Source organism: Pelmatolapia mariae, linkage group LG3_W (genome assembly GCF_036321145.2).
Source record: "Pelmatolapia mariae isolate MD_Pm_ZW linkage group LG3_W, Pm_UMD_F_2, whole genome shotgun sequence".
Classification (NCBI taxonomy): domain Eukaryota; kingdom Metazoa; phylum Chordata; class Actinopteri; order Cichliformes; family Cichlidae; genus Pelmatolapia; species Pelmatolapia mariae.
Window position 1 is genome coordinate 43576447 of NC_086229.1, and position 250501 is coordinate 43826947.

The following is a 250501-nucleotide window of genomic DNA, read 5'->3' on the forward strand; positions in this document are numbered from 1 at the left end:
AGTGTGCAAAGTTAATCCAGCAGACTTCATTTTCCAAATTGTAAACAAATAGAGCATAAACCAGCAAGTACATTGCTGCTGGGGTGAAACGTGATAACTTTAACCTGTGACCAATCCCATTAGGGCCTTCCTTCCTTTGGGCTCCACCTCCAATCTCTCAAAAGTCTCAGGCAGAATTCCGCTGAAAGTGAATTGAATTGGCTGAGTTGTGTCACATGGGATGACTTACAGTGCATGTGATTGGTCTCTGACTTCTTGTACACGAGCACTGACTACTGTAAATATAAGAAAAGTTGCAGATTTTAAAACAGAAATGGTTCACTGAATTCTAAAAACACGTCTGGACCAGATCCAGACAACGTTCCAACTAATAGTCACATACGCGTTAGAGGGTTGTTTAGGCAACTGGAATGTCAGGTCCCTGTGTGGGCGTGGCTTTGAAGAAATCATTTTAATAAATCTTTATTTTAAAATGCTCAAGTATGTTATAGACGTTCATGTCTCTTTGTGTGACTTAACCTGTACATAAAAAGAAGTAATGGAAATGAATCAGCTCTGAGTTTATTTCTGCAGAAAAAAAAGGTTAATATCATTGTGAAATGGAAAAGGTGCAAGCTGATACGTCTTCAGCCAGGAAAATAAAGGCTTTTTAGGGGGTTTGCACATCTGAAGTTGTTTAAATAATTTTCAGTCATAATTTTTCCATATTTCTAGATGCACTGAATTATTGATGCACTAATAGCCTCATGTGTTGCAGCCTTTTGCACGGGAATAAAGATGTCATTGTTTCGTGCTGTGAATAAAACATCTGATAACGATCCACGAATCGTACAAAACATCAGAAGTAAGGTGGCCAAACACCTTTGGACCATAAAGTGGAAGGACAGAGAAAAATGTGGGGGTAGACGTGTGGAGAAGGACTCCAGGAAAAGGAGAAGGACAGAAAGAGATGGGGGAAAAAAAGAAAGCAAGATGAATAAATAAGGATGGGGAAACTGGGTGGGCTCAGATCGAGGGAGAAAAATTGAAAGTGAAGTGAGCGGCAAAGGGAATGAGACTGAGCGGGTGAAGGAGTGAAAGAGGGAAGCGGGGAGAATACAAAATGAGGAGAGGATTTCTCTTCTCATTCCTCGCTCCCTTCATTTTCCTTCACATCTTCCCTTCCCTTTATCAAGTCCGCACACTCGATCTCGTAAAGCACAGGTCTCACACACACACACACACACAGATGTAGAGGTTGGACAAGGTCACCCAGACACAGTTATGAAGGGACTAAGTGGAAATTCATTTTCTACTCAAGATTGAAAAAGGCGTATCACGGCTACCTCGCAGCACAACATCACTTAACCCTTACAACTTGAAATAACTCAAAAATTAGAACTAAACTTACATTTTTTCAACGTTTGACTTACTTTTTTCAAAACCTTTAATTTCTGTGTTTACTAAACATGACATTGATGATTGCTTTGAGCCAAAAACTGAAAGCAGCTACAATCAGTATTTTAATTATAAGAATGTATCAGAGCAGTGTGAAAGGACGCTCGTTATAAGGAATGAGCTGGATGTGCAGCTCCGCTTGGCTTTACTCAGCTCTCAGCACATTGCTGAGCTGTCCAGCTCATAACTTTATTGCACCGGTTCCTCCTCACTGCTCTCAGGGGTCACAGTGGGCAGCGCTGTCAGGTGACTAAGCTCACCAACAAAATAAAAGAGAAAGAAAACACACCAAGCAAACATCTGCTGAACACAGTGTCACATTTAACAGTTATCGCACATGCAGCTACTTATATAGTCATGTGCTCTTGGTACTCCTTTGGTGTCATCTTGCAGTATGCAAGTTGGTCCAGTAGACTCACTTTGCATGCCAACGGTGACTTCACCACAGCTCTGCACCATTTTACATCGCTAACATGCTGCCGTATTCTCCTGTACGACAGGGATCGCCACTCTGACAAAAATCCCCACATCAGCTCTGCTATAAGAGAAGAAAACTCCGAATTGGAGGTTTTTTTATTGTTTTGTTTGGATTTTTTTTTCCCAAAAAAGTCTCATCTTTCAAACCTTGGTATAAATTATGAATTTCTGAGTTTCTGTAATGATGCTATTGAGCATAATGAACCTAAAAGGTGTGGGTGGGATAAAATGGAAAGACTGTAAATAGAAGATGGCAGCAAATAGCTTATTAAAAATAATAAAAATGATACAAATTACCTACAAAAAAAAGAAAAAAAACCAAAACAAACACTCACTATGTTGGCCAATCACTGATACATACAATGTCTTGTATGTGTTGCATGTCAGTCTAGCGAAAGGGGCTTTGGGGTTGGAGACTGATAATTACTTTAAATTTATATAGAGATATTTTTTTATTCTTTCTGGATTTATAAAAGGCTACTTAAAACAACCCTACTACTATTCACAGATTTGATACCTCAGCAAATATTTTCCTTAAGAGTTTACATCATCGATTGCTAGTTTCATGCATTTTTTTAATACAACTTGGTGTTTATTTAATAAATTATGGCATTCTTTAAACTGAAAATGAAAATAAAGTAGCGTAAACTTCATAATGGGACGACTTTTTGATAGTCATCTATTTTCTTAGTCAAATCCTAAAAACAGGTCACGAGCCATCAGTCCATCTTTTATATACAGTCTGTGGTCCCAAACAGGTCAAAATATTAACCCATTAAAAAGTCCCGCCCGAGCGTCACTCGGTGAAGAGTTGAACTGAGAACGTGATGAATTCAGTCAGCAGTACATGGACACCAAAGCAAACAAAAAACAACTAAAGGAAATTTTGGACTTAAATTGATCAGAAAGATAGGAACACCACTCCAAATGAAAAATAATGTTGCCCCACAGCTGCCGGATGTGTCGATAAGTAACAAAAACAAAGAATGATGGACCCTTCATCCATCATATTTGCTCACTGTTGCATCATTGTTGGGTTAGATCTAAAACTAATAATAAGTCATAAAACCACAGTGGAATGATGGCACTCTACCTCTGGAGGTAAAGCAGACAGATGGTGCAGTGTTACATCTTTGTTGACTACGGAATAAAAAGGAAAAGCAAACTGACCACCACACACACACACACACACACACACACACACACACACACACACACACACACACACACACACACGGAGCCTGCAGGTCGTTTCCATTTGTCAGGAGCAGAGAGTAAAGAGCACTGGAGGCCATTCTTGTTCTTTTATATCCCAAAACTAAGTACTCCTATCTCTCCATTATATTTCATGACCACGTGGCCGTACCACTAATTTTTTATTTCTTTCTGTCTTTTGTCTTTTACATCTTTTAACCTTATTTGCCCGTCCAGCTCAATTCAATTCAATATATTATACTTAATTTATATCAGAAGAACTGCTGTGTGCTTGTTAAACAGAGCAGAAGTCTGACTGAAGACTGCAGTCTGTCTCTCTTGGTCCTAATATTGATCCGTCAGAACGAGCGTACAGCCTGATAAACCCACCCGATCCTTCCTCGTCTTCTTCTTGTCCTGCTCTCCTCTGTCACCTCTCTTCCTCTCTGCTGCATTGCACATCCTGATAAAATCCTGATAGAGAAAGGCGATGAAGAGCTCTTCTCCAAATTATCAAGAGTCGAGAAAAACTATCTTTAGTGCTGCTGTGAGAATTTGGCAACTGACGAATTCTTGGTATTCAAATTATTTCAGCTTTATTAAAGATTGTAAAAAATATTTATTGATGAATTATTAATTAAAAGAGGTGGTCACTTTATTAGGTACATCTTTGTCAGCTGCACATCCATGATGCAAATCGAGATCTGATGACAGTGGCCTACATACACATTAAACTCACTGACATCTTCAAGAGATCCCTTTGAGATGATTTAAACTTTGTGACATGGTGTGTATCCTGCTGAAGCAGCCATCAGAAGATGGTACACTGTAGTCATAAAGAGGGTTGTTTGATTGTTGAGGTTTTCTCTCAATTATTGTCTTTGGCTTACAATATAATCTTCCTTGAGGGGATTTTGTTGTAATTTGGTGCTATATAAATAAAACTGAATTGAAATAAATTTCCATACAAAGCACAACAGAGCCATGTTTTGATGGTGCTTACTGCAAATTCTGACCATACCATGTGAATGTAGCAGCAGAAATTGAGACTCACACCAGATAATGTTTTTCCAGTCTTCTATTGTCAAGGTTTAGTGAGTCTGAGTCTCAGTTTCCTGTTCTTTAGCTGGCAGGAGTGGCACCTGGTGTGGCCTTCTGCTGCTCCAGTCCATCTGCTTCAAGCTTTAAGATGCTCTTCTGTATACCTCTGTTGAGTTACAGTTGACTTTGAATCTGCTTAAAGAAGGCCAGTCTCTATAAACCCTAGAGATGGTTCCATGGGAAAACCCCAGTGCATCAGCCCACTTGGCACCAGGCAGGTCATTTTGCTCATGTCTGCATGCTTACGTGCATTGCCATGCAGTCGGCTGATTCGACATTTGCATTCCTGAGCAGTGGAACAGACATATCTAATAAAGTAGCCGTCGAGAATGTGTTGTTTGAAAGTTAAGATACAAATGATAAACATATATTTGCATTTACCAGATTTTACTTGATATGTTTTCATGACACAAGAATATTTAAATAAACTCTTGACTGACTGCATTTATGTGAGCATCTCACTCGGATCCAGTTTGGTCACATTTATTTCTCTGCAAGCTGATACACAGATAAGACCAGCAATGAGGAAATGAAGATGAGATTCCAGCACAATAACTTCCGTCTGTTTACTTCCAGAGAAACGGGAGCGGACTCTCTGTGGCTTCATGGGAATGTTTACTTGTACGCTTCTTCTGCCAGAAGCCATCACAGCATTAACAGCCCAAGCAGTAAAACTGAGAAAAATCACTTCACAGCTCATCTCCTTCCCCTAAAGGCACATTTTAGTAGATTATTTTCCACTTTATTAGCATCATTATTGCTGTTTCTTTAATGAAGAGCATTGTGTTTCAAGGGTGTGCTGGAGAATAGACGATGCTGGCTCGCACTCTGCAAAGAAACAAAGTCGAGGACTGACAATGAAATATTATCACATAAATTAATAGACACGAGGGAAAACATCCATCAAGCTTTTGTAAATCTAAAGTTTACTTACTTAATGAGAGAAAAATCTTATATCATAGACTCTATATAAAAATTGGACACAACTTCTGGTACTGAATAAAGAGAACATGGAAATCTGTTTTTTAATGGCCAGCAGGGGGCGACTCATGTTGTTTATAGAGAAAAATCCCTCAGCTCACTCACTGGGTGAACCCTCTTTAATTTATGGGCTCAGTGTCTAGCTTTAAACCAGAATAAAACATGATGCTAATTTTGTAACTGAGGAAGACCAAAAAGCATGCTATGCTTAACAACGTGAATGACAACTTCAATTCAATTTAGCTTTATTTGTATAGCACCAAATCACAACAGTTGCCTCATAGCGCTTTATATTGTATGGTGAATTGTTAGCCTTGCAGTGTGGAGTACTACTTGTTGTGTCAGTTAGATACGCCCTCGTTCGTCCCATTTGGTGTCAAAACACCAAGATGGCAATGTCAACTCGAAGCTCCACAGCAGGATTTTGGTAACCACTGGGGGATGTCACAGTTACTAAATTAATCTTTTATATGCAGTCTATTTCAAAAGGCAAGGCATGCACTTTCTGTCAGATCGCCCCCTGGTGGCCAGATATAATAGCCAGCAGGAGGCGCCTCCAGTGGTTTCAAAAGAACTTTCAGTTGGATAATTTGTGGGAGAATGGCCCCCGTCCCTCTCACTTAATGACATCAACAAACACTTTCCTGATGAGACTATGGGTTCTGGTTTTGCCAGTGGGTTATGTGGCTACTGGCCAGCGAGCCATTTGTAACATTTGCCTTTTTAAGAAATTATCTTAAATATCACAATCCTTTATCCAAACCTACAAAAACTGGTGAAGCACAAAAGATACGACACAGGTATTTGTAAATGCAGACACGACCACCGCACTGAAGCTGGATTCACAGCCTTCTTCTCACAGACACTTAAAGCAGGTGGATGGATGCTGTCAGCAGAGCTGAACTCCTGTCTTTTTTTCCCTCCCTCCCTTTTGCTGGCATTTAGTACTCTCTGGCATATTTGCTCAATGAAATCTGCTGGGATTCCCTATTACCAATATCCCTAAACCATCACTAATCCAGGTTCATCCTCGGACCTACCACAAAGATTGCTTTTAGCCTCCCCCCACCTCAAATTTTGATACCACCAGTTATGTAACAGCTGTGAGGCCCGGAGGGTGAAACAGAGAGCAGCGTTAGAGAGCGAACCGTTCAATTTCTTGCTGATCCTGCCTGTTTTTTTTTTTTGGGGGGGGGGGGGGGTAATGTCCGCCAGCCATCTTTCAGAATATCTCGTTAAGTCGACGGCCTCAATTTCACACAGGCGGCCACATCTTGTCAGCTACGGCTGTGAGTTACAGGCACACTCACTTTCTTCTCTCTGTTTCAGGCTCAGTCTTACGCTGAAAGATCGTTTTTATCAGACTCATCTCTTTGAACCACTCCGTCTTTTTACTGCTTCAGCCTCTCACTCTCCATCCCTCCCCTTTATCACCGTCTCTGTCCCAGAAAAGTCAGGCAAGGTGAGAAAATTCCACCTCGCTGCCCGCCGCTGATTTCGCTCTCGTCTCTCGCCTTCTTTCTCAAGTCGTATTCACACGAGGACGACCACAAGACCTGACTTCTCCTTCCACATCCCTGCAGCTCTCACATGAGCTGACCAAAGCGTGATAGAAAGTGTGGTTTCTTTTCTCCCTCGCTGTTCAAATCTCACCACAGCATCCATAATATTTACCCTTCTCTCAACTTGGCCCGGCCTTGAACTAGCTATCAGAGCATGCCAAGCCAAACCTTCTCATAATAAGAGAGAGGCCGCTTTCAGAGAAACAAAGGATCAAAACAAGGCAAACAGAAGTTCTTTTTCAGCAGTCAAGCATTTGTTTACCTCCTCCGTGCTCTGCTCAACACATATTTCCCCCTTTGCCACGAGCCAGGAAGCGATTTTACCTGTTTGTCCTGTTCCAGCAAATGAGAGACAGGTGCAACTCAGATTTGTTTTCTGTTTCAGCCTGCGAAACCTCTGTTGAGAAAGAAAATTAAATCTGATATTATGTCTGTGGGTTTTATTTGCTGTGGGCCACAGAGCTCGCTCCGATCAGAGCAGCTCCATTTTCCAGCTGAGTCACCCCAAGTTAGGAAACCTCACTGAGGTGTTGAGGGGGATTTTTTTTAAACGAGGCTGAAAAAGTGTCGAGAAACCTTTGATTTGTATTTCATGATGTTGATGTCAGAGCCCTAGAAGTTGTACAGAGACGCTGGCCGTCTTTAGCTGCCTGAGTTTTGGCGATTTCATCCTGCCAGTGGTGGAAACCACCAAACGTGACAGCCATGAACTGCCCTCTTCCTCTTAGCGGCTCCTGATTCAGTCAAACGACTTTAATCAACATCTGGCTGGATCTGAATTTTGGCTTTAACATAAATAAATCTTCTCTGTCACTCTTGATAAAGGTTTGGATGTATTTTATCCACTGAGATTATTTCATCACAGAAAGCAGAGCAACAACTTTAGGGTTGGGTGATCATCCAACTCGCTGGTTGGTTTATGGCGGTGATTTTGGTTGTTTTTTTTGCCGGGTTGAAAAATCATATCAGTAAAAATTTAACTGAAGCACAGTTAAAAGTCAGGTTACTGGGTTTTCAGTCATGCCATCATATGTTTCAGGTTGTGCACTGTTATTTAATAAGTGCCATTATTGGATTGCTTCATTTATTTAACCGTCTGTTACCCTCCATAGTGGCAGTGTTGTGCCAGAAAAAGGATTTCCTGGTATTTAAACTGTTCTAAATGACTTGTTAGCCTAAAATCTGTCTAAAATATCTCTTATGTATGATATTAAGCCATATTTTAGCTTCAGTTTTTGGGTAAAAAGTCTCATTGACATTAAAAATGTACTTTTAAAGACACCGTTGTTAGGGTTTCTGAAGCTTCCTTGGAAGTGGAGCAATAGACTCCTGCAAAAAAAACTCTCACATGATGTAAGAATGCAACCAAACTGTTTATTAGACAGAAAGTGGGATTTTTAGGCTACTTGAGCCTAACATTAGCTGGCATATTATTGGCTTATAAAAGGCTGTTGATATTATGGCTAGCTACAGACAGCAGGATCAGATGTCTAATCTGCAACAATATCAGCAATAAATGAGCCTGTTTATGCAGATTTTCTTATGTGTGAGCCCTCACTTCAGCTCAGGAGGTGTTTCGGGAGAGGAGGAAGAGGATTAGGTGGAGATGAGGAGGAAAAGGTGGATGAAGAAGAAGGAGAAGATGAAAGCAAGAAAGATTTCTCCAAAGTGAAACCACAGACAAACAAATGGACGATCATATTGCTTTTTACAAAAACCGACTGCAAACCACCCACCCACACATGCACACAAACTTCCACAATACTGACAATAGCTGCTAATTGGACTGAAGGAGGATGTTGATCACAATTTTTAAACATGGATTCCAAACCCAGGCCCTGGTGCTAGCTGCTAAATACTACGGCTAACGAGGATGAGCTGACACACAGATTCTAGAAAGCTCAGTCAGCTCTCCTCACTGTTAACACGCTTTTCTTCTCAAAGACGTCCCCACAAGCTTGATGGCAGGACCGTGATAGTGGATTGAAATTCACTTATTGTGTCTAAAACTCATTTTAAATTCTAATCTGGGTTTAAAATTGAATATAAAAGCCAAAAAAAGAGAGAACAACTAATGAATGAAACCGTCAAACCCGACTTTAAAACAAAAAAGGATCAAATTGTGCCACAGTTATTATATTCAGGGACTTCTTCACTTTGAGATGAAAATCAGTTACTGGCTTTCGTCAGATGATGTTTCCAAAGTCACAAAAGTGACAAATGAAGGTTTATTTAATTACCCCGAAGTTGGATTTCTTAAAAAAAAAAAAAAGCAAAGTAAAAATCATCTTTGAGTGTCACTCGGCTGTCAGCTTACAGTGGGAGTAATTTATCACTTCAAAGCCTCTTTGGAAACACAGATAATTGGAAGATTTTTCCCCTGAGACCAAATAAGCTGATGCAGATTTAAATCAGTTAAAAAACAAAACACGTGTGACAGTAAAAGCCTCACAAATCCAGCAGTCACCACAGACTCAAAATGTTTCACCTTTGCACGCTGTGCACACACTCAATGCTACAAACTAATTAAATGCAATAAATGCATGAAGTCACGCACGCACACATACACACTGGCTCCGATTGCTACAGTACCTTATAGTGGCTCAAACAGCAGGCTGTGGGACTAAAGTTTGTTTTGGGGTGGCTGCAACAAGTCAACAACACTCGAGTGCCTCTGGATCCGAGCGAGTGTGCACAGAAAAGAGAGGCAAGGAGGAGGCGGGAGGCGAGAGGAGGGGGGAGGATTTGTGGGCAGAGAAACCAGCAGAAAGAGAGAGAGACAGAAACACCGAGAGTACAAATCAAGTGTACAAACTCCCAACAGAGGATCAAAGACAGCAGGTATGAAAGAGGCTTTAAAGTGGGAGGAGCAACGCAAACAGACAGGAGGAAACAACGGATTAGAAAAAAACAACAAAACACATGAACGATTGTTGGAGGTGAAAATATGAGGAAAAGGGAGGCTCACAAATTCAGATCATTCCAACAGAGCAGACATCTGGCCTAGAGAGGATTATGGGTAATTAACTGCTCTTTAATGATCCCCGCTGAGCGAGGACTCTGACAGGTCGAGTGCAGATTATACTCGGATACGTAAAAATGTGTGTTTGTAGCTCTGTGTGTGTCCGTGTGTGGTCATTCCCTCAGAGGGCAAGTCAGGGCAATAATTCAGACTACACTGTAATCCACCACAAGGACCACACACACACAAAGTGGCATAAATGTCAACAGAGATTTACTCATTTGCAACTGAACACATAGCAAATGCCCTCGTTAGCCTCCGGTGCTGCTTTTCAGAGACTTTCATCCTTCATCCTGCAGGTATTAAAGTTGTTATTTGACCTGTTGTTTCAGTTGCTCGTGTGAAAATGTTTTTATTTCTCTTTTAAATCAACCCTGTGTCAGGAAGATCACTATAAAAAGGCACACAAAGTCCACATTCATTCATTCACAGTCTCAAGGCCGTTTGTTCACGCAGCCAAACACTAACGACGGTATCGACCGCAACCAGCGATTCAACAGGTGCTGGGATGATAACAGAGAGACGGACACACCTGAGGAAATCTGAGTGTGGGACAATGAGAGGCAGCAAATGAGGGAAAAGATGAAGGCAGGGCATGGATATGGTTACCTATCTGGCAATGCACAGGAAGAAGTGAGCAAAGAAAGAAAGAAAAGTGACGTCGTCTAATAAATGCAAAAGCTTCAAGACGGGGTGCACAGGGTCACAGTTTTAATAAAAGCAGAATAATGCAGCTCATATCCTACTGCAAGCTTTGCTCACCTTCATGTCTTTCATTTAGTCATTATTAAAAAAATAAACGATCTGATAGAAAAGAAATCTCTTTATCTAGTTTTAAAAAATAGCACGAAATGCTAATACAGGTACACCACATGAAAAAGTCATGTGATACTAAACTGAATAAACAACCTTAACAAAGGTTACAATAGTTTTTCAGCTGCTTGATGCAACAAGGTCACTGATTGATTGATTACAGTCAGACTGAAATACTTCAAACAGCAAAAAAGTGACTTTTGGCTTTCAAAGAAAATTCACCAGCTGCTCCAAATTAAAAAGGTTTGGCAGCTCTCAGCTCAGTACAGCTTTGAAATCATCAACGAATCCTTACAACAACTTCTAGTTGCATCTGTGTAGGTTCTCCAGTCATCCAGGTCGTGGTAAATGGTGAACAGTCTGGTACTTATATAGCACTTTTCTACTTTAATTTAGCACTCAAAGTACTTTTTTACTACAATCAATGATCTGGATCAATGATTAGGACCCACTGGAGGTTAAATACATGGGTAGAACTGAAGAAGCCTCCTGTGTGACAAAAACGTCTTTGTGAATCAAAAAGAAGCTGCCTTCTTTACAAGCACTCAAGGATGAGTTCTTATTTTATTATCTGCTGATGACAGTTGCACCTGTTGTCATCAGAAATGATTAAAATGGATGTTAAATGCATCTTTTATGCTATTAGGCTTTTTTCTCTGTAAAGTATCAGTGAGATCAGTGAATGTGCAAGAAATCCCTGTGAACCGAAAGCTCAAGTTTCAGACTGCTGTTATGTATCTGCGGTGGTTATTTAATGCTTGGCCTTACCTCAGCAGTTGGGTCTTGTAGCTGAGAGTGCCATCACACCGAGTCAGGATCACAGACTTCTTTTTGCTCCCAGCAAGGTACAGAGATTCAATAGCAATACCTGGTATTGCTATTGAATCTCTGGGTATTGTGTTCACAGATAGCACATTATCAGTGGTCTTTCTATAGCTTATTCGGAAAGTCACAAAAGCACAACAGTGGTAACACAGATTACAGCATCTACAGCTTTACTGCTGTTCATGCTTGATGTTACCACAGTAAATTGCAAAGTCAGAATTGGTAGAACTTCTCCAACTTTCAGGTTTGAGGTTAAGAGAAGATTGGATCGTCAAGCACAAGTTGGGAAACCCAAATGTTTCCCAAATCATTTGTTTGTGAGGGAAAGCCAATTAAGAAGAAAGTTGGCTTAAAGGGAAGGAGGCTTTAGATAGAGAGGAGCTACAACTCTTGTTTCAGACAGAGGATGAACTGGGGGGCAGTACCAAAGCCCAGTATAAGATAAACAAGGGTTTCTTTGAACTGTGAGTTATGCGCTTGTGCTTGAGTGCTGTGTGAGGCACCTGTGCTCTGTTTCAGTCTGTGCTAAAAATAAAAATATGTAGCTGGAAATTATCTTGGTTCTCTGCTTTTTTTAACAGGAAGGCAGCATAAACATGTATAATACAGATATGTCATAATATGAAGATCGTGGCCCCAAATGAAGACTTCATAGGCAGACTTCTTAAACGCAACGAATCTTCATTGCAGTGAAAGAAATTATTACAAAACACAGGAAAGAACATAAATCCAACGAGTGCACACACGACTGAGGGAAAGCAGGAAGCACAGGGTGACTCACCAACAAGCTAATGCAAACTTTAGACAGACACATGAGGTAAATCGGGGAAATCGGAAACATCAGCTGAAACTGTTCAAGACAACAAAGGAAGTAAAACTATAAAAGAGCACATGAGACAGAGGATATTTAAAAAACAGAGGTGAAGACTCAATAAGATGCAGGAACACACTTCTAAACACTCAAGACAGGTAACAAGAATTAATTAAACATAGAGTGATTAAACAGAAAAAACTAGATACTAAGAATAAGAAGTATATCTGGTCTTGTGCCTGGAATCTACTGGAGCTGCTTCCAATGTCTGGGTTACAGTTCCTGATCCTCCTATTACCACTGAAACCACTCTAGACTTCACCTTAAACATTTACTCTAGTTGTTCCTTCAGTCCCTGGTACTTCTGTTTTCTCATGGTCTTTCTTCCTGATGCTGCTATCTGCTGGGATTCCCAGATCTATCACAACTGTGGACTACTCCATATTCATTCCAGCACTCTGTCCTCTTTGGTTCGTCCAATTCAGGGTCACGGTTGGCATGGAGCCTATCCCAGCTGTTACAGGTTGAAAAGGCAAGGTCCAACCCAGACAGGGTCACCAATTTATCACAGTATTAACACGTATGTGTATCTGACTTCCATTCGGATACAGATACAGCCAATTCACAATTAACCAACCAAACTAACTAACCAAATCCCAACAAGTCCTTGGAATGAGAGAGGAAGCCAGGCTCCCCGGACAGAACCCATGCAGGCACAGGGGGAACATTCAAACTCCATGTAAATAATTTGTCTTCACATTTGTGACATCCTCGTGTTTTTCCATTGTGACATCACAATGTGTCATCACAGAACAGCTCCAAGACAACACATTGCCACAACGTGTTCCTCTTTATCTTTGTACGTTGACAGGGACCTGGATTGACCACTGTCACCTGCAGCCTTAATTAATCCCACAGCAGATGTGCACTAATTTGCAAGCACATATGTGTGTCATTGTGTGTGTATGTTGTGTGTGTATGAGTGCTATACGGGCCTGTTAATCTGCTAATCCACCACCCACAGAGCCAGATTACTGCTAGTTTAATAATGAAATGTGCCGGACATTAAAATATACCAGTGATCATGAGCTCACCACAGAAGGAACAACACAACACATCCTTTACCTCGCAAGACAACACACCTTCTCATTGTTGGGAGCTTTATTACCACTGAGTTACATGACATGAACTTTAACCCCACTCATAACATGTCAATTTGCTTAACAGACTTTATAGTAGAACAGATGTCCACAAGTACCGGCTCAACTGATTTGTGGGAAAGAACCAAAATGGAGGCGTTGCTTTCAGTTGCTATTAATGGATATTCAACCTCCACAAGAAAATCACCAGAAGGTCGAAATTAATGAACAAAAACACACAAAAAGGAAATACTTTAGTTTTGACTTGTTTGAGCCTCAGAGTTGCAATGAAAGATTTTCAGATGTCCGAAAGGAGTGCAGCTGTCGTAAGCTTGGGAACAGCTGGACACCAGGTCGTGTTTATAATTTGACTCATTATGCAACTCTTTAGCACCAGTTGTTAAATGTGCAGCATAGTGCCCTCGAATGACCAGATGAGGAGGTGTAAACCTGGTAAAAGTTCTTTGTTCAAAAAAAAAATCTAACTGCCTAAATTTGCACATGGCAAAACTCAAATATCATACCGCCAATGTAGTTGTTGTCAAGAACTGAGGAAGACGCCATCAGACATGCCTCAAATCTGTAATGTAAATTATTCCCAGCTGGTCACGTTTACATTTGTCTCCATGGTTCAACATAAATGTGGCATCACTCAGGACTTGCTGCTCGGAGTTAATGACCTCTATTGGTTGATTTGGTCTGACTAAAGAGCAACATAAATACTAAAAACTGTCAAAGAAAAATGATTTTAAGAGATTTAAAGAATTCGATTTCATTAAAATCGTAATAAAATCCTTCAATTACTACCAGAACTAAATATTTCCAGTGTTGCTACAGTGCAGTGTGAGAGAGTGGGGGGTTATGTAAGGACATTTCTGGCTCCGAACCCCAATCTGGTTACGTAACTTTGGTTTGGGAGAGATAAATGTGGTCGTGGTGATGCTGGAGGGTGGGGGGACCGTGGAGAAAAAATTTCCACAGGGTTGGGGGGGGGGGGGTTACATGGGGCACGGGAACATTTCAGATATTCTAGATCTCTGCCCCTTTCTTTCTTTTCTGTTTTTACATCTCCATCCCACCCTACTGTGTCCCCCCGAAATTCATCCCTCAAGCTCAGCAAACTGTTTCCTACTTCTTTCTTTCCATCTTCCTTTCTTTCCTTCTCACAGAAGTGTTTATTCATCCCACCCTACATCTGTCAAACTTGCATAACTATCCATATATAGACAGAAACCAGAAGAAAAGGGCATAAAATCAGAGAATGAATGCACTGAGAATGAACAAAAAAGGAGAAAAGGACTGTGGCAGTTTGGGAACAAACAACCAAGAAGGTTTGATGATGTAGAATCCTAAAAGTTCAAAATTAAATCACTCAGTTCACAGTGCTCCCACGTCTGCCTAAAGCTGTAACAGCCCCAAAGGCAACCCTGATGCAACAACTGCACACAACATCTAAACACCGTGAAACACTTTGTTCGCCTGCACACTGTGTTACCCTCGATTCAGATAGACCACTCTCCTAAACTCAAACTACATCACAAAGTACATCTGATTATTAGCTTGTAGTACCAAGCTCCCAAATCTCCACATCCCACACTCCACCTAATGCATCAGACCCTCCTCAGCCCACTCTGTACAGCTATTACAAAACTGCACTTCCCCAACACGTGCCAGAATAACCCTAATGACATCACTGTGGCATCATCAGGGTGGGATAGATTTACTGTGACTTCCCAAAGCTCCTCCAGATCCCCACGAAGCGTTACATAACTGTTTTCATAGGCTCAGTACACACAAAAGGATCTTCTGTGTTTTGTTTTTTTGGGGGGGTTGAAATCTTAGAGCGTCAAGAGGTTAATCTCAAACGTCTATAAATTTGAGTTTTTGACAGGTCCCTACACACTCTAATGAAGATGACATATTTTAATCAAAACAGATTTAATAATACACATGCTAATCTTTGTTACTGTAGACAGCATAACACATGAATTTGGCCAAAGTGTCTTAAACCTGCACAAGGTGACTCCTCTGGTTGGATGGAGGGCTAAATAACCCTACCTTCCTTTCCTCTGGTGGCTTCATGGGGTCACTAGTTTCAAGTCAAACGGAAGAACTGAAGCTTCCCTTCAGTTTTACAATTTTAATTTTAACTGATCACTAGTTGCTACTGTGTTTTACCAATAAAAACCTGGATTGGGTCAAGAAAAAGCTTGTGGTTGTGGATTAAATTATAATGGCTTTTGGTTTTTAACATTTCCTTGTATATAGCTCACATCTGCAGCAGATCTGTTTCCTCTGGAGCTGAGGTCTTACAGAGAAAACAGATCAATTGTATTATTATCTTTCAGTCTATAACACAGATTGTTATGCAACGGCAGATCCCACGTTGGTACTGCTGTCGTCCTGTTTTTGGTAAAGCCGGGCAGTCCAGATTGTTACCAATATGCTCAAAGACTGCGAGCCAGACGCTGGACTTGGGATTTCATTCTGCTTTTGTAGAAACAAAGCTGACTTCAGCTGGGAGTATCAAATCTCTCACATGTTTTATTTGGCTGAGAGCAGCTTTTGTAATTTATTATTCAGTTTATGGCCCTCAGGTTAAACTAACAGGCTGCAGAACATCTTCCTTCCTCAGTTTAAACTGTTAGACAAGATGGGCCTCACATTACAGCTAGCCAGAAAACGCAATCTGCTTGAGCTGTTAGATGATGCATGTGTTTGCCTGACTCAAAAATGAACTGTGACCAACAATAACATGTACATAACTCGCTCAACCGCAAGTCCACTTCTGTTAAACATGAATAAATAGGCCTTTAGGAATTTGAGCAAACAGCTGATGATGTTCTTTTCTCTCTGGGTGGGTCTCCTGTAAGACAATAAGGGGGAAGAATACACTAGGATTACTTCATAGCTGGTGCACCTAGCAGATTACAAAGAACCAAGAAAATCATGTGTGTTTAGCTGGAGAGTTTTCCAAAAGATAAAAGATTTGTACTTAAGCCTGGCACACACACAGACACCAACAGCACCCTCTAGAGCTGAAGCCAATGTAAATAACTGGTAAGAAATAGACCTAAAAAGACATTTGGGGTCAACATTTGTGCTGCTGGTGCTATTTGGAGCATTTTTAATGGCGCTATCTAACCAGTATTACAGCTTCCTGTACAGTGCAGACCATCCAGGAAGCTACAGGTTAGCAAGCCGGCTAAACAAGCGGCTAGTCTGAGCTGATATGTTGACGCTCCACCCTCTCACCCGATTATTGTCGCCTCTGGTTTAAAAAAAAAACAACCAAAAAACAAACAAACACAGTCCAAAAACAATCCAGTCTTTAAGTCTGACGCCATTAGCCCTGTCTGGACCCCAAACTCCGCTGCAGGTCCCAAAAGTCAAACGATCACTGCCGCATCACAGTGATTTGAAAACTGTCTAAATTCTTTCATCTGCAATAAAATGATCAGTGTAGCTGCTCTACCAGATGTAACAATTAAGTTTAACATCCAGGCATCCATGAAAAAAGAATTTATTAAATTTAAGATAAGATAAGATAACCTTTATTAGTCTCACACCTGGGATATTTCTAACAGAGTTAGAAGTTAGCAGGGAGTTAGCTCACTAGTTTCCTTCTAAACATAATATACCATGTTCTGACTGAGATTTCTGAAACAAATTAAGATGTACAGCTCTGCTATCACTTCCAACATAAATGTAGACAGGAAACTAAACAGCAGTGATGTCTGTAGAGTTGCTGAAGTTAGGCTAGCTGGTATATAATGATGCGCTACATCGCTAGCGACACAGCTATGTTAGCGTAACATAAACACAGTGAAGCTGGGGGATGAACGCTAACATTTTCCCACTCGATAGAAGTTAACGTGAGGGTTCCCGATGGTTAGGGACAAATACAGTCACATGGCAGGATGCTGTAAACGGAAACTTCAAACTTCAGGAGAACAACTGAGATAATCTATCCACAATACTAGGTTAGTCATTAATATCTGCTGCATGGGCTGGGCTGTAGTTACATCGTATGTTTTTAAAAACTGAGCTTTGAAATGAATATTGGTAATAAAAACTGAGAGAGGCTGACAGTGAGTGATAATAAAGCCTGGGAATATAATCTGCTCTAAAAACACACAAAAACTCAAAACTGTGGGTCAACACTCACTCACTGACATCATCCACGGGCTTGTGAGTGTAGGCAAACGTGGATCATGTGATGGGTCAGTGCTTCTCTGCATCATACATTAATCTAGCTTTATAATGGCAGCTTCCAACTTCTCCTTTCCAGTCTGAACGCAATCTCCCATGACCTGACGCAGCAATGCATTAACACAAGCAGCGAGAAAAGACGGACTGTTTTACAAAGTGGTTGTTTATATTCACGTTGACCCCTGTTTAAAATAAAAATGGAGGGAATAAGAAATTAATTCACCACATTTATCATTTTAAGTACCCCCGGCAACACTTTGGATCTCAGGGATGTGAGATAATAAAGGGTATTTAAACAAAGCTTTCAAAGTCAGCTCAACCCCTGTTGTTAAATAATAGTCCCATTAGGGAAAGGCCACCTGTGAAGCTAATTCTACTCCTGGACCAAGTCCTTAACCTTTAATCATCTCTTTGATAACGCAAAGAAGGGCAGAAGATATTCTGCTGTCCATTCCTGGCAGACGTTTTTTACCCTTACATACATATAAAGCAGCACAGCGACACAAGCTAAACTCGGCATTGTTTTGCTGATTAGGCCTACCCAGTGTGTTGGTGTTTAGTTCTGCTCTATTATGCTGTTTAATTTCATTTGCCTCCTGCTGTCTTACCCCGTAGTCCCTTAATCAAATAATAATCAGTGCTGTTAGCTGGTGGTTAGAACATTTAACTCCCCTCAAAGCCAAAGAACAATGCAAATACACGAAGAAGAGAAACCGCCATCAATTCGTTCCGAAGAACAGGGACGCCGAGTCTGCGGCGATGTCTGCACCGGGGTCACTTTTGTTTAGATTTAGTTACAGAAAGGAACAGCTAGCTCTCACAGAAAACGAGTTATAAATCTGGAACAATGTTGAAAGTACGGGGAGAGATGCTGAAAGACAAACTTCGGGAGGGAGTTCGGAACCAAGTCTTTCTCGTGGTTTACTCAAACAGTGGCATGAAGAGATAATTTAAGGCTTAAAGCCACTGGGGACACTGTAATACCAAAGCAAGGTTAGGAATGGAAGGCGCCATTTAAAGGTCATTTATTTTATAAAAGTAAACAACATTTAATTCCTAAACCTAGAGAGGGGAATAGGAAGCATACAAATGAGTGTTTAGGATGATCAGGACATGGATTTGATGATGTTTGGGAAGCACATTAATTTTTCTGTTTCTGGCGGCTGAAAACTTCAACACTAACGTCACTGATCCCAGCCGAGCTTTCACCAGCTATGTCACAACATTGGAAAGTGCACATAATCTCTCCCCGGGTGCTGGTCGCCTCTAAAGTGCACCCTGAAGACTTGCCCTCAGGGAGCCCCCGAAGCTACAACAACAACAACAACATGATGTCATTACTCTGAGATGCAGCGCTGCTGCTTCATGACATCATAACAGGCGCAGATGAGAAGCGTGGGAAACCACATCGCACGGCGTAATTTGATAAAAGCTTTTAGCTGAGATGAGTAATCCTGCCCAGCTGCAGGAGACTGAGGCCAAATCTGCACCCATGACTGAGGGAAACAAGACATTCTGTGAGTACTTTTTTCTTTTTTTTTAGTTTGGTGAAAAAATACTGGAAAAAAGGCAGGAAAAAGTTATTTCACAACAACAACAGTCCTATGGGGACATTAGGCTACGTGAGGGGTCGCAAACCTGCAGGTCTGGAGCCACATGGGCCTCTTCTGCACATTTCCAGTAGGTCCATGTGGCTCTGATCTAGAAAAAACTATGGAAATTAGTTAGGAGGGATCTATTTTTAAATGTATTTATTTAGTAGTTCATTTCTTTAATACTAAAAAACCTGAACTGTGAAGTAAAGAATTCAATTTTTTTAAACCAGAGTTTCTTATTGAAAAAACAAACAGACAAGAATTTAAATACCAGTTTGCAAATGAGTTTTAATCTGTATCATCTTACTACAACAATATTATTGCTGTATTTTAAACAAACAGAAATGCATAAGAAAAAAATCACACTGTTGGTGTAGAGGTCTCAAAATCTCATGTTTGAAATCCTGTAGCATCGACGCTACAGGATTAAGTGATTCTTTATATTTTCTGGCTGTAAGAATGTGCAGCAATTAAAACAAATGCTTTAATATATGCATCATATGTTATTTCTGTGACCTGGTGCCTTATCCTCTTAGTGTTGCTGGACCTCAGGAGTGGTGGCGAGTACTTGTATACATACAAATAGCTAGTCTTGAGTCCCCTGGTACTCAAATTCCACATCCAAAAAAGGAAAAATCAGAGACAAACAGACATTTTTGCTGGATGAATAGCATTCTTGATCTGTGTTAAGCAGTCAGCAAAGAAAAATAAGTAATATGGAAATACACTTCATGTAAAGGCATATAGCATTTGCTGAAAAGTATCCGGGGATAACAGTCAACAAATAAAGGACTTCAGTGAATCAGTTCCCATGTGTGTTATCATGTGGGCAGAACTCATACCTGCATGACTTTAAAGCAACTCTTCAAAGTAATTCTTTATCAAGTCAAAAACGACTCCTTTAATAGTAACGTCTGCCGACCCCTCGGCTACGAACAGCAGTGCACGTCAAAAGTGATATCACAGATGGTGGAACGAGGTGTGGTTTAGTGTCGTTCCTCCTGGCTGTGCAGCTGGACTGAAGACAGTGTATGAGGAGTTTGGCTATTTCAGATAAGTACGCTTTACTAAAGCCAGGATCAACTAATTTCTTGCTCCAGTCTTCCGACCCTTATGTTGGAGCCATAAAGAGAGAGGGTTGTTTTAATGCAATGCTTTTGTGAGACTAAACCTTCTAAAATACTTATAAAAATATTTTTTATGAAGCTCATAAATGTCCTTCATTCAGCTGATGTGGTGATTGACATCTATTTGAGTAACGTTATTTCAAAAGTTAACTGTATCAATCAGAGCTAATTAAGAGACAGGTCCAGATTCATTGCTCTTATATCTTTTATGTGTATCTGTAATCTGAACCTGCAGATAACAGAACAACCAATATTTATGAAGACTTGATCCAAACTCTTGTGCTCAACCACCAAAATCATAATCTCCAAATTACAGGAATACAAGAAGGTGACTAAACATAGATCATTGTTTCATACTCTGATAAACGCCATTATTCCACCAGAGAGAGAAATTAAAAAGTGAATGCAAATGTTTACTTTGAGAGAGTAAACATCTGCATTCACCGTCTCCAGAGAGTCTAATGGGACCATTAGACCACTCCAGTATCCACTACAAGAACCCTTAGTCATTAGGTTTTATTCAGATGCAGAAAACATGCTGATTGTTTAAAGTCACATAAAAATATGTTACCTCAGTGCTGCACTGTGCATCTGTTATCTCTTAATAAGACAGTCCTAAACTTCTGATGCCTCTGCAGGGTGGAGACATTACTGCTGAATATTTATGTCCATTAATGTAAACTTGATCACAGTTTCCTCAGGCGGGCCGAGCACAGCCTGTTCTGCTCTACCAGAGCTGCTCGACTCTCACGCATTCCTCCAGCCCAGGGAAAATCGACTAATCCAACGAGAGCTGATAACCTAATACTGCTGGACACGCTACGGTCCGACGCCAGGGACAAGACGTTCTGGGCTGAACTCTGGAACTAAAGAAAACTTCCACAGCAGTGCAGATTTGCTTCAGAAAACAGTGCCACAGCATATGTTAGCCCCCCATGTGCATGCTTTTTTTTTTTTTTTTTTTTTTTTTTTCTCTTTTTTTCTCCCATGTGCATGCTGGCTTTTAATATTATTGCTTATTATTACTGTAAATAATAATAATAATAGTAGTAGTCATATGTATACTTTGTTACATTAAAATTTTGAGGTAGACTTCTCATTTTGCAAGCAGTTATGAACACTTTTAAAACTTTTTCAAATTAAGTCTGCTGCGGGAAAAGCTGAAGGATGATTAGTCATTGTCAAACTTATGAAGAAAAGAGTGTGTCTATGTGTACGGTTGTTAGGAGGTATCGCGGACAAATGCTAAGGAGTAATTTTCTGTCTCAATGGGGGTTTCCAATGGGGGAAAAAATTAGTTTAGTCAGGGATAAAGCCTAATCCTTGGCTGTGAAATTGGCCCTGATCTCTTTGGGAGGTGCTGAGACACACTGATGGGACGCAAATCTACACTTAAATAACAAAATACCTTCAAGAACCAAAAAAAAAAAAAAAAAATGAAAGAACTGGGTTTCTTTGAGAAGCAGCAGGATAAAAGTGACATCATAATTATGAGCTCAGCTCAACATGTAACTTTTATCACAAGCTAGCCCACCGTAGAAAGAATAATTACAGGAGTGCCAGCGGGATCCCGAAATAACGCTTAATGTGACACAAAAACCAGAAAGCCTGAGGAATTATACATGGAGGAACGGTGCACAACTTTCTATAGAAGCAGTTATTAAGTCACATATTGTCCATGCATATCACGCATCAAGTCAACAAACTGCAAAGAGGCTATTTCCCTGTAAATGAACTTGTCACGATGCCCGTCTGTTCCCAGGGCCGTCAAACAGTACTCTGACTGATTGATTTGGGGTTTCTTTATTCCTGATTATTATGTGCTGTTTACCTGTTGTTATAATATTAGTTAGAGTTTGTCTTTGCTGCAGAACTTTGGCAACTTTTACATGCTGTGCACCTTGGCACTCACTGACCCCGCTCTATGACTCTCTGCCTCTTCATGATTCTTCTTAAAAGCTTCATCTTTGCAATACCGCCACTTACAGATGATCGCGGAAAAGGTAGGTAGGTCAGCTGTTCAGGAGTCTGATAGCAGTGGGGAAGAAGGAGTTGTTGAGTCGGGACTTTCTGAATTTCACACTTCTAATATCTTCTTCAAATTAAATAATGTGTAATTAAAATACATAACTGTGACTACTTTTTAAACTGTAGTTTTCTAGCTTTCATAATTTTCAGATCAGGAAGTGTTTGCTTATACATATAACCCAATGTAGCAGACCTACACACACACACACACACACACACACGCACACGCGCGCACACACACACACACACACACACAGTAGCATTTTAAAAGTGGCTATAGCATGAGCACACTGTGGAGCATCAAAAACATAATTAAGCCGTTAGACCTCTGCTTTCAATGCTGACATTCCCAGTGCTTGCTCTAAGTTCTCATTTAGCTCAACTTCAAATGTTTGTTTGATGTACAGTTTTTCTGCTGATGTTGAAAGGGTGTTAGACAGAAAACTGATAACATATATTCATCAAAGTGAACTCTGGCTCAGACTGTATCTTTGCCTGTCTTAAACAGAACACTCTTGAGCTCTGCTTCATTTTAAGCAACGCTAGCTCTGATCCTGATGCATCTAACAGGCTGTGTGAGATCCTGCTGTTTTTTAGCCCATAAGTCAGTGTGTGCTACTGTAAGCGTTGCTCATCGAAACATCTCTGCAGCTCTCTGTCTGAACTTATCCTGCTCGATGAATAAAGCGATTCGGATTTGACTGCTCGCTCGAGCGGAAAGAGTTTCAGGCTAGTTGGGGAAACACGAGACAGTCTTGTGAACTTTGAATCTTACAGAGACAGAGAGCTCTGACACAGTTCTCCTCTGGGATTCCCATTTTAGCTCCAAATAGAAGCCTTTTCGCATAAATGCATTGTTAAACACGCACGCACAAATTCAATACTACACATAGGCAGCACAGTGGAGGCATGCAGATGCACTGAGAACAATCAGAGACATTTTTTACCCTACATATAAAATACAAATCTGTACGTTTGAAGGGTAAAGTGAAGATTTGCGTGTGTGTGTGTGTAACTGTGCCTTGGAGTTAAGAAATGCAAAGTGACACATTTATGTCACCGCAGTGAACGGCAGAGATCTGCCTTGACATACATGGGTATCTGCTGAAATGCCTGCATGCGTGTGAAAAGGAGACGGAAATGCTGAAATAAATGTACTTGATTAATTCTTTTTGCATCAAGAATCAGGATATTTCAGTGCCTTGGCACCGACTACAATTCGGTGTCTGATAATGTGACGTCCCTGCAGACAAACATGTGATCTAGCTCTCGGGTAACATCTACAACTTGACATTAAGTGAATAAGTGATACTGTTGACTACATATATAACAATATATAACATATAACAATGCTTCTGTCTGGAGATTGCCAGAAATTGTGTACATCTTATGTACACTTGACAAAGAGAGTGCAGGTTCAAGTCACCTGTGGGCTATAACTTCCTAGCCCGACCGAAGTACAGTCCAGTCCTCCTTCAAGCTTCACTAGGCAGCTTCCTAAAAATCAACAAGATTATAGCCACAGATGAGAATACTGCTTTGACAAGTCAAACCACTATGAGGACACAGTTGAGAACACCCATGTCCTCGCTTTACAGAGATGGATGAGTGGAACATTAGTCACTGATATAAAGCCGAGTATCTTTTAAACATCCTTCCACTGACATTTTTAACTGTATTTGACCGTCTTCCAGCTCACAGGAGTCAGTAAAGTTTTGAAAAATGCAAAGATTCATGTTAATGTCTCCTCAGAGACAGATGGGTACGAACACAAGCAGAAGGAGGAAGGCTTTAAAAAAACATTTCTCCTCCACCTGCCTCCTCTCCTACTTTAACCTCCCACATACCTGAGTGCGGTTCAACTCGACCGTGCTGCAGACAAGCACAAACAAACAAAACAAAAGAAGCAGGATAGACCGAAAAGAAGGAGAGGAGCTGTAATTGCACCGTCTTTCCCTTCAGATACCAAACAGAGGGAGAAGGATGGAGAGGGGTGCTGGGGTGGGAGGGGACGAGAGTGATGGATTGACTCTGTGTGTGTGTCCCTCTTCTTCTTCTTTTTCTTCTGCATGGCTAACCCAGGCCAGATTTTCATGCTCCCCTGGGGGAAAAGGAGGGCTCTCTCTGTCTCTCTCACTCCCTGTCCTCATTCCACCCCCCCCCCCCCCCCCCCATGTCACTCTGCAATCGCTTCACTCTCCCTCCCTTTGTCCCTCTATCCTAAACTCTGCTTTCTCTCCCACTTTCTGCCGCTATCCTCGCGTCACTCCTTCTGTGACATTATTAAATAACAGCTTCTGTCATTCCGGCCTCTTCCATCTTTCTTCATCTGCCTCGCTCGTTCCCCTTTCCCAGACGCACTCAGTCTTTCTCAAGTCAGAATAAATCAAGTGACATTTTACCAGCAAATGTTAAAAAGTCTTACAGAGTGTGCTATTCCAAACACTGCAGCATCAAAGCAGCCCAGTTTTTACGGTTTCGCGTTTGAATTAGAGGCACTTTTAATCCGAATCGTATTTGTTACATCTTTTTTCTAAGTTCCAGTTTGGTACATATTTGTCTATCAATGTATATTATGCTGTTTCACCTGGACCCTTAACAGCACTTTAGCCATATTATCTCATTTCTGACTACATGTAACCATAAGAAGATAAAGCTTACACAGTGATGATAGCAGTTAACAGTGATCTCAATCAACAAGACTTTAAAACAGAGGCAGCAGGAACGAGGTGGTGGATAAGGTAGTACCTCAGATAACTGAGAGGAAGTCCACGATATGTCAACAGGACAAACAAAATGTAGTCATTAAAGATGAGCTGTTGTACTCATTTTCAACTCTATATTTTTATTCTTGGAGTCAACTGGAGTAGCTTTGCAGTTTCACAATTCAAAATGATCCTTATTTATCATAAAATAAGGAACTGCAACCCTTCAGATCACCCTCCAAACAAGCAGTTTCAGGTTGCCTCTCTTTAATGCTAACTTTTTTCGGATTGGCTGTAAACAAAACAAGTGGGAGGAGCTTATGTGCTCACAGTCAGAGCTGTATCCCTGAGATGTCTCTCTGACATCATACAGATCCAGAGTAGGGAAAAAATGAAACAAAGTTGGTTGGTTTTGTTCTCCCATTGTAACTGTGTATATATGAGAATAATAGGTAATCTTTTAATGACTTTAATAAGCCAATATTGTGCACACAAATTTGAACTGATTTTAGATTTACTCACAGTGGCAATACTAGAACTCAATAAAGTGATTAAAACCTTGTTAGAAACAAAAGCACAAACTAAAGAAAATGGCACAAGTTTATCCTTTAAACAAGCTGAATATCTTTATCGTCTCAGAGTCACAGTGTCACAAACATCAGCACAGATGAAAGATTAATTCCATCAATCTTTCTTCTCTGCAGCTTCTCTTTCCCTCAGCTCGTCTTCTGTCATTTCTCTTTCCACATTTCCCTCACAGTGTACAGCAAATGACTTTTCAGCCACAGTAAGTAAACTCAAACTGCCACACAGAAACACAGTGTATTCGCTTTTTCCTCATCTCTCTACCCAGTTTACACACTTCCAATTTGTCTCTTTCTAAAGCTTAATGAGGTGAATATTTGCATTTCTCATTACTGGGATATTTTGGAGGCCTTAAGTGTAATTTTTGAGCACTTAAACAATACACTTCATATGACTGTTAAGTTGCTATAATTATCTCTTAAATATATTAAATCTTCTTGACCTTTTTCTTGATATAATACACTGCCTGTTTAAGTCACATTGATTCATTTAAATTTTGTGGGTTTTTGTTCCACCTACAAGACCGCCCACATTAGATATATATTTACTTACTTCACAACTAAATGCCTCAAACCCAGATGTGAATATTACCATAACTGCTTTCCACCTGAGCGAGCTTTAGTGTGTGCAGGTAAACGTCAAGAGAAACACAACAAAAATATCTTACAACAATTTGTCAGTTTATTTATAAACACTGTCCTGTGGACAAAAGATGCTAAATAAGAAGCAGAAGCAGAGGTTTCATACTTTTCAGGACAAAGTAGTTTACATGTAGTTGTAGTTTTTCCTGAGCACACCAAAGCCAGCAGATTTTAAATTAAGCAAACACCATGTGATTGAAGTGCAGACTTTGAGAATTGAAACAAGTTTTACATGTGTGGTTTTAGCTATACACGCCCGTACCATAACGCTGCCTCCAAGATGTTTGACAGATGATGTGATACTCTTTATTTTGTTAATTTCCGCCTGATAACTTCCTTCACTTGCACTGACATCTCTTTGGGACTCGCACGTAGAAGCACAGTGAAAACCTGTAATTACAACGATAGTTTGGACACTTTGAATGAACTTCAGATTGTATGTCTGCTTCATTTATTGCTCAATAAGGGAACGGGCCTCACCTGCTCATGAAACTACTCATCAGTTCACTTTTGATGGGGGACTATGTATAAAAATCTCTCACCCCAACCGGTCGCAGCAGATGGCCCCGCCCCTCCCTGAGCCTGGTTCTGCCGGAGGTTTCTTCCTGTTAAAAGGGAGTTTTTCCTTCCCACTGTCGCCAAAGTGCTTGCTCACAGGGAGTCATATGATTGTTGGGTTTTTCTCTGTATGTATTATTGTAGGGTCTACCTTACAATATAAAGCACCTTCAGGCGACTGTTGTTGTGATTTGGCGTTATATAAATAAATAAATAAATTGAATAAAAATGGCAATAAACTGTTAAATCTGTACTTGAGTTGAACTTCTTGAAGTAAAGCTGGAAGTCTGCACTTTAGACATTTGTTGATTGACCGCTTTAATTTGTCCCATATTAGCTGTGAAATATCTGAAAAATGCATACGTCAATATAAATGCCATTTAAAACATTTTTATGTGAAATTTTTCCTTTAAAAGGGTTTTGCACATGTGATAAGCCCATACCCTTATAGATGTTGTTTGTTTTTCATTTTTAAGGGTTTGTTGAGATATGTTTTCCAACTGGACCTTTGATATTTGACTTAAGTGGCTGTTTAAATGAACTTAACTTATTTTTACTATAGAAACACATCAAACAATGGAACTTCTTCTACTTCTTTTATTTTGTGTCAGCTATTTGACTTTCATTTTTCAGTTTCCTCCCAGTTATCTGTCTCTGTCCTCTTGGTATTTATCCTTGTCTTCCCTTTGTAGTGCAAGTGACTAGTTCTCAAACAATGTCACATGATGCCACACCTGGTTTAATAAGACACCAGTGTAAGAAAATTACACAGGGTCTCTACGTCACCTTCCTGTTGCAGGAGCTGCTTCCTGACAATAGTGAGTGGATTAAGGAGGTTGAAGGTGACAGACGTAGGAGGGGTGGTGAAAGAAGAGAGGTTTTAAATCTTCCTCTTGTTATTAGAGCTGCATTCCTCTGTGCCTTACAGACTTACATGCATGTGTGCACACAAATAAAACCCTCACTTCATCCACCTCATTTCACAGCCTGTTTGTATGAAACCTGGAATAGGAGACATGAATAAGGAAAAATGCAGATATGGTAGACAGTCGAATTTTTTCATGTGTTGGATGATGAAAAGCAGCTGTCCAATCCAATCCACCAGCAAATTTGCGATTCAAACCGCAGTTGCTGCTGTCTTTCTATTTGGTTTCTCCACAGTGTGACAATAACAATCCCAGTCCTCCCTCCTTCCCACTGCAGCACGAGGGGTGGGCACGAGAAAATGAGATCTGACACGTTTAAGTAAAAACAGATGAGAGTTGGAAGACAAAAAAAGAAAGGGTGGATGGAGGGGAAATGAGAATGGGAGATACAAGTTAACAAGCCATTATAGCAGCTTCTGTATGTACATGTTTGGTTAAGACGTGACTCGAGAGTCAAGGAAAACAGAGTGATGGAGATGGATTGAGAAAAGGGGCACTGGTTGATTTCTTCAAAAGAAGACGGGGAGTAAGTCGAATAAATCAAGCAGACTTACACATCTGTGCATTATATTTGAACATGATTATGGCTCCATTGTAAAATCCAGTTTCAGTCATTGTTTATTTTACACAAAAATATAGTGAAAACATGATAAACTTCCATCACAGGGTATCAGCCCATCCTATTCCAAACAGATTTTTGAAAAGCATGGACTCCCTAAAGTTGTTTTTTTGGTTAGGTAACATAAGGCCACAGATGGCTGTGGTGCTTAAGTTGAATTGGTCAGTGCTCAATATACATAAATGACAGCAGAAGCCCTGAAATTTATATTGAAAACACAGGATTGCATCTTTAATTTCTTCAATGGGAACTTTGTGGGTCTTAAAATGTGGTGGGGTTTTAAATTTGTCATGGTTGAATGTGGGGAGGACCCTAATCCAGGACAATGCTGGCAAAATCTACAAATAAAGACAAGTATTACTTAGGGCAAAACAAAGTAACAGAAACCATAACACCCCAACCATAGGACCCTGGAACAAAGACTAACAGAACAATAGTATTTAAACACAGAGGGCTGTTGACGAAGACCGGACTATTTATACACGTAGGGTAACAAGACACAGGTGATGACACAAGTAATGACTATCAGGGCAATCAGGGGAGATGAACAGGAAGTAAAACTAACACAGGACACAACGAAAAACACATTTAAAATAAAAAGGGGCATAAACAAAGTAAACCAACACAGATATGAATGCTAACTGTGAAATATTAGAGGTATTTATTCTTCATTTGAAGACATGTTGTAAGTTTTTAAAGTGTTTCTAAAACCACCTCTAAATATAGTATATAATGAAACATTAAAATCATGTTTAATTTTTATTTTCAGCGACATCTACTAGCCTAGACATGAAACATACGACTCCAGTGTACAAAGAAAAGAAAGCCTAAAGCGCAGATATTCCACACATATCCTGAAGTATGAGATCAGCTCCAAAGCTCAGTTATAAAGATTTTCTTCATCTTTTGTACCTCCACATGGCCACTAAAACAACCACCTGGACAAACATGGACACACACCAAAACACATAGGTGTATATGGTTTCTACACTGACTTTAGCAAAGAACAGTTTAGTAGTATGTCTAAATGCAGAGGTACAACTTGCCATCAGGCTAGTTGGGTGACTACTTGGGGCTTCCCAGGCCATTGGGTCAGGGGACAAGGGCTTACAAACTTTAAACCACGACAGGGGCAATGTGCAGTGATAGCAGGAGAAAATTCATGTTGGCAATGAAAGAGGAAAAATAAGGAAGGAAAAAACAAGACAGCGGTGACTGGAGAAGGCAGCAGTTAAATATAATGCAGCAGAGAGACACCTGTACTACATAACTCCAATTAGCATCACATTATTTCTTTATCTGCTTTAACTGTGTAGGTTCTCAGTCATCCAGGTCATGGTAGTGTAAGGAACAGTGATGGGAATAACGGCGTTACAAGTAACGGCGTTACAAGTAACGGCGTTACTAACGGCGTTACTTTTTTCAGTAACGAGTAATCTAACTAATTACTATTCCTATCGTTACAACGCCGTTACAGTTACTAACAAGGAAACGCGATCCGTTACTATTTTTCAACAAACAGACGGTTGAAGCTGTGTTCAGGTTACCGCATCTTATATCAGTAGCACGGAAGTAGCTGACTACGTAAGTAATCTGGACGCTACAGCTTTAAGCAGCTGCGCGCTCCCGCGGACGCGAAAATCACGATCACTGTCTAGCACAACACCTGGAGCTCAGGGGACAAAACAATCGCATGAGTGCTGCTGTTTGACTGAGGAAGAATAAAGTAGTCGTGGTAAGCCAATCACATGACCACTTAAAGACAAAGCAACAAGGTGACATATACCAGTTTTTAAATTATGTTGATAGGCCACGTAAAACCAGAGTCATGATAAACAATATATACGCGGCGTTTTTTCCTCAATAGTTTTGTCACGTTTACTGTCTAAGGACAGCGCAGCAAGCACTCTCTGCTTATGAGCAAAAAAACCAAAAAACAGTGGAAGTTTTAGGAGTGACGGCGAGAGAGAGAGAGAGAGAGAGTTTTGAGATGTGAGAGATTTGTGACATTTGTAGTTAATGTGTTGTCTTGTGTAGTTAGTGTGTAGTGTTGTGGATAGTTTTGTGTTGTGTGTCAGAACAATGAGGTGACTGCTGTCTCCAGGTAGAAACAGGAGTGATACACCTGCTGCTGTCAGACCTGCAGGTATCAGGCTGTGATGTTCTCCTTTATAGTGGACAGAAATATTTGGAGTGGCACAAATAATTTGTGTGGCATCTTATTGAAGAACAGCTGATTGTTCTGTAAATAGTTTGAAATGGTTATTTAAAAAAAGGGTAAAAGTAAACTTGTGCATAGGATTTTAAAATTGACAATTTATATTTGCATTTAAAGTTATGAAATATGATTCATTAAACATGTTTGTGGTTGTTACAGTAAAAAATATAACTTTTTCTACTCTGATTTTATGGTTTTTGTCTGATTTTAGATCAACTGTGTTAATACAGTATGTCAAAATGAAAACTTAACTGTAAATCCAGACACATGAGGTTGTGCTGAAAAGAATGATACCAAACAAGGCAAAGTAAATAGTTTTTAAAGGTAAAATGTGGAGGGAAAATCAAAAGTAGTTAAAATGGCCAATTATACCCCGGACCCCAGAGGGTTAAACTTTTTTTTAAAGTAACGCAATAGTTACTTTTCAAGTAATTAATTACTTTTAGAATATTGTAACTAGGGGTGGGTTTTAATAATCGATTCATCGATTAAAATCGATTCTAGCTTGGATAACGTGAAATCGATTCATTAAAATCCTGAATCGATTTTTTAATATAAATTTATTTTGCCCGAAACGCCAGAATCTCAGGTGAAACCTCACAAAATTTCAACAACCACCAAACAGCTAAGACAGTAAATGAGAGCAGGTACATGGATTCTGCACAAGGACGTAAACACACAGCGCGGACCCGCCTACGCATCAGAATCAGTGAGATGTCGCCTTTCTCACCCGACGGGCGCTGCAGCTTTAAGCGGCTGCGCGCGCTCCCGCGGACGGCAATCACTTTTTGGCACAACAAGTGCACGGACACGGTCGGGGCTGAAAGCCGACAGCTCGCTGATTCTGATGTTTCGGCGGGTCCGCGCTTTGTGTTCACGCCCTTTTTGCGCTGATTCTAAAGCTGTTAGTTTGATCTCTCTCCAAACAATATTGACCGAACCAGCAGCAAAAGAAGATCCAAACTACGCTTCACATAAACATCGTCATGAAATCACTCTGACTTTTACTTTGCTTCCACCACGATAAAATCACACTTCATGCACAGCTCTCTCTCTCTCGCTCTCTCTGTACTTCAAGAACAGTTTCCCGTTTTCTGCATTATTCGCTTGCTTGTTACGCACAAGTCTACTGTGGTTTACAGCGCTGTCGGCCGCTGTTTTTTTTTTCGTTTTACATACTTCCGAAAAGAAAACCTAATTTCTGCCGTTCAATACTGAACAAATTTAAACTTTTTAAAATTATGCAAAATGCAAAACGCTTAGCCGTGTCTCTAATAAAACCGCTGTAACGTCAGAGGTAACGTTCATATGCTGATTAATGGTTTTCTTTCGTTTTTGATGTACTGCAGAATATTTTTATAAAATCCCAGGCCAGGAAAACCACCTTCATGTTTTTCTGTGTTTTATCTTCAGCTACTTTGACACAAAGGCATCTGCTGTGACGCTTACACCTTTGATAAAGTCTTGCGTGTGTCAGCTTCCTTTTTATAGATACAAAAATATGTAAATGTGCTGATCTGAATTATAATATTTCTGACTGTCAAAATTTCCCAGATTCAAATCGAATTTAATTGAATCGAATCGAATCGAATTGAATCGAATCGTGGATCGAATCGATTCGGGACCTTGTGAATCGGAAACTAATCGATTCTAGAAATCAGTGACGATACCCAGCCCTAATTGTGACTCAGTTACTAACTCAGTTACTTTTTTGAAGAAGTAACTAGTAACTATAATTGAATTACTTTTTCAAAGTAACTTGCCCAACACTGGTAAGGAACTTGGGAAAAAGCAACTAGACTTCTTTTTCTCCAGCAGATGGTTTTATAGCTGAAGAAGCCTCTCAGACGGGAGGTGAAATGTCTTGAAGAAACTTGATGAAGTCCAGTGGCTTTCTTCCCAAACTCCTTAGACTATCTGCTTTGACATTAACATTAGTCGACTTAGCTAGCAGAGCAGCTCAGAGTGTCCAGCTGTGATGTGACTGAGTCGAACGCATGCAGATGGGAGTTAGAGTCAGGACACCAGGAGTCAGTCCGTCAGCATAGCAAACGCTCAACCTGGTCATATGTATTGTTACTGAAATAATCAGCCTCGCCCATTTCTACAGTAATCTTTTACTTGTTTTTTGAAAGGTTGTAGGTTGTTGTTGGTATCCGACAATTTAAAACATAATGGCGATAAACTGTAGTTGCAGTGGTCCTCTGTGAAGTTTTTGCCTAGGGCCCTAATAGACTCTAGGAACGCCACTGTCTAAAAGGCATTTCATTTACAGCTGACAGTCTACTTTCCTTCTGTGTTTAAATTCAGCAAGTCAAACCATGGCTGTTTTCTTTAAGTTATCAACTGGGGTTACCAGTAAGTATAACTCAGTAATGTCGGAGTAGAAAAAAACAGTGCCAAGGTCGGAGCTTGGCATGGATCTGAACTATTTCCACAATTATTAGGTATAAAGTTTTATTTTGGCTTGGAAGGTTTGTCTCACTAGTTTCATTTTCCACCAGCTGTCTTTAATATTTTATGCAATCAATCATTTTTACCCAGTTTCCTTTCCTCGCACTCCACGTGCCTCGCCTCTCTCTTCCCTACTTTCTTTTTTGGATTTCTCCTGTTAATACTTGCCTTTTCCCTTCATTTCACCATTTTTATATGTCTTTTCCCTCTCTTCTTCTTCTGGTCTTGTCTCATTCCCATCTTCGTTCATCCCACCTTCTCCCTTCCTTACTGTCTCTTTTTCGTTTACCTTTTTAACTCCACAGCTCTTATTTTACTCCTTTTTGTTGTTATTTCACTCCACGGTTTCCTCTTCTGCAGGGAGCCTCTAATAGCTCCTGTCTCTCTCTCTCTCTCTCTCTCCTTCTCTAAGCCGCAGCCCACTCCCTCCTTCATCATTATCCTCTTCTCCCTGTAAACACTTTAGCTGCCTGGAGGACACACACACACACACACACACACACAAGAAAACTGCATATAAACACACACAGCACGCATAAAACTATTAGCGGCACAGCCGACCAACACACACACGCACACATTAAATGCACATTTTTCCCACACTTTTGCACACACACTCCTGACGCTGTGAGTGTGTTATGGCTTTGCAAAGCTTCATCCTGGAGTAGATAATGAAGCCAGAGAGCAGCCACACTGCCATCCCTAAAAGGAGTGGAAAGAAGGAAGGGAGGAAGAGACCAGCTCCTTTTCTTTCTGTTAGTACCAATTTATCTCCTTTTGTCCCTCAGGCTGCTTGAAGTTGCTGCTTTTTTCTTGAAATCTAAAGACTGACAGTAAAAATCTAAAAATCTCGTGTTAATTTAAGCTTTTCAGACTTTTTAGTCTTTTTTTCACTCCCTGAGAAAATTCCAGTTTGACTGTGAGTCAGGGAGGAAATTGAACCTCTCACCCTGATGCAGTATTCAACAAAGCAATCATCAAAGTCATTTCCTTGAGCTGAGAGATTGAGAGAAACTCAGTCAGAGCGCATTTGGCTGAGAGAAGCCAGACACTGCTGAATTATTTGCAGTCAGTGCCCATCAATGGTTCAAATCAAATTAAAAGTACGGCTGATCCGGCTCGCTGAGGCTGCCTTTGTGAGGAGCTCCGTTCAGTAACAGTCAACAGGTGGCACAGCATTCATCTTATTCACGCTGCACTCGCTCTGCAGTCTTTGGTGGAGATTTAAAGGAATGCATGTGCAAAATCGCCATCTTCAAGGTAGAAAGACACCATTCAGTGGAGAAAGTGTTTTTGCTGTTGCCTGTAGTCTAATGTCCAAGACAAAAACTTTGTGTTTTTATTGTGCATTCATGAGCAATCAAAACAACTGGAAAATTAATTTATGACTGAGAAAATTCCAGGGAACACTCCACCTCCTCCTGAAGTTGGAGGAATAGTTTAAAAGGCAGAGAAAGTTTAGATGTGGGTGTAACCTTTGACCTAGGAAAAACATTTATTTGCAATATATTGAGCAACAGAGAACAACATTGAGTTGAAGGAATAAAATACAGCACATTATCTAAAAATCATTCAATATATTCCAACTTTAAATCACGTATAACCAGAGGAATGATTTCCACGTTGGGGAATGTGACCATAAGCGAGCATGTGATTGCAAAGGAAGGCTAAAACAAGACATTAAGCTACCAGGTTTTCACATTTTTAAACACAATACTGATGTGCTTTATATTAGGTCCTTATAATAAGTATAATAGGCACCACTACTACATATATAATATTTTAATGTAATAGAGGCATTGTTTGGTTAAAGGGCCTTATAACACGCTGTCTGCACACTTCAAACAGGCAGTTAAAGGACGACACGTGCCAAAAACAGAGACTTGATCTTGCAGCTCTCACCCACTGAGACACAAGAGCCACACTCAAAGCGCAAAGCAGGGGGTGAGAAACACTGAGAGGCAGGAAGATGTGACGTAAAACGTGTAACATATTCTGCCTCTATCATACACTCAAGCTCAAGTGAGGAAGCTGTGGCAGCTTCATAATAATATCTGAGCTCTAGCGCCCCCGTGTGGCTACAACAAGTACTGACAGCTTTGTTTTGCACTGGATAATTTGACTTTTTTACAGATGAGACAAAAAGTAAATTAAGGGCCAAGATATGGGCTTAGTAAACACAAGATAGGTGTGTTAAAAGGGAGATTACACTTATTGTACTAGAAGAAATACAGAATACTGTGACTGAATTATTACCACGAGGCAAAAAGGAGGCATTAAAAGTGAGATTTAGTTCTAAAATAACAGAAGCAATGCAAAACGTCTCAATTTAAGAGGAAATAAGTTGAAAAAATAGAGGACAAAAATCAAAAGTTGACCTATTTCGACTCTGCTTAGCAAGGTAAGCACATTGCACTGCATACACTGTACACACACTGCATGACCATTTAGATATATGACCTGTGGGAAGCTCCAGAACAGCTGTTAGCTGTGCTGTACGTGTCACAGTAACAGAAACGTGCTGTAAATGAAGTTACACTTCACAGCCTCCTCGCTGCAGGAGAGAACACCTGTGAGGATGAATATGCATGGATAATTCGCCAAATCCAGAGTTTCCTTGACAGAGGACGTGAGCGGAGGCAGCAGCAGAACGTAAAGAGAGGCGAGGAAGACGTTCTCTGCAGCCAGAACACATTTCAGCTCTGCCAGTCTGAGCTAAATTTAGCTGAACTGTGAACTCAGAGCTCCGCTTCAAACTGTCAGCCAACATTGTTCCTTCACCTATTTTGAATTTACACTCAGCTGCTTAATGAGAACAAATGAGGCCTAACTTGACTGCTGGTAAACACGCAGAACATCTTTAGTCTAGACAAATATAACTCTGTTTATGCATCGTACAGACCAAGATTTTGTCTTGTATTTCTAATCGTTTGAAATAAAATGTTTAAAACTTTGATTTATTCATGATTTTGGTGAAAAAAGGTGCAGAAATATGTTTGAATTTACATGGAAGCAGGCTTATTTCTACAGTTTTCTGCTGCTGTGTGTGTAAATACTGAAACAATTTAGTGACAAACACAAACGATTTGCTTGTTTTATGGGTACATGTAGTCTTTCTCCTGTGGGCTCCTCCTGGCAGCTTTACACCTTGATGAGCAGACACATTACGAGTCAGATTTATAGCTGAAGTTGAGTTAATAAAAGGATACCAAGCTGACACAATGTAACACAGAAAACAGCAGCAAACATTCAGCAAAATGAGCTTAAAGTTCATCATTTGAGTGATGAAATGACAGTAAAAACTTTAGGAATACAAAGTTCTCTTCTGAGCTGGGTATGACTTTTATTTCTAATAATGTTATTAGTTTGCAAATTATGGATGTTCACAAGTTGCTGGAAACATTCTTCAGGGATTTTGGTCCATGTTGACATGACAGCATCACACAGTGAACTCAGCTATCATGTTCAAGAACATGCAGCCATCAGAAAGTGGGTACACTGTGCTAACAAAGGGATGAACATGGTTAGCAACAACATGCAGACTGCGTTGTTTAAACGATGATCAGTTGTGCCCGAAATATTCCTCACATTCCTCACACCACTCTGATAAGGATAAGCGGACCAATCTCTGACCAGCCTGTCTGACACCAACAACCACGCCACATTCAAAGTCACTTAAATCACCTTTCTTGACCATTTCTACATTTCTAAATACACTGAGTAGCTGCCATATGATTGGCTAAACAGATATTTGCAACAGATGAGTCGGAGATTTGACTAATAGACCTTTATAGTGTTACTTTGAAGGTCTTAATTTCATTCAAAATAAAATCCAAGCAGTGCAGGAGCTGGATAAGGATTAAGCTGCACATAAAAGCTCATTTCCTGGATCCAAAGCAAGACTTCCTGAACTAATCTGACCGCAGCTTCAACTTAAGATCTGCACACGCACACACATAGTCCAGTACTGTAAATTCGCTGGCATCTTTTTCTGACTTCACGCCAACACCACTCTGCTCACAGATTCATGAGTTGCACTAAAAATATATTATGAGGCCCACTTTTTAACAAAGGATACAGTTTAAATCCCACACTTTAAGAATGTTAATTATTTATGGAGAAATTATGGGAAATTAAAATAACTACTTGCAGGCAAGAAAACACTCTATAGCCTGGAGTTAAGTACCAGCTTTTTTATACTTTTTTAAAAATTCTACCAGAATGTTTCTTTTGAAAAGTATTATTGTTAATGGTCCTAAAGAGAGAAAACAGAAGGAGAGGGGAAATTCTGAGCAGAGTACCGGGGGAAAAAAAACAACCTGTTTTGTTTCTTGTTTTGATGGTTAGCTTACTAAATGGATGTTATCAGCTATCTGTCCCATGGTTATCACTACAAGACTTCTGCCTTTGCCTATTGGGAGGTCCTTATCAACTCAGTGCATGGTGGTTTTTCCTGCTAAACAGAAGCAGCAATGTGTGGTATGCTTCCACATTAAACTAGCAGCAAAAATAGCAGCCTTACATTTGGAAGCAGGAGGGTTAGCTAACGGTGAACGGGACTTTGACAGCCAGCTTTTGGACTCAACTTTTTTTAGGGGAAAAGTTTAATATTTTTTCATTTGTTTTTTTCTATTTAATGTTTGCTTTTGTTTTCCTTGTTGTTTGGTTAGTATTAGAAACCAACATGTTTACATTTATTTCTCCTTCAGAAGACTAAAGATACATTAAAAAGTCATGTGTGCTAGCTTACTACGTTTACCATCAACTTGAAGATTCATATTCTCCGCTCATTTTCGCAAACGTTTTGGTTTGTTTTAGGTAAAAACGTACGTGAGTATCAGGAAAGATAATGGTTTGGCTTTAAATAATCATTATTATAACCTAAAACATGTGTTACAAAGCTACGCTTGCTAGCTTAGTACAGAAGTGCTTCTAGAAGCAGGCCACTCCACCGGGCAAGTCTATAGTCAGTTATTTTGAAGCATTATTGAAATTAACTTTAATTTTAATGGTCACCATGAAGTTACGTATGTATGAAATTACCAGTTAAATCTATTAAAACAATATTTTTTGAAAGTTTTATGACTTTGGTCCAAAATAAGATTTAAAAAGCTTTTACTTTGAAGTTACATTTTTACCAATATCTTTGCTGGAATTCTCACATAGATTTCAGTTCAGGATTTGATGAATGCTTTGCATGTTTCTTAAAATATTTCTGATTTATAGGTAGTATTAAAGATAGACATAGCGAGTGGTGTTATAGTTCACCTGGTCAAGCAGGTGACCAGTATACTAAAGTCTACTGTAGGGGTTGGGGTCTTACTCTGTCCCAGACCATTTCCTGCATGTCTTTTACTCATATTCTCATCTCAAATATACTGTTGACTCTCCAATGTCCTGTCTAATAATTATTTCTTTCCAAAAGAAAAGATGGATGTAGCAACTTTGATGTCACTCACTAATTTCTTAAGTCTTAAGGTGAGCTTGATGTTTTCAAACTGGATCAGACCGGGGGGTTGATATGACTGTGAAAAAAACTGCTCATTGTCTAAAGGACTGTCAAGTCCTTAGCCAATGAGAATATTCTTGAAAATCTTTCCATCTGAGACTTGGAATGATCAAAATATACCAAATCTACTCTATAGGACTGGAATTCTCTTTGTAATCGCAGCTCTTGCTCCCTGGTTGACATAACAAACAATGCAGGTTTAAAGCACTTCTGTGTTGTCTTCATTTTTCAGGTCTAGATGGTGCTTCTATCCTTTTTACTGTCTGTGCTATGACTACTACAGGAGATTTTACATCCACTTCTTCACAGGACCACTAGAGGTCTTCTGCATAATCTGTTCTGCTCTCTTTCTCTTTGATCAGTGTTTGTTGATCAATGGTCATGAGAATTTGCATAATCATGATGAAGGAACTGACCTCCCAGCCCATTGTTCCTTCAGTGGGCTGGTTTATAAGATTGGGGAAACCTGCAGTCAGCTGAGACTGAAGAAGTCACTTGGATGAGTGACGAAACGTCTCTCCCACTGAAACGCTACGTCCAGATGAACAGAATCAACCTTTGGAGATGTGCTGCTCTCTGTTTAACACTGATCACAGTGGATGATAACAACCCATTGAGCTGAGTTAGCAGGTAGAGGAGGGCTTCTACTGGTGATGGGACTGATAAGAGCCAGTGAATGGGTTGATAACATCAGAATCAGGAGGACACGGTAAAGTAAGATAAGATGATTAAAAATGAGGGCCCGAAAGTGAGATAAGGTGAAAAATGGGGAGGCACAGGCAAAACACTGAGAGTTAAATCCTGATATGAGCCACCAGGAAGAATCCTCAATCCATTATACTGATTTCTGGTCTCTGACAATTCAGTAGATTTATTGTTTCTGTCCCAACAAAGAATCAAATCGCTCTGCTTTTAAATACAAATTCAATGGCTTTGTCCTTTCCCAGTTTAATTTACTGTATTATGGTCATTTCTGGCTGACTTATAACTGCAAATGCCAAATGTCAATTTTGAATATTTACATGTACAGTGTGTAAAATCTCACCACTAGATGTCAATAGTTGCAGACTGCAGTCAGCTGTGTTCTGTTTTCTTATTCCTTCTAGTTCAAGTGCACAATAGTAGCTATGGTGGGAGCTGTAGTAGAACAACTCTGCCTGCTGTTCATGCGTAGTGACTGTAGCCTCTCAGTCAGCTGTTTACCTCAGCTGTCAATATGTATCCATGTCTATTTACTCTGGAGGAGACTGTAAAACTTTTTAAAAGAAGTGTGATACAAATCATCAGTGAAGCTAACTTCTGTCTCATGACAGCAATGAGGTGAGTTGCTGAGGATATTCAGAACTTTTCTCTTGGTAAGCACCAATGACTGTAGAAAACAGTCATTGGTAAGCACTGCTGTTAGCGGCTGCATTTAGCGGCTGCTGTTAGCGGCTGCTGTTAGCGGCTGCTAGCCTCTCTTAGCTGTTATTAGCTGGCGTAAATAAAAGTTTCTTATCTAACAATTTTGGACAGGGACACTTAGTAAATAAACTCTTATACAATATGAGAATGTATTAATCCTTTTTCAGATTGAAAGTGAGATTTTTAGAAAACTTGACCCTAACATTACCTGGCATAGCATTAGCTTATTGCCAGCTACAATGAAAAACACAGAGTGGCCATCTCTTGTGTATTTAACACAATTGCCTCATTTAAAGTTAAGTGTTAATTTAACTCAATTGTTTAAGTTGCTGCCAAAGCAAAACATCTGTGTGCAACCAATGTCCACTACCTAATTAAGTAAATCTAACATGGCCTTTTTTCAGTGTATTACTGTTGTTGATTTGCCTGGTTGTTGTCAGCTCTTCGGAGATGGGAGGTTTCATGTGTGATTTGAACGAGTTATTTGTGTTGTGATCTTTAAATAAAAGTAACTTATAAGGCATATTACATATGTAGTCAGTCTCTGGCCACAACACCTTTTTTTGTAAATTATATAACCTCAAAAAATGACTAACTGTACCTTTATGGGTGTTTTAATATCACCCTACACTCATTTATGGACAGCAGACAGCTGTGAGAAACATAAAGGGTGGAGATAAAGTTATGGAGGGAGTGACAGTGTTATTTACGACTGGAAAAATTAAAAGAGAAAACAGAAGAAGAGGCACAGCTGACAGAGTGAACTGGGAAAGCAGAGAGGCGGAGAGCATGAGGAATGAAGAGAGAAAAATTAGAGTGGGGGCCTGCACTGCTCTGGTTTTGTTTTTCCGGGTGCTTCGCCAACTTTGCTAAAAGAGTTGTAGAGTAAAATTCCCCTTGAGGCTCAGTGGCTTCCTACTCCTTCCTGAGTAAAAAGTGTTGTCAGGCAAAAGTGTCTAGGCTCAGCCAATCAGAAAGCTGCATTTTGGTTGGAACTGCTTGGCAACAGAATTTTGTCCCAGTTAGTTTAAAAATAAAAAGTAAGTCACCAGAGACTGAAATCATCTTTAAAACCAAACATAATTACCTGTGAACGCGCACACACAGACTGTGCTGTAATAATGTGATTCTGAGGACTGATATCAGCCTCTGAGGTTGTAGCTGTGAAATGTGTTTGTGCTCCACCTAACTGCTTCACAAGTATTTTGTGAAAAGATCCAGCAACAATCCTATTTTGCAAATATTTTGTAGCAAATGGCTTCCTGCCGTGATTATATTTTTCACCATCACAATAGAAAATATATGTCCTGTTATAGTGTTTGCCTCAAGACTGCCAAAGGTTACCATCAATAATTTTCCTCAGTTTTCACTGATTAAAATTATATATTTTTGCATGGCCTGGTTTAATAAGTGGTGTTATGTATGCTCTAATCCTGCTTTTATGAACTGGAAATATATTTCTAGATTTCTAGATTTCTTTTAATGACTTTTTATAGATAAATTTATTAGGATGGGGCTGGTTAGTTAGGAACTTCTTGCATCTTTCTCTGGGTAATGGAAACAAGAATTTAGTGTGACAGTCTGATTTCTAAGTGTTTTTCTGTTCTGGAACATTTAAGCAACAAATACCCAACGATTGTGATACTCAAGCAAATTAGCATCATGACCGTGAAGCAGTTTCTGATGTTATAACTGCTGCTAAAGTCTCACTAAGACGTAAGACTAGAAGCCACTCAGTCCAGTTTGGCAACAGCTCTGGACAGTTACTGCGGGTTAATAATATAACTGAATAAGAAGAAAGAATATCTTTAAATTCTTTAAATTCTATTCACTGAATTCTCTCAAAGATGCTACACTGCTGCCTTATTCTTAAAATATGGTTCAGCAGTGCCACATTAGCTTTTCAGTGGACAGCTTCAGAGTCCCCGTTTCCCTGCAGAAGGGTCATTTGTCAATGAGCACAGTGTCAAAAATACATGGCACAACCTGTTGTTTGTCTGCCTGCCAGCCCCGGAGAAGAGAAAAGTTCTAACATACAAAGAGTTGAAGGGAAATCAAGTGTTAAAATACTTACTCCAAGAGTGCAATGACGACTCATCCAGGAGGTCACAAAAGAGCACAGAACAACATCTAAAGAACTCCAGAAAACCACTGCTTTCCAAAAACAACACAAAGTCTTATCTCACATTTGGTAAAAAAAACCCAAAAAAAACCATCCTGATGATTTCCAAGACTTCTGGGAAGATATTCTGTGGACTGATGAGACAAAAACAAGACTTTTTGGAACGTTTGAGTCCCGTTACATCTGGCGTAAAGCCAACACAGCATTTCATTAATGAACATCAGACCAACAGTTGACCGTAAACAGGTCGTTCATAGTAGAAAACCCTCCAATGTGGCTGAATTAAGAGAATTTCTCAAAGAAGAGTGGGTCAAAACTCCTCCACAGCGCTGTAAAAGACTCATTGCCTGTTATCACAAACAGTTGTTGCTGCCATAACCAGTTATTAGGTTTAGTCAACAGCACTATACATCAAAGATCCTGCCATGACTGGGCACAGCTGGATACCTTTGTGCTTAGTTAACATAACTCTACCAAGACAAGTTTCAAAACACGCGTGGTTCAAACACAAATTCACCTGAACCTTCAAAACATGTGATTTGTGTGTTCAGCAGCATCCACCCAAACAACCTCCCTGTGACCTCACTATGAGGATGTCACACTTCATGAACTGGTAAGAAGCACAATTATTTCTAGAGATATTTGACCTGACACAGAGCAGAAAATCTTGTGGCCCAATTTCTGGGGTGACAGCCTTTCCAAACATAAAGGCATCCTCTCTCTGCTTCACGCTGCAGCTGGACGAAGGGAGGGATGACAGAAGAGAGGAAAAGAGAGAGAGATACACTTTAAATCATTTGCATGTGAAATAGACTGGCACTTAGATCAAAAAGGAGGTGCGCACACACATATATACGCGGGTCTAGCCAGTTTGTGTGGGGACACCAGCAGCCCTGTGTGAGCCGAGGAACATGTGAGGCTGATTACAGAATATCTACTGCTGAGTCTGTCTAGACAGAAAGAAGGAAAGAGGTACGAAGGAGGCGGAAGGAAAGGAGAGCAAACGGAGAAGGAAACAAATGTTTAGGACAAGTGAACAAGTTTAGTAGGAGAGGAAATAAATGAATTAGAAATGAATGCATCCTATAACAGGAATCAACAGGTGATAAAAGGTACTTGACAAAGAAAGGAAAGGAGGTTTTAAGGAGAGAGTAAGAAAAATACTGAAAGGGGTAATCAAGGGGGGAAAAAGAGAAATTTGTGATTGAAGTAATGTAGGAAGGACGAGGGGCTCACGCTCAGCCACTATAAAGGGACTAAAGATCAAAACCAAATCCAACACAAATCTGGACAGCTCAGCAGAGCCTTTTCATGTTTCAACGAGGAGCCCCAACATAAAGCATCGTTTGAAGACCCCGATACAAATGTCATTGCAGATTCTCCTACAGAGGGGCCGACAAGCTGATGGTGGAGCAGACAAAAAACATAAAGAAGTGTCACGTTGCAAAAGTGTGCTTCAGGCCATGTGGAGCGCTGAAGGAGGAGCCAAATACAGACATGTGAAGGCAGATTGTTGAGTTGAAATTAACGTTTTTTTAGGATGTAAGCAGGTAATCCAATGGACAAAAGCAAAGACCATGAAGTTCAAAAAACTGAAACCTCTGAACTACACAGAGAGTTGTTAAATTACTAGAATTACACACTGGGGGACGGTGGACAGACGCTCTGACAGCGGCTCAGCAGACTGGGTGGCATTTTTTCAGTCTTCTGTTCAATTTTTGTCAGCCTGTGTGAACTGTGGCCTCAGTTTGCTGTTCTTAGCTGATATGGGTGTGGTCTTCTGCTGCTGTAGCCGAGCTGCTTCAAGGTGTAACGTGTTCTGCGTTCAGAGATTCTTTGCGGCACACCTTGATTGCAACAACTGATTATTCGAGTAATTACTCAGCCATTCTCCTCTGACCTCTGGCATCAAACATGACATTTTCTCCCAGAGAACTGCCGCTCGCTGGATATTTTCTCTTTTTCAGACCATTCTCTGTAAACCATAGAGATGGTTGTGTGTGAAAATGTCAGCAGGAGAGCAGTTTCTGAAATACTCAGACCAGCCCGTCTGGCAGCAACAGGGATGCCACATTCAAAGTCACTTAAATCTCCTTTCTTCTACATTTTGATGCTCTTTTTGAACCTCAGCACCTTGTCTTGACCATGTGTATAGGCACTGAGCTCATTAAATAAGTGTTCAACAAACAGGTGTACCTAATTAAGTGACCAAGAACTGAATATACACACACACACTCGTTTTCATATCTTAGTGAGGACATCTAATTGACAAAATGCTTTCCCTAGCTGCTTATCCTAACCATCAAAGATGAATGCCTAACCCTAACCCTCAGCCTAAATCAGCCCTAAATCTAACCACAAACTAATTGTAACCCTGTCACTAAAACCACATTTTGAGCTTCAAAAATGCCTTCACACTCGTGGTGATGGGCATTTTGTCCCCATAAGGGCTGTTGGTATAGTATGTATAGTGGCATGTCAATTTTCTGTCTTCACAAAGATGTCTAACCATGGTATACACACACATATGTCATGTTATATATGTCTTAATATAAAAGGACGTGTAGTATGATATGACAACATGCAGGAGTCAGGGTTTGACTTTCAGCTCTAGAGCTTTTCAACAGAAAATCCAAATATCAAACCTCGAATGACCTTCAGCAGAGAGAAAACTGCACCGTCAGAGTGAGCACATAAACAACAGACAAGCACGTCATTGTCAGCCAGGCTGGTAATAACAGTCACACACACACACTCACTCACACACAAACACACACACACACACAAAAGAAGGAACCTCCGGATAAGCAGCACTCTCCAAACCTGTCTGGTGAGTTACAGTTTTTAATACTCTGTTGATCTTGGTGTAAACAGAAAGTGAATGTCATATGTAACGTACACATACATAAAAAAAGTATCTAGTAGTTATTGCACAAACACACATGCATTCTTGAAACTGGAACGCCTGCTGGAAATCAACACTACTAAAACACACCCACACACACAAACAGACTAATAGAGAAGCTGATGAATGACGCTCTCCTTCTCAGAGGGCATAACACTGTAACGATCTTTCATTTTCAACCACACACCCACCAATCCATCTTTCCTTCTTTCCTCCTTCGCTTCAATTTTTGTTTTTACCCAGCATCCCTTAGTCAACTTTCACTTTGTCACCTCTCACTTTCTTTTATTCAGCCTCATCCTAATTTTATCTTCTTGTTCTGTCCTTGTTACTTTGCTCCTTTCCTTCCGTGCATCGCTCCTTTTTCGTTATTATATTGTTAAAGTTTTAATTTACTCTGCTCTTTTAAGTCCCTTATTTTTCCTGCATGTTTAGTTGTTCCAATTCAGTTACAATTAAGTGCCAAAGCACACATTACAGTAAAGTAATGAGATTGACAGCGTGGAAAAGCGCTTGCCTCATTTGGGGATTGAATGGGGTCAAGTTGGAAACTACATGCAATCTTTTGTAACAATATGGAGATTAATTTTGATGAATTGGCAATAATCAAAAATCTGATGCCGGCTGCTGCAAATGATTGCAATGTGTTTGTAACCTGTCTGTTTATAAATTACGGCTATTTAGATGGACAATCTGTCTGATTGCAGTCAGAACGAGTAGGACAAAACAACTGCTTGGAGATAGGTTGCCTACCATCAGGCAACTTGTGTAATCACATTACAATTGAAAGTGGTCACCCAGAGGTCGTGGGTATTGCACGCTCAAATCTCTGGGTGATGTTTGTCGACACAACTACTTGAAACTTTTCTCAGACCACAAAAAAGTTATTGCAATCACTGGGAAACCACCGATTTTTCCCACGTTGCTGTCTTATTTTTACTTTGGTGTGATGGGGCTTTTCAGGTTTTTCCTTCATTTCTGAAATTCATGGTGGCAGGAGAATCCCTGATGATCATGCATAACCATGGATTAAACTAGAAGTCTGCTATGGCACATTATGCAATTTTCAGTTAATATCTCCAATCTTCGCGCTCTCCTTTTTATATCTCTCTGTCCTCCCAGTTTCCTTCCTCACATATTCACTGTTTGTTCTTCTTGTCTTTCGCCTGCCCTCTGTCATCTGCCATCACCTGACAATCTGCAGAATGAGACTGAGACTGAAATGAGAAAAAAAAGGCAGCTGAAACACAACACTGCCAAGAAAAAGATGGAAAAAGACAGCAGCAATGGGAGACACAAGACGAGTGACAGTTTGACCAATGAGATTGAGCTGACAGGTGAAAACGTGGAGATGCACCACAGTGAAAGATGTGAGGAGCGAACGGGGAAATCTGAAGAGTGCAAGCCAGGTGACAGTAACTTATCGGTAGGATGTCAAGAGGTAGATTTATTTGTCCCTTGGAGTCTAAAAAATGCTTTCAAAAAAGCTAATGAAACAAAATCAGCATTTCAAAACCCTTTCGACTTGCTACAGAACAAGCTTCTTTAATAATACTTCCAGCCTACTTTTTGAGATCACGATTTATGCTGCCAAAAAACAAGAAAGCTACTGTGTTATGTGTGAATTGGGCCTGTTCTGTAAAACCTAGATGTAATCCTAACAGGACCGTAATGAAAATATAGACATAAAAAACAGAAAATGGAAAAACAAAACAAAACAGGGAGAATGTTATTTCCTCTGAGTATGTGAGACAAATACATACAAGTACAGCTGCCTGGGGTGAATTAGAGGCCGATGGAAATCACTCTTATACAAACGAAATCCGCTGACTCAAGTGAAACCCAGCTGAGGGAGATACTTTAATTAGCACAGAGCATGTTTCTCCCACTGCTGAGCAACAGACTGAAGATGAGTCTGTTGGTATCTGGGCCAGGAGCTGCCTGCAGGCTGGAGAAGTTCTCAGTTTCAGTCTGAGTCCAGCTGGGAAATCACAGACAGGGAATTTGAACAGAGAAAGATTCCTATCAGAACTAGTCAGCGAGGTTTCCGGGAGCAAGGAACTTTAACTTCTGTTTCACCTGACAGCACATAGACAGTAAAAAAGATGGATGTAGCCACTGTGATGTCACCCAGGGAACACAGACTTTGGATGTTTTGCAGAAATGTGACCATTAACCATAAAATGTTAAGGATCAAGTTTATACAGGCCTAGAGACAAGTCCATGACCAGGTCATAAGCAAAAACATGCATTCCCTGAACATTGGCGAGGAGTTGCTGGACGTTAAAGTCACTTGCTGTGAAAGTTGGTCACGAAAGCCCCACTCACACAGACCTAGACACCAGCTGGCAACAACTTGTTAATCACAGGGCACTTGTACTTCCCAAGTGGCTGGCGAATGGTGGACGGAGGTTCCTGACAGTCACATTGTGAAATTGTTCACAAAGAGGGTCTTGCACCAAAACCCTCCTTCTGAGCCACAGCAGGTTGTTGCCGCAGGTGCCACTAGTTTGCATGGTAAACGCCAACTTGACCACAAACACTTGCCAACTGTAAAAAGTGCAATGAAACTCAGTAACTGTTTGCCTTCAAAGTCCACCTTTTGAAAACTGTTTGCCGCAATGGTATGGTGCTTGCTGCTTTCTCAACTGGTCTAAGATTAAGGCTCCAGTCACTTTGGGGACATGGGTTCAAATACTGCTAGTACTAGAAGTATTTAAGGAGACCACAAGCCAGCGTACTTCTAGTGTTAGTCCCCAGACCTGATAAATGAGAAGGGCTGCATCTAGCATAAGGTGTTTACCAAATCAAACATGCAAACCATCAAAAATAGGATTGTTTGGACTCACTAAAATCACTTATTCAACTCACAAAATTTTTAAACAAAATATTTTGTTAGGTTTTATTTGTGATCCCACTCCTAACTCACTTTTTGGACCCCCAGTGGAGTTTATCAACAGCATTCGAGACCTACGTAAAAAGGCCCTGGATTATTTTTCAGGTTTATGGATTTATTTATTTTCTGTTTTGTCATGTTCCCATATGGTCTAGCAGTTAGGATTCCTGGTTTTCACCCAGGCGGCCCTGGTTCGACTCCCGGTATGGGAACGTGTCTTTAAGCTTTTCAAATCGGTTGGTGGATTTTAGGTGACAATTCAGCTTTTGGTACAGCAGATGGATGTTTCTGACAATTTACTGCCAGCAACATGCAACAGTTGGAAGAGATGGTCACGAGAGAGAAGTAAGTGTTCCCCGACCACTGGTTTTAGAGCAGGGCGATATGGCCAAAAATATTTCTCACGATATATATTTGAAAATTTGCGATAACAAACTTTACTAGCGCAAAACCCCCCCCCATCCATTTATTTTCACTTAAACAAGCAGCTGTTTTTTATGTGCATTAAAGCTATATAAAAATTTAACAGTGCAAATTCCTTGCAGAAAGTTTAAGAAAAAGGCATTTCCAGTATAAATGGGCTGACATATACTGAGCATAACCATGTATAATATCTACTGAAGTTATAAAGAGGTGTTTTGCAACATTAAACCACAGTGTGCCAAATAAAAGTCAAATACGTATTTTTCGGACCATAAGGTGCACGGGATTATAAGACACATTAGGTGAAACAAAGCAGTCAGATAAATCAAACTATTCAACTCATTCTTCTTGCTTCCTCCACTTCTGTACCATTGATTCATTAATGCTGTATTCTATCACAGCTGCTCTATTCCCATGTTGTTGCAGTATATTAATGACTAACCTTCTATTGTGGATGGATTATCTCAGCTGTTCTCCTGACTGAAGTTTGGTCCGTTTACAGCATCCTGGAATGCGATTGCATTTGTCTCTAACCATCAGGAACCTTCACATTAACTTTTGTCGAGTGGAAAAGTGTTAGCGTTCATCCTCTAGCTTCACTGTTTATGTTATGCTAACATAGCTGTGTCGCTAGCGATCACGTAGCACATCATTATATACCACCTAGCCCAACTTCAGTAACCTTACAAACGTCGCTGCTGTTTAGTTTCCTGTCTTCATTTATGTTGGTAGTGATAGCAGAGCTGTACGTTTGAATTTTTTCAGAAATCTCTCAGTCAGAACATGGTATATCATGTTTAGGTAACTAGCGAAACTAGCGAGCTAACTTCTGCTAACTTCCTGCTAACTTCTAACTCCGTTAAATGTAATAAATTCTGTTTTCATGGATGCCTGGATATTAAATTTCATAGTTACACCTGGTAAAGCAGCAATGCTGATCGTTTTATTAAAGATGAAAGAATTTAGACAGTTTTTAACTCTCAGTGATGCTGCAGTGTTCGTTTGACTTTGGGACCTGAAGCGGACGGAGTTTAGGACCCAGATTACTCCCAGATTTACGAGCACCTTAGTCCGACAAATACAGCAATAACCACGGCCCGCTTGCATGTTCTACAAAAAAAATGTGCTTTGGTGGGCATCTGACGCACAAACACCAAACCAGTTCCACATCACTGAAGTGGCACCATTTTTACAAACCAATTCTGGTTCATCCGTTTCACTCAACGATCCGCTTTCTCCCTTCTCATTCTCCATTACCGCCATGCTTTTTCGGCCATGTGCGCATGCGCGTTTTACCCATATTCTATCGCGATATTTCATTTTCTTATCGTTGCCTAACATTGTACCTGTATTACGGTGAACGGTATAATATGGCCCAGCCCTAACTGGTTTCAACCTCCAGAAACTGTTGAAGGCACTTGAATGGAAAGTCATTGATGGAGTCCCAATCACACAGGTGTAGTGATCACCAAGCAACCACCTTATAACCACTGGTTTGCCAACCAGTTATTTCAGAACTGGTTGGCAAAAACGTCCTTGTGATTGCTTTGGTTGCTAAAATATTTGTGGAGTTGTACTTAAATATAAATTATGGACTTTTAAAACATGTTGACTTCACTTTGGCCTTCTCCATTTCCAGTTTGTGTGGCACTTCAAGTTTTACTACCATTTGACTAGTCAGCGAGTATTTGTAGACAGATGTGAAAAACTACAGGCAACCATTGGAACTTGCTAGCAACCAAAGCAATCACTAACAGGTTACTAGCGTGGTGCGTTCTTTTGACAAGCGACAGGCAGCAACCTCCAGGAACCACTAGCCAACTATTAAGGCAATGAAAATGGTTCCCTAACAACCAGTGGTTGTGTAATATCCAATATATTCAACAGAATTTAACATCCAGGCATTTATGAAAGAAAGTTAGAAGTTAGCAGTATGTTACCTAGCTAGTCGATATTTGAATAGATAATATACTCCTGACACGTTACTCAAGAAAAACAGCTTTGCAAAATATTTGGAAGGAAAGCTCAATCCCAGCCACACTTGGCATTACTGAAGCTTGTTGACAAATGATAATCTGCTACCTTTACATCTTCAGAGCTGTGGTTAGGCTACTGTAAACACATTAACACCTATGAGAAGGGGTTAAGATAAGATAACCTTTACTAGTCCCACAAGTGGGAAATTTGTTTTGTTACAGCAGAAAGTGGACAGTGGAAAGTTACATAGCAAAAATGAGAAAAACACTGAGTAAGAAAAACACTTGTAAAAAAAACACTTGGTAAGTCCTGATACCAGGCTTCATGACCACAGTGAAACCTTAGTCAGCCTGATGGAATCTTTTCTGAAGCTTTACACTCAGTGTAAAATGACAGTTAAAAAAACATATACTAAGAAAACAAAACGTGCTAATAAGAAGCTTTAGAGGCTGAGATTGGCATTACTTTTAGAGGCAACATGATTTGAATCAATGAAATGTCACATTTATGAACTGCATCAGAGGCGGCAGGAGGAGGTTTGGGCCTACAGTCCACACTAGAGCCCACATTCAGACTTCTGTCAGATTTAAGCACTTGGTATAAAGTTACAAGAAGACTTTGGTTTTAATTAAATAAAAAAAAAAAAAAACTTATCTTCCACAGACTGATTTCTTGCGATCAGAATCTGAGATCAAAAGACACCCATCTCCCTTCTCTCCCCCAGGCAGGGTACAGACAAAAGCTTAATAGAATATGACTTAATGACTGTGTGGTGAATATATGGGACAGTTTAGCTAATTGTCTTTGTCTTTATCTTTCTACTCTTCCTATTTCAGATTGTAAATGATCCAGAAATGTTTCATTTCCAAGCCGGATGTTATCCCAACCCTTGGAACACGACATTATAACTGCTTTACTTTGTCAAACCACTCCTGTACTTACTCAGAGTTACTCATGTAACTAGTTTCCTTCCATGTCTCTGTTATTTCCATTTGATCCCACTATCCCCCTCTTTCTTCCCATATGTTGAGTAGGTTTCATAATTTCGTGGCTCAATATACTTTTATGTTCGCATCAGAACCAGCGAAGTTTATAAATTATGTCTAAATCCGGGCTAATTGGTGGTTATGTAAAAGTGTCCCACGCGATGCAGCCACTGCTCTACCAGCACCCCCACTGCTGTAGACTTACATGTGAAGTTAATAAGTCTGGTATACTTAGCCGCAAATAATCAACCGTCACAAACCTACTCCCCTCCCAGCTCATATTTCTGTTTGGCCCTATTAGAGGAGTAAAATGTGACTCTTTGATACCACAATACTCTGCCAGGAGTCTAAATGTCAGGCCTGTTTCTTTCTAGTCCACTGCCTCCAGCTTCAGACCCCCCAGGCTCAGTGTGTGTTTGTATGTGTGTCTGTGTAGTCCCAGAAAGGGGTGGGGGCTGGAGCCAATACCAGCTGCCATAGGGTGTGAGGCAGGGTATGCCCTGGGCAAGTTCAAATTCAACTCAAAAAGGTTTTAGTATTACACATACTTATGGATCAACAAAGGTACCAGTGGAAGCTATTCATGTGCAATGGAGGAATGTCTTCAATGCAAATTTGTGGCAGCTGTCTTAGCACTCCCAAGTTTCTTTGATGGAGCACCCTCTTCGCAACCAGTTTCAAGGGGGCTTCAAGACTGCACTATGGGAATATCCTTAATTTCATAAGAGTGGAGGTAGCCTTGCACACACTCCCATGTGGGAGTCAAGCAGTTAGGACTCCTGGTTTTCACTCAGGTGTCCTGGGTTTGACTTCTGGGAAAATAGCTTTAATGTCACCATAAGCTAAAGCACACCTGACTGCACTACCTGGCTTGATTCACGTTTAATTCACAGACTCATTAAGCTTTCAGAACTCATAGATGTGAATAAAACATCTCCCAGAACCTAAAAAGAAGAAGTCCAGTTGCTCAAGCACTTAACAACTGGATGATTGAGAACGAAGACAGAGGCATTTTTCAGTGTGCCTGTCTATTGGACCTGCACAGTTTGTGGATACAGCTTCCTAACATTAACAGTCATTTCTGGCTCCCCCCAAAAAATGACATGGCAGTGATCTGTTAATTCTGAGGACTCCAAAAGTGGGTCTAAGGTCTCTGCAACGAGCATGTATATCACATGACCCATCCTCTTCCTCTTCTTCTACCTGGCAGCTGCATCTTCCTTTTCCCAGTATATCCACTATCCATCCTCTGCACATGACCAAACCATCCCAGCCTTGCCTTTGTAACTTTGCTAAGAACTTCAATGGACATGTGGAAGCAAAAACATCCAAAGGAAAAAGGTCCGTAATGTAGACAGTAATGTGCTACTAAGTTCCAATTTAAAAAAAAAAAAAAAAAAAAAAACAAGCTTAGTCTAAAAAAAACAAAACCATGCAGTTTGCATTTTTATTTCATGAAACCAGGACATTAGTGATATCTTGGTAACTTATTTGGATGAAATATCTGTTCCAACACAACAGTAAATTAACTTTAACCTAATAAAAATCACTGCATTTGGCAACAGCTTGGGGTCAAGCTGAGCTTCACAAAAGCACAATTGCTTAAAGTCCTGTGAGAACGAGATGTTTCCTCCTTCATTCAGGCTCTCTAACAACAGGACTTTTAGGAGACACAGACAAATGAACTCATTTAAAAGTGTCAGGCACACTGAAATGTCAGACAGCTCTTTGGGAGCTGCTCCAGTCACACACACAAAAGATCCAACAGAGAGACAGATGGAGAGCTGATGAGTTAGGCTCATCTTCTTTCTTTTTATTCCTTCTTTGAAATCCACTGGGAAATTTCCTTCGGGACAACAAACATTTCAAGGTACATTATAATCCCAGTGGCACTTTGAGCCCTGTCATGTGAGCTGGGTCAAACAGCAGACCGGCCTTCAGCCTGAAGCTGCTTGGCATGAACAAACGCTAGTTTGTTGTTTGTACATGTGACACAACTCTTATAGTCAGATAACAAAATGTTCTTCCTCAAGCGGGGGTAAAAACATAACCGGCAACTAACTAATGCTTTTTTTAAAGCCTCAGTAGTAATAAACAAATTAAATGAAAAAGAGAAAAATATCTTCATGCAGTTCTGCTCTCCTTATTCCAAGTCCCTACCACCTGTGCATATACTGTACACATGCTTCAGTGGACCCATCACTTGCAAGCAGGTCGGAAAATATACATTTTTCCCTAGCGACTAAGTTTGCCAACTGGTCTCTAGGCCTTCATCTCAGAGGCTAAGCTACTCACTGAATTTTGCACTAGTTTTCAAGTTATATTGCTAGTTTGTATTACTATACAACCACTGACTAGTTGCTGGACCCCCAATTTCAAAAGTCCTGGGAACAACCCTGTGTATGTCCTCTAACTTGTGGACATGCACAAGGATAGCTGGAGACCTGACGCTGAGTCGTCATTCCTGTAATACTTTACTTGGATCTGCCTGGATGCAGGTGTATTTGCTCCAGCGGACTAGTCTGTGTGGACCCTTATGCTCATTGCCTGATGATCCAACTTATATAACAGGGACCCAGGCAGACCCTAGAGGAGGTGCAGCTGCAGAAAGTATAAAATCCCAATTGATTCCCATATGGTCTAGCGGCTAGGTTTCCTGGTTTTTACCCAGGTGGCCCGGGTTCAACTCCTGGTATGGGAATAATCCTCTTCCAGTGTTAGACACGAGCCCAAATATGTAGTTACGGCTGTCTTTTTCAATTTAAGAGTTCTAGCATCACTAACCAATACATCTTTAGCAGAAAGGAAAATATGTTCAACATACACAGCATTTATGTTAAACATAAAATTCACCTTAAAAGGAAAAACAACTGCTGTCTATTTCAGAAACTCGATATGTTAATATGAGTGCATTTCTTCCAGTGACGAAAACATGATGAAGTTATAGAAGTGAAACACACTTGCATAATGTATGTCTGAATACATTTACCAACCACAACAACAACAAAGCGCTCACACACACAGCAGACTCACAGCATGATTTTAAATAGGAAACAGCAGACATTTGATAGCAAAATGACTCAGATCAGCATTTGTGAGTTTCTGTGAGTTTGTGTTTTGTGTAATGCATCCACACAGATTTCCAGAACACGAGTTCCTCCTTGGCCTCTGCGTGCCAAGTGTACAGCGTAACCAGTTTTGTAACATTTTATCGATTCATCATTGACTTAAGAATTTTATTGTTTCACAAAGTTTCTTAATGTCAGCCTCCAGTTCTGCAGAAATCAAATGATCTGCCTCGCCTGATCAACATGCATTTATTTCCTGAAACTACTCGCAGGGGCGCATCAAACCAGCGTCTTCATATCTCCGTCAGTGTTTATCTGACACACAAATCATTATCACTAACTTCCTCCTCCTCTTCCTACTTATCCACATATCTGGCTGTCTCTGGCACGGCCTGGCATATTTGACATGAAAAGCTTCATCAGGAAGAAACCAGAGTGAGCTCGAACATGTCTGCGAATAATTTCCGTATCATCTGGTAGTGAACACACAAAACGAACATGAATTATTTAGCCAGACATTACATAACAAACGAGCAGCTCCGGGTTTGAGAGTGTGTAAATATTTAAATGTGCAGCAACAACTTTTCTATGAGTAAAGATCCAACATGTAGGAGTTATATTATTTCCAATGCTCTGTGGCACAAAACAATAAAGTGCTGAATTAGCACTTAGCGATCCAGGATGCAATTATACATCGCAGGTCATCGTCGTTAAAGGAGTTCTAGATGCAAGGTGTAAACAGCTAAACAACAGCTAAAGCATGAACACTTAAATCTCAGGTGCTTTGGTCTCTAGTGGAGATTTTTTTGATTGCCACCATTTATCATCCAGTTTTTTAAGAAACTGTAAGAGTTCTAGAGAGACTTTAATTAGTAACATTAATAGATGCCAATTTCCTGCCTGTCTGCATAGCTCACGTTAGTCAGCTCGTTTAACCACGCCTGTGGCACGTTGCAGCAAATCAACAAAATCTCACCTCGGGGCAATCTGTGATTGGCTGAAAGTTTATCTCGAACTGTAAATGGAAGAACCAGCAGAGTTCATCACAAAGAGGGCAAAGTGCAAAAAACCAAGGGAAGAAACAGAAGCACATTTACTTGGTTCCCTACACCACAAAAAGTGTTTTAAGAACAATGGAGGGGCAAAAGGAAGGGGCAAAGCAAAGACACCAGCACTAGTCCAAACATGAATGAGAGCATATGTATTTCCAATTGTTCTCCCCCCAAAGAGAGAGGGGAGTATGTAATCCATTCCCTTTGTTTGTCTGTCTGTTTGTCTAGTGTCCAAAGTTTTCATGATATCATGTTCAATTCTGTGTGATGGTAGATACCAATAACAGCTTGAGCTGATTTAATTTTGGTGAAAATCTAATCAAGGTTGCACCAAATGTGAAAATCAATAAAAGCTTTATATTACCCACAATTTTCGATGGATCATCTTCAAAATCCACAGCAATATACTAGCAATTGGGGGACATGAATATATAGGATGGCTAAGCACTTGAACTTGACCTTCAAGTCGATCCTCAAAATAATTTGAAGAAACAGAAATATCCAGTAATATATTACATGAAAGAGCATGGCGAGAGTTGTACGTCACACTATTTTCTAATATGTTGCCCTACAACATCACATTGTCGCCCTAGCAGGCTAAAGTCACGATATTGTAATAAAAACATCATAAAACACCAGTTTTAGTCTAGCCCTTTGCCTTAGAGGGGAGCTGCGCTCTGTGAGTGCTGGTTTCACATGTTTTTCACACCGCCCCACGTGGCAGCGTGTACAGCTACGACATAAAGACATGGAAATGCAAATGAAGTATTTTTCCTTGCAAATTATAAACAAAAGACTACTAATGCTTTTTGCCATGTTTGGACTATAAAGGCAAACTCCAGGGATACAAAATGAAACCAATCTAAAAGCCACTACAGCTCCTCTAGTGGCCGCTAGAGGCTACAGCGATTTCACAGCACATTTGCTGCCTGCTATTAAAAAAAACTGTGTTGGTCTGCTTGGAAAGTTTCCCCCTTTGTAACAACTGTAGAGCGGTTGTTCTACTTTATAACTCCAGGTAAGCGTAACCATTAGGGGAGTGGCTGCTTTATTTGGCAGGTGAGCTGTCAATCAAAGCAGCTGCAGGAAGCTGCTGTCTGCTAGTCTTTACCTCCATTCCTCAAGTCCCTGAACGAGACTTCTCCACTGTGCTTGAGCTGTTGGTGCCTTTTGAAGAATTTTTTATTAAAATATCTGACAAACAGTAAGAGTCATGATACACACCACTCAAGAAATGTGTGTTAACATTTTAGTGAAGAAAGGTCTAGATTTTAATTAGTTTGTTAATTGCACTGATGATCAGGTATGTGTGTGTGTGTGTGTGTGTGTGTGTGTGTGTGTGTGTGTGTGTGTGTGTGTGTACTGCACCTAATTAGTAGTTACAGGAAAACCTAGCAGCTCTATTGTTCCAGTAGCAGAGAGCTGTTTTCAGGAAACAAAACCTAACAAAAGCAAAAACTGTGCAGACACTCTGCTAACAGTAAGAATCAATAAGACACAGGAAATGATCCTTTGGTTTCATTAACCAGGGGCAGAATGTGTAGACAGTAACAGTAACTGTGGTCATTTTGATATTGTACAACACAGTGAAATGTATAAAACTAGGCCTTTGTCATAGTATTTTTTACACATACGTATAGATGTTTTCACCCTGTCAAAAAAAGTCAAGTGTCACTTTAACTACTCTAAGTTAACAACAGTAAACCTATTAGTAAACTAATAATGTAGGAGAAAAACAAACATATACATTGCATATAAAAAACAGCCTGACCAAACTTTTATGAAAGATTGGAGGAAAATTAGAGTATAATGCAAATACGCTGTATTGTAGGCAGCAGGTAGCAGTTTCCCTTCATGTGACTTTATCACGAAGAGACCAACAGAGGGCATTCCTATTACCCTGCCTGGTTTTATTTGTAGGCTTAATTAAGATGAATTAAGTGAAATTTTTGAATTCAAGTAAATGTCAGTTCACTGTTGTAGCTAGCTGTGGTGAAACATACATACATGCTTTATGTATGTTAACAGTCATGAGACAAAGAGGACTCAAATGCAGGACATACATGGAAGCAGAGAACAAAAAAAGAAGAAGATCCAGGTGTATTATTAACAAATGATAGGGCAGCATGGCGAAGAATGCATGTAAGGTTCAGTCAAGAAAGCAAAAGTGAAACACAAGGAACACTGTAAGGATGAGATCATGGAAAGCTTGAGTAAACAAACAGGACCATCTGACAATTTGACAATTGATCAAGAGTCAGAAAACTCGAAGTATACATGCTGAACGCAGGTGTGTCACAAACAGAAAGTGAACGGAACAAAAACTCGACAAAGATTTCAAAATAAAACAGAAAGTGGTGAAAAAGAAACCCCAATGGCAGCAGTGAGAAGTGTCCACCAGAGGCAAAAGACAGTAAATTGTCAATCAGGAGATTGCCCTGATGCACACTGCAGGGCTGCTCCCAAAGGTGTGAGCCAGAAAGTATCTTCTCTACACCTTCCTCTTCATCACATCCTCATCGTTCCACAAACACAGCTCGTTTCACAATCCAACTCTGTAGGTTTCCCACACATGAACACACACACACACACACATCAGCCCTACAACAACATCCAGTACTTATGTGCTGACTGGTCACTTGGCGACACACTTGATATGACGAGACAATAAAACAATAAGAAAATAGCTCCACCTTTAAAGAAATGCACTCTGAAGGATGTGATCGCCTTCTCCTCATCTTCATTGTCCCCCGTCCTCGCCTGTGCTGGTGATCGCCTCCTTTTCCAACGCATCTATCTATCTATCTATCTATCTGTCTGTCTGTCTGTCTATCTATCTATCTATCTATCTATCTATCTATCTATCTATCTATCTATCTATGTCCACTTGTCCGTCCTCTCACTTCACTCCTTTTCCCTTCTCTCTCCCTCTTATCTCTCTGTCCTCACCCCTTTGATTACACTTACCTCTCTCCCTCGCTGCCCCTCTCCTCGCTCCCTCGCTCTCTTTCACGTGGTCTCTTTCCAGCAATAAAACCAGCAACAGTGACAGTTCACATGATAAACCAATCCCATGGTGTGTTCGTGTGTGTGTCCACGAGCGCATGTTTATCCTTCCACATATCTGCACATGCTCAACGTGTCATTTGAAATGTCACTTTAATATCCAAGCGTCAGATTTGTGAGCAGTTTGTGCAGCTGTAGTATATACAAAGTTGTGCTCATGTGTATAAAGTGTGTGTACACGAGTGTGTGTACCCCGCCTCTATTGCACGCCAAGCTGCAGTTGGTTCTGCTGCGTCAGCCTGCCCCCCCATACACAATCACACACAAACACACTCACAGTGAAGCAAAAATAAACACGCACACACAAATAAACACAGAAAGCAACAGATGTTACACAAAAACAAATGCACCCACGCGCACAAGCGACACATCCTCATTGAAAAAACAGGCACGTATTCAATTACGCTTTCCTGTTTTATCCTGCGGTCGCTCGTTTGTCTTACTTCATGAGTTCTAACAGCAGCTATTATTATAATTAGGTTACCATTACCATTAGATTGTAGTATCTGATACCAGGTACTTTTTTGGCACCTGGTTCAGCTGGGAATCCAAGAAATCTGAAGCAATCTGAAAACGTGACATCAACTGACTGCATGCGGCCAATTGGCCAGACAGTGGATTCACTCAATGAATCATGAGTGACTCCTTCACAAAAATCTAAACTGTCAATTTTTAAAAGTTGGAAACAGCTGCAGAAAAACCGACTTTATGGTCGTCAGTGTTGATCTCTGTTTGTCAGACCTCAATCTGACAAAAAGCCTGTAAACAAAGGATCTGTAAGACATTGTGTTTTTCTTCTAATAACCGCTTATAAGCTCATTACATCATTTTCTTTAAACAGTTAAGATGCATTCAGGCTGCTGATGGTAGCGCAGGCTGTCTACCATTCAGAAGCTTAGTGGCTCTATCCCCTGGTTCCTCTCATCCTCATGTTCAAGCATCCTTTGGCGAGCACACCGAGTCACATGCGTGTGAATGCTAGGATACGTGCTTAGGCAGGCAGAGAAACATTCAATAAAGTGTTTGTGTGGGACTATAGCTGTGATCCTTTTTGCAGTAAGAGTTAGAATGTAACACTGTACAATGATTGGGTGGACTTGGCTATTGTTTTTATTGTTTTGGCTCTTGTTTCTATGAATATTACAGTAACAACACTTTTCTCACTACTTAAACATCCAGGAATGCAAAAAAGCCCCAAACCCCCTCACACACAAAGAATCAGACAAGGTTTGTTTAACCAAAAGATGAAAACGCAATGTCCAGATAAACAGAATCCACTTTCTGTAAAAAAAGTAAAAAGCAACTGTCGATCTCACATTCACTCTAATACACTTCTAATAAAACTGCTCTTTTTTCTAACCCTAATCCTTTCCAAAGACACGAACAAACCTAAAAAAGTTTGTAAGTTAAAGTGTGTTATTTGAACATGTTTAATATCACTAACACAGAGGCAGCAGACAAAACCATCGTTAATTTCATGACAGCTGGAGTTTAGAATTAGAGATTGTGATTATTTATCTACAAGTTTACTTGTTAGCTTCCTGGTTTTCACCCAAGCAGTCCGCATTCGAGTCCTGGTATGGGAATGTAGCACTACAATCCAAAGCGTTTGTGCTGGACGTGCAGAACGTCAATAAGATGGCAATGACTGCTACTGTTACCCAAAGCTGAGAGAAGGGACCATGAAGTATTAAGAGGAAGTAAAGGAAACGCAGGCGTGTTCTTTGTTTCTGCACTGACTCTCCATGCTGTGTGGTTGAAATAAGGTTAGTTCCCCATTTTGCCTCGCAGACCAGAACAGACCCTCATGAGGCCTCAAAAATAAATCTCAGTGCTGAAAGACACACCCAACTGTTATATAATCTCATGGCCCCATGTTATAGAGAACATCTCTATTAACAACTGACAACTGAAATTCTTTGTCTTTATAACTCGTCACATCTTGTGCATTTCTAAATAAACTAATTTTCACCACATGCCAAAAGTTTAATGCAGCTCTAGTTAGAAGATAAGACATAAAGCAACAATCTATTGTGGACGAGTCATGTGTTTATAGAGGTTTCAGTAAACAAAAAAGAAGCAGCAACGCGTGTGAGAGGATTGAATTCATGCAAAAAATATAAGTACTGGAAGCAGAACTGCACTGCAAAATGCATTTAATTTGAGAAAGTTAGTAATAAATGTGCATTTATCACAATCTCATAATGTTCATGTTGCTGTGTTTGTGTGCAGTTTTGTAGCATAGCTATTCTTTCTTTCCTTCTTTCCTTGGAGTTGAAATTAGTGTCTGGCTAACTTACAACATTTAAAAGAATAACACATTTTATTACATCTCCATTAAAGGTGAGTGGGTGAAATGCTGAAAGCTGAAAAACAGCTTCAACTTTAGAAGATATTTAAATGAAGTGTTTGCACTGCAATCAGATCTAGTACAGTCTGAACTGTCTACAGCTTTGTGAGGCAAAGTAAATAAGCTGTGTGAGAGTGCGACGGGGCAGCGTGCCTGTTTCACACAGGGCACTAATGACTACAGAGGGCGGATAGAGGGCATGGAGCAACACACAGGCGCACATATGAAGCCAGGACAGCTGAAAAACATGAGCTGCACTGGAGACCAAAGATGGTTTCTTTACGCCAAAACTGAGCTCATGATGCACACATACAAATAAAAGCTCTGAACGTACAAGTACACAAAGGCAGTTTGGAAAAACTTTGCAAATAGCCCCTGAAAGGCATTCTGAGAACACATGTGGAGCAGGGAGAGCGGATGTTGACTCGAAAAAATTTTGTTTAAAAAAATGTTTAAAATAATCATTTTTTCTTTTTTTTAATGAAGTTTATGTTTGATTGGTTTCCTTTAGGTCTCCTTTGGTTTTCTTTTTGAAACAGGTCCAGGCGTTGCTTCAAGTACAAATATTTCTGATGTTTTATTGGATGAAGATGCAGGACTGTTTTTTTCCAACAAAACATGTCCCTCTAATCACGGACATGCAAGAAGAGCCTAAAGGGAAATCATACATTGCACCTATGAGAAAAAAGAGAATCTTGATAACTAAATGAGAGTTTAATGGATGCTTCAGGTTAATTTTACCATCTTGTGCTAACTTTAAACTCTCCACGTCTATTATAGTGATTTCAGAGAATATGTGCTGTGAATATAACGCTTTTCACTTTGCTGCAGTGATGTAGAAGTGTACAAATTGGTCTGTATGTGTGTGGGTGTGGTTTTCTGTGTTGTTTAGAAAAAAGAAACAGAAACAAAATGAGATAAATAGTCAAGCATTGTGAAGTCTTTCTCCAGACTGGATTTCAACTGTTAATTTGATTAGAGAAAGGAAGAGCCAGAAAGGTGATTCTTTGCATCTCTATGTTGCATTTTTAGTGGGTGAATTGTTTTATTACACATCAAAGTCACATCTTAAGAAATCTTACATTAGTATATCTGCAAAAAAAAAAAACTAGAAAAAAAACTGAAACTACTTGAAACAAAACTAATTGACAATGTTAATAAGTTTGAGCTTAGCCAGGGGTTGGCTGGTTTTCCTAATGTTTCCTTCATGGCAATCCTAAGGGGAAGAGGGAAACGTCTGTATTCTGCTCCTGCTTGGAGAGTATTGACTGGAGGTTGCAAAAGGGTATGCAGTGCTGCACTAAGAACCTCCTTGTCATTGCTTTGTTCACTAGCACATTGTCACATTTACAAAAGCTAACAGGTAGCTGCCAACAAGCATGCCCATTTATCCCAGCATAGGAATAACACAAGGTACACCTTGGCTTAGGGAAATATTAAAGACATGTTCCCATACCGGGAGTTGAACCCGGGCCGCCTGGGTGAAAACCAGGAATCCTAACCGCTAGACCATATGGGAGTGGGGTGCCTGCACTCCACTGTCGTGAAATCAAGGACACTCTTGTAACTCTGCAGTCATGGTGAGTGCAACACAGCACCACCTTAACCACTCCCCCACTGGCTGCAGCTTCTGGTTAAAAGCAGTAACTAGTCAGGGATGACACCATGAGCGAAAACCAACAAATTAACTTGAAAACTGGTGGAAAATTCTGCAAGTTGTTAAGACTTCAAAGCCCTCCATCCAAAGATTTACTCTTGAGGAGATTCCTGCAAGTTGGACTTGGCATACATGTGCCAACAGAATTTAATCTCCATGCCATGTAGGGCTTTCCATTTATTGGCAAGACATGAAACCCAACACCAAGGGAACTTTGCAGCGAGATCTGCGTGGCAGCAGTGGGATTCGAACCCACGCCCCCGAAGAGACTGGAGCCTTAATCCAGCACCTTAGACCGCTCGGTCATGCTACCACTACAACTAGCAACCTCCTAGCCAAGTGCTAGACGGTAAAACTTGAAAAGGTGCAGCACAAACTAGAAGCCCAGAACATTCAGCAATGCTCTTAATGTTGTAGGAAAGAAATGGTCTCATACTTCACTGAGTGTTTTTGGACAGGATGGCATCTGCCTGCCCTGGGTAAGATCCTATTGCAGCAATGAGATTTCAACCCACACGTGTGAAGAGCCCAAAGCCTTAACCCAGGTGCTTAGACCTCACAACCTAACACCTTACAATGCGGTGGACTTGAAGCACACTTGAGTGGCATGTGGTTACAGCAGGGGAAACAGCAAAGCTTGCAAAGGTGTAACACAAATGGAACATGTTTCTTCAACTTCATAAACAGTACCTTTGCATAATACCCAAAACTGATTAACAATAGTGATCAGTTTGTTTGCACTGATTAACAATGGGCTGTTGGCTCACTTCCATCATCATTCACATGCAAATTGCCACAACCATTGAACAATGGACAGGACTACCATTCCCAGAGAGTTGGGGAATGGCTGCAATCACAGCACTGAAAGATGGTGAAACATGTACCCTTAGTCCTGCTCCCTCGGTTCAAATATGGCCATTTGCTTTTCACATAAATGGCCTCCTTGACTCCCCGCTCACACTATCCTTCCTCCCTGCCCAGAATGTGTACATCCTCATCAGTAGAAGAGTGGCCACTGGACTATAGGTCTAAACAGACTGCTGAGTCCTAGCCTGACCAGTTAGCTGTTTTGTGTTGTGACATGCGCTTAGCCAGGGGTTGGCTGGTTTTCCTAATGTTTCCTTCATGGCAATCCTAAGGGGAAGAGGGAAACGTCTGTATTCTGCTCCTGCTTGGAGAGTATTGACTGGAGGTTGCAAAAGGGTATGTTGTGCTGCACTAAGAACCTCCTTGTCATTGCTTTGTTCACTAGCACATTGTCACATTTACAAAAGCTAACAGGTAGCTGCCAACAAGCATGCCCATTTATCCCAGCATAGGAATAACACAAGGTACACCTTGGCTTAGGGAAATATTAAAGACATGTTCCCATACCGGGAGTTGAACCCGGGCCGCCTGGGTGAAAACCAGGAATCCTAACCGCTAGACCATATGGGAGTGGGGTGCCTGCACTCCACTGTCGTGAAATCAAGGACACTCTTGTAACTCTGCAGTCATGGTGAGTGCAACACAGCACCACCTTAACCACTCCCCCACTGGCTGCAGCTTCTGGTTAAAAGCAGTAACTAGTCAGGGATGACACCATGAGCGAAAACCAACAAATTAACTTGAAAACTGGTGGAAAATTCTGCAAGTTGTTAAGACTTCAAAGCCCTCCATCAAAAGATTTACTCTTGAGGAGATTCCTGCAAGTTGGACTTGGCATACATGTGGCAACAGAATTTAATCTCCATGCCATGTAGGGCTTTCCATTTATTGGCAAGACATGAAACCCAACACCAAGGGAACTTTGCAGCGAGATCTGCGTGGCAGCAGTGGGATTCGAACCCACGCCCCCGAAGAGACTGGAGCCTTAATCCAGCACCTTAGACCGCTCGGTCATGCTACCACTACAACTAGCAACCTCCTAGCCAAGTGCTAGACGGTAAAACTTGAAAAGGTGCAGCACAAACTAGAAGCCCAGAACATTCAGCAATGCTCTTAATGTTGTAGGAAAGAAATGGTCTCATACTTCACTGAGTGTTTTTGGACAGGATGGCATCTGCCTGCCCTGGGTAAGATCCTATTGCAGCAATGAGATTTCAACCCACACGTGTGAAGAGCCCAAAGCCTTAACCCAGGTGCTTAGACCTCACAACCTAACACCTTACAATGCGGTGGACTTGAAGCACACTTGAGTGGCATGTGGTTACAGCAGGGGAAACAGCAAAGCTTGCAAAGGTGTAACACAAATGGAACATGTTTCTTCAACTTCATAAACAGTACCTTTGCATAATACCCAAAACTGATTAACAATAGTGATCAGTTTGTTTGCACTGATTAACAATGGGCTGTTGGCTCACTTCCATCATCATTCACATGCAAATTGCCACAACCATTGAACAATGGACAGGACTACCATTCCCAGAGAGTTGGGGAATGGCTGCAATCACAGCACTGAAAGATGGTGAAACATGTACCCTTAGTCCTGCTCCCTCGGTTCAAATATGGCCATTTGCTTTTCACATAAATGGCCTCCTTGACTCCCCGCTCACACTATCCTTCCTCCCTGCCCAGAATGTGTACATCCTCATCAGTAGAAGAGTGGCCACTGGACTATAGGTCTAAACAGACTGCTGAGTCCTAGCCTGACCAGTTAGCTGTTTTGTGTTGTGACATGCGCTTAGCCAGGGGTTGGCTGGTTTTCCTAATGTTTCCTTCATGGCAATCCTAAGGGGAAGAGGGAAACGTCTGTATTCTGCTCCTGCTTGGAGAGTATTGACTGGAGGTTGCAAAAGGGTATGTTGTGCTGCACTAAGAACCTCCTTGTCATTGCTTTGTTCACTAGCACATTGTCACATTTACAAAAGCTAACAGGTAGCTGCCAACAAGCATGCCCATTTATCCCAGCATAGGAATAACACAAGGTACACCTTGGCTTAGGGAAACATTAAAGACATGTTCCCATACCGGGAGTTGAACCCGGGCCGCCTGGGTGAAAACCAGGAATCCTAACCGCTAGACCATATGGGAGTGGGGTGCCTGCACTCCACTGTCGTGAAATCAAGGACACTCTTGTAACTCTGCAGTCATGGTGAGTGCAACACAGCACCACCTTAACCACTCCCCCACTTGCTGCAGCTTCTGGTTAAAAGCAGTAACTAGTCAGGGATGACACCATGAGCGAAAACCAACAAATTAACTTGAAAACTGGTGGAAAATTCTGCAAGTTGTTAAGACTTCAAAGCCCTCCATCCAAAGATTTACTCTTGAGGAGATTCCTGCAAGTTGGACTTGGCATACGTGTGGCAACAGAATTTAATCTCCATGCCATGTAGGGCTTTCCATTTATTGGCAAGACATGAAACCCAACACCAAGGGAACTTTGCAGCGAGATCTGCGTGGCAGCAGTGGGATTCGAACCCACGCCCCCGAAGAGACTGGAGCCTTAATCCAGCACCTTAGACCGCTCGGTCATGCTACCACTACAACTAGCAACCTCCTAGCCAAGTGCTAGACGGTAAAACTTGAAAAGGTGCAGCACAAACTAGAAGCCCAGAACATTCAGCAATGCTCTTAATGTTGTAGGAAAGAAATGGTCTCATACTTCACTGAGTGTTTTTGGACAGGATGGCATCTGCCTGCCCTGGGTAAGATCCTATTGCAGCAATGAGATTTCAACCCACACGTGTGAAGAGCCCAAAGCCTTAACCCAGGTGCTTAGACCTCACAACCTAACACCTTACAATGCGGTGGACTTGAAGCACACTTGAGTGGCATGTGGTTACAGCAGGGGAAACAGCAAAGCTTGCAAAGGTGTAACACAAATGGAACATGTTTCTTCAACTTCATAAACAGTACCTTTGCATAATACCCAAAACTGATTAACAATAGTGATCAGTTTGTTTGCACTGATTAACAATGGGCTGTTGGCTCACTTCCATCATCATTCACATGCAAATTGCCACAACCATTGAACAATGGACAGGACTACCATTCCCAGAGAGTTGGGGAATGGCTGCAATCACAGCACTGAAAGATGGTGAAACATGTACCCTTAGTCCTGCTCCCTCGGTTCAAATATGGCCATTTGCTTTTCACATAAATGGCCTCCTTGACTCCCCGCTCACACTATCCTTCCTCCCTGCCCAGAATGTGTACATCCTCATCAGTAGAAGAGTGGCCACTGGACTATAGGTCTAAACAGACTGCTGAGTCCTAGCCTGACCAGTTAGCTGTTTTGTGTTGTGACATGCGCTTAGCCAGGGGTTGGCTGGTTTTCCTAATGTTTCCTTCATGGCAATCCTAAGGGGAAGAGGGAAACGTCTGTATTCTGCTCCTGCTTGGAGAGTATTGACTGGAGGTTGCAAAAGGGTATGTTGTGCTGCACTAAGAACCTCCTTGTCATTGCTTTGTTCACTAGCACATTGTCACATTTACAAAAGCTAACAGGTAGCTGCCAACAAGCATGCCCATTTATCCCAGCATAGGAATAACACAAGGTACACCTTGGCTTAGGGAAATATTAAAGACATGTTCCCATACCGGGAGTTGAACCCGGGCCGCCTGGGTGAAAACCAGGAATCCTAACCGCTAGACCATATGGGAGTGGGGTGCCTGCACTCCACTGTCGTGAAATCAAGGACACTCTTGTAACTCTGCAGTCATGGTGAGTGCAACACAGCACCACCTTAACCACTCCCCCACTGGCTGCAGCTTCTGGTTAAAAGCAGTAACTAGTCAGGGATGACACCATGAGCGAAAACCAACAAATTAACTTGAAAACTGGTGGAAAATTCTGCAAGTTGTTAAGACTTCAAAGCCCTCCATCAAAAGATTTACTCTTGAGGAGATTCCTGCAAGTTGGACTTGGCATACATGTGGCAACAGAATTTAATCTCCATGCCATGTAGGGCTTTCCATTTATTGGCAAGACATGAAACCCAACACCAAGGGAACTTTGCAGCGAGATCTGCGTGGCAGCAGTGGGATTCGAACCCACGCCCCCGAAGAGACTGGAGCCTTAATCCAGCACCTTAGACCGCTCGGTCATGCTACCACTACAACTAGCAACCTCCTAGCCAAGTGCTAGACGGTAAAACTTGAAAAGGTGCAGCACAAACTAGAAGCCCAGAACATTCAGCAATGCTCTTAATGTTGTAGGAAAGAAATGGTCTCATACTTCACTGAGTGTTTTTGGACAGGATGGCATCTGCCTGCCCTGGGTAAGATCCTATTGCAGCAATGAGATTTCAACCCACACATGTGAAGAGCCCAAAGCCTTAACCCAGGTGCTTAGACCTCACAACCTAACACCTTACAATGCGGTGGACTTGAAGCACACTTGAGTGGCATGTGGTTACAGCAGGGGAAACAGCAAAGCTTGCAAAGGTGTAACACAAATGGAACATGTTTCTTCAACTTCATAAACAGTACCTTTGCATAATACCCAAAACTGATTAACAATAGTGATCAGTTTGTTTGCACTGATTAACAATGGGCTGTTGGCTCACTTCCATCATCATTCACATGCAAATTGCCACAACCATTGAACAATGGACAGGACTACCATTCCCAGAGAGTTGGGGAATGGCTGCAATCACAGCACTGAAAGATGGTGAAACATGTACCCTTAGTCCTGCTCCCTCGGTTCAAATATGGCCATTTGCTTTTCACATAAATGGCCTCCTTGACTCCCCGCTCACACTATCCTTCCTCCCTGCCCAGAATGTGTACATCCTCATCAGTAGAAGAGTGGCCACTGGACTATAGGTCTAAACAGACTGCTGAGTCCTAGCCTGACCAGTTAGCTGTTTTGTGTTGTGACATGCGCTTAGCCAGGGGTTGGCTGGTTTTCCTAATGTTTCCTTCATGGCAATCCTAAGGGGAAGAGGGAAACGTCTGTATTCTGCTCCTGCTTGGAGAGTATTGACTGGAGGTTGCAAAAGGGTATGTTGTGCTGCACTAAGAACCTCCTTGTCATTGCTTTGTTCACTAGCACATTGTCACATTTACAAAAGCTAACAGGTAGCTGCCAACAAGCATGCCCATTTATCCCAGCATAGGAATAACACAAGGTACACCTTGGCTTAGGGAAATATTAAAGACATGTTCCCATACCGGGAGTTGAACCCGGGCCGCCTGGGTGAAAACCAGGAATCCTAACCGCTAGACCATATGGGAGTGGGGTGCCTGCACTCCACTGTCGTGAAATCAAGGACACTCTTGTAACTCTGCAGTCATGGTGAGTGCAACACAGCACCACCTTAACCACTCCCCCACTGGCTGCAGCTTCTGGTTAAAAGCAGTAACTAGTCAGGGATGACACCATGAGCGAAAACCAACAAATTAACTTGAAAACTGGTGGAAAATTCTGCAAGTTGTTAAGACTTCAAAGCCCTCCATCAAAAGATTTACTCTTGAGGAGATTCCTGCAAGTTGGACTTGGCATACATGTGGCAACAGAATTTAATCTCCATGCCATGTAGGGCTTTCCATTTATTGGCAAGACATGAAACCCAACACCAAGGGAACTTTGCAGCGAGATCTGCGTGGCAGCAGTGGGATTCGAACCCACGCCCCCGAAGAGACTGGAGCCTTAATCCAGCACCTTAGACCGCTCGGTCATGCTACCACTACAACTAGCAACCTCCTAGCCAAGTGCTAGACGGTAAAACTTGAAAAGGTGCAGCACAAACTAGAAGCCCAGAACATTCAGCAATGCTCTTAATGTTGTAGGAAAGAAATGGTCTCATACTTCACTGAGTGTTTTTGGACAGGATGGCATCTGCCTGCCCTGGGTAAGATCCTATTGCAGCAATGAGATTTCAACCCACACATGTGAAGAGCCCAAAGCCTTAACCCAGGTGCTTAGACCTCACAACCTAACACCTTACAATGCGGTGGACTTGAAGCACACTTGAGTGGCATGTGGTTACAGCAGGGGAAACAGCAAAGCTTGCAAAGGTGTAACACAAATGGAACATGTTTCTTCAACTTCATAAACAGTACCTTTGCATAATACCCAAAACTGATTAACAATAGTGATCAGTTTGTTTGCACTGATTAACAATGGGCTGTTGGCTCACTTCCATCATCATTCACATGCAAATTGCCACAACCATTGAACAATGGACAGGACTACCATTCCCAGAGAGTTGGGGAATGGCTGCAATCACAGCACTGAAAGATGGTGAAACATGTACCCTTAGTCCTGCTCCCTCGGTTCAAATATGGCCATTTGCTTTTCACATAAATGGCCTCCTTGACTCCCCGCTCACACTATCCTTCCTCCCTGCCCAGAATGTGTACATCCTCATCAGTAGAAGAGTGGCCACTGGACTATAGGTCTAAACAGACTGCTGAGTCCTAGCCTGACCAGTTAGCTGTTTTGTGTTGTGACATGCGCTTAGCCAGGGGTTGGCTGGTTTTCCTAATGTTTCCTTCATGGCAATCCTAAGGGGAAGAGGGAAACGTCTGTATTCTGCTCCTGCTTGGAGAGTATTGACTGGAGGTTGCAAAAGGGTATGTTGTGCTGCACTAAGAACCTCCTTGTCATTGCTTTGTTCACTAGCACATTGTCACATTTACAAAAGCTAACAGGTAGCTGCCAACAAGCATGCCCATTTATCCCAGCATAGGAATAACACAAGGTACACCTTGGCTTAGGGAAATATTAAAGACATGTTCCCATACCGGGAGTTGAACCCGGGCCGCCTGGGTGAAAACCAGGAATCCTAACCGCTAGACCATATGGGAGTGGGGTGCCTGCACTCCACTGTCGTGAAATCAAGGACACTCTTGTAACTCTGCAGTCATGGTGAGTGCAACACAGCACCACCTTAACCACTCCCCCACTGGCTGCAGCTTCTGGTTAAAAGCAGTAACTAGTCAGGGATGACACCATGAGCGAAAACCAACAAATTAACTTGAAAACTGGTGGAAAATTCTGCAAGTTGTTAAGACTTCAAAGCCCTCCATCAAAAGATTTACTCTTGAGGAGATTCCTGCAAGTTGGACTTGGCATACATGTGGCAACAGAATTTAATCTCCATGCCATGTAGGGCTTTCCATTTATTGGCAAGACATGAAACCCAACACCAAGGGAACTTTGCAGCGAGATCTGCGTGGCAGCAGTGGGATTCGAACCCACGCCCCCGAAGAGACTGGAGCCTTAATCCAGCACCTTAGACCGCTCGGTCATGCTACCACTACAACTAGCAACCTCCTAGCCAAGTGCTAGACGGTAAAACTTGAAAAGGTGCAGCACAAACTAGAAGCCCAGAACATTCAGCAATGCTCTTAATGTTGTAGGAAAGAAATGGTCTCATACTTCACTGAGTGTTTTTGGACAGGATGGCATCTGCCTGCCCTGGGTAAGATCCTATTGCAGCAATGAGATTTCAACCCACACATGTGAAGAGCCCAAAGCCTTAACCCAGGTGCTTAGACCTCACAACCTAACACCTTACAATGCGGTGGACTTGAAGCACACTTGAGTGGCATGTGGTTACAGCAGGGGAAACAGCAAAGCTTGCAAAGGTGTAACACAAATGGAACATGTTTCTTCAACTTCATAAACAGTACCTTTGCATAATACCCAAAACTGATTAACAATAGTGATCAGTTTGTTTGCACTGATTAACAATGGGCTGTTGGCTCACTTCCATCATCATTCACATGCAAATTGCCACAACCATTGAACAATGGACTGGACTACCATTCCCAGAGAGTTGGGGAATGGCTGCAATCACAGCACTGAAAGATGGTGAAACATGTACCCTTAGTCCTGCTCCCTCGGTTCAAATATGGCCATTTGCTTTTCACATAAATGGCCTCCTTGACTCCCCGCTCACACTATCCTTCCTCCCTGCCCAGAATGTGTACATCCTCATCAGTAGAAGAGTGGCCACTGGACTATAGGTCTAAACAGACTGCTGAGTCCTAGCCTGACCAGTTAGCTGTTTTGTGTTGTGACATGCGCTTAGCCAGGGGTTGGCTGGTTTTCCTAATGTTTCCTTCATGGCAATCCTAAGGGGAAGAGGGAAACGTCTGTATTCTGCTCCTGCTTGGAGAGTATTGACTGGAGGTTGCAAAAGGGTATGTTGTGCTGCACTAAGAACCTCCTTGTCATTGCTTTGTTCACTAGCACATTGTCACATTTACAAAAGCTAACAGGTAGCTGCCAACAAGCATGCCCATTTATCCCAGCATAGGAATAACACAAGGTACACCTTGGCTTAGGGAAACATTAAAGACATGTTCCCATACCGGGAGTTGAACCCGGGCCGCCTGGGTGAAAACCAGGAATCCTAACCGCTAGACCATATGGGAGTGGGGTGCCTGCACTCCACTGTCGTGAAATCAAGGACACTCTTGTAACTCTGCAGTCATGGTGAGTGCAACACAGCACCACCTTAACCACTCCCCCACTGGCTGCAGCTTCTGGTTAAAAGCAGTAACTAGTCAGGGATGACACCATGAGCGAAAACCAACAAATTAACTTGAAAACTGGTGGAAAATTCTGCAAGTTGTTAAGACTTCAAAGCCCTCCATCAAAAGATTTACTCTTGAGGAGATTCCTGCAAGTTGGACTTGGCATACATGTGGCAACAGAATTTAATCTCCATGCCATGTAGGGCTTTCCATTTATTGGCAAGACATGAAACCCAACACCAAGGGAACTTTGCAGCGAGATCTGCGTGGCAGCAGTGGGATTCGAACCCACGCCCCCGAAGAGACTGGAGCCTTAATCCAGCACCTTAGACCGCTCGGTCATGCTACCACTACAACTAGCAACCTCCTAGCCAAGTGCTAGACGGTAAAACTTGAAAAGGTGCAGCACAAACTAGAAGCCCAGAACATTCAGCAATGCTCTTAATGTTGTAGGAAAGAAATGGTCTCATACTTCACTGAGTGTTTTTGGACAGGATGGCATCTGCCTGCCCTGGGTAAGATCCTATTGCAGCAATGAGATTTCAACCCACACGTGTGAAGAGCCCAAAGCCTTAACCCAGGTGCTTAGACCTCACAACCTAACACCTTACAATGCGGTGGACTTGAAGCACACTTGAGTGGCATGTGGTTACAGCAGGGGAAACAGCAAAGCTTGCAAAGGTGTAACACAAATGGAACATGTTTCTTCAACTTCATAAACAGTACCTTTGCATAATACCCAAAACTGATTAACAATAGTGATCAGTTTGTTTGCACTGATTAACAATGGGCTGTTGGCTCACTTCCATCATCATTCACATGCAAATTGCCACAACCATTGAACAATGGACAGGACTACCATTCCCAGAGAGTTGGGGAATGGCTGCAATCACAGCACTGAAAGATGGTGAAACATGTACCCTTAGTCCTGCTCCCTCGGTTCAAATATGGCCATTTGCTTTTCACATAAATGGCCTCCTTGACTCCCCGCTCACACTATCCTTCCTCCCTGCCCAGAATGTGTACATCCTCATCAGTAGAAGAGTGGCCACTGGACTATAGGTCTAAACAGACTGCTGAGTCCTAGCCTGACCAGTTAGCTGTTTTGTGTTGTGACATGCGCTTAGCCAGGGGTTGGCTGGTTTTCCTAATGTTTCCTTCATGGCAATCCTAAGGGGAAGAGGGAAACGTCTGTATTCTGCTCCTGCTTGGAGAGTATTGACTGGAGGTTGCAAAAGGGTATGTTGTGCTGCACTAAGAACCTCCTTGTCATTGCTTTGTTCACTAGCACATTGTCACATTTACAAAAGCTAACAGGTAGCTGCCAACAAGCATGCCCATTTATCCCAGCATAGGAATAACACAAGGTACACCTTGGCTTAGGGAAATATTAAAGACATGTTCCCATACCGGGAGTTGAACCCGGGCCGCCTGGGTGAAAACCAGGAATCCTAACCGCTAGACCATATGGGAGTGGGGTGCCTGCACTCCACTGTCGTGAAATCAAGGACACTCTTGTAACTCTGCAGTCATGGTGAGTGCAACACAGCACCACCTTAACCACTCCCCCACTGGCTGCAGCTTCTGGTTAAAAGCAGTAACTAGTCAGGGATGACACCATGAGCGAAAACCAACAAATTAACTTGAAAACTGGTGGAAAATTCTGCAAGTTGTTAAGACTTCAAAGCCCTCCATCAAAAGATTTACTCTTGAGGAGATTCCTGCAAGTTGGACTTGGCATACATGTGGCAACAGAATTTAATCTCCATGCCATGTAGGGCTTTCCATTTATTGGCAAGACATGAAACCCAACACCAAGGGAACTTTGCAGCGAGATCTGCGTGGCAGCAGTGGGATTCGAACCCACGCCCCCGAAGAGACTGGAGCCTTAATCCAGCACCTTAGACCGCTCGGTCATGCTACCACTACAACTAGCAACCTCCTAGCCAAGTGCTAGACGGTAAAACTTGAAAAGGTGCAGCACAAACTAGAAGCCCAGAACATTCAGCAATGCTCTTAATGTTGTAGGAAAGAAATGGTCTCATACTTCACTGAGTGTTTTTGGACAGGATGGCATCTGCCTGCCCTGGGTAAGATCCTATTGCAGCAATGAGATTTCAACCCACACATGTGAAGAGCCCAAAGCCTTAACCCAGGTGCTTAGACCTCACAACCTAACACCTTACAATGCGGTGGACTTGAAGCACACTTGAGTGGCATGTGGTTACAGCAGGGGAAACAGCAAAGCTTGCAAAGGTGTAACACAAATGGAACATGTTTCTTCAACTTCATAAACAGTACCTTTGCATAATACCCAAAACTGATTAACAATAGTGATCAGTTTGTTTGCACTGATTAACAATGGGCTGTTGGCTCACTTCCATCATCATTCACATGCAAATTGCCACAACCATTGAACAATGGACTGGACTACCATTCCCAGAGAGTTGGGGAATGGCTGCAATCACAGCACTGAAAGATGGTGAAACATGTACCCTTAGTCCTGCTCCCTCGGTTCAAATATGGCCATTTGCTTTTCACATAAATGGCCTCCTTGACTCCCCGCTCACACTATCCTTCCTCCCTGCCCAGAATGTGTACATCCTCATCAGTAGAAGAGTGGCCACTGGACTATAGGTCTAAACAGACTGCTGAGTCCTAGCCTGACCAGTTAGCTGTTTTGTGTTGTGACATGCGCTTAGCCAGGGGTTGGCTGGTTTTCCTAATGTTTCCTTCATGGCAATCCTAAGGGGAAGAGGGAAACGTCTGTATTCTGCTCCTGCTTGGAGAGTATTGACTGGAGGTTGCAAAAGGGTATGTTGTGCTGCACTAAGAACCTCCTTGTCATTGCTTTGTTCACTAGCACATTGTCACATTTACAAAAGCTAACAGGTAGCTGCCAACAAGCATGCCCATTTATCCCAGCATAGGAATAACACAAGGTACACCTTGGCTTAGGGAAACATTAAAGACATGTTCCCATACCGGGAGTTGAACCCGGGCCGCCTGGGTGAAAACCAGGAATCCTAACCGCTAGACCATATGGGAGTGGGGTGCCTGCACTCCACTGTCGTGAAATCAAGGACACTCTTGTAACTCTGCAGTCATGGTGAGTGCAACACAGCACCACCTTAACCACTCCCCCACTGGCTGCAGCTTCTGGTTAAAAGCAGTAACTAGTCAGGGATGACACCATGAGCGAAAACCAACAAATTAACTTGAAAACTGGTGGAAAATTCTGCAAGTTGTTAAGACTTCAAAGCCCTCCATCAAAAGATTTACTCTTGAGGAGATTCCTGCAAGTTGGACTTGGCATACATGTGGCAACAGAATTTAATCTCCATGCCATGTAGGGCTTTCCATTTATTGGCAAGACATGAAACCCAACACCAAGGGAACTTTGCAGCGAGATCTGCGTGGCAGCAGTGGGATTCGAACCCACGCCCCCGAAGAGACTGGAGCCTTAATCCAGCACCTTAGACCGCTCGGTCATGCTACCACTACAACTAGCAACCTCCTAGCCAAGTGCTAGACGGTAAAACTTGAAAAGGTGCAGCACAAACTAGAAGCCCAGAACATTCAGCAATGCTCTTAATGTTGTAGGAAAGAAATGGTCTCATACTTCACTGAGTGTTTTTGGACAGGATGGCATCTGCCTGCCCTGGGTAAGATCCTATTGCAGCAATGAGATTTCAACCCACACGTGTGAAGAGCCCAAAGCCTTAACCCAGGTGCTTAGACCTCACAACCTAACACCTTACAATGCGGTGGACTTGAAGCACACTTGAGTGGCATGTGGTTACAGCAGGGGAAACAGCAAAGCTTGCAAAGGTGTAACACAAATGGAACATGTTTCTTCAACTTCATAAACAGTACCTTTGCATAATACCCAAAACTGATTAACAATAGTGATCAGTTTGTTTGCACTGATTAACAATGGGCTGTTGGCTCACTTCCATCATCATTCACATGCAAATTGCCACAACCATTGAACAATGGACAGGACTACCATTCCCAGAGAGTTGGGGAATGGCTGCAATCACAGCACTGAAAGATGGTGAAACATGTACCCTTAGTCCTGCTCCCTCGGTTCAAATATGGCCATTTGCTTTTCACATAAATGGCCTCCTTGACTCCCCGCTCACACTATCCTTCCTCCCTGCCCAGAATGTGTACATCCTCATCAGTAGAAGAGTGGCCACTGGACTATAGGTCTAAACAGACTGCTGAGTCCTAGCCTGACCAGTTAGCTGTTTTGTGTTGTGACATGCGCTTAGCCAGGGGTTGGCTGGTTTTCCTAATGTTTCCTTCATGGCAATCCTAAGGGGAAGAGGGAAACGTCTGTATTCTGCTCCTGCTTGGAGAGTATTGACTGGAGGTTGCAAAAGGGTATGTTGTGCTGCACTAAGAACCTCCTTGTCATTGCTTTGTTCACTAGCACATTGTCACATTTACAAAAGCTAACAGGTAGCTGCCAACAAGCATGCCCATTTATCCCAGCATAGGAATAACACAAGGTACACCTTGGCTTAGGGAAACATTAAAGACATGTTCCCATACCGGGAGTTGAACCCGGGCCGCCTGGGTGAAAACCAGGAATCCTAACCGCTAGACCATATGGGAGTGGGGTGCCTGCACTCCACTGTCGTGAAATCAAGGACACTCTTGTAACTCTGCAGTCATGGTGAGTGCAACACAGCACCACCTTAACCACTCCCCCACTTGCTGCAGCTTCTGGTTAAAAGCAGTAACTAGTCAGGGATGACACCATGAGCGAAAACCAACAAATTAACTTGAAAACTGGTGGAAAATTCTGCAAGTTGTTAAGACTTCAAAGCCCTCCATCCAAAGATTTACTCTTGAGGAGATTCCTGCAAGTTGGACTTGGCATACGTGTGGCAACAGAATTTAATCTCCATGCCATGTAGGGCTTTCCATTTATTGGCAAGACATGAAACCCAACACCAAGGGAACTTTGCAGCGAGATCTGCGTGGCAGCAGTGGGATTCGAACCCACGCCCCCGAAGAGACTGGAGCCTTAATCCAGCACCTTAGACCGCTCGGTCATGCTACCACTACAACTAGCAACCTCCTAGCCAAGTGCTAGACGGTAAAACTTGAAAAGGTGCAGCACAAACTAGAAGCCCAGAACATTCAGCAATGCTCTTAATGTTGTAGGAAAGAAATGGTCTCATACTTCACTGAGTGTTTTTGGACAGGATGGCATCTGCCTGCCCTGGGTAAGATCCTATTGCAGCAATGAGATTTCAACCCACACGTGTGAAGAGCCCAAAGCCTTAACCCAGGTGCTTAGACCTCACAACCTAACACCTTACAATGCGGTGGACTTGAAGCACACTTGAGTGGCATGTGGTTACAGCAGGGGAAACAGCAAAGCTTGCAAAGGTGTAACACAAATGGAACATGTTTCTTCAACTTCATAAACAGTACCTTTGCATAATACCCAAAACTGATTAACAATAGTGATCAGTTTGTTTGCACTGATTAACAATGGGCTGTTGGCTCACTTCCATCATCATTCACATGCAAATTGCCACAACCATTGAACAATGGACAGGACTACCATTCCCAGAGAGTTGGGGAATGGCTGCAATCACAGCACTGAAAGATGGTGAAACATGTACCCTTAGTCCTGCTCCCTCGGTTCAAATATGGCCATTTGCTTTTCACATAAATGGCCTCCTTGACTCCCCGCTCACACTATCCTTCCTCCCTGCCCAGAATGTGTACATCCTCATCAGTAGAAGAGTGGCCACTGGACTATAGGTCTAAACAGACTGCTGAGTCCTAGCCTGACCAGTTAGCTGTTTTGTGTTGTGACATGCGCTTAGCCAGGGGTTGGCTGGTTTTCCTAATGTTTCCTTCATGGCAATCCTAAGGGGAAGAGGGAAACGTCTGTATTCTGCTCCTGCTTGGAGAGTATTGACTGGAGGTTGCAAAAGGGTATGTTGTGCTGCACTAAGAACCTCCTTGTCATTGCTTTGTTCACTAGCACATTGTCACATTTACAAAAGCTAACAGGTAGCTGCCAACAAGCATGCCCATTTATCCCAGCATAGGAATAACACAAGGTACACCTTGGCTTAGGGAAACATTAAAGACATGTTCCCATACCGGGAGTTGAACCCGGGCCGCCTGGGTGAAAACCAGGAATCCTAACCGCTAGACCATATGGGAGTGGGGTGCCTGCACTCCACTGTCGTGAAATCAAGGACACTCTTGTAACTCTGCAGTCATGGTGAGTGCAACACAGCACCACCTTAACCACTCCCCCACTGGCTGCAGCTTCTGGTTAAAAGCAGTAACTAGTCAGGGATGACACCATGAGCGAAAACCAACAAATTAACTTGAAAACTGGTGGAAAATTCTGCAAGTTGTTAAGACTTCAAAGCCCTCCATCCAAAGATTTACTCTTGAGGAGATTCCTGCAAGTTGGACTTGGCATACGTGTGGCAACAGAATTTAATCTCCATGCCATGTAGGGCTTTCCATTTATTGGCAAGACATGAAACCCAACACCAAGGGAACTTTGCAGCGAGATCTGCGTGGCAGCAGTGGGATTCGAACCCACGCCCCCGAAGAGACTGGAGCCTTAATCCAGCACCTTAGACCGCTCGGTCATGCTACCACTACAACTAGCAACCTCCTAGCCAAGTGCTAGACGGTAAAACTTGAAAAGGTGCAGCACAAACTAGAAGCCCAGAACATTCAGCAATGCTCTTAATGTTGTAGGAAAGAAATGGTCTCATACTTCACTGAGTGTTTTTGGACAGGATGGCATCTGCCTGCCCTGGGTAAGATCCTATTGCAGCAATGAGATTTCAACCCACACGTGTGAAGAGCCCAAAGCCTTAACCCAGGTGCTTAGACCTCACAACCTAACACCTTACAATGCGGTGGACTTGAAGCACACTTGAGTGGCATGTGGTTACAGCAGGGGAAACAGCAAAGCTTGCAAAGGTGTAACACAAATGGAACATGTTTCTTCAACTTCATAAACAGTACCTTTGCATAATACCCAAAACTGATTAACAATAGTGATCAGTTTGTTTGCACTGATTAACAATGGGCTGTTGGCTCACTTCCATCATCATTCACATGCAAATTGCCACAACCATTGAACAATGGACAGGACTACCATTCCCAGAGAGTTGGGGAATGGCTGCAATCACAGCACTGAAAGATGGTGAAACATGTACCCTTAGTCCTGCTCCCTCGGTTCAAATATGGCCATTTGCTTTTCACATAAATGGCCTCCTTGACTCCCCGCTCACACTATCCTTCCTCCCTGCCCAGAATGTGTACATCCTCATCAGTAGAAGAGTGGCCACTGGACTATAGGTCTAAACAGACTGCTGAGTCCTAGCCTGACCAGTTAGCTGTTTTGTGTTGTGACATGCGCTTAGCCAGGGGTTGGCTGGTTTTCCTAATGTTTCCTTCATGGCAATCCTAAGGGGAAGAGGGAAACGTCTGTATTCTGCTCCTGCTTGGAGAGTATTGACTGGAGGTTGCAAAAGGGTATGTTGTGCTGCACTAAGAACCTCCTTGTCATTGCTTTGTTCACTAGCACATTGTCACATTTACAAAAGCTAACAGGTAGCTGCCAACAAGCATGCCCATTTATCCCAGCATAGGAATAACACAAGGTACACCTTGGCTTAGGGAAACATTAAAGACATGTTCCCATACCGGGAGTTGAACCCGGGCCGCCTGGGTGAAAACCAGGAATCCTAACCGCTAGACCATATGGGAGTGGGGTGCCTGCACTCCACTGTCGTGAAATCAAGGACACTCTTGTAACTCTGCAGTCATGGTGAGTGCAACACAGCACCACCTTAACCACTCCCCCACTGGCTGCAGCTTCTGGTTAAAAGCAGTAACTAGTCAGGGATGACACCATGAGCGAAAACCAACAAATTAACTTGAAAACTGGTGGAAAATTCTGCAAGTTGTTAAGACTTCAAAGCCCTCCATCCAAAGATTTACTCTTGAGGAGATTCCTGCAAGTTGGACTTGGCATACGTGTGGCAACAGAATTTAATCTCCATGCCATGTAGGGCTTTCCATTTATTGGCAAGACATGAAACCCAACACCAAGGGAACTTTGCAGCGAGATCTGCGTGGCAGCAGTGGGATTCGAACCCACGCCCCCGAAGAGACTGGAGCCTTAATCCAGCACCTTAGACCGCTCGGTCATGCTACCACTACAACTAGCAACCTCCTAGCCAAGTGCTAGACGGTAAAACTTGAAAAGGTGCAGCACAAACTAGAAGCCCAGAACATTCAGCAATGCTCTTAATGTTGTAGGAAAGAAATGGTCTCATACTTCACTGAGTGTTTTTGGACAGGATGGCATCTGCCTGCCCTGGGTAAGATCCTATTGCAGCAATGAGATTTCAACCCACACGTGTGAAGAGCCCAAAGCCTTAACCCAGGTGCTTAGACCTCACAACCTAACACCTTACAATGCGGTGGACTTGAAGCACACTTGAGTGGCATGTGGTTACAGCAGGGGAAACAGCAAAGCTTGCAAAGGTGTAACACAAATGGAACATGTTTCTTCAACTTCATAAACAGTACCTTTGCATAATACCCAAAACTGATTAACAATAGTGATCAGTTTGTTTGCACTGATTAACAATGGGCTGTTGGCTCACTTCCATCATCATTCACATGCAAATTGCCACAACCATTGAACAATGGACAGGACTACCATTCCCAGAGAGTTGGGGAATGGCTGCAATCACAGCACTGAAAGATGGTGAAACATGTACCCTTAGTCCTGCTCCCTCGGTTCAAATATGGCCATTTGCTTTTCACATAAATGGCCTCCTTGACTCCCCGCTCACACTATCCTTCCTCCCTGCCCAGAATGTGTACATCCTCATCAGTAGAAGAGTGGCCACTGGACTATAGGTCTAAACAGACTGCTGAGTCCTAGCCTGACCAGTTAGCTGTTTTGTGTTGTGACATGCGCTTAGCCAGGGGTTGGCTGGTTTTCCTAATGTTTCCTTCATGGCAATCCTAAGGGGAAGAGGGAAACGTCTGTATTCTGCTCCTGCTTGGAGAGTATTGACTGGAGGTTGCAAAAGGGTATGTTGTGCTGCACTAAGAACCTCCTTGTCATTGCTTTGTTCACTAGCACATTGTCACATTTACAAAAGCTAACAGGTAGCTGCCAACAAGCATGCCCATTTATCCCAGCATAGGAATAACACAAGGTACACCTTGGCTTAGGGAAATATTAAAGACATGTTCCCATACCGGGAGTTGAACCCGGGCCGCCTGGGTGAAAACCAGGAATCCTAACCGCTAGACCATATGGGAGTGGGGTGCCTGCACTCCACTGTCGTGAAATCAAGGACACTCTTGTAACTCTGCAGTCATGGTGAGTGCAACACAGCACCACCTTAACCACTCCCCCACTGGCTGCAGCTTCTGGTTAAAAGCAGTAACTAGTCAGGGATGACACCATGAGCGAAAACCAACAAATTAACTTGAAAACTGGTGGAAAATTCTGCAAGTTGTTAAGACTTCAAAGCCCTCCATCAAAAGATTTACTCTTGAGGAGATTCCTGCAAGTTGGACTTGGCATACGTGTGGCAACAGAATTTAATCTCCATGCCATGTAGGGCTTTCCATTTATTGGCAAGACATGAAACCCAACACCAAGGGAACTTTGCAGCGAGATCTGCGTGGCAGCAGTGGGATTCGAACCCACGCCCCCGAAGAGACTGGAGCCTTAATCCAGCACCTTAGACCGCTCGGTCATGCTACCACTACAACTAGCAACCTCCTAGCCAAGTGCTAGACGGTAAAACTTGAAAAGGTGCAGCACAAACTAGAAGCCCAGAACATTCAGCAATGCTCTTAATGTTGTAGGAAAGAAATGGTCTCATACTTCACTGAGTGTTTTTGGACAGGATGGCATCTGCCTGCCCTGGGTAAGATCCTATTGCAGCAATGAGATTTCAACCCACACGTGTGAAGAGCCCAAAGCCTTAACCCAGGTGCTTAGACCTCACAACCTAACACCTTACAATGCGGTGGACTTGAAGCACACTTGAGTGGCATGTGGTTACAGCAGGGGAAACAGCAAAGCTTGCAAAGGTGTAACACAAATGGAACATGTTTCTTCAACTTCATAAACAGTACCTTTGCATAATACCCAAAACTGATTAACAATAGTGATCAGTTTGTTTGCACTGATTAACAATGGGCTGTTGGCTCACTTCCATCATCATTCACATGCAAATTGCCACAACCATTGAACAATGGACAGGACTACCATTCCCAGAGAGTTGGGGAATGGCTGCAATCACAGCACTGAAAGATGGTGAAACATGTACCCTTAGTCCTGCTCCCTCGGTTCAAATATGGCCATTTGCTTTTCACATAAATGGCCTCCTTGACTCCCCGCTCACACTATCCTTCCTCCCTGCCCAGAATGTGTACATCCTCATCAGTAGAAGAGTGGCCACTGGACTATAGGTCTAAACAGACTGCTGAGTCCTAGCCTGACCAGTTAGCTGTTTTGTGTTGTGACATGCGCTTAGCCAGGGGTTGGCTGGTTTTCCTAATGTTTCCTTCATGGCAATCCTAAGGGGAAGAGGGAAACGTCTGTATTCTGCTCCTGCTTGGAGAGTATTGACTGGAGGTTGCAAAAGGGTATGTTGTGCTGCACTAAGAACCTCCTTGTCATTGCTTTGTTCACTAGCACATTGTCACATTTACAAAAGCTAACAGGTAGCTGCCAACAAGCATGCCCATTTATCCCAGCATAGGAATAACACAAGGTACACCTTGGCTTAGGGAAACATTAAAGACATGTTCCCATACCGGGAGTTGAACCCGGGCCGCCTGGGTGAAAACCAGGAATCCTAACCGCTAGACCATATGGGAGTGGGGTGCCTGCACTCCACTGTCGTGAAATCAAGGACACTCTTGTAACTCTGCAGTCATGGTGAGTGCAACACAGCACCACCTTAACCACTCCCCCACTGGCTGCAGCTTCTGGTTAAAAGCAGTAACTAGTCAGGGATGACACCATGAGCGAAAACCAACAAATTAACTTGAAAACTGGTGGAAAATTCTGCAAGTTGTTAAGACTTCAAAGCCCTCCATCCAAAGATTTACTCTTGAGGAGATTCCTGCAAGTTGGACTTGGCATACGTGTGGCAACAGAATTTAATCTCCATGCCATGTAGGGCTTTCCATTTATTGGCAAGACATGAAACCCAACACCAAGGGAACTTTGCAGCGAGATCTGCGTGGCAGCAGTGGGATTCGAACCCACGCCCCCGAAGAGACTGGAGCCTTAATCCAGCACCTTAGACCGCTCGGTCATGCTACCACTACAACTAGCAACCTCCTAGCCAAGTGCTAGACGGTAAAACTTGAAAAGGTGCAGCACAAACTAGAAGCCCAGAACATTCAGCAATGCTCTTAATGTTGTAGGAAAGAAATGGTCTCATACTTCACTGAGTGTTTTTGGACAGGATGGCATCTGCCTGCCCTGGGTAAGATCCTATTGCAGCAATGAGATTTCAACCCACACGTGTGAAGAGCCCAAAGCCTTAACCCAGGTGCTTAGACCTCACAACCTAACACCTTACAATGCGGTGGACTTGAAGCACACTTGAGTGGCATGTGGTTACAGCAGGGGAAACAGCAAAGCTTGCAAAGGTGTAACACAAATGGAACATGTTTCTTCAACTTCATAAACAGTACCTTTGCATAATACCCAAAACTGATTAACAATAGTGATCAGTTTGTTTGCACTGATTAACAATGGGCTGTTGGCTCACTTCCATCATCATTCACATGCAAATTGCCACAACCATTGAACAATGGACAGGACTACCATTCCCAGAGAGTTGGGGAATGGCTGCAATCACAGCACTGAAAGATGGTGAAACATGTACCCTTAGTCCTGCTCCCTCGGTTCAAATATGGCCATTTGCTTTTCACATAAATGGCCTCCTTGACTCCCCGCTCACACTATCCTTCCTCCCTGCCCAGAATGTGTACATCCTCATCAGTAGAAGAGTGGCCACTGGACTATAGGTCTAAACAGACTGCTGAGTCCTAGCCTGACCAGTTAGCTGTTTTGTGTTGTGACATGCGCTTAGCCAGGGGTTGGCTGGTTTTCCTAATGTTTCCTTCATGGCAATCCTAAGGGGAAGAGGGAAACGTCTGTATTCTGCTCCTGCTTGGAGAGTATTGACTGGAGGTTGCAAAAGGGTATGTTGTGCTGCACTAAGAACCTCCTTGTCATTGCTTTGTTCACTAGCACATTGTCACATTTACAAAAGCTAACAGGTAGCTGCCAACAAGCATGCCCATTTATCCCAGCATAGGAATAACACAAGGTACACCTTGGCTTAGGGAAATATTAAAGACATGTTCCCATACCGGGAGTTGAACCCGGGCCGCCTGGGTGAAAACCAGGAATCCTAACCGCTAGACCATATGGGAGTGGGGTGCCTGCACTCCACTGTCGTGAAATCAAGGACACTCTTGTAACTCTGCAGTCATGGTGAGTGCAACACAGCACCACCTTAACCACTCCCCCACTGGCTGCAGCTTCTGGTTAAAAGCAGTAACTAGTCAGGGATGACACCATGAGCGAAAACCAACAAATTAACTTGAAAACTGGTGGAAAATTCTGCAAGTTGTTAAGACTTCAAAGCCCTCCATCAAAAGATTTACTCTTGAGGAGATTCCTGCAAGTTGGACTTGGCATACGTGTGGCAACAGAATTTAATCTCCATGCCATGTAGGGCTTTCCATTTATTGGCAAGACATGAAACCCAACACCAAGGGAACTTTGCAGCGAGATCTGCGTGGCAGCAGTGGGATTCGAACCCACGCCCCCGAAGAGACTGGAGCCTTAATCCAGCACCTTAGACCGCTCGGTCATGCTACCACTACAACTAGCAACCTCCTAGCCAAGTGCTAGACGGTAAAACTTGAAAAGGTGCAGCACAAACTAGAAGCCCAGAACATTCAGCAATGCTCTTAATGTTGTAGGAAAGAAATGGTCTCATACTTCACTGAGTGTTTTTGGACAGGATGGCATCTGCCTGCCCTGGGTAAGATCCTATTGCAGCAATGAGATTTCAACCCACACGTGTGAAGAGCCCAAAGCCTTAACCCAGGTGCTTAGACCTCACAACCTAACACCTTACAATGCGGTGGACTTGAAGCACACTTGAGTGGCATGTGGTTACAGCAGGGGAAACAGCAAAGCTTGCAAAGGTGTAACACAAATGGAACATGTTTCTTCAACTTCATAAACAGTACCTTTGCATAATACCCAAAACTGATTAACAATAGTGATCAGTTTGTTTGCACTGATTAACAATGGGCTGTTGGCTCACTTCCATCATCATTCACATGCAAATTGCCACAACCATTGAACAATGGACAGGACTACCATTCCCAGAGAGTTGGGGAATGGCTGCAATCACAGCACTGAAAGATGGTGAAACATGTACCCTTAGTCCTGCTCCCTCGGTTCAAATATGGCCATTTGCTTTTCACATAAATGGCCTCCTTGACTCCCCGCTCACACTATCCTTCCTCCCTGCCCAGAATGTGTACATCCTCATCAGTAGAAGAGTGGCCACTGGACTATAGGTCTAAACAGACTGCTGAGTCCTAGCCTGACCAGTTAGCTGTTTTGTGTTGTGACATGCGCTTAGCCAGGGGTTGGCTGGTTTTCCTAATGTTTCCTTCATGGCAATCCTAAGGGGAAGAGGGAAACGTCTGTATTCTGCTCCTGCTTGGAGAGTATTGACTGGAGGTTGCAAAAGGGTATGTTGTGCTGCACTAAGAACCTCCTTGTCATTGCTTTGTTCACTAGCACATTGTCACATTTACAAAAGCTAACAGGTAGCTGCCAACAAGCATGCCCATTTATCCCAGCATAGGAATAACACAAGGTACACCTTGGCTTAGGGAAACATTAAAGACATGTTCCCATACCGGGAGTTGAACCCGGGCCGCCTGGGTGAAAACCAGGAATCCTAACCGCTAGACCATATGGGAGTGGGGTGCCTGCACTCCACTGTCGTGAAATCAAGGACACTCTTGTAACTCTGCAGTCATGGTGAGTGCAACACAGCACCACCTTAACCACTCCCCCACTGGCTGCAGCTTCTGGTTAAAAGCAGTAACTAGTCAGGGATGACACCATGAGCGAAAACCAACAAATTAACTTGAAAACTGGTGGAAAATTCTGCAAGTTGTTAAGACTTCAAAGCCCTCCATCAAAAGATTTACTCTTGAGGAGATTCCTGCAAGTTGGACTTGGCATACGTGTGGCAACAGAATTTAATCTCCATGCCATGTAGGGCTTTCCATTTATTGGCAAGACATGAAACCCAACACCAAGGGAACTTTGCAGCGAGATCTGCGTGGCAGCAGTGGGATTCGAACCCACGCCCCCGAAGAGACTGGAGCCTTAATCCAGCACCTTAGACCGCTCGGTCATGCTACCACTACAACTAGCAACCTCCTAGCCAAGTGCTAGACGGTAAAACTTGAAAAGGTGCAGCACAAACTAGAAGCCCAGAACATTCAGCAATGCTCTTAATGTTGTAGGAAAGAAATGGTCTCATACTTCACTGAGTGTTTTTGGACAGGATGGCATCTGCCTGCCCTGGGTAAGATCCTATTGCAGCAATGAGATTTCAACCCACACGTGTGAAGAGCCCAAAGCCTTAACCCAGGTGCTTAGACCTCACAACCTAACACCTTACAATGCGGTGGACTTGAAGCACACTTGAGTGGCATGTGGTTACAGCAGGGGAAACAGCAAAGCTTGCAAAGGTGTAACACAAATGGAACATGTTTCTTCAACTTCATAAACAGTACCTTTGCATAATACCCAAAACTGATTAACAATAGTGATCAGTTTGTTTGCACTGATTAACAATGGGCTGTTGGCTCACTTCCATCATCATTCACATGCAAATTGCCACAACCATTGAACAATGGACAGGACTACCATTCCCAGAGAGTTGGGGAATGGCTGCAATCACAGCACTGAAAGATGGTGAAACATGTACCCTTAGTCCTGCTCCCTCGGTTCAAATATGGCCATTTGCTTTTCACATAAATGGCCTCCTTGACTCCCCGCTCACACTATCCTTCCTCCCTGCCCAGAATGTGTACATCCTCATCAGTAGAAGAGTGGCCACTGGACTATAGGTCTAAACAGACTGCTGAGTCCTAGCCTGACCAGTTAGCTGTTTTGTGTTGTGACATGCGCTTAGCCAGGGGTTGGCTGGTTTTCCTAATGTTTCCTTCATGGCAATCCTAAGGGGAAGAGGGAAACGTCTGTATTCTGCTCCTGCTTGGAGAGTATTGACTGGAGGTTGCAAAAGGGTATGTTGTGCTGCACTAAGAACCTCCTTGTCATTGCTTTGTTCACTAGCACATTGTCACATTTACAAAAGCTAACAGGTAGCTGCCAACAAGCATGCCCATTTATCCCAGCATAGGAATAACACAAGGTACACCTTGGCTTAGGGAAATATTAAAGACATGTTCCCATACCGGGAGTTGAACCCGGGCCGCCTGGGTGAAAACCAGGAATCCTAACCGCTAGACCATATGGGAGTGGGGTGCCTGCACTCCACTGTCGTGAAATCAAGGACACTCTTGTAACTCTGCAGTCATGGTGAGTGCAACACAGCACCACCTTAACCACTCCCCCACTGGCTGCAGCTTCTGGTTAAAAGCAGTAACTAGTCAGGGATGACACCATGAGCGAAAACCAACAAATTAACTTGAAAACTGGTGGAAAATTCTGCAAGTTGTTAAGACTTCAAAGCCCTCCATCAAAAGATTTACTCTTGAGGAGATTCCTGCAAGTTGGACTTGGCATACATGTGGCAACAGAATTTAATCTCCATGCCATGTAGGGCTTTCCATTTATTGGCAAGACATGAAACCCAACACCAAGGGAACTTTGCAGCGAGATCTGCGTGGCAGCAGTGGGATTCGAACCCACGCCCCCGAAGAGACTGGAGCCTTAATCCAGCACCTTAGACCGCTCGGTCATGCTACCACTACAACTAGCAACCTCCTAGCCAAGTGCTAGACGGTAAAACTTGAAAAGGTGCAGCACAAACTAGAAGCCCAGAACATTCAGCAATGCTCTTAATGTTGTAGGAAAGAAATGGTCTCATACTTCACTGAGTGTTTTTGGACAGGATGGCATCTGCCTGCCCTGGGTAAGATCCTATTGCAGCAATGAGATTTCAACCCACACGTGTGAAGAGCCCAAAGCCTTAACCCAGGTGCTTAGACCTCACAACCTAACACCTTACAATGCGGTGGACTTGAAGCACACTTGAGTGGCATGTGGTTACAGCAGGGGAAACAGCAAAGCTTGCAAAGGTGTAACACAAATGGAACATGTTTCTTCAACTTCATAAACAGTACCTTTGCATAATACCCAAAACTGATTAACAATAGTGATCAGTTTGTCTGCACTGATTAACAATGGGCTGTTGGCTCACTTCCATCATCATTCACATGCAAATTGCCACAACCATTGAACAATGGACAGGACTACCATTCCCAGAGAGTTGGGGAATGGCTGCAATCACAGCACTGAAAGATGGCGAAACATGTACCCTTAGTCCTGCTCCCTCGGTTCAAATATGGCCATTTGCTTTTCACATAAATGGCCTCCTTGACTCCCCGCTCACACTATCCTTCCTCCCTGCCCAGAATGTGTACATCCTCATCAGTAGAAGAGTGGCCACTGGACTATAGGTCTAAACAGGAATTTTTGAGCAGGATGGCATCTGCCTGCCCATATACATCCATTTGCCCAAAAAACAACACAGGCTGCCTTCTGTGGTCAATGTAAATGTCACAGTAACCCTTTGTTGGTCTACAGCTAATCAAGCTTTGGTTTCTTTACAGTGCGTGAAAATTAGACAGTACAAAAGCAAAAGCAAAAATAGAAGGTTACATCTAAGACAGGTCTCAAACTTCCAGTTAATATTCATGTCAGATTGACCAGTACTGAATGAGGTAACTACTGCCTTCATGTAGGCGGAGAAGAACATCTACTGGTAATATCGACTGATTACCCCTATGTAACAGACTGATTGAAAAACAGCTGTAATGCCACCCATATGCAACATCAAACTGAAAACAAAGCAAAAGCAGGCTGGGTATGACTCATAAATGACACCAAACACAAATGTGGAGACCATAAAGAATGAGGTGCTAACAGAGGAAATAGCAGGTCTGTGTGATGTTTACAAACACACACACACACACGTACAGTTTATTCAGACTATGTCCAAACTGCAGAGCATCATGGTTGCCAGGCAGTGGGCTGGTAGCAGGAGGCATGGGCACACAAACACACACACACACACACACACACACACACACACGTTAGGGTGTCCGGGTCCATGTGTTCAGAGTCGGAACTGTGTGTTCTGCTGCTTTATCCCGTCTAAAGCTCAGCATCCTCTCCACAACGCCCTGCCAATAAAAACGCCCCTGACAGCGCTGAAAGCAGCCAGGTTTCATCTCCTCTCTCCTCCTCGACTCTTTAATCAGACAACCAAAAACTAAACTACCAAAGTTTTTAACTAAGTTTGAGGACCTTTGAGAACTGACTTCTGCTTTCAAATAAATAAAGCTCCCTGTCACTCATTGTTCGAGCAAATTCATGATCATGATTGATATCCAATCCAATCCAATTTTATTTATAAAGCACTTTTAAAATACCCAGCACAGGACCAAAGTGCTGTACAGAAAATAAGTTAAAAAAAACAATAGAATATCAGAAAACAGCAAAAATAAATAAATAAAACACATAATGCATAAAATTAAAACAGCCCTGTATTAAAAGAAAAACAAGATAAAACAGCATCGAATCAACTAAAAACAACTAAAATAAAAAAATAATAATAATACAAACCAACATCTCACGTGGTGTCAAAGGCCAGGGTAAAGAGGTGGGTTTTCAAGAGTGACTTAAAAACAGGTAAAGAAGTGGCCTGTCTAATCTCTAAAGGAAGCTCGTTCCACGTTCCACAGATATAGCATATCAAATAGTCCTCCACGACCAAGAATTGTTAAAAGCAATCACCATTTGTTGTGCCTACCGGGATTTTCTTTTTTTCAATTCAATTCAATTTTAATAGCAAAAAAGAAAAGACCCTACAATATAGTACAAAGAAAACAGAGAATGACATGTCAAGTTTGTTTTTTTTCAAGTGACTCTTCAAAGATTGTACTTTTTTAATCCGTCTGTAAGAACTGAGGCCTAAAGGCTGCCTATAAGCTAAAAACAAGATTGACAAAATAACAAATGACAAATTGCAAAGTAAAATTCTCCACCCGGATGTCTACGTGCATGCCAGTCCTCAACTGTTCAAACAAACCTGTTCATGGAGTTGAACAGATTTGCTGGTGTTAGATTACAACATTTAAATGTAATATCATTAGGCTACTTAAAAGAATTTTATTGTTTTACCGTCTCATCTACATTACAGAAAATTGCCTTTTTCAGGTTTACCATCACTGTGTAGTAAAACTACTTATTGTTATATAGTTTGCAAAGTTTTGACAAAACAACCTTGACCACCAGACAGTGGACACGACTATAAAAACGCGTCTTACCGCCTCACCTGAATCTGTCATGTCAACAGTCATGACTGTGTCCTTTTTCCTGCGAAACTAACTAATATAATGATAGAGACAAGCAGGCTGAAGAGTCAACTGGAAACCAAACAGTGTTTCCCATGGCTCAGGTAGAGTAAAATTAGGATGGCAGCTTTTTTTCAACAAGGAAAAATTACTGGTTGCCCAGTGGCTACATTGGATTTTTTTCTTTTTTTTTCTTCTTTTCTTTTTTCTACTGTTGGAGACATATTGCTAATAGTTATGGCTACCAACAACATCTGATCACCCAGATGTTGAGCATACAACACCCTGGTGAGAGGCCACCTTTCTCAACGTAATCGTGATCCGACTTGGACTGACTGTAATCACTCTCAGACAAAATGGCAAAGTTTTACAAATAATTGCTGTTTAAGTTAGAAGACATTCAACTGGTTGGATTCTGGTGGTTATATTCTTAACGATATACAAGGTTGCCAAACACCTACATCATTTTGCAGTTAAATTGCTGTCATGCAGCAACCATGTCACCATTTGTGGAGGATTTTCTGTTTCAAATCTGAGGTTCTGGCTAGACTTTGTCATTGTGATTTTTGGTGTAAGTAATGGCAACAGATCTCCAAAAGACAGCTTCAGATTTTCGACTTGTTCCTCTGATTATCACAAACAGATTGGCCAATTTGACCCCACAGATCCAGGGTTTCCAACCACTGGTTTCCCCTAATGCGACTGTAGCATTAGTGAAACATCAAAGGACCCTCTGTTAAACTTTGTGATAAGGTGATGAAGGCAAGCCATAAGCTAACGGGGCTCTATTCAAAACAGAAAAACCAAAGAAGAAGAATCAAAACAATGGAGGCAAAAAAGTGCAAGCGTCATGCTAAAACCATGACGCTTGCACCTGATAATACAATCCAAAAATCAAGCAGATATCTTTTGGTGTGCCACAATGTGTTTAAATCGCGGGGTCTAAAGAGAATCTTTCAGTCATCCTGAAGTTCTCCCTTCATGAAGGTTATAATGTTCACTTTTTGGTCTCTTATGGGACTTGTTGTTGAATCATACTACCTCATCTGTTTCTACCTGTCCATTACATTTATATCCGATGAAGAGAGGCCAAATATAGGAACCATTTTTCTCATAAAAAAATCAATTTGACTTCTCTTCCTTTCCTGTATATGGTTTGGATATCTCCCTCCTCAACAGTGAAGTAATTTCTTCTGATTTCTTTCTTTCTCTCTCTTTCTCTCTCCCATTCTCAAACACACACACACACACACACACACACACACACACTCCTCTCTGTTCGTCATCTGGAAATGATTGTATCCACCATTACAGCATGCCTTGGCTGACTTTACACGTGTTGGTGTTGACAGCCAGCCCTTTGTCCATGATAGAGAGACAAGCTCTGCAGAGACACGCACTGATAAAAAAAACACCTCGTACTGCAAACACATGAAGCCTCTGTCAGCTATCCTATACGCAGGACTGCATTAGAAAAAATACTCTGAACATGCAGAAACACTGATGGGTTGGGGTTTGGGGTTTTTTCTCGTTTTTTATAGACGTGCCTGTGCATGTTTCAGGGAATTCAATGATTTAATGCATGGAGTCATGTCTGAATCGCTTCCACAACAAACCACAGGATCATTGTAAGTATTATAAAAGCTCAACTATCTAAACCAATTCCTTCCATGTTATCAAATAATTTGTCCTTTAAAGTAAAGCGTCTACTTAAGGGAGAACCTTCAAAGAAATATATAAAATGACAGAAGGTCTTACAAAGGTATAAACCTGCAGGAAAACTCCAGTTCTCCTCAGTTTAAAGACATCTCTGGTGAGTTTCACATGACTGTCTACCAGTCCAGCCCATGGTTTTATTGTTTTGCTCACCCTAACTAGTTTAACAAAGCTACTCCTAAGACTACTGCACAAAATGCTAAATGGGTAAAGAGTTACTTAATTGTAGATGTTATAAAAGACACATTCTGAAGAATCCTGAGCACAAATCTGTGAGAATCTTGACATGACAAATAAGATGCATACATAGTCATTTCACAGGGCCCCCTGACTGCTTCAATAGGAATTAAGATGGTAACTCACACCCAGAACCTGAAATGCACTTGACTTATTATTCGTCATTAAGTGCAACCAACTCTGCAGAAGCAGAAGTATTGGCATTTTTAGGCCTGGAGCATTCAAGTGTGTGTTAACACAATGCCACAATCTTTCCAGAAGTGGACATCAGAGCAAAACATCTCCCCAAAATCAGACCTGCAAGAGAAACTGTAAAAAATCCAAGAGCTACATCTCAGAATCTACAGGTTTCAGTTAGCATCTTAAAAGTTAAAGTTCATGACCACACAATTTAAAAAACACTGAACAAGGGAGGTGTGTTTGGAAGGGTTGCCAGAAGAAAGTCTGTTCTCTCTAAAAAATAACATCTCAGCACAGCTTAAGTTTACAAAGCTGCATTCGAACTTCTGGAATAATGTGCTTTGAAGAGAAGAGACCAAAGCGAACCAAAGTATTGTAGAGTCAAATGTGAGGCCATCTGACAGCTTAATGGGCCATGCAACAGATCAATGACCCCAAGCAGAGCAGCAAATCTACAAATGAATGGCTGCAAAATCGAAGTCTCAATGTGCTGCAGTGGACCAGTCGAAGTCCAGAATGTCTGCAAACCTCAAAGAACTGCAGCAATGTTTTAAAAAAGAAGAGTTGGCCAAAATTCCTCTACAACGATGTGAGAGACTGATAAAGTCAACAGGAAACCATTACTTCAAGCTATTGCTGATAAAGATGCCTCTACGAGATAATGACTCATGGACTGCACTTAGTCTTACACGATTATATCTACTCTACCCAAAAGAAGCAAATCATTATTTTTTATAAGATTGAAACTCTGTAAAATATCATTCCAATCAAGTTGTTGCAGTAATGCATCCACAGTGGCATAAATATGTGCCCCAAGATGACTAGTGAGTGCAATGTTGTGCCTGGAAGGACTTTAAGCAACCCAAGTAGAACTTTAGGTTTCTACTTCTGGTAGATAGGTCTTAAAGAAAAACATTTAGGTATTGATCATCTAGTCCTGTAGTTATTAGTTAGTAATGGAAGCAATGCCTAGTAGGATTGGTTAATTAGATAAATACATTGGCTGTTTCCATCATTTGTGGGGGTAGTTCTCTTGATGAATCTTCTTTTCATTTGGTAATCACATGGCTTGCTTCCTTCAGAATTCAACCCTGTGCAAAATTAAATGCAATCTAGCAGACACTGGCAATTGGATTGGGGCCATATTACGAACCTTGTGACAGCAATGATGTACCTCTTTATAAGAAAAGCTGAGGCTATATGGCAATCAACCAGCTTATAGCAGTTGTTGTCTGGTTAATTGGTGCTGAAAACTGTCATTTCACAAACTATATCTAGCAACTAGATATAATAGAAACAGAATAATCCAAAATAGCATTTGAAGTCATCCATGAGTTTCTCCATGACTGCATTCAGTGAAAAGGAGTGTGTAGGAAATACCCAACCTGACCTGGCAAACCTCTGCAACTACCTTGGTAATCATCAGCTGCTGGAGTCACACTGGTCAGCTGAAACTTTTTAATATAAAACCAACCCTCATGCCTCATTCTGGATGCATCATCATGCAATGTTACAGTCACATCCCCTCGCCTGGATTTACATTTTACTAGCAGTGCATCATCCGTGGTGTATTCAGTTTAGCTTGCTGTGCTTACATACTGCTGCCATCATGCAGCCTGCATCTGCTCTTTGAACAATATGCCTCCACTGAGGCACACTCTGTAAACACACACTGCCTGATAGGAATCTGCCCTATAGGAGACAGAGTAAACACCGTCCCGAGGCCTCGTCCTCAGGTCATACAGAGGAAACAGAGGAGAGAGGAGAAGAGACAGATTGGAGAGAAGAAATGTGGAAAATCTCGCTGGACTCAGAGTGCTGTTCTGCACATGTACAGTATTTCATCACAGGGCCTCTTCCTGCATTATATCACTGCTGTTACCCAATCTCCTGCACTCCAGTGGCGTTTGTTATTTCTTACAGTGTGGGGAAATTTGGGGATGACTGGAACAATTCCTCTCTGGTTCTCTTTTTCTGCAGGGAAATTTACACTTTTACAGTTTTATCACAGCAGAATAAACTCCAAACCGAATTATGAAAGTTAGGAAAAGTTCTGATTAATAAAATACTATCTTAGGGAAACTGTACTTTGACTATTGGGTCAGAAGACGGATTACAAGCCCTAACCGTTGAGTGGTAAGATTAGAACAGCAGTATATGACTACCACTCCATTTACCAAACAGAGATGGAAAGCAGTAAAATGCTCATGTGAGAACTTTATCTAAGCTGATATCCACGTGGATAAAGTTGTTAGTATGAATATATATACAGTTCTTAATCCAAATGTATTATTTTATCTTTTGTGATGACAAAGCTATTCCCCAGGATGCTGAACTACTCACTTTATGTACATTTTTATTTTGCATATATTATGTCATTGTTTTACAGCTATAACATATGCGCTGACATGATGCAGAATTCAGAAAGCAGAACTGCAGAATCTGTGTCCATCTTTCAGATACAGTGTGTGCTTTTGGCACAAATAAAGCTCTTAAAACATTCTCAACGCAATAAAGAAATGACACATAAAATGAAATAACTTTGGTTTGCATTTTTAAAAAGTGCTAAAAACTTGTTTTCTTAGACAGTTGGGGGCAAAGGAAAAAATAGTGAACCCAGTTTTAAAACCAACAATTTTTTAAACAAGCAGCCACTGCGTAACATTTAGATGTTAATTTCTTTTCGCGCTACACAAGGAAATATATCCTGTAACTCTGTAGCTGCCAGCCAGTCTCTAACTGTGCCATTAAATGCTGAGCAGATACCGCAAAGTGGGTTTTTAGGGCTTTAATTTTGAAAAACAAAGCTACCTGATAGAGCTAAAAACAATGCTAGTTCATGTTTAACATTGTCAGTTAGTTAATGCTTTGCTGCTATACAAATACAGATTCTAACCACTTTAAGTCACAAGTTCTCAAATTTTGTCTGGCACAACCCACCTAAGAAGCCAAAAAAGGATCAACAGCCACACCTCACATTTTCTTTTATCAGTTATTAAGGAGTCAAAATGAATTTTACTTGTTTTCCTTTAAAAGTCCTTCATACACATTAGTTTCACTTCATATTTTCACCTGGTTATCCACACCACACCTGCAGTTGCTCCATATCCCACCAGTGGGGATGACCCACTGGTAAAGGAGAACTTTCCTTGAGCATTCTCCACTACAAGGTGCTTCAAGTTCTGGCAAATACGAAGCTGAAAATACATGCAAAACATTTACACACTAATATCAGGGCCAATTTAAATGAGCTGCAGGGTGTTTACAACAAAATCAGACTCAAACATTACTCAGTTTTCTGAGTAAGTGACACATATTTGTTTTTACAAAATTACATGTTTGACTGCAGGGCATAGTTTCAAAGACTTTTCTTCACAAAAACAGTGACAAATGAAACATCAAATGAAGAAAAATGACAGAAATGTCTGTGTTTTTCCTCGTCTTGATCCTCCCATCCTTCCTGGATTTCCCTCCTCCTTTCTTTCTTTTCCTCTCTCTTCACTTTGTGCCTTTTCCTCGACCCATTTAATCTTTTTTTCTACTTTGCCTCTGATTTTTATCCATTTCTCTCATGCCTGTTCAAGCTGTTCACCTCTGTGTGTGTCTGTGTGTCTACACATTGACAAATTGCTGCTGATATTAGAGAAAGACACACTACATGTAGTTCACAGCATGAGGCATCAGCACAAAAGACTACAGCACACACACACACACACACACACATGCACACAGGATACACTGGCTGTTTGAAGCCTATACGAGCTCTAGCAGAGGGTGCAAAATGTAAAAGTTTTATTCCTTTTGGCTATGCATTTGTTTGTTTTATTGGTAGAACATTAAGTCCCTTTATTTAACAATAAATGTGTGTGTTTGTTTTGCTGTTGTTGTGGGGACATTATAAGGAAATGTTGATATAAATCATTAAAGTTTACACTGGGGAAGGTTTAAGATACATAATTATAAGACAGTGCAATGTCCTCTGAAGTGTCTGATGTGATGGAAACACGTGTGTGTGTGTGTGTGTGTGTGTGTGTGTGTGTGTGTGTGTGTGTGTGTGTGTGTGTGTGTGTGTGTGTGCGGGCGTGTGTGTGTGTGTGTTCCTGTCTAGCTATCTTTGTGAGGACGAAAATCTGCATTCTACTATACTTGTGAGAACCAACAGTCACTTGTGAGGACACACTCACCGGTCCTCACAAATTTGAAGGCATTTAAAGGCATTTTTGAGGCTCAAAATGTGGTTTTAGTGTCAGGGTTACAATTAGGTTATGGTTAGGTTTAAGATAAGATAAGATAAGATGACCTTTATTAGTCCCACACGTGGGAAATTTGTTTTGTCACAGCAGGAAGTGGACAGTGCAAAAGTTATGAAGGACAATTAGAATAAAATAAAATAAGAATAAATACAGTACACAACTGTACAGAATAGAATAAAAATAGAATACTATATACAGTAGAATAAAATAGAATAAAATATACAATAGGATAAAAATAGAATACAAATGCTATATACAACAGAGTGAAAAATACAACGGTGCCAGAAAGATTATTGCACATTTGTGTTATTGCACATTTGTGGATGTGTGTGTTTGATCAGTTAAAGTCTTTGTTGTGGAGTCTGACAGCAGTGGGGAGGAAAGACCTGCGAAATCTCTCCGTCCCACACCGTGGGTGCCGCAGTCTCCCACTGAAGGAGCTGCTCAGTGCTGTCACAGTCTCATGCATGGGGTGGGAGATGTTGTCCAGCAGGGATGACAGCTTAGCCACCATTCTCCTGTCACTCAAAACCTCCACTGGGTCCGGAGGGCATCCTAGAACAGAGCTGGCCCTTCGGATCAGCCTGTTCAGTCTCTTCCTGTCCCCAGCAGAGATGCTGCCACCCCAGCAGACCACACCATAAAAGATGGCTGAGGCCACCACAGAGTCATAGAAGGTCTTCAGGAGTGGGCCCTCCACTCCAAACGACCTGAGTCTCCGCAGCAGGTACAGCCTGCTCTGCCCTTTCCTGTAGAGGGCGTCTGAGTTATGAGTCCAGTCCAGTTTGTTGTTCAGATGAACACCAAGGTACCTGTAGCTGTCCACAGTCTCAATGTCCATACCTTGGATGTTCAGTGGTTGCAGTGGAGGATGTTTGTGCCTGCGGAAGTCTACCACCAGCTCCTTGGTTTTACTGGCATTGATCTGGAGGTAGTTCAGCTGGCACCAGTCCACAAAGTCCTGAGTCAGTCCTCTGTACTCCTTGTCGTCCCCATCAGTGATGAGGCCGACTATAGCAGAGTCATCAGAGAACTTCTGCAGGAAGCACTGGGTGGAGTTGTGGGAGAAGTCTGCAGTGTAGATGGTGAAGAGGAACGGAGCCAGAACCGTTCCCTGTGGGGCCCCCGTACTGCAGACGACCCTGTCCGACACACAGCCCTGAGTCCTCACATACTGTGGTCGGTCGGTGAGGTAGTCCAAAATCCAGGTAGTGAGGTGATGGTCCACTCCAGAGTTCTCCAGCTTGTCCTTCAGAACCGAGGGAAGAATAGTGTTGAAGGCACTGGAGAAATCAAAGAACATGATTCTCACAGTGCTCCCAGCGGTCTCCAGGTGAGCGAGGGAGCGATGTAGGAGGTGAATGACGGCATCATCCGCTCCAATGCCAGGCTGGTAGGCAAACTGAAGTGGGTCCAGTGATGAGCTCACAAGGCGCCGAAGCTGAGCCAGGACCAGCCGCTCCAGGGTCTTCATCAGGTGGGATGTCAGAGCCACCGGCCTGTAGCTGTTGAGGTCCTTGGGGCGTGAAGTCTTTGGCACTGGTACAACACAGGAGGTTTTCCAGAGCTGTGGGACTCTTCCCAGCCTCAGGCTAAGGTTGAAGAGGTGCTCCATCACACCACACAGTTGGTCCGCGCAGGACCTGACGACCCTCGAGCTGATGCCATCTGGACCCGCTGCCTTCTTGCCATTAATCCTCCTCAGTTCCCTCCTAACCTGGGTGGTTGAGAGAGACAGTCTGGAGCCTTGTGTTTAGGGTAAGGGTCAGGGTTAGGCATTCATTTTTAATGGTTAGGGTTAGGGTAAGGGGCTAGGGAAAGCATTATGTCAATGAAGGTCCTCACTAAGATAGCTGAACGGGGTTGTGTGTGTGTGTGTGAGAGAGAGAGAGAGAGAGAGAGAGAGAGAGAGAGAGAGAGAGAAAGAGAGAGAGAGAAAGGGAAAGGGCCAGGCTCTCAGCCAAGACAGGAAGTTGTTAGTAGGCTTTCTTCTCTGACTCCGTACCTGAAACCACAGCTCACTTTCATAAACTGAGATCACAACAGCACTTTCACTCTCTCTCTCCCACACACACACTGTGGGTAATTAACAGCCACTCTTCCCACAAAGACTACTATAGGGGCTTGTGCGCCACCTCCAAATAATCCTAACTTTGTAAACCAATGGCTCTCACTCACACATTAAAACTGAGCAGTCACACAAAGCCTTGCAAGAAAACACCCATACTCATGCTTTCAGAGTGAGTCAAAAACACAAAAATCATCTACTAGGATGACAGTAGTGTATCTGAGGCTGTCTGCAGAAATACATAGAAACCTGTGCATCTGACTTCTCAACATTTGAAATGTTTCACATTATTGGGATAAAAATTTTACCCAGAAAGATAACTTTATGAAAGTATTTATGAAAATATGTGAGGACCTAGAAGGCTTCCCTGCAGAACACCAAGTTCAACAACACTAGCTGAACGATTCTTCCTTGTGTTTGACGAGTATGAAACTCGTCAAACACAAAACAGAAACACAGGTTGTTGATTAAAATGTTGTGATCACAAAACACTCAAGTCTTTTTTAAAATCTGCTATCAATTTTAGGAAAATATATATTCTTAATTTTTTGGGGGGAACACTTTAAGTATTCTTATTTAACTTTTATAACATTTATAGGCTGTTGGTGGAAGAAAAATCAACACTGCAGTACTAAATAGTGACAAAATTCAGGTAATGTGATGATACTTTAGGTATTTCTTTGGTCCGAGAGGTCGTAGGTGTTAGATATACTGGTAACAATAATCTGTGGCTGTAACACAAACAGCACTAAAAATGCACATAGCCCTCATGTCATTGGACATGGGCTTGTTAGGTTCCTGAGCAGGTCTGGAAAGAGACCAAACTGTCTTCATATAAAGAAATTGGTTAGAGTGTTCAGGAACAACCCAAGACGCACCATGGCTAAAGCCACACCAGCATCACTGTCCACAGTGAAGGAAGTTTGTCCATCACCACGAAAGAAGCCGGAAAATCGATTCTAGAAAGACCAAAGAATTTACTCTAAGACAGTTTATGTCTGTGTTTGGTTAATGTCTACATGTTTTTTCAACCTTAATTTAACCAGGAACTGAAAATCCTGAGATTAAGAATGACGTTTTTGCTTGGGTGTCCTGGGAAGAACAGGCAATTTCCAAGCAGAAAAGCCTTATCCAGGTTTGAACCCAGGACCCGTCTGCAGTGAGCAGCAATGTCAAACACTGATCCACCATGCTGTTTATACATGGAAAACACCTCATTAAAAGTATACACATGTTGAAATTTTGAAGTTATTGTTTGTGAATTCCAAAAAATGAAACTATTAAATGATGCCCTCCCAAAAAAAACATGATCAGCATTGGTTTAAAGTTTGTTTATGTTTGCAGCTCTGAAACTGCTAGTTTTCTGTGACATTATATAATACAGCATTTTGATGAATAATTCCACCTAGTTTATGAGAATGTGCAAATGAGATTTGCCTCTGGAAATTTGGCAGATCCAAATATTGATTTCAACTAAAAACAAAAATAAGATTTATTTTTTTTAAATAAAAAGTTGGAGTGGTGGCGGGAAGTTTTTCAGTCCTGCTACCGCTGCCCTCTGAATCACCAGCTGTAGGAAGAGAGATGGTGGGGGAGGATGAGGAGAAGTGAATGTTTTGACTCAAGGAAAGAGTTCACGGACTGTAGATATGATTAAAAAAACTGTGGGATTACAAAACACCTCGATATCCAAAGCCGCAAAGTCTAAAATCAAACATTGACCATAGCTAAAAACAGGTTTTATTATTTTCATCTCCTGTCACAGAGGAGAGTTGGAAGATGGAAAAAGAAGAGAAAAATGTGAGAAAGGAGGGGAAGGGGATGAGATGCAGGGATACTAAGTCATGAGGGCGACATCCACCCATGGGAACGAGATAGAAGGGGGGAGGGAAAGTCTTTTAAATCATTTCCTTCCCATCGGCTCTTTGATTAAGATGATTTAGGTTCAAATAGAGGAGCAAAACAATTTCTGTGTTCTCTACATGCTGAATGATATGAACAAAATTAAAATGTCCCCTTTGTTCAGATAAGCCATCGTTTACTTGATGTTAGTATTTTCCCTGTATAATTGTCTCTACCTTAAATATAAAACATCTTGAGGCATAGTTTCTGGTGTAATGTTGCTTTCATTAAAGTATTTTGTAATAAATTTCTACACTTCTATGTCCTTTAGATAATAAAAACCTGCAAAAGTGGATGAATCTTTCACATATTGGTGCAGCAATTAGCAAGAACAAAAGAAAGCAACACAGTGATCTCCTGAGGCCACACCCCTATTCAGTGATGTCACAGCAGGTGCTTTGCCTTCAGCACCTCAGGGATAACACCTGCTGTGAGCTCAGGAACTAGGAATTGTCCACAAGCGGATTAAAATTTGCTTTTCATGCAAATGTCTAACACGACTGGGACTGTGAGGCCGAGCAGGGAACATTTTGTTACAAGAAACTCAAAAAAAAAATCAGTGCGAGGTCAAAGAAGGAATGTGGTTTCCCACATAGTATAAAGCTGGAAACAGGCACAAAAAGAAAACACCAAACTTTGGTTCCCATTCACATACTTGGGATACTCCTGCCCCACTTTGGGTCAACAGCAGCCAACAAAAAATGGCAGGAAATGAGCCCAGTATGAAAAAAGCTGAAGAGGAGGTGTTTCAGAGGGCAAACTCCTCAAGTTCAGGCCCTTCTGAGTGACAACTTCCAGTGGAAAGTGGACACACACACATTCCTCCCGCTATCACGCTTTCCAAAGCGACGACTGACATCTTCTTCCTCTCTGTATCAGTGCGACTCCTCCCCTCCTCTCCAGGCACAGGAAGCCAGCTCCGATTCCCTCCAGTGCTTCACCGTGCAGAGATCTTGGAAGCGGCTCAGGAGATCCGACTCCTGTACAAAGTCTACACTGGGTGGAAAAAATCCCCTCATCCAGGCTGGGAACATGTGTTTTACTGTGTGTGCAACTCCACTTTCTTTGGCAGGTGGAGAGGGGGGATTGTCAGTGGTTGTTATTGGAGAAAAAGCACAGATCCAAGATTTTTTTTTCAAATGAATGAGGGAAAATAATGTGAGTGTTTCTCATCCTTACAAATTGGAAAACCCTCAACTATCTTAACCTAACCAAACACTAACCACAGGTGGCGCTCATATGGATCCATCTTAACTTTCCCAGTCATGGTTTAGCAGCCATAACCATGCATGGGGGAGGGGGGGGGGGGCTGCTGAGCCTGATTTCAACATGTTTGAGCAGTGTGCTCAAACATGGGGCTGTAGTAGGAGATAAGTCTTCCATAAAGACCTCCGATGGTGGGCTCTGTTTTAAGCCTTTCCAAAACCAAACGCATGAGAGCAAGTTTAAGAAATGGATTATACTTATAAGCTGCAAATTACCTACCTTACTTCTTACAGTCGAAGCTCCAAGGCCCGGGGCGTTTTATTAGAGCTTCCCGCAGTTTTTAAAAGTCCCACTCAGCATTGTGTGGTATTCATCCCAAGTTTACTCGATCATTGTGATCTAAAAACTGACTGTAGCTTCAGAGTTAGAGTAAAAAAACACACCACTTAGTCCTTCAAAAGTGAAAACACACAAAGGAATATATATTCAAAAAACTACATTCACAAATTAAATAATGCCAAATATTAATATTGCTATTAAACAATTAACCTCATCCCCAGGACCTGAGTTGGTGGTGGGGCCCATTTATTGAAGATTCTTTGGCGTTGTGCTGTTACTCAGTGGGCTATGGCATAAGTGCAGGTGATCAGTAAATGTTATTTGTGAACAAGCAGTGTTACTGTTGTTATAGGACTGTTTTAACCCAACCCCTGATCTTCCCCTTTCCTTAACCAAGTAATTTTTACTAGCTAAACCTAACCAGTGATTGGAAGTGAAAGTAAAAAGTCAGGTAGGGAGAGTGGGGGTGCAAATCATGAAGGTCCCAATGAACATGAACAAAGTCTCCTGGCTGGTAACCACTGACAAAGTAGAGATGCATCGACTGCAGTGTTCTTGGTTGATTCTGATTTTTTGACCTGCCAATTTTTTCCCCCCTAAGACCTGTAAATCCCACATATACCAACAAAAATAAACTTTTCATAATTTCAAAGCAGATATTAAACTTTGTCTCCCCCATCCCCCACCCCCAAACGATGAGTTGCAAGAATGAGTTGCTGTAAACCTACCATTACCTGACATATTTAAGCTTACAAAGCAAAAGCAGGTGCAGCTAAGTCACATAACAAAACAAATATCAGGTACCTACACTAATTTCCAGAATGTTTATAACTTCACGCTATACCAGGAGATCAACATTAACGCTTTTCTGTATCCCCATAATTGTCCTCCTAACTGCTTTGACCTTTTGCTTATACTGAGGCTCCTTCCTTTAGCTTTAGCTTGAGCCACTTACCCTTTGTTAGCTTCTTAAAAATGTCCATGTTCAGCCGAGTGAGGGTGATTTAGCTGGCATAGATTCGGTTTGTTGTTACAAACACTGGTGAAATTTGTGACTTCCTCATTCACAGTGAAGAACTCCCTAACAACCAGTGAGTATGAATGTAACTACTACGTGTCCGGTTGATAATCGAACTTACGTGAGACTGACTGAAAATCAGCCGAGTCTATATCTAATCTTATAACATGACTTTACACTGTAGCTAATGTTGGCACAGCTGCTCTGGAAATCTCCCAGTGTTTACTGCAACAGCTTTACTGCATTTATACTTAAAGTAGGGGAGTGTAACTGATGAGTTTAATCTTTATCTTTTAACTTCAGTCGAAGCATGTATAATTAGGCCACTGCTGATGCCACTGATGTCATGAGATATACTATATTAGCATTAGCCACGAGCCTCTGACAGAAAGCTAAACGGAACATTTGCCAGAAAAATCAAAGGAAAGTATCAAAAATGACATAAAATGTCTGTTTCACCTTGTCTAGTTTTTTAAAGCAAAATAGTCACAAAGAATAAAATCATCGTCAACCAAGCAGTTACTACTGATGCGAGTCTAACGTTAGCAAGAGGCTAAAGTAGCTAAAAAACAGACAACTCAAAGGAAAATGAAACAGATGTAAAATAATTATGTTTCTATTTCTTTAAATATTCAAATAAAGTAGCCAGAATCTAGCTTCTATACAGTAGAGCCGCCAACATTACAAACCCACTACAACTACTGAGGGGTGGGGGCTTTGATCCTTTACAAAGTTATGAGTCTTATTAATAAAAGTAAAAGTGGTCTCTTTGTGTTCATTGCAGAGAGTTTATTATTTTTTTTAAAGGATTTAGCCATTATTTTAATGAAGCCAAGAGCTGAGCGCTCTATCCATCACTCAGGCTCTGAGCCTGGTTCTGCAGGAGGTTTCTACCTGTTAAAAGGGAGTTTTTTCTCCTCGCTGTCGCCAAGTGCTTGCTCATAGTTTGTTGGACTGTTGGAGTTACTCTTAGTAATGTAGGGTTCTTATCTTACAATACAAAGTGCTTTAAGGAGACTTATTCCTCATTTTTCTGTTGGTAAAATGCAAATCAGTGTTTTCCATCCCTGCTGAGACAGTAGGAGGTAAGAGAGAGGGAGAAAGAGGCGGTGAAGTGAGGATGACGATGGAAGATGAAGGCCCAGGCGGGCTTGTATTGATTATTAAGCCGTGCGCTTCGGCCCACGTGTTAGCGATACAGTAAGAACCCACACAGGATTTTAGAAAAGAGAGCGAAGAGTGAGGAGCATCAAACACCGATGAGCTCATGTATTAAAACACACGCACACACACCGGCCAACACATGCGTGAGTTTGTCTCTGTAAAGTAAACCAGAGGACGAACTGCATTTTGTTTTATCTCCCATCCTCTCCTCCTTCCAGCTCTACATCTGGTCTGTTTTAAGAGGGACTTTCTCTTTCTGTCTTATCATGCTGTACGTGCTCGCAAACACACACACACACACGGCCTGCTGACAGCCTCGTAAACTCATGTTCACAGTCAGCTTGCTTTATTCATCCGCTCACTCTCGAGCTGCAGTGCAAACACAGTCAAAGCTGCCTTCGATAAGTTTGTGCAAAGTTTGCAGAGCGAAACAGGCTGGCGGCCACAGTGCAGATTTCCCATCATGCATCTGGCCATCTCTGTACCATCAGATGAAAGCATCCACGAACGTGTTAGATATTACAGAACAGGTTTTTTTTATTGCGTCATTGGACCGATTTCCAGCCTTTTGTTTTTCACAGAATGTGTTTGATTCCACTGCCACGTATAAAATCAAAACCAAACCCTCTTTATGCTAACTCTGACCGACGTCCTCACATGGTTTTCTCTTTTCAAGTGTCACTCCCTAATCTGTCGTAACTGGTAGGCACACGCAGCACAGTCTCACAGCAGAAGTAATAATGACTTTTAATCTGCTGATGTGTGTTCTAGGAAATTAATTTTCCTTTTGTTTCGTGTCCCTGAAGATCATTTTTCATCAGACCAGTCTTATATGTGCACAGCCGAGCCCTTGTAAACAAAATGAATATTTTTCATTTTTAAATGGTGGGGAAACTCAGCTGCAAACTTTTGCAGCTTGTACCAGAGACCACAGTTAAATCATATACATGCCAGATGTTTACACTTCTTTTCTGTTATTCTGCTTGAGCAGGAAAAACTGTATTGTTATTCAAATGACTCTAATTTGGTTTTACAGTTTTTCCTACTGATAAAGTCGTCTTTTTCGTATGTTTAGATATCTCGGTGGTTAAATGTGCAGTTAAACTTCTCACACCCACAAAAAGAGGAGTTTCAGTGGTCTGGTATGTAGTTATGTATGTGGCCCACAGTGTAAAATGGGTTTGACGTCGCTGCCATACACAGGACAGAAGATGAATTAAGCTTCCAGGTCTGAAAAGAGAAGCCAACAAGGGAATCCCTTAAAGCTGCATTCTATTTTAATGACCACCAGGGGGCGATAGCTGTGGCTGTAAAGGTCTTCCTGTCCAGTTCACTATGTTGCCCAAGGACACTTTGACACATGGAGTGGAAAAGCCAGAGATGTCTATTGGTAGGCAACCTGCTCTATAACCTCAGCCACAAATGCTACAGCACCAACATGCTTGGTATGTGTCGTATGTGTGGTTGGGGGAGCCAGGGATCGAAGCACAGACCTTCCAATTGGTAAATGACCCACTCTACCACATGAGCCACCCCAAAGAAACCAATGGGAAAAACGGCCACTCATTGTGTTACACTGAATCGTCCACTTTGTACATTTTGATAATTTTAATGACAAATTCTTAATTACCAACAACAGAAAGAACATACTCCAAAATACACGTTGGAGGTTATGAACTGATATGCATCTTTCTTTGGGTTTTTCTTATTTGGTCTTTTACCGATGCCATCCACAGGTCTATCTTATAAGGGCCAGATGCCAAGTGTCATGACATTTGGGCCACATCTGGCCCACCCAGGCATCTGCCATACCTCATGTCAAGCCTTGTTCACTGATTCTTAAACCACATCTGGACCACAAGACATCTGCCAGAGTCATAACCAATCCACAACTGCCAGAATAGGTCCAAATGTGTCTGCTACACAGACTAAACACGACACTCAAAGTTAGAAGAAAGGATGCTTCAAAACATGCCCAACGCCAGTGGATGATCATACTGACAGCACCCTTGGTAAGATGTCACTCAGTACATTTAATCAACTACTTTAGTAAAGTACACTTAATATACATCTACTTTTTTGTGTTCTACTGCTACTGGGCTATATTTTAGATGCAAATACTGAAGGTTTAACTCCTTATCTTTTATTTTAAAGCTTTAATTAGTTACAATGTGGTGAATTTAAAACAAATCTACTAATATACAGTGTTGTTGTATAATTCAAGATAAGTGTAGTCTGCAACCTCAAGTACTTAAAAAAAAAAGCTGCTGCACTTTAGTTTTGTAAAGATGCTCTCATCCGAGAGGCTTCTTCATTAGTAAATCCACTGACTTCCTCCCACAGACCAAAGACATGCAAGTTAGTGGGGATAGGTTAATTGGAAACTCTAAATTGCCCATAGGTGTGAATGGTTGTCTGTGTCTATGTTTTAGACTGGCGACCTGTCCAAGGTGTACCATGCCTCTTGCCCTAAGACAGCTGGTATGGGCTCCTACGACCCTGAAAAGGATAAGCGGAAGAGAATGGATGAATGGAGAATGGCACATCAGCTGTATGTGCAGTACACAGCAATGAGTGTGCAAAGTGAGAAATGTAGCCGCCATAGTTAGAGGTAGACCAGGGTTATATAGCTCTGGCCTGAGGGTACAAGTGTGGATGGTACATGAGATCTTCAAGAAACTAAAGAAGTCCAGCTGTCTTCTTTCTAGGCACTCAGATACCTGCACAGCGATATCTGCTAGCGATACATTGAGTGTAACAATAAGTACTCTGAGAGCACAAACCTCTGCCAAGGCAGCTCACTCTGTGGGCCATATTTACTTTTAAGGGAACTCTATTGTATTTTGTATATATATTCATGAACATACTTTAAGTTTGCAGCCTGCACTTTGCACCTGTAAAAAACAACTTTGTGTTATTTACCTTTAATATACCTGACATAATTATCAGTATGACAATTTATTATTACCTTTTTCTCTCTCTTAGCAATATTTTCCTTCAAGACATGACATATTTTAGGGGTCAACCTGAAAGAAGGGTACATGTGAAACCCAAAGGTGAGGTCAGAGGTCAAACGTGACATGATGTTTTACATCTTTATATGGTACTTTCTATAATTTGGACGATACACGCCACACTATCATACTGCAAGGCCTTGAAGTTGACCTTGAAGACCTTTTAATGTTAGATGACGTCACTCTACACCCCTGCAAAGATTTATCAGAATGCATTCAAAACTTTCTGAGCTACTGTGTTTGACACGATGACCATGTAAACGTGTGGTCAAAAGCACTGAATCCCTTTTACTCATTCTTTACTTTTCCTTTAGCAAAGTCTTTAACCCTAACCCTCATTTCAGCACTTAAGCAGCACATCTGTATTTGTGCCCAGGGCTGCAGGTGAGCCTGAAACATGTGCCTGCAACAGATTCCCAGAACATCTTGGTTTCTCTGATAACTAAACACCAAATAACTAAATCTTCTGCTCATCTCTCACTTATAAAATCCACAATCTAGAGTAACCTGTTAATGAGACTCCAGCTTTCACAGCTCACATCTTGGACGCACATGATTAATAGTGGGTCAATGACCACCTCCTAAGGGAAAACCCCACTAGGGTTTAGATACTTGAGCCTCTCCGCTTTTTGGTTTTAGAACTGAAGAAGCATCTTCAGCAAACTTATATAAGTCCAGTCGCTTTCTTTCCAAGCTCTTAGGATCAGAGTAGACACGGTTTCCCCTCCCTGGGAGACAGTTACACGCCTCTGCTCACACATCGTTCACGCAGGCAGAGGAGCCGGCAGCTGAGGTCAAACTGTGTTTACAGATAAACAAGAGGGAAGACCACAGCGACAAAACTCTAAAACACTCATGACATCCACGCATTTTCACCCACTTCACATTCCACTCTCCACACCCACAACGTGCTGCCTTCAGGGGCATCTGGTAAACCTGTACACCCCTGAGCCAAAGTCGCATGCCGTCCCGAACAGCTATGAAGCCTCGGTCACTGCCGAGCGGACATGAACTCCACCTCCTCAACCATCACGTGTCAGCAAATTAAATCAAACATGTAGTTTCATCTTCCCAAAGTGACCTGCGGTGTTTCCCGCAGTAACTGAAGGCAGAGCGCTCTGCTGACAGCTGACAATAACAAACATCACACTCGCTCACGCGCACGTGCAGGGCTGGCCCTCTGTCACTGTGGAGACTGTCACAGTGAAACCCCAGAGTGTCAGAGCGCGCGCTGACTCCACAAAACTTTCACCCAACTCATGCCACCACACACAAGACTAAAAACAAACCAACAAACAGCTGCGCTCTTCTGCAGGAGTGAGCGCAGGTGTGAGCTCCGTCAGCTGAACTTAAGCTTCTTCATTTCTTTTTTTTTTTATCTCTCTTACTTCTCGGTGGAGGTTTGCTGACCAGCTCTGCGACGTGCCTCTGCAGTCGGACCACTCTGCCCTCCAGCGCGCAGGACCGGTGGCAGATGGACACAAGGTCTCCCTCCAGCTCCTCCAGGATGCTCACCGAGTGCCGGGACAAATCCGAGAGCTGACGGAGCACCGAGCACAGGGTGAAGCTGCACACGTCCGCCAAGTCCCCGAAAATCTCCCCCTGTTCCTGCTGCTGCTGGTGCTGCTGCTGCAGCCTCTTGCCGTCGGGCTTGCAAACATCTTTCGGAAGTATCGTGCGTTTACAAAAAGGCATGATTTCTCTCTCCCGCCTCCTCTGATTCCAAAAATATCAAACTCCTCAGACAGTCAAGTTATATCCCTGTGGACCTTCTCCCTCCGGGTGGCGCACAGCCACACGCCACGGATCCTCCGGGAGGTAAAAGTGCGCTGCTGGCTGAGCGGCTCGGAGCGAGTTGCGCGTCGTGCGCCCTCATTGTTTTTGACTGCAAGCGAAAAAATTTTTCTATTTTTTTCAGTGGAGAGGAGAGAGTCGGCTGCTGCGAGGACTGTAGTCAAGATCGGAAGAGTGTGACAGACGAGATTTCCTGTTAAAGCTTCAAAATTAAAGCCCGAATTTACTGCGATTCTTATCGGGGAATCTGCGCACATATGAAACCCCTGAACCGATTAGTTTTATGCAGATTCAGCTTCACGTATAGAAATATGGTTCTGTTTTATGACACATTTTGCGCTGTTATCGCTACTTTGATAGCATTTCATTTACTCTTTACACCCTTTTAATATTTCAAACATGCTTTTATTGTGAAAAGATTCACCCCGCGTCAGATCTTTTTATGTCGGGCTTGACGCAGCGACACAGTGCGCAACAGTCTGGTGTTTCCCTTGGAGGAAACCTGCCTGAAGGAGGGAGAGATGAAGAGAGGAGGAGGAGAAGATGGAGGAGGACAGAGAAGGGGATGGATCATCTTCTTCATGCAGCATCACCGCAACCACCACCACAGCCGCGCGTGACTGCCTTGTCTGTGCCCACGCGTGCATGTGCAAAATCGAAATGATCGAAGCGAGTGGGAGCTCGTGTCCGAAAACTTTTGCGTTCTTCTGTCGGGAGCGCGCTTTGATTTCCTCACTTTATGGGTGGGGGAGCTTGCGTGGAGAGGTGTTAAGCTCAGCCACATGCAGCACCTTGCAGACTGTGAGCCAGAACACATCCACGGTAGTCTTCACTGACTGCAGCCAGTTTTTTAACATGTGGAGCAGAGGTGCCAAACATGAGGCCCGAGGGGACCAGAATTGGCCTGGCAAAGACTCCAATCCGGCCCACTGAAAGGTTTTTGAAAACGTGAAGGAGAGCGTAGATTTTAAACTTTAAACTGTATTATCATAAGTTTTAAGCTTTTCCTGCTGATATCCCCCCTGCTGATATTCAAAATAATTAAGATAAACAATTAAATAACAGAGAAGTTTTAGGTGAACTAACCAAAACTTTGTGTTTCATAAATACAGGAGAGAGTCTGGGCAGTGAGCTACTAGAACTGTTTCTCTAACTCTACATATTTATTGTGTAGAAAAACTGAGACAAACTACTGAAAATGCACTTTTTTTCTCTTATATTGATATCCCAGGGATTAAATGTTTGGTTAAAAGTCTGTAAGCAGACTGAGAGGGGAGTTTCAGTGGTAGGAGGCGCTGACTTTGTCTACCTATTAAAATGGCAGCTGAGTGTAGGCATGAAATGTTTTTGGATTGTCCAGTAGCAGTTTTGACATCAATTGGCCCAAAAATGAAGATCAAAATAAGAAGCAAGATTTCCAAAACAGAGCCAAACGTGTCAGCGGAGGCTGTGCGGAGTGAAAAACGAGGTCGCTTTAAAGAACTGGGTCTCAAAATGAGGAGGATAAGAAAAACTGAGGAACAGAAATTCCCAAGTCAGACCGTCTCACACCCCCCACCCCCTACATCCCCAAATCTTTCTTCTCCATAAGCTGAATACATGTGCAGACCTCCGCTCCAGACCCAGATTTCCAGATGGGGACACAGCAGTGCTCAAACACATTACACATGCCTAACGTCATTTTATCTGAGCCTGCAGGTCGTTACAGTGACAGCTCAGATCACGAGTCCTTTGTTTCAGTCGTCTAGCTCCACAGATGTGAGGACTGATTTTTTAGAGTACCTGGTTTGACACAAACAGTTCTTTCTGCGAGGGTCCATTTGTGCCAAAACTATGTTCGTGTGTCAGGATTTTTGGCTGAACTTTAAGAGTTTTTAAATCGATTGAAGGTTTTTAATTTTGGAGGCAGGCTGCTTCAGAAAGAGAATCGACCACATATTTTACAGTCTGCAATTCACACTTACCACCATGTCGGCTGCTGTAGCATTAAAATCATTTAACTGACTAGCTCTGATTTGGTGACAAATTGCTAGGAAAAGGCTGCCCAAGGTGGAGGAGTTTAGGTGTCTTGTGGTCTTATTGATGAGTGAGGAGAGAGGGCAGCGGGGGACTGACAGCCGCTCCTGCAGTGATGTGGATGCTGAACTGGACCAGCGTGGTGAAGAGAGAGCTCAGTAGAGTAGAGCTGTGGATTTATCATTTGATCTTTGGCCCTACCCTCACCTTTGGTCACAAGCACTGGGTAGATGGACGGATGGGAAGAGATAAAAGCATGAATAATCATCTCAACTTCAGTCTTTGACACCAGCCTTCTGAGTTTTTAAATATTCCCATAATGATAAAACTGTTCTGAACCAGCTGTTTGCAGTGATGATCAAACTGTCAAAAACGACACCCAAGTTTCTGAAATCACACATTCAGGGGCAAAAAACAAAATGTGTTCAGTCAAAACTGAAGTGTAGTTCAAAGTCGAAAAGAAAGTCAGTCGACACAGAGTGTAGCTATGGAAACATAATTTTGGCACAAATGGACCTCCATACTTAACTCCATCTGATGCCCGCTGGAGGAGGATGGAGGAGAAAGCTCAGAAGCTCTAAAGCGGAGCTCCGAGTTGATATCGTCTGAGTGTTGCTCAGATATTTTCACAGATTTTTCTTTCTGCAGTTCTTTGACATCAATATGAGTCAGTGTCAGCGCCGCCCTGTTACCAAAAAACAAAAACAAGATAAATTCAAATAACCGAGCTGCTTCTGCTGCTGCTGCTGCAGCGCCTTGTGATTAAAAAGTTAAAGATAATTCAACACAGAAACGATGTAGGTGTATTGGGTTTCTTCTAACGCGTATCCCGAGGCCTCATGTAGCAAACACAAATATCAGTGGGTGTATTATTTTAACCCCAGTGGGAGCTTAATATTACACCTGCACATCGCCATTTTAACATCAGCAAACAGAACTAAATATACTCCACTTAGGTGGGTGAGTACACCGCCCTGAAATTCCCTAGGAGATTTATATATATATTTGGAGATGTAGCAAAATAGTGTATATCTGTGTGACACCCTCAGAGTCTATCAACAGTCCGGCATATCCTGTATGATCACAATCAGACGTGTACTATTAAAAGGTTTTTTATAATTAGTGCACATTGGAGCCATTCTTTACAGTACATGCCCTCAAAGTACACAGGGGTGTACTTTTTAATTTGCCTTCTGTTTTCCAGCATTTCTGAGCCCTTATACCACCTTAAGTTCACGTGAAATTCTCAGGGCTGAAAAGTAAGCTCTGTAACCGCAACCAAATTCATTTTACACCCACTCCCAGCGTCGCGGTCTGAAGACAAAATCTGATTTCTGTTCAGTATGATTTTCCTGTAACCCACATTGAGTATCATGGGATGCATCATAGTTTCAGTAGCAGTTTAATAGTCATGATGTAGAAACAAGGTCTAGAAACAAGCATCGGTTCCCTGCATGTTTGATCTGTTTTCTGATCATTTACTGGAGAAATATAAAAAACAAACGAGGGGAAAAAAAGCATTTTGCATAAAGTTTTGAGGATTTCACAGCAGCACACAGCGGGGCTTCCTTTTAACTTTAACTTCAGGCATATCAGTCTGTCCGCTTAGGAAGCAGAAACCACTGCGAGCGAGTCCATTTCAGCTGGTTTGGTGCAAATGAAAGCAAGAACAGGTTCTGCTTTGCACTCTTGTCTCACAGTAAGAAGGGTCGGGGTTTAAACGTGTGTGTTCTTCACACACTCTCTCCGGGTAGTCTGACTTCCTGCCAAAGACATGCATTTGGGTGAAATGGTGATTCTAAATTGCACATAGCTATGAACGGTTTTTATCATTTTGTATTAGCTTTTCAACAGTCTAGGGTGTCGCCTTATGGCAGCTGGGTTATGCTCCAGCTCCTTTATGACCCTGAATTGGATAAAAGGAAGAAAATGGATGGATTGGAAATGAGAGGCAACAACAGAGCATCGCTCTCTCTGATCTCAGGTTGCACGAGTAGTCCTCTTTCTCCAGGATGGCACATCCATTCATATGTACTGGTATGAGAAAGTTAGCTGCGTCTTGAGAGTGTGGAGGAGATACCAGGAGACAGGCTGTTAGTGGAGGAGAGCATAGAAGGGTTTTAAGTATCAGCCTCCTTGAGTGAGCCTTGAAAAGCCATACAAAATGACCTCCAGCAGGTAATTTTGTATGATTAAACAGACTCAACAAGGGTGGCACGAGGTCCTGACGTCCTTTAGTGGGACCCGCTGCTCACAGCCCACCCAAACACCATGCGGTTAGACCGGGATTCCCCAGACAACACTACAACTGCAAATCCACCACCCACTATCAGGTTCATTTTAAAGACACATGACAGACACGAAAGAGTCTGGAGATTGTGCTGCCTGTGACATCATCAACCAAAACTTCTCTTGGATATAATAAAACTGAAGTAATAAAGTGGCACGGAGCTCCAGGAAAACACACGCAGCATGGAAAGAAGCTGACTTCCCCTCACGCTGTCATGGGCGTGAGCCTCTCCTCGGGGCTAGATGGACACTTTCCACTGCAGGGTGACACTTTTAGCAGGTGTAGCTCAGTGGAAACAAAACACGTCGCCCACAAAACTGTTCATGAGGAGGTTTGTAGTGACCGAACCATGATTTTTAGAACAAGACAGCTCCATTATGTTCAAGAGAAGGCAAACATCTCTGCAGCTCAGATCTCCAAAACATGATGGTGTAGATAGTGTTAAAAGCCAGAAGACCTTTATTCAGCTTCTATATTTATTTGCGTGATCTGACGCTTCAGCTATGTCCCCGTTTTCACCAGTTTCCCCACGAGTGTGACCCGAGGTCAGAACTTCCACATAGGAAAAGGAGTAGGTTACTCATCAGATGGCATTACATAACACAGGCATGAGATCCTGATCTGAAAGAGGGGGGCGCGTCTTTTCCTGCCCTTTTTCATCGCCTCTGAACACAACCCGAGCGCGAGCCAAGCCTCTCTGGTCAGCCAACATCATCATCTTCACAGAGCGGATTCCTCTACCCCACCGCAGAGTGACAAGAGGAGTGCAGAGAGAAGAAAAAAACAAACAAAAGTGGTCAGAGTATCCCTTTAAGAAATCGCATCTTTGCAGGAGCCTCTCAGGCACATGACATGGCCCCCCTGGACTCCGAAGGAGAAGGGCGGAGGGGACTTTCAGCTCCATCTCTGCCTCTCTGGAGCCGTTTTCTTTTTTTTCTTCTTCTTCTTCCTTTTTGCTTCGCAGTTGTTTTCCCCCAGCCAGCTGCTCGCATCCTCCGCCGTAAATCTTGCCGTTTATAATTTGTCCTCCGTTCACCTCCTCTCATGAGAAATGACGCATCGCGAGTTGAGGGTTTAATTCCAAAATGAGATTTGCAGAATTCAATACTCACTGTGATTAATTTGAGAATTGCTTTAATGTGTCTTCTCCCAGTGTTCTGGAGACCTTTTACCCACAATCTGATGCTTCTGCGTCCATGCATAAACCAGCCGTAATTATGAAGCGTGAGGGGCATGGCTATGGATGCGCTCTGATTTCCTGTTTGTTTGTCAGTATAATGTGATAATTGCCCATGACTGCAAAGAAAAGTGATGTTTCTCAGCCACTGCATGACAGATGGAAATAACCGCTGTTGCCCATTGGATTGTGGCTGCTGTTGAGAAGCTTCAAGCATGGAATTTTGTGTTAAAGTGGACCTATTATGATTTTCCTTTTTTTTGTCACACTGTTACACATGGGTAAAGTTTCAAATAAAGAGTTAAACAAGGGTGCGATCCACAAAGCTCAGGCTTCACACTGCTCTAAAATCTCAGGTTTTGACACATTATCCTACACTTGGCTCTTTACTATGTGATACCCGTGAGTGCAGAAGCCCCGCCCACCTGCTATTTGAACCTTCTGTTTGTGAAGGTCAGCCAATCAGAAGAAAGCTGGTTTAACGTGGACTGGAACTGAAAGGCAGCCCAAAGGCTCTATATGAGATAAACAAGGATTATTTTGAACTGTGAATCATGCAAAGCTACTCTTGGAGAGTCCAGACAGGAAAAATAAAGACAGAGAGATTGAAATTGGCATGATGTGAATTTACAGAAGAAACCAAGCAGCCGGCTCGTTAAAGTGTTTTTTCCGTCACAAAGCTGATCACAAACTCCCAGCTTTCACTCCAAGTTGCCATGCCTGTAGTTGTCCCTAACTTTTAGCTATATTAACAATTAAATGTAATTATAAACAATAATAATAACAAAATAACAATAATAACATTATTGATTTAGCTCTACAGACAAAAACAGTTTAAACTGGCTGTGAAGATGTTCATTTCACTGTTGAATTCAGGCTTTTTATTATGGGCGATAATGAGGATTGACTCTCTTTTGAAGTTGGCCTCAAGTGGCCACTAGAGGAACTGCAGTTTTTTTAGTATTCACATATTTGCTTCATTTGTCAGTCTAAATTCTACTTCTTCTTCTTCTACTTGTTTTGGCGCCTTCCCTTATGAATCGCCAAAGTGGATCATTTCCTTCCGCCTCACTCTCTCCCTAACCTTGTCATCCTTCACTACATCCATGAGTCTTCTCTGAGGTCTTCCCCTTTTCCTTGTGTCAGGCAGCTCCATCATCAGCATATATCCACTATCCCTCCTCTGCACATGTCCAAAGCATCTCAGCCTTTCATCTCTGACCTTGTCTCCAAACTGGTCATTTCTAATCCCGTCCATTCTGGTCACCAGTGGAAATCTCAGCAGCTCCTCCTCTTGTGCCACCCTCTCCAAATCATACATCACAGCAGGCCTCACTACCATCCTGTAATCCTTTCCTTTCACTCTTGCTGATGTCCTTCAGTCACAAGTCACTCCCAACTCTCATTTCCACCCACTCCACCCTGCCTGCACTCTTTTCCTCACCTGTCTGTTGCTGTGGATGGTTTAGCCCCAGTATTTAAACTCATCCACCCTTACTACGTCTGCACCTTGCAGCTTCACTGTGACACCTGTCACCCTCAGATATTTATTCTGTCTTGCTTCTACTGACTTTCATTCCTCTTCTTTCCAGAGAATAACTCCACCTCTCCAGGCTCTCTTTCACCTCCCCCCTACTCTCACTACACACCACACCATCATCTGCAAACATCATAGTCCACAGAGACTCCTGCCAGTCTGTCCATCACATGCAGACAAGGAGCTCAGAGTGGCTCCCTAATGTAATCCCACCCCCACCTTGAACCCATCTGTCACTCCTACCACACATCTCACCGCTGTCTCACTGTCCTCATGCATGTCCTGCACCACCCTCACATACTTCTCTGCCACTCCTCAAATGCTTTTTCTCTTCAAACATTAAAAGTGAAACATGTGATTTGAAGGCAGTACACTAGCATGTAGCTTAGCAGCCAAACTGCATCATTTAGCAGGAAATAACCATCTGATCTTTTCTAATTCATAATCTAATTTCCTAATCTCTATAATTGTGAGGCTAATTGCCTCTGTTTCTTCTAAATGAACCATTAGCATTTGAGATCACACACAGCTTTGGCATCATTCTTTGTCTGTATCATGAAACTGCGTGTTTAAAACCCCCTAAATAAGTGTTAATATGCTGTGTAAACTTCAAATAAATGTTTACAACCTGAGTTGCTCATTAACAAGACATCATTAATAATTAATGCCTTAAAAGAGCATGAAAGGTTTAACTAAAACCAGCTAAAATGACAGATCTCAGCAGTTTTTTGTGGCTTTTCCAGAATGCAAATATTACTCCAAGATTGACACAGACATCAAAATAAGGTAAATGAATGACAGTGAGGTGGACTCCATCCTTTTTAAGGGCAGCATGTTTCCTAATCTCATTGAACAGCTCCCATCAGGTATGAAAACTCCTGCCAGGGGCTCTACCTCTGAGGTAATCCGACTTTTGCTCGTCTTATAGTTGCTTGTTTTTTAGAGCTGACAGTCTGTACTGGAACTGTTTTGGTTTGGTGGTCTCATTTTCGCTTTCTGTCTCTTTTTTAATGTCAGAAGAGGAAAGCTGTTCAGTATTTCACAGTAAAACCAAAGAACTGAGTAAAATAAATACATTCTATGTGTCATTTCTCCTCCTGATCCATGCTATTTATTTTGCAATCCACTGTGGGACAGAGAGAAAGAGATCAGGTGGTTGGCGTTGGGGTGCAGACTATTGCAACGTATGTCTGAAATGATCTGTTGCTGAAGCATTTAAATTTGGATCCAGGCTGATTTGCTGAAGGAGGTACTTTGCTTTCGTTCTCAGCTGTGTCTCAGCGCTCTTCTCTGCTTTCTCTGGAGCCCAGCGAAAACTCCACCAATGCTCCACCCGAGGTTCAAGAACGCACCCCTCCTCCGCCCTGAAAAAGCACATCTGGTGCTCAGAGCGGCCCCCGGGCCCCTTTTAGCAACCCCTCCCAGACGTGAACTTGGCCTACCTAAATGTTTTTGTTCCTGCAGTCTGAGCCGGTCTTATGGAGAGGGGGATGGAGAGAGGGAAGGAGGAGGAATTTCAACATAAACTGCTTTTTATTGACACAATTGCATACATCAACATGAGAAGCTTATGAGAGACGAGGGATGGTGTGTGTGTGTGTGTGTGTGTGTGTGTGTGTGTGTGTGTGTGTGTGTGTGTGTGTGTGTGTGTGTGTGGAGGAAGCGAGGCGGAGCAGGAGGGAGTGGCCATCCATATCACTGATCTGTGACCATATCGTCTAACCACTTAGTTGCCATTACAAGCAACCTGTCACTTGGTCAATCAGCCAGCTGACTGTTAACTTATTAAACCAGTCAGGGTAAACTAGTCATCAAAAAACCCGCCTTCAGCCCGCTACCTCTACCGTCAACGAGTCATTTGCCCAATCAGCAAACAGCCATTCAAGCAGTCAATCACATGGAAGCAATTGATTAGAAACAGCTGTCTTCACCCACTCCCTCCTCCTCCACCCTCTTCTTCCTCCACCTCCCGCAGAAGACTGAGTTCATTGTTTTAGCAGCTCAGCCCACTTTCTGTACTCACACAAGGAGCACGCTCCAAGGCAGTACCTCCATTACTTTGTCCACGTCTTCTCTGTTTCACGCTGCACGTGCTGTACGTTTAACCACAGTGACAGGCTAGTGCTCCGATAGCTGATGAGAAACTAATCTCAGTGGTTTACAACCTGTAGGTAAAGAAGCCCTGAGATTAATCTGCGAGGGTCACGAGACCGTTACATTAATGAGGTTTTTGGACTCTGATTATCTCTAAAAATCACCGAAAAACATTGGTTGAACTACATCCACTGACACTCCAAACAGAATTGTGAAGAGGGGTTTCCTGTAGTATTTACTTTTAAGAGGTCAAAGAATGAAAAGGTTGGACGATTCACGGAAGTAATCAGAAATCCTCTGGGTAAGGACTCAGGCAAAGACGATAGACACGCAACTAACTGCTTTCTTTAATGCAGTGAACCCACAAACACGGAGGCAAACAAACTGTTCGATGATCTCTCAGTAACTGCTGGTCCCAAAGACACAGAGACTTTAAAACAATGCACCAACTATGCATGCGTCCTTTAGGTGGTCTCATAGACGGTATGAAGGACGGATGTATCTACCATGACGTCGATTATTGGTTTCTATAGCCTTGAGTTGAGCGTATCTGCCATCTTGGTGTTCTGAAACCTGGCGCGATGAGCAAGTGGCAGATCTGATAGCAAAACCACACTCTCATTGGCTAAGAACTTGTCCATCACAAGTCCTCAAAATCCATTTAAGGCACTCATGTGTTGGCTTCAATTTTTAGATCCATTTGGCTTTAGATCCATTTTAATGTGTAGGTACCTTTTGTAAATGTTTGCCACCCTGTTTTAAACCCTTAAAGGACCAGTCTAGTACAATGCTAGCATGAGTTAGCAGAAGGCTAGCATATTATATACTGTTTTGTTTCACTTGGAATATGTTGCCAATTCTTTATTTGTGAGACATGAAAATAAAATTTACATTTTTATACCTAAAAGCAGGTGTAAATCATCAAAATTATTTTGCTCCATTCACTTCTCTTCATCGAGGACTAGCTCACAAGCGCCCTCTGCTGCACCCCTCGCTGAACTGCAGCCAATTCCTGTGCAATTGAATTAATAAAAAGTTGAATGGCAAAAAACATGTACTTTCATGGATTTTAAGTATTTTTTCACAGTCGTATCTAGGGTCCATATAAAGAAGCGTTTACTGCAATAAGACCTATTGCCCTGGAGTGGCACTACATTTCATAAAAATCTTGTCGTTCACAGCTCAGCTACGGTGGTACCCGGGCGATTACCGTCTCTCAAGGCCAAAAATGTGCATCTAATGGTTCTCAAAGTGTCTTTCCAGCAGAGCCTGACCGAAGCTTTTTGTGGCTGGTTAGCTCAGACTTCCAGATCGACTCGGTCTCCCCAAAGTCTGCTGACCCTCAGCCCATCACACGCTTTGTAGCCTCTGTTGTTTCTCCCTCACTCCTCTGTTGAATTCTTAAAATATGCTGGGAGAGAGGCTTAGAGCAGACTTGAGTTCCCATTTAAACATTTAAGAAATGCCCAGTGCTCATAAAGGTTTTGGAAATGGGTAAATTAGTTGCTAGGAAACATCTTTAGCTGCAGGATGTTGAAATAAACACCAACTGTGAGCTGTAGCATAATAAATAGCCCAAGTACGACATATGAGACTGTGTTTAACGCAATGAGACCATCTGGGAAATTGTTGGAGTCGTATATTGTTTATTTTAATATACACATATAAAAGTGAAACTTTGAGGCCTCGTTTTTGTCATTATTTCAAAAACATGTTAAATATTTTAGGTTGAGGCTGCAGGAGTCCCGCTGGTGTCCAAAGTCTTCCCCTTAATGTGCTCTGATAGTTAAAGAACAAATAAATACGTTAGAGAAAAAGTCTGCCCAGTGTATTATTTAAGGTAAGAGCAGCTGGATGAGTGTTTAGCTGTAAAAGCTGATAATATTAGTAAATGCGTTGTGTGTCAATATCTTTAGAGTGGCTGCATCCCTGCTGTGTTTCTGTGCAGCTTGTTAGATAATTCAACATGTTGGTTTTCCGAGTGGATGTTTTTCTCTGCATTTGCTCCACAGCTCACATTTCTTTTGCCTTTTCTACCATCCAGCCAAATGCACTTCAAAGCCGCTGTGTGACTGTATGTGTGAATCAAATGCGATTGTTGCTCTGCTCACAAGGGGATGCAGAACAGGACCGGAGCAAAGCATGCGCCTGGCGAGTCTCATGTTTCAAATGTTCAAAGACTGTGTTTGTGCATGCATGTGTGTGTGTGTGTGTGTGTGTGTGTGCACTTATTTTGTTTATGAAATCTGGTCCCTGGCATATAAAAATGAGGACAACAGTGCCACTTTTGATTTGTTGCTAAAGCACAAACCTCAGAAGGTGTTTTAAATCTGCTGTTTCCTTTCATAGCAATACATTTTTTTTAAAAAAGCGCCACTTCAAGTCATGTTAAGGTGAAAGTTCATCGACACAGCATTGAATTTAAACAAGCTGCAATATGAACCCCAGATACTCTCAGGCTCGTTCAGGTTGGGCCTTATTTTTACAGCTTTGGCCATGTTCCTATGAGTTATGAATATACTCCATACACCTAATGAATGGCTCTATTGAGAACTCAGTACTTCTGAAATAGGCAGATAGATATAAGGTTACAAAGTTACACACCGTTCAGCCAAATGATCTAAAACACATTATTTGAAAGGAGAAAAAAAAGTGTAACCTTATCCAACTACAAATATGTTAAATTACACCAAGTACAGTGTTTACAATGGACACTGTTTGCTTTCCAAATCTTTTTGGCTAATAAACTTAATTTAAAGAGTGATCACATCAAAGTACAGCAACTCATTGATGTAAACAATTGCTAAAATGTCTAATTATTATCTCAAATGTTTTAGCTAAATATCTAAAAGAAATTTACTCACTAAATATCTTGAAATTTTAAGATATTTTTTAAAGAAGTTGAAAATTAGAGTTATCTCAAAATTTCAAATGATGCATGTTACGGCTGCTGCCGTGGGCTGCAGTTCTGAAATGTAAATTTGAGTGTGCAGGTGCGTCTCCTGGAGTGGTGGATCCCGAAGATGGTGTGGCCGGATTGGATGATGATCTGGAGGCAGAGTATATGACGGCAAGGTTGAGGACGGCAATCTGGCCATCCTCGGTTTACCCCAACTGGCTGGGGCTGTGACATGCCTTGTGTTGTTCTGTGAATCCAGGAGGAAGTAGGGGTGGATCGCCTTTTCAGTTGGGCACATTTTTCTCATGTTTTGTTAGTCAGGGAGATAAGTGATTGTCGTTTGGTTATGTTTCTTTGGGGATAGGCAAGCAGCTTAAGGCAGCTGAGGTCATACAAGCTTTGGTCAGTTAGTTTAGTTTTCTGCCAAAGCTGGGTCTGTTTGTCGGTGTTAGGGTACATATGCTAGCTGATGTTATATTGTGCAAAAACATTACAAGTTACATCGTCTTGATGCATTCTCAATCATCCAGGAAAGTAAATCTCCAAAAGTTGATTCTGTTCATCTGGACGTAGCGTTTTGTGGGAGAAACGTTTCGTCACTCATCCAAGTGACTTCTTCTGTCTCAGCTGACTGCAGGTTTCCCCAATCTTATAAACAGTACTTTTGCATAATGACTGAAACCAGCCCATTGAAGGAACAATGGGCTGGGAGGTCAGTTCCTTAATCATAATTATGCAAATTCTCATGACCACTGATCAACAACCACTGACCAAACCCACTGATTAAAGACCACTGATCAATGCCATGAGTACCATTCACAGAGAGTTGGAGAATGGCTGCAATCACAGCATATACTCTTAAAAAGGTGTTTGACTTTACTGAGAAGGCTCGTCTAGCACAGCACAAGAAGTCTAAGACCAGGCAACAAAGGAAGTTTGACTTACTTGTTGTACGTCGGAAACCACCACAAAATACGGAGAGTGTCCTCAGTGGCCAGAAGAGACAAGGATGCGACACCGAGGATGTGGACAAGTGGGTGAAGAATTTGTCTGACAGACAGCTCACCCAAACAGAGAAAAACATCCTTGCTAAAGGGTTGAATTTAGTGTCACACCAAGACAAATCCCGCTAGTGGAGCTGATCACAGCCACAGAAACAGCAATTCGTAACAACAATATTGCAGAAGTGGAAGCAGAGCAACTACGGACGAAAGTTTCGGCCTGTCTCAGCAATGCAAAGCCCCCAGCATCCAACATCACCATGGAGGAGAGGAAGGCACTCACATCACTTAGTGATGACAACAACATTATCATCCTTCCGGCAGACAAGGGTAGGTGCACAGTATTGCTAAACCAGAAAGACTATCATGAGAAGATTTTGTCACTACTCAGTGATGAAAATACTTATGAGCCCCTGAAACGAGACCCAGGAAGTGGCTACAGGAAGAGGGCGATAGACTGTCTGAAGCAGTTAGAACAAGACAAGGCTATTGACCGGACCTCATACCACAGACTGTACCCAGGGGAGTCTACACCAAGTCTGTATGGTTTACCGAAAATACATAAACAGGGTGCACCTTTAAGACCAATTGTCTGCATGATCAACTCTGTCACCTATAACATCTCCAAGTTTCTGGCTTCGATCCTCAACTCTGAACACCACATCCAGAACACCCTGGATTTTGTTGAGAAGGTGAGAGATGTCATTATGGAGGCAGATGAAACCATGGTCTCCTACGACGTTACATCTCTCTTCACTTGCATCCCAGTCACGGAAGCGTTGGAGGTAGTCCGTAAGAGATTACAGGATGACCCCAACCTCAGCAACAGGACCACTCTCAGCATCGACCAAGTGTGTTTGCTTTTGGAACTGTCTTCATTCCACCTACTTCACATACAAGGGTTAGTTCTACAGGCAGAAACATGGGTGTGCCATGGGTCCCCCAGTTTCACCCATCGTGGCCAATTTGTACATGGAAGAAGTGGAAAAGAGGGTTTTGCTATCCTACCCTGGAACACCACCAAGCCATTGGTTTAGATATGTGGATGACACCTGGGTGAAAATCAAATCTCAGGATGTACTACATTTCACGGATCACATTAACTCGGTGGACCGACACATCAAATTCACCAGGGAGGATATGAAAAGTGGCAGGTTAGCCTTCTTAGACTGTGAGATTTCCATCAGTAATGGGGGTCATCTAAAAGCTGATGTGTACCGTAAACCTACACATACGGATCAGTATCTAAGGTTTGACTCTCATCTTCCACTGGAGCACAAACTGGGTGTCATTAGGACGCTACAACACAGAGCCAACACCATCCCCACAGACACAGCGGCCAGGGAGGCAGAAGAACATCACATCAAGAAGGCCCTGAGTAAATGTGGTTATCCCAGCTGGACTTTTGTCAAAGCTGGAAAGACACCTAAAGAAAGCTCCAGCCGATCCAGGAGAGAAGGACAACCGGTGCCTAAGCGAAAACCTGTAGTGATCCCATATGTGTCAGGAGTATTGGAACAGTTGAGATGCATTTTTTCTAAACACCGGGTCTCTGTGGCTTTTAAACCCCAAAACACGCTGCGCCAAAAACTGGTCCACCCCAAGGATCAGGTCCCCCGACACAAACAGAGTAACATAGTGTATGCTGTTAAGTGGCAGCAGGATTGCCAGGATTTATACATCGGGGAAACCAAACAACCTCTGGCGAAGCAGATGGCACAACACAGAAGAGCTACCTCATCAGGCCAGGACTCTGCAGTCTATTTACACCTACAGGCCAGTGGACACTCTTTCAATGATGAGGATGTACACATCCTGGACAGGGAGGAACGCTGATTTGAGCGCAGAGTCAAGGAGGCCATTTACGTGAAAAGGGAAAGACCATCTCTGAATCGAGGAGGGGGCCTAATGGTACATCTTTCGCCATCTTACAATGCTGTGATTGCAGCCATTCCCCAACTCTCTGTGAATGGTACTCATGGCCATTGATCAGTGGTCTTTAATCAGTGGGTTTGGTCAGTGGTTGTTGATCAAGGGTCATGAGAATTTGCATAATTATGATTAAGGAACTGACCTCACAGCCCATTGTTCCTTCAGTGGGCTGGTTTCAGTCATTATGCAAAAGTACTGTTTATAAGATTGGGGAAACCTGCAGTCAGCTGAGACTGAAGAAGTCACTTGGATGAGTGACGAAACATTTCTAAAAACAAAACGCTACGTCCAGATGAACAGAATCAACTTTTGGAGAATTACAAGTTACAAGTTGATATTTTACTTTCGTGACATAAGCTCATGCGTTTTTTAGCATTGTAAAAAACTTAAACTACATAGAAAATGATAACATGCTATTTTTTCTATGTAACATAAGCTAGCATTAAAGAGAGGAGCATTAGCATTTTGCTCAAAGCTCAGAGTAAGTGTTTCTAGGTTAGAAAATGATGTTAACATAAACATGCTAACATAACAAATTCTAGTGAGTATGATAATAGCATTGATTAATAACGTTCAGTTCAAGACACAGACTGAAAACATTAATCACAATTAGCTGAAAATATAGTTTCTGTCTGCAAAATTTCATATTTAATGACCGGTCAGGAAAAACAATTCAGAATTTTGTTCTAAACAATTAGCTGAGTTGAAAATAGGGTAAAACCAAAGCAATTTATAATAATTTGGGAATATTAATGTAAAACTACAGCTTACATGTCAACTTTTTGCTAACATTTAAAATTATATGGGATATATTTTTGGCTTGTTAAAATGTCAAACATGGTCAAATTTTGATCATAAACTTTATTTAAAAAGCCAGATGTCATAACAAATGGGTAGACGGGGAAAAAAGGACACCGCAAACTTGTCGATAACTGTAAAGTATAGCCTGCTTATTTGTGACTTATTCTCCTGATGAGACCTTACTTTATAAAGTAAACATCATATTGCATTGCATAAAAGTCAAAACTAATAACTGATGTTATGAATTCATCAAAAAAAAGGTTTCCTGAGCTCAAAAATAAAGATAATTTTAGAGGGATCCAGAGGGATCGCCCCCTGCTGGCAAAAGATATGAATCATTTCACGTCCATTTTTTATTTACAGGCTCTGATTTAGGTAAATGCTCAGCTTTACCTAAATCAATGGTATTTTTTTTAATAGTATATCAATGAAATAAGTCCACTTTAAGTATAAACTGGGTGTAAAGCAGTGAAAAATGTCCAGTAACAGTGACATTAAAGCATTGCTGGTTGTCTAAATTCTGTCATTTCCAGATAATGAAGCGACCAGGCTGTTCGTAGTTGCATTTTACAGATATTAGATGTTGAACAGACCCACTGTCCTCACACACTGTCCTTACTTATGGCTGCCAGCAATGATGGATTACTGTACTGTTCAGTGTGTCAGAGAGCAGACGGTCATGGGAGTGAGCCGTGGCCCTCCGAACACTCCGACACACACGGACACACACATTCCTGCTGTGCGTGTCCGTGTGTGTCGTGTGCTGAAGGGGGCGGGGTTGGAAATCAAAGTCACGGAGGGACGAGGGCAGCAGGGTTGATCTTGTGCTCAACCCTGTTTGTGCAGTAAAAACTGCACAAACATACACACACTCGTAGGTGGAATGTGAGGGCCTGAGCAGGTTACATCACACACCAACACACACACAGTGAGGTGGTGTTTGCCAGGCCAGGTTTCTGCAGCGCGTGAGCAGGCTGCATCCCAGCAGTCACCATATGGACGGGTACTGAAGTCAGAACACAAAGAGAGCGGCGGATGGGAGAGGAGAGAAGGGGGTTGGAGCAAAGGACAGAGGAATGAAGGGAGGAGGCAAAGTAGGGATTACTGTAAGCGAGGAAATAAGGAATGAAAGAATGTAAAGGAAGCAGGCTTTTGCTTTTGCTTACAATGAGGAGGAAAGGCAAAGAAGGTTACACGGGATCGAGGAATGATGACACTTGGAAGTTATTTTGGACAAAAGATGGAGGCTGGAAGGATGATAGCAAAGTGGGAAATGAGAAGTCAGAAAAGACAGAGGAATATAAAATTAAAGCTGAAGTGAGGAGGGAAAAAGTGGTACTGGGAGCAGATAAGGGAGAAAGGGGGAGGAGAGGGATTGGGAGTATATAAACAGATGGATGAGTGTGAAGCAGAGATCATAGAGGGATTTGACAGATGAATACAACATAGAGACTCACATGATCCACAGGGCTTCTTGCAATAAGCCTGTTGCTCTCACTTTTTTCATGTTTTTAAAAATAAATGGCATATAATATTCATATATATATATAACCATTCACAGTCAGTTTAGAACCACCAATGAATCTAACCTCACGCGTGTTTTTGGAGTGTGGGAGGAAACCGACGGACCCTGTGGCAACCCACGCAGACACATGGATAACATGCAAACTCCAGATAGCCTGGATTCAAACCCAGGACCTGTTTGCTGTGATGTTGCAAGCCCGAGGCTGATGGGTACATTGCGGTCAGAAAAGGACGGACATCGTCAGCAGCAATACTCAGGCAGGCTGTCTGGTTTGAATAATGCTCAGTTGGTACGAAGGACCCCAAAGTGTGCCAAGAAAATATCCCTCACACTATTAAACCACCAGCAAGCTGAACTGTTGATAGAAGTCAGGATGGATCCATGCTTTAATCTTGTTTACACCAAATTCTGACTCTAACATTTGAATTTTTACAGCATTTTTCCAATGCTCTGTTGTCTATTTTTGGTGAGCCTGCATCAACTGGCTCAGCAAAATTGCAGGTGTGGCACTCAATGTGGTCTTCTGATGCTGTAGCCCATCTGCTTCAACGTTCAACATGCTGCGTGCATTAACCTCCTAGGACCTGGCGTCCACATATGTGGACATCACATTTTGGGTTATTTAGACTAAAATACTCAATTTTGCTCTACAAGGGCCTGATATCCACTTACGAGGACATTATACTGCTACTGTTCTATCAAAATTTTAAATGAATATCTTCATATGTGGCTCTCGTTTTTCTTAGAAACAAAAACCAGGTAAAAAAAAAAAAATCAAAAAAAAATCTGGCAATTCTTTGTTTTTACATTCATCGGGTCTCAATATGCCTAAATATCAAAGAGAAATTAAAAATGCATGCCGTGGAAGAGTTCGGGTCTTAGGTTAAAAGATGCTCTTCTGCAAACCTTGGCTGGAACAACTGTTGCCTTCCTGTCAGCTCATTCTATTGTGACCTCTGACTTTAACAGAAGACTGCTGCTCACCGAGATCAACCCATCTGTCATCATCAAAGTCACTTAAAACTCGCCTTTTTCCTCCCACTCTCATGCGCATTAACAAGCTGTTTGAGAAGTGTAGCCAAGTGTCTACTGAGCGTACGCAATGGATCAAGATTTCCATCAGGTGAATGTTAAACCTGTATCTAATGTAATTCTGCAAACAAGAAGCCCCCCCCCCCCAAAGCCAAACACCATCTGGTGCAGCAATCTTAACATGATTAATCTAATATGCTCAATATTTTCTTACAAAGTTCTAATTGTTGTCATTTTGAAACATTCTGTTCTCCCACATCTTTGCTCTTTCATGTCAGTTATATTATTGTAATCATCACCCCCCCTCCCGTGGTTAATATTTCAGCCAAAAGAGCTTTCATAGTGAGTCAGTTACAAATGTTAGTGTTTAAACAGTTTAAACTATTGATTTACACACTGTGGCCAGAAAACCCACAAATTTAGGATTAAACTCAGAATAAACCTGCTTCCTTCTTCAGGTTTAACAAACAAAATGTCACAGTATTCAATTTTTCCAAGTAAAATTTAAAGCACCCTGGTTTTTATTATGCTGTCATAGCCTTATTTACTTATCTGATTGTTTGTGGTGCACATTTATTGGTGATTTTAGTGACTGTTGTATATACTGTTGTTTTTGCGTAACTTGCACTTTGGAGGTTTTTCAAAATGTGCCATATAAATAAAGTTTGACTTGAAAGTAACTGCTGACTTTTTCTGGTTTGACCATTTTCACTCAAAAGCACCATTTAAGGAGTCATTTTTTCACCGTCTGAGACACTTCAAGGTACTTTTAGGACATAAAGCATGAAACAGCACATTTCCAGTGTAATAAAACCCAAGACCAATCTGAGTGTTTTGTAAATAACAGTTTATTTGAAAACCAGGGATCAGGCTGCTTTTGGGCCAGTTTAGCTGCTGCTCTGTTTGGCAGCCAGCCTCTTGTCTCTCTCCTCGGCGATGGTCAGACGGATTCCCTTTCCTCTGGGCAGGGACACCCACGGCTTGTTGCCCTGCGATCAGACAGGAGATCAGAGCAGTTAGTGTTAATCAGAAGTTAAAATACACCTGAACAAGTAAAATATAAAGCCGGACAAATAAATTTCAACTCAATAAGTGAATACAGACATATTCAAGATGGCCACAGTTCCACAGATTTATTCAGAACAAACGTCTCTTTAAGTGCTCAGTGTGAGAAAAACGCCTCAGTCTGTAACAGTAAACAAAGATCCTCAATTGTGTTAACATTTATCTGCACGCCAACACTTCAACAAGGAGCCGTCACTGAGGTGAAGAAAAGAGCAGCTCCGAGGTCGCCACATAAATGTCACGCAGCAAAGAGACGACCGTGCTGGCGACAGATCCGATCACACCGGCCGCCAAATAAATGTCAGGCAGCAGAGAGAAGTGTTTTATTAACCACGCTCCCACCGCAGGGCCAGGTCCTCGTAATCATTAATGTGCGATTCAGTGGGACAGAGAGGAGTTCATAAAGCTTTTCACACCGCTCGGCGCCTCGCTGTGAGCCAAAATCAGCAGGAAAACAAACGCAGTGTGCGTGTTTGCTTCGTGGCACTTCACTCCCTCTTGTGGACTCTGGTTGTTGCCAGATCCAGTTTGCTTTAATGGCCCAGCTATTAAACATGATGGCTTTCAGTAGTGCGTTTCCTGGTATAAAGCACGCAAATTTATGACTTTTCCAACATTTTACTCTCCTTGATTTTGATTTCAGACAAAGACTTTTTAACGACATGCAGGAACCCGAGTTATGCACCCTGTCTGCATTTTGTTTCCTCCCGGAGGATGTAATCAAACGCAGCGCACAGTGCTCAGCGTTAATGAGTCCAATATTAAACCATCACTGCTGTTTGTTGCTGCACAGAGCCACAGTCATGTTCCCACGCTCAGTTCACTTTTAGCTGAAGTTTCCAGTGTTTGGTGATGGAGCTCAGAACTTCTTAGAGGAATTGGTAGTTTATTTTCATCACTAATCAAAACCACAAATCGTCATCATTGCTCCAAAGTCACCCGACTCATGATATAAACTCAGTTTTAATTCTCCTGTCCAGAGTGACGTATGATACAAACATCACCGATCACCCAGAAGACCGTCTTTAAAGACTTATTACTAGCTTCTGATGGACCGCTTCTGTTTTAATCAGCACAAATGTCTTTACGAGTTAATCGACTCAGCAAGAAGGTGAGAGTCAGAAGTAGCAAGTTAGGGAAACAGAAAGGAGGGTTAAAGTCAGTTTGTTTACATGTAGTTAGTAAAAACTCAAACTACACCTTTTTTAAAAGCTCTACTTTTAAATCTATGAATGAAAACTTTGTTTTACTTAAAAGGGGAAAAGATTTAATTATTAGAGAACCCTCCTGGTCATTGTAAAATTAAACACTGCTGTGCTTTTACTTGACAGTCAGCTGTTGACTATACGCAGACACTGATACACCGTTAGGACACTTCAAAATGCTATGCATGGAAACATAACAGTAGCACAACTTTGAGGAAATTTCTTCTCACTGGACTTAAAATTTTACATTCCCTGGTCTAGATGCTGTGCGCTGCAGACAGCGGTGGCATATTTCTCACCTTGCCAATGACAAAGATGTTGGAGAGCCTGGTAGCAAAGCTGTTGCCTGTGCTGTCCTTGACATGCACCACGTCGAAGGAGCCAGGGTGACGCTCCCTGTTGGTGATCACACCGATACGCCCCAAGTTAGCACCACCGGTCACCATGCACATGTTACCTGGAAGAGGAGGAGGGTGAAGATCAGCGGTCAGAGATGTTCTTCATTAACAGGAAAACAAGCCTGCAGGTTGTGCAGAGAGCTGAACGTACCAGTATCAAACTTGATGAAGTCTGTGATCTTGCTGCTCTCCAGGTCGATGCGGACTGTGTCGTTGACCTTGATGAGTGGGTCGGGGTAACGGATGGTGCGGGCGTCGTGGGTCACCAGGTGAGGGATACCCTTGGTGCCGATGAGGATCTTCTTCACCTTGCACAGCTTGTACTGTAAGAGGAAGAGGAGGTGTTTTAGGAAATGCGGACAAACGTGACATTTCCTGTAAAAACTAAATTCCCAAATCTCATCATGCGACCAGCACGACTGACTGAAACACTGAGAATTTGGTGATACCGACACCGGTTTGAATCCAGCTCATGAACACCGACTCTGGCACAAACAGACTTGTGATTGTGATTTTTTTTTTTTAACCTTACAGTAACTGAGTGAGGCAACTATGCGTTTGATTTGTTGGTACAAAAAGAGAGAGAGAAAAAAAACATAACTGACAATAGAAACTCAAAAATTAAACAGTGTGGGTATGACAAACACAAAAGCGAAAATAAAAAGAGCACTGTAGTAACAAATGACCTGCCTGTACTTTGAGGGTTGAGGATGAATTAAAGCTCTCACCTTGGCCTCCTCGGCAGTGATGCGGTGGACGGTGAAGCGTCCCTTCACGTCGTAGATCAGACGGAAGTGCTCGCCGGTCTTCTCGATGCTGATCACATCTGGGTACACAAACAGAGCAGGTGTCAGTTAAATGAATCCCGTGGTGTTTCCAACCAACAGCTCATCATCAAACTTTGTTAAAAAGCAGAAAACTTAGACTCTACCTTCATACATTTAAGAGCTGATATTTGGATGGTATTTAGCACCAAATTAAGGCCTCTGATGCTGAAGTTGGCAATTAAACACAGAATGAATGCCAGGATCAACTTATTCAGGTATTTAAAATCAGACATCTATTTTAGGGCACACTTGACTTTTTAAAATTTTTTATTTTCTTTATAAATCTGGCACCTGTAATGGACTACCACTACCAGAAGGGGGCAGTAATGTACACAAAGCGTTTGCCAGCCAAAAATAAACCCAGAGCAGAGAGCGCCAATAAAGAAATGCTGTGAGAGTAAGATGTGAAAAGGCAAAGGTGATGGAAAGTGTGGAAAGACTAAGGTCCACTCAGATCTGCAAGTTAAAGCATGGTCTTCAGAGCGCTGTTCGGTGATGGGGACCTCCTCAGAAGAATATGCAACAGGTTTTAATGAACGTTTTTCCTTTAAATGACACAGAAGTCAAAAAAGTAACCCAACAGCAACACCTGAAAACAAGCTCATTCAAACTGACCTATAAGGTACCGAGTACATATCCAATGACACAAAACACCAGAGTCATCAATATTACAGCTGCAGTGACAGAGTGTTTAGTGTGCATGTACAGTATATAAATAGGCCATGAACATCCTGCAGCGGAGGCTTCCCTTGGATTTGGAAATTAAAAAGCCACACCTCCACGTGAGGCTGTTGGCTGGTGTTGAGGTGGAGAGAGAACTGATGGCGGCGCGACTGTCACCGCTGTCCAAACGCCTGCTCTGAATTACTGGCTTGGCTGCCGTCACTGACAAGCAAAGAGACAAAGCCGGCGTTCTGAGATTTATTTCCCTGGAATTATCTGAAGCAGTAACTCAGGTTATTTTGGAAACTCTTGCTTTTCCCAGTCTCTCCACATCTCTGATAAAGCTACAGCTGTGAGTACATGCTGCTCATTGTTCTCACGGACTCTGAAGTCAACACAGTCCTGTAAGCATTTATACTGGAGGCTCAGGCTCACACTTAACATTACAAGTCTTCTTGGAGCTCAGAACTTCTTAGAGGAATTGGTTGTGTAATTTCAGCTCATTGCTGATCAAACCAACAAATTCATCACTGCTCCTTCTGCGCTAAACATCCAAAGACTATTTACAGAGCCACTCATTCTGAGAATCTGTCAGCAGCAAAGTTATCACAGTCAACTAAAACTAGATGTGAAAAAAAACAAACAAAAAATAACTACTTAAACTTTAAGACTGAAACTTTGAATCCTAAAAAAAAACCCCAAACAAATATATAGCCGAAGCTAACACTAAAGATAAACTAAAACTAAACCAATTACAAAACACTTAACAACCCTGGTCAGCAGGAGAGCCAATGTTGCATCATACACAGTTTACAAACTGGAATCTCACGTGATTTAAGAATAAATTCTGGGGAACTTTAAACACATTTTTTTATATTCAGGCTTTTCTGAACGAGCAGTAAATGTAACTGGAGATTTCAGCTCTTGAACAGGTAGTCATCTCACTACAGGCAGAATTTGATGTTTTATTGGCAGACAAATTTGACGTCGTTACTTTAATTTGTGATTTAAACCTTGTATTCCCACCTGTGTAGCACACACTCAGGAGTGTGTTCGGTCTAAAATTACCCTCTGCTTTTAGTTTTATAATTTTCTTTCTCCATACAAATACACAGCCTTAACTTGGCCAGTAAAATTACAAAGCTGCAGCTTTTAATTTCCTCCAGGACCTAATTTAATTTCTGGAGCCGAATATTCGGTTGTCATTTTATATTTAATAAGCGGTGCATTAAAACAGCAACTACTATAATATTTTTTTCTGGCTTCTCTCTCTCTCTCTCTCTCTCTCACACACACACACACACACACACACACACACACACACACACACACACTTCAGCTAATTCACAGGAAAAATGAGATGATTGATGATGGAGCTCATTTTTCATAATGAAGAACATTTTGAACCCTTCAGCAGATCTGAGCTGTGGAGAAGTCTCTAAAACTCACCCATGAATCCAGCAGGGTAGGTGATATCAGTGCGGACCTTGCCGTCGATCTTGATGAACCTCTGCATGCAGATCTTCTTCACCTCATCCCCAGTCAGGGCGTACTTGAGGCGGTTCCTCAGGAAGATGATGAGGGGCAGGCACTCCCTCAGCTTGTGGGGACCGGTGGAAGGACGAGGAGCCTGAGGAGGAGAAGGAAGCAGGCGTTATGGTCTGTAAACAAGAAGCTTTTTCATGATTTCTGTGCGTGCGCCACTTCATGATCATTAGTCAAGTATTTCCCACAAATACAGTCGACTTTGTAACAGATTCACACGTCTGCTCTATGTATTTATGCACTTGTATTCAAAGTTCATGCACTTGTGTTTTTGACCCAGGCTGCCCAGTTCACTCTCCTTCCTTCTAAGACTCCACAGTCTTGGACCGCAATACTCCTCCTCGAGCTGCACAGGAGCTCCAGTACGAGCTGAAGGTCACCAGGACACAGTATTGGTTCTTGTGCCACTACGCCAAGCATGCCACAGGCTGCAGTGCAGAAGCCCAGCATGAAAGACTCACTGAAGACAGCTCAGCTTTTAAGCAGCTAGGAAATCCCTTTGTTGTTTCAGCTCAGTAAAACGCAATATGACCAAAAAACATTTTTGGTATAATAAAGTAAAAACACTACAGTTCTGTGGACTTTTGTCAACTAAGCACATAAAACCTGTGTAGAGGGCATATCCAATTACTATTATTTGATCATTCACAGCACTCTCACATAAATACACACATGTCAATCACAAACACACTGGGTAACCTGACAGTGTTAACAGAGCATCTTATATGATTCAAAATATGTAAACACCAATTCCAGCAGAATAAACATTATCGTCTACAAAAACAGATTTAAAATGACAAAAGCGATACAGTCTCTATGCCGCCATCATTTCTCACCCACAGTTCAAGTGTGATACAGTTTTCACTGCAGTCACAGACCCACATTTCCACTTTAAGCAAGTGCTACACTTTCTTCATCCTTCAGGGCGTTCTGAGTGTGTACAACTGGAAGTGAGTAACATAAGCAAGTATAATCTGTGCGTTATAATGCAAAATTAGCCCTAGTTTGTCGATCTCATGTAACACTTGAGCTACATGGGCTAACTTATGGTATCACAATCTATTTGTTCTTTTCTACCAGACAAGAAGCTGCCACGATTTAAATAATTTCAAGCTACGGTATTCAGTCTGCTGCAAGAGTGAAAGAAAAGCAAGAAGACGGCTGATGTGACAGAAAAGGACGCTAGGGATAGGGCGAGATGGAGGCAGGTGACTTGCTGTGGCTACCCCTAAATGGAGCATGTTAGCATTACAGTCTGCTCCACAATAATTAACATCTTATTAATTAACCTATCTTTTAAGTGTTGCTGTGATGTGTGGCCACCTCAAATAACGGACTCAAACACATGCAGGATTTAAAGGCGTACACTTTAGTGTTTTTTAAACAGGCATATTCACCCTGCTCCAATCAAACTGCCTGTGATGTTACACTAGCTTTCATCCGACAGTGTTAACCACTGCGTTAATAAAATAAATCCACGGTTTCACACTGAGATACAGAAGTGAACATTCACGGGTCTTCAGTATGTATGTGAAAACATTACTTACAAACACTCCGGTGAGCTTGTCCAGCATCCAATGCTTCGGCGCTGCAACGCGCTTCAGGTGCTTCTTCGGTCCTCTGGCCTGCGGAAGAGGCGACAAAACCGGTTAGCAAAATGAAATACAACCGGCCTTGATTCTCCTGAGGCACGAACAAATGCAGCGAGTTTATAGCAGAATCCAAACCACGTTGGGAAGGCCGGTGAGTGTGGGTCCTGTTAGCATGTCGCGCTAACTGAACCCATACTAGCACAGCAGGCTTCGGCCCAGCCGGGACAAACACACCAGAAACATCTGTGTCATATTTTAGGATTTAAATTGTATCTATATTTAAAATAAATGCATAAAAAATACTGCACAGCTCTGCTTCCTGTCAGTAATATTCTTTTGTTTCCTTTTTTTAAGTGGGCTAACAGCGATAGCCGCTGCCGAGCTAGCAAGCCGCGGCTGACAAACCCGCACAGAAGGATCAGGTCGTTTTAAAATATCAATTAAGAGCAAGAATCAACGCTTTCAGCTACAATTTAAACTTCATCCGTTTAATAAGACGCTAGAAATTAAAGTAGGACACATAAAAGTTTCGTAGTATAAAACATAAAAGTGATGTTTAGGGATTATTTCAGAGAGGAACAGTCAGGGGAAACTGCTCACCATGTTGGAGTCTGCGGGGGAAAGGACCTCCAAGCTTCCGGTAATGCGTGATAAGCCCTGCTACGGCACAGTGCGAGGGACACACCTACTGAAAGTCGCTGGGGTAATTAGAACAGGCTACTAACGTTCTTTCTTGGCTTTTATTGCTTGTGTTGTAAACTGTATTAATATCCTAATAGTAGTACTAGTGGCTACTACATCACAGCCATCTTCAAACGCTTATTTGAGCAGCCATTTTTGAAGTTTTATTTAAATTACATTTCACTGATCACCAGGACACAATGTCATGCCAGTTTTTGTTTTGGGCTCCTGCAAACCTACCAGTTCCTTGGGTGTCCTGCCAGTCCCTGCACCTACACCTGCTCTCAGGAGTACACTGGCCAGGCTTAAACATCAGCAACAGTCACCAGAGCCTGCTGTGTGCCCTGCACACCCACAGTTAGAGGCATCTCCACCAGAGGCCACCGTGCCGTCTGGTCTTTTTCTACCAGGGGTCGTCCACTGTCTGGTCCTGTTCTGTGTCCACCAGAGGTTGCCTGCGTACAGCTGTCTTCGTACAGCTGTCTGTTCCTGCTCCAACCCCTGGTCTGTGCTCCGCCCGAGCCAGCACCTGCCAAGCCACATCCAACCACACCTTCCACACCTGGTCTGGCATCAATGGCGCCGCCCATGCCTGATCTGGCACTGCTGGCTCCTGCTAAGTCTGCCAAAGCTGGTGTGGCACCACCGCCGCCTGCCACACCTGGTCTTTCACTGCCAGCATCGCCAGCGCCTGCCACGCCTGGTCTGGCACTGCCGCCACCTGCCAACCCTCCCCTGCCCGGTCAGGCAATGCCAGTATTCCAAGCCTGCAACGCCTGCCAAGCCTGCCACACCTGGTCTGGCACCGCCTGCCAGGCCTGGCACGCCTACTCCAGCACCACCGGCACCTGCCACGCCTGGTTCGGCCCTGCCGGCACCTGCCACGCCTGGTCCGGCCCTGCCGGCACCTGCCAAGCTACCCAGGGGTTTTCGTCTCTACAGTTGCCACCCGCCTGCCAAGCTGCTGGAGAAGTTCCATCACCTCCGTCAGTCCTTAGAGAGGTGCCACTGGCCACGTGGTCGGCCTCCAGAACTGCTCCTGCTTTGTTTGCTGGACTCACTGCTCCTAGTTTTTGTTTTTGGACTCTGTAATCTCAAACTGACTCTGAGAAATTGCTTTATCTGTTCATAACAAACATGCTAGATTACTAAAGCTCAATCTGCAGGATTACAAAACATGTAGCAGGGTAACTTCATCTCAGTCATAATGCAGGAGCCTTACAGGAAATTTGACCATATTACCCCAGCAGTGAAGTCACTTCATTGACTCCCAGTTCAACACAGAACTCTTAGAACCCCTCTGTTAGTTCATAAAGCTCCCAGTGCCCCCAGCATACCTCTGACTATAACCCAGTCAGACCTCTTAGGTCATCAGGTGCAGATCCGTGAACTGTTCACAGAAGATCTAAGTCTGCTGAAGATGCTTTCAGCAGCTGTGGGCCTGTGTCTACACTGAAAAACAGATGAAACCTTTTTCATTCTCACAACCTTAAATTAATAACCCTGTGTGTCGGCATTAGCTTGTCTTTTACTTCTTTGTAAAGTTTTGTTTTATTGATTTTGTTGTCTCGTGATGTGCATAGTTCTTTAAAAAAAACTTTTTTTTTCAAGTTTACGTGCCGTGAAATGTGTTATAAAAACAAAACTGACCAGTCTGATAATGATGTCAGTATCTCCAGTTTTTCAAACCTAAAATAAAGAAAACTGTATTAAACTAAGCACAGGAGTCATTATTGCTCATAGACATCAAGTCAGCACAGTCTCTTCTGGGTTATCTGGATCATTCAGAAAAACAGAACAGATTTTTATTGTTTTATGAACAGTTTTTGAAGAATTTCACAAATAATTATCTCAATAATTCAGGAAACCAGAAAAAAAATACACTAATGGTTTAATGGTTTGTCAACTCTCCCAAAAAACTAAATTTTAGAAGCCTTTAAACACCCTAACTTAAACCTATCAGTCTTCAAGCCCCCAGCTCTACATTAATAGAGTTTGGGTTATTCACAATGTGACGATGCCTGCCGTAACAACAGGTCAAGGTCTGTGCACTGATTTCTCCCACAGAGTAATAACAGGACCATGTTTAAAACCTCCATCTCTGGGTGGTTCAGAGCGCCCAAGTCAGGAAATCCCAGGTTTGCAGGCAGCTTGCAGTCTTGTTTATGCTCACTGAGATAAAACTCCTCCTTGCTTAGTGTCTTCCTTTGCCAAATGCTTCCAACTGATGCAGATATGCCATCTCCCTTTGGAGGAACAGATCCCAAAGACAAACCTGGACTCCATTCACGCCCAATGCAAACACTCCCGTGTGCATATTGGCATATTTATTCTAGTGACTGACTTTCATTTCTTATGATCCTTCCTTTTATTCACAGGCGTATTTTTCAGGACAGGGGTTTCCAACAGGATCTCAAACCTACATGTCAATTAGAGCATTTAGAGAGATCTGCAACATGGCCTGCAGCCAGAAGGAGCGGGGATCCATCGAGTTCAGATCTTACATCGTATACCAGACGTCTGGGGAAGTAGTAGAAGCACTTTTTTAAAGATTGGTATAGATTTCTGTAAGATTAAACACTCTGAAGGTATAAAGTAAGGACACGTGTGTTTGGATGAAATCTCTAAAGGATACAGTACTGCTTAATGCAGATGGAGAGTGTAATAAAATCCTTCATTTTTTCTTTTTACATTTAAAGTTTCTTTTAAGTAGTAGAAAAATGATGAAAAAAATCAGGTAGTTTGAGTTTTAGTCTGCAGCAAATGGAAATGAAAAAGTCTTAGACAGGTTTAGTATTATTTCCTTTTTGATTTAAAATGTCAGTGTATGCACTTACCATCACAGACCAGCAGGTGGAAGCACTGGACTGCAACGTTACAGTCAGGGAGACGTTTAAGTTTTTACATTAGTTTCAGTGGAGCCTTTATGTCCCAGTAATCATACATAAATTAACTGTTTATAAATGACCTTCAGATTAATTTATTTGCTTAAACATACGCACCATTATTGTAGTAGATGCTGGACCTTTATTGGCAGGTGTGTTGTTCTATATACATCAGTTCAAAAGTGTTTGCAGATGTCTTTATTTCCCTCCCTCAAACTTCAGAACTCAAAATTGAAATAATTTAAAATTGTTTGCATAACCTCCTTGATATAAAATCAACTTTGTACAGCAATCAGTCAACATATATCTGGTTTTATCATTAGGAGGTAGGGATGAGCAGGAAGGAGTTAAACCAGTGCAGACCTGGCAGGAGAGCAGTGAACCTCCTAAAAAGTGTCCTTTAAACAGAGTTATCCCTTATCACTATCGTGTCAATGATTTTTACAGTCCTTGATGTGCTGGGACGTTTTTTCATGACCCTGGAGCCCAGAGGCAGCAGTCAAGCGTGTTACAGATCCTTCCTGTCACATGAAAATTGTGAGGCTGCTTGATTAGTTGTAGAGCGTTTTCAAATATCAGTGGTACTTTAATAAGATGCCTTTTATAGAGGGTTTCTAAGCTGTAATGATGTTATTTGTTATTCTATTAATGCGAGTTTTAACAAGGGGTTGCCAGGTTTTGGAAAATCCTCCTTTGTCTTGTCACTTTAAAATGTTTTTAGTTGTTTTAATGATTTGGGGGAGACCTCTGACATCATCAGTTAAGCCTTCCATCAATCAACAGAAGTGTAACGAACTGCACTTCCTTTAATGGAAGCTTCAAAGCATGAGTTAGTCATAGATTCCCATTTCAAAATCCCAAACTCTACAGCATTTAAAAGCATGTTCAAAGCTTTTTTGGATAGTTTTTCCTCTTTATAACAGCTGTAGAGGGGTGATCTTTGGGTCACCACTTTGATTGACAGCTGTCCAGACCTACACAGCTGGAGGGTTTGGTACCTACTTCACCTGCACTAATTCTGAACCGGACCTCTTTGTTGAGCTTGTGTTGTTGGTGCATTTCAGAGCATTTTTAATGGAATAACCTGCCACACTGCTACACACTGTCCAAGAACTTTGTGCTTCAGTTTTTGTGAATGACAGTGACAGATTTTACAGATTTTAACAGGTCAATTAGTTATCAGTAATTAGCAGATATGTGTGTTACACCTGTAAAGTTTATGAATGCCCTTCATAACCAAGCTTGCTACCATTACCTGATAACTAATTTCTCTCTGCCGGTCTTATTTTTACCTAAGCCTCGACAGATGAATTCATATGCAACTCTCCCAGAATTTCCCAGGGATTCCCAGACTTGAACCAGGGATCTTCCACTTGCTAGGTTTAGCCACTACTCGACTGTCTCATACAAATATGGTAAAGCTAGCCTTAAAGAACAAACAAACAAGCAAACAAATTTTAACATTGAGTTTTTGGGAGGGGTGGACAATTAATTTACCCACATTGTCCCACAATTTGAGATACATGGGAAGCTGGGACCAGTGTAGAGGATCTTAACAATAAGTTTGTATAAACGTATACATTTAATAGCAGAACCAAGTTCAGCTTATTGACGGGCTCTTCACAGCAGTCCCAGTTTCTAATGCGGTCCCTTAGGAACATTTACTCCCCACCCCTGAATAATATGGCCCTATTGACCAACTGAGGAGCTCCAACAACGGCTGCAGACCCAGAAGACCCAGAATTGGGATCAAGATGGGTGGTAGGAGCATGTGAGGCTGGCATGTACAGCGTATGCAAATTTTGGAGGATTTGATCATGGATCCAGATTTCTAGATAATGATGTTCATGTAGTTTTAATTCAAAGCAAACTAATTCTACCCAACCAGTAGACTAAGATTCAAAACCTTCAAATGTAGCCCGGGCTGATGTACATGTCAGTCTGGCAGCCAACAGTGATATCTTTCTGTTGGAACAATAGAAGAGAATTAAATATGCTAAGATCAGCATATGGAAAGTTTGACAGCAGTCCACTCCTCTGATGCCGTAAAACTACATTAGACATGATTGTGTTGAGTTTTTCTGGAAATGCACACAAACAGTCACCACAACCACAACTTTTCTTAAACTTTTCCAGGCCCGCCCTGTAATTTTCTATCAGCCCTTTATCACAAAATGAATTTAAATGAAGTAAAGGGCAGAGTGATAGCATCAGCAAACTTATTAATCTTCCCCACAAAATCTTATTAGTGAAACACATCTTCACGTCATGTTTTTCTCCCAAAACTCCACATTTCTCCTGCAGCGGCTCTACTCCCAACAGTTTGAAAAACACTCATGGAAACAAGCTCTTAATTGCCTAAAAGCCACAAGGAGGCTGACTGAGAACTCATCTGAACTCATATTCCACTTTAGAGAGAATTTCAGATTGTTTTGTGAGTTTTGTGAAGAATAGTTTAGTTCAAAAGGTTAATTTGCAGTAGTTGGAGATCAAGAAAAAGAGGAAATGAAAGGCTCTGTACAAATCAAGCATATCAATCATGAACTTCTCAAGGGAGGAGAGAGGGGACCGTGTTCACACAGCAAAAAAAAAAAACCCAAAAAACATCCTCTCAGCTGGGATTAAACTGGACTGCAAAACAACAGACATACACAGACATACACAGATACACACAGACACACACACAGGGACAGTGTGAGGCAGATGGAACAAACCCTGGACTGTCTTCGATCTAAAGAATGTTATTCTGACCCACTTAGACGAAGACACAGAGGAAGAGGAGAATCAGGGCGTCTGTCTGCTGGATTTGGAGGCGATGAGTAGCATCTTTATTTCTCTCGCCGCGTCAGTGAAGTGATTGTTAAGAAGGAAATACCCAGAAAATCTCTTTTTTGAAGAGCGAATATTGCCTCCGTCAAATTAGTCCTTCAACAGGTTCTCATTAATGGCTGGCGGTCGTGTTTCATTAAAGAAAGTCTGGGCTCATTGACTGAAACTGAGAGCCTTATTCACATCGAAAAGTGGCAGTGTGCAGCGTGCTTGCGTGTGTGTGAAGGCTCAGCTGCTGATAACTAAATAAATCAACAAGGATCTGCATGTTTCTTTTTCCTCCAGCAGGAGCTTTCATGTGGGCAGATTTCCACACTTGCAGCTTGTTTTTGAACTCTAAAACCCTGTGCGGCCTGTATAACTGAACAAGCACTTGCTTCATGCCTGCTACTCGCCTTACCTTTGTTGTAATACCATCCCTGCGCTTCTGTGTGTGTGATGGCTTTATTTCCAAGCTTTTCTATGCCTGCAAGGATGCAAACACAGGCAGGCAGGTGTGTTGTTTTGTGTGGTCCAGGAGGAAACCCACAATGCTCAGATGACAGACACACCGGGTCGAGGGTGAAAGGCCTTTGTTCCTCCCTTCTCAACTTACCACAAAAGATATACTGTAGGTCGGAGCCTCCATCCTGACACAACACAGCAAAGCCCCTATAGGTGGGTGAGGGATGGGTGAGGAGGGTCAGGTGTCAGCTTGAAGCCCTTTGAGTCAAAAGCATGTGACCATTTGTGAACTAACCCAGTAACCACATCTGTCAGGATCACAAAGGTCCTATAGTTTAGTGATGTATGTACAGCATATCGATATTAAAGGCAAGTCAGATGTGACATTTCAACCACAATCACAGCTCTGCAGCCTGAAAACATGTTTAAGTAAACTGAAAACATGTTTCTGTAGGTTATCTTTGCATTTGCACAAAGATGTTCATGTGAATGTATCACCTGTGATGCACATCAGGGCCGTAAGACCACTAACAACCCTCTGAGACCCAGCCCTAGCTCTGAACACCAATCCTAAAAAAGAACTTTTTCTGGAAAAAAATGGAGTTTGAAGTTTTAATCAACGACTTTTAAAAAGAACAAAAATTATATACACAGTACATGGACAAAAGTATTGGGCAACATGTGTTAATCTTTAAATTTAGGTATTTTTAGTCCCATTGCCACAGATGCAGGAAATCAGGCACCGAGCTTTTATATTCAAGAATGGATCTTTCCTATGAACTCACAGAATTCGAGTGGGATACTGTAATTGGATGCCACCGCTGCAACAAGACTGTTTGTGAAATTTCCTCCTTCCTAGATATTCCACCATCATCTGTGGTGGGATCAAAGTGGAAGCCTTTCAGAACCACAGCAACTCAGCCATGACGTGGCAGACCAGGATTGTGTAAATGTCACCAATGCTCTGTTCTCAGTGACTGCAGAGCTCCATGGCTGGAGTTTCCATGGCTAAGCTGCTCCTGTAGGTGTTAAATGTAGGTGGCCCAGTATTTTGTATTGTGGGGTTAGCATCATCTGCCAAGGATTAGTTAGACCTCAAAGAGTTAAAGACACTTAGGTTTTGCAGAAATGTGACTGCTAACCATGTGACATTAACTTCCATTTTGGTTGTGTGACAGTCATGGTAATCATGTAGGATCAAGAGAATAAGGCCCCAGTCATAGTGCCCTGGACACCGGTCCATGACCATCTGGCAACAACCAGTTGTTCAGGAAAAGACTGCTGAAGTCCCAGAGACAGGCCCACAGACTGGCCAGTGACCACCAATTTTCCCTAGTGACCCACGTGTTGCTGTGTATTCCCCAACTGGTTGGCCGCTAGCATATTACTGCAGATGTCCAAAGTTTGAATGACAATAAATTTGTCTACTGTCCCACTGTAGTTAAACTGGAAATACTGTGACGTGAACTGGAGATGGAGACTGTTTGCCTTCAAAGTAAAACTTGTGTCTTTTGTAACATGCTGGCTACAACTCTGAGTACAACTTTTACTTTGGAGGCAAAGCTTCTCCATTCCTGGTTTGAATTAAATGTTTACAATTTGTACTGCCCCTGTTAGTTTGTGTGCATTTGCAGACAAACATGGAACAGGAAACCTTAGCAACGTGCTAGCAACCAAAGCAACGACTAGGACATTTTTGGTCAACCACCTTCTGTGCAACATAGTTTCTCTACAAACCGGTGGTTGTATCATGCCCAGTGTCCAAATCTTGAGAAATCTGCACTTTAATATTCTCTGAAGAACAAGTAGTGCTTTTTTTTGCACTACTTGCCACAGCGCAACTTTTGGTATCGATACGAGACCAAGTAAATACAGGGCCAGTATTGCTGATGCCAATACTGATAGCATTAACCTATAAACCCAGCTTATGTGCAGCAATGTGTCATGATTTATGAGATGAAACCTACATTTTTAAATTCTCATCATTTGAACCACTGCAATTTGTTTTGTTTTGTTTTTTTACAAGAAAAAACCTTTCAACTTTTTATGCATTTTGAAACTGGGTTTTTTTTTTTTGTTTGTTTTGAAAACCTAGAATGTAAATGTGCCTGTCTCTGAAGCACTTTGTGCCAACCTCTGTTCAACAGACTATAAATAAAATAGGCATGAATTAATGCAAAAGGGTTCAAACATGCTTCAAAGAGTGCATTTGAGATATAGTTTTCCATTTCCAGAAAAAAATAATTTAAACCATTCATTGGGCTACATACTGAACTTGGATAAAAATAAAGTAGCTAGTACCTATCCGATACCAATACCATATAATATTGACATTTGAATCAATCCGCCCACGTCTAATATTTGGTTTGGCTGAGAACCTGGCCAATCAAAGCTGATCTGGCCATTTGGTAGGTGGGCTTTAAAGAGACGGGAGTTCATTTAAGACAGAACAACAAAAGAGGCAGCGCAGCGAAGTACCATCTGAGAAAATTTTATTTTTTGAACATTAAGGCGTATAAACACATTCTCAGACTCAAAAACAAAATAGTGGGTTTTGGCTTCTCAGAAATGTTTCAAACCTCAATATTATCCTCCATGTCACAAACCCTCACCCTGCTTTACATGTGATAATGTTTTTCCAGATGTTACAATGTCACATGATAGGCACACATGATTCTCATATATTCACATGTTAGATTTATGTTGTGAAACTTTTCATGTAACTGGGAAGAGAAAAAAACAAAACTGTTGCACATGTAAAATATAATTCCCTCAGAGCTTTCAACCGTATCACATGGCATAGACATGGATTTGACATGCTAAGTTGGTAGTAGTTTACAGTGTAATCCAACACTTTCAGGACTGCTTCAGGGGTGAACAGTACAGTTCATTTTCAGGTCACAGCTAAGAGCATCAGAGAGGTCAAGAGGTCATGAGGGATTCATGCATGAATTTCAACTAAAAACAAAGATTTGTTTAATTCTTCATTTGCAATAAGAGATGAACAAAAGACCTCAATGAGACAGTGACTGAGGAGCTGTTTCTGTAACATGGACAGATCAAATGTGCAGCTTAGCTTGGTCTCATCCCTGCTTTACTCCGATGGTCCACATTGTGACCGGAGGGACTAACACCAGCCTCCAGGCCTAATCACACTTCCTCATCAGGAACACGGAAGTGCAGCGACAACATTCATGACATAAACGGACCGTTTTAAAGTGGGAGAGCAGGAAAAATAGGAATTTGACTTTGTTTGCTGCTCCGTGTAGCACAGGATCCCTGCCACTAGCTATCCCACCCTTCCTTATCAACTTTCAGGCCGGACAACAAAACACACACCCATTCCACATTTCTGGATCTAACTCACTGAGGTGACTTTAGGCTCGCTACAGAAGTGCTCCTTGTCTGCTTGTCTCCTGATGGGGATCAGCCACCCTCTTAAATAACGTGTTGTATGACTACGGCTGTTTGAACGAAATTCAAACAAGAAAATAAAGAAGTGCACAGAGATAACCAAGTCTAAGACAATCATTTCCTTTGTGAAGCCAAGAGACAGGAGTCCCTTTCCCATGAGACCAGAGCTTAATATTGTCTATAAGAAAACAGGAAGCGTAGTGTTTGCCATCCTTTGCAATTCTCCCACAAAGTCGTGCCTCTCATTTTCATTTTCCTTAATCGTCCACTTGATCAATTCAGGGCGGCACTAAGAAAAGAGGGGGGATCGAGTCCAACAGGTGTACCTTACTCCTCTCTAAAGAGGGTGGCTCGGATGTCTTTGTCAGCCCTTCTCGTGTCAGTCAACTTGTTTTCATTAAGACCGAATGATGGAGCGATGGAGGAAACAGGATAGGAGCAGGAGCGAGTCTTAGACTCCTCGTTTCTGCTCATACTCTGCTGATATTTCTGCTCTTTTACATGAAAGGGAAGTACAGTTCAGAGTGGGAGCACCACTGGTTTCATCTCAGTGAAGAAAAGCAGCACTGATTCCTTTACAGAAACAAGAAAATCAAAAGCAAGCTTGTCTTTTCTTTTGTCTGCCCGTAGGAGGGTATGAAAGCAAAACAGAAACAGAGAGCGAGCCTCTAATCGCTTTTCTCCATCGGTCAGCGTCTCTTCTGCTTCCTCGTTTTATCAGCCAACAAAGGGAGGAAAGAAAAACCAAACATGGAGAGAAGTCCTCTCTCTCTCTCTCTCGTTGTCAATCAATTCCACTTTATCCATGTGTTTCCCCCCACCCTCGTAGGTCAGCATCCAGCTGGCACGTCCGACATGAAGTCGAACTCGTTCTGTCCCAGCCAGAGCTCGGGCAGCTCGTTGGCCCGGTCCAAACCTAGCTCCACCACCAGAGACATGAGGACCTCCTCGTCCACAGGGTCAAAGTCGATAATCCCACCAGCGCCGGAACTTTGGTTGGCCATGCCAATCCCGACACCCATCCCGCCTCCTCCGAGGCCTCCAGACGGCGCCAACAGCTGATTACCCGCTCCCAGCTGCGGGGGTCCAAAGCCTCTTTGAGGCCCTCCAGGCCCAGAGTGTCCGCCAGAGGCACTGGCAAGGTTCTGGTAGTGTGAGTTGAGCTTCTGCAGCTGCATGCTGGCGATGAGGTGCGGCCCCGTTTGCAGACAGAAGGGCTGCGGCTTGGAGAGAGGCGTTGAGGACAGGGCCGATCCACGAGAGGACGCGGGGCCGGCGGATGGGGAAAAGGGCGCCACAGAGGTTTTGGAGGACGGGTAGTGGAGGAGGGAGTTAAGAGGAGAGGTGGAAGAGGAGGAGGAGAGGTCCTTCATTGCAGCGTGGGCGTGGCCAGGGAACAGCAGTGGGGTCATCACAGGGAAAACCCAGAACCTGCAGGAGGGGGGAAAGAAGGAAGAGAGAAGAGGAGGTGTTACGTAATGTCATCAAACTGGGACACGAGGAGGAAGAGATAAGATTGTTAGCTGAGCAGAGGCTCCGATAACCAGTTACATCATAGAGGGCAGATATCAATAATGATAAGACCTCAGTAAGACGCCCGAGACAATCCACGGTAAAACATAGAAAAAAAATTATGAAAAGATGTTCATGAAGAAGCTCTTTATTTGCTAGAAAACATTTAATTTAGACTTTAAATTAATCATTTCTTTCATTTAACCTATGAAGATGCATGAAGCACCTATAACCTGTGTTTAGATAACAAGCAAAAAGTCTGAAGGTTCTCACTCATCCAGGTCATTGGGGTCTCTTAGAACTGAAGACGCTTCTCGGATGAGCGATGAAACGTCTTCAAGAAACTTAAAACATGACTCCTCAACTTCACACACTGGACACACAAAACTATGGAAACTGCTTTCTGAAAACAATCACAGCACATTAGCAATGCAACCTCAGAGAATATGTATAATACGTTAAACCTACCCACACGCTGCACATCATGCCTCAGTGTGACATTTAGAGCCAGATTTGCTGCTGCTTTTAAGAGGCCCACTCTTTGGCTGTCTCTTTGTGTGATGGAGAGCAGCACGCAGGTGTCTATCGCTTCATTTTTAGCCCTTTATCGCTCACATCCGTCTGTCCTTCGCTCTTGTGTAAAAGCAATGCGTCATTACTGCAGCAACAATGGTAAGTTATTAAAGTAAAAATATTTGCGTAATATTTTTGCCATTTTGGAGGCAGGAGCTCCTCTTTGTTTGCATTTGGCTGCTGGGTTACTTGCGTCACTAGAAATTTTAGTGCAAGGCTCGAAGGGCTGTTGACGCCATGTATGCAGTAACAGTGTGGGCAGATCTTGACAGTGAGGCTCCAGGAGTAAATATCCCATTCATATCTTCCATAGCCCTGCATCAGATTGACAACCTGTCCGAGGTGTACCCCGCCTCTTGCCCATTGGCAGCCGAGACAGGCTCCAGGCCCTCCGCATCCCTGATAAGGATAAGCGGAAGAGAATGGATGGATCCATAGGGATCTGGAAATGGAGAATGTTCACCTTCAGAGTAAAAGCTGTGTGCTCAGCACTGCAGTCAACATGTTTCAAATGGTGCAACTTTTAATGTGAGAAGGTGGAGAAGTTCAGCCTTCTCCACTCGTGCTGTTGCACTTTTTCACAGTTTCACTGCAGCTCGGAGAGTATCTGTAGTCCGCCACTTCCATTCTTATAACAACTGCAGCACCAACTAAAGCAACCAGTTGGGGAATACTGGTTTGTGGAATACATGGACCAGTCTGCAGGCCTGCACGACTAGGGGCTTACTCACGCTATACTACTGGGATCAAACCCGAACAACCGCTAACGATCCTACTTTAGCATCATGATTGTCACAGTTACACATTAAACGTCATGTGGGTAGTGGTCACGTGTCTGCAAAACCTTACTGTAAAGATTTTCTGAATAGAGAAAAAGAATGGGGAAATTCCCTTCCTAACTAATAATAGCACAGCTAACTTCTGTCTTGAAGAAATGGTTTGGGATGTAGAACCCAGGCAGAACCTACAGACAGCCCTTTCACACCTGTGGTGTTTAGTCAGTTGTCCTCCTTGGTGCGGCTCGTTTGTGCGGATGTGAACACAGTAATCACACTCTGGCACAAAGACCTCGATGCGGTTCCAAATAAAGTCAGCACGGTACGTTTATTGAATTTGTCAATTTAATCCAACCTTAATCAGACACAACTAAAAGGTGTACCTTGCAAGTTTAAGCTAAACACTTTGCATTCTGGGATGTGTCCCACAGATGTTCAGCATGAGTTAGCAACTAGCCATGAAAGGAAGGTAAATTCTCCAGGTTCTCCAACAGTCTCCAACATCTTCTTCTTGTATTTACCTCTGTTGCACCCGCCCCAGACACATCTGGCCAATGAGAATGAACATTCTCACATAGTTTGTAATGATGCATTATGGGTCGTTTTGAGTGTGCTTGTAGCTTTTTCCTGTAGCTTGGTTTGACAGATCAAATCAGATCAACTGATCTGGACCAGAGTAAAAAAACTACAGCTTTGTGATACACACCACGTATAAAAGTAACTTTAGCGTATTTCCATAAATCTTGACTTATTCCTTCACCTTTTGGTTTTCATTCATAAATGTCTTATACGGCTTTGAACACTGACAGATAAACAGCCGCTCTATTAGCCTTCCTTTGTGATGAGTTTTTAAAAGTAAAAAGACTGTAGAAGTTCCAGATATCTAAAAACATTTCTTCTCACAATGAGAAATGGATTACTGGGGACACGAGTAACACATGTGACAAATGAGGAAAGGATCACAAACATCCTAAACAGTCAATTAAAAGCGTTTCCTGACAAACATGCGGCCGCTTCAGACCGCAACAACAAAGGCATTGTTGGCCCAACAGGCACGGTAAATCACTGAAGTCACATCTGTCTGGGGAACGCACCATGAGGCGAGGCATGACTCTGTGTGTGTGTGTGTGTGTGACTGATTCTGTTAGCCTGATGCCTGCTTTTCCCTCTTGACCTATTGAGCAGCAAATTAACCATGAAAAAGCCTGCAAGGAGAAGGCCTGTGGGTACCTACGGGGTTAGTGAGTGTTTATAGGTGTGTGTGTGTGTGTGTGTGTGTGCGTGTGAGTGAGAGAGAGCCTTTGAGGATCTCAAAGAGTGATTGGCTCATGTGGGAGGATAAATACATATGGGCCCTGAGAAGAGGCCATATGTCCCTGTAAGTGTGTGTGTGTGCATGAGTGTGAGCAGCAAGAAAAAGTTGCCGAGTTGTGTGGGAGAGATAAAAAGGGTGAGTGAAATGCAACGTGTGTGTGCAGAGAAACTCCTAAAGGCTCATGTTGTCCCTCAGCTGGTTTATATTACACACAGTTCAAACTGCATGTGTGTCCGCATACACACAATCATGCGGCTATCCTTTGAGTAAGTTAATCGCCTAATGATATGTGCTGATCCACACACACACACAAATACACACACAGCCCCTCCTCTCAGCACTGGCTCTTATTTAGCGAGAACATAATTGCTACAGGCAGGCATGCAGCTGCACTCAACTGATAGAGTTAACACACACACACACACACAAACCTGCCATTGACAGCTGTTTGGTATTGTTGTGTGTGTGCGTGCACGTGCGTTCATTATTCATTGACTGATTACTGTCAGGGCCAGACTGCACATGGTGTCTCTGCTCAACAGCTTTCCAGCACACGAGTCCAAAACACACAGACACACACACACACACACACACACACATACATAAAGCTTCTATAATACATACATTTTAAACTTTATATGGTAAAACCAGCCTTAATCACAATTTATGGCTTTGATATATTCAGATTAAATACAGCAGCCAAAAAGTCCAAACAGCCTCCTCCTGCAGTTCCTCGAGTGGTCACTTGAGACTGCCTCTAAAAGTGAATCAATCTCCATAGACTCCAGTGTTAAAGTGCTCCACTTTAGAGCATTAAAAAACAAAAAAAAACAAAAAAAACAAAAAACAAACAAATTTAGCAGTCTGTACCTGTGCTAGTACAACTACATGATCCTTGATGACAAAACAAAATGATGGTTGTACAGTAGCCACCTAATGCTACGTAAACATTAGCGTTTAAAATGACATTTAATCAGTGAACAGTCTGGAGTGTTCTCTCCTCCAGAAGGAATACGGCTCAGACTAACTTGCATTCTTTTTAAATCGCCAGCAGGGGGCGGTGCCTCTAGTTGCGACTTCAAGTTTACTTGCACATGCACAAAACTAGTGTGTGTGCTGCAAGTAAGGATGTACTGTGTGAGTCTTTATTCAGTCCAAAAAGTGACATCATTGAGAAGCAATATAGATTAAAACATACTTTTATACCACTGTTACTACTGTTAACACTGCAATAGCATCAATAATTACAATAACAGCACTACCACCACCATTACTAACTTTCACCATTAATACCACCACTACACTTCTATTTTTTTATTCATACCCCCACCACTACTATTTATAATACCACTATCACCATGACTACCTGCTACTACTGATACCACAACCACTGCTACTCCTACTGCCAACAACCACCCTTTTTTCCCCATCATCATTACGAATAACCAAACCACCACCACCAAACATTATTATTATTGATCATAATGTTACAAAGAAGAAAATTATAATAAAGGCAAACCAATAAACACAATAGCCCTATCTGCTCCCTTCTTTTATCAAATGCATCACTTTCTCCACGATCTTCTCTATAAACACTTCCCTGATGATTTTATGGGCTCGATTGCTCCTTTCAGGTCATCTTGAATAAAACATGGAGGTAACTTTGCAATTTACGGTCATTATTAGAGTCAGAAAGGAAGATTATCCAGGGCTGAGGACCTGTCAGTCACTAGTTGTTAGCCGATAAATGCCATTAGTTTCCTCACTCATCATGTACGGTTTTACAAAAGGACCTTACAAACCGGCGAACTGTGACGTCACGTCCTACGTCTATCATCAAAAACCAATGAAACAAGTCAAACCACCGTTGCAGCACAAGTTGCTTCTCTGAGACACGTAAGACAGATATAATAAACCTCAGAAAATCATGAATTAAAGCACATGGAAGAATCTTAACAGCAAACAGAGTGTTAGAAGCATTAAAGTCTTGTTCTGAGGTAAAATCAGCAAATCTGTTTCATGCTTTTTAAATCAGATTTTACCAGTGATGCTATTTCTGACTTTTTCTTTTACATTTTGGTAACCACAGAGATTGAAATGAATAAATTCAAACAACACTTCAAAAATAACTTCCCAGGTAAGCGCCTGGAGATTATGGCCACCGTGTGGAGAGACTTCTCCGGTGTCCATTAAGCTCCGACTATGTCTGGAGTGGCCATCCTTTCCTTTTGTTGCCAGCACAGTTATCGTTCCCCTCGATCAGCTTCAGTCTTAATTGACGTTGAAGGGGCTTAATCACATCTTAAACGTTGCTCCCCAAACAAGGAGCAGAGAACACACACAAAAAAATTACAGATGCTGCCACATGTGCAGAAACCCAACACGTTTTATGCAGGCCGACTTCTGCTGACCTGATGTGCCAAATTGTTTGTTACATGGAGCCATCTGGGAAGTGCTCCATGGAAGCTGGCGCATATGAGATACTTTGTAGGTCATTGAATGACTCTGTGTACTGAGGGCTAAACTGAACCAATCAGATCAATGAACAACACTTTGAAGAGAGCAACAACAAGGAAAAGCTAGCTTAAAAAAAAAAAAAAAAACCCAAAAGAAAATCACAGCAGTCAGAGTTGTTATGATGATGGGAGCTATCCAGAAAAGCCCCAATCAGGCTGTAAATGTGGTTTTAAATGCTGTAACGTTACAATCGGAGTCTGTGGTGATTGACTCATTTTTTTGGAAGCAGCCTCAAGTGGCCACTAGAGGAAGTGCAGGGTTTTTTGTTTTTTTTTTTTGCTTTATTTTTTATTAATGGGGAAATAAAGTGAACGTATCCTTCAGCAACCTCCTTCAGCACTGATTATCAAAGCTGCCTGCTGGATAACTTTTAAGTTTGCAGTCAGTTGTATTGAACTTGACCTTTGTTCCTCACTACATTTTCTAAATCCAACATCCCAGAGCTCTGTTATTGTTTTTTTTGTTTTTTTAGATATTTTTAAAAAGCTGGTTTCTGGTATCTGTTTGGGAAAGTCTATCTGTGTATTTAATTTCTGGGCTGAGCTTCTTTGGGTGTAAAACAGAAACTTCCTTCCTTAATGGCTTGTTTCGGTTTAAATCATCACAGACCTCGTGGTTTACACATGCCACATATCAGAAATTGTGGGTATTTAAGCTGCCAGATGCAGTCAGAGATGAGAGAGGGAGGCATAAAAGCCAAATAAAAGAAGATGAAGCTTCTTTGTTCTTGGTTTTAAAAGCAAAAATAAGGATTTTACATTGAGTTGGGAGACTTTGCCTAAAAATGATGAATATGACTTGTTTGTCCTCTGCTAGTGCCTTCTGTTTCAGTCTGATGCGAGGATGGAGCGGGAGGGCCGGGGTTAGGAAGGATGCAGCGTGTGAAACGGCTGGACGAGGGCCAGTATTTTTTTTCCCTGTTCACAGCTGACCGGGGCTCATTGTGTTCTCCCACAGCTTTTTATGAGATTGGTGAAATCAGCCCTGGCTCCTCGTTTCCCTGTAAATTCTTTCATTAGCAATCCAGGCTCCTGTGTTGGCTTGCAGAGTGGCTCCCGTTTGTTTTAATTAGAAGCAAGGAAAGTCTGCTCTCCCTCGAAACTGACAACAACACAGTTTTCAAGCACAAAAGCATCAAGAAATTATGAGAGCTGAGCATTCTGATATCTTTGCGCGGCACCTTTTGTTTTCCTAGAAAGTTGAGTTTTAAATTAAATGAGAAAATCCTCTGAAAGGGGTCCATTTTTGGAAGCTTTTATTTTGAAATTGACTGTCCAGCAAGTAATCAAAAAAGCTTCCAGCACTAGTTAAAGTTAGAGTTGGATGTCTCGAGACCACTTTTACGTGGTCTTGGTCTTGTCTTGGTCTCGGATCCCTCAGTCTTGTCTTGGTCTCGCCGTCTCGGTCTTGCTGTCTCAGATCGAGTGGTCGGGAGATTTGGAGTCAACAATATCCATGACACACAACGTAATGTTCGATAATGTGTCATGCGCAAAAGCATCAGCTCTAAGAGCCGTGCTTAGAGAGTGCTTTGTAGTGAATCAGAAGAGTCGACTCCCATTGAGCGAGAGCCGGCTCCTCACTTAATTTCCTTTCGCTGCTCAGCTCTCACACAGTGGCTCAGCTATGCTCCAATCCCTCCATATTGTGGCCAATCACATGCGAGGATATAGGATAATATCATTATGTGAAAAACAGAGAGGGTGAGAGACGCGACAGTCAAGTGGAGCGTGCGTCTGTCCTCTCAGTAAGCGAGTGAGACAGTAGACAGTGGTGAGGAGGGCTGTGCGAGTGCATCGCAAAAACACATAAATATGCCTGACACCCGTAAACGAAGCAGCATCTGGCTGCAGTTTAAAGACTTTTTTGTCTCGGTCTCGACTTTGTCTTGGTCTTGACTCGGTCTGTCTTGGTCTTGGTCTCGATACCCTCTGGTCTTGGTCTTGAATACAAGTCTAGTTAAAGTACTACTAAAGTGATTAGTTGACTACAGTTACTCCCCATAACCTTTACATATGTCTTCATTTCTCATTTGTATCCTAACATCTGTACGTGTGCATTCATATTGTGAGTATTTATATAGATGTACATAATCTACATACTGTAAATACCATATACTCCATTTCTGTACCAGTATTTTTTCCCTACTATGGAAACAAGACAAATTTGACAATGAAAATAATTCGGATTTTGATTCACTGTTTAGCAGGAAGACTGTGAACATTTCCCACCATTTAAGTGATTTTTTCCAAGTTGGAATGACAGGATAAGCTTTTCCAAATAATTTCCTGCCACTGATTTAAACTGACAGCTAAAGTGGAGACCAGGGGCAGCGCTGCAGTTGGGAGGCCTGTAACTTCATTAAAAGTACTCTGGCTCCACAGACCTGACACCCAGGTGATCTGAAGCTTTCCCTCCAAAAACAAAAAGTCAGGGAGTGTAAAGTGCACAAGTGATCAGAATATTGCAGCAGTGCTGTGATGTATCACCAAACCACCAACTCACAAGGGTTTCACTTACACAATTAAGCCCTGAAGAGCAAAACTGAAACGTCTGTCTCCGTCTCTCACACACACACACACACACACACACACACACCATATGGTGCCCTCTTCCCTCCGTCCCCAGCCTGACTGGTCACTCCTTTTAATTACCTTCACACTGAGGGTAGTTAATGAGAAGCCAATTAGAAAGACGGACTTAAAAAGGAGAGAGCAGCAGCTCGAAGTCGCCCAAGTTATTCATTAAAATAAAGGTTTTAAAAACCCCCAATAAACTTCACTGCACTTGCGCCTGAAAAGGCTCCAGCTGCGGGCAGAAACCGCTTGACCTCATTTTAAAAGTGTTAAGCAAACAACCGGAGAAGAGAGGAAGAAACTTTCCCCAGGATTTAGCGCACACTGACGGCTGCGGTCACAGCGCAAAACAGCGCACCGGAGCAGATGATGGACCCACCTTTGAGGAAAAGCCGCCGTCCCGTGCAGGCTGGAGAGCAAGAAGCAGACTTAAATGGAAGTGGGAGAGAAAAGTAGATTTAAAGAGCGGAGTCCGTACAGTCCGTAGTGCTGGGAATAAAAGCCGGTTGGTGCTGATTTCAGAGAGAAGCTGAGAGCTGCTCAGGTCCGCTGATACGCGCACAGAGACGTTTGAGGGTCTGTCCGCTCCTCAGCGAGCGCGCTGCTGAATAAAAAGCATTTTGTGCTTCTCCTCTTCTCACCGACCAGCCCCGGTGTGTGTGTGTGTGTGTGTGTGTGTGTGTGTGTGTGTGTGTGTGTGTGTGTGTGTGTGTGTGTGCCATCTGCAAACCACGGACTGGATTCATACTGGATCCGGATCATGGAGCCGCTGAAGAGGCTTTAAATCTCAGCGCTCAGTATAACTACGGGTCACATCACAGGAGCCACATGTTAGTCACACACTGACCGAGATTATTAGCTACTTTATACAGGAATATTACTAATATTTCTTTATTTATTATATAAACATATAAGTATTTCTTCCTTTAATATTTTTATAAACATATATATATATATATATATAATATTTCTTTTATTTTATTTTAAAAATCTATTATTAAAATCTGAGGCTGTTTCTGTAATTCTTCCAATATCTATAACAGTTTTAATCTAAATATTCTGAGATTATGTTAATTTCATGCAAACTACAGTGCACAGATTAATGTTTTTTCCGCATATGTGTCTCATTGAGATATGTTTCTGATCACCAGAGTAAACATAAAACACAGTTTTAAAATGATATTTCATTTATTAAGGGGAAAAACCTACTTGGGCCCGTGTGAAAAAGTAATTGCCCCGCTGAGTCCCATTAGATCTGGCATAAAACTAACATAAATAAAACAAGACTTAAAAAAAAATCCGACAACCTTATTTTATAATACAAAACACAACATCATGATATCACTGACATTTTTAGATTAAGATAAGTTAGATTTGCAACCGTTGTTTCTTTAAGTTGCCTGTTTTTGCTTTGTCTCTCCGTCTCGTCTTCTTTTATCTCTTCCCCTCATGTAAGCCCACCAAGGCTAAACTGAGCAGTTTCTGCCAAATGCTGCTTCCAGAACAAAATGACTGAGTGTGCATCAGAAGTTAGTGCGTGTGATCTCTGCTTACGAGGGTTACCCCTGGAAAAACCTGAAGCCTGTTCTAAAGGTCTTTCTCATCTTTACTGATATACTGAGGTGTCAAATTGCACTTAAGAGCATAGGGGAGGAGTGAAATGTCTTTATGGGGGAAAGAGTTAAACATCTTTTAAAGTTTAAAAGATGTCACCCTCTCTCTGTACCCTCCTTCACTACATCCATGGATCTTCTCTATGGTCTTTTTCTTGCTTCGACACCCTTTCTGCAGTATATCCACCATCCCTAATCTGCAGATGTCCAAACCACCTCAGTCTCGCCTCTCTAACTTTGTCTCCAACTGAGATAAAGTACTCGTTTCCTGTCCATTCTGGTCGCTCCCAATTAAAATCTGAGCAGCCTCTGCTTCTCTTTTTGTCAGAGCCAAGCCACATGTATCACTCCAGGTCTCACTGCCATCTTATGAACCTTTCCTTTCACTGTTGTTGTCACAAATCACCTCTGACACTCGCCTCTTGTCATTATTAGGATCCCGCTCCGGCTGAGTCAGGCCTCCAGAGTTTGGGAGCTGCTGCTGTGCTGGGCAGATGTTGCTCATTCTGAAGCAAACACCATCAAGAATCAAATGGACCATTTCAGGGCCCTCTGTCTTTGTCTGTGTCACTCAGCCACAATCAGAGAGGGAGAGAGGGGTTGGTGGTCTGTGGATGATTTGCATAACTCCATGTTCTCACTGGAGATGTCTTCATGTCATTGATGATTGGGTGACTGCAGGTTGGAGCAGCAGAAACACTTGAGTTTGAGAGTTTGAGGCTCATAAATGGGGTTTTATGTAAAAGCTTTTAAAGTGGAGGGACATGTGTGAGATTCCCAGTATGAGCCCGCTGAAACCAGTCATAAAAATCATGGCGTTTGTAGTTTTATTGCCCTCTTATACTTGAGGGGCTGCAATTTTGATATATCAAGTTATCTTTGGTTTACTACTTTTTAAATATTTAACAGTTCTTCCAGCTTCTATCTTCATCCATTCCAATTAGAAATCAATCAAATTCATGCATCCTTTACACCCGGACCATCCTGCTGAACATCAGGCATCAGCACTGACGGACTGATTCAAAAGTTTGTCTCCAAGCGGAGTTTGAATTCAACACCAAAAATCAGGTTTTCTTCTCCTCCGAACCACTTCAGCTTCCCTTATTCACAGAGGGACAAACAAAGGCTGTTTTGGCAAAAGAAAAACCTCTCTCCCTCCTCCAACGTCAGCTAAAAAGAAAAGAGAAAGCCGGGCCTGTCACCACAACAGTCTGCTGGGAGGGAGGACGTCATTACACGCCAACAACGCGCGACGACGGCGGCGGTCAAGTGCCACGCGCTCGGCCTCTCTTCCGTTACGCAGATAAAAGGTGGCATCTGTCTTTATTGTGCGAGTAAATCCCCTCCGCCATTGACCGCGGACACTTCACATGTTGATGAGGAGGAGGACGTATAGATAGGAGGCCCCCCGTCCGCTTTGTTCACCTCCCTCTTTGGGGAGACGTTATGCAAATCCAACAAACCGTTTGTGATTTCCATCTTAGCTGACAAATAATTGAGGTGCTATGGTTAGATGGGGTTATTTTTCTACTCCAGGGTTTTTGGATCTTACCTAAAAGCTGATAAAAACTTTTTTCTCATCAGGAAGATAAAATCTGAAATGTTTTGAAGAACTTTCAAAGGTCAACAAGGCTCTGTAGAACGTATGCAAATATTTAATGCAACTGACGAGCCTCTTACTCAACAAGCGAAAGAAAGGAACAAAGGAGGAAGAGGAAGGCTGAGCCTTTGTCTTATCTTAACTAATCAGCAGCCGGGGGTGAAATGATACTCTATTCAAAGCACTGAGGAGAGGCCCGCCTGCTGATTTGCATGAAAGTCGTTGGGAGAGTTTTAAAGGTGTGTTCACTGCAGGCCATAACAGGAAGCAATCCCATAAATCAATCACCAAGGTTTACTCAGCATTACACAGTGTACACAGAGGGAATAAAAACACTTTTCGAGGTTTAATAGAAACTCCGATTGAGCGTAACTAAATGCAAAAACCTGAGTCCACTTATTCCACTTCCATGTTGGAAAAAAAAATTCATCTGCATGGGTCTGGAGGAAGACGAGTTTCATCCAAAAGCAAATTACAGACGAATCCTGGAAATAAAGCCTCTGTTTTTGCCATAATGCGGAGGATAAGTTTTCCTTCACAGATGCATGTTGCATCACATGGATACAGGATTTTAAAATGACGGGGAATCTCCATCATTTAGTGCCAAGGCGGTTTAAATTCCATGCTGCATGCGGGCAAAAGTTACGTAACGTTTCCTGTTCAGTGACTCTGGCCTGCTTGTTCCCATAAAACTCTTCGATACTGATATTTAATGTCTCCTGGTTTGACCACTTACATTGGAGGAAGAAGGTTCATTTGCCCAATTAACAGTGTCGCCATACTGTGACTTGGACTTTGTTCCCAGCTGGGGTCTTTCTGTATTGAGTTCAGATGTTCTACTCCCACAGTCCAAAGGCATGCATGTTAGGTGGGTGTGGGTGTGTTGTCAGACGCATAAGCCGAACTCCGCACCAGGAACTTGGTTGATGAATAAGAGACTAAAGGGTTAGGTTAGGGTGGTTGTGGCTCAGGAGGTCGAACAAGTCATCTATTAATTGGATGGTTGGTGGTTTGATCCCTTGCTGCTCGCCAGAGTATCCTTGGGAAAGATACTGAATGCTGAGTTGCTCTCTGATGTGTTCATCAGAGTATGAATATTAGATAGAAGGCACACAGACAAGGGAAAAAGTCCTTGAATGAATAGGTGAATTTTTCCTGGGAATGCATACCCTTACTGCCATGCTGCCATGAGTTTTTTAGACAGCAGATGGAGTGTTTAGTTATCAGCTAATACTGGCAGTGCACCAACACACATATCTGCTAATTAGTGCAAAGCAACAAACTAAAAACATATTCATATTTTACTCACCACTCAGATAATCTATTAAAATGCTCCATCATTCCATCAAGTGGCCACTAGAGAAACTGCAATTTTTGGCAGCTCCAACATGGCTTCATGATCCATGATCAACATTTCAAATGATCAATTACGTTGCTGTGATGTCATAGCTTTGGAATGTGGATGGAAAACACCCAACATTGTCATGATGATATACATGAGGATATCCGTTCGTTGTGCTTAGACAGTTCCAGCTATTTTATCCAATGACTGGTCACATGTTTTAATGTGGGGAAAGCTCATTTTGTGAAGGGTGGTGACTCTTTGTAAGAACAAGGGCTTTGCTGATCAGCCCCCAAAGAGTCAATCACCAGAGGAAAAATCAAACATATACAACATATGAGAAAAATCCTAAAATCCACCACACTGCACATCCAATGACCTTGAGCACAGTCTTAGTGAAGACCTGGTATGTGCACCAGTTCGATTCAGTTCTAACCAACACTCTTGGAGGGGTAGCTGTTCTTGTGAGTTGTGGACAGAGGGACGAGGAACACTTTAGCATGAGCTTGTTGGTCCTTCGCCTGGATGAACCAAAAAATGTTCCAATACAACTGTGGCATTAAACACACGTGACGCCTGTGTCTCCACATCCACAAGTCTCCACATTGAACTCCAACTGGTCAACTTCACAGATATGTAGAGAAAATATCTAGCTCTCCAGTCATTCTGTTGGAACGTCTTTTGAGGTGTTTAGATGCAAAATTTGCATCTCGGGATAAAATGATCAGCTGCCATGCTCAGGATCCTATATTGTTTAGGATAAGAGGACACTGAGATAGGACATACAGGTTAACTCTTAAACTCAACTTCCAAAAGCCTAATTTCTTACCTCCCTTCAACACACAATCCAATATTTTTAAAACCTTTCTTTTCCCATCACCTTGAAACCAGTTGCGGCAGATGGCTGCCCCTCCCTGAACCTGGTAATGCATGACGTTTCCTTTCCACTATCACCAAGTGCTTGCTCATAGATGGTTACATGATTGTTGGGGGTCCTTTCTAATATTGCAGGGTCTTCACAATATAAAGCACCATGGGGTGACTGTTGTTGTGAATTGGCGCTATATATGGTAAATGGACTGGTTCTTATATAGCGCTTTTCTACTTTACCTGAGTATTATATAACTAACATTTACACACGTTCACACTCCGATGGATGCTTTGGAGAGCAACATGAGGTTAGTATTTTACCAAAAGATGGAGCATTTGGCATAAAGACTAGAGCAGTCAGGGAACCACCAAACTTTCATTAGTAGATGGCCTGCTCTACAGCCACCCCCTAAATAAAATTGAATTGAGTTGAATTGAATTGAATTTTGGTACTTTACAAAAGCCTGGCTGTGCAGAATAAACAATAAAACTGAAAACATAAAATCAAGTGTTTGTTCAGAATGAGGACATGGGAAAGTTTGGGTTTCTAATACTCAAATTTAAAAACAACAAAACACTGGAGTCCAGGATGTTCATCACTTTAAAAGGTTTTTAGTGTTTTTCCATTTTTTTTGGCTGCAAACCTCAACAATAAACAAGCAGAAGGTCCAGCTTCCTCCTAAAATAAGAACTCAAGCTCGGCTTTTTCTGCTTTTTTTTTTGGGGGGGGGGGGGGGGGGGATGCTGTCCAGGAATTCTAGCGGTGCCGCGAATCCTCCCGAGGGCCTCCGAGTTTTTCTAATTTGACTTCGTGGAGCAGAAAAAACACACAAGTCTCTCATGTCCCTCATGTTTACAGCCCCAGCCTGGTATCGTGTAAACCCCTCTCCCCTCTGCTCCTCTGCCTTTATGAGATAGAATTTCAATCGTCTCTGCTTTTCCGAGCTCGTAAATGGTGTAATGAGTTTCATTTGCTTCGGCTACGTGGGGCTCAAACCGCCACGGTGACCGCAGCAGCGTTCATAAAGATCACAGGGAATCCTCTCACACACACTCAGTGCTCACTTCTGCTCAGCACATGCCAGCTCTGCCTGGTGACTCCTACATTTGGTGTGAATTTCCAGGCCATTAATTTAGGGAACATCACTTCTAAAGGAAACTGCCCCGACATTTGTGGTTCCTCTTTCAAACGCTCTCCATTAAAGCCTCTATTAACCAGCCCGCACTGCATAAATCACTGCTTAAAACGCTGCAGTGACACATGACAACAACATGCGCTCCCGGCTTTTATTTCTACAAACGTCTGCGGTGAGCATGGCAAAACACAGGAGAACAGGGGAGGAAAAAAAAACAAATTCGTTTCAATTCTTGACTTTTCAAAACAGTTATTGCTGATTCTTTAAAAGTAAATGAAGGAAAAATCAAAAACACTGCTTTAAATAAGAGCATTAAACACATTATGTTAGAAAGTGGCTAATGAGGGATTTGAAGGCCTATGTGTTGATGTTGCCATTATTACACTAGTTTGACAAACTTTTTTTTTAAATAAAGCTCCATTTATGAGGCTTTTTTTGGAGCTTTCAGTTACATCCTGCAGCAGAAAAATACCACAACATGAAGTTAACAAGCAAGTCGGTGGGCTGTGAGCAAGTATTTACATGTAAAAATATGATTTCTGTGGTTAAGAACCAGCTTGTCAAATGTAAGTTTATTGAGCTCCAGAATAAACTGGTGAAATTTGCCAACATTATCCCAGAAGTTACTTCCTGTTTACCTTTGGTTACTCAACACTAGTTTAGCGCCCCAGATGAGGATCGTAGGAGGGCTCCATTTAACTGATGTAAATAAACTCACTCTGGTCTAATCTTCCAAGCTTCTCATCAAGCTTGTGCCTCGGTTTCAGTAGGTGGATTTAAGGATTTTGGTCTTCGTTTAGTTTGACGTGCAGTGGTTAAACTGTGCAGTATAACTCTGCCACATCACTAACAACACATTACACATGGAAACACTCAGACTTGTATTTTTAGAAGTGTTTTGGCATCTTAAAGAAGTCTATACATTTACTTTGTGAAGTATGTGTGTCTGTTAAAACTATGGCTGATTTAAAAGGAGGAGCAGGTAAGACTATCCATCATGTTTTTTCTTTTTTTTTTAAATACAGGAACTGTTATTGTGTAACTCTAGGCACAGTTATTGTACCCGGTGGTTTTCATGTTTGTTTAGCAAAGACCAGAAAAGAAAACAGTTTTGATGAATATTTATGTACTCTTCTAATCATTGCAGAATAAATCTATTATGACTTTTGAGAGGGTGTGGGAGAGGATAAAAAACCCACCAAGCACAGACTTGTCATCAACAGTTAGCTGGTAATGCATCAGGACACATTTTACACTACAAAAGACACGTGGACTCCTAAACGTCAGCGAGTGGGTCGAGTATTTGGATCACAGTTAGGCGTTAATCTCTGAAGCTTAAAAATGAAGCTGGATCCAAATTCTGCAGTTCCCCTAATGGCCACTAAAGGCTGGCTCCAAAAGGGAGGCAATCTCCACAGATGTCCATGTTAAAAAGGCCAACTTTACAGCAGAAATAAATATTTAAAGTCTAGTTCAAGTCTAGTTGGTTTAGGTCTCTTTATTCAATTGCTCTGTATGACAACTATAGTGAGGTAAATATTATATAGAATATTTATGGGCAGAAACAGTTTTCTTCTTCACTGCAATCTCGGAGTGACCGCAGCAATATGATAGCGACCAAATAAAAGAGGTTTTTGGTACAGCAACCAGCTAGCAACCATTTGCCAACCAGTTGGAGAAAACCAATTTTCCGTCATGTCGCACGAGGAAGATCTCATATCACTTAATCCAGGTAAGATGGGCAGATGAAGGTATTTCAGATGTTTTGTTAGTGGGACAAAAGGTACACATTTTAAACACAATAAATTTGATTTTAAAAGTGTTAAATCAACAGGAGGCTTGATTTAGTGCATTTGGGTCCTTTTTTTTCCGGGTTGCTAATTGGTCTCCTAACCTGTGTTAACAGTATTAAAGCTAAAATGCAGAGCCAGGATCCAGCCGATGATCACAATGATTCTTAGTGGTCATTTCCGCTTCTATTTAGTTCTGTAAGCTATACAAATACAGGCCATTTACCATTTGTCAACTTGTTTCTAACACATTTTAAAGCTAAATTGGCTCGGAGTTATCATGCCGCAAAGGGTTGAACTTATTAGATGTGGCTGCCAGTATGAAACCATTTTCACAAAAGACGCCAATTCTTTAAAATGTTTAATATGAAAAAGACAGCAACAATAAAAACAGTTTAAAACAGGCGATGCTTGAATTTAAATCAACATTTGATCAACAGAAAGACAACAACAAACTTGACCGGACACTCACTCCAAACCTTTGTTAGTCTGGGATGCATTTCAGTTGGTACCAGCATAACTACAAAGGATCATTCAATACAGTTTCCTCTTCAGTCCTACTGTGGAATCCAGTTTCTGAGTAGACCAAACCAGTTGAGGGTTTGCTGTGTCTATCTAAACTCTCCTTAAGGGTCATGTAATCTTTGTTGTTGCCTGTCCAAAGACTAACCCTTTTTAGCTTTCTCTGCATATTTTCCATGTAAAATTCCAAACGCCGTCCAGATGTTTGACTTTGCCCAGGGCTCCAAACAATGTGGCTACAATGTGCAACCGGCTATTTTCCAGCTTTTTTTTTTTCTCTCCAGACATCTCACATACTTTTCAGGCCTCTCGGACCGAGAACGAGGTTTTAACGGTGCTTTTGGGGAAACACGGCCGCTCGTCTGCTTTAACGCTTATCGGTCCTCGAGGGGTAGAAATCGCAGCAGGAGCGGGGTGACCGTGAAACCGTACTCCTGAAAAATCTGCTTTTTCCATTTGGTTTAATACGTCTGACCGATGCACTCCCCCCCTCCTCTGGATACCAGAACGCTCAGCTGTAACCCAGCTTTACATAACCGCACTGAACATACCATAAACTCTCTCATTCACGCAAACACGTGAACCGTTTCCAAAAAACAAAGAATTAAAAACAGCGAACACTGGCACACCAACCACATCCATCCCTCCCCATCCCCAACCCTTATTAAAACTGTTTTCCCCTGGAAACACTCAGCTAATGTTTTCCAAAACTCCTCTTTCCCCCTCCCTCGTTTGCTCCGTGCCTCGGGGCCGAAGGGGTCCGCTCCATATTGTCTTCATTAAAGTCGCAGAGTGTCGACCTGGTTTGGAAACATGGTGTGTGTTCTCCTGTGTGTGTGTGTGTGTGTGTGGGGGGGGGGGGGGGATGGAGGTTGAGGCTCCTGAGTCCTAAACCACATTCTTTAAATTCCCTGTAAGAAGAAAAAAAAAAGAAAGCGAGAGAAAAATGAGACAACTACAAAGAAAAACACAAAAAAAAGGGATGGGGGTCAACTTTATCAAATTAAGTAAGGCTAAACACACATATTACACACCAAAGATGGAGGCAGTCTGGAGGACAGACACACAAACACACACTCGTGCCAATAAAAATGCTAAATAACATCTGGCTGAGGTAAATTCTGTCACTCCCACGGAAACAAAAGCAAAAAGGGGAATCGATATGGAAATGACAACGGTAAGCAACACTTGGAGCTCATTTGCATGAGGGCACAGATTGGTTTCACACGCAGACAAAGCAAGTGTTTTGACACAATGGCTGCATTATGAAGTCTAGTCGACGGTTTACTTTGCAAATAGTGCCGCCTTGTTTGTCCTTTGTCATGTTAAACGGCCCGTCGGAGGCAAAACAAACACGCTGCGCGCGCACGCACACGCATTCACACACGCATGCACGCATGGTCTGCGGATGAGTAATTGCCCTGACGCACTGAGGGAGGATGTCCTGTTTGTTGGCCATTGTGGAGCTGTCACTGTGGGCCTGTCATGTTCTCTCCCTGCAGTGACAACAACAGTTTGGAAAAAATGAGCCGTTTGCAACATTTGGCGTGGATTTTTTTTATTTGTTGTTGGGGTTTTATTTTTTTCCCCATCCCCGTCTGGATGCTGAGACTCCACTGGTGGTTTAAATAAACGCTACAATGTCAACAGATTAAAATGTATCACGCTTATGAGGCTTTTGGACGTACTTACACCAACGGAGGCTGCGATAAAAATCAGCCTCCTGATTTACTCCGATGAAGTCACCGATTCGAGAAAGAAAACACAAACACGGGGTCATCTGGCCTAAAAGAAACTTTCCTAGAGCCACAATGTGGTCATCCAGCAGTTTCTAACATATCCCCACAATAACAGAGCGACTTGGTTACCGTGGCATTGCCAGTGTTTAAGCCTGATGTTTTTATTTCCCCTTTCTCAGCAATAAAAGGGGCCAATTATCCATTTCCTCATTTTGTATATGCTTATATTACATAAAACACATTTAGTGACCAGTTGACTAAACATTTAAACATCGATTTTCACCTGTTGGCTCTAAGATGTTGCGATGCCACCCGCCACTTACTGGGGCTGCGTCCTCTCCGTTTTATTCTTCACCTCGCTACTTTACGACACGCAGACATGAATGATGGGGGCACAAATCTGTAGAGAACGACTGGCCGTGAGAGTAATCCAACCCATCACTACTCAGCCACAGTGACGTGCAACCACATCCTTCACAGGCATGTGGATGCAAAGGAGGAGGACTGTTGGTGCCAGCGGTGCTGATGCTGGCCAGACGCCATAAGCAAAAGCAACAATGCTTTATTAACACATACTTAGCACTAAAAGTAAGGAAATTTGCATTTGGTGGATTATATCCTGGTTGTAGCAATCCTTTGTCACTTTAAATGGTACCACATTTGTAAGGAAAATGCATTTATGGGTTGAGCAGCAGAGTTGAGTATGCGCCCATTTTTGGGATGTGAACCCCAAGCCACCCTTGATGTGTTCATCCGACTGAATGTTACATAGAAGCATGTAAGCTTAGATATGGATTGCTTTTCAGTTAAATTTTACTTATATAGCGCCAAATCAGTTGAATAGTCGTCTCAACCTGTTGCAGCGTTGCAACTAATAATTGTGTAATTGTGTTTTATGTAATGTCCAACGCCCTGATGACCCGGGGACATTCAAAAAGCACGTTGGCCATCAGTCGGCTCAATTTGGTCATTGATGTGTTTTTTTCCTTCGCCCCTTTAATTCCTCTGTGAAAGAAACTGACAAAATCTGCACCCCAGCTAATGAAAAGCGTTATGCTACATTGCTATGGATAGGGCTGGAACTGTATAATCCGATTAAATAAGAAAGTCTGATCTATTTGCCGGTGTAGAACTGTATTACACTTTAATAATGTGTGTGTTCTTCAGCTGATGCCTGTCCAATCCTGTTAATAACTACTGTGGCTAAATAATTCATTGTTGTGTGTGAACGAGGCTCTCCTTGCTGTGTGTGTGCATGTGTGTCCTGGGGCCACACAGTTTGCATTATGGAGGCCGGACAGCACTAACCTCACTGGAGCACCTTAACCTCCTCCTCCTCCTCCTGTCTCTGCCTTGGCGGCAATGGTATTGATTATTGGCGATCGTGGCGAGACTACAGGGCGGACAGAGCACGGAGCAGATCACACGCACCTAAATCTGATGAAGTCAGCACAGTTGGTCTAATTTTAGGTGTTTTTTGCCCGCACACAGGAAAGTGTCTCTGTCGCATGTTTTTATTTTAAGGAACTTTCCCTTTATCTAACCAAAGCCAGGCGGCATTTAAAGGAAATTACAGGTACAAAAGGAGGTGTGGCTACATGCGAGTCATGTTGATACTATCTCGACTTTAAAAAAAAAAGAAAAAAAAAAGACCCAGATTGAGAAGCTGCTGACTTATTTTATGGGAAATTGTCGCTCACAATGCAGTTTTTTTCCTCTCCTCCTGCTGTGATGAGGGGAAACTCAAAAATCATGATGTGTGCTAAAAACAGGAAAAGTCCATCAAAAAGAGGAACAGCAGGCACAAGTGGACTTTCAACAACAGGACATCTGTGGTTAGAAATATTGATTAGATTCTGACTGTAATTAATGTGCCCTCTTCCTTTATTCTGGCTCTGCTGTTTGGCTGGTTTGTACTTGATAAATAACTCATTCCTGTGCCTGTCCCTCTTTTCCAGATGTAGATATTTAAATCTGGTAAAGTTACCAGAGTTCACTGTGGGCTCTGATGTTTACTACTTATCACAGCGTCCCTGGAAGCATCTATACTGTGCATGTTTGTGTGTATTTTACAGGCGTGTTCGTACAATCTCTCGTTCCCTCAACGCATGCATCTTATTTTGCGTCAACAGAGGGGAGAATTAACGACTGAAGGCGTAATCATAATCAAAATGTAAAGGCGCTGCAATATTTCCTTGCAGAAGTGTGCAGATAAGGCACTGTTACACGGGGAGGCTGGCAGTTTACACACAAACAAGCACTCTCTGGGGAAATCACACTACTGGCCTTGTAAACCAAGAAGGGTGAATGCACAAACAGCCTGACAGCTGCCGCAGCCTTGGACACTCACCTCATAAAAATCACATTTTAATTAATAAAGCCTCCGAGTGCGTGACGGGAGGGAAGCCACAGGAAAAGCTGAGTAACATCTGAATGTTTTCAATTGTTGCTTCTACTGCAACACATGTATGCACGCAAACTGACCAGGTTGCAAAGACAGTAAGAAACGCTGACATGTTTCTAGTGTACGTAGCGGAAACATCTCACATTTTATTTTTTCATTTTTAGTTTTTGCAAGTTTTCATTACGTGGCATGGAGATACTTTATGTTCATGACTATCTGGGTCTGAAAAATGAAACCAACGTCGTATCGCCTTGAACCTGGACTCTATTTATTGGCCACAAGAGCCAGAGGAGGTGGATGAGGGCGAGGCAGGTCAGGCCATCTCTGCTTAGTCTGCTGCCCCCTCGACCCCAAGACTTGGCCGAAAATTAGGAGACATTTGTGGGATAGTTCTCAATGAACAGGACTCAGTGGAGCTAAAAGTGTAAAAATCATTATTTAGAACTGTTTCTGGACAAAAAGCTCAAATAGTATTTGCTTGACCCCTCGTGCTGATTTGGGGAATATGTGCTGGTATGAATTAGGTTGTGTTGCTACAAATCCTCTGACGTGACAACACCAGTAAGTGAAGGGTGACAATAGTACTAAGGTTTTCCAGACATGTGAAACATGTGAGACATGAAAAACTACAGGCAACCGTGGCAACCTGCTGGTAACCAAAGCAACTGCTAGGATGATTTTTGCTGCAACAACTTTTTTGTAACCGGTTTCACCCAATGAGAGCCAGAAACCTCCAGGAACCACTGCCAACATGTTGGGGAATACCTGTTTCACATCATGCTGAACTTTCAAGGTGGACAACTACTGAGATTGTACGCATGACATCATGTGAGAAACCCCCCAAAATAATAATAATAATAATTAAAAAAAAAGATGGTTCTTCCTGTGCCGGCTACTCCAGCTTCCTCCAGATTTTAAGCTGGGCGTAGGTGTGAATGGTTCTGTCTCTCTATATTAGTGCTAGAATAGACTGGCGACCTATTTTAGGGTGTACCCACATCTGGGCCTATGACTGCTGGGATTCACCCCTCTATCCATCCATTCTCTTTGCTTGTCCTTATCAGAGTAGCAGGGGGGCTATCCCAGCTAACATAGGCTGAGAGGTGGGGTACATCCTGGACCGAGCTAACACAGAGAGACAGACAACCATTCATACCTATGGGCAATTTACAGTGACCAGTTAACCTAACTGTAGGAGGAACCCGGAGTACCCGGAGAGAACAAGCACAAACACGGGGAGAACATGCAAACGCCACACAGATGGTGAAGTCAGACTCGGGACCTTCCTGCTGTGAGGCAACAGTGCTAACAACCACCAGCTGGGATATCATGCTGAAATCAGCATCCTTACTTGTAAAAACATTCATAATGTGAAGGAGAAATTTTGCAGATGAGACACACTGTCTTATTTTTCATGAAATGAGCCATATGTACGCCTCGCATCTCTGTAAATATCTGCCAACATGACAGTGGGCTGTGGGCTCAAACTGGGCACGATGCATACGTACAGTCATGGTTTAACATACGGGCTCAGAAGCTGACACATGGCGAGTGAAAAACGGAGCAACAGTGGATTTTGGAGATTACCACTTTAAGATTCGTATCCATTCGTGCGAGCAGAAAGAGCAGATGTGGGCACACAAACATACGTACGCTCCCACTCTGCCCAGTTTCTCAGAGAAACCGATGTTTATAAGCAGCAGTTTGTTCCAAACCAGAGAAACACTTATCCAGCCCGATGATGTCATGCAGACATGTTTTCTTTGAGGTGTGTGTGTGTGTGTGTGTTGTAGGCTATCCTTTATTCAGCGCTCGTGTGTGTGCATAAGTTAAGTTAGCAAACATGCTGGGCTTTCTTTTTGGGAAACAGACAACATCCAGTGTTTAAAATTATAACATGCTGACTGCCCACTGGGATTATGGTGCTGTGTGGTAACAATAAATGTGACAGAGAGCAGAAGTGACAAACAGAGGAGGAGGGAAAAAAAGAAAACAAAAAGAGCGACATAAAACAGATTTGACAATTTGAAACCAGGAGAGACAGATCGGAGAAAGGAGGGAAAAAAGGAATAGCAAATTCTCTGGATTTATAAAAAATGAAACATAATTAGCTCAACTGCAAAATGTATGCAGAATTTTTTAAAATAAATTTAAGAAGTAGAAACGCAAGAATTCAGCCAAAAGTATAAACTTGACAGAGTTAACCGTTTCATTTTCTGTCCTCAGTGGGGAGCTAATGGTGAATGAGGGATCTGATCAAATACAGAGGAGGCACATGGGATGGAGGAGCCAAACATAAACTTCACTCGCTTCTCTCCATCTTTGGCTCGTCTGCATTCATTTATTCTCCCTTTTATTCCCTCCATCCGTCCGCTCAACGGTTCCCTCTGTTGGCGCTAATAAAAGCCGTATGACTGGAAAAGAGCGATACTTTCAGCCCCTCCAGTTGTGATGATTTAATGCGAGCCAACAGACCAACTGAATTTCGGCAAACAGACTCCCGATCCCCCCTCGCCTCCCCTGATTTGATGTGACCTGAAGTTTTTCAAAGCTGAGGATTTATTGCTGTTTGGATTCTATAATGCTATTCCACGTCCAGAAGGCTTTTTGTCATTTGCTACAGTCAGATGACTTGTTTAAATGTATGAAGGTTTAGATACTAATTGATACCATGTCCACTCGACTGAGGGTAAAAATTTGAGAACGCACAATTTTCTCTCTGTTCTGGATTTCCATTCACACTGATCCGCAGATTTCCATAAACAAACTTCCTCTCCAGCGAGTGGATTTGAGTTTGGACTTAACTGGGCAGATGATTGCCCAGAGCATTAACAGGTAGAAACCAAGTGGGGCTGAAAATGAAGCCAATGCATTAATATAAAAAAAAGCTGTTCCTCTAGACTTAAAAGAAGAAGACCTATTCCCTGTAGACTTCTATGTTAAAAGCTCAGCTTCAGAGCTGAAATAAACAAACATGGTGGAAAAAAAACAATAAAAAAACCTGTTGCGGTCTCTATAGCCAATTTACCCATTATAAAACTGCACAGGTGGGTGGATTTTATGTAACTCACTCCACTGAATTCTAAAAGAGTTACAATTTTGGGGGCTTAGCTGCAGTGAATGACAAATGGGAACCGACTCGGTTGCTAGCTGCCTGCTATTTTTCACTTTCACTGATTTACATCACAGAACCTCCACTTAAGTCATTTTGAATTTGATGGCAACAGCTCGCCTCAACAAGTTTGGGACCAACAAAGAGAGCAGCAAAGGTTGAAAAAGTGAGTGGATGAGACTAATTAGATTAATTGGCAAGAGGTCGGTAACATGATTGGGTATAAAAAGAGTTTCTCAGAGCCACAGATGGGTAGAGGTTCATGGTAAAAAATACTGGCGGCTGCCACTAACACCCCCCTGTAACTTCCTTCTTTCTTCACAAGATTTTCAGAAAACTTGACCTCTGAAGTTGACCTTCAGGCCAAGGTCTCTGAAATTAAATTGTTAGAGATTTTTAATAGCTGCACCTATTGCATGAATTTAGAAATCCCATATTACCTCATCCTCAAGTTATCACATTCGCAAACTTGGGTGTCCATGCCACCTACCTGACGACAAAACCTCATCAGCCCTTTATGACTGAGCCTCACTGAGCCTAACTTTACAGCATGAAAAGAATATTTAAGGGCATTTTCATTGTTTATCCTGGTCTGAATCAGTTGATGAGTTTGTAAACTTGGAGCATTCTCTTAAGTTTTGAGAAAACAAGCAAGAGGACAAAAATGCGCCACTACAATTTTACGGTTAGTTGCTACAGTTTGTAGCACTACTTGGTCTTCAGCTCAAATGTGGAGCGTATGCCTGGTCTTTGGGTTGGATCAATGTTGGATTACATTTTACCATACGTGAACTGCTCTGGAGTTGGTTTGGAAATGCAGTCCACCTCTTCCAAAGGGTCTTGTGAGGTTGTGGTTCACACCTGAGTGCGATTACCAAGTTTACATTTGCAGAAATGAACCGCAATAAGGGTAGAAATGAACCAGCATTAGACCTAAATGAACTAAACGGTGCAGGTATGAAAACACTATAAGGTCTGATTAAGACTTTTGTGGTGAATCTTACTCAGTTGGCCAGCACTGTTGCTGGGATTTATGCTTGTGCTTGGTCTCTTTGGTTTGGTCATTTTTTTTCCAAGCACAAGCATATTTGTACCTCGAGTTTTTCCACCTTATTGTACATTCCCTTATGTCAGTCCGAAAACGAACTGGTATAAAAATCCACCAACCTGTACTGTTTTTATGAAGAATTAAATAAGTTTATAAGAGTTAAGCAACTATAGAGACCACAACAGGCTGTAAGCATGCTTATTTCTCCTCTAACGCTGGGCATCTTAACATTGGAGTCTATGAGGACCAATGCCTACAGGAATTGCAGTATAAGAATTTAAACATTGCCACCTGATGCTGACTGAATGAACGAATGCCGTATGTGGACAGACGTTTTTTGCTAATGAAATAAATATCTTCTTTCTCTTTTCTATTGTAAAGGTAACCGTGAGCAAACCCTGGTAATACTGAAGAACAGTGCAGATAATGATTTTCAAAGCTTTTACTTTTTTGGTCTGTCCTACTATAAATCCATTTCCATCACACTGAAACTATGACAATTATTAGTCTGTTTTATACTTTCTGCCATGGATCACTGTGACGTGACCTGATCTTGGTAGGATTTTACTATTCCCACAATATTGTGAGTGCCTTTTATTCGGTCGGTAACTCACACACTCTCTTACCAGAATGGATAACCGCTGTTTAAAATATAAGATTTCACTGAGGAAAAGGAAGGAAAGGAGGATTTCCTGTCACTCTGCAGTTCACACTTTTACACCCCGGAGACGCCGAATGATCAAACTCAGATTTTGTTTTCCTTTTCGGATGTGTGGCTGTGTGCGGCAAACGTCTGACATGGTCGCGGACGTGTCGTTTCCTGACCTCACCTCCTTACAATAATTCTCCCTTCGTTGAACTTTTTGCCTAAATTTTACCCTGCTGGACGATTTCTCCTGAGAGCTGTGGGCTGTCAGCGCTGAGACCAAAGACCCGACTTCAGGCTTAACCACAAGGCTGCACACACACGGGAACACGAACATGCAAACATAAAGGCACATATAGAGAGGAAGATGCAGAAAAAGAAAAAAAAAATACCACATGTATCAAGAGCCAGACTCAAGCAGGGGTCATAGACATATTGTGCATATTCACACACACATACAAAAGGATGTTAAAAAGCCACAGAGAGGACACAAAGAGAGAAGACGACATACTTTCATCCCACACAGAGACGTATAGAAACAAGAGCAGACACATGAAACTGCACTTTAAAAGAGCCGTGGAGAGACCAAAGGGCCTCAGGTGAGCCGGGGTTCAGTGCAACACAAACACACACCTGTTTACACTCCACACCCTCACAAGCAGGCACACCTGTGCATCCAACCCAAACACAGACACATGACGTGCACACCTTTGATGGTGCTGATGACCTGGTCCAGGTGTTTGGTGTCGTTGCGGTCTGGTCTACAGCTCGGACTGATCTCCAGCGAGTAGTCTGGTCCGTATTCTGTAAAAAACTAAACACACACACACACAGATCACATCGGAAGGTTTTGGATTTGCCGATTTTGAAATAATACTTAATTTTTCTTATTCACAGTCATGTGTTCATCCATCACATTTGCCCAGAGTCACTGCAGCAGAGTGCCAAAATACACTCTGTCTTCTTTGTCTTTGTTTTTTTCTCTTTTTTTGGAGAATGCAGCTGCTTTCCTGGAAAGTTTCAGAGTCTGTTTGGACTTTGAAGAACTGAACTGACTGGTGATGAATATTTACACAGGCTTTCAGGGATCTTTTTTTTTAAACATAACAGTGAAATCAATTCAAAACAGTGGTTAAAAAAGGACACACTTCCTTCCAGTTTTTGACCATCATTTCTGTTTTTCTCAACCATATCAAGATATCTCTTTCCATTCTTTCTGGCTTTGTTCCCGTAAAGCCAGCCACACAGTTCTGGGTTTGAAACTCAGGCCATGGCTGGACACTTATGAGGAGCTTGCATAACTTGCTTCCACAAATTTCCTCCAACAGCTTAGAGATTAACTCAGCAGTGTTGGGGGCAGGGGTAAATTCACTTCTAACGCTCACATACTACATTTTCAGGAATTTACAAATCCTGTACCAGGAGACCAAAACGCAGCAAAGTTCATTTGAAAGGCTTCTAGTTTCTTAATAGAAAAGCACAAAGCCTAAATAGCATTTAAGTTTTGCAAAATTATTATTGCGCTGGGTTTTTGTTTGACTGCAGCTGTTACAAGTTAGCAAAGACCCATTATCAAGTGTTGAGTCAAGGTCTGTGTCACCACCTTGGGGTCTTGAAACTGGATAAGGCAAGTGAGGGGTGGATCTGACTGTGAAGCTTACTGGCCAAAAAACCCAACAAAAAACAAAAAAAAATGTGATTGACAAGTCATTAGCCAATATCTTGGATAATCCTCCTATGTGACTCTTAGAATGACCATAATAAGTAAAACATGTACTGTATTTTCCGCATTATAAGGCACACTTAAAATCCTTTAATTTTGTCAAAAATCGACAGTGCGTCTTAGAATCTGGTGCGCCTTATGTATGAATTCTCGTTCTGCTTACTGACCTCGAACTGATTTGGTACACGGCGCTCAAAGATCTGTGGAAAATGTTTTAGCACGAGTTTGGTAAGCTACCAAGCCGCACCGCTTGGTGGATTGTCGGAGCCTTACAGCTGCCGTAGTCAGGAGCCTTGTGGAGTAATCTGGGTCCAAAACTCCGTCGGCTTCAGGTCCCAAAGTCAAACGAACACTGCGGCATCACTGAGAGTTAAAAACTGTCTAAATTCTTTCATCTTTAATAAAATGATCAGTGTTGCTGCTTTACCTGGTGTAACAATTAAGTTTAACATCCAGGCATCCATGAAAACAGAATGTATAAAATTCAACGGAGTTAGAAGTTAGCAGGGAGTTAGCTCGCTAACATGATAAACATGATATAGCATGTTCTGACTGAGAGATTTCTGAAACAATTAAAACGTACAGCTCTGCTATCACTGCCAACATAAATGAAGACAGAAAACTAAACAGCAGTGACGTTTGTAGGGTTACTGATGTTGGGCTAGCTGGTATATAATGATGTGCTACGTGATCGCAAGCGACACAGCTATGTTAGCATAACATAAACACAGTGAAGCTGGAGGATGAACGCTAACTTTTTTCCACTCGATAAAAAAGTTATCGTGAGGGTCACTGATGGTTAGGGACAAATGCAATCGCATGGCAGGATGATGTAAACGGACCAAACTTCAGTCAGGAGAACAACTGAGATAATCCATCCACAATACGAGGTTAGTCATTAATATACTGCAACAACATGGGAACAGAGCAGCTACGAGGGAATTCAACATTAATGAATCAATGGTACGGAAGTGGAGGAAACAAGAAGAATGAGTTGAGTAAAGTTTGACTTATCTGACTGTTTTATTTTGCTTATAATACGGTGCGCCTTATGGTGTTCACTGTGGTCAAAGAGCAAGGAAGCTGAACGTGGTTCCACCCATCACTGCATATGAAAGAGGAAACTCTAAGATTAGTACTTCCCCATGAAGAAGGGCCAATGAGTCTGGGGATATTTTTAATGATGTTAGTTAAAAGGTCAATACGGCACTTATTTCATGACACTCCATCCAATTGCCCGGTGAGCACCAAAAGCCAGTAGGATTCAATTCTTTAAACACTGTGCAAAATTTCATGGTAATCCGTCCAGTATTTGTTGAGATATTTCCATCTGGACCAAAGCAGTGCACTGATTAACAGACTGATCCCTCAAGCAAAGAAACACATTTTTCAGATAGACACATGTTGTTTATATTCTCTGATTCTTTTTTCCCCTCCTGTGTTGTCTGGGAGCTGGATCAACACAAACAAAAAAATATACGAGATTCTGAAGCCTGTACAGAAGGAAAATGTAATGCATAACACAGAAGAGGAACCACAAATCAGTCAAGCCTCTGGTAAGACAGCCTGGGCTTTGCCAACTTGAATAAAAGAATAAAAAAAACAACTCAGATTATTTCAGCAAATACCAAAGGCTCCTGGCATTTCAGGCAGAACCCGGTGTCAGCCAACTGAAAAAAAGAAACAGGTGAAAACCCAGAGAGTGGGTTCAACCAGAAGTTAAAACCAGAGCACGTCAGTTTGGGGCCATGACTCAGTGCCATGAGAGCTAAGCAAACTCTGAGGCCAGGTCTGACCACAAGTGCGTCAGTCCGTTTGCAGCGACTGTTGTGAAAGCCTTGGACTTTGAGGACTCAGCAGAAACACGTTGAGTGAGCCAAGCTGAGGCATAATGCAGAGGAGTGGGACATGTAGGAAAACAACGGAGATTAAGTGAAGATTTGAGGGGTTAAAATGGTAAGAAAAGATAATTAAGTTAATAAGATATCAGGAAACAGTGAATGGGGGCTTGGATTTGATCAACAATCAAAAACCTTGTAGTATCATAGAACCTCAATTTGTCTGCTAATCACGTAAAACAAAAGAAAAACAGGGTTGAGTGATCCTGTTCAAGGACTCAAGTACTGCAGCTTTTGGCACTTCGGCGTTGAACTGACGCACAAAGGTTTGCTGCTCAGCCTGTCCGGGGTGTAACACGTCTATCCTGACAGCTTGGATGGGCACAGGCACAGGCACTCTGCAAAAGTGTCCGAGTACTCAAGTAAAATCAAACCAACCAACCACTGTAATAGTCTTCTGTGCAGGGATGCTGGGTTCAGCTGTGGCTCACCAATCTGCCTGTGAGACCATTTAATGATTTGCTTTAATGAGTTTCTGCAGTTTTACAGATAAATATCTGAAAAAAGACAAAATAGACTCAATTAAAAGGACAATAAAATGAAATTGTCTTAGTTTTATCAGTGTGGAAATAGGAACGTTTCCTGAAATGCAACAAAGCTGGTCCCCTTAGAACTCTTCAAAGTTCAGTTTTGACTTTTTAAGAGCTTGTAATGTCCGTTCTGAACTTGCCAAACCTCACTTCTGACCACTACCCTCCATATTATAATAATTAAAAATCTTTAGTAGAGCAGGACAAGGTTGCTGGGGAGAAGGAGGTGTTGATGCCTACTACTGCCCTAGAGCCTTGAATGAGTTTTAGAAGATGGACGGATAAACAAAGCCAACACTGAAACAACGAATAAAACTAAAACTCAACTTCATTTCTCAGTCCCATGGTTACAGCTTTAGAAGGATTCAGTTTACATTTACATACAATGAGAAAAAGCAGAAAACTCTATAAGCAGACTGTAGTCAGTGAATATCTGGCTTCTTCTTTTGTTTGTTTTGGACTCCCTAAACTTCCATTATCAAACTTTCTACTGTCACATTTTCTCCTCTGGCTTAAATTACCCCCCCCCCCAAAAAAAAAAAAATGTCAGCTTGGCCCCCTCGAGTTGGCGTTCAGTTAGCATCCCCTAATGATTCCTGCGTTGATGTTGCGGTCACTTAGAAGTCGAGGATATCTTGTTTTGAATGGAGCCTCTTTAGTGGCTTAGATGGACATTAGTAGACAAGACTTCACAAAGTCTGCTGGCAACAAACAACACACACATACACGAACTGAGCCAATGTGCAGCAGGAGTATACTTTTGTTTATATGAAGACAAAGGCTACTCTGTCTTTGATTAATGGTCCTGTGTGAGTCAGATAGAGAGAATGCACTCCTGTGTATATGTGCTAGATTTATTAATGTGTCCTTATATGTGTGTTTCGTGTGATTATCCACGGATATTTGCTTGTGGGAGTTCATGCACACAGAGGTAAGGCCCTGTTTTAGTGTGTTTGTGTGTGTGTGTGTGTGTGTGTCTGTTTCCAATTACTTCAGATGAGTTTCTGTGTCTTACCTCCGGCCTCAACAGAGCCCAACGTGACACACACACACACACTGTATTCCCATGAACCCAGTGCTCTGTCTCCTGCTGTCCAGCAAAACACACACACACACAGACTCCCACTGACTGCTTGTTTGGCTTGGATGACCATGGAGAGAAGAGAAAGAGGGGAAGTGAGGAAAGTGAAGCCCATCCTGACACACTTCTTCAACATTGTCTTCATAGTAGAGGCAAATAAAATGATAGCCAGCAATTCTGTGCTGTTTTTGTGTGTGTGTGTGTGTGTGTGTGTGTGTGTGTGTGTGTGTGTGTGTGTGTGTGTGTGTGTGTGTGTGTTTGTAAGAGAAAACGCCACATGACAACAGATAGAGGCGATCCAGTGACGCAGCACAGCTACGTCACCTGGCCAAGGTCAGGAGACAGAAAATACCCGCTGACTGGCTCCAGTGTCTCCGGCAGAGACGCCCAGGGAGATAAATAGGGAAAGGTCTCTGCTTATTTACCATGGTCCTATACATGGAAACTTCTGTCCATCACTCACTGAGCCTGTTTGTACTGTGAAGGGAACACTGTGTGTTCTCATCAGAATGTCTTTATAACAAAAAACCCCCAAAACAAATAATGTAAGGTTTTAGAACTATTCATTAAGTTAAAATGCTTAATCCTTGTTTAGTTTCATTTTCAGCTCCTGCAACAAAGCTCTGTTCTTTTAAAGTGCACTAAATTTAACAGCTTGTGTCTATGGATTAGTTTGTTGATAATATTTGGAGCTGTAACTATGTAACACTGCTCAAAAAAAGGAAACACTTGTGTTACGACCAAGTGTAACACAAGGGGCCAGGTCACAACATGAACTGGGGGCTTGTCCGGGATTTGAACCCGGCAGCTCTCATGTGAGAGAGTCTGCCAATTATGATGCCTGAAGCATCACCTGTGGCGGATTTGTGCTTTTATTGAATCTGCAATCAACAAATATGACTTTGACCTTGAGCACAGTTTGGGTCCACCAATATTCTAAGAGGAGTTGCAATTCTTGTGAATTGTGGGCAGATAGACAACAGCCGGTATGCCAGTTGGACAAGCTAAAAATCAAGAAATGGCTTTAATTTAAGAAGGAATGGCTTTCTGCTGCAAAAGGTAAACAGTTTTTCACTTGGACAATGGGCCTGACTTTTAAAAAGGGTTGGGGTTAAAACAGTTACGTCCCAAAATAAAGGAGCACTGGGAAGCAAAACCGCCACATATTTGGAATATCGAAGAAAATGATCTAAATTTGAGGTTTAATACCTATTCCATGCACACTGAAAACTTTCCCCAGCTTCAACTCCCACCTTACAGAGATATATCAGGAAAGGACCAAAGCTACACTGGCTTTTATTTTTTTATTTATTTATTTTAAAGGTGCATACCAACCAGGTGCTTATTCATCAACAATGAACATCACACAAAACGCAAAAGATTGCCGGCCACAGCAGCCATGTGCTGTTAGCAGTTGCAGCTTCAGCCCTAAGTTGACCAGTCAACTCATATTTTGCCAAAACAAAGCTGGCAAACCAGAAACCCCAATTCACTTTCCCTATGACAGATGGATGAGTAGATGTAAATATAACAACGCTGTAATGTGTATCACTCAACACTGGCGAAACAATTCACTCCACCACTATTTCGAACCTCCAATCGAAGATTTTTTCACCTTTTGAGTGCAGGAACATGAATGGGAACATAGCAAACAGGAACACAAATCAATCCAAGTGCTTTCTATCCAACATTCATACTCTCCAATAAACACATTGAAAGAAACTTGGGTTCCAGTATCGTGCCCAAGCATACTTTGCCAAGCAGACGGAAGCAGTAGATGACCTAGCTTTACCTTCTGAGCCTCAGCCATTGCCAGTAATAAACTTCATTAATATTAGCATAACTCTGCAAAGATTAAGTGAATTTCAAAACATTGCAGCATCTTCTAAATTATCTTTTAAAAGTAAAAGCTGGTCTAATTGATTTCATCCCTCCTCCTTTAAAAGGTGCTCAGGACTCCTGGAGACTCCATCGGCCTGAACAGCTAAACAGCTTTAATAATCATAAACTTCTTTTTTAAATTAATTATTTTTTATATGTACATTAGCTCAGCGATGTTACAATTAAATTAATTTGTAACTGGCAAAACTAAACATGCCATCATCCATATTTTCCTGCCAACAAGGAAACGCACCAATCAACAAAATATCCTCCATATGTGCGTGTGTTTATCTTTACACTGTCTATAAATTACTAATCTGTAAATCTGTGCCGCTCTGAGTAAATAAGAGGACCTTCACTAACCCCTGCCCCCAATCAGAGCATTATAATAAACTCTGTTATGGCTCATACGTGTGACCAGTTCACATCAAGGTGACGGCTCCTACATCTGAACATTAAAACAGCAAACTGGCTGCAAAAAAACAAAAAACAAAAACCAAAGAAACGCTGTTTACAGCGCTGTTTGACGAAAGCACGAGAAAACATCAGTTCATATTTGTGTTTGTGCAACGAGTACATGCCCTGTGAGAAAGCTGGAGTGTGTGACAGTACGCACCAGGCTATGTGTGTGTGTGTGTGTGTGTGTGTGCGCGCATGTGTGTGTGTGTGAGAGTGAAAGAGAGAGAGTGAGGGAGGGTTGTTTGTTTTTACAGCGATCAGCAGGATCTCCAGCTATGAAGGACACTGAGCAGCACAGCAGGGAGGAAAACATCTCCGAAAACAAATGGAGTCTGACTCATATCAAGCTGCTATCTAATAAATGTTTTCAACAAGGAAAAAAACAACAACAAAAAAAACCAAAAAACAGTGCGATGCCCCAATCACGGTCACATTGCGCACGTACTCCTCTCCCTCGCTCTGCATCTGGACTCTCTCTCACCCTTCCCACTTTTCATCAGTCCATGTTTTTTTCTTGGTTCATCTGATAGTTTTCCTTTTAAGGAAACCTGCCCCACAAATACCATTTGGACTTCAAAAAAGAAAGAAAGAAAGAAAAACAGTTCTATTCTTGAACTGCTGCTGTAACAGTGTAATTGCTCCATTGTGGCAAACATAAAGGATTATTTTATACTTTGAAGGGCTTTCATACTATGAACCCCTGGTATAGTTTCACTGTATCACACATCAAATGTAAAACAGTGAAACTAATACACTGCAGAAAAATACCAGTGGATTACCATGTGTTGCTGTGTGATACATATATTATACTGTAATACACTTCTATACATGAATATCTGGTAACACAATTGTTGCTTATCATACCTATACTGTTACTTTATGTCAGCGACAGAGCTTCCTAAATGTTCTAATGTTAATTGTGTAGTTTATAAATATTATGAGTTATATAAAATGCATTCACATTTATACAATCCTCATCTGCTGCTTCTTAGAAAACAAATACTGTATATATAGTATATAGTATTTTATTTTATTCTATTCTGTACAGTTGTGTACTGTATTTATTCTTATTTTATTCTAATTTTGCTTCATAACTTTTGCACTGTCCACTTCCTGCTGTGACAAAACAAATTTCCCACGTGTGGGACTAATAAAGGTTATCTTATCTTATCTTAAATATTGTTTGCTTCAATAACAGCGGAAAGAAAACGGTAGAACTTTCTATTACAGCTTGGTAATAAATAGGTAATAGTAGGGTAACAAGGGGGAAACAAGAGGGTAATAATGTGGTAATTTCTAAGTTATTACTATGCAATTACCAAAGTAATAATTATGTAATATCCAAGTAATATCATGGTAGCAACAGTGGTTACAGCTGAGCAATATTACACTGAAACTTATGTAATAGCATAATAAGAGCCCTAAAACTGGGGGTAATAATATGGAAATAGAGCACCATCATAAAGTAGTAATAGTAGTGTGATAAGGAAGAAAAATAATGCAATAATATGGTCATTTCTACTGAGCTGTAATAAAAAGTGCTATCAAAAAAAGCACTTTAAAACTTAAGATATGTTTTGAGAGAATTGTGTATAACAGTAGGTAAGTAACGTTTATTTGTAAAAAATCTTTCTGCACTCCACCACCTGTGTAACTTTGCAGGATTAGTTGTCACGTATCTGCAATACCTCAGCAGATGAACCAGTGACTCCGTAAAACTCTGATGAACTGACGCAAATTCCCTTCATAGTTTGTTGTGAAAATGCTCAGATCCTCCCGATGCCACAGATGGTTAGAAATTAAAGACGAGCTTATCAATGCCATTGGAGCACAGCTGGACGCGTGTGCTTCAACTTCACTTTTATAGAGACAGGAATAAAAGGAGAGTGCTTGGAGAAAAGTGAGTGAAATCATAGTTACTGGAAATTTCCTGTGCTTTTTATTGCTCATACTCCACATTCTCCTCTTCTCCCACTGTCTGTTTGGAGCAAATATTCTGTGTGGCTGCATCAGTACAAAAGGTAGACTTTACCCATTGGTTTCTGAAGCCTTAAGATTAGGATTTTCATTGTTGCCATCTTGGCTGCAAAAACTGGATGGGATGAGGAAAAGTTGATGTGACTATAAAACTACGTGTTAACATATTAAGGATATTATTTTTTTTTTAAAGATATGACTATGATTTAGAAAACAAAGTGGGCAGCTGAGCCGATAAGCTCATCAGCAAAGTGTTTATAGAGGTCAAGACAGAAAGCAGTTTTCCTTTAGACTTCTACAGGACCAGAAGTCTTTTTGCAACCACCGCTGTCGTCATTTGGTGGACTGCTGTACACTTAGTGTAGAGAAAAGGTTTGCTGATAAGAAGCTGATGAAAATGGATGGATTTGATAGATTCTAGGATTAAAAATAAAACCATATTTCTGCTTTTACTATGGGTGGCATTCTTAGGAATCACGGCTAAAGTTCACGTCATGTTTGGGGTGAATGGACCATTACCCAAGATTCACTGCAAAACTTTAAAATGTCATTAGGGGCCTAGAATAAAAACAAACCCTATGATAATAAAAAAAGAGAATTCACAAAGCTTTTACCAGACTGTTGAATTCATGGTAGGATAAGCTTTTACAACAATGCTGTAATGTACAGTGATGTGGTTTTACTGTCTCCTATAATGAACATAAAAGAACTGAAAGCCTCCAAAGTTCAAAACTGATGTCTTCTGGCCTATAAAACATCTCGCCTGAGAGGAACATAAAAGAATCAGGATCAATTGTAGTCCAAGAAGCTTGAAATGAAGGTGAAGGGACTTTAAGTTTGTTTGTTTTTAAAGATGTTTCACCTCTTATCCAAGAGCCTTCTTCAGATGTAAAACCAAAAGGTGGAGAGTCCCGGGTACTTGACCCGCTAACATGCGAGACATCAGGTCTTCAGAAAACTTCAAGTCAAGTTGCTTTTGATGCAAGCTCCTTAGACTACTATGACCTGGATGACTGAGAACCTACACAGACAGGATCAATGGTGATGCCATCTTCTGGGATGGAGTCCATTTATGAACATGAGATGGAGACAATCATTCAACTACAACAGAGCCGTGGCTCCATAAAGGGTAGACAGAAAGGAAACAGAGTCTTTCAGTTCATTGTTCACCAATAATGTGTCGCAGGATCTCCAGCTGCAGCATTTTGAACTTAATCAATCATAATATTGCAATAATGAGCTTCTTCAGTCAGATTTTGTAAACAGACACATTTCCCTACGCCCACACACGCTATTGCTTGGTGATATTTCCTGTGATTGAGCCCGTGAATCTGGGAGCCAGCACATCCCTGACGGCACCAAGGGGCAGGACAGGAAGTGGCTGCAGACAGGAAAAAGGGGAAGTAGGAAGTAAAGAGGCGGGACGCTTCCCCGCTGCCAATCTGGAACCAGAGACGTCCTCCCTTCCTGTGCGGCTTTGAGACGGACACACGTTTGTATCTACTTCTGTTCCTCTCGCCAGAGAAGAATGGGATCTAAGCGGGTTGTTGGGCAATCCAAAGGAAAAAAAAAATCTGGCTGACTTTTATCAGTTTGTATTCTCTGCTAGTAATTTAATACCCACATATTACCATTATCTGCACAGAGATGACAGGATAACTTGTTCGCAGACTTGTGTAGCTCTTAAGGAGCATGTTGCTTAGAAGGAGGAAAATGAATTTGAAAAAAAAAAAAAACCTTTCCAGTTGGTCTCAGTTTAGCAGCTTGCTGCCCAGACAAAATATCCTTTAAATAATATGAATATGATATTTTGACCAGTGGGGTCAAAGGAGAGAGAGAGAAAAGGCCTTGCTTTTGGACTGCAGATCTGGTTTAGCCTTCTAAAAACATACAATAATTCTTTGGCCAGTTTTCAGCTTCCTTCAGCACAATGATGAAATTTTTCTACACAGAAATATTGAAAGAGTTAAAAGTCAAGGTTTTGCTTCAAAATACTGATACAAAGCAGTGCACCCTCCCACACTGGGTGCTAATCCAGCCAAGCCCAGTTGTTGTTACACTATGAGCTTAATGGGAGCATGGCAGAGACAGGAAAACGAGATGAGCAACGGAGATGTGAAGGTACAGCGTGTGACAAAGGATATGAGCTGGATTCACATCAGCAACATTGCGAGGACATGGCATACGTGTTTGCCCACTGAGGCCTCAGCAGGGCAGCCGCAGGAAGTTTGGAAGTTTGTTTTTAATCATAGCAGCAGGCCTCAGAGGGACTCAGCAGTTTGGAAGTAACCAAGAACAGAAATAAAGGTGGTGGTGGCAGGGGTGGGGGGTCTCTTCTCTGTTTCTGTCCTTGAATGGTGCAGACTGAGTTTTTAGAGAAAGATAGAATCTATCTGATCCAAATCTGTGCAACTATATGTTGTTGTCACCGTCACCAAAAATAGTCTCAAATCAATAGCAGCACTGGAACAGTACACTCCTCTGTGATATGTGAATCCAGGGGTTAAAAACAACCATAAATATCGGTTTATGTGCAGCATTTTAAGCACACGCAAAAAACACTATTTTACTCAGAACTATTCATTGATTACTCTAAAATGAATGTGCATAGTTCTTAGTCCTTTGACTTAAACTGATACCCTGTAACACAAAGGTAGATCCAAAATATCATAAAGTTATAGATGCATTATAATTCAATGCAATGCATTCTGAAGTGGCCTAACAGTTGGTTGAGTGTCTGTATGCACTCAACAACTGGAAGTTGAAGTACTAAAGTACAACTCAATAGTATTATATTTTATTATTATAAAATAATAGTAAAATGTTCTTTTACTCATTTCAAGTAAAATAAGGTTTGATTTTAAAATATAAAGGGCTTTTTAAAAATTTCGTAATTATTTCAGCTTCATAATCTCCTCTCTGTCCGTTTTCCTGACTTACTTCTTTGGACTTTCTCCGTTTTCATCTGCACTCTGAATAAATAATTTGATTGACAGATCAATGTGGGATGAGTTACATTGGTCTGTGCTGTAAAGAGAAAGAACAAAAATGTCTGCATAAATTGAAATAACCATAAATAAAAGAAAAGTTGTGCAAAGTGAAATAGAAAGGTCCATTAAAATCTAATCATAGGTCCGGGTACAGATCTGGATGCTGGTTCACCTGCTGTTGACCTGCAATCTACATGGATCACAATATTGGACCACCTACCCCCACAGCAGCTGCTTGGCCAAATAAAACCATGCCATGAAGCTCCCAGTGCAGAGTTTGAGTGCAGATGTTAATGCCAGAGGATGTTAAGGAACCACTTCTAAGAGGCAGAAAATTTGACTTGTTGCAACGGTGGCCTCCTGTCACAGTACCACGCTCTCTGGAACGACCCATTCTCTCACATAAGTCTGTGAAGGCTAGCTGCTTGATTTCATACAGCTGTGGCAAGGGGACTGAAAATACCTGAATTCAAAGATTAACAGGTGTAGACCGACACTTATGTCTATGGGATCTTGGGACTTGGATCGTCGAACACCCTTTTGGACTCTTATAGCTGATCCAGGTTTTTAAGGTTCCCCAACACTATTTGTGGAGTGTCTTGTGGTGACTGTTGTTGAATTTAATTGAAAAAGATTTAATTGAAACACTTGAGAGATGAGATGATGAGAGACACTGTTTCCATTAAACCACTTCCATTGGAGTGGAAGGGACCACTTGAAAAAAGGCATTTTATTATTAACTAAAAATGGAGAGTGGCCTTGAGGTCTGAGATGTTTAAGTTCATATGGTTTTAAAGATGTGGTATACGTGCCAATGAAAGAAGTTACTTTAAGGGGATTCAGAGAAGTATTAAAGACCCTACTGTGGTTTTTGCCCTTCTTCATGACATAACACATGTTAAGATAAGATGATACCCCACCCCGCCTTAAATTAAAGATAATAAATCTAGGCTAACAGGCAAAGCACAGCCATGTGAACATCACATGTGACAAATAAAAAGTTCCTATAACAATAAGAACAACTGTTTCCACCCTCAAAACAAAGTTCGTTATAAAGATAAACTGTTCTTGTCAAATGAGAGACACCAACTAACCTTTGACCCGTGCGGCTATACTTAGCATGCCCAACACCGCGGCTCCTTCGAGTCACACGCAGATAGGAGCCGCCACTATCGCACAATGGGGGGGACGGGGGGGTCAATCAGGATCAGCTCAGCACCGGCAGACAATACGAGTCAGCAGCGAAGGTTAACAACTTTCAACCCAGTGGCTGGAATCCTGGTGTGTTTGTATTAGATACTGAAATATAATGAGTGTGACACAAGCAGAGGCATTGTGTGCGTTATCTGCAGTGTAATATTTTGTCTGGTAATCAGCGAGTATTACAGCACTTATTGTTGACGTGACTGGCCAACTTTGACTGATGTTTGTGTTCTTTAGACTGCTATTTTTAATTATTTCATTTGGAGTTTGTGTACTGCAAGAACAGAACACCGCGAATCCTCTCGGGGACTGAAAATAAACACTTTCCAAATAAATATTTAAAAAGCAGCAAATATGTTCGGACTGGTTTTAGTGAGATTTCTGCAGATAAAACAAACAGAGTGTTTGAATTTGCAGTTTTTGCAAGGTTGAAGTCATTTTCCGTCGACTTTGAGCCACTTTTGCCAGTTTGCCTGTTTGAGTTTCCTCCACACTGGTGTCCATTTATCATACAATGAAGCACATGAGAAGCGTTATAAAACAGGCCAGTGCATTATCTGACAGTAATGAATGTGTGTATTCATGGGGTTTTGTCTACAGTGGAGCAGGAGGAGTAAGACGCACTCACACAAACGGGCACAAAGGTAGTTTTTGTTCCCCGTGTCACTGGAACTGGAACAGCTCTGCTTGGTCATCGTGGATAAATGCCCCTCTTATCGCACACAGAGTGAGCCTCAAACACACACACATATGCATTCACATACATACATGCATACACAGATATGTGAAGTTTAGCAGAGGTTGCAGTTTACCTTGAAAATAGGTTGCTTCATAAATCAGAAAAAAACAAGACATAAACACAATAAAATTTAAACTGTTTCAGGTGGAAAACTGTTTGTGTGTGTGTGTATGTGTGTGTCACCTCATCTTCATCAACTGTGGCAGCTGGCCGCACTGATAGTTGCTTTGTTTTCAGTGAGTGCTCCTTAATGAGGTCAAAGGCCATTTGGGGCCATTGGACGCCCGACGAGGAGAAACAAGAGGTACCTTCATCTCGACCAGGACGCACACACGCGTGCGCACACACACACACACACACACGAACACACACACTGAGGCGCTCACAGCTATTCATTACATCTGACCAAGACAAGGTCCAAAAAATCAGCTGCTGGAGAAAGAGGCTCTTTGTGCGTGTGAGAGCATAGGAGCGGGAGAGACAGATGGGCGCGCCGATTTCTATTTGGAGAGAGGATGGCTCTGTTTGATTTACCGAAAAGCAACTGGTCACATGTCCCGTGTTTCACAAACAAGTCAACAAATAAAATACACAGTGACATTCTTTTTCTTCCTTCCTTGCTAAATTAAATCAACAGCATATGTGTTCTCCCTATTTTAAGAATCCTCGCTGACGTCCACCCTTTTGAACTAACTGGACAGGTAAAGCTGCAGTTTAACTCCTCTAATAACATTCACCCAGACAACGCGTAAAAGAAGAGAGTGAGAGGAGTCTGTGTTCATCGCAGCAGACAGAGAGGAATTGTCAACACTGCTACCTGTCCCGCTCACCTGTACACAAACCCCTTTATTGAGATCGGGCAGCCATCTTTGATTAGATGGAGTGACTCAGCAGACAGAGGACACAAGAGGGTGTGTTTGCGTTTCCATGCATGTGTGTGCGTGTGATGGTACAATGAAGGGGCACATTTGTCCTCATGTGGGAATATGTAAATGTGTGCGACGGTGGCTGTAACAGGCAGGGAAAGGGAGCATGTGTGTGTGAGTGTCCGTGTACCTCATGGTCAGGTATTTCAGAGGAAAGAGTCTTTCCCAGCACTTCTGCTGTCAGGTAGGTCCAACACCGAGCTGTGTTAGCCAGGTTATAACCTCCTGAGTAGAGAGAAGGAACACAGACACATATGAGGAGAAACACAAATGATATAATCTTTATGGAGTACCTGGAACCCACATGAAGGCAAGTTTGGAGCCCTGAAGACTATTAAATATGAATTTGAAACTTTTAAACATTTACAGCTGTTCAAACCTTGCGTTTTTGATGAGTAGCCAATCAGAGTAAAATTGGCTTACAGTTAGAGGAGCAAAAATTGCTCCTTTTACAAAGACAAAGTAGTCAGGAGGTACATCAAGGCATCAACTGATCAACATCACCTAAGTTTCACGCCACGTGTGACAGACACCTGTAACACAGATGTGTCCGGGCATGCCCAAATCATGCCCGGACATCTGCGTGCTTTGAAGCTGATGTACGTGTGTATGCATGGCTACACTGCTCCATCTTTGTCTTTAAATGAGAGAAAACAGGAGCAGGATGATATTCCTGACAGCTGGACTGATCCTTAAATCGTAGCATGATGTAACTGCATCTGCAGGAATGCTAGTTTATCTTGCACCCCTAACGTTTTTCCACATTTGTTTTTGTCAGTGAAAAACTGGTGAAGACTGCATAGACAGGTGAAAAATCGTAAACAGAAAGAAAAGGCCTAACATCACATCTGGCCAGGCGGACCGTCACACTGGAGCTCCCCAGGGTTCATTATAGGGTTTCCTAGCCATGTGCTCTTTTTCTTCTGTGTTTTGCACATATCTAAAATATGCTCTTATTGTGTGCTTTTTAAAATTTTTATCTGCTAACGTGGAGCTCTGCAACACAAGGTTTTTCACCCTACTTTTTGTAAATTTGTGATGTGACAATGAAGCTGAATCTGAAGTTGAAAGAAAGCACAGAGCCAGCAAGTGTTTGACTTGATACAACTTTACCTGTTTAGCAGGAATCTACCACTTATTGTTCATTAATTAAATCTGAACCAATCAGTTTTGTCAGAAATAAACTCCTGGTCTACACATTTCTCTTCCACCAAATGGATTTTTATGTTTTTCTTGCTTAATCAAGGATCATCTCATCATGTTTCAGTGTGTAGAGCAATCCAGAAGCTTCCCCTCCAAACTGAATGCCCGTCACATTTGTGACAACACAGTTTGCTCAGGGAAATGATGGTTGTGCCTCAGCATGTGTGTGCTGCTAAACTGTTGTTCAATCCTCCACTCAAACCTTCAAACACTTTCTTAAAGCAGTTTGAATCTCAAACTACTGGGCGGGCCTGACTGGTGGGAAAGAGACCCACTGCAGGATGGGATGACCAGAGGAAAAAAAACATATGGGGTCAAACAAAGTTGAAGAACATGATTCCTGTAGAGAAAACATACAAAGGCTTTACTGACCCTACTGTGTTTAGCTGTTCTTTCACTGGAATAAAACTTAAATCCTTTGTATTGTTAATAATTTGTCTGCCCAGACTGGACCATTTCCATATAAAATAAAATCACTTCATTACTTTACACAGGATATAGCACAACATCTGTTTATCTGTAAAAAGAAAAAAATAAATGATTACTCTATTAAGTTAAACAGGTGGGGAAATCCATTTTGAGCAACTGTTAGTTTCCTTTGTTATACTGATGTTTGGGGGGCTTTGTGTAGATATCACAAGAGTTATTGTTTTTCACCTGTGATAGGTCACATGACTACGACCAGTGACAATGATAACCAAACAGAACCATGTCTTACATAATTCAAAACATAAATCATCTGTGAGACAACATGTTTCCTTGGCAGGAGTCAGAAAAATCAGTGACTGGAAAGACAAAAAAGGAAATGGACAAAAACAAGTTCATGAGGGAGATCTCCACTAACCCAGCAACAAACAGACGGGAAGATATAACATGATGTCTCAGGCATTACCTAACAGTAAAATATTTGACACAATTAGTTAGACAGCTATTAAACCTACTGATTCAATTAACCACAATGTGTCACATAGAGTACCTATTATATTAAAAGTACCGGCGTCCATCAGTGTTACAGCTCAGCCTCCTAGTAGATGTACCTGTGGTTATAATTTGAAAATCCTAGCTGATTTCCCTCTTGAGTTATCGCGAGATATTCACAAGATTTTCAGAAAACCTTACCACTGACCTCGACCTTGAAGCAAAGGTAATTGGGATTCTAACTTATCTGAGATTTTTAGTGGTTCCACGTATGGGATGAATTTGAAAATCATGCGTCGCTTTGTTCTCAGGTAGCCACCTATCTATCTAGTTATTGTAATCACAAACTTGGGTGTCTACGCTGAAGATACCCGATCAGCATTTAACGGCTAAGGGGTAAAAACTGAATATAGAATGTGAAAATGCCCCCAATAAGAGGTCGTACACTGTCATCAGGTTACTAAGCAGGGGCACATCTAGAGGGGTGGCATGGGGTGGCATGTGCCACCCTAAAATGATCTCTTGCCACCCCTAGTGCCACCCTAGTTTTGCATATGACAGTGTTGTTTGTTAAGATAAGATAGCATTAACACTTTGAAGGTGGAATGAAGGTGAGTGTTATTAACACTCTGTGTGATGACGGGCATGTGATTAAGCTGACATAGCAACAAGCTGCAGCCACGCTGAGTCTCTATTTCAGCTTGTGTTGAAAGTTTGGGCTTCAAAGTATATACCAGCTTTTAAATTTTAATGACAGGCCACTAAATCCAGAGTTATGATACAAAAATGTCTATTTTTATATGTATTTATTTATTATACAGGCTATACAGTACATAAAAAAATCACATGTATTATGTAACTGAAAAGGTTAATTATGTGGGCTACAGAAATTAATTAAGCTATAGACTATTTTTTATATGAAACGCATGTATACTTGCATTTGAATCATTTTTACCATATGCAACACATGCATGTGTTTAAAAAAAGGCTTTGATTTTGCCACGCCATTTGATTTCCATGCCACCCTAATAAAATTTCTCTACATCTGCCCCTGTTACCAAGTCATGAAGTGTAAGAAAATGCCAGTAACTTCAAAGCAGTGAAAAATTAAGCCAACTCAACACAAGTGCCAAAAAGTGCAGTTCCTCCAATGGCCACTTGAGGTGTCAATAACCATAGATTCCCATGTCAAAATGCTAAATCACAAACAAAGAATAAAAAACATGTCTGGAAGAAAAATTTAAATTAAAAAACTAAACTAAACTAACATATCAAATACCCTGTATCTAATTATGTGTCCAAACTGCAGTTCCTCTAATGGCCACTTGAGGCCGACTAACAATCTCTGAAGACGCCTATGTTAACTATACATATAAAAGCTGACATAAACATGTTTACAGTGTGCTACAGAACAAATGTATGGAGGATGTTTTTTTTTTCTTGTTAAAGTTGCACTGTTTGTGCTGCTGTTTTGAAGTATTTCAATTTCTAATTTTTTATCTGTCAAATAGCACATTTGTGCTCCAGTGGAACTAGTGCATGAAATCTGAGTACTTATTTATTATTTTATTTAGCATTGATTAGCAGTTATGTTTGTCCATGTGGTTATGAACAGCTTTTGTATACAGTCTATTCTTTTGTTGACCTGAGCCAGTTCATTCTTGTGTTCAGTTGAATGTGTGTGCAATAAGAGCTCATTTGTACTTTCACATTTATACAGCTTTGTGTAGCTCTTCAGACCAAAAAAAGGAAGCTAACATGACAAAATCCTCTGGAAGAAAAACTATAAAGCCTCCCACATACAGAAGACACAGAGAAAGTTTAAAGATGGAGGGAATGGACTGAGGAGAAAGTATGTAGGACAGAGCGGGAGGGGAGAGAAAGGAAGAGAGGTGGGATTGTAGTTGAGTAAAATGGATTCATTGTGTTGTATAATTAGTAGCTATCATCTGGCCAAGGGCTGAGGAGTCTGGGACAGGGCAGTGTGTGTAAATGTGCTTAAGTAACGGACTCAGAAATTCAAAGCAAACACAAACACGCACAAAAGAGAACGCGCACTACACCGTTACATCTGGACTACCTCAGCACTCCAAGAAACATGCGCATACAGCCATACGTGGAGATATACCAACACACACATCAACATCAGGCAGAATAATAAACACATACGTGAAGCGTACCTCCGCCCAGCAGGAGTGTAGGTAGCTGCCACTGCAGGACATACTGCAGACACTTGCCCACCCCAACAGGGGTCATGTTGAAGGAGCACATAGGGTCGCCCGCCATTGTGTCAGCACCCAGCTGCATCACTATCGCCTCCGGGTTGAACTGTGCCCGCACCTCCTGCAGGACGCTGTAAAAAGAAGAAAGAATTCTGTTACTCACAGAGGATGCATATCATTTGGTTATCAAGCATCCAAAAAAGAAAAGAATTCACGAAAATGTATAGACTTCTGTGACTAATTGAGCTTATGTGCATAGTCACTACCATAGGGGACTTTTGAGCCAACAAAAACCTTGCTGGCACTCAAGCAGTGATGGCTAACATGACCTAAAAAAAAGCCTTACCTGTACATTCTGTTCTGAACAATAATAACTTTATAGTAAGTGTAGAACACTAAAACAAAACACTTACACCCAATTTGTTCAGTTACTTCCACCAATTAGAGGCGCTAAAGCAGTAGCCTGTGATTATACCAATAAAAAGTAATGAAGTATTAGTCTACGTGCAGCTTACTCATTATTTCACAGAGCTGGAGCACTACGCTGTCTTTTTTGTGGAGTTTGCACAGTCTTCCCAGCTCTCTCCGGGTACTCCAGCTTTCTTTCACAGTCTAAACCCATGCATTTGTTAGGTTAGGTATCAGTGTTTGTCTCTCTGTGTTAAACCTATGAAAGACCAGCAACCTGTCCAGGATGTACACCACACGACCTTGAACTTGAGAAGTGGAAGTGGATGGATGGGATACAAGTTTTCAGTCACTTGCATTAGTTACTTTACAAGAAAAGACTTTAGTTTCACCCATTAGAAGTCGACGCTGAGAAATAGAGAGCAAGTTTAATTTCCATTACCATCAGCTCACAGATGTCGGCTGATCCGCAATCATGAAATTACAACAAGGATAAAAAGTAGTTTTCAGGAACAGTTCTCCAGGTTTTGTCAGCTCTTGTTTTGTTAAGGACATGACTCGCACTGTTACTGTTCATCTATTGTATGTACTACATGCTTTTTTAGGTTTCCTCAGTTTGTTTTTGAGGAAACTGCACACGATGCAGAGATATGGTAAGATTCTTTAATCTAATAGCTCTCTGGGAATCACTTTGTTATATTTGACATTTTTCATAGGCGAAGGAACAAATGATGTGCTTTATCGTGGCTCAAGAGTTGGCAGTTGGTCCTGTAATTGGAAGGTTGCCGGTTCGAGCCCCGGCTCGCACAGTCTCGGTCGTTGTGCCCTTGGGCAAGACACTTCACCCGTTGCCTACTGGTGGTGGTCAGAGGGCCCGGTGGCGCCAGTGTCCAGCAGCCTCGCCTCTCTCAGTGCGCCCCAGGGCAGCTGTGGCTACAATGTAGCGTGCCATCACCCATGTGTGAATGGGTGGATGACTGAATGCAGTGTAAAGTGCTTTGGGGTCCATAGGGACTAAGTAAAGCACTATACAAATACAGGCCATTTACCATTTTTTATGCCTGAATGATGCATAGTACAGTGTTAAACTAGCTTAACAAACAAAAAACAATCATCTGAAAATGGACTAGACTGAAAATAACTGAAAAAGCAGCCGATAAAAGAAAAAAATTGAAAGACCTTCAGAAAGCCTGACAAGAAATGCTCCTTGGAAGCAAACTATGAAGAAATGAGGGGTGACTCAAGACTTTTGCACAATAACAGTGATGCTGTATTACATTTTATTTGCCTATGTGCTACAAAGCAGCACAGAGGCAAATAAAATGATCTCTCACCATTAAACTGACATAAACATTATAGAATGAATAATTATAACCCAATAACATTGTGTATTCAATTGTGTATAATGACTACTTGTAAGTTTATTTTTGACGCTGTAACTTTAGTGTTATTAGACTAATTAAGTGTTTTTATGAGTTGTACTAAAACACTAACTACGTGTATGAAGGCACATGGGCCTGAAAATCACATCCAGTGTTTTCTATGCTAATTTTCTACACTCTGTTTATGTGTGATTTCCACTGAGACCCCTCTGTCTTACTCTTATGCCACTCCATTAAAAAAACAAAACAAAAAAAACCTCTTGGAATGATCCCAGCAATCACACACAGAGCTGAGATGATTGCTGCTTGGTGCTTGCCAAAAAAACCCCAGAAAAAAAACACCGCCTACACTTTATTTGCTCTTTTGCTCAAATACAGATTTTAAGGCTTTATAAGCAGTCGAGAGGAAACAAACTCAGCTCCTCCTGTTCAAGATCACAGAATCTGCGCCATACAGATGCTGACACAGAGAGGACAAACAAACGGGTCTTAACCCTTTATTTCCTTTTAGAGGCGACACATTTGCATTAAGTGCTCAGCATAGAGAAACTCCTTCAACTAGAAAATCCCCAGTTTAAGCCTCACAATGGAAGGATTTCCCTGCTAAAGTGTCCCTGATAAAATGCTGAACTTGCACATGCTCCATAGCACTCATCAATGGATGACCCTGACCTCTGATCTCTTGGACTTATATAGGAGGACAGCGATACAGTTTCTCTGTGTGTGTATATGAGTGTGTGTACCTGGTAAAAACCTGGTAGTATCTGTCGTCCTTGATGCCGTCCTCCAGCGGGACGTTCACAGCGTACCAGCGGCCTTTACCCAGCCCGGTGTCACACAGGTCACCCGTACCTAAGCAAGCACAAACTTATCCAACACGGTCTCATAATTCAATTTGGCATATTAAAGCACGCTGTGGTTAAGCTCACTGTATTGCCTGACCTGGGAAGAACCCGGGCGAGAACTTGTGCAGTGAAACGGTCATAACTTTGGATGTGAAGCTGAAGGCATCTTCAACACCTGCAGAGACCAAAGGGGAGGAAAGAGCTTTTTAAAGCTGGAACCAAAAGAAACAAAAAAAAACTGCTGTGAGGATGACAAAATGTAAAAGAAGCTTATTTTAAATTGTGCAAAAGTCAAAACAGTGTTTGGTGTGCACCGTCTCCATGATGCAGGTCAACGTCCACATAGAGGACTCTTTCGTATTTCTCTCTCAGTCTGAGGATTCCCAGCACGGCATCGTTCACGTAACAGAAGCCTGAAGCCTCATCCCTGGACGATAAGAGAGATGAAGATGAAGCGCCACGTTTGAAAAGTACTGCTTTGTCAAGAGCACCCTCTTCAGGCCATTTGATGGAACTGATGGAACTTGATGGTTTAACAAATTCTGAGTCTGGCCCTGAAACACCTGCTCACAGCTGGATCAGTTAACCCAGAGTGACTGACATAAGCACAACAACGACTGTTCGGTGACCAGTGTGTAATGTCTCTAAAGGTTTATGCAGATATGGTTTTTCTAAACAGTGATTCCTACAGTAGATCTTTCAGTGGAGAGGGGAAACTGGCTGCTTGGGGCTCTATTTATGCTCGCCGTTCTCACCCTCATGAGTGACAAATAAGCCAGCTGCAAGTCTGCCTTCACAGGCAATTATGTGACTGTCACGGGGGGAGACAACAGTGTGATTACATCACATCGGCACACATTAATGGGCTATTACTGTCTACAGATACGATTAAAAGGACATAGCCAAAAGATTTCGTTCTGAGTGGATAAATAAAGTCACATTATCCACCAAACACTGTCTCTGTTCTTAAACTGACAAGTACTGACTGAACAAGTGCTCATCTAAAGCTGGTTTAGGTGCGGAAGGAGGGCATGGGTCAGGAAGACGGCCTGCTGGGAGACACTATATGCACATGTAATGCAGCACACAGGAAGGTTACAGCATACTAAAGTATGTTAGCCTACTTCTTGGCGTGGTGCCACCCTCCTGCCCAGTTGATGGCCACGTCACACTTTTGGTCCAACAGAGTCTGAGCTGCCGTCAGCGTAGCGCCCCCCACTCCTGCTGCATAGTCAAATATGCCCTCGACCACTGGACAGTCATAGCCTGGAGGGAGAAAATACAGCAGGCGAGAGGAAGATGAGGGATTTAAAAAATAAATACATTTTTTTAAAAAAGGCAAAACCAATTCGCAGTACGCATGTTAATTTGTCAGGGGTCTGACAGCTAGGATAAACTTATACTTAAAGCTTTCCTTTTTGATAAAGGTTATAGTTAGGGCTGGATCAGGTGACCCTGAATCCTCTCTTAGTTACCCTGCAATAGGCCAAGGCTGCTGGGGTATTCCCACAATGCACTGTGTTTCTTCTTTAATCACTATGTGTTTAAACACCACTCTGTATTTAATCATTAGTTATTATCTACCAGTGGCTCTCTTCCACAGTGTGTCTTTTTTCCCCATCTTCCTCCCCTCACCGTACAGCTGGTTGGGGGAGGTGTCTGCTCCTTTCAAAAGTCACATGCAGATGGTTATCAACTCGATAAGTTAATCGAGGGCTTATCAGTCTCATATGACCAGCTTTCCCAGGAATCGTAACACTATTTTCCAAGGAACTGATTGGTCACTTGGCGGTGTCTTAACTGGATGTGGTTATGTCTGCAGCATATGTTACCCTAGTGATGTATGCCAGTAAGAAGTGACACTGAAACGCCACTAATAAACACCGAGCTACTTCAACAGGCACCTAATATAATGCTTCGCGGTACATGCATGCATGCATGCATGCAGTGGATTTTACGACGACACGAAAAAGCACAAAAACTTTCTCTGATATTTGCGCCTTAAACCGCACTGAAATCTGAAGGGTAACTCAAGTCCTTGAATGAGAACTTTACTGAGTTAAAAAAGAGAGGGTGAGAGAAAGATAAAGGATAAGGGAATGTCATGGAACAAAAACAAGCAGAGTGAACTTGAAGCTTAGTCTAAAGTTAGAAATGTAAACCTCGGAAAAGGATGGACTAACATACAACCCATCCAAGAACAACAAACAACAGTGGGATCTCAGGAGTGGGACAAGATCAACAAACATACCCTTAGATTTTTTTTAAGCACTTGTGTCTCAAACAAAAGAAAAAAATGTTATTTGAGGAGAACATTTATGATCGCTGTCAGTGTTTTTAAGTGCAGTGTTACATTGCCATCTACTGGTGAAATCATTTTAACCCCTTTATTTCCATTTTTGTACTACAGCTGCTTTAATATTGCAGGTAATGATCAGTTTAGCCCTTCATCACTTTAGTCATGCAGGACAAAAGGCAGCTGTGCTTTAAACCAGAAACCCAATGACACCATACTGCACTAAAAGTGTGTGCGTTTAACACATTAAAGATTAAATAATAAAAAGGTAGCAATGTGTTTTGCTCACCCAGGCCGTAGTCAGCCGACTGGGGGTCATCGTTGTCTCCGTCCTGGCTGATCTTGTGGAGATGCTCCAGGTAGGAATCAGTGTGGAATTTGGCCATTTCCTCTATAGTGGCCACGTGGGGTTTGACAATGCTGGAGAGAGTAGAGAGAAAGAGTGATTTAACAGCAGAGACACTGCAGTGACAAACAGACAGGAGAAATGGAGTTAAAAATAACAGTTATGAGCCTTTTTATCAGGGTAAAAAGAGAAACTTTATATAATTACCCGAGTGTTTACCTGAAAAAGTGGAATTTGGGGGATTTTTCAGCTTTATTTGATAGACACAGTGGACAGGAAAGCAGGAGCAGACAGAGAAGGAGTAAAACATGCAGGGCCACGGGTTGGACTCAAACCCGGACTGGCCACTCTTAGCTGTACGGCATGTGGTCGCCCACTTAATGCACTGAGCTAAACCGGTAACATCATTTGCAAATGATTATAAATGAAAGAACACAAGTTTTATTTGTACTTCACACGCACATTGTTTCAAGGGCTGTCCACCATAGTAGACATGACACAACCAGTGGTTACTAGGGAGGTTGTTGGCTCTCGCTGGGTGAAAGAAGATGCTGCACCAGAAACCTCCTAGTGATTTCTTTTGTTGCTAGCAGACTGTCACCATCTCTGCCACCTACCAGCCGAGCAGCAGTAAAACTTTTGTCTCAGGAGGTTTTTGTTATCATCCCTTTCTCACAGTGAGCAAGTCAGGAACTTTGGCATCATTTTGGACAGTGTTCCCAGTTTTGACCAACATCTTAATAATTCCCTGAATCCTGCTTTAGTTACGCTGCAATAGGCCAAGGGTGATTGGGGCTTCCCATGATAGACTAAATGTTTCTTCTTTACTCACCCGTTTTCACTCTCAGTGTGTTTATACAGCACTCTGCTGCTTTAATCATTAGTTATTAATCGCTGATCCTCTCCCACTACTCCTGTGCAATAATGCAAATTTTTATATAGATCCGATACAAATACTAGCTTTGGTATAGATACTATTGAAATTTGGATTGATCCACCCACCTTCATCTTCCACAGTGTGTCTTTTGTACATCCTCTCCTGCTCACTGACAAAAACAATACCAACTGTGTTCTCTCTCGGTGCAAACACCAGCAGCTCACCTCATGTGTTGAAGCAGTCCATAGGCTTCTATCAGTGAGTGGACCATACTCGCCTGGTAACAGAGGTAAAGACAAGGATATCGTTTTCCAGATTAGGAAAAGGCTGCTACCTAACTAGCTCTGTAACGCTTCTCATTCAGTTCAACTCACCCGGTTTGGCACTTTGGATAAAGTGTCGCAGGTCTGGATATACTCCGGACTGTAAACATACGCGACTCTTCGTTTACTGCAGCTGTCGTCATCATCGCTGTCACCTCTGAAACTCATTTAGGTTGGCTGAAATCCAAATGTTTAGATGGAGCTGAAATATAAGACAAATTCTGAACACAGAGAGCAGCTTCTACTGGCCGAGTCTGGCGTCACACTGTCAACATTCCGTGTTACCCACCCGGTAAAGCTGGCTTCAACCGTGAGATTAACAGACATACAGGTTTTGAAAGTTATAACTTTTTGTTTTATATTATGTCTTAATACTATTTTATCTCGATGAAAAAAAAGTCAATTCGATAATTCTGTAACGAGAGATAGAAGATTTTAAGAACTCATCTAAAGTTCCGCGCGAGGACACTTTTTCTCCATTTCGGCGGACGCGCGTGAGGTGCATTCTGGGATTCCTTGTAGTCTTTTCACGGACTCTTCAACCGCTGCATAGATAGCCAAGCGATAAACTCGTCAAGACAGACGAGTCTGCTGAATATAGTACGTGTTCACCCTAACTTTGTCCTTCCACCAACCCAGACATATATTTCATCAAACAACCTTCAGTAGGAGAGGGGGAAAACAGGGCTGTAAACTGAAATAGAACCTGGTTAAACTCCATTAAACGTGTAGTTAACTAAGGGGGGCGGGGCACGCTCAATGGAGCCATTGTGACATCACCCTGTTTGTTTGTTTTTTCATAGCTATAAAAGCTATAGAAGCCTAACCACTAACTCCTACCCCCCTTACCCCATAACTACCCATAATTTAAAGTTATTAAGTCAAAATTCCAACTTATAGATGTCTTCTAACGCTGCTGTTTTCAGATTTTCAGAGTGTTTAACTGGACACATTTTGAAGCTTGGTGAGTCTGTATAATTGCTGAGTTTGAAAAGCAGGGAGTAGTTGAGTATATATTCCATGTTGTCCTCTCTGTGTGAGAGCTGCTTTAGCTCCTTGTCCGTCTTCTTCAGTTCAGATATCTCCTACTCCAGCTTCTTCTGAAGTATTATAACTTGACTCCCTTCATTTTTCTGCTTGGATTTGATTTGCAGAGTTTCTCTTGATCCATTTTGTAGCCTTGGTGTCAATTTTTGTCTGCAAAATGCATGCCAAACAGTATCACTGTGAGAGGAGAAGGTGATATGTTTTGGGTTACACTCTGAGGAAATCATGGGATTTCAGAAGGTCACCTCCTCTCAGTTAAGAAATAAATGTTTCCATTAGTGAGAGTCATCCAATGGAAGTATTTCATTATTAATTCTGATTGGGTGCTATGGTGGTTTGCTATTTTGCATGTGTTTATTGTGTTTATTTTAGCAAGTTTTACTTCCCACTTTGAGACCACAAGTCTTTGTTTCATTTTTTCTATTATTTATTTTGAGTTTATTTTAATAAGTTGTATTAAACAGCTTGACCCACTCCTATTTGAGTGTTTTTGTCTATAACCAATGAGGACTAAACATTCCTTAGGTTAGACCAATTACATGCATGGGAGAAGGAAAAATGGACTGTATACAGAATAAAAGAGCATGGGGGCATTGTGAAAAAATGATGTGATATCCTCCCAAAAAGTTGATTCTGTTCACGTAGCATTTTCAGTAGGAGAAACGTTTCGTCAATCATCCATGTGACTTTTTCAGTGTTATCTGATAGCAGGTTTCCCCAACTTTATAAACAGTACCTTTGCACAATGACTGAAAGTAGCACCGATGGTGAACAATGGGCTGTGAGGTCAGTTTCTTGTTAATATTCAAATTGCCATGACCATTGATCAACAACCACAGATCAAAGACTTTTAATCAGTGACCACTGATCATTGATCGGTGACCACTGACCAACTCCCCGGATCTCGTCTCACAATTTATGTTCTCCCTGCCATTCCTGTCCTGACTAATTTTTTTTCCCTCCTTCTTTACAGACAATCCTTATTTGCTTGTTAAACATGTTATGGCTGCCCTGATCCTGGCTCTACATACCCCTCTCCTTTTGTTGAAAAATAAACACACTTACTTATGATCTGTTGTGTAACTTTGCTTTCTGGGTCCTGCCAAAATCCGTGGTCTTTTGGAGCTTTTTCTACAGCAGCAGTCACCAAATTCATGAAGTGAAAAATAAATATAGTACTCTATTCATAATTAGTCAGCTTTATTATTTCGATTTCTTTACATAGCAAAGTGTTTATGTTTTTGTATTTTTTTTGTTTTTTATATATACAGTATTTATTCAGTAAGTGATTAAGTAGATGTTAGACAGGAAAAGACATTAGTAACCATGTGAGTAACCAACTGAGTTCAGGAAGTTGCTATCATGTCGCCACTGCACTGTTCCCCAGAGCAGAATAGGACAGTCACTTATTCTAAATTCGCACAACTATTAGGTCATTACACTCTGACAGGGGTCATTTACATTAAAAACGAACAATCTTAAAGAAGTTAGACTAATTTCTTTGTCAGTCTGTCTATTTTTTTAATGATTTTCTTTTTGTCTTTTGCTATTTGTTCCTTTTGATTTATTGACCTCATTGTTGATCTAAGCCTTGACATGCGACAACGTTTGTGATTAATGTTTAGGATGGTGGCTTGCCTGGGTAAGATGCAAACCAGATACCTTTTTCTAAGATTAACATTGCAGAAAACATTGCAGAAACAATATAAATTCAAACTATATAGTATGAAAGCCACATGCTGTATTTTTATATTCATACATGTTCATAAGTACAGGATGAAATATATTACATTACTGTCAATATTTCATGTTTTTTCCATGCTGCCAAGGAGAAAGAACAACAAGCTACCTACCTAAAAACTTAGAATTTTACTGTAAGATGGTTTGACTGGCCTTTGACCAGTGAGCAGAAAAATAGGCAAAAAAAAACTGAGATTTTTTTTTTTCTTTCGTGGTGTTATATATGGTAATAAGCACAGTCTACTTCAACTCATTAAATGTAGCAGTGTTGTCTGTCCAATAACTCTTCCAAATCCACAGTCCAGCATAAAGTGGTGGGGTCTGGACTCTGTAGAGGAGGGTCATGGTGCCACAGACACTGTAGAAGGACAGAATACCTCCTCTGGGATCCACGTACACTCCTACTTTGGAGGACAGAGGGCCTGAGATAGGAGTTGTAATGTTGTTATGTTTGAATTTGTAGCTTATGTTGTAACACTCTAATGCCCAGGACATATTATTGCTTCCAAACTCACTTTGATCCAGTCTTATTTCATTCTTATACGAAACGGCTACTGAAACCCCTTCCCCTTTCCATTCCACTTCCCAGTAACAAGGTCCAATCAGACTCTCTTTACTCAGGACCTGATGTTCAATGGTAAACCTGTCTCTTTTTTTAAGACCGGAGTTCTTACATGGAAATGGAGCATTGTCTGATACGGTTCTGTTCTGATTTGATAGAAAGAGTTTTCGGTGCACTGTATCTGGGTCCATTGTCAGTTGACATGAATATTTTAAAAACTCATCTTTGGTCTTAGGTTGTGCTTGTGGCAGTAAAACATCTGCTGATCTTACTCTAAGAGTGAGTTTACTCCATTCCTCACTTAGAAACATTTTGAGTTTATCTCTGGCTTCTGACACTGCTCTTTCAAGATCGTCAAGGTATTTAAGTGGACAAATTCTGAAGCTTGGTGAGTCAATAGAATCAGTGAGTTTGGGCATTTGGGAGTAACTATGTAAAAATTCAATGTGGTCCTCTGTGTCTGAAAGCTGCTTTAGCTCCTCTTCTTGCCTCTTCAGCTCAGTGATCCCCTGCTTCAGTTTATTCTGAAGCTTATTGACTCACCTCTCTTCAGTTTCCTGCTGGGATTTGATCTGCTGCTTTAGATTTGAGCCGTTTTCTTTAATGAAACTCACCAGCTCATTGATGATGGTCTCAATGTCCTTCGCAGCGCTATCAGAAGATTGCAGAATTTCCTCGATTTCCTTCCGAAGCACGTTCACTTCTCCTTCTTTGGTCTGAATTCTCCGGTGAACATTTTGCAAAATCACCTCAAATTCTTTTTGCATTTCAGTCCTTTCTTCTTCAACTGGAACTGTGTTGTGGCCTTTATGTTCATTCAGCAGAGATAGCAGATACATTTTTGATCAGTACGGCAGAACATCTTCATCATCTCATTGTGAGTTGAGCAGATGTTCCCTTTCAGCCAGTTGGATGGTTTGACCAGCTTGTGTTTGTCAAAGGCAGAGGAGTCATAGTGAGGCTGGAGGTGTTGCTCACAGTAAGAAACCAAACATACCAGACAGGACTTCACTGCTTTCAGCTTCTTTCCAGTGCAGACATCACACGAAACATCTTCAGGTCCAGCATAGCAGAGATCAGCTGAAGCAGCTTGGTGTCCGGATGTCTTCAAGTCCTCTACTAACTCTGCTAACATGGTGTTTTTCACAAGAGCAGGCCTCGGTATGAAGATTTTTCTGCACTGAGGACAGCTGTAGATTCCTTTTGGATCCTCTTTATTCCAGTGGACTTTGAAACAGCTCATACAGTAGTTGTGTCCACAGGGAATAGTGACTGGCTCCTTCAGTAGATCCAAACAGACTGAACAGCAGAGTTTTTCATGATTCATTGTCTGTCCTTGGACTGTTTTTGTATGTCAAGGTGATTGACAAACCGTTTCACTGTGAGGGGAGAAATGGAGTGTATCAGGTTACGCTTTGTTTTGGGAAATCAAAAGGCTTGACAAAGTGACCCCTCCCAGGAGGAGTTTTTTCCTCATGTGGGCTCTAGTTGAGTATTGCTGTATTTTTCCATGTTGCATTTTTGTTTTTTATTTGTGTTAGTCAGTTTTATTTGCAGTAAGGGTACGGACTAAAGGAGAGATGGCCAATTCTCCAATCTTGACTTCTCTTAATTGGCTCCCTGAAGAATTATTCTCTTCACATACAAAGTCTTCAATAATCAGACTCCATCTTGTCTAAAGACATTACAGTACCATCCCAGATAGCAAGGAAACATTGAAACAATGTTGAGTCAATATCAGGCGATGTCATTGAACCAACGTTGAGATCTGACGTTGACCCAACGTCACTCTTGCACCCATTTTTAATGTTGAAACAACGTCAGGTTTTGATGTTGAATCAATGTTGAAACCTGACATTGATTCGATGTTATATTTTCTAATACTGTTGACATTGAAACAATGTCAGATTCTGATATTGAAACACTGTTGAGCTATGGTGTTGATTTTCCACCTCTTTCGCACAGTTGCTTTTTATTGAAAAAAAACAAAAAAACAAAAAAGGTCAATAGACATGTATCATTTGCAAAATACTTTATTAAAAGACAAAGTTTCCTATTTACATTTCTATGTTTCACGTCACTTTTTATTATTTACTCCGGGATGGGGATGGATGATGTGCGTCCTGCGCGCCACCCGTACGATCTGGAGCATATCTGAGCCATTTCTGGACTGCTTGAGCAAAGACCAACTCAGACATAGAGTTCGCCCCTACCTGCTGCGCCAGGCCATCTAGGACAAAAAATAGACACACACACAAAAAAAAAGGGAATTAGAGCACATGAATAAGCTCTTGTTAATTGTCTTCAGCAGGGAGAAAGTATGTAAACTCCTAGGCTAATAAACATGAAAGTCACCAGGCGGAAATCAGCAAACTGCCGCATTTGATTCCCAAAGAGCTATAAGCTGAAAATGTGATATGTCTTAGCATGGTGTGCCGTGTATCCTTTAAAAAAAAAAAGAAAAGAAAACATGGGGTCCTCGGGCTGTACAAAGTGTACAACCCGAGGACAAAACAAGCCGAAGACCAAAGACTCCATCTCCAGATTAACCGGACATGAAAGTCTTGTTATTAAGAAAGACAAAGTAATATAGCAAAAAACAGACATAGGAAATGTGAAATGCACCCAGCACATCAATTGATCCCTTTATTGTTCACTTTAGGCTCATAAAACTACAATAAATGTTAAAACTTACCAAATATGCATCTGCACAGCGCTGTCTCTTTAAATGCCCTTTTTTGCTTTGTCTGGTCCTTGGTTTTTTTCCCCTGCCCAGTTGAGTACAGAGGCCAGCTCCTTTGTAATGGCATAAACCATTACACGGCGGACTCGCACCTCCAGTGTGGTCCAGCAGCACCAATCAACGCAAAGCGTCTCACCTATAGACACATTTTAAGAGATGGAATTAGCGAGTCTCATGTCTTAAATGTGTATGCAAGTGCTTGTGTGTTTACTTCATGTAATTGATGATAGAAACATGTCATTTGGTTTTCCCTAAAGCCTGATTTTCAAGTCATACAAAGAATAAACCAAAGTATTGGCAGTACAATGTATTTCTATTCCCTTTTGTTGGATATTCATTTGTTAGTTCTTGTAACTGCTAAAAGTGTTTACTAGTTTTTGCCTGTCACATATATTTGTTATACCATGTAAACTGTGAAATTCCAAGATTTTCAAACTTGCCTTGCAATAGTGGCCTCACAGAGTCTCTGGAATCTACAGAAAAAAAAATCACAACAAGATGACATTCAGGAGTATAAACTGGTGTTTTGAAGATAAGAGTACAATGACATTGTGATGCAGCTTTAAAGCTTTTTTAAAAGCATACCATCTATAGGGAAGACATCAGACTCTGCATGCTGGGGAGATCGCAAAGCTGTGTCGGTTTGTGCCGGAGTGGCGAAAGGTGCCGGAAGCTGGGTGGGGCATTATGATGGTTGCTATCAGTGGGCTGGGGGGCAGACTGCGGAGTGATGAGGGCTGTTTAGAAAAAGATAATTTTTTAAGTATTTAAGAATACAGACAACTTGTCAAAAAAGTCTCCTTGTGTCAGACACAGATATGTACACAGACACTAGACAGTATTTTATTACCTGGTATTTTCACTCGAGGGGCCTGGGGAAACCGTTTTTTTGTAGGCTGCTCATCCTCTGAGTCCGTATATGTGTACAGGGAATTTGGTCTAAAGAAAATAAATTAAAAACGGTCTTAAGTAATTGTAAATGTGCTTTTGGCATATTGTTTCCTAAAGTTAGTTTGATTTCTAACAACACACACAGGAAACAGAGACGTGCAAGAAGGTACAGTATACAATGAATTTTTGAAGTGCACAAGTGTACACGGCTTTGCATTTTTAAAAAGTTTACAAACTTCCACTTTTTGGACTATATTATGTGGCGATATTGCAGTATGCAAGCACCACAGATATGTATAAAAGACAAGATCATAAATTCTTAACAATCAAAGATATGTTTGTGAATAAAAAGGTTTTACTTGTGCTTTCTTTTAAGACTGGTCTGGGTTTCTTCTTCGGACTGAAGGTCAGACGTATCACAGCGTTCACGTGGATATCTCTGAAGACTGCGTTCTGCTTCGTGAAATGTGCCTGGAAATACAAACACAATGTACGGCCAGACATACATTACGTGTGGACAAAAGGTGCAAACGCATAGAAAAATCAGCGGTTTCAAAAATACGCTGGTACGTGTGGACGTAGCCTTATTCATTATTCAAGGCACAAACGGAAAGTCATGTAGGCGTGCAACGTAAAGTTAGGTGAGCGTGCAACGTACAATCACGTGGGCATGCCGCGTGAGCTTTCAAACTGAGTCTAAAGTTTTCGTGTGCGAATTGAAGCGAGTGCTCTCCAATCATCAAAAGTAACAAAGTCATTGAACACGTTTATACAGTTAACTTTACGTTTATCAGTCATATATCACAGATTTAGAATTTTTTGTAGTACTAAGCAAATACAGAGCGAAAGTCTGGGTCAAGCGCCGAGGCGACGGCAAGAACAAAGGAAACCTCGAAGCGTTAAAGCTAGCTTTGTAAGGGAATATAACGAAGAAATTATGAAACGAAAATGTTTTCTTTGTTGATATACTTTGTCCGCAGTGCAATTTATTTGTTGCCGGATTGTAAGAAGTATAGACACAATTTCGGGCTCCCACATTTTGTGGGAGCAACGTAAATAACTGTAAAAAACTCGTTAATGTACAACATTAACGAGTTTTTTACTGTTATTCAAATGCAAACATGGAAATAACGAGTAGGAAAAAAAAATCATTCATTCTTACCTTATACTAATCGTGGTGCAGGCCAGTGCAGTGCATGAACTGATGCCTTCTCCGGTCAATTCCGCTGAGAGTAAATCAAATGTCCCGCTCTACTGTACAAGACAATACCTGGGGGGATGTACCAATGTGAGAGGGGTGCTGTGGAATAGTCCAAGTGATCGCTGCTTTAATTTCCTGGTCAACTATACATAAATTGCACGTAGACATGATTTTTTTAAAGCTGGTGAACTAGACCAAGTCATTGATAACAAATGAACAATAAATCTACTTTCTCTGGTACTTTATACCCGATCAGTTGCAATGCAATTTAATGCTCAACTACAAATCGATGGTTTTTGATGGTGACCAGAGCCGATCGATCGTCAACTATAAATAGACGTTTTCTCGACGTTGTTGTTGTCACCTGGTCGACTATAAATAGATCAAATATCAATGACAACAAAACAACGGTGAATCAACATCGTTACAACGTCTCTATAGTAAGACCGTCGGTTTACCACAGTATTTCAATGTTGTTACAACATTGGCATTTCAACCCCGACCATATACGATGGTTCGGATGAAAAATCAACATAGATTCAATGTCGTCTTGCTATCTGGGATATCATCAATATCTCAGGCTACTGGTTCCCAAAATAGATGGATTCAGTAGAGTCAAGGTGACTGTTTAGGTGAAAAGCAAATTACCATGTTTAAACAGAGTGAGGGTGGACTAAGGGTACGTCTTTTGCCATCTTACAATGCTGTGATTGCAACCATTCCTTGACTCAGTGTGAATGGTAGTCCTGCCTGTTGATCAGTGGTATTGACAAGCTGCATATCGACAATGATGAAACTGAGCCAAATGCCCATTGTTAATCAGGGTTGATGAACAGATTGGGTATTATGCACATGTACTGTTTATAAAGTTGGGGAGAGTTATTCCACTTTGTATTACACATTTCAAAGCTGTAATATTTAGCTGCTGTATCGTTAGTATGGTTGTGTGGTTCTGGGTTAAGACTCCAGGCTCCTCACACATGTGGGTTGAAATCCTATTGCTGCAATAAGAGTTTAACCAGGGCAGTCAGATGCTATTGTATCCAAAAACACTCAGGCAAGTATTAAACATGTTTTTCTACAACAGTAAGAGCATCACTGAATGTTCTGGGCTTCTGGTTTGTGTTGCACTTTTTCAATTTTTCCTGTCTAGATTTTTGCGATGAGGTTCTTGCTCCCAATGGTAGCATGACCGAGCGGTCTAAGGTGCTGGATTTAGGCTTCAGTCTCTTCGGGGGCGTGGGTTCGAATCCCACTGCTGCCATGGTCTTCAGGTTCTTTTCGTGTTTGTCCCATGCCTTACCAATAAAATGTAACGGCGACAGTGGAAATCAAATCTGTTAGGGAATGTCTGTCAAGTACAATCAAGCAGGAATCTCATCAAAAGCACTTCTTCCAAACCGCATTAGTCAGGGCGCTGTTAAGTGTTGTGGAAGTTTTCCATTCAATAAAGCCCGCAGACAAGCGGTGAGCGGTAGCTAACATTCTTTAATAAAAACAAGAACAGAAATCAAGCTTGGTAAGGGAATGCATCATGGCGAGGCAGACGATGGGCAGAGTCCCTAACTGAGTCTAGCATGGCCTTCGGTGAAATACCTCTTACAGGAACAAAAGGCAGTACTCAGCTGTTTTCACACCTTTGGTACCCCCCACCCCCAAAGAAAGTTTCACACTCCCTTGCTACTTCTTACAGTGGAGAAAGAGACAAAAGACTCTTCCCCCCACTCTGGGTCCTTTGTGTGTGAATGCTTCCCTCCAACTTCCTGAGATACCATCTGTTACCAGTATGAGTGTGAGAGACATGCTAAAATCCAGTGGCACCAAGGTATTATACAATAAAATAATGTGATTAAGACATGAATAAAAGAAATTCTTCTGCAAAAGTCATTTATAACGTGCAGATGTTTCATGTCTTTTTATTCACAGTCTCATCACTGACTGGTTAGTGGCTACTCAAGTGTGCTTCAAGTCCAGCGCATTGTAAGGTGTTAGGTTGTGTGGTCTAAGGATCTGGGTTAAGACTCCAGGCTCCTCACACATGTGGGTTGAAATCCTATTGCTGCAATAAGAGTTTAACCAGGGCAGTCAGATGCTATTGTATCCAAAAACACTCAGGCAAGTATTAAACATGTTTTTCTACAACAGTAAGAGCATTACTGAATGTTCTGGGCTTCTATTTTGTGCTGCACGTTTTCAAGTTTTGCTGTCTAGATTTTTGTGATGAGGTTCTTACTTGCAATGGTAGCATGACCGAGCGGTCTAAGGTGCTGGATTAAGGCTCCAGTCTCTTCGGAGGCGTGGGTTCGAATCCCACTGCTGCCATAGTGTTCAAGCGGCAGAGTTCTCTTTCTATTTCTTCCATGCCTTTCCAATAAATTGTAAGGGCTGCAGTGGAAATCAAATCTGTTATAGAATGTCTGTCAAGTCCAAACATGCAGGAAACTCATCAAGAGCAATTCTTTCAAACCACATTAGTCAGGTGCTGTAAAGTCATTTACAACTTGCATGTATTTCGTGTCTTTTTATTCACGGTCTCATCACTGACTGGTTAGTGGACTTCCCCGCATGCCACTCAAGTGTGTTTCAACTCCAGTCCACTCCCTTGTAAAATGCTTTTGACCAGAACCTGCAACCGCTGGAGAATTGATTAAGGTGCTGCTATGTTGGTCTCACCAAGGCTGCAGAGTGACAAGACTGTCCTTGATTTCATGACAGTGGAGCAGTCCCGTATGGTCTAGCGGGTAGAATTCCTGGTTCTCACCCAGGAGCACGGCAGTGGCAAGGCAAGTTTAATTATGTAGCACAATTCAACAACAAGGTGATTCAAAGTGCTTTACAGAGACATTAAAAACAAAAACCAATAAAAAGCATGATTTGAAATTGATTAAGACAAGCAAACAAACAAACAAACAAAACAGTATATAAAATCAAAACAGTAGATAAAATCGGGACAGTAGATAAAATCAGTAGTTAAAATGTAACTTTTGAAATTTAAGCTTAAAAGTGTGGATTTGGTGCTTTATTCAAAAGCAGCTGAGAACAGGTGAGTCTTCAACCTGGATTTAAATAAACTGAGTGTTTCAGCTGATCTGAGGCTTTCTGGGAGTTTGTTCCAGATATAAGAAGCATAAAAGCTGAATGCAGCTTCTCCGTGTCTGGTTCTGACTCTGGGAACTGATAAAAAACCGGATCCAGATGACCTGAGGGATCTGGAAGGTTCATACTGGGTCAGGAGGTCACTTATGTATTTTGGTCCTAAACCATTCAGAGCTTTATAGACCAGCATCAGAACTTTAAAGTCTATCCTCTGACGGACAGGCAGCCAGTGTAAAGACCTCAGAGCTGGACTGATGTGGTCCACTTTTTTGGTCTTAGTGAGGACTCTAGCAGCAGAGTTCTGAATGAGCTGTAGTTGTCTGACTGATTTTTAGGTAGACCTGTAAAGATGCTGTTACAGTAATCAAGCCTGCTAAAGATGAATGCATGGACTAGTTTTTCCAGGTCCTGTTGAGACATCAGATCTTTTATCCTTGAAATATTCATGAGGTGATAGTAAGCTGATTTTGTTATTGTCTTAATATGTTTTTCTAAGTTTAGGTCTGCATCCAACACTACACCCAAATTTCTCGCCTGGTTTGTGGTTTTTAGGTGTATAGATTGAAGTTCTCTGGTGACCTGTAATCGTTTTTCTTTGGCTCCAAAGACTATTATTTCAGTTTTGTTTTTGTTTAGCTGGAGAAAATTGTGGCACAACCAGTCATTAATTTCCTCAATGCATTTACCAAGAGCCTGTACAGGGCCTCGGTCTCCTGGTGACATTGTGATATATATTTGTGTGTCATCTGCATAGCTATGGTTAGGCAGTGGCGCGCTGCCTAACCAGTCCCATATGTTCTAGCGGTTAGGATTCCTGGTTTTCACCCTGGCGGCCCGGGTTCAACTCCCGGTATGGGAATATGCCTTTAATGTGGTCAAAAGCCAATGTGTTCTTTGTGTTAATCCCACACTGGATTAAATGGGGAAAGTTGTTGGCTGAAGTCAAACATCAGGTTAGGCAACAAACCTCTGGCTAAGCACATGGTATAAAACAGCTAACTGTTCAGATCAGGACTATACCGTTTTCAGTGACGAGGATGTACACAAGCAGGCCTGCTAGTTTGAGCGGGGAGTCAAGGTGGGTGTTTATGTGAAAATCAAATGACTATCTTTGAACCATTAAGGGTACGTCGCCATCTTACAATGCTGTGATTGCAACCATTCCTTGACTCTCTGTGAATGGTAATCCTGCCTGTTGATCAGTGGTATTGACAAGCTGCATATCGACAATGATGAAGCTGAGCCAAGAGCCCATTGTTAATCAGGGTTGATGAACAGATTTTAAGCAGGGCAGGCAGATGTTTTTGTATCCAAAAAGTATTAAACATGTTTTTCTACAACAGTAAGAGCATCACTGAATGTTCTGGGCTTCTGGTTTGTGTTGCACTTTTTCAATTTTTCCTGTCTAGATTTTTGCGATGAGGTTCTTGCTCCCAATGGTAGCAAGACCGAGCGGTCTAAGGTGCTGGATTTAGGCTCCAGTCTCTTCGGGGGCGTGGGTTCGAATCCCACTGCTGCCATGGTCTTCAGGTTCTTTTCGTGTTTGTCCCATGCCTTACCAATAAAATGTAACGGCGACAGTGGAAATCAAATCTGTTAGGGAATGTCTGTCAAGTACAATCAAGCAGGAATCTCATCAAAAGCACTTCTTCCAAACCGCATTAGTCAGGGCGCTGTTAAGTGTTGTGGAAGTTTTCCATTCAATAAAGCCCGCAGACAAGCGGTGAGCGGTAGCTAACATTCTTTAATAAAAACAAGAACAGAAATCAAGCTTGGTAAGGGAATGCATCATGGCGAGGCAGACGATGGGCAGAGTCCCTAACTGAGTCTATGTCTGTGAAGGTTCTCAGGTTCTTCTTCAAGGTCTTGAAGGTTCTTCAAGACCTTGAAAAGGACAAAATCCTTTTGGACAAAATCATTGACCGCATTACATATCACCGCCTTTATCCAGGGGATGCCATACCCTGCATTTATGGACTTCCCAAAATCCACAAGGAAGGGGTCCCACTCAGACCCATAGTCAGTAGCATAAACTCAGCCACTTATAACATTGCGAAACACCTTGCTACCATCCTTGCACCTCTCGTGGGGAACACCCCACACCACATCAAGAACTCCACCGACTTCACCGACAAGGTCCAGAAACTTACCCTGGATCCAGATGAAACCATGGTGTCCTTTGATGTAGTCTCTCTCTTCACTTGCATACCCACCACGGAGGCAGTGGAGACTGTCAGGAAACGACTACAAGAAGACAGCTCCTTGGAAGACAGGACCAACTTCACACCCGATCAGATCTGCACACTGTTAGACCTCTGCCTTACCACAACATACTTCAAATACAACGAAGGCTTCTTCAGACAAAAACATGGCTGCGCCATGGGCTCCCCCGTGTCACCTATTGTAGCCAACCTTTACATGGAGGAAGTGGAAAGGAAGGCTCTTGGCTCTTTCAAAGGAAGAGTACCCAGCCACTGGTACAGATATGTAGACGACACCTGGGTCAAAATCAAGACACAAGAAGTGGAATCCTTCACTGCGCACATTAACGCCGTGGATAACAACATCAAGTTCACCAGGGAAGACACAAAGGATAACTGTTTGCCTTTCCTGGACTGCGCCGTGCACATTGAAGAGAATGGCAACCTCAACATCGAAGTTTACCGGAAGCCCACACACACGGACCAGTACCTCCTCTTTGACTCCCATCACCCTCTGGAACACAAACTTGGAGTAATCAGGACCCTACACCACCGGGCAGAACATGTTCCCTCTAAGCCTGAAGGGAAAAAGAAGGAACACACACATGTAAAGGAAGCACTCAAAACATGCGGTTATCCTAACTGGGCGTTCATAAAGTCAGCAAAGAGGCACAGAAAAGAAGATCAGACACCAGCGAGGGAGGATAAGAAAGACAGACGCAACAACGTTGTCATCCCCTATGTAGCCGGTGTAGCAGAGAAACTCAGGAGAGTTTTCTCCAAGCACGACATCCCAGTGTACTTCAGACCCAGCAACACACTCAGACAGAAACTAGATCACCCGAAAGACAAAACTCCAAAACACAGACTTAACAACGTGGTGTATGCTGTACAGTGCAGCGAGGAATGCCCAGACCTCTACATTGGAGAGACCAAACAGCCACTTCACAAGCGCATGGCACAACATAGAAGAGCCACCTCCACAGGACAAGACTCAGCAGTCCATCTGCATCTTAAGGATAAAGGTCACTCTTTCAAGGATGCCAATGTTCACATTTTGGACAGAGAGGACAGATGGTTTGAAAGAGGAGTAAAAGAGGCCATCTATGTCCACTGTGAGCGACCATCTTTGAACAGAGGCGGTGGTTTACGACACCAACTGTCTGCCATCTATAATCCAGTTTTGAGTTCCCTCCCCAGACGCCTTAATGCCCACTCACATCCTGGGCCATCTGACCTCAGGAATTCGCATGACAAGGTGGGGCCAGGTTTCACAATGAGCACACCCGAAACCCTGGCTGATTGTGACCCACACCCGCTTTCACACCTTGGCTCATGTGATTAGAGGATCACCAGGGGGTCCTTTGTCCCTCTTTGGGGGGATACTCCCACTGGGTTTAAATCTGGGACTCTCGGCCATTTGACCTTAGAACTGAAGAAGCTTCTCGGATGAGAGGTGAAACGTCTTCAAGCAACTTAAAGAAGTCCAGACGCTTTTCTTTGCAAAATCCAGTGGCACCAAGGTATTATACAATAAAATAATGTGATTAAGACATAAATAAAAGAAATTCTTCTGCAAAAGTCTTTTATAACGTGCAGATGTTTCATGTCTTTTTATTCACAGTCTCATCACTGACTGGTTAGTGGCTACTCAAGTGTGCTTCATTCCAGCGCATTGTAAGGTGTTAGGTTGTGTGGTCTAAGGATCTGGGTTAAGACTCCAGGCTCCTCACACATGTGGGTTGAAATCCTATTGCTGCAATAAGAGTTTAACCAGGGCAGTCAGATGCTATTGTATCCAAAAACACTCAGGCAAGTATTAAACATGTTTTTCTACAACAGTAAGAGCATTACTGAATGTTCTGGGCTTCTATTTTGTGCTGCACGTTTTCAAGTTTTGCTGTCTAGATTTTTGTGATGAGGTTCTTACTCGCAATGGTAGCATGACCGAGCGGTCTAAGGTGCTGGATTAAGGCTCCAGTCTCTTCGGAGGCGTGGGTTCGAATCCCACTGCTGCCATAGTGTTCAAGCGGCGGAATTCTCTTTCTATTTCTTCCATGACTTTCCAATAAATTGTAAGGGCTGCAGTGGAAATCAAATCTGTTATAGAATGTCTGTCAAGTCCAAACATGCAGGAAACTCATCAAGAGCAATTCTTTCAAACCACATTAGTCAGGTGCTGTAAAGTCATTTACAACTTGCATGTATTTCGTGTCTTTTTATCCATCTGCATCTTAAGGATAAAGGTCACTCTTTCGAGGATGCCAATGTTCACATTTTGGACAGAGAGGACAGATGGTTTGAAAGAGGAGTGAAAGAGGCCATCTATGTCCACTGTGAGCGACCATCTTTGAACAGAGGCGGTGGTTTACGACACCAACTGTCTGCCATCTATAATCCAGTTTTGAGTTCCCTCCCCAGACGCCTTAATGCCCACTCACATCCTGGGCCATCTGACCTCAGGAATTCACATGACAATGTGGGGCCAGGTTTCACAATGGGCACAACCGAAACCCTGGCTGATTAGGTCCCACACCCGCTTCCACACCTTGGCTCATGTGATTAGAGGATCACCAGGGGGTCCTTTGTCCCTCTTTGGGGGGATACTCCCACTGGGTTTAAATCTGGGACTCTCGGCCATTTGACCTTAGAACTGAAGAAGCTTCTCGGATGAGAGGTGAAACGTTTTCAAGCAACTTAAAGAAGTCCAGACGCTTTTCTTTCCAAGCTCCTTAGACTACGATGACCTGGATGACTGAGAACCTTCACAGACACGTGTCTTTTTATTCACGGTCTCATCACTGACTGGTTAGTGGACTTCTCCGCATGCCACTCAAGTGTGCTTCAACTCCAGTCCACTCCCTTGTAAAATGCTTTTGACCAGAACCTGCAACCGCTGGAGAATTGATTAAGGTGCTGCTATGTTGGTCTCACCAAGGCTGCAGAGTGACAAGACTGTCCTTGATTTCATGACAGTGGAGCAGTCCCGTATGGTCTAGCGGGTAGAATTCCTGGTTCTCACCCAGGAGCACGGCAGTGACAGTGGCACGCTGCCTAACCAGTCCCATATGGTCTAGCGGTTAGGATTCCTGGTTTTCACCCTGGCGGCCCGGGTTCAACTCCCGGTATGGGAATATGCCTTTAATGTGGTCAAAAGCCAATGTGTTCTTTGTGTTAATCCCATACTGGATTAAATGGGGAAAGTTGTTGGCTGAAGTCAAACATCAGGTTAGGCAACCCAGATAGCAAGACGACATTGAATCTATGTTGATTTTTCATCCGAACCGTCGTATATGGTCGGGGTTGAAATGCCAATGTTGTAACAACGTTGAAATACTGTGGTAAACCGACGGTCTTACTATAGAGACGTTGTAACGATGTTGATTCACCGTTGTTTTTTTGTCATTGATATTTGATCTATTTATAGTCGACCAGGTGACAACAACAACATCGAGAAAACGTCTATTTATAGTTGACGATCATTCGGCTCCGGTCACCATCAAAAACCATCGATTTGTAGTTGAGCATTAAATTGCATTGCAACTGATCGGGTATAAAGTACCAGAGAAAGTAGATTTATTGTTCATCTGTTATCAATGACTTGGTCTAGTTCACCAGCTTTAAAAAATCGTGTCTACGCGCAATTTATGTATAGTTGACCAGGAAATTAAAGCAGCGATCACTTGGACTATTCCGCAGCACCCCTCTCACATTGGTACATCCCCCCCCCTCCCCCGGTATTCATTGTCTTCTACAGTAGAGCGGGACATTTAATTTACTCTCAGCGGAATTGACCGGAGAAGGCATCAGTTCATGCACTGCACTGGCCTGCACCATGATTAGTATAAGGTAAGAATGAATGATTTTTTTTTCCTACTCGGTATTTCCATGTTTGCATTTGAATAACAGTAAAAAAAAACTTGTTAATGTTGTACATTAACGAGTTTTTTTTTACTGTTATTTAAATTGTGTCTACTTCTTACAATCCGGCAACAAATAAATTGCACTGCGAACAAAGTATATCAACAAAGAAAACATTTTCGTTTCATAATTTCTTCGTTATATTCCCTTACAAAGCTAGCTTTAACGCTTCGAGGTTTCCTTTGTTCTTGCCGTCGCCTCGGCGCTTGACCCAGACTTTCGCTCTGTAGTTGCTTAGTACTACAAAAAATTCTAAATCTGTGATATATGATTGATAAACGTAAAGTTAACTGTACAAACGTGTTCAATGACTTTGTTACTTTTGATGATTGGAGAGCACTCGCTTCAATGCCCACACGAAAACTTTAGACTCAGTTTGAATGCTCACGCAGCATGCGTGACTGTACGTTGCACGCTCACCTAACTTTACGTTGCATGCGTACATGACTTTCCGTTTGTGCCTTGAATAATGAATAAGGCTACATCCACACGTACCAGGGTATTTTTGAAACCGCTGATTTTTCTATGCGTTTGCACCTTTTGTCCACACGTAATGTATGTCTGGCCGTACATTGTGTTTGTATTTCCAGGCACATTTCACGAAGCAGAACGCAGTCTTCAGAGATATCCACGTGAACGCTGTGATACGTCTGACCTTCAGTCCGAAGAAGAAACCCAGACCAGTCTTAAAAGAAAGCACAAGTAAAACCTTTATATTCACAAACATATCTTTGATTGTTAAGAATTTATGATCTTGTCTTTTATACATATCTGTGGTGCTTGCATACTGCAATATCACCACATAATATAGTCCAAAAAGTGGAAGTTTGTAAACTTTTTAAAAATGCAAAGCCGTGTACACTTGTGCACTTCAAAAATTCATTGTATGCTGTACCTTCTTGCACGTCTCTGTTTCCTGTGTGTGTTGTTAGAAATCAAACTAACTTTAGGAAACAATATGCCAAAAGCATATTTACAATTACTTAAGACCGTTTTTAATTTCTTTTCTTTAGACCAAATCCCCTGTACACATATACGGACTCAGAGGATGAGCAGCCTACAAAAAAACGGTTTCCCCAGGCCCCTCGAGTGAAAATACCAGGTAATAAAATACTGTCTAGTGTCTGTGTACATATATGTGTCTGACACGAGGAAACTTTTTTGACAAGTTGTCTGTATTCTTAAATACTTAAAAAATTATCTTTTTCTAAACAGCCCTCATCACTCCGCAGTCTGCCCCCCAGCCCACTGATAGCAACCATCATAATGCCCCACCCAGCTTCCGGCACCTTTCGCCACTCCGGCACAAACCGACACAGCTTTGCGATCTCGCCAGCATGCAGAGTCTGATGTCTTCCCTATAGATGGTATGCTTTTAAAAAAGCTTTAAAGCTGCATCACAATGTCATTGTACTCTTATCTAAAAAGAAAACCCAATTTATACTCCTGAATGTCATCTTGTTGTGATTTTTTTTTTCTGTAGATTCCAGAGACTCTGTGAGGCCACTATTACAAGGCAAGTTTGAAAATCTTGGAATTTCACAGTTTACATGGTATAACAAATATATGTGACAGGCAAAAACTAGTAAACACTTTTAGCAGTTACAAGAACTAACAAATGAATATCCAACCAAAGGGAATAGAAATACATTGCACTGCCAATACTTTGGTTTATTCTTTGTATGACTTGAAAATCAGGCTTTAGGGAAAACTAAATGACATGTTTCTATCATCAATTACATGAAGTAAACACACAAGCACTTGCATACACATTTAAGACATGAGACACGCTAATTCCATCTCATAAAATGTGTCTATAGGTGAGACGCTTTGCGTTGATTGGTGCTGCTGGACCACACTGGAGGTGCGAGTCCGCCGTGTAATGGTTTATGCCATTACAAAGGAGCTGGCCTCTGTACTCAACTGGACAGGGGAAAAAAAACAAGGACCAGACAAAGCAAAAAAGGGCATTTAAAGAGACAGCGCCGTGCAGATGCATATTTGGTAAGTTTTAACATTTATTGTAGTTTTATGAGCCTAAAGTGAACAATAAAGGGATCAATTGATGTGCTGGGTGCGTTTCACATTTCCTATGTCTGTTTTTTGCTATATTACTTTGTCTTTCTTAATAACAAGACTTTCATGTCCGGTTAATCTGGAGATGGAGTCTTTGGTCTTCGGCTTGTTTTGTCCTCGGGTTGTACACTTTGTACAGCCCGACGACCCCATGTTTTCTTTTTTTTAAAGGATACACGGCACACCATGCTAAGACATATCACATTTTCAGCTTATGGCTCTTTGGGAATCAAATGCGGCAGTTTGCTGATTTCTGCCTGGTGACTTTCATGTTTATCAGCCTAGGAGTTTACATACTTTCTCCCTGCTGAAGACAATTAACAAGAGCTTATTCATGTGCTCTAATTCCCTTTTTTTGTGTGTGTGTCTATTTTTTGTCCTAGATGGCCTGGCGCAGCAGGTAGGGGCGAACTCTATGTCTGAGTTGGTCTTTGCTCAAGCAGTCCAGAAATGGCTCAGATATGCTCCAGATCGTACGGGTGGCGCGCAGGAAGCACATCATCCATCCCCATCCCGGAGTAAATAATAAAAAGTGACGTGAAACATAGAAATGTAAATAGGAAACTTTGTCTTTTAATAAAGTATTTTGCAAATGATACATGTCTATTGACCTTTTTTGGTTTTTTGTTTTTTTTCAATAAAAAGCAACTGTGCGAAAGAGGTGGAAAATCAACACCATAGCTCAACAGTGTTTCAATATCAGAATCTGACATTGTTTCAATGTCAACAGTGTTAGAAAATATAACGTCGAATCAATGTCAGGTTTCAACATTGATTCAACATCAAAACCTGACGTTGTTTCAACGTTAAAAATGGGTGCAAGAGTGACGTTGGGTCAACGTCAGATCTCAACGTTGGTTCAATGACGTCGCCTGATATTGACTCAACATTGTTTCAATGTTTCCTTGCTATCTGGGAACAAACTTCTGGCTAAGCACATGGTATAAAACAGCTAACTGTTCAGATCAGGACTATACCGTTTTCAGTGACGAGGATGTACACAAGCAGGCCTGCTAGTTTGAGCGGGGAGTCAAGGTGGGTGTTTATGTGAAAATCAAATGACCATCTTTGAACCAAGGGAGGGTGCATTAAGGGTACGTCTTTCGCCATCTTACAATGCTGTGATTGCAACCATTCCTTGACTCTCTGTGAATGGTAATCCTGCCTGTTGATCAGTGGTATTGACAAGCTGCATATCGACAATGATGAAGCTGAGCCAAGAGCCCATTGTTAATCAGGGTTGATGAACAGATTTTAAGCAGGGCAGGCAGATGTTTTTGTATCCAAAAAGTATTAAACATGTTTTTCTACAACAGTAAGAGCATCACTGAAAGTTCTGGGCTTCTGGTTTGTGTTGCACTTTTTCAATTTTTCCTGTCTAGATTTTTGCGATGAGGTCCTTGCTCCCAATGGTAGCATGACCGAGCGGTCTAAGGTGCTGGATTTAGGCTCCAGTCTCTTCGGGGGCGTGGGTTCGAATCCCACTGCTGCCATGGTCTTCAGGTTCTTTTCGTGTTTGTCCCATGCCTTACCAATAAAATGTAACGGCGACAGTGGAAATCAAATCTGTTAGGGAATGTCTGTCAAGTACAATCAAGCAGGAATCTCATCAAAAGCACTTCTTCCAAACCGCATTAGTCAGGGCGCTGTTAAGTGTTGTGGAAGTTTTCCATTCAATAAAGCCCGCAGACAAGCGGTGAGCGGTAGCTAACATTCTTTAATAAAAACAAGAACAGAAATCAAGCTTGGTAAGGGAATGCATCATGGCGAGGCAGACGATGGGCAGAGTCCCTAACTGAGTCTAGCATGGCCTTCGGTGAAATACCTCTTACAGGAACAAAAGGCAGTACACAGCTGTTTTCACACCTTTGGTACCCCCCACCCCCAAAGAAAGTTTCACACTCCCTTGCTACTTCTTACAGTGGAGAAAGAGACAAAAGACTCTTCCCCCCACTCTGGGTCCTTTGTGTGTGAATGCTTCCCTCCAACTTCCTGAGATACCATCTGTTACCAGTATGAGTGTGAGAGATATGCTAAAATCCAGTGGCACCAAGGTATTATACAATAAAATAATGTGATTAAGACATGAATAAAAGAAATTCTTCTGCAAAAGTCATTTATAACGTGCAGATGTTTCATGTCTTTTTATTCACAGTCTCATCACTGACTGGTTAGTGGCTACTCAAGTGTGCTTCAAGTCCAGCGCATTGTAAGGTGTTAGGTTGTGTGGTCTAAGGATCTGGGTTAAGACTCCAGGCTCCTCACACATGTGGGTTGAAATCCTATTGCTGCAATAAGAGTTTAACCAGGGCAGTCAGATGCTATTGTATCCAAAAACACTCAGGCAAGTATTAAACATGTTTTTCTACAACAGTAAGAGCATTACTGAATGTTCTGGGCTTCTATTTTGTGCTGCACGTTTTCAAGTTTTGCTGTCTAGATTTTTGTGATGAGGTTCTTACTCGCAATGGTAGCATGACCGAGCGGTCTAAGGTGCTGGATTAAGGCTCCAGTCTCTTCGGAGGCGTGGGTTCGAATCCCACTGCTGCCATAGTGTTCAAGCGGCAGAGTTCTCTTTCTGTTTCTTCCATGCCTTTCCAATAAATTGTAAGGGCTGCAGTGGAAATCAAATCTGTTATAGAATGTCTGTCAAGTCCAAACATGCAGGAAACTCATCAAGAGCAATTCTTTCAAACCACATTAGTCAGGTGCTGTAAAGTCATTTACAACTTGCATGTATTTCGTGTCTTTTTATTCACGGTCTCATCACTGACTGGTTAGTGGACTTCCCCGCATGCCACTCAAGTGTGTTTCAACTCCAGTCCACTCCCTTGTAAAATGCTTTTGACCAGAACCTGCAACCGCTGGAGAATTGATTAAGGTGCTGCTATGTTGGTCTCACCAAGGCTGCAGAGTGACAAGACTGTCCTTGATTTCATGACAGTGGAGCAGTCCCGTATGGTCTAGCGGGTAGAATTCCTGGTTCTCACCCAGGAGCACGGCAGTGACAGTGGCACGCTGCCTAACCAGTCCCATATGGTCTAGCGGTTAGGATTCCTGGTTTTCACCCAGGTGGCCCGGGTTCAACTCCCGGTATGGGAATATGCCTTTAATGTGGTCAAAAGCCAATGTGTTCTTTGTGTTAATCCCACACTGGATTAAATGGGGAAAGTTGTTGGCTGAAGTCAAACATCAGGTTAGGCAACAAACTTCTGGCTAAGCACATGGTATAAAACAGCTAACTGTTCAGATCAGGACTATACCGTTTTCAGTGACGAGGATGTACACAAGCAGGCCTGCTAGTTTGAGCGGGGAGTCAAGGTGGGTGTTTATGTGAAAATCAAATGACCATCTTTGAACCAAGGGAGGGTGCATTAAGGGTACGTCTTTCGCCATCTTACAATGCTGTGATTGCAACCATTCCTTGACTCTCTGTGAATGGTAATCCTGCCTGTTGATCAGTGGTATTGACAAGCTGCATATCGACAATGATGAAGCTGAGCCAAGAGCCCATTGTTAATCAGGGTTGATGAACAGATTTTAAGCAGGGCAGGCAGATGTTTTTGTATCCAAAAAGTATTAAACATGTTTTTCTACAACAGTAAGAGCATCACTGAATGTTCTGGGCTTCTGGTTTGTGTTGCACTTTTTCAATTTTTCCTGTCTAGATTTTTGCGATGAGGTTCTTGCTCCCAATGGTAGCATGACCGAGCGGTCTAAGGTGCTGGATTTAGGCTCCAGTCTCTTCGGGGGCGTGGGTTCGAATCCCACTGCTGCCATGGTCTTCAGGTTCTTTTCGTGTTTGTCCCATGCCTTACCAATAAAATGTAACGGCGACAGTGGAAATCAAATCTGTTAGGGAATGTCTGTCAAGTACAATCAAGCAGGAATCTCATCAAAAGCACTTCTTCCAAACCGCATTAGTCAGGGCGCTGTTAAGTGTTGTGGAAGTTTTCCATTCAATAAAGCCCGCAGACAAGCGGTAGCTAACATTCTTTAATAAAAACAAGAACAGAAATCAAGCTTGGTAAGGGAATGCATCATGGCGAGGCAGACGATGGGCAGAGTCCCTAACTGAGTCTAGCATGGCCTTCGGTGAAATACCTCTTACAGGAACAAAAGGCAGTACACAGCTGTTTTCACACCTTTGGTACCCCCCACCCCCAAAGAAAGTTTCACACTCCCTTGCTACTTCTTACAGTGGAGAAAGAGACAAAAGACTCTTCCCCCCACTCTGGGTCCTTTGTGTGTGAATGCTTCCCTCCAACTTCCTGAGATACCATCTGTTACCAGTATGAGTGTGAGAGACATGCTAAAATCCAGTGGCACCAAGGTATTATACAATAAAATAATGTGATTAAGACATGAATAAAAGAAATTCTTCTGCAAAAGTCATTTATAACGTGCAGATGTTTCATGTCTTTTTATTCACAGTCTCATCACTGACTGGTTAGTGGCTACTCAAGTGTGCTTCAAGTCCAGCGCATTGTAAGGTGTTAGGTTGTGTGGTCTAAGGATCTGGGTTAAGACTCCAGGCTCCTCACACATGTGGGTTGAAATCCTATTGCTGCAATAAGAGTTTAACCAGGGCAGTCAGATGCTATTGTATCCAAAAACACTCAGGCAAGTATTAAACATGTTTTTCTACAACAGTAAGAGCATTACTGAATGTTCTGGGCTTCTATTTTGTGCTGCACGTTTTCAAGTTTTGCTGTCTAGATTTTTGTGATGAGGTTCTTACTCGCAATGGTAGCATGACCGAGCGGTCTAAGGTGCTGGATTAAGGCTCCAGTCTCTTCGGAGGCGTGGGTTCGAATCCCACTGCTGCCATAGTGTTCAAGCGGCAGAGTTCTCTCTATTTCTTCCATGCCTTTCCAATAAATTGTAAGGGCTGCAGTGGAAATCAAATCTGTTATAGAATGTCTGTCAAGTCCAAACATGCAGGAAACTCATCAAGAGCAATTCTTTCAAACCACATTAGTCAGGTGCTGTAAAGTCATTTACAACTTGCATGTATTTCGTGTCTTTTTATTCACGGTCTCATCACTGACTGGTTAGTGGACTTCCCCGCATGCCACTCAAGTGTGTTTCAACTCCAGTCCACTCCCTTGTAAAATGCTTTTGACCAGAACCTGCAACCGCTGGAGAATTGATTAAGGTGCTGCTATGTTGGTCTCACCAAGGCTGCAGAGTGACAAGACTGTCCTTGATTTCATGACAGTGGAGCAGTCCCGTATGGTCTAGCGGGTAGAATTCCTGGTTCTCACCCAGGAGCACGGCAGTGACAGTGGCACGCTGCCTAACCAGTCCCATATGGTCTAGCGGTTAGGATTCCTGGTTTTCACCCAGGCGGCCTGGGTTCAACTCCCGGTATGGGAATATGCCTTTAATGTGGTCAAAAGCCAATGTGTTCTTTGTGTTAATCCCACACTGGATTAAATGGGGAAAGTTGTTGGCTCAAGTCAAACATCAGGTTAGGCAACAAACTTCTGGCTAAGCACATGGTATAAAACAGCTAACTGTTCAGATCAGGACTATACCGTTTTCAGTGACGAGGATGTACACAAGCAGGCCTGCTAGTTTGAGCGGGGAGTCAAGGTGGGTGTTTATGTGAAAATCAAATGACCATCTTTGAACCAAGGGAGGGTGCATTAAGGGTACGTCTTTCGCCATCTTACAATGCTGTGATTGCAACCATTCCTTGACTCTCTGTGAATGGTAATCCTGCCTGTTGATCAGTGGTATTGACAAGCTGCATATCGACAATGATGAAGCTGAGCCAAGAGCCCATTGTTAATCAGGGTTGATGAACAGATTTTAAGCAGGGCAGGCAGATGTTTTTGTATCCAAAAAGTATTAAACATGTTTTTCTACAACAGTAAGAGCATCACTGAATGTTCTGGGCTTCTGGTTTGTGTTGCACTTTTTCAATTTTTCCTGTCTAGATTTTTGCGATGAGGTTCTTGCTCCCAATGGTAGCATGACCGAGCGGTCTAAGGTGCTGGATTTAGGCTCCAGTCTCTTCGGGGGCGTGGGTTCGAATCCCACTGCTGCCATGGTCTTCAGGTTCTTTTCGTGTTTGTCCCATGCCTTACCAATAAAATGTAACGGCGACAGTGGAAATCAAATCTGTTAGGGAATGTCTGTCAAGTACAATCAAGCAGGAATCTCATCAAAAGCACTTCTTCCAAACCGCATTAGTCAGGGCGCTGTTAAGTGTTGTGGAAGTTTTCCATTCAATAAAGCCCGCAGACAAGCGGTGAGCGGTAGCTAACATTCTTTAATAAAAACAAGAACAGAAATCAAGCTTGGTAAGGGAATGCATCATGGCGAGGCAGACGATGGGCAGAGTCCCTAACTGAGTCTAGCATGGCCTTCGGTGAAATACCTCTTACAGGAACAAAAGGCAGTACACAGCTGTTTTCACACCTTTGGTACCCCCCACCCCCAAAGAAAGTTTCACACTCCCTTGCTACTTCTTACAGTGGAGAAAGAGACAAAAGACTCTTCCCCCCACTCTGGGTCCTTTGTGTGTGAATGCTTCCCTCCAACTTCCTGAGATACCATCTGTTACCAGTATGAGTGTGAGAGACATGCTAAAATCCAGTGGCACCAAGGTATTATACAATAAAATAATGTGATTAAGACATGAATAAAAGAAATTCTTCTGCAAAAGTCATTTATAACGTGCAGATGTTTCATGTCTTTTTATTCACAGTCTCATCACTGACTGGTTAGTGGCTACTCAAGTGTGCTTCAAGTCCAGCGCATTGTAAGGTGTTAGGTTGTGTGGTCTAAGGATCTGGGTTAAGACTCCAGGCTCCTCACACATGTGGGTTGAAATCCTATTGCTGCAATAAGAGTTTAACCAGGGCAGTCAGATGCTATTGTATCCAAAAACACTCAGGCAAGTATTAAACATGTTTTTCTACAACAGTAAGAGCATTACTGAATGTTCTGGGCTTCTGGTTTGTGTTGCACTTTTTCAATTTTTCCTGTCTAGATTTTTGCGATGAGGTTCTTGCTCCCAATGGTAGCATGACCGAGCGGTCTAAGGTGCTGGATTTAGGCTCCAGTCTCTTCGGGGGCGTGGGTTCGAATCCCACTGCTGCCATGGTCTTCAGGTTCTTTTCGTGTTTGTCCCATGCCTTACCAATAAAATGTAACGGCGACAGTGGAAATCAAATCTGTTAGGGAATGTCTGTCAAGTACAATCAAGCAGGAATCTCATCAAAAGCACTTCTTCCAAACCGCATTAGTCAGGGCGCTGTTAAGTGTTGTGGAAGTTTTCCATTCAATAAAGCCCGCAGACAAGCGGTGAGCGGTAGCTAACATTCTTTAATAAAAACAAGAACAGAAATCAAGCTTGGTAAGGGAATGCATCATGGCGAGGCAGACGATGGGCAGAGTCCCTAACTGAGTCTAGCATGGCCTTCGGTGAAATACCTCTTACAGGAACAAAAGGCAGTACACAGCTGTTTTCACACCTTTGGTACCCCCCACCCCCAAAGAAAGTTTCACACTCCCTTGCTACTTCTTACAGTGGAGAAAGAGACAAAAGACTCTTCCCCCCACTCTGGGTCCTTTGTGTGTGAATGCTTCCCTCCAACTTCCTGAGATACCATCTGTTACCAGTATGAGTGTGAGAGACATGCTAAAATCCAGTGGCACCAAGGTATTATACAATAAAATAATGTGATTAAGACATGAATAAAAGAAATTCTTCTGCAAAAGTCATTTATAACGTGCAGATGTTTCATGTCTTTTTATTCACAGTCTCATCACTGACTGGTTAGTGGCTACTCAAGTGTGCTTCAAGTCCAGCGCATTGTAAGGTGTTAGGTTGTGTGGTCTAAGGATCTGGGTTAAGACTCCAGGCTCCTCACACATGTGGGTTGAAATCCTATTGCTGCAATAAGAGTTTAACCAGGGCAGTCAGATGCTATTGTATCCAAAAACACTCAGGCAAGTATTAAACATGTTTTTCTACAACAGTAAGAGCATTACTGAATGTTCTGGGCTTCTATTTTGTGCTGCACGTTTTCAAGTTTTGCTGTCTAGATTTTTGTGATGAGGTTCTTACTCGCAATGGTAGCATGACCGAGCGGTCTAAGGTGCTGGATTAAGGCTTCAGTCTCTTCGGAGGCGTGGGTTCGAATCCCACTGCTGCCATAGTGTTCAAGCGGCAGAGTTCTCTCTATTTCTTCCATGCCTTTCCAATAAATTGTAAGGGCTGCAGTGGAAATCAAATCTGTTATAGAATGTCTGTCAAGTCCAAACATGCAGGAAACTCATCAAGAGCAATTCTTTCAAACCACAATAGTCAGGTGCTGTAAAGTCATTTACAACTTGCATGTATTTCGTGTCTTTTTATTCACGGTCTCATCACTGACTGGTTAGCGGACTTCCCTGCCTTCCACTCAAGTGTGTTTCAACTCCAGTCCACTCCCTTGTAAAATGCTTTTGACCAGAACCTGCAACCGCTGGAGAATTGATTAAGGTGCTGCTATGTTGGTCTCACCAAGGCTGCAGAGTGACAAGACTGTCCTTGATTTCATGACAGTGGAGCAGTCCCGTATGGTCTAGCGGGTAGAATTCCTGGTTCTCACCCAGGAGCACGGCAGTGACAGTGGCACGCTGCCTAACCAGTCCCATATGGTCTAGCGGTTAGGATTCCTGGTTTTCACCCAGGCGGCCCGGGTTCAACTCCCGGTATGGGAATATGCCTTTAATGTGGTCAAAAGCCAATGTGTTCTTTGTGTTAATCCCACACTGGATTAAATGGGGAAAGTTGTTGGCTGAAGTCAAACATCAGGTTAGGCAACAAACTTCTGGCTAAGCACATGGTATAAAACAGCTAACTGTTCAGATCAGGACTATACCGTTTTCAGTGACGAGGATGTACACAAGCAGGCCTGCTAGTTTGAGCGGGGAGTCAAGGTGGGTGTTTATGTGAAAATCAAATGACCATCTTTGAACCAAGGGAGGGTGCATTAAGGGTACGTCTTTCGCCATCTTACAATGCTGTGATTGCAACCATTCCTTGACTCTCTGTGAATGGTAATCCTGCCTGTTGATCAGTGGTATTGACAAGCTGCATATCGACAATGATGAAGCTGAGCCAAGAGCCCATTGTTAATCAGGGTTGATGAACAGATTTTAAGCAGGGCAGGCAGATGTTTTTGTATCCAAAAAGTATTAAACATGTTTTTCTACAACAGTAAGAGCATCACTGAATGTTCTGGGCTTCTGGTTTGTGTTGCACTTTTTCAATTTTTCCTGTCTAGATTTGTGCTATGAGGTTCTTGCTCCCAATGGTAGCATGACCGAGCGGTCTAAGGTGCTGGATTTAGGCTCCAGTCTCTTCGGGGGCGTGGGTTCGAATCCCACTGCTGCCATAGTGTTCAAGTTCTTTTCGTGTTTGTCCCATGCCTTACCAATAAAATGTAACGGCGACAGTGGAAATCAAATCTGTTAGGGAATGTCTGTCAAGTACAATCAAGCAGGAATCTCATCAAAAGCACTTCTTCCAAACCGCATTAGTCAGGGCGCTGTTAAGTGTTGTGGAAGTTTTCCATTCAATAAAGCCCGCAGACAAGCGGTGAGCGGTAGCTAACATTCTTTAATAAAAACAAGAACAGAAATCAAGCTTGGTAAGGGAATGCATCATGGCGAGGCAGACGATGGGCAGAGTCCCTAACTGAGTCTAGCATGGCCTTCGGTGAAATACCTCTTACAGGAACAAAAGGCAGTACACAGCTGTTTTCACACCTTTGGTACCCCCCACCCCCAAAGAAAGTTTCACACTCCCTTGCTACTTCTTACAGTGGAGAAAGAGACAAAAGACTCTTCCCCCCACTCTGGGTCCTTTGTGTGTGAATGCTTCCCTCCAACTTCCTGAGATACCATCTGTTACCAGTATGAGTGTGAGAGACATGCTAAAATCCAGTGGCACCAAGGTATTATACAATAAAATAATGTGATTAAGACATGAATAAAAGAAATTCTTCTGCAAAAGTCATTTATAACGTGCAGATGTTTCATGTCTTTTTATTCACAGTCTCATCACTGACTGGTTAGTGGCTACTCAAGTGTGCTTCAAGTCCAGCGCATTGTAAGGTGTTAGGTTGTGTGGTCTAAGGATCTGGGTTAAGACTCCAGGCTCCTCACACATGTGGGTTGAAATCCTATTGCTGCAATAAGAGTTTAACCAGGGCAGTCAGATGCTATTGTATCCAAAAACACTCAGGCAAGTATTAAACATGTTTTTCTACAACAGTAAGAGCATTACTGAATGTTCTGGGCTTCTATTTTGTGCTGCACGTTTTCAAGTTTTGCTGTCTAGATTTTTGTGATGAGGTTCTTACTCGCAATGGTAGCATGACCGAGCGGTCTAAGGTGCTGGATTAAGGCTCCAGTCTCTTCGGAGGCGTGGGTTCGAATCCCACTGCTGCCATAGTGTTCAAGCGGCAGAGTTCTCTTTCTATTTCTTCCATGCCTTTCCAATAAATTGTAAGGGCTGCAGTGGAAATCAAATCTGTTATAGAATGTCTGTCAAGTCCAAACATGCAGGAAACTCATCAAGAGCAATTCTTTCAAACCACAATAGTCAGGTGCTGTAAAGTCATTTACAACTTGCATGTATTTCGTGTCTTTTTATTCACGGTCTCATCACTGACTGGTTAGTGGACTTCCCTGCATGCCACTCAAGTGTGTTTCAACTCCAGTCCACTCCCTTGTAAAATGCTTTTGACCAGAACCTGCAACCGCTGGAGAATTGATTAAGGTGCTGCTATGTTGGTCTCACCAAGGCTGCAGAGTGACAAGACTGTCCTTGATTTCATGACAGTGGAGCAGTCCCGTATGGTCTAGCGGGTAGAATTCCTGGTTCTCACCCAGGAGCACGGCAGTGACAGTGGCACGCTGCCTAACCAGTCCCATATGGTCTAGCGGTTAGGATTCCTGGTTTTCACCCAGGCGGCCTGGGTTCAACTCCCGGTATGGGAATATGCCTTTAATGTGGTCAAAAGCCAATGTGTTCTTTGTGTTAATCCCACACTGGATTAAATGGGGAAAGTTGTTGGCTGAAGTCAAACATCAGGTTAGGCAACAAACTTCTGGCTAAGCACATGGTATAAAACAGCTAACTGTTCAGATCAGGACTATACCGTTTTCAGTGACGAGGATGTACACAAGCAGGCCTGCTAGTTTGAGCGGGGAGTCAAGGTGGGTGTTTATGTGAAAATCAAATGACCATCTTTGAACCAAGGGAGGGTGCATTAAGGGTACGTCTTTCGCCATCTTACAATGCTGTGATTGCAACCATTCCTTGACTCTCTGTGAATGGTAATCCTGCCTGTTGATCAGTGGTATTGACAAGCTGCATATCGACAATGATGAAGCTGAGCCAAGAGCCCATTGTTAATCAGGGTTGATGAACAGATTTTAAGCAGGGCAGGCAGATGTTTTTGTATCCAAAAAGTATTAAACATGTTTTTCTACAACAGTAAGAGCATCACTGAATGTTCTGGGCTTCTGGTTTGTGTTGCACTTTTTCAATTTTTCCTGTCTAGATTTTTGCGATGAGGTTCTTGCTCCCAATGGTAGCATGACCGAGCGGTCTAAGGTGCTGGATTTAGGCTCCAGTCTCTTCGGGGGCGTGGGTTCGAATCCCACTGCTGCCATGGTCTTCAGGTTCTTTTCGTGTTTGTCCCATGCCTTACCAATAAAATGTAACGGCGACAGTGGAAATCAAATCTGTTAGGGAATGTCTGTCAAGTACAATCAAGCAGGAATCTCATCAAAAGCACTTCTTCCAAACCGCATTAGTCAGGGCGCTGTTAAGTGTTGTGGAAGTTTTCCATTCAATAAAGCCCGCAGACAAGCGGTGAGCGGTAGCTAACATTCTTTAATAAAAACAAGAACAGAAATCAAGCTTGGTAAGGGAATGCATCATGGCGAGGCAGACGATGGGCAGAGTCCCTAACTGAGTCTAGCATGGCCTTCGGTGAAATACCTCTTACAGGAACAAAAGGCAGTACACAGCTGTTTTCACACCTTTGGTACCCCCCACCCCCAAAGAAAGTTTCACACTCCCTTGCTACTTCTTACAGTGGAGAAAGAGACAAAAGACTCTTCCCCCCACTCTGGGTCCTTTGTGTGTGAATGCTTCCCTCCAACTTCCTGAGATACCATCTGTTACCAGTATGAGTGTGAGAGACATGCTAAAATCCAGTGGCACCAAGGTATTATACAATAAAATAATGTGATTAAGACATGAATAAAAGAAATTCTTCTGCAAAAGTCATTTATAACGTGCAGATGTTTCATGTCTTTTTATTCACAGTCTCATCACTGACTGGTTAGTGGCTACTCAAGTGTGCTTCAAGTCCAGCGCATTGTAAGGTGTTAGGTTGTGTGGTCTAAGGATCTGGGTTAAGACTCCAGGCTCCTCACACATGTGGGTTGAAATCCTATTGCTGCAATAAGAGTTTAACCAGGGCAGTCAGATGCTATTGTATCCAAAAACACTCAGGCAAGTATTAAACATGTTTTTCTACAACAGTAAGAGCATTACTGAATGTTCTGGGCTTCTATTTTGTGCTGCACGTTTTCAAGTTTTGCTGTCTAGATTTTTGTGATGAGGTTCTTACTCGCAATGGTAGCATGACCGAGCGGTCTAAGGTGCTGGATTAAGGCTCCAGTCTCTTCGGAGGCGTGGGTTCGAATCCCACTGCTGCCATAGTGTTCAAGCGGCAGAGTTCTCTTTCTGTTTCTTCCATGCCTTTCCAATAAATTGTAAGGGCTGCAGTGGAAATCAAATCTGTTATAGAATGTCTGTCAAGTCCAAACATGCAGGAAACTCATCAAGAGCAATTCTTTCAAACCACATTAGTCAGGTGCTGTAAAGTCATTTACAACTTGCATGTATTTCGTGTCTTTTTATTCACGGTCTCATCACTGACTGGTTAGTGGACTTCCCCGCATGCCACTCAAGTGTGTTTCAACTCCAGTCCACTCCCTTGTAAAATGCTTTTGACCAGAACCTGCAACCGCTGGAGAATTGATTAAGGTGCTGCTATGTTGGTCTCACCAAGGCTGCAGAGTGACAAGACTGTCCTTGATTTCATGACAGTGGAGCAGTCCCGTATGGTCTAGCGGGTAGAATTCCTGGTTCTCACCCAGGAGCACGGCAGTGACAGTGGCACGCTGCCTAACCAGTCCCATATGGTCTAGCGGTTAGGATTCCTGGTTTTCACCCAGGCGACCCAGGTTCAACTCCCGGTATGGGAATATGCCTTTAATGTGGTCAAAAGCCAATGTGTTCTTTGTGTTAATCCCACACTGGATTAAATGGGGAAAGTTGTTGGCTGAAGTCAAACATCAGGTTAGGCAACAAACTTCTGGCTAAGCACATGGTATAAAACAGCTAACTGTTCAGACCAGGACTATACCGTTTTCAGTGACGAGGATGTACACAAGCAGGCCTGCTAGTTTGAGCGGGGAGTCAAGGTGGGTGTTTATGTGAAAATCAAATGACCATCTTTGAACCAAGGGAGGGTGCATTAAGGGTACGTCTTTCGCCATCTTACAATGCTGTGATTGCAACCATCCCTTGACTCTCTGTGAATGGTAATCCTGCCTGTTGATCAGTGGTATTGACAAGCTGCATATCGACAATGATGAAGCTGAGCCAAGAGCCCATTGTTAATCAGGGTTGATGAACAGATTTTAAGCAGGGCAGGCAGATGTTTTTGTATCCAAAAAGTATTAAACATGTTTTTCTACAACAGTAAGAGCATCACTGAATGTTCTGGGCTTCTGGTTTGTGTTGCACTTTTTCAATTTTTCCTGTCTAGATTTTTGCGATGAGGTTCTTGCTCCCAATGGTAGCATGACCGAGCGGTCTAAGGTGCTGGATTTAGGCTCCAGTCTCTTCGGGGGCGTGGGTTCGAATCCCACTGCTGCCATGGTCTTCAGGTTCTTTTCGTGTTTGTCCCATGTCTTACCAATAAAATGTAACGGCGACAGTGGAAATCAAATCTGTTAGGGAATGTCTGTCAAGTACAATCAAGCAGGAATCTCATCAAAAGCACTTCTTCCAAACCGCATTAGTCAGGGCGCTGTTAAGTGTTGTGGAAGTTTTCCATTCAATAAAGCCCGCAGACAAGCGGTGAGCGGTAGCTAACATTCTTTAATAAAAACAAGAACAGAAATCAAGCTTGGTAAGGGAATGCATCATGGCGAGGCAGACGATGGGCAGAGTCCCTAACTGAGTCTAGCATGGCCTTCGGTGAAATACCTCTTACAGGAACAAAAGGCAGTACACAGCTGTTTTCACACCTTTGGTACCCCCCACCCCCAAAGAAAGTTTCACACTCCCTTGCTACTTCTTACAGTGGAGAAAGAGACAAAAGACTCTTCCCCCCACTCTGGGTCCTTTGTGTGTGAATGCTTCCCTCCAACTTCCTGAGATACCATCTGTTACCAGTATGAGTGTGAGAGACATGCTAAAATCCAGTGGCACCAAGGTATTATACAATAAAATAATGTGATTAAGACATGAATAAAAGAAATTCTTCTGCAAAAGTCATTTATAACGTGCAGATGTTTCATGTCTTTTTATTCACAGTCTCATCACTGACTGGTTAGTGGCTACTCAAGTGTGCTTCAAGTCCAGCGCATTGTAAGGTGTTAGGTTGTGTGGTCTAAGGATCTGGGTTAAGACTCCAGGCTCCTCACACATGTGGGTTGAAATCCTATTGCTGCAATAAGAGTTTAACCAGGGCAGTCAGATGCTATTGTATCCAAAAACACTCAGGCAAGTATTAAACATGTTTTTCTACAACAGTAAGAGCATTACTGAATGTTCTGGGCTTCTATTTTGTGCTGCACGTTTTCAAGTTTTGCTGTCTAGATTTTTGTGATGAGGTTCTTACTCGCAATGGTAGCATGACCGAGCGGTCTAAGGTGCTGGATTAAGGCTCCAGTCTCTTCGGAGGCGTGGGTTCGAATCCCACTGCTGCCATAGTGTTCAAGCGGCAGAGTTCTCTCTATTTCTTCCATGCCTTTCCAATAAATTGTAAGGGCTGCAGTGGAAATCAAATCTGTTATAGAATGTCTGTCAAGTCCAAACATGCAGGAAACTCATCAAGAGCAATTCTTTCAAACCACATTAGTCAGGTGCTGTAAAGTCATTTACAACTTGCATGTATTTCGTGTCTTTTTATTCACGGTCTCATCACTGACTGGTTAGTGGACTTCCCCGCATGCCACTCAAGTGTGTTTCAACTCCAGTCCACTCCCTTGTAAAATGCTTTTGACCAGAACCTGCAACCGCTGGAGAATTGATTAAGGTGCTGCTATGTTGGTCTCACCAAGGCTGCAGAGTGACAAGACTGTCCTTGATTTCATGACAGTGGAGCAGTCCCGTATGGTCTAGCGGGTAGAATTCCTGGTTCTCACCCAGGAGCACGGCAGTGACAGTGGCACGCTGCCTAACCAGTCCCATATGGTCTAGCGGTTAGGATTCCTGGTTTTCACCCAGGCGGCCCGGGTTCAACTCCCGGTATGGGAATATGCCTTTAATGTGGTCAAAAGCCAATGTGTTCTTTGTGTTAATCCCACACTGGATTAAATGGGGAAAGTTGTTGGCTGAAGTCAAACATCAGGTTAGGCAACAAACTTCTGGCTAAGCACATGGTATAAAACAGCTAACTGTTCAGACCAGGACTATACCGTTTTCAGTGACGAGGATGTACACAAGCAGGCCTGCTAGTTTGAGCGGGGAGTCAAGGTGGGTGTTTATGTGAAAATCAAATGACCATCTTTGAACCAAGGGAGGGTGCATTAAGGGTACGTCTTTCGCCATCTTACAATGCTGTGATTGCAACCATTCCTTGACTCTCTGTGAATGGTAATCCTGCCTGTTGATCAGTGGTATTGACAAGCTGCATATCGACAATGATGAAGCTGAGCCAAGAGCCCATTGTTAATCAGGGTTGATGAACAGATTTTAAGCAGGGCAGGCAGATGTTTTTGTATCCAAAAAGTATTAAACATGTTTTTCTACAACAGTAAGAGCATCACTGAATGTTCTGGGCTTCTGGTTTGTGTTGCACTTTTTCAATTTTTCCTGTCTAGATTTTTGCGATGAGGTTCTTGCTCCCAATGGTAGCATGACCGAGCGGTCTAAGGTGCTGGATTTAGGCTCCAGTCTCTTCGGGGGCGTGGGTTCGAATCCCACTGCTGCCATGGTCTTCAGGTTCTTTTCGTGTTTGTCCCATGCCTTACCAATAAAATGTAACGGCGACAGTGGAAATCAAATCTGTTAGGGAATGTCTGTCAAGTACAATCAAGCAGGAATCTCATCAAAAGCACTTCTTCCAAACCGCATTAGTCAGGGCGCTGTTAAGTGTTGTGGAAGTTTTCCATTCAATAAAGCCCGCAGACAAGCGGTAGCTAACATTCTTTAATAAAAACAAGAACAGAAATCAAGCTTGGTAAGGGAATGCATCATGGCGAGGCAGACGATGGGCAGAGTCCCTAACTGAGTCTAGCATGGCCTTCGGTGAAATACCTCTTACAGGAACAAAAGGCAGTACACAGCTGTTTTCACACCTTTGGTACCCCCCACCCCCAAAGAAAGTTTCACACTCCCTTGCTACTTCTTACAGTGGAGAAAGAGACAAAAGACTCTTCCCCCCACTCTGGGTCCTTTGTGTGTGAATGCTTCCCTCCAACTTCCTGAGATACCATCTGTTACCAGTATGAGTGTGAGAGACATGCTAAAATCCAGTGGCACCAAGGTATTATACAATAAAATAATGTGATTAAGACATGAATAAAAGAAATTCTTCTGCAAAAGTCATTTATAACGTGCAGATGTTTCATGTCTTTTTATTCACAGTCTCATCACTGACTGGTTAGTGGCTACTCAAGTGTGCTTCAAGTCCAGCGCATTGTAAGGTGTTAGGTTGTGTGGTCTAAGGATCTGGGTTAAGACTCCAGGCTCCTCACACATGTGGGTTGAAATCCTATTGCTGCAATAAGAGTTTAACCAGGGCAGTCAGATGCTATTGTATCCAAAAACACTCAGGCAAGTATTAAACATGTTTTTCTACAACAGTAAGAGCATTACTGAATGTTCTGGGCTTCTATTTTGTGCTGCACGTTTTCAAGTTTTGCTGTCTAGATTTTTGTGATGAGGTTCTTACTCGCAATGGTAGCATGACCGAGCGGTCTAAGGTGCTGGATTAAGGCTCCAGTCTCTTTGGAGGCGTGGGTTCGAATCCCACTGCTGCCATAGTGTTCAAGCGGCAGAGTTCTCTCTATTTCTTCCATGCCTTTCCAATAAATTGTAAGGGCTGCAGTGGAAATCAAATCTGTTATAGAATGTCTGTCAAGTCCAAACATGCAGGAAACTCATCAAGAGCAATTCTTTCAAACCACATTAGTCAGGTGCTGTAAAGTCATTTACAACTTGCATGTATTTCGTGTCTTTTTATTCACGGTCTCATCACTGACTGGTTAGTGGACTTCCCCGCATGCCACTCAAGTGTGTTTCAACTCCAGTCCACTCCCTTGTAAAATGCTTTTGACCAGAACCTGCAACCGCTGGAGAATTGATTAAGGTGCTGCTATGTTGGTCTCACCAAGGCTGCAGAGTGACAAGACTGTCCTTGATTTCATGACAGTGGAGCAGTCCCGTATGGTCTAGCGGGTAGAATTCCTGGTTCTCACCCAGGAGCACGGCAGTGACAGTGGCACGCTGCCTAACCAGTCCCATATGGTCTAGCGGTTAGGATTCCTGGTTTTCACCCAGGCGGCCCGGGTTCAACTCCCGGTATGGGAATATGCCTTTAATGTGGTCAAAAGCCAATGTGTTCTTTGTGTTAATCCCACACTGGATTAAATGGGGAAAGTTGTTGGCTCAAGTCAAACATCAGGTTAGGCAACAAACTTCTGGCTAAGCACATGGTATAAAACAGCTAACTGTTCAGATCAGGACTATACCGTTTTCAGTGACGAGGATGTACACAAGCAGGCCTGCTAGTTTGAGCGGGGAGTCAAGGTGGGTGTTTATGTGAAAATCAAATGACCATCTTTGAACCAAGGGAGGGTGCATTAAGGGTACGTCTTTCGCCATCTTACAATGCTGTGATTGCAACCATTCCTTGACTCTCTGTGAATGGTAATCCTGCCTGTTGATCAGTGGTATTGACAAGCTGCATATCGACAATGATGAAGCTGAGCCAAGAGCCCATTGTTAATCAGGGTTGATGAACAGATTTTAAGCAGGGCAGGCAGATGTTTTTGTATCCAAAAAGTATTAAACATGTTTTTCTACAACAGTAAGAGCATCACTGAATGTTCTGGGCTTCTGGTTTGTGTTGCACTTTTTCAATTTTTCCTGTCTAGATTTTTGCGATGAGGTTCTTGCTCCCAATGGTAGCATGACCGAGCGGTCTAAGGTGCTGGATTTAGGCTCCAGTCTCTTCGGGGGCGTGGGTTCGAATCCCACTGCTGCCATGGTCTTCAGGTTCTTTTCGTGTTTGTCCCATGCCTTACCAATAAAATGTAACGGCGACAGTGGAAATCAAATCTGTTAGGGAATGTCTGTCAAGTACAATCAAGCAGGAATCTCATCAAAAGCACTTCTTCCAAACCGCATTAGTCAGGGCGCTGTTAAGTGTTGTGGAAGTTTTCCATTCAATAAAGCCCGCAGACAAGCGGTAGCTAACATTCTTTAATAAAAACAAGAACAGAAATCAAGCTTGGTAAGGGAATGCATCATGGCGAGGCAGACGATGGGCAGAGTCCCTAACTGAGTCTAGCATGGCCTTCGGTGAAATACCTCTTACAGGAACAAAAGGCAGTACACAGCTGTTTTCACACCTTTGGTACCCCCCACCCCCAAAGAAAGTTTCACACTCCCTTGCTACTTCTTACAGTGGAGAAAGAGACAAAAGACTCTTCCCCCCACTCTGGGTCCTTTGTGTGTGAATGCTTCCCTCCAACTTCCTGAGATACCATCTGTTACCAGTATGAGTGTGAGAGACATGCTAAAATCCAGTGGCACCAAGGTATTATACAATAAAATAATGTGATTAAGACATGAATAAAAGAAATTCTTCTGCAAAAGTCATTTATAACGTGCAGATGTTTCATGTCTTTTTATTCACAGTCTCATCACTGACTGGTTAGTGGCTACTCAAGTGTGCTTCAAGTCCAGCGCATTGTAAGGTGTTAGGTTGTGTGGTCTAAGGATCTGGGTTAAGACTCCAGGCTCCTCACACATGTGGGTTGAAATCCTATTGCTGCAATAAGAGTTTAACCAGGGCAGTCAGATGCTATTGTATCCAAAAACACTCAGGCAAGTATTAAACATGTTTTTCTACAACAGTAAGAGCATTACTGAATGTTCTGGGCTTCTATTTTGTGCTGCACGTTTTCAAGTTTTGCTGTCTAGATTTTTGTGATGAGGTTCTTACTCGCAATGGTAGCATGACCGAGCGGTCTAAGGTGCTGGATTAAGGCTCCAGTCTCTTTGGAGGCGTGGGTTCGAATCCCACTGCTGCCATAGTGTTCAAGCGGCAGAGTTCTCTCTATTTCTTCCATGCCTTTCCAATAAATTGTAAGGGCTGCAGTGGAAATCAAATCTGTTATAGAATGTCTGTCAAGTCCAAACATGCAGGAAACTCATCAAGAGCAATTCTTTCAAACCACATTAGTCAGGTGCTGTAAAGTCATTTACAACTTGCATGTATTTCGTGTCTTTTTATTCACGGTCTCATCACTGACTGGTTAGTGGACTTCCCCGCATGCCACTCAAGTGTGTTTCAACTCCAGTCCACTCCCTTGTAAAATGCTTTTGACCAGAACCTGCAACCGCTGGAGAATTGATTAAGGTGCTGCTATGTTGGTCTCACCAAGGCTGCAGAGTGACAAGACTGTCCTTGATTTCATGACAGTGGAGCAGTCCCGTATGGTCTAGCGGGTAGAATTCCTGGTTCTCACCCAGGAGCACGGCAGTGACAGTGGCACGCTGCCTAACCAGTCCCATATGGTCTAGCGGTTAGGATTCCTGGTTTTCACCCAGGCGGCCCGGGTTCAACTCCCGGTATGGGAATATGCCTTTAATGTGGTCAAAAGCCAATGTGTTCTTTGTGTTAATCCCACACTGGATTAAATGGGGAAAGTTGTTGGCTCAAGTCAAACATCAGGTTAGGCAACAAACTTCTGGCTAAGCACATGGTATAAAACAGCTAACTGTTCAGATCAGGACTATACAGTTTTCAGTGACGAGGATGTACACAAGCAGGCCTGCTAGTTTGAGCGGGGAGTCAAGGTGGGTGTTTATGTGAAAATCAAATGACCATCTTTGAACCAAGGGAGGGTGCATTAAGGGTACGTCTTTCGCCATCTTACAATGCAGTGATTGCAACCATTCCTTGACTCTCTGTGAATGGTAATCCTGCCTGTTGATCGGTGATATTGACAAGCTGCATATCGACAATGATGATGCTGAGCCAAGAGCCCATTGGTAATCAGGGTTGATGTACACTTTGGGATGTTATGCACATGTACTGTCTATAAAGTTGGGGAGACTTGTTCCACTTTGTATTGCACCTTTTCAAGCTCTAATATTTTGCTGCTGTATCGGTAGTGTGGTTGTGTGGTCTAAGTATCTGGGTTAAGACTCTAGGCTCCTCACACATGTGGGTTGAAATCCCATTACTACAATAAGATTTTAACCAGGGCAGGCAGATGTTTTTGTATCCAAAAAGTATTAAACATGTTTTTCTACAACAGTAAGAGCATTACTGAATGTTCCGGGCTTCTAGTTTGTCACTCACTGACTGGTTAGTTGACCACTGCAGCCCTTACAATTTATTGGTACCCAGTTTTTATCACACAGACGAAGGTCCACAGTCACTAATGCTACGTTCACACTGCAGGTCTTAATGCTCAATTCCGATTTTTTGATCAAGTCCGATTTTTTTGTCTGCTTGTTCACACTACAAATAAAATGCGACAGCAAACGCTCTCTAGTGTTAATGCTCAAAGCGGCCCGCATGCGCAAAAGAAGATGTCACACACAACGCGCTCTGTTTAGACCCAGACCAAAGAATATTGTTTGACTGATGGCCCTTAATATAAAGACTTCGGACTTCACGTTTCCCAATTTTTGCTTTAAGTTATTTTGTTATTTACATAATAACGTAAATAACCTAATAATGATCCTTATCGCTGTTTTTAGAGAGGAGCGGTGCATCAAAGGATAGTTGCAGATTTCTGTCAGAATCTGCAGATTATACAGTATAAATAAAATGTTCACGTTTCTCCAACGTTGTCTTCCCAACAGTTTCACTAACATCTACACTGGACGGCCAGGAAGCGTTCGCGATGTCTTCTTGAGCGCTTCTCCAGCGCTGATAATTGGCGTCTGTCTTGTGTCAGTGACGTAAAAGACGGTTTTTATGCGACCTGACTGTTTAAACAGCAGTCGCTTTCTAAAACATCGGATATGTATCGGATTCAGTACCACATACGAAAGTGACCCAGATCGGATTTGAAAATATCGGATTTGTGCCGTTCACACTGTCATACCGTGATCGGATATGGGCCGCATAGGGTAAAAAAAAATCGGATTTGATGCGCTTTCGCCTGCAGTGTGAACGTAGCCAAAGATGCTCTCTGCTAAGTCTGGACACCCCTGCACCTCCTGAAGCTCCATTGTTCCACTGAAGAAAAAGCACCCCAGACCATTATGGTGGCACCACCATAATGCTCTGGCACATAGAAAACATCTCAGGTGGGGTCTTCTTGTTATGCCAGTAATGTTGGAAACCATCAGGACCATCAAGGTTAAAGTTTTTTCTCATCAGAGAATAAAACTTTCTTCCACCTTTCGATGATCCACGTTTGGTGCTCTCTTGCGAAGTCCAAACGGTCAGTTCTGTGGTATTCAAGGAGACAAGGCCTTTGAATAGTTTTTTTTGTATTTGAAGCCCTTCAGTCTCAGATTCCGTCTGATGGTTATCAGACGGAATCTGGTAACGGCCTTAATTTGGGTTGATGATTGTCCAGTGTCTTTATGGACAGCCAATTCAGTGCTGGTGACTTTTTTTTTCTTTTGCCTTCCAATTGACAAACCCTCAGGATCATTTAAGACATTTGTTAAAGAAATTCCAAATGACTGTCTTACTGCGTCCCACCTCAGCTGCATTGGTATGCTGCGAGAGACCCTGTTTTTGCAGTTCAACAACCCATCCCCATTCAAAAAGGGAAAGTTTTTTTTGCTTTTGCCATTAGAACAGTTTGACTACCTGACAGAAAATGACAATGAATCCATATTTTTGTACAAATTTGGCTTTTTAAAGGCATGTGATCTTAAACTATTATAGCCTATGAAGGCTATAATAAGGTGTTTGCCATATTAAACGAATTTCAGTTTATGGAAAATTAAAAATGGGAGAGGTGATGCCTTCTGGGAAAAACTTAATACACATAATGCACTAGAGTGACTACTTGTCTTCCCTTTTGAAAATATTGTGGATGTTTTTACCCTGACCGTCTGCATTCCCCAGTTTTTCCCTTGCTTTTCATCGCAGTTTTGTTTTACTATGAGTACAAAAATGATAATAGTTTTAAAAAGCCTCAGACAAGAAAAACCTGTCACTGTGCATTTCAGGATTCATACAAGTGTGTCATACATTTTTTGTTCCGTAACCCCATCAACTTTTTTTCTATATATTTGAATTATGCATGTGAAGTGGCTCAGGTCTGTTCCTGGCCTCGTTTTCAGTATAACGTACATTTATAAATAAGATCCCAAGCATGGGAACATCTCAGGATCCCCCAAGAAGATGTGGAACACATAATTTGGCTTGAGGACTTCTGGAGTTGCTATACCTTGTTATCTGAGGCATATAATGAGAAGTACCAAGTCTACTTTAGAGGACATATTTTTGTTTTGTTTTTTGTTTTTTTCGGTTCAAAGGCTTGACAGTCGCCAATAGATGTGATTCTGAAGCAACTGTGTGATGCTCTCATGTCAATATGGATCAAAATCTCTGAGGAATGTTTCTGGCACCTCTGTGAAATTCTACCATGAGTAAGGTAGTTATAAGGGGGAAAAAAAGACTCATTTAAATAGTAGTAAGCAGAGGTGTGGACTCGAGTCACATGACTTGGACTCGAGTCAGACTCGAGTCATTAATTTTATGACTTTAGACTTGACTTGAAAAAAGGTTGTAAGACTTGTGACTTGACTTGGACTTTTACACCAGTGACTTGGGACTTGAATTGGACTTGAACCTGTTTACTTGAAAAGACTTGATATTTTACCCAAATCTAAAATTTAACATACATATTATATAAAAAGTGTGGATCATTAATTCACTTTATTCATTCATTCATTCTTACCACACTCGGTATGTATGTGAGCATGAGCTGTGGCACAGCCAATCAAATTAACCAGATTTTAAAAAAACAAAAACAAAAACTCAGGGAAGAGAGTTTCTCTCCGTCTCCTCCCCATCATTAACCCCGTAGATTTAACCCAGTTTAGACTGACAAATATTTATTTTACCATCACATCACAATTCAAAATCACTGTGTTTAATCTGCAATTAGTGTATGGTCGTGTTTAACTTTTGCATGTCTGAGCCAGCGAAATATTTTTTGGTTAGAAAATCTGGCCCACCTTAGTGTGTAATTGAGTAGTCCTGCTATACATGGCCTTTTTCTTCTGTCATTTATGTCAATACATCAAATAAAATACTTTGATCTTATGTTATTAGCTGTTGTTTATTTGCAAAGGTCAGTTATTCTTAACAGGGATGCTTAACATTGCTTATTAGAACTGTATGCAGTTTTGAGAAAAGTGTTTTAATAAATAATTTTTATATTTTTTTTATTTATATTTTTTATTGTCTGAAAACTATGAGGGTTTAAGTGTTAATATTTATTTAGGATTATTAGGATCAACTTAAAGTCAAATGCAATTCATGAATGGCTGTAATGGAATTTCTGACATGAGTCTAATATGCTTACCTCTATCAGATTTGAAGAATACCAGATGAAAAAGAGGATCACAAATGAACCTCAACAGCCTTCCATATCACAGTTTATGGACACTTGTGCCGGACAGTACAGCATGACTCATCCACAGCAGAAAGCTATCACGAATGCATTATTAAGTGACTTGATTATTGGTGGCAACCTGCCCCTTTCTATTGTGGAAAACAAGAATTTTCGACACTTTCTGACGGTAGTTGACAGAAAATACAGCCCGGTATGTCGCAGAACAATTATATCAAAAACAGAGAACCTCGCTGCTGAGAAACGTTCAATGTTAAAAACTCAGTTGAGCGAGACTGATCATGTTTCAGTCACTGTGGACATTTGGTCAGACCGAAGGATGAGGGGTTTCCTTGGTATCACTGTGCACTGGATACAGAAAGAGACAGAGAGGATGCAGCTAAAATCCAAACTGCTGGCCTTTGACCGCTTCAAAGGATTACACACTGGTGAAACAATCTGTGAGAAATTTGAAGCTATATGTGACGAATACAACATCAAAGATAAACTAGACTATATTATTAGTGATCATGCTGCCAATATGCGGAAAGCATTCACTGTGTGCTTCCCCACTGAGCAAGGTGAGGAACATGATGATGATGGTGATCATCTTGACGACCCAGAGCTCTGGCACGACTTAACCTTGGAAGATCAGGAAACAGTAGGTGCTGCTATGGCAAAGACACAGCGCCTGCAGTGTTTTGCGCACACGCTTCAGCTGGTGGTGAGAGATGGTTTGTCAGAGACCAAAGTGGCATCTCCTTCACTTTCAAATTCATCTAAGCTCAGCTCTCTACTGCACACAAGCACAACATTCAAAGATGTGTTTGAAGCTGAATTTGGTGAACAGAAAGGGATCCCTGCTGCTGCAATCACAAGATGGAATTCAACACTGAGACAAGTAAAGGCAGTTCTCCAATGTGAACATCTAAAACTCTGTGCTGTTCTTGAAATGGCTGGGCACAAGGAGTTATTATTCACAACACGAGAGTGGAACCTGTTAAAGGAGATGGTGGACATCTTGAAGCCTTTTGGAGAAGCAACAGATTTGACACAAGGTGAGAAAATAGTCACGATCAGTGCTGTTGTTCCACCCGTGCTCTCCCTCAATCACCACCTTGAGAAACTGAAGCCTCAAGTCCGTTTCCTGAATGGTCTGGTCAGGAGCCTCCAAGCATCTTTGAACAAAAGATTTCTTGGAATCTTTATCAGTGTGCGAATGGCTAGAGCAGAAGATGGGATCACTGCCCCCTTTTCAGATCCAGTGTACCTTAAAGCAGCTGCTTTGGATCCAGCATTTTCTCTGTTGTGGGTGGAACACCATGTGTTGGGCAGTTGTGACATAAAGACAGAGGTGACACAAAAAGTTAAAGGTAAAGATTGAATATAGTGTATATTTTTTCTGTATTTTTGTCTAAAATTGTAATAAAGGCTCTTTTGCTGTTGTTAATTTGTTTTGCCAGATCTGATCCTGCAAGATGCGGCAGATCCTGCAAAGTCAGAGCAACCTGTGACTCCTCGTGAGGAACACCAAGAGGCCTGTGAAGATGGAGGACTCTTTGCTGCTTACTGTAAGAGGCAGAAGAAGGATGTGGGGAAGAGACCAGCTCTACAGCTAAGTCACTACCTGGATATTGCTGATGGACAGAACGCCCTCTTGTTCTGGGCAATGAACATGCAAACTCTTCTTTCTCTGTTTCATGTGGCCACCAGAGTTTTAGCAGTACCTGCATGTAGTGCTCCTGTGGAGCGAGTTTTCAGCTATGGTGGCATCATTCTACGGCCTCATCGTGCACAAATGACTGACAGACTTTTGGCCAATTTGGTCTTTTGCAAATGCAATGCAGAATAGTTAACTGAAATAACTTAAAGTGCACATTCTTGTTCATTGTTCATTTATATATATATATATATATATATACATATATATATATATACATATATAATGTTTTTTTTCCTCTGTCACTCACACATGGACACATACAAACACACATGTTCACACCTGTTCTCACAGAGACTAGATGAGAGAGAGAGGACAAGCTAATCACACTGCACTAAATTTACTGCGATGGTTCATTGTTTTGTACATAAGGAAATCTCAGCACTTTTTGTTTCAACAGGAAGTTCTGCTTTTGCATTTTTCACTGAATGTTTATTCTGTGAATTTGTAATTTAGAGGAAGACTATTCTTGCAGCAAAGTTTAATTGAGCTGTACATTATAAAGGTGCAATTTCAGAATTAGTTTGTGCATATTTTGTAAGTTACTTGTTTCATCAGGTGATGAGATAAATACAGATTTAAAAAAGAACACATGGTCTATTATTTACATCTAACATATAACTGCAACATTGTTTTTAAAAAAAAGACTTGAAAGGACTTGAAATTCAAAGTTTCGGACTTGGGACTTGACTTGAAAGTTGTCTGTCTTGACTTACGACTTGACTCTGACTTGCTTGACTTTACTTGAGACTTGACTTGTGACTTGAGGATAAAGACTTGAGACTTACTTGAGACTTGCAAAACAATGACTTGGTCCCACCTCTGGTAGTAAGTCATAAATAAATCCAGTAAACTGATAAATAAATGAGTATTAAAATCTATGTACTCACTTCAGTTATTCAGTTCAGTTCCTATAATGACTGCACACAAATTCTTTAGAATGGCTTTAAAATTACGTATCTTTATTTATGGTATTAATTCACTTTTTCACACCACCAAAGCAATCTTTCTATTCCATTATAGACTTTGTCAGATTCCATACAGACTTTAAAATAAGTCAGCATTTTTGAAGACTATACAAACCATTTTATATTATACACCTTTTCCAGGGTCAAACTCAAACACTTTTTAAGTATTTTCAAGGTCCATTTTAAAGCTTTTTCCAACACATTACCCAAAAAAGAATGCATGTTTCACTTCGCATCACCTCAGTAAGACCATGTGAAAATTAAAACAAATCATCCTAGGTTGACTTAAACGCCTTTGTTCCCCTTTTGTTAAAACATAGAAAAATGCACCACACAAAAAATACTGCAAAAGGAAAAGGTTGCCTATAGTGTATAAACTCAAAACACACATTTTACTTAAAAATTAAGATGTGCAAATGTGAAAAAACAACTTGTTAGAGGTATTCATCTCCTAATGAAAATAAAAAACAACCCCACAAAACAAGAAAACTGCACCAAATACCACAAAACAATACACGGTAAGTTCAAATTAATAAGTCTTCTCATCAGATATTAATGCTTTTTTCCTATATGACACAAAAAATAAAACTAACTGTAAGATATCTGACTACATCGCTGTCTGTATTATTGTTAAAGTCCTAAATTACCACCTTTAAAGTGTTTGTACTAATAACATCATGTACAGTAAGACAGGCATGGAGAACAGCACTGACTGGGAGAGGCTTTGAACAGATGACATACTCAGTTCAATTCAACATATAAGACTAAGAACGCACAAGCATCTATCTAAAACCTATTTATTTAATCTATCATCTGTGATATTATTATGTACAATTATAATGTATTGTTCATCTCCCTTAAATAAACAGGCAGCCTTAAAGTATGAAATATTCATATATGAAAACACATATAAATTTGTATATTGTGTCAGTTGGTAATAGTGTCCCACAGGCCTCAATGTGAGTTTAAAGCCATTTCTAATGTTTAAGGTGTCTAATGTGTAGGTGCTCATGAGAACAAATTTTGAGTGAAAGTCAGGGAACCTCAGTAGCACAAAAAAGTGGCTGTTCTTTGTGCCCATATGGATCAGTCCCTCATATTATCATTATTATCCCCCCTAAAGTGTTGCCAAAGGCACCAAGATAATATTTGAAAAAGCTGCAACAATACATAAAAATATAAACAGTATTATATTTACTTGGTGACAACTTCGCTTTTAGCCTTTAATCAGAAAGCCTTAAGTTGGCTAGCTATGTATCGGGCTAACGTTTAAAGCTTTCACTTGAGTGAAGTAACTCACATTACTGCTACTGCTATGTAATGTTAGCTAAGTTCACAGCATATTTCATAAATTACCATACCATAACTAACTGCTATACTAGCGTTGCCATATTGCATCACGCGCAATGCATTTCAATAGTTTATCCTGTGAGTTTGCTAGCTAGCAAAAAAATGGTAATAATTTTAAAAATTAGCATGTGTAACTCCCAAACGCCCCCATTCTGAAAAGGTGTAAATCATTTTGCAGACCTTTCTGGTGGATTTAGTCGTTGTCTTATCCATGATTTGTATTTGTCGTTTTCCAGCAAACGCTCATTAAAAACTGCAACCTCCAGGCTTGTTATTGCACGCATTCCTGACTGTTCGGGGCGGGTGTCACACACTGAAACAGACATGCAGAGGTGTAAGGCAGCCCAGGTGGAGAAATGTTGTTTTTAGAATTTGCGACTCATTTTATTGCTCTATCTGATAAAACAAACAAACAAACCAACAAACAAACAAACAAACAAACAAACAAACAAAAAACTATTCAATCAGATAGTGATTTGTTGTGAATGAAATACAGTTACAGTTTCAAGTAGTTTTAAGGTCCACATCTGAAATTCAAGCACTTTTCAAACCTTGAAAAGAGAATATTAAAATCCAAGTATTTTCAAGCACCCATACAAACTGTTGATATTACATCATAGAAAAAATATAACAAATAAAGGCAAAATCAGTTAAACAGTATTTTACTGTATCTCATTTAATGTAGCAGTGGTTGAAGTAAAATACCCCCCCCAAATCCACAGTCCAGCATAGAGCGGCTCAGTGAATGTGGTCTGGACTCTGTGGAGGAGGGCCATGAAGTGAGAGAGGCTGTAGAAGCACAGAATACCTGCTCTGGGATTCATATAGACTCCAATTTTAGAGGAAGAAGGACCTAAGAGGCGAGTTGTCACGTTGTTGTGTCTGAATTTATAACTGTCCTTGTAACAATCTAATGCCCAAGAATTATTATTGCTTCCAAATGCAGTTTGATCCAGTTTATTCTCATTCTTATATGTTACAGCTACTGAAACTCCTTTCCCTTTCCACTCCACTTCCCAGTAACAAGGTCCAGTCAGACTCTCTTTACTCAGGACCTGCTGCTGGATGGAAAACCTGTCGCTGTTCTTAAGACAGGAATTATCTGGATCTTGAAGCATGTCTGTAACTGTTCTGTTCTGATTAGACAGGAAGAGTTTTCTGTGAACTGTATCTGGATCCAGCGTGAGTTGACATGAATGTTTTAAAAACTCATCTCTGGTCTTAGGATCACTTTGTGGCAACAAAACATCCACTGACCTCACTGTCAGAATGATCTTCCACAGTTCATCACACAGAAATGCTTTGAGTTTATCTCTGGCTTCTGATATCACCGTTTGAAGACTCTCAAAGTACTTAACCTGACAGATTTTAAAGCTTGGTGAGTCTGTATTTTCACTGAGTTTTGACATCATGGAGTAACTGAGAAGAAATTCGGTGTGGTCCTCTGTGCCTGAAAGCTGCTTCAGCTCCTCTTCTTTCCTTCTCAGCTCAGTGATCTCCTGCTCCAGCTTCTTCTGAAGCTCTTTGACTCGACTTATTTCATCTTTCTGCTGGGATCTGATCTGCTGCTTTAAAGTTGAGGCGTTTTCTTTGATGAAACTCACCAGCTCATCAGCAGTCATCTCAATGTCCTTCACTGCTGTATCAGCAGACAGTTTGATCCCCTCTATCTCTTTCTCAAGTACTCCTTCTTCCTTCTTTCTGGTCTGGATTCTCCGCTGGACTTCTTTCAGAATTACCTCCAGGTCTTTCTCTTTGTCTGTCCTTTCTTTTTCAACTGGAACTGTTTCATGTCCTCTATGTTTATTTATCCAGCAGAGACAACAGACACACATTTGATCAGTGCGGCAAAACACCTTCATCACCTCATTGTGAACTGAACAGGTGTTCACTTTCAACACCTTCGAAAAATCTACCAGCTTGTGCTTTTCAAAAGCAGGGGAATCATAGACGGGCTGGAGGTATTTCATTTTCTCTACTAACTCTGCTAACATGGTGTTTTTCACCAGGATAGGCCTCGGTGTGAAAGCCTGTCTGCACTGAGGACAGCTGTGGATTCCTTTTACGTTCTCTGCTTCCCAGTAGTTTTCAATACAGCTCATACAGTAGTTGTGTCCACAGGGAATAGTCACCGGATCCTTGAGTAGATCCAGACAGATAGCACAGCAGAATTGTCTGTCTTCCATCTTCTTTCCTTGTTGTGCCATTATGTGTGCAGAGGTGAATGCCAAACTGTTTCGCTGTCAGTGAAGAAATGTGTATCAGGTTAGTCTTCATTTCTGAAAAAGGTGTAGGTTGTGAAACTCATACCTCCCAGTCTTAATAAGTCTTTTTATTGTTGAACAGCAAGAACGTAAAGTGAACTGTGGGAACAGGTAAGCTTTTAATGTAGATTTCTGTATTAAGAAATATTTACAAACATGAAAATAATAGACGCCACAATGAAGAGTGCAACAAGCTGTTACAGTTACTGCAGGAAATACTAAAAAAAAAATATCCCAGTCACAAGAGCACCAAGACATATTATGCAAATTAGAATGAGCAAATGCAACAGAGGTAAAGCTGCAGTCTGACTGGAAATCTAAACCTGAAACAGCACAAGTATACTTGAGGAACAAGTACAAGGAATATGTCTCCTACTTTACCTTTTTTGGAATTACTTTGGTTGATATATGGTGTCTCCTTTAAAGCAGTGGAGCAAGAGATAGTCAGCTATGCAGTCAGATTCAGACAGAGAGGATGGTTGCTTTTCCTAAAGATGACATACACTGAGTCAGTGACGTGCTTCATTAACACAAAAACAAAGATACAAGTTGAAAAGATCTCGAGCGCACCACAGCACTACAATTAAACAAACTAGACTTTGTTCCGAAGCCTCTCTTACCTGCAGACAGGAGTTCACTCACCGTGTCAGACAAAGAGAACTTGTCCTCACACCTATTGTTATATAAGGAGGAACCTCTCTCTTCACAACATTCCTCCGCCCACATTCCAACTGTCACTTGAAATGTATCATCTTCACCACCATCTTGGCAGAAAATGTTGCAGAGCAGCTCAATAATAATAACAACATAGTTTTTAAGGGTAGTTGGCACAGGTGAAATTTAATACCTCCACGGGTACGTCATCTGTACCAACTGCCTTTTTGGTCTTTATATATTTGGCAGTATTTACATATGGTTACATGTTCGCCATGAGGACTAAGGTGGGGGTTGTCCTGTTAATATACACTCATCAGCCACTTTATTAGGCATACCTTGGTAGTACTTGATTTTTACCCCCTTTTGTCTTCAGAACTGTCTTAATTCTTCATGCCATAGATTCAAGCTGCTTGGAGTTTTTGGTCATATTGACATGATAACATTAGACAGTGGCTGAATATTTGTCGTCTGCATCCATGTTGTCAGTCTTCTGTTCTACCACTTCCCAAAGGTGCTCTATTAGATTGAGATCTGGTGACTGTGAAGGCTATTTGAGTACAGTGAACTCATTGTCATGTTCAAGAAACCAGCCCAAAATGTGTCAAGAAAATATCCACTATCCTGAACTGTTGATACAGGGCAGGATGGATCTATGGTTCCATGTGGTTTACACAGGAATTATGACTCTACCATCTGAATTCTACAACAGGAATTCTCAATGACTAATCAGACCAGGCAACAATTTCCTCCAGTCTACTTTTGTTTAACTTTGGTGAGTAAAATCCATCTTTTTCCAAATGACTGTCAAAGATCAAGCCTCTTCTGTCCAAACACAACCTTAATACAGGCTTTTATAACCTCTTGATTACTGCATGATTACAGCAATGCAATGCACTCTTTATCAGAATCAGGCAGGCCTCCATTGCTCGTCTACAGCTGGTGCAAAACGTGACTGTCCAATTTTCATCTGGTAAGCAAAAGTACATCACTCCAATTTTAGCTTTCCTTCGCCGGATTCCAGTTCATTTATCAATCCATTTTAAAATCCCTTTATTTATCCTTAATAATTGTGCCCCATTTAATTTGTCTGAGCTGCTGCACCCATATGTGCCACCTCGTTCTCTCAGGCCAGTGGTATATACAGGGTGGGCCATTTATATGGATACACCGTAATAACATGGGAATGGTTGGTGATATTAAAGTCATGTTTGTGGTACATTAGTATATGTGAGGGGGCAAACTCCTCAAGATGGGTGGTGACCATGGTGGCCATTTAGAAGTCGGCCATCTTGGATACAACTTTTGTTTTTTCAATAGGAAGAGGGCCATGTGACACATCAAACTTA

At 42.0% G+C, this 250501-nt stretch overlaps 4 protein-coding genes, 2 long non-coding RNA genes and 67 other non-coding genes across 75 annotated transcripts in view; 32 read left to right on the forward strand and 41 right to left on the reverse strand.

Annotated features, from left to right (window-relative positions):
* nhsl2 (NHS-like 2) overlaps positions 1 to 109362 on the reverse strand; it is a 221637-nt gene extending 112275 nt beyond the window's left edge. The window contains exon 1 of the mRNA XM_063468240.1: positions 109056 to 109362. Within this exon, the coding sequence (XP_063324310.1) occupies positions 109056 to 109362 (307 nt within the window). The remainder of the gene's footprint in view (positions 1 to 109055) is intronic.
* On the reverse strand, positions 62236 to 62307 carry trnae-uuc (transfer RNA glutamic acid (anticodon UUC)). Its single transcript has one exon. It is a non-coding gene; the product is annotated as a tRNA-Glu (tRNA).
* Positions 62677 to 62758, reverse strand: trnal-aag (transfer RNA leucine (anticodon AAG)). Its single transcript has one exon. It is a non-coding gene; the product is annotated as a tRNA-Leu (tRNA).
* trnae-uuc (transfer RNA glutamic acid (anticodon UUC)) lies at positions 63811 to 63882 on the reverse strand. Its single transcript has one exon. It is a non-coding gene; the product is annotated as a tRNA-Glu (tRNA).
* Positions 64252 to 64333, reverse strand: trnal-aag (transfer RNA leucine (anticodon AAG)). Its single transcript has one exon. It is a non-coding gene; the product is annotated as a tRNA-Leu (tRNA).
* Positions 65386 to 65457, reverse strand: trnae-uuc (transfer RNA glutamic acid (anticodon UUC)). The gene has a single exon. It is a non-coding gene; the product is annotated as a tRNA-Glu (tRNA).
* trnal-aag (transfer RNA leucine (anticodon AAG)) lies at positions 65827 to 65908 on the reverse strand. The gene has a single exon. It is a non-coding gene; the product is annotated as a tRNA-Leu (tRNA).
* trnae-uuc (transfer RNA glutamic acid (anticodon UUC)) lies at positions 66961 to 67032 on the reverse strand. The gene has a single exon. It is a non-coding gene; the product is annotated as a tRNA-Glu (tRNA).
* On the reverse strand, positions 67402 to 67483 carry trnal-aag (transfer RNA leucine (anticodon AAG)). The gene has a single exon. It is a non-coding gene; the product is annotated as a tRNA-Leu (tRNA).
* On the reverse strand, positions 68536 to 68607 carry trnae-uuc (transfer RNA glutamic acid (anticodon UUC)). Its single transcript has one exon. It is a non-coding gene; the product is annotated as a tRNA-Glu (tRNA).
* Positions 68977 to 69058, reverse strand: trnal-aag (transfer RNA leucine (anticodon AAG)). Its single transcript has one exon. It is a non-coding gene; the product is annotated as a tRNA-Leu (tRNA).
* On the reverse strand, positions 70111 to 70182 carry trnae-uuc (transfer RNA glutamic acid (anticodon UUC)). Its single transcript has one exon. It is a non-coding gene; the product is annotated as a tRNA-Glu (tRNA).
* Positions 70552 to 70633, reverse strand: trnal-aag (transfer RNA leucine (anticodon AAG)). Its single transcript has one exon. It is a non-coding gene; the product is annotated as a tRNA-Leu (tRNA).
* On the reverse strand, positions 71686 to 71757 carry trnae-uuc (transfer RNA glutamic acid (anticodon UUC)). The gene has a single exon. It is a non-coding gene; the product is annotated as a tRNA-Glu (tRNA).
* Positions 72127 to 72208, reverse strand: trnal-aag (transfer RNA leucine (anticodon AAG)). The gene has a single exon. It is a non-coding gene; the product is annotated as a tRNA-Leu (tRNA).
* On the reverse strand, positions 73261 to 73332 carry trnae-uuc (transfer RNA glutamic acid (anticodon UUC)). The gene has a single exon. It is a non-coding gene; the product is annotated as a tRNA-Glu (tRNA).
* On the reverse strand, positions 73702 to 73783 carry trnal-aag (transfer RNA leucine (anticodon AAG)). Its single transcript has one exon. It is a non-coding gene; the product is annotated as a tRNA-Leu (tRNA).
* On the reverse strand, positions 74836 to 74907 carry trnae-uuc (transfer RNA glutamic acid (anticodon UUC)). Its single transcript has one exon. It is a non-coding gene; the product is annotated as a tRNA-Glu (tRNA).
* trnal-aag (transfer RNA leucine (anticodon AAG)) lies at positions 75277 to 75358 on the reverse strand. The gene has a single exon. It is a non-coding gene; the product is annotated as a tRNA-Leu (tRNA).
* On the reverse strand, positions 76411 to 76482 carry trnae-uuc (transfer RNA glutamic acid (anticodon UUC)). Its single transcript has one exon. It is a non-coding gene; the product is annotated as a tRNA-Glu (tRNA).
* Positions 76852 to 76933, reverse strand: trnal-aag (transfer RNA leucine (anticodon AAG)). The gene has a single exon. It is a non-coding gene; the product is annotated as a tRNA-Leu (tRNA).
* trnae-uuc (transfer RNA glutamic acid (anticodon UUC)) lies at positions 77986 to 78057 on the reverse strand. Its single transcript has one exon. It is a non-coding gene; the product is annotated as a tRNA-Glu (tRNA).
* Positions 78427 to 78508, reverse strand: trnal-aag (transfer RNA leucine (anticodon AAG)). The gene has a single exon. It is a non-coding gene; the product is annotated as a tRNA-Leu (tRNA).
* trnae-uuc (transfer RNA glutamic acid (anticodon UUC)) lies at positions 79561 to 79632 on the reverse strand. The gene has a single exon. It is a non-coding gene; the product is annotated as a tRNA-Glu (tRNA).
* trnal-aag (transfer RNA leucine (anticodon AAG)) lies at positions 80002 to 80083 on the reverse strand. The gene has a single exon. It is a non-coding gene; the product is annotated as a tRNA-Leu (tRNA).
* On the reverse strand, positions 81136 to 81207 carry trnae-uuc (transfer RNA glutamic acid (anticodon UUC)). The gene has a single exon. It is a non-coding gene; the product is annotated as a tRNA-Glu (tRNA).
* Positions 81577 to 81658, reverse strand: trnal-aag (transfer RNA leucine (anticodon AAG)). Its single transcript has one exon. It is a non-coding gene; the product is annotated as a tRNA-Leu (tRNA).
* Positions 82711 to 82782, reverse strand: trnae-uuc (transfer RNA glutamic acid (anticodon UUC)). Its single transcript has one exon. It is a non-coding gene; the product is annotated as a tRNA-Glu (tRNA).
* trnal-aag (transfer RNA leucine (anticodon AAG)) lies at positions 83152 to 83233 on the reverse strand. The gene has a single exon. It is a non-coding gene; the product is annotated as a tRNA-Leu (tRNA).
* trnae-uuc (transfer RNA glutamic acid (anticodon UUC)) lies at positions 84286 to 84357 on the reverse strand. Its single transcript has one exon. It is a non-coding gene; the product is annotated as a tRNA-Glu (tRNA).
* On the reverse strand, positions 84727 to 84808 carry trnal-aag (transfer RNA leucine (anticodon AAG)). The gene has a single exon. It is a non-coding gene; the product is annotated as a tRNA-Leu (tRNA).
* trnae-uuc (transfer RNA glutamic acid (anticodon UUC)) lies at positions 85861 to 85932 on the reverse strand. Its single transcript has one exon. It is a non-coding gene; the product is annotated as a tRNA-Glu (tRNA).
* On the reverse strand, positions 86302 to 86383 carry trnal-aag (transfer RNA leucine (anticodon AAG)). Its single transcript has one exon. It is a non-coding gene; the product is annotated as a tRNA-Leu (tRNA).
* On the reverse strand, positions 87436 to 87507 carry trnae-uuc (transfer RNA glutamic acid (anticodon UUC)). Its single transcript has one exon. It is a non-coding gene; the product is annotated as a tRNA-Glu (tRNA).
* trnal-aag (transfer RNA leucine (anticodon AAG)) lies at positions 87877 to 87958 on the reverse strand. The gene has a single exon. It is a non-coding gene; the product is annotated as a tRNA-Leu (tRNA).
* Positions 109363 to 128595: 19233 nt separating the features above from the next.
* On the reverse strand, positions 128596 to 135699 carry rps4x (ribosomal protein S4 X-linked). The gene is made up of 7 exons (XM_063469453.1): positions 135661 to 135699; positions 135016 to 135093; positions 133373 to 133553; positions 131162 to 131259; positions 130585 to 130756; positions 130335 to 130492; positions 128596 to 128754 (listed from the first exon to the last, which is right to left on the reverse strand). The coding sequence occupies exons 1-7, from the start codon at positions 135661 to 135663 to the stop codon at positions 128653 to 128655; spliced, it is 792 nt and encodes a 263-aa protein (XP_063325523.1). The 5' UTR covers positions 135664 to 135699; the 3' UTR covers positions 128596 to 128652.
* On the reverse strand, positions 129686 to 129758 carry LOC134625091 (small nucleolar RNA SNORD61). Its single transcript, XR_010093704.1, has one exon. It is a non-coding gene; the product is annotated as a small nucleolar RNA SNORD61 (small nucleolar RNA).
* LOC134625090 (small nucleolar RNA SNORD61) lies at positions 132382 to 132457 on the reverse strand. Its single transcript, XR_010093703.1, has one exon. It is a non-coding gene; the product is annotated as a small nucleolar RNA SNORD61 (small nucleolar RNA).
* Positions 135700 to 144381: 8682 nt separating the features above from the next.
* cited1 (Cbp/p300-interacting transactivator, with Glu/Asp-rich carboxy-terminal domain, 1) lies at positions 144382 to 146725 on the reverse strand. Its single transcript, XM_063469457.1, has one exon. The coding sequence runs from the start codon at positions 146723 to 146725 to the stop codon at positions 146144 to 146146; it is 582 nt and encodes a 193-aa protein (XP_063325527.1). The 3' UTR covers positions 144382 to 146143.
* Positions 146638 to 198885, reverse strand: hdac8 (histone deacetylase 8). Of its 3 annotated transcripts, none has more exons than XM_063469455.1 (11): positions 198683 to 198885; positions 198533 to 198585; positions 197375 to 197505; positions 195914 to 196055; positions 195104 to 195216; positions 194887 to 194964; positions 194688 to 194796; positions 192113 to 192285; positions 187942 to 188036; positions 173113 to 173218; positions 146638 to 146744 (listed from the first exon to the last, which is right to left on the reverse strand). In XM_063469455.1, exons 1-11 carry the CDS (start codon positions 198797 to 198799, stop codon positions 146725 to 146727), a joined length of 1137 nt encoding a protein of 378 aa, XP_063325525.1. In that variant the 5' UTR covers positions 198800 to 198885; the 3' UTR covers positions 146638 to 146724. The 3 variants fall into 3 exon arrangements, with proteins under 3 accessions (XP_063325525.1, XP_063325524.1, XP_063325526.1); XM_063469454.1 differs by lacking the exon at positions 146638 to 146744 and adding an exon at positions 163282 to 164366; XM_063469456.1 differs by lacking the exons at positions 146638 to 146744; positions 173113 to 173218 and adding an exon at positions 173229 to 175232.
* A 5112-nt stretch (positions 198886 to 203997) lies between these two features.
* LOC135932529 (uncharacterized) lies at positions 203998 to 205457 on the reverse strand. The gene is made up of 4 exons (XR_010573546.1): positions 205309 to 205457; positions 205164 to 205196; positions 204676 to 204859; positions 203998 to 204210 (listed from the first exon to the last, which is right to left on the reverse strand). It is a non-coding gene; the product is annotated as an uncharacterized LOC135932529 (long non-coding RNA).
* Positions 205458 to 207997: 2540 nt separating this feature from the next.
* trnal-uag (transfer RNA leucine (anticodon UAG)) lies at positions 207998 to 208079 on the forward strand. The gene has a single exon. It is a non-coding gene; the product is annotated as a tRNA-Leu (tRNA).
* A 976-nt stretch (positions 208080 to 209055) lies between these two features.
* On the forward strand, positions 209056 to 209137 carry trnal-aag (transfer RNA leucine (anticodon AAG)). The gene has a single exon. It is a non-coding gene; the product is annotated as a tRNA-Leu (tRNA).
* Positions 209138 to 210698: 1561 nt separating this feature from the next.
* trnae-uuc (transfer RNA glutamic acid (anticodon UUC)) lies at positions 210699 to 210770 on the forward strand. Its single transcript has one exon. It is a non-coding gene; the product is annotated as a tRNA-Glu (tRNA).
* Positions 210771 to 211349: 579 nt separating this feature from the next.
* On the forward strand, positions 211350 to 211431 carry trnal-uag (transfer RNA leucine (anticodon UAG)). The gene has a single exon. It is a non-coding gene; the product is annotated as a tRNA-Leu (tRNA).
* A 2618-nt stretch (positions 211432 to 214049) lies between these two features.
* trnal-aag (transfer RNA leucine (anticodon AAG)) lies at positions 214050 to 214131 on the forward strand. The gene has a single exon. It is a non-coding gene; the product is annotated as a tRNA-Leu (tRNA).
* Positions 214132 to 215174: 1043 nt separating this feature from the next.
* On the forward strand, positions 215175 to 215246 carry trnae-uuc (transfer RNA glutamic acid (anticodon UUC)). The gene has a single exon. It is a non-coding gene; the product is annotated as a tRNA-Glu (tRNA).
* Positions 215247 to 215754: 508 nt separating this feature from the next.
* On the forward strand, positions 215755 to 218705 carry LOC134616589 (uncharacterized). Its single transcript, XR_010091468.2, has 7 exons — positions 215755 to 215961; positions 216624 to 216735; positions 217047 to 217135; positions 217249 to 217400; positions 217517 to 217549; positions 217854 to 218037; positions 218493 to 218705. It is a non-coding gene; the product is annotated as an uncharacterized LOC134616589 (long non-coding RNA).
* An 815-nt stretch (positions 218706 to 219520) lies between these two features.
* On the forward strand, positions 219521 to 219602 carry trnal-uag (transfer RNA leucine (anticodon UAG)). The gene has a single exon. It is a non-coding gene; the product is annotated as a tRNA-Leu (tRNA).
* A 976-nt stretch (positions 219603 to 220578) lies between these two features.
* On the forward strand, positions 220579 to 220660 carry trnal-aag (transfer RNA leucine (anticodon AAG)). The gene has a single exon. It is a non-coding gene; the product is annotated as a tRNA-Leu (tRNA).
* Positions 220661 to 221139: 479 nt separating this feature from the next.
* On the forward strand, positions 221140 to 221211 carry trnae-uuc (transfer RNA glutamic acid (anticodon UUC)). Its single transcript has one exon. It is a non-coding gene; the product is annotated as a tRNA-Glu (tRNA).
* A 595-nt stretch (positions 221212 to 221806) lies between these two features.
* trnal-uag (transfer RNA leucine (anticodon UAG)) lies at positions 221807 to 221888 on the forward strand. Its single transcript has one exon. It is a non-coding gene; the product is annotated as a tRNA-Leu (tRNA).
* A 969-nt stretch (positions 221889 to 222857) lies between these two features.
* Positions 222858 to 222939, forward strand: trnal-aag (transfer RNA leucine (anticodon AAG)). The gene has a single exon. It is a non-coding gene; the product is annotated as a tRNA-Leu (tRNA).
* A 477-nt stretch (positions 222940 to 223416) lies between these two features.
* On the forward strand, positions 223417 to 223488 carry trnae-uuc (transfer RNA glutamic acid (anticodon UUC)). The gene has a single exon. It is a non-coding gene; the product is annotated as a tRNA-Glu (tRNA).
* Positions 223489 to 224083: 595 nt separating this feature from the next.
* trnal-uag (transfer RNA leucine (anticodon UAG)) lies at positions 224084 to 224165 on the forward strand. Its single transcript has one exon. It is a non-coding gene; the product is annotated as a tRNA-Leu (tRNA).
* Positions 224166 to 225141: 976 nt separating this feature from the next.
* On the forward strand, positions 225142 to 225223 carry trnal-uag (transfer RNA leucine (anticodon UAG)). Its single transcript has one exon. It is a non-coding gene; the product is annotated as a tRNA-Leu (tRNA).
* A 976-nt stretch (positions 225224 to 226199) lies between these two features.
* Positions 226200 to 226281, forward strand: trnal-aag (transfer RNA leucine (anticodon AAG)). The gene has a single exon. It is a non-coding gene; the product is annotated as a tRNA-Leu (tRNA).
* A 477-nt stretch (positions 226282 to 226758) lies between these two features.
* Positions 226759 to 226830, forward strand: trnae-uuc (transfer RNA glutamic acid (anticodon UUC)). Its single transcript has one exon. It is a non-coding gene; the product is annotated as a tRNA-Glu (tRNA).
* A 595-nt stretch (positions 226831 to 227425) lies between these two features.
* trnal-uag (transfer RNA leucine (anticodon UAG)) lies at positions 227426 to 227507 on the forward strand. The gene has a single exon. It is a non-coding gene; the product is annotated as a tRNA-Leu (tRNA).
* A 976-nt stretch (positions 227508 to 228483) lies between these two features.
* On the forward strand, positions 228484 to 228565 carry trnal-aag (transfer RNA leucine (anticodon AAG)). Its single transcript has one exon. It is a non-coding gene; the product is annotated as a tRNA-Leu (tRNA).
* Positions 228566 to 229044: 479 nt separating this feature from the next.
* trnae-uuc (transfer RNA glutamic acid (anticodon UUC)) lies at positions 229045 to 229116 on the forward strand. Its single transcript has one exon. It is a non-coding gene; the product is annotated as a tRNA-Glu (tRNA).
* A 595-nt stretch (positions 229117 to 229711) lies between these two features.
* trnal-uag (transfer RNA leucine (anticodon UAG)) lies at positions 229712 to 229793 on the forward strand. Its single transcript has one exon. It is a non-coding gene; the product is annotated as a tRNA-Leu (tRNA).
* A 976-nt stretch (positions 229794 to 230769) lies between these two features.
* trnal-aag (transfer RNA leucine (anticodon AAG)) lies at positions 230770 to 230851 on the forward strand. The gene has a single exon. It is a non-coding gene; the product is annotated as a tRNA-Leu (tRNA).
* A 479-nt stretch (positions 230852 to 231330) lies between these two features.
* Positions 231331 to 231402, forward strand: trnae-uuc (transfer RNA glutamic acid (anticodon UUC)). Its single transcript has one exon. It is a non-coding gene; the product is annotated as a tRNA-Glu (tRNA).
* A 595-nt stretch (positions 231403 to 231997) lies between these two features.
* trnal-uag (transfer RNA leucine (anticodon UAG)) lies at positions 231998 to 232079 on the forward strand. The gene has a single exon. It is a non-coding gene; the product is annotated as a tRNA-Leu (tRNA).
* Positions 232080 to 233055: 976 nt separating this feature from the next.
* Positions 233056 to 233137, forward strand: trnal-aag (transfer RNA leucine (anticodon AAG)). The gene has a single exon. It is a non-coding gene; the product is annotated as a tRNA-Leu (tRNA).
* A 477-nt stretch (positions 233138 to 233614) lies between these two features.
* trnae-uuc (transfer RNA glutamic acid (anticodon UUC)) lies at positions 233615 to 233686 on the forward strand. The gene has a single exon. It is a non-coding gene; the product is annotated as a tRNA-Glu (tRNA).
* Positions 233687 to 234281: 595 nt separating this feature from the next.
* On the forward strand, positions 234282 to 234363 carry trnal-uag (transfer RNA leucine (anticodon UAG)). Its single transcript has one exon. It is a non-coding gene; the product is annotated as a tRNA-Leu (tRNA).
* A 969-nt stretch (positions 234364 to 235332) lies between these two features.
* On the forward strand, positions 235333 to 235414 carry trnal-aag (transfer RNA leucine (anticodon AAG)). The gene has a single exon. It is a non-coding gene; the product is annotated as a tRNA-Leu (tRNA).
* A 477-nt stretch (positions 235415 to 235891) lies between these two features.
* trnae-uuc (transfer RNA glutamic acid (anticodon UUC)) lies at positions 235892 to 235963 on the forward strand. The gene has a single exon. It is a non-coding gene; the product is annotated as a tRNA-Glu (tRNA).
* Positions 235964 to 236558: 595 nt separating this feature from the next.
* trnal-uag (transfer RNA leucine (anticodon UAG)) lies at positions 236559 to 236640 on the forward strand. The gene has a single exon. It is a non-coding gene; the product is annotated as a tRNA-Leu (tRNA).
* Positions 236641 to 237609: 969 nt separating this feature from the next.
* On the forward strand, positions 237610 to 237691 carry trnal-aag (transfer RNA leucine (anticodon AAG)). The gene has a single exon. It is a non-coding gene; the product is annotated as a tRNA-Leu (tRNA).
* A 477-nt stretch (positions 237692 to 238168) lies between these two features.
* Positions 238169 to 238240, forward strand: trnae-uuc (transfer RNA glutamic acid (anticodon UUC)). The gene has a single exon. It is a non-coding gene; the product is annotated as a tRNA-Glu (tRNA).
* Positions 238241 to 250501: the final 12261 nt, after the last annotated feature.

What these genes read in the sequence shown, in the direction of transcription:
- rps4x (XM_063469453.1), bottom strand. An exon ending in CTACCCTGCTGGATTCATGG is followed by an intron (nt 131,260 to 133,372) that starts GTGAGTTTTAGA and finishes TTGTGTACCCAG; the next exon opens with ATGTGATCAGCATCGAGAAG. An exon ending in ACATCTTTGTCATTGGCAAG is followed by an intron (nt 128,755 to 130,334) that starts GTGAGAAATATG and finishes GTCTGATCGCAG; the next exon opens with GGCAACAAGCCGTGGGTGTC.
- cited1 (XM_063469457.1), bottom strand. Translation starts at nt 146,725, where the DNA reads ATGACCCCACTGCTGTTCCCTGGCCACGCCCACGCTGCAATGAAGGAC.
- hdac8 (XM_063469454.1), bottom strand. Translation starts at nt 198,799, where the DNA reads ATGAGTTTCAGAGGTGACAGCGATGATGACGACAGCTGCAGTAAACGA. An exon ending in CTCGCCCGGGTTCTTCCCAG is followed by an intron (nt 194,797 to 194,886) that starts GTCAGGCAATAC and finishes GTGCTTGCTTAG; the next exon opens with GTACGGGTGACCTGTGTGAC. An exon ending in CTGAAATACCTGACCATGAG is followed by an intron (nt 173,219 to 187,941) that starts GTACACGGACAC and finishes GTGTGTGTTTAG; the next exon opens with TTTTTTACAGAATACGGACC.